The sequence below is a fragment of the Rhipicephalus microplus genome, chromosome X (assembly GCF_043290135.1).
Source record: "Rhipicephalus microplus isolate Deutch F79 chromosome X, USDA_Rmic, whole genome shotgun sequence".
NCBI classification, from domain to species: domain Eukaryota; kingdom Metazoa; phylum Arthropoda; class Arachnida; order Ixodida; family Ixodidae; genus Rhipicephalus; species Rhipicephalus microplus.
The window spans coordinates 223,265,862-223,547,296 of NC_134710.1; the positions used below are offsets into that span (position 1 = coordinate 223,265,862).

At 44.8% G+C, this 281,435-nt stretch overlaps 4 protein-coding genes and 2 long non-coding RNA genes across 7 annotated transcripts in view; 4 read left to right on the forward strand and 2 right to left on the reverse strand.

Annotated features, from left to right (window-relative positions):
• LOC119161718 (uncharacterized) overlaps nucleotides 1–3,456 on the forward strand; it is a 7,675-nt gene extending 4,219 nt beyond the window's left edge. For both annotated transcript variants that reach the window (XM_075878693.1, XM_075878694.1), the window contains exon 5: nucleotides 1,015–3,456. In XM_075878693.1, coding sequence (XP_075734808.1) covers nucleotides 1,015–1,178 — 164 coding nt within the window. In that variant the 3' untranslated portion in view covers nucleotides 1,179–3,456. The remainder of the gene's footprint in view (nucleotides 1–1,014) is intronic.
• Nucleotides 3,457–43,549: 40,093 nt separating this feature from the next.
• Nucleotides 43,550–45,034, forward strand: LOC119185052 (uncharacterized). Its single transcript, XR_005111478.2, has 2 exons — nucleotides 43,550–44,096; nucleotides 44,819–45,034. It is a non-coding gene; the product is annotated as an uncharacterized LOC119185052 (long non-coding RNA).
• A 27,685-nt stretch (nucleotides 45,035–72,719) lies between these two features.
• LOC119185053 (cathepsin D) lies at nucleotides 72,720–105,241 on the reverse strand. Its single transcript, XM_037434185.2, has 7 exons — nucleotides 105,060–105,241; nucleotides 91,071–91,161; nucleotides 82,378–82,492; nucleotides 80,276–80,747; nucleotides 77,507–77,651; nucleotides 73,659–73,757; nucleotides 72,720–73,235 (listed from the first exon to the last, which is right to left on the reverse strand). Exons 1-7 carry the CDS (start codon nucleotides 105,224–105,226, stop codon nucleotides 73,071–73,073), a joined length of 1,254 nt encoding a protein of 417 aa, XP_037290082.2. The 5' UTR covers nucleotides 105,227–105,241; the 3' UTR covers nucleotides 72,720–73,070.
• Nucleotides 85,298–87,119, reverse strand: LOC142777103 (uncharacterized). The gene is made up of 2 exons (XR_012887929.1): nucleotides 86,617–87,119; nucleotides 85,298–85,495 (listed from the first exon to the last, which is right to left on the reverse strand). It is a non-coding gene; the product is annotated as an uncharacterized LOC142777103 (long non-coding RNA).
• A 5,458-nt stretch (nucleotides 105,242–110,699) lies between the features above and the next one.
• On the forward strand, nucleotides 110,700–206,176 carry LOC119183247 (lysosomal aspartic protease). The gene is made up of 7 exons (XM_075878696.1): nucleotides 110,700–110,858; nucleotides 112,628–112,709; nucleotides 118,061–118,184; nucleotides 201,124–201,565; nucleotides 203,270–203,411; nucleotides 205,232–205,330; nucleotides 205,948–206,176. Exons 1-7 carry the CDS (start codon nucleotides 110,779–110,781, stop codon nucleotides 206,095–206,097), a joined length of 1,119 nt encoding a protein of 372 aa, XP_075734811.1. The 5' UTR covers nucleotides 110,700–110,778; the 3' UTR covers nucleotides 206,098–206,176.
• Nucleotides 206,177–240,334: 34,158 nt separating this feature from the next.
• Nucleotides 240,335–258,366, forward strand: LOC142775998 (uncharacterized). The gene is made up of 5 exons (XM_075878697.1): nucleotides 240,335–240,513; nucleotides 241,449–241,515; nucleotides 241,609–241,726; nucleotides 249,213–249,324; nucleotides 258,190–258,366. The coding sequence occupies exons 1-5, from the start codon at nucleotides 240,463–240,465 to the stop codon at nucleotides 258,304–258,306; spliced, it is 465 nt and encodes a 154-aa protein (XP_075734812.1). The 5' UTR covers nucleotides 240,335–240,462; the 3' UTR covers nucleotides 258,307–258,366.
• The last annotated feature ends 23,069 nt before the right edge of the window (nucleotides 258,367–281,435 follow it).

The window sequence follows — 281,435 nt, forward strand, 5'->3', positions numbered from 1 at the left end:
GATACCAAAGCATACGAAATTGCTGCTTACATGTTGCTTTTCCTGTCACTTCTCCTCGCTGTTCGATTGCAGTAGTTCATCATACCTTTCAATCGAGCAAAGTAAAACATGGCTTCTGTCATTGTGTGTGCATTCCAACATCATCTAAATTGATCACAAGGCAAGGAAACAATTTTATTGTGATTTGTTGTCATGACAGCAACATTTTGCCCTGTATAAACTTTCAGTAGCAAAAGAGGCCGCAATAGATACAAGTTCCATAGATTCGTTTACTATTGGGTGATACAACAAGTGTGCAGCAACTGGATTGCAGCCAGAACAACACTTGGTCCTTCTTTGACCCATATGTGTATAGCAATAGATGATGGAACGTCCGTGTAATGTCACCATATCACCATATCTAGCGTGAGCATGTCTCCAACTCATGTGGCTACTGTGTGTCTTGACGTCAGTATACAGTATATGAAACAGAACCAGCTTTTTAAAAACATGTTGCATTTGCTTTTTAATGTTGTACAAGTGTATAAGTGAACTTTCTTGGTTTTGAGGGCTTGACCTTTCATTTGATGCATAGAAACAACTTATAATATTTCTCCCAATACTTTTTTAAGTAATCGCAACATTTTGTTGCAAGCAATATTGTGTGTACAGAGGCAGCTTGACTATTATTACCGTATTTACCTGCCTGTGATTAATAAGTCTAGTGTTTTGGAATAGTACTGTACAGTAGACTATCGTTAAATGGAATGTGAAGAGACTAGAAAATGTTTTCCATTTAACAGTAGCTCCGAGATAAAAAAAAAGTGGAGAATCTAAGTGCGAAAGCAACCGTGTTGAATGAAGTTGTTTCATTTAAGCAACAATTCCCTTTAATAGATTTCAGTTTACTGAGAGTCTACTGTGTTAAAAAGAACCATGTGTGCTCAGTAGAATATCATGATGCTTTGTAAATTGTTGCACTTGCTCATCCATTTGAACCTAAGACAGTTAACTATTCCTTGTAAATTTGTGCAGGTCCACAGCGGTACGCTGAGGCAACATATGCCCTCATTGAGGCCCGCTGTGATCGGGAAACTCCAATCGAGAACCGCCGCCTCCAACTTGAAGAGAACCGGCTCCGGTTCGAGATAAAGCACCATGAGCAGAAAATGAAGCTGAAAGAAATGGAGCTTCAATAGAGGCAGGCGGAGCAGGAGGCAAAATTCAAGCTAAAGGAGCTTGAGCAAGAGGCACTAGCTGAGGAGCGCGGGCACAACAGGGGCTATCAAGAAGCGGAGCTTGAAATCATAAAGCCATTCATAAATAAGTAGATGTATCCGTTTAAACCTCCATGTAACTAAGTCCGCCATAACTAAGTACTTATTTGGGGCCATGGCAAGGTCACCCTCCGTACTGCTATTCTCAGCTAAAAATTGTAGAGCGTCTATTGTGCCTGTAAATGTATGAAAAACAGACATTAAAAAAATAATATCTAATTGCTAAGTCAGCTATAGAAGTCTCCAGCTATAAACTCCGCCCACTGCCAGCTACCGTTATGTTGCCATGGGGTGTGGGACGTCATGTGTTTCATGCAGGAGATCTGTCTTCTCCCGAACTTAGCCAGTGCAAATTCTTCAATTTTTCAATTCCAAGGCATACAAAAGTTGAAGTAGCTCCATTTTACCGCAACTGACCATGAAACAGTTGTTGGGCGGAGTAGATACGCTCACAAAGCAAGTGTCTTATTATGTCATGGTTCACATGTACTGTTGTGAGGCTACCGGGCCACATGCGTGTTTATAACAATCCTCATTATAAAGTAAGTGTTCAGCCAAATGTGCTGAAATTTCACCAGCTCATTTGTCAACAGCAAAGGACCAACTTTTATAATACAGATTATGAAAATTGCTTGTCATGGCTCCTTGGAATGAACATTAGAGAGATACAATGACTTGGTTTTAGGTTGACAAACTACACTCTGAGAACTTTAACCCGATGTTTCACAGTTGGAATATAATTATTCGTGGAGAAAATTAAGGGTGAAGTTTCATTTTTATTTAGCACCTGAATGTCCATGCGCTTTATAAAAAAATCGATAAAGGAAGGCAATACACTAAAACATCTGCTAGTGCCAGTGGTCAAAACATGTAGTTTTAGCATTTGTCAAGTCATCTTCCGTGCAACAGAGACCAGCCACTACAGTTGAAGGGGAATACATTTTTCTAAATTTTGGAAAGAGTTGAAGTAGAAAAAATACAGTGTGGTAATCTAATACAGAAGTCATAAAATCACTTGAATAGCACTGCAGAGGGTTTCGCCATGGAAGTACCAACTCTTATGCGAAGAACCTTCAATGCGATGATTTGTATCGGTGAGGTTTCGTACTTTGTTACATGGAGGTTTATGAATATTTTATGAACAATTTTATGGTTGTACCGAACTGCAACAGCTGCTCTTGATGATGGTTTGCTGTTAGCTGTTCAACAAGCTCTGCAGATAGCGCCTCGCGTTTGCCACTCGCTGTTGCCGATACATACATTGCCCCTCTGTCTCACATAAGGCCAGTGGAAAATGTACGAAGTTTGTTAGAAAAGTATCCGGCCCCTCCTTTTTTTTTTTGCAATCACTTCATGAATTTGGAACAAGCGCGCTTGCATTAGCCGATTTTGAACCTTCGTGTGCACGTGTGAATTTTTTCTCGCCTGGCAATTTCGCCAGTCGCTGGGATGCAGTGTTCGAGTGAGATAAGCATAGTGCTCTCATTGGTTTTTCATTGCAAGGAAAATGAGGGAGTGACTGGAGCAGTGCTAGAATGCTTCCAGTAATGGTAGCACCTCTAAGAGCAGTCTCTAGAGTCCCAAGGTGACTACTTTGAGGGTGTTTAGGTTTACAATGCTCCAATAATGCCCGGTTTTGCTGTTCCATCAAAGTTTGGATACTTTTCTAACCGACCTCATATGATGCCTGCAGGTGCATATATGCTTTCATTGAGTTACAGCCTCCTCTTCATTGTTGAATTTGTTGTTTCCCTAATTTTATTTCAGGCTCATTATAGCTAGTGATCCTATCCTTATACATGAGGTATGTTCCTTATTGTACGAGAGGCATGTCCGTTTTCAGCGCAGCATGTCTCTGGCCATCAAGTGTGTAGTCTCGTTTTTATTTGGGAGGATATCATGTTCTGTGGTGATGTGGGTGGGGAACTACAAGATGGTTGAGCTCACGTTTCGGGATCTGCCCGCTTTTGCCAGAATGTCCAAGGCTTCCTTGGGAATCGTGCTTTGAGCGTAGTTTTTTTATTGCTGTTATCTCATAGGCCTAAGTTAAAGCAACCGTGTTTCATTATGTGAAGGAATTTTATTCTCACCACTTTTCACTGCAATGAAAGCTCAGGCAAGTTTAGTTGAGTGAGCATTTCGGTCACTGATTCTGTGTACCTATATTTCAACATAATAAATCTTGCTTCCTGTCTTTGTATATTTTAAATTTTCTTTATTTTGTTCTTTATAAGCGGATCCAATATTATGCTTCCGTATTCAAGTGCGGGTCGTATGAAAGTTATGTATGCAGTTTATTTAACATCTCGGGAGGCAAATTTTACCTTATGCCTTATGTCCAAAACTTTATCTCTATGGTATTACATAAATTAGTAATATGCTTTTTCCAAGATAATCATCAGATATTGTAATGCCTCAATACTTCAGGTGCCTCATCTGTCTTGATGGCTTACCTTCTAGCATATTTAAAACTAACACAATTTTGTTTTCCTTGTTATGTGCGCATATATTGTTTGCTCGTGGTTTATTTTATTTTTCATCATGTGCACCAATTAGTAATTGATTGTAGTGCTGAAGCTAACTCTGATCATCATGACATGATATTTTAGAATATATTAGGCAATCCTCCTCAAATAGACAAACAGTAATTTTGCTGCTAAGGTCATTTGTAATGTCATTATATAACAAAAAAGATAGTGCAAATAACAATGTGCAGTTTTACATTGTGCATAAAAGATTTTTTATGCAATACCAATCGCCAGTGTACAGTAGCCACAAGGTATTTTGTATATATAGAGCATATCAAACTGCATCAAATTTTTATATTCTTCTTATCTGCTGGTGTAAACAGTTAGTTATCTATATGTCATCTAATGTGCAGTCAATTTCTCTTCAATCACAGCATGTGTACCCTAGAACTGCCTCAGACCTATTGTATTATCATGTGATGATGACTATAAAGAAAGTAGCAGTCACTCTGCTTGAGACAAAACCATTTATTGGGCCAACTTGTGCTCAGAAAACTAAGTAACTGAAAGTACAAGCAAAACGTGCTGTACTCTAACAACGGCAATAAATGTAGTTGGCCTTCGGTAATCTGATCATCGCCAGGACGCGTCTTGTTTTATAGATAAGTGATCGCACTTTCCAGCATAATTGCTCATGCTCGTGTAAGTTGCCGAACCAATTAGGGTGCTCACATACTATGCGTAATTTTAATAATAATTGTTCAGGTTTAACATTCCTAAACCACAATATTATTATAAGGGACGCTGCAATGGAGGGCACCATAAATGTCTGACTATCTGCTGTTTTTTAATGTGCACTTGAATCTGAGTACATTTACCTGTTGCACTTCACCTCCATCAAAATGTGGCTGCCGAAACAAGATCAGTGCATAATTTCAACAACACTCTGAGACAATCTTGTATATTCTGAAACATTGTGACGTGGTTTGCGCTGAGTGGTGGTATCAGTTTTTTGTGACTTAAACCCAATCACTCAAAAATAAAAAGTAACAGCATGTGTCACTATAGGTGCACAAATCGTCACAGGACTGTGCCACTGTTGATGCTATCGCCGCCTATAGCTTTGATTAGCTGGTAGTTTGTAGATCTATATATTTTTTGTAATTTCTCTACACCAAAATTTTCGCTTCAATGAAAAGTTTTTTTTGCACCCTTTAAGTTTCGTTGTAGCGAGGTTCGACTGTATGAAAAATATTTTCGTGGCAGATGGGGCTTTTTTTATGGGTTTATATATAACTTTTTTATGAGTGTATATATAATTTTTTGTAAGTCTGGTTGTTTCTTCAGTGTTCGTTGTATATTCTAAACCACTGTAAATCCTGACATGTCTTGAAAGAAATGGAAATGACATGTCTGAAGCCATACTTCTGTGATCAAAACTAACTTGCATTGCTACAAAACACACACTTTGATGCTCCAAAGCTGCTCGAAAACTCCCATTTTACCACTTCCAAGCCGCTCCAAAACAGCATTATTCCTGCTTTCTGAACTGCTCCATAAGACTGAAGCCAACTTCCACCCCTGAGGTTGCTGTAAAGCTCAAAAGAACAGCATTGCCATGTTGCAATGCTGTGGCAACCCCATTTTAAGAGGCATGCACGGTGCAGCAAATCTTGACTTTTTTATATAAGCTCTCTCTTATAAACAGGGTATCACGTACGTATTTTCTTGCCAAGCCTTATTTGTGTCTTTTACAAGCAGTTGTCTCTTACATCAGTGTCTCTTATGAAAAGGTTCGAATTGGTCTGGCAGTGCTGGAATGGAAAGGAGAAAGATAACTAAGGAAATTTTTCTTTATATGGCCGCCCCAGAAATGTTGCCAGCGCAAGTCTTTCTCGTGGAAGTCTTACTGCTCATTCACTCACACACACACATACATGCACACACACGCACACACACAAGCACACACTCTCTCTCTCTGCGAAGAGCTCGGCCTTGGGTAAGTGCTTCATCTTAAATATTTCTCTGTTGTTTTGCAATGCAGCTGGGGAAGATGCGAATGGGCATTCCATGTCGAGCGATAACGTGTCCACACCTACAGTGCTTTGATGCCTCGCTGTATTTGCAAATGAATAAGAAGCCAACATGGATATGTCCAGTGTGTGACCGGCCAGCCACCTTCTCGTCGTTGGTGATTGATGGGTGCGTGGCTTTGTGTGCATTTACTTTTTTTGGCCATGGCGAGGATGGCTAGACTCGCACCCAGTGCTGTTAAAATGGATTGCAGTGACTGTATGTTTTGAGGAACTGCACTGGCCCTTGAGAGACTGGGTTGCCATAACTACCTTAGTCACGGGGAAAATGGTATGACACTCCTGCAGTCCCGGTTTCCAGCCTGTTGCTGAAAGAGATTTCAATGCAGTGTTGCCTGCTCTCTCTTTACACCTTCATTCTAGCTATGTCAGCTGTCATGACTGCAACTACTTTTACAGTGAGTGTCAGCTAAATTTTTTTTCTGGCAAATGTCATTGCTATCTATTTTCACGTCTTGCAAAGGTTTTGTGCAGTACTTCACATATCCCAAAAACATAAAAACGAAGTACCTGAAAAAAATGTAACTACAATTATTACTTGCGTAATGAATGCACTCGCATATTAAATGTATCCCCCCCAACTTCTGTCATAAAAATTCTTATTCCCCCCCTCCTGCTTAATAAACGCACCTTTTACATTTATCCGCTGTAGTCCCGCCAGCGGACAGCTGGTGCCTCCTCACCCATTAGATCATTGGATCTCTTCCGTTTTTGATTACTTTGCCAACCCCCCTCAATCACCTATTCTCCCCCCCCCCCCTTCGCCCGTTGCCGCGTGCTGTAATAAATGCATCCCCTACATTCAACCGCAGCAGTGCCTCTGACACCTGGCGCCTCCTCACCGGTTTGCTCTATTCAGTTTTTTATTACTTTGCCAATGCCCCTCAGCCGCCCGGGCTCACTCCTTCCTCGCCCTTGCTGCTTGTCTATTGCTTTACTTTCGATCTGTGCCCGGCGGGTCCCTGGTCTTACCTGTGCGCCACAGCCAGTTTACAAGGAGAGTAGAGAATCGCAGCTGATACCACACAGCCAGCAAGTGAAGGTCACCAAACTTCCTGCGACCACTCCCCCCCCCCCCTCTTTTCCAGCCAACTTTCTTTGCACGCTCTTGGGTGCCCCTCGAGATCACAAGCAGATGTCACTGTTGGGAGAAAAGAGGGCAGCCCAGGGACAGCCTGCAGAAGATAGCGCCATCGACCACAGAAAATTAGTAATGTGCAACAAATAAGCTGTTTCCAAACCAAGTACGCGTATGTAAATTGTAAAACACTGAGCAAACTAACCTATTTTTTTGCATTACTGCATTTTTTCCTTCTCCCAAAAGGTTTTCATAAAATATACCCCACGTAATAAACGCAACCCCCAACTTTGCTCAGATTTTTTGAGAAAAAAAGTGCGTTCATTACGCCAGTAAATATGGTAAGTTTTTTGTGTAGGTGTCATCAAAAAAGGGGAAAAAGAACACCAGGCCTGCGCATACTGCACTGCACAGTGACAACGAAAGCCAGAAGAGTGGCCTTTCAGATCCTTTGTTGAACACTTTCAAGACATTTTTCTATTGTGATCAAGATCAAGACATTTTCCTCATGTGAAAGTAAGTGAGGTGTATACTGTAGGCAAATCAAGCAGCGATGGCATAGTGATTAGAGCATCCGCCTCGCATGCAAAAGGTCCGTGGTTCAAATCCCGGTGCCACGCAGTTCCCAACCGGATAAAAAAAATCCGCGTGGTGATGGAACTGCATTACGAGGCCTGGGGTGCGGCTTCGCCGGTAACCACCGCGGGAAATGCACTCCCTTACCAGAGAAGGGTTGGCCACCCTGGTGCAGTATCTGGCCACTACCTCCCACATGCAAACGTCAAATAACTCACGGCCCTCAGTCCCCAGCAGCTGCGAAGCAACTGACCACGGCGGTGGTCAGATCTGCAATGCAGCAGAGGGTGCTAAGAATCCATGGATCCGGACAGGCCGCCATTGGAACCTGAACTTGGCAACGTTTGACGCTAGAACCTTATCTGGTGAGGGAAGTCTAGCTGTACTATTCGAGGAGCTAGAGGGTGTTAAATGGGATATAATAGGGCTCAGTGAGGTTAGGAGGACAGATGAGGCCTATACGGTGCTACAGAATGGGCACGTCCTTTGCTATCGGGGCTTGGCTGACAGAAGAGAACTGGGAGTGGGGTTCCTAATTCACAGAAACATAGCTGGTAACATAGAGGAATACTATAGCATTAATAAAGGGTGGTAGGTATCGTAATGAAATTGAATAAGAGATACAAGATGAAGGTGGTACAGGCTTACGCGCCTACATCCAGCCTTGATGACGCCTCAGTTGAAAGCTTCTACGAAGACGTGGAATCGGCAATGAGTAAGGTAAAAACAAAGTATACAATACTGATGGGAGGCTTTAATGGAAAGGTAGGGAAGAAGCAGGCTGGAGACCAGGCAGTAGGAGATTAGGGCATCGGTACTAGAAACGCGAGAGGAGAGCTACTAGTATAATTCGCGGAACGCAATAATTTACGGATTTTGAATACCTTCTACCGAAAACGAGGAAACCGCAAGTGGACATGGAGGAGCCCTAATGGCGAAAGTAAGAACGAAATAGACCTTATAATGAGTGCACACCCAGGCATCGTGCAGGATGTGGAAGTGGTTGGCAAGGTACGATGCAGTGACCATAGAATGGTACGGTCTCGAATTCGCCTAGACTTGAGAAAGGAACGACAGAAACTGATACGCAAGAAGCCAATCAATGAGCTAGCACTGAGAGGGAAAGTACAGGAATTCAGAGTCTCACTTCAGAACAGGTACTCGGCTCTTAGGGAGGAAACCAACCTTAGCATAGCTACAATGAATGATAATCTGACGAGTATCATACGGAGTGCGCAGTGGAAGTTGGAGGCAGGGTAGTTAGACAGGACACTGGCAAGCTTTCCCAGGAATCGAAGAATCTCATTAAGAAGTGTCAAATCATGAAAGTCTCAAGTACAACAGACAAAATAGAACTGACTGAGATTTCGAAGTTGATTAATAGGCGTAAGGTATCCGACGTAAGAAGGTATAACATGGAGAGAATTGAACACGCTCTGAAAAACGGAGGAAGCATCAAAGCAGTGAAGAGGAAACTTGGGATAGGCGAAAATTGGATGTATGCACTAAGGGACAAAGAAGGCAAAATAACTACCAATATGGATAGGATAGTTAAAATAGCGGAGGAGTTTTACAGAGATCTGTACAGTAGCAGGGACAACCACGACTTTAATACTATAAGAACTAGCAGTAACCCAGATCACACCCCACCAGTAATGATAGAAGTCAGAAAAGCTTTGGAGAGCATGCAAAGAGGCAAAGCTGCTGGTGAGGATCAGGTAACATCAGATCTGCTGAAAGAGGGAGAACAGATTGTGTTAGAAAAACTAGCCACCCTGTTTACGAGGTGTCTCCTGACGGGAAGAGTACCAGAGCCTTGGAAGAACGCTAACATCATCTTAATACATAAGAAAGGAGATGACAAGGACTTGAAGAATTACAGGCCGATCAGCTTGCTCTCTGTAGTATACAAGCTTTTTACAAAGGTAATTGCTAACAGAGTAAAGAAAACATTAGAATTCAATCAACCCAAGGAACAAGCGGGATTTTGAACAGGCTACTCAACAATCGACCACATTCATACTATCAATCAGGTAATAGAGAAATGCTCAGCATATAACCAACCATTATACACAGCCTTCATAGATTACGATAAGGCATTTGATTCAGTAGAAATATCAGCCGTCATGCAGTCACTGCGGAATCAGGGCGTCCATGATGTATATATAAACATCCTGGAAGAAATCTACAGGGCATCAACTGCTACCATAGTGCTTCATAAAGAAAGCAACAGAATACCAATCAAGAAGGATGTAAGGCAGGGGGACACAACCTCCCCAATGTTATTTACCGCGTGCTTACAGGAGGTTTTCAGAAACCTAGAATGGGAACAGTTAGGGATAAGAGTTAATGGAGAGTACCTTAGTAACCTGCGTTTCGCCGATGACATAGCATTGCTGAGTAACTCAGGGGACGAATTGCAACTCATGATTACGGAGTTAGACAAGGAGAGCAGAAAGGTGGGTCTTAAAATGAATCTGCAGAAAACGAAAGTAATGTACAACAACCTCGGAAAAGAGCAGCGCTTCGATATAGGTAATAATTCACTTCAAGTTGTAAAAGATTATGTCTACTTAGGGCAGGTAATAACAGCGGAGCTGAACCACGAGATTGAAATAACTAAAAGAATAAGAATGGGGTGGAGCACATTTAGCAAGCACTCTCAAATTACGACAGGTAGATTGCCACTATACCTCAAGAGAAAGGTATATAACAGCTGTCTTGCCAGTACTTAGCTACAGAGCAGAAACCTGGAGACTTATAAAGAGGGTTCAGCTTAAATTGAGGACGACGCAGCGAGCAATGGAAAGAAAAATGGTATGCGTAACCTTAAGAGACAAGCAGAGAGCAGAGTGGATTAGGGAACAAGCGGGGGTTAAGGATATCATAGCTGAAATCAAGAAGAAATGGACATGGGCCGGGCATGTAGCACGTAGACAGGATAACCGCTGTTCGTTAAGGGTAACTAACCGGATTGCCAGAGAAGGAAAGCGGGTTAGGGGGAGACAGAAGGTTAGGTGGGCCGATGAGATTAAGAAGTTTGCGGGTATAAATTGGCAGCAGCAAGCACAGGACCGGGTTAACTGGCGGAACCTGGGAGAGGCCTTTGATTGATTTGTGGGGTTTAACGTCCCAATACCACCATTTGATTATGAGAGACGCCGTAGTGGAGGGCTCCGAAAATTTTGACCACCTGGGGTTCTTTAACGTGCACCCAAATCTGAGTACACGGGCCTACAACATTTCCGCCTCCATCGGAAATGCAGCCGCCACTGCCGGGAATCGAACCCACGACCTGCGGGTCAGCAGCCGAGTACCTTAGCCACTAGACCACCGCGGCGGGGCTGGGAGAGGCCTTTGTCCTGCAGTGGACGTAGTCAGGCTGATGATAACAATAATAATAATAATAATAATAATAATAATAATAATAATAATAATAATAATAATAATAATAATAATAATAATAAAGCGTAACATACTGCTGGTTGTCGCCTCGCTTCATCCTTTCACATTCCAGGCAACTTCACCAAGATGCTCCTGCTATTTAAAGATGCTGAAGCATGAAGTAGGACCGCAACTGGCGACCGCAGAGAACTCAGCCCAGCTGTGAAAAGCGAAAAGTAAGTGCAGCATAGCCATGTATAGTATAGCAGGAAGGGAGATGGCAAAGCATAGCCATATAGAGTAGATATAGCGAGGGGGGGGGGGGCAATGGAAGAAGGAGGGAGGAAGGCAAAGAGGATGAGCGAATATAGGTGACAGGGTAGTCATTGCAAAGGCATGTAAAATATAGTGCAGCGAAACTGTAGCCGTAACCCAGTGTGGAGGACGTCTGTCTCGGTGATGGTAAGTATAGGTGGTTGTACAGAATCCTGCAGACGGTCACTTACCCGTTAAAAGGGCAAGGCGTACGTATACCCCGACTCCGTGCCCGGTGCTTTACAGAATGCGTGAACGTCTGTTAGAATTCAACGGCAATTCTACGCTCTGTTGGGCCACCAGTTTCGAAATAGGGTGGAAAGGAGTGAGAAATTGAAGTGAGGAGGACGATGAATGGTGTTAGAAAAAGGGAAAAGAGGACGGACAATGGTTGGAGGTTGCAGGCGGGTCTGGAAGGCCACAAACTCCGTTCTTATTCTCAGTATTTGCATCGCTGCTGCGTTGCCGCCATGAATTTTCAATTTGCAGATGGCATGGCGGTGAAACTTGCTGTTTTTTTATACATTGACAGCACCTCACGTGTGGGGGATTCGGCAACCAAACACAACCAGCCGTACAGAAAATTAAGCGCGGGCTATGATCCGAATCATGTGTCCTATCCTAAACCAAAATCCAGTCAGAATGTTCTGTTATAGGATAATGCGGCATTTTGGAGACGCCACCGAAGTTTTGGTGTTCTGGAGTTGTGTTTGCTTTCTTTTCTTCTTTTCCTTTTCACGGAAATTTAGCAGTAACCACTTTTCCAATTTTTCACCACCGTGCTTCCTAGCCAATACTTTCTTCTGTGTATGGGCTATGTCTGGAAGTATTGGAGTCGATAACTCCAGGCATGGCAAGCCATTTCTATCTCGCCGTTTCAACTCTTTTCAAACTACAGTATACCTCACTCAGCGCTCAAAACCAGCGCCTTTCTTGTCCTCGCAGGTTCCGAGAAGCAAGCTTCAGCTCGTTGCGCCGAACTACAACCTTGACCGACAGACGTCTTCACCAGGACTGGCCACACAAAGTCATCCGCTCACGGCTTTCTCAACACGTGACCACTGGTTGAGAACTCTCAAGACCGCACGAACGCCCGCTTCCTAGTCCAGGAAGGAGGAGCACGCCATCCAACGAACACGCTTATGTTCGGCGCGACTCGGTTGGTGATATCGTTGCGTAGCGTAGATACGTCCTGATTGTACATAGTTTGCGATATAATTTGTTATTGTTTTGATTTCTCATTATTCATGTATACCCTTTATTAACGCGCCTTATTATTGTTTAACTTGTGCATATGCTTATTTGCGTGTATAATCTATAAGGAGCTTTCGTAACTTATGTTGCAATTATACGCATATCTTATTTGTTCTTACGTTTCGATTCGTAGAACCAGTATGTTCGCGTTGTTGCGATTATACTGCATATAACCAGGATATTCGCTCAGTAGGACTCTATACGGAGACCCGGTAGAGCCGTGCAAGTTTTTCGGACACGTACGGGCATTCAACGAAGTAACCTGCTTTGCAAGCTCTTCACGCTGCCTCGAATTCAGAATATTTTGACGTATACGAAAGCTTGTTTATTCTTTATTCTTTGTTGGCCCTGAGTAGATTAGTGGAGGACAACTGCGCATGTACTTGGCGGCCCTGTTAAGGTTTTACAGCACCTGATTGTTCCAGCTGTCTTTGCCTATAGAGTTTTGATTTGTAGAAATGCCTTATAGAATGACTTGCTGGCTGCTCTGCTTAGCTGAAAGTGTTAAGTTTGATCTTGTACACTTAAATGGGCTTCGAAGTGCACTTTTTTTTTGGCTGTCTGCTTTGCATTTAGGTCAAGTTCTGTTCCAGCGTTAAGCACTCAATGCTGGTTCACGCTATGTCACGCTTAATTGGGCGCACCTTTCAATTCGTACAACCATAATAGTTACGTTGTCGAAGAGCCTTAATATCTGAGGTTTTACGTACCAGAACAATGATATGATTATGAGAGATGCAATAGCGGAGGGCTCCGCAGCCTTAGTATTGCCACATGATGTTTTTTTTTACTTTATCTTCATGTGACAGGGCTTGAGCCACAGAAACTGGCACGTGTTACCACAGCTTGGCGCAAACGGCGCCGGAACGCTTTGATTGTTTCGGACTGTTCTAAAATTGTGAGCTCTATGTTAGTATGGAGTTCATTCTGCAAGTGACGCGAGATAACTTTGAAATGTTTGACCACGCATGCGTAAGAGACGTGCTTCAGCGACGAGCTCCGAGCGTGTTCGCTCATGTCACTTCTCCGAGCGTTACGTGCTTGCCATTATTGACAGTGTTCCTTCCTCTGAGCACCCTAATAAATAACTTGAACTTTGCATTTTCGACTGGTTGCTTCTACGCCGTCACCACCATAAGGTCATGAAAATTGAACATTCCAGCTGCTTAAATTTCGTGTAATTCCAGCGTCGGACGCAAAAACTCTGGTTGGTATGCCCCCATGTATAGGCGGGTACCCTAGCATACCATTTCAATGCATATAGCAAAGGGGCGGGATAGAAAAGTGAATGTGAGAAGCAGTGTTTTTAGGGGAAGAATGAAAGAAGGGCCGAGGGGAGGGTAATAGCAAGGCAAAGCTTTGTACGTAGAGTTCAGTGTCTGCCAGGCAATTCTTAGCTTAAAGCTGAACATTTGAACATTTGGCTTTTGTCTGGGAAGCATAGAACAGAAGAAGAACCGGAACCAACGTAATAAAATAAAGTAAAAACGTCTTTTTACTTCAAATGAAGAACCTTGATGTTCCGGGTACATTAGGACCCTTCAGAGGTGAGTATGGGGCCTCAGAAGGAATTTATTTCAAATCGGAGAAATGGGGGAAGAGGAGGGTGTTAACGTCTTCTCTTCATGTTGGCGGTAACGCGTTACAAGTAACACCGTGAACATTAACGCATTACCATCAACACTGCATTTTAATACTCAAAAAGGTGCATCTTAGCATGCTATTTATGAAAAAAAATGGACGCATATCCACGGAGTGAATGATGGAGAGTGGGGTGAAGCATTCGTCCGTCCATGCGTCCGTCTGTGTGACCGTCCATGCGTCTGTTTGTGCGCCCGTCCCTGCGTTCTTTCATGCATCCGCCCCTGCGTCCGTTCATGCGTCCATCCATGCATCTGTTTGTGTGTCCGTTCGTTCATCTATTCAACACTCCAAGTCCCACCGTCTCGCATCTTTTTATCATATATTCCCCATATAGAAGCACCGCCATCCAGCGGACATTCCAAGGACTAAACGAAAGGTGGCACACGCACACTTTCTTACGGCCTGCGCTTTGGGTCCACTTCCCACCTTTAACCACCTCGAGTTCATGGTATATTCTAGTTCACTGTATTCATGGCACTGCTTCCAAACGCTCGCTAAACCTTTCGAAAACCAAGGAGGTTACGCCCAGCGAGTATAACGTAGCAACCTTTCCCTGTCAGATAGGACTCAATTTACATGCCAATGGCTGCTAATGAGAAATGAGAGACAGGAGAATTCGGCTTTTACTTTCTTACGGCTTGCGCTTCGTATCTACTTCTCATTTTTAACCACCTTGAGTTCATTCATGGTATATACAAGTTCATTGTATTCATGGTACTGCGGCTCAACGCTCGCTAAACCTTTCTAAAACTAAGGAGGTTACACCCAGCGAGTATAATGTAGCATCCCTTTCTTGTCCGATAGTGCTCAATGTACATGCTAATGGCTGCTAATGGGGATCGCAGCGTGCGCGTTGACTTAAAGCCGAATGCTCATGTCTCTCATTCCTCATTAGCAGCCATTGGCATGTACATTGAGCACTATTTTTTATTGTTAAACAACGCACAGAAGAAATCTCTCACTGGCACCACCTTGGAGGTCAAGTGTTATACCTATTTCGGGTATGTGCCACTGGTGGTTACATACGAGGGACGCTCAAGCCACGCCATAAGGAGCTTCGCCCCTAAAATTGACGTTCTCAATGTGCCGTCCCCACCCTTAAAAGCAAGAAGTTATTAGTGATATACCCATGTTACAAACTTCAAAAAAGGAGCATCAGCGTACCTGTTCGAATAAAGTATTAACATTTGTTTATTTTTTCTTTGTGGAAATTTCGACGTTTTTGGCCCGACTCGGACCCTTATTAGGGGGTGACAGGGGGGCACCACGGAACAAGATCTTATAACGCCTTCTATTCGAGTCGGTGGAGGGGATGTGGGCGATAATGATTTCTCTTCAAGTTGTTGGTAACGCGTTACCGCCAACAGTGCTATTTTGTACTCAAAAAAGCGTAACTTCGCATGCTATTGATGTTAAAAAAATACAGATACCACGTACAGTGGGAATAGTTGATATGCGAAGCACGAGTGAGGAAGGTTGATATGTGACTTTTAAAACAACACAACGTTATATACGAGGCGACTCGCTCGCTGGATTTCGTGCCGACCAGTTGTGCCCCCGCGATCTCCGACGACAGCGCAGCTCTGGCCGACTGGCTCGCCCTACGCCATCTCCTGACGCCGACAAGAGCTCTCGCTGAGTGGTGCTTCGTCCTCGGACTTCTGCGACCATGTCCATCTTTCCTATTTTTTCCTTACTTCCGTATGTGGCGGTGTCTGTGCCTCCTTCTATCTCGATACCTTTAATTCCTCCCTATCTTTTTTAAATCTCTCCTTACCCCCATCCCCTGCACAGAACTGTGGAGGTATACATTGAGAGAGAGGCAGTAATGCAACTGCGCTTATTTATTACTTTCCCTCTTTCAAGAGTCACCTTTAGTGTACGAGACGGACGTAAATTGTGCCGTATACATGACTTCCATGTCATGATTATAATGTTTGGGCGTGCCGTTTACAATAGTCGTCCATTCGTGTTACGTAATACCGAATTCGGTATATGTGGCGCTAGCAAAACGGCCCTGGGCCCGCTATGAGCGTATATGTAGTTGTACCTTACATGACATGGATATCATGATTACTATGTTTGAACGTGTCATTTAACTTAGTCATTCCTTCGCGTCACGTAATAACAAGTTTGGTATATACGTGAAGCTAGCGAAACCGGGCCGCGAATGCATCATGAGTATGGTATGTTGCCATGGTCCTACATGACATGCATGTCATAGTTTTAACGTTTCATATACCTTCATTATTCATTCATGTCACGTAACACCAAATTTGGTATATTTGAAGCTAGCGAAAGGACCGCGAGCGCACTATGAGCGTAGCATCTAGTTATCACTCTTCAAGTTATCATAGTTATCACTATTCAAGTCCCGCAATACCAAATTTGGTATAAGTGAAACTGGCGAAACGACCACGCACGCACCGTGAGCGTGGCGTGTAGTCATGACTTACACCACATGCATCTCATGATTTCCACGTTAGCATCTGTCACTCATGTGCGTCATGCAGTCAGGCCATACCATACCTGTTCTTCAATTCTTCATGTGAACAAAACCACCGCAAGAGCAGCAAGACGACGAAATGTAAATCAATGCATTCGTGACATACATGTCATGATTTTAATGTTATGACTCGCCAGTTATGCTCATCATACTGTCATGTTATGCCATACCAATTTTGGTATCGGTACCATTATAGAGATGGCCAGGAGAGCTAAAAGTCGTGGGTGGCTTGTAGATAGATAGATAGATAGATAGATAGATAGATAGATAGATAGATAGATAGATAGATAGATAGATAGATAGATAGATAGATAGATAGATAGATAGATAGATAGATAGATAGATAGATAGATAGATAGATAGATACTTTTAAAGTCGTTTAGGCACACGCTTAAAAGATAAAAGTTAATAGTGTGTTACAAATCAGCTCTAATCATTCTCGAAGTACGAGTTGTGTGTTTTTAACGCTGAACCATAACGGATACAGTGAATGGAAACACCTTGGTTGCATTTAAGATCACTGTTTGCATATACAGGCGATAAGGGTTGAATATTGAGTGAGTTCGTTCCTCATATACTTGAACTGGTATAGATATCACGGGAAAGAAAATACGACCTGGCAGACCAGCGCAAGAGGGCAGAGCGTTAACTTGGTATCTTTAGCATTCTGTCCCTTTGTGTTGGTCATGCTCGACCATTTCTTCTTTTTTCGCAATGCGCAGTTCAAGTTTACTTTGGATGCAACACGTGTTTTGGATGCAAAAAATGACTACCTACTGTCTGGCCACTCTTTTTGGCTCAAGTTTGTGGTTAAACTGATGACCGATTCAACCACCAGATGCAAGAAGGTCTTTGCATCCCACCACTCCGCTTTGATGGGGCTGCAGGCAGACTCCCTCGCCAGCCCATTTCATGCGTAGTATTTTAAATGCGATATATTTCTTAGCGAACACTCAGAGGAAGATAATACCAATATCGAAATTGGGAGACATGAGCGCATGACGAACACGTATCAAAGGACATAACTTGAGGTGCCCGTCGCATACATCATGATACACTTCGCGCCAGTCACTTGGGCAACGGCACATACAAGGCGGTCGGTAATTTACGGGTATCCGCGACAGGTGAACCACATTGTGTATTTGTACGGAAAGAAAATACTTTGAAAATCTCAACATGATCAACCTAAAGAGTTTAGGACATGAGACCTCAACAGTGATAACGGTAAAAAGCCCATCTGGCAGAAAATCCGGTGCCGGCGTCGATGGCATTGTCGACGTTCCTGTCAAGTCCACAATATGCGAACAACTTCTAACATCCCATGATGACGTCGATGCACCTCGTTACGCTTGACCGAAAAAAAAAACACTAAATATTCGGCTTAAGCTACTACACCGTCTAAGTGTTTCGCATGAAATCGATTTGCACATTGCGTGAGATTTTCCGGAAATTTTTCACATTATGTTTTTTTTTATTTTTGTGGGTCCACATTCGTCGACACTGAAGTTTTGGTCGTTCTGTTTCACAGCTATATCAAACGGGCCTGTTTATTCTCGCTTATTTCTTCTTTTAGATTTCTGAAAGTTCGGATCTGGGTCCATTGACAGATCAGACACCGAGTGGAAAATTTCCCGCAAACGGAATTATGCATGCGAGATACGCTGACCGGATAGACAATGCAGTGCCCTGATAATTTAAGACCGGCTAGAATAGTCTTGAATCATGCAGTGACATTTTGTTCGTTTTTAGAAAAAAAACATGCTTTTCGGAGTTGAAGCATCCCCAACACAGTGAGTCAATGAATGGGTTGGTACAGACTTTTTCGCCAAGCAAGGGAAGTCTCCTTTCTCCTATGTGCACAAATGGCTGCCTTTTAGACCAGCTCCTGCTGAAAAAAGAAGGCGGTACACATTTTCAATTAGTCAGTAAATATTTTACTACATGTTTTGTCACCGAAAAGCGTTTTGGATACTGTTCCAAAAAAAAAATAAACTTGAGCGAGAAATTTTGTAAGCTTCGCACAAGGTGCAGCAGTACCAAACAGTATTTGCTTACTATTTGGCAATCCTTTTTTGGCAATGATTGAATTCAGTTCTATAATTAAAACTCGCTATGTCAGCTTTATTCAACCTTCCTCGTGACTGTGCATGTTCTGCAAAAGTAAACAATGCGTGATAGCAACTGAATCCTGAAGAAGCCAAATCGCAGCATCGCTAAAGGCAACAAAAACAAATCAACACTGCTTAGAAACAGAAGCCTGTGGGGAAGAAAGAGCTTTAACCATCTCGTGATTCATCACTTTTCTGCGCTATGCTTTGGACATAAAATGAGTGCTTTTGAGGGGATAAAAATGAAAGTGGAGTCTCCCAGTAGAGACATTCATAAAATGGATGTGTCGGCACAAAAAGCTTAAGCTGTGGTAAAACTGGTAAAGTAGATGTTCAACTTGCCCGATATGTATATATGAAGGCTGACCCACCAGCCGAAATGTTAATAAAAACCCATTTCGTGCATGAATTGTTCTCTTCAAAGAAATAACCTACCTGGCCCACCGCTTTCTAAGTTGCACACACACGCATATATATATATATATATATATATATATATATATATATATATATATATATATATATATATATATATATATATATATATATATATATATATAGTGTTTCAAGTAGTGTGTCGAATATAGCAAAAGTAGCAATATGCTAGCTGTCTTTACAGTTGCTTTTTCTGTAGTGGCAGGCACCTTAAGTGAGTTGAATACAACACTAAGAGCAGTAATTAGGAAACAAATATTTTTAAACGATGAAGGTTAGGCATTTAGGTCAAACAGGAGAATCGAAGTGCTTCATGCGAAGAACCCATTGCTGCTTTGAGATTTCGAAAAAGCTGCCTTCATAATAACTGCGAAATAATGAAGTTCTCCGAAATCCTGCGGCGAAACCTAAACTAAAGGACCAATGAGCGCAACAAGCAGACGACTACAATGACGTCACTGTTCAAAACAACGGGTACAGGGGTGCAGGAACTTCCCCTTTTGTTAGCGAATGTGCGCCATATGTGCTGTAATTGCAAGCGCTGCCCACACACTCACACGACTGTGATGAGTCAAGAAAAACGACGACAACGACGATGGCGTGGTGGCGCACGCGTGTGACTTCGCGCCAAGGTTGCACGTGAGGTCAGCCAATGGGCTGATGACCTGTGGTGGCCCATAGGCCCCGCACACTGACCAGATGGAGCTGCTTTGCTCACACTGCCAAAGTCTTCGACATTTGCCGTTAGGGGCACGCAGAAAAAAAAATCACTGCTTTGCCGGAAATGCGAAGCAATGAACGTGATAACAACGATTTGAAAGGTCACGCGCAAAATTGAAATCATATCGAAACATGCCAAAAAGCACAAAACGTACTCACAGGTACGGGTGCACGCAAATAAGCTTCTCATTTGTTACTTTGCTGTGTCTAAAAAGCGCGCGCTTTTTGCAAACGGGGACTGCTATAATTGCACTGACCTTTGTGCCCCAGGTAACTACAGCAGAATCGTTTCAGGTAAAGCCCGAAGCCAGACAAGGCGTACGACCTTCCCTTCCTAGCCGCCATGAAATAAGAGCGCGTCGCTCCCTCACGCGCCTTATCTCGCTGGGCGAAGTACGCGTAGGAGATTAGAGAGGGCGCCGCCGCGCGATTTGGTGACGCGCGCTCTTTGCGCCATCTTGCAGGTAATGATGAAAACACACTTCCCTCCGAGATATTCGTGCGAAGAGGTAAGTGGTAGATATAGGTAGCTTGCCGTTTGGGCAGTGAAGGATGTGCTACGGGTAGCTCAGTGGTTAACACGTAGCTTTCATGACGCAGAGGTGTCACGTTCGATTCCGCGCGATAAAGTGCTTGTTTTCTTGATTTTTTTCTTTCTTGTGTCTTCATATATATATGTATACATATACGGTGCATGACACCGATGCAGACTCCGGCAACAAAATCCAGCCGGAAGTGTCCATATAGTTGCTATCGTGAAAATAGATGCGTCTTCGCGTCCCCATTCAAACCCGGCCACAATCCGCCGACAGATGCAGGGCACGAAACACGCGCATCACATTCCATTTTCATTGAGGACGTCTCAAGGTTGCCATTTTTTTATCGGCTGGGCTATGTATTCTGGCGCTGTAGTCAGACTGAAAAACTCGACTGAACGGTGCCTATAGAGGTGGCGTGCAACAAGATCACCGTATATTGCCGCGAGGGCATCTTTCGTTATCGTGAAGCCAACTTGATTTTTTTCTGGAGAGCTGTATCGTCTCCGCTGTGAAGAGTTTGTTCGTTGGAAGAACCAAACAATGCAGCACTTTGTTCAAGGTTTTTACTTTTTGTGCTACTAAATAATAATGATAATAATAATAATAATAATAATAATAATAATAATAATAATAATAATAATAATAATAATAATAATAATAATAATAATAATAATAATAATAATAATAATAATAATAATAATAGTATAGTAATGAATATAATAATACTTTGGTGTCCTAAAATCATCATATGATTATCAGGGACTCCGTAGGGGAGGGCTCCGGAAATTGGTATCATTTGGCGTTCTTCAACGTGCTCTAACATCGCATGGTGCACGCGCCTCTAGCATTCACTCGCTTTCATAGGAATTTGTTAATACTTCTACATTTAATCAACGGTTCACTCGGGTGAAATGGAAGGAAAGAATTTCACGAAGGCATCGATATATTTATTTCTCTATATTCGACTACTACGCCGCATAACGAACAAACGCAGCGGTATGCGGGAAAGCTGTGCGATCCGCCTCGTACAGACGTGCGCGATCAGTCACATAACGTTCGTCACCCCTTATTTAAAATGACTGGCGTCCGAACGGAACAAGGGCAATTGCATGATTCGCAAGGCCTTCAAGAGGGCGGTTGGCATACCTGTCAACACAAGCAGCGACATGTTCTTCGAGCTGGGCCTGCACAACACCCTGGACGAACTGATCGAGGCACACAACATTGCACAATACGAGTGATTGTCCAAGTCCAAAACGGGCAGGATCATCCTCTAATCACTAGGCATAACGCACCACACGCAATGTGTGGAGAAGACGATGGTTCCTATCACGGTCCGCGACCATGTCATCGTTCCACCGCTCCCCGGGAAGATGCACCCGACACACCACGTCGGGTGTCGCAACAAAAGAGTGAGTGACCTCCAAAGAATGTATGGCAACAGCGACGAAGCGGTGCACGTGGACGCCTCGCCATACCGAGAGGGAAGGCGTGCTCACGTTATCGCCGGTGTGAATCGCACAGGAAAATGCCTCGCGAGCGCCACGGTGCCTAGGAAACACACAGAGGCGGCCGTAGAGGCGGCAATTGCTCTTGCACTGGTCGCAACACCGGAGGCTGTGGTTGTGATCAGCGACTCGCAAGCTGCCGTCCGTGGCTTCGCGCGTGGTCGCATCTCGTGTCTGGTGGCCCGGATACTACAATCAAACAATGTGAACAAGGACGGCAGCGAGCTTCGAGGAGCGATGGGCTCGGCATCGTCATCCTCACATCTCAAAACTGAAAATGCGAATGTCTTCCTTCTGTGGACCCCAGCTCACACCAGCGTCCCGCTCGCACGTAACTAGGCGGCCCACGCCGCAACTCTAGATCTCACTCACCAAGCCGAGGCCGATTCGGTGGCCGCCTTCACCTCCGAATGTGGGGTGATGACATTATCCACACAACAACAACAACCAGCATTGTTGTGGGGTGATCACCTGACCACAATCATTGACATTACACAACATTGCAGACCGAACAGACACCAATACCCACCACCACACAACAAAATGAACAAAAGACAGACCGTAACTCTGAGGTTACTACAGACAAATACGTGCCCCAGCCCAGCGATCCTACGCTTGTGTTATCCTCACCTATTCCCGACGGAGGCGTGTAAAGTGTGCGGGGAAAGGGCCCCACTGCGGCACATGCTTTGGAAGTGTGCTGGAAAATTTGACGTCACTGCCGCCGCTCCCTTCGCGACGCATATTAGGCAGGGAAGAACTCCGAGGCCAATTGCTGCTGCTACCTCCGCGCGAGGGAAGGGGTCAGCCTCCACCGCGGCTGCGGTCACTGTTGCCGATCGGTGGCGTCAGCGGGAGGCGGCACTCACTAGCGACGAGCTGGCCGAGCAGCTTTGGGCCATCCGGCAAGCTGAATATGCTGCCCGGGTCCAAGGACTTCGAGCGGTCACCTGAGGCACCACCATTATAATGTAGAAAAAGTGGGAAGGGATTGGGGTCATAATCTCTTTCCTCACCTCGCCCGGTGAAAACTGCGCACAAGACTTGATGCGAAAAAAAAAGCAACAGCTTTGCCGCAAAAGGCGAAGTGATGGATGCGACAGCAACAAATTGGGATGTCACATGAAGAATGGTAAGCAAATCTAAATGTGCCCCGCGTTGTTCACGCAAAAAAGGATGCACGAAACATACTCACAGGTACAGACGAACGCGAATAAGTGTCTCAGTTGTCACTTCGCTGTGTCTGAAGAACGCGCACTTATCGCAAGCGGAGACTGTGCAGAGAGAACTGTGAACATTGTGACCCTGGTAACTACAAAAGAATCATTTCGGTGAAAGCTCAAGGCGTACTAGTCTCCCCACCACGAGATAAGCGTGGACAAGTGTGAGCGTCTAGCCGCTCTTTCCGCAGGCCAAAGTACGTGTGGAAGATGAGAGCGTGCGCCGCCGCGTCGGGACGACCTGGCGACGTGCTCTCATTGCGCCATTTCGCTGGTAATACTGAAAACACGATTGTTTCCCCGAGATGGGCGTCTGCAGTGGTAAGTGGTAGATATAAATAACTTGACGTTTCAAAGTTGGAGGAGGTGCTTTTTCGTGGCTCATTGGCTAACACCTTGCACTCATAAGCAAGAGGTCGGACGTTCGATTGCGCGCGCCAGAGTCTTTTCTGATTTTTTTTTCTAACTTGTGGTTTATTATATACACTCATATACGGTGACGCTCACGTCGACGCCGTACGGGCGGCTAAATCCAGCAGAGAGTGTCCATTTAATTGATATCGCAATTAAAAAAAAGCGAGAACTCGGGACACTGCCGCATTTTCTCTTCTGATTCTTCGTTAGGAATAAAGAAGATTCATACGGCGGCTCACCGGAGTTATTGCGTGGCGGCGATCAGCTATCCGTCCCTGGCTTCCATTCACACTAGGAGATTTATTATACACTACTTGGGTGCTATAAATGTTTGGGTTAACTGTCAAGTTTCTTTAATTTTTCTTGGCATTTCACGTTATTTCTTGCAACAGTGCATACCAAATGAAATGTAGTTTAAGAAAAAAAATAACACTGTTGTGGCCGTAACATGCTAAAAAACATAAAATAGCACGTACAGCTGCGTGTGTGAACCCGGGTCTTCCGATTGGCAAGCGACAACTGAATGTATGGATATACTTGACACCACTTTGGTGGAGCTGCGTCCACACATTGCAGGGAACAGCGCCACAGGTGGCTTCACTTTTCTAAGGTCAGGTACTCGGCTGCTGACCCGCAGGTCGCGGGATCAAATCCCGGCTGTGGCGGCTGCATTTCCGATGGAGGCGGAAATGTTGTAGGCCCGTGTACTCAGATTTGGGTGCACGTTAAAGAACCCCAGGTGGTCAAAATTTCCGGAGCCCTCCACTACGGCGTCTCTCATAATCATATGGTGGTTTTGGGACGTTAAACCCCACAAATCAATCAATCAATCAATCAATCAATCACTTTTCTAAGGTCGTCCAGAACACGCCATTTGCATATAGTTCTGGTGCACTATAACGCAATTATGCTTCGTAGAAAACAGAAACACCAATTTTCGTGAATCGCCTTGAAAGACTACATGAATAAATTCTAGAATAGTGTGGGAAATACTGCAAGCTTCAGTGGATACCAGACATGATGTTTTTATCGACGGGAATATTTGCATTATTAATGGTATTTGTCTGTCCCACCTAATGTATTTCGACCTCATCAAAGAAAATATTATTTTCAAGTACTTATTCGTACGCATTGTGCGACTAGTTAGTTTTTAATATAAACAATAAGCCATCACGAAGCTCGGTTGAGGTCAAATAAAGAGGTTGTGCCGAAAGAAGAGAAAGAAGTGCGAGGTTGACGGCAGGGCGTGCTGCCGTTAGCGAAGAAAAGGGGAAGACGAAGTTAAGCAGCGCGTGCTCGATCTTCTAGGCTACGAAATAAAAAACAACCATAATTGGCCACGTGGGTTTCTGGCTGGTCCAATTAGCAGTGTAGACGTGGCTCTGTGGTGTCAGAGCTCGCGTGCTTCGACTGGACCACGTATGCGCAGCGCATGATCAAGAACGCTGGTATTGCGAGACGAGAGAGAAGAGATGCTGCCGTCGTACCAACATACCAACGTCCTCAGTACAGACCTGCCTGATGGTCGCCGACGGCACCGACTGGAGAGAGTGAAGACGAGGTTTCGGCATGATGGGTCGCTGGGAAGACTGCCAGGCATCCCCGATGGGTTAGCGTGCAGGAATTATCGCCACCCCTGCTACCTTCATCGCCACCTGCCACCGCTGCCGCTTTATACACTCGCTCATGTCCGCTGGCCGGCAACGCCGCATCTTCCTGGCCGCGGCTACGTAGCTGAAGGTGAACGCACCGGCGTCTGTACCCTTTCCCGCTCACTTGAATCAGTTGTGCAATCGTATAGCCTTGCGTCGGATACCTTTACATGGTTGTATTTTGATCATGTGTTACTATGATTAACTGCATGTATATTCCTCATTTGCACCCCCACATTCTTTCTGCAGCTGTGCGAAAATCGAGCTTTAGAATACAGCACGCAAAGCTTGCGGGCGTCACGTGACGGGAGGCCGGCAAGAGTTAGCGTGCGACGCATGCGCAACGCAAACGCAAAGCCCTGCGTGCGCTACTCTAAAACTCCCCAACGCTGGCAAATAAAGCAAAATGTCCACGCCCAAGCAATCGCTGCATAGGCTAACGTGCACACGCACTGAGCTTTGTTGACGCTTTGTAGATGTCACGGAGAGGCGAAAGATAAGGATGATTTGCATTTTGCGTACCTCGTATGGACGCTGTCTTTTTACAATCAAGGTCAATTAAACGCCGTGATGATGCCGGACACGGCACATAAACATAACGATGCATTTGCCACGAAGCTAAAGGTAGAATGTGGGAAAACTTTGAGGTTAATGTAGCACTAAGTTAGGTCTTTGTAAATCTTGGTGTATTTTTGAATACCGCGATGATTCTTGCGCAGATGTCGTTATTATCTTCGGCCTGGTGTTTTTGCGCCCCGCGCCTAGTGCAGCGCCACTGCTGTGAAAACAGCGGATGTGCGTGTCACGGACACCCAGTGATTACCTTCTCAAACGCGCGCTTGCCGAAGCTGCAGTATGGCGCCATTTTATGCGGTGCGCGCGTATTTGCCGGATGTTTCTGGAGCGTTTTTCGTCATGTTGATTCTCGGATATTTACGCAGTTTTCATTACTTCAAACATTTTAAATTTATTTGGCACTAACCAGGAGCATTGCTAGCCTTGTTTGAGGCCGTCCCCGCCTGTACTGACCACTGCGTGAACGTGCCGCTTGATGCGGTGGACGACAAGCGGGGCGCGGAAGTGCTACGCACATGAAAGGGGCTGCCGCTAAGAATTTAATTCTGTCAAAGAGAAAGAAAAAGTTCCCAAGCATATTGTTCGCACACAATAGCAACACTGATTAGCATTAGCTAACTATTACATGCTGCTGATTGTCGCCTCGCTTCGTCCTTTTACATTACAGCTAACTTCGCCAAAAAAGCTGCTGATATTTAAAGATGCTAAAGCAATAGGAAGGACCGCAAATAGCGACCGCAGGGAACTCGGCCCAGCTGTGAAAAGCGAAGTGTAAGCGCAGCATAGCCATGTATAGTATAGCAGGAAGGAAGATGGCAAAGCATAGCCATATAGAGTAGATATAGCGAAGGGGCGGGCAATGGAAGTGGGGGTGAGGATGGTAAAGAGGATGAGTTAATGGAGGCGACAGGGTAGGCATGTAAAATATAGTGCAGCGAAACCGTAGCCTTGGCCCAGTGTGGAGGGCGTCTGTCTCGGTGGAGGTAAGTATAGGTGGTTGTATAGAATCCTGCAGACGGTCACTTACCCGTTGAAAGGGCAAGGCGTACGTATACCCAGACCCGGCGCCCGGTGCTTTACAGAATGCGTGAACGTCTGATAGAATCCACAAGCAATTCTACGCTCTGCTGAGCCACCAGTTTCGAAATTTCGCAGAAAAGAGTAAAAAATGAAAATGAAGAGGAGGGTCAATGGTGTGAGGAAAGGATGACGGATAAGGGTTGAAGATTGCAGGCTGCTCTGGAAGACCACAAACTGAGTTTTCTTTTTTCAGTCTTCCTCTCTGAATTTTCACTTTGTAGATGGCATGGCGGTAAAACTTGCTGTATCTTTATACATTGACAGCACCCGACGTGTTGGGGATTCGGCAACTAAACACAACCAGCCGTACTGAAAAGTAAGCGTGGGCTATGATCCGAAACATGTGTCCTATCTTTAACGAAATTCCAGTCAGAATGTTCTGTTATAGGATAATGCGGCACTTTGGAGACGCCGTCGAAGTTTTCGTGTTCTGTAGTCGTGTTTGGTTTCTTTTCTTTTTTTTCACGAAAAAAAAACGTTTAACAGTAACGTGCACTTTTCCAATTTTTTACCATCACGCGTCCTAGCCATTCCTTTCTTCTGTGTATGTGTCATGTCTGGAAGTATCCTGCAAATTCGATAATTCAAGACATGGTGAGACGTTTGTATCTCGCTTTTTCAGCTCCTTTCAAACTATAGTATTGCTCACTAAGCGCTCAAAATCGATGCCTTTCTTGTCATCACAGGTTCCGAGAAGCTAGCTTCAGCACGTTGCGCCGAACTACAGGCTTGACCAACACCCATTGCCACTGCGTATTCACCAGGACTGGCCACACAAAGTCATCCACACACGGCTTTCTCAACACGTGACCGCTGGTGTAGAACTCTCGTCAAGACCGCACGAACGCTCGCTTCTTAGTCCAGGAAAGAGGAGCCCGCCATCAAACGAACACGCATATGTTCGGCGCGACTCGGTGGGCGATGTGATTGCGTATATGGCGTAGATACTCCTGGCCGTACATAATTCTCTTCCAATATAATTCGTTCTTTTTCGATTTCTGTTATTTATGTATTACATGTATTAACACACTTGATTATAGTTTGTTTTGTCCGCATATGCTTATTTGCACGTATAATCTCAGCTTCAACAAGCTTTCGTAACTTATGTTGTACTTATACGCATGGCTTAGTTGTAATTACTTTCAATTTGTAGAACCAGTATGTTCACGTTGTTGCGAATATACTGCATATAATCAGTATATTCGCTCAGCAAGACTCAATACGGAGACCCGGCAGAGCCCTATAAGTTTCTTGTAAACGTAGAGGCATTCAGCGAAGCAACTGGCTTTGCAAGCTGTTCGCGCTGCTTCGAATTCAGGATATTATGACGTATATGAAAGGTGGTTGATTCTGCCCAGTGTATTGTGGCCCTGCGTGGATGAGTGGAGGACAGCTCCACATATACTTTACGGCCCTGTTGAGGATTTGCAGCACCTGAGTGTTCCAGCTGTCCTTGCCTCTAGAGTTTTGGTTTGTAAGAATGCCTTAAAGAATGACTTGCTGGCTGCTCTGCTGAGCTGAAAGTATTACATTTGATTTTGGGCACTTAAATGGGATTCGAAGTGCACTTCTTTTTAGGTGTCTGCTTTGCATAGTTGGGTCCAGTTCTGTTCCAGCGTTAAGCACTGAATGCTGGTTCACGCTATGTCACACTTAGTTGTCCTTACCTTTCAATTCGTATAGCCATTATATTTGCGTTGTCGAAGAGCCTTAATATCTGGGGTATTGCGTACCAGAAGCATGATATAATTATGAGAGACTCCACAGTGGAAGGCTACGCAACCTTTGACTATCTGTCAGACATCAAGAGACACTGTGCAAGCTCTCTTTTGTCGATGTACAGAAAACATTCGACTACTCTTTAAGACAAGTTTCACGTTCTTGTTATACACCTTTTCGAATATTCATGACAGGAGACCATATATTAAAATGCGGGCCGTCTAACGTGCAAGTTAGGCGAAATCAACATCTTCCGACCGGCCCGTTGTCCGTAGGTGTGAGACCCCTGCTAAATCTTGTGTTCGCCAATTTTTCCTTCGCTAAGACTGTTTTACGTGATATTGTCACTGCCACTGACCGATTCGTCGCTGTCTGAACTGCTCAGCGGCACGCATTCGCACTAAAACGATGCAAGAATGAGCCCCGCATCTGCCAATGGCGGGTGCTTTGTCGTCGGAGCTTCAGTGATTTGCGTACAGACATAATCACACGTGTCTATAGAGCAGACGAGTGTGTGACTGGACGCTGTGGTCCGTGCAGCTGCTAATTTACATTAGCTACAAGCTTCTACCCATTCTTGAATAATCGTAAAAGACTGCATGTGGTATAACTATATTATGTGTTATCACAGCATGGTTATTCGCATATTTTTGCAGAAAACGGCAGCTAAAGTGACATACTGGGTGCTCTAGACGAGTGTGACTCCGTCTGTACCTTCTTCGGTATCCAATATGCAGCACAGGAACGTTGTTCTCAGCGGTTTTCTTGCCGCCAAGAAGTTCCGTTTACAGAGGCATCACGATGGTGACACGTTCATGGAGGTTCTTTCAATACAGACGACACCCACTGCTTTTAAAATTCAGGTGACGACGGAAAGCGACGCAGCGGGAACATATTACCCCGGCACTCATCGCGTGTCGTACTGTGCTACAGACACATGATTTCACCCAACTTGTTCCTCTAGCTGGCGCCGATTGTTTGTGCCTCCGTACACAACACAGTGATCGCCAGATGTTCTGTCCTTCGAGTACGTACAATTTCCTGCCACGATAGTCCTGCCATGACAGTCACTGCCTGCGGCAGATGTCGTCTGCTCAGGAACCGTTTAGCAGCTCGTTTCAAGGTTTTTGTGGCCTATATTCTGGCAGTATCAATTTGTAACTGCTGGAAAAATATTTGTCACTTCTGCCCATTGAAGTTAGAGACAGAAGTCTGAAAGAATTTACAGTGTGCGAGGCACCATCGCGATTTTTTTGGGCGTTTCCTCCCTAGAAACCCGTGTAAAAGATAGCAACACGCCGAAAGCGTCACCTGCTCAAATATTCTTGCTCTGTGGTCCACGCATCGTATGTTCTATCCGCGGGAAAAAGCGCCAACGCGGCGGCAGCAAAGATCGAATTTATCGGTTCATTTTCATTGTTCGCAGGGTTCAATGCGATAACATCAACCTGCGTGTTAGACCTGCCGCCGTATGCTCAAGCAAAAAGAAAACGCCCCGCCCGTCTTGAGCGAACAAGAAGGGAAACAGGGAAGGGGGGGGGGGGGTCAAGCAGCAGCCATGAAGTTTGGTTCTAAGGCCACAGTTGTGATCGCTGGCGCGTGCACTATCTCGGCAGACATCAGCCCGGATGACTCGTACAGTATTCTACATGCTGCCCTCCGATTGCGAAAAAACTGTGCTAAAAGGGCACCTCTCCCTTGAGTGGCCGTATGCTCTTACCCCAGAGTTTTGCAAGGTTGCGCTATATCGGATATATAGCTGCCAGCCTTAGTTTGTATATTGTCACAGGGTCGTGACGTCGACAAAGAAACTGACAGTAGGATGAAGGTTATACTGTTTATTTGGGCGAAATTGTGCCCGGTGAACGGAAAGTCGGATCACAGTACTAGACCTGCACTGATAGCGGCGAACGGATCGTCAGTCGTCGATCAACTCACAAGCGGCGAAGCGTGTCGGCATTTATACACTTGCCGTCGAATGTTCTAGCGTTATCGCCAGCGTTGACGTAGGCTCCAGAATAATCTGTACAGTTCGCGGAGTGGGCGTGATCTTATCGAAATGATCTACTACAGCCCTGAAGCTTCTCGAAGACTGCAGGCGCGGCTTGCGCTGATAGATACGTAGTGTATTGGGGCGATAACAAAACTTGAGAACAAGAACGTGGCATTGCCACCCTCTGAAAAAGGCATCGTCACGATGCTTTAACGGAAGATGAAAGTACAAAAATATTGCAAGAAAGTACAATGAATAACTTACGATACAGCAATAATAAAAAAAAAACGCTGTTTCAGTTGGTTAACGCGCATGAAACGGCTTGAGGCGCGTGACATGGACGACTTCAGGTCGCGATCGGCGTCGTTGAGAGTTCGTGATGCCGTCGGGGACAACCTCGTAATCAAGTGGGCCAAGACGTCGAACCACCCTGTACGGTCCGAAGTACCGTCACAGAAGCTTTTCACTGAGTCCACGTTGGCGTATCGGCGTCCACACCCAAACACGTTCACCGGGCTGGTATTCCACGACGCGTCGTCGAAGATTGTAACGGCGGCTTTCGGTCGTCTGTTGATTCTTGATACGGAGACGCGCGAGTTGTCGGGCTTTTTCGGCGCGTTGAAGGTACTCACCCACATCGAGGTTTTCTTTGTCGGTGACGTTGGGTAACATGGCATCGAGCGTCGTTGCTGGGCTCCTTCTGTAGACCAATTTGTATGGTGATATCTGCGACGTCTCCTGCACCGTCGTGTTGCATGCGAAGGTTACGTGCGGAAGAATGGCGTCCATCGTCTTGTGTTCGACATCGACGTACATTGCCAGCATTTCGGTGATCGTCTTGTTTAGCCGCTCGGTGAAGCCGTTGGTCTGTGGTTGGTACGCTGTCGTCCGGCGGTGGTTTGTCTGGCTGTATGCCAAGATCGCTTGAGTTAGGTCAGCAGTAAAGGCCGTTCCTGTGTCGGTGATGAGAACCTCCGGGGTGCCGTGACGTAGGACGATATTTTTGACGAAGAACTTAGCTACCTCGGATGCACTGCCTTTGGGCAGGGCTTTTGTCTCGGCGTAGCGGGTGAGGTAGTCGGTAGCTACCACGATCCACTTGTTTCCGAAAGCCGACGTTGGGAACAGCCCCAGTAGGTCCATACCAATCTGCTGGAATGGTCGGCGAGGTGGTTCAATTGGCTGCAGAAGTCCTGCTGGCCTTGTCGGCTGTGTATAGCGTCGCTGACAGTCCCGGCATGTTCTCACATAATGAGTGAGGTCGGTGGTAAGACGTGGCCAGTAGTACCTTTCTTGTATCCTCGCGAGCGTGCGGGAAACACCGAGGTGCCCGGCCGTCGGATCGTTGTGCAGGGCCTGCAGAAGTTCTGGTCGCAGAGCTGAAGGCACCACAAGGAGGTACTTGGCTCGAAGTGGTGAAAAGTTTTTTTTTCTTTTGGAGAAGACCGTTTTGAAGGAAGAACGACGCGAGTGCGCACTTGAATACCTTTGGGACTTCGGCGGTCCTGCATTCGAGGAATTCTATTAGGGCCTTAAGTTCCGGGTCGGCCCACTGTCGTTCAGTGAAGTCGTCGGCAGTTATCTTTTGCAAGAAGTAGTCATCATCCGGGTCGTCAGGCGGTGGTTGGTCGACAAGCGCACGAGAGAGACAGTCGGCGTCGGAGTGTTTCTTGCCGGACTTGGAAACGACGGTAATTTCATATTCTTGAAGTCTCAGTCTCTATCGTGCGAGGCGACCTGAAGGGTCATTCTTGGTAGCTAGCCAACAAACAAAGCGTGGTGGTCGCTCACAACTTTGAAGGGCCTGCCGTAGAGGTAGGGGCGAAATTTCGACGTAGCCCAGATGATGGCGAGGCACTCCTTTTCGGTGGAATAATTGGCTTTTGCTTCGGATAGCGATTGGCTGGCGTAACTAATATCTCTTTCAAGTCCGTCAGCCCTCTGCACAAGAACGGCGCCGAGTCCTACGCTGCTTGCGTCAGTGTGTATTTCTGCCTCGGCGAATTCGTCGAAATGGGCAAGTAACGGATTCGTCTAGAGGCGATGTTTTAAGCTCCTGGAAAGCGTGTTCTTGCGGCGTTTCCCACTTGAACTCCACGTCGGCCTTGGTAAGGTTAGTGAGTGGATCGGCGATGCGGGCGAAGTTTTTCACGAACCGCCTATAATAGGCACACAGGCCCAGAAATCGGCGCACCACCTTCTTGTTCATGGGCGGCGAGAAGTCAGCGATGGCGGCTCTTTTCCGTGGATCGGGACGAACTCCAGACTTGCTAATCACGTGCCGCAGGAACAAGAGCTTCTCGTACGCAAATCTGCACTTTTCTGACTTCAGTGTGAGTCCGGACGTCTTGATGGCTTGAAGTACAGCTTCAAGGCGCCGAAGATGCTCATCGAAACTCGAGGAAAACATGACGACGTCGTCCAAGTACACAAGACAAGTCTACCACTTCAATCATGCCAGTACTGTATCCATAACGCGTTGAAAAGTTGAAGGCGCTGAGCAAAGACCGAAGGGCATCACCTTAAACTCGAAGAGGCCGTCCGGTGTTATAAATGCCGTCTTCTTTCGATCTGTTTCGTCGACTTCGATTAGTCAATAGTCGGTCTTGAGATTCATTGACGAAAAGTACTTGGCTTTATGGAGCCGATCCAGTGCATCATCTATTCGTGGGAGAGGATACACGTCCTTTTTGTGATTTTGTTCAGGCGGCGATAATCGACGCAGAAACGGAGGGTTCCATCCTTTTTCTTCACTAACACCACGGGGGACGCCCATGGACTCTTGGACGGCTGGATGATGTCGTCCCGTTGCATTTCATCAACTTGTATCTTTACGGCCTCGAATTCTCGCGGCGAAACCTTGTACGGACCCTGACGGAGTGGTCTGGCATTTTCCTCGGTTATGATGCGATGTTTCGTGATTGGCGTCTGCCGAATTTTTGACGACGACGAAAAGCAATTTTCGTATTGCAGGAGCAGGGTCTTGAGCTGTTCTTACTTATGATTCGGAAGGCTGGGATTGACGTCGAAAGCTGAGGGAGGGGCTTGGTTTCTCTGAGCAGGTTCCGCAAAATCGGCGAGGGTGAAAGCACTGGTGGCTTCCCCGATTACTTCCATGTATGCGACCGTCGTGTCTTGTTCACATGTTTGTACTCATTGCTGAAATTCATGTGCATAACTGTTGCTTTGCTTCCCCGCAGCTCTGCAATTCCTCTTGCGACGCAAATATTGCGGGTGACCAGCAGATGCTGACTGCCTTCAACGACGCCTTCCAAGTCAGGTGATCGAGCGAAACTGACCCTGCGCGAATTCCGCGTGCTCTTTGCATGGCTACGCGCGCAAACTCGTGCAGCGTTGCGTAATCAAAGGGAAAAAAAGGCCAAGCGTGTACGGCGCACTGCTGTGCGTGCCGCGTTTCAAGCGTGTTTGCGACTTAGAAACGCCGACTGAAATAACGCTGGAGTGAGGCGGAATGTTGACTTGTTCTTCCAGCACATTCAAGGCATGGTTTCCTGACGGCGTGCGCGGCGGTAGTGCTTCTTCTGTGGATAACGTTATCGACTTTGTTCTTAGGTTGATGACAGCACCATGGGGGCATAAGAAGTCGATGCCAAGGATGACATCTCTCGAGCAACGCTGTAGGACTAAGAAGTCTGCAGGATAAATACGGCTGTTAATGGTGACTCTCGCTGTGCAGATTCCTGCAGGCGTTGCGAGATGACCTCCGGCTGTGCTGATTTCGGGGCCTTCCCAAGCTGCACTAACTTTCTTCAACTTCGCGGCGAACAGCCCACTGATGACGGAATAGTCTGCTCCAGTATCGACGAGAGTGGTCACACCGTGGCCATCGATAAGAACGTCGAGGCCGCTAGTTCGCCGTCTCGCGTTACAGTTAGGGCGTGGCGTCGGGTCACGGCTGCGTCGGCTAGTTCCGCTGCTTCCGTGTTGCGTCGTCAGGTCACCTTCGGTAAACGAGGTTTCGCCGTCAGGACTTTGCCTGGTTGGCGTTGTGTTCGGAAAACTTTGTCGCGGCGTCGTCATCGTCGGAGGATCTTCGGTATTTCGTCGCACCGCAACCGCACCTCCATCGGTTGCTGCCCTTAGTTTCCCGGATACGGGCTAGGAGACCGACCCCGCGTTGGGCCAGAGTACTGCCTGTAGTGTGGTGACATGCGGCGACTGGGTGACGGCGAACGGGAAGGACTTCGTAATGTCCACTGAGTTTCTGTCAGGTAGTCGGCAATGTCACGTGGCCGGTTACCCTGGCTGTGGACGTGGTGCATTGACGGTGAAGTCACGCAGTCCCATCTGTCAGTACTGGCACCGGCGGTAAGTGTGCCCGGCCTGCCTCGCCGCAGTGGTAGCACAGTGGGTGGTGGTCAGGGGTGCGCCAGACGTCAGTCTTCCTTGAAGCGTAGCGCTGGCCGGCCGGCGGGCGGTATGGCGTCGGCGGTGCTTGTCGGAAGAACTGCGGCAGGGCTGTGTCCTGACGAGAGCGTGGAGGAACGTTGCGGCGCACTGCAGTGGCGTAGCTCATTGCTTCCGGTTCAGGCTGCGGTGCTTCTGCGATTCCAAGCGCGTGCCGAACTTCTTCACGGACAATGTCAGCGATCGAATTGGTTTGAGGCTGCGTTGAAGGCAACAACTTCTGCAGCTCCTCCCGTACGATTGCTCGAATCGTCTCGCGCAGGTCGTCGGTACTGAAGGCATCCGTGCAGTTCAATGAGGCGCGGCGGTTGTATTGCGTTGCGCGCATCTCAAGCACCTTTTCTATAGTTGTGGCCCCGGGAAGAAATTCGCTGACAATCTTGGGCGGCATCCGCACAAGTCCCGCAAACAGCTCCTGCTTGACTTCGCGCATGAGGTACCGGAGCTTCTTTTCCTCAGCCATGTTGGAGTCGGTGTGTCGAAAGAGCCGGGTCATCTCTTCGACGAAGATGGTTACGCTTTCATTAGCAAGTTGCACCCTTGTCTCAAGCAATGTGGCAGCCCTTTCCTTGTGGACGACGCTCGTGAACGTGCGCAGGAACGTCGTCTGAAAGAGTTCCCAGGTTCATAGTGTAGATAAGTGGTTTTCATACCCCGTTTTCACGGCGTCTTCTAAGTGGAAATAGACGCGGCGTAATTTTTCATCGGGGTCCCAGCTGTTCAAGGCGGCGACTCGGTCGTATATTTCGATCCAGCTTTCCAGGTCCTCGCCTGACGATCCATGGAACGTTCGGGGTTCCTTGCGCTGCCGGAGAATGACTGGGGCAGGCTGCACGGGGGCCGTCACGGTTGCTGTAGTTGATGTCGGGATCCGGGTCTCCCTGGCTGCTTCAGGAAGGGGCCCGTACTCTGGTTGTAGTCCCCTCTGCCTGCGGCTTGTGCGCTGTTCAGGGTTGGCGTCCGTGTCTTCTTTGCCACTTGGGCTGGGCTCACGGCTTAAAGGGGGCGGCCGGAAGATCAAAGAAGCAGCACCTCCACCAGATGTCACAGGGTCGTGACGTCGACAAAGAAACCGACAGTGGGATGAAGGTTAAACTGTTTATTTGGGTGTACTTGTGCCCGGTGAATGGAAAGTCGGATCACAATAGCAGACCTGCACTGATAGTGGCGAAAGGATCGTCAGTCGTCGATCAACTCACAAGCGGCGAAGCGCGTCGGCATTTATACACTTGCCATCGAATGTTCTAGCATTATCACTAGCGTTGACGTAGGCTCCAGAATAATCTGTACAGTTCTCGGAGTGGGCGCGATCTTATCGAAATGATCTACCACAGTCCTGAAGCTTCTCGAAAACTGCAGGCCCGGTTTGCGCTGAGAAATACGTAGTGTAATTGGGCGATAACAAAACTTGAAAAAAAAAGAACATGACAATATTACAATTTGTTGCTATCGCATTCATTGATTTGGCTTTGCGGTGAGCATAATTTTTTACATGCGGAGCATGTAATACTAGGGGCTAGTCATGCACCATCACCGTCTGCAGCCTCCCCTCCTCCTCCGCCAGCCATCTGTGCATCCCTTCCTCCTCTCAACACAGCACGCGCTGCACTCGCTTCTCCCCTCCGCGCGCCGCGTGACCTTTAGTTTTACGTGCGCCAGCTGTATGCTAACGCGCACATATGCAGGTCGGGGCTGGCGCTCGCTATAGATAACCGAGTGTCGGGGCGCGCCGCTCTTCGTCGGTTGGTTTGTGCGGTCACTCCACGTCCGATGCCGCTGGTGAAAATGTATGCTAACGAATCCGCAAACACACTTACTGACGTCCCTTCCAATAGCGTCAGCCAATGTGTTGGCAGGACCACAAGCAATTCCGAAGACACTTCGTCCGTGGACAAGGCCTCGCTGAGAAGAGCTCGCGATGCGGAACGCAAACGTCGGCGTCGAGCGGAAGATCCTCAGCTCCGAGAACGTGAAGCAGCGGCGAGACGTCAGCGTCGAGCGGAGGATCCCCACCACCACACCAGCGTCCGCTCGTGTTCACTCATAACACACACGCATGTCGCAAATTACAAACCACATTTATCGCAGTTCAACATATATGCTCCGCATGTTAACCAGTGTTCCCACTCGGGAAACTGCGGTAATTTTTTTAACAAAGTTCCCACTTTTTTTTATTGCCCCAGCGATTCTATGGACTGTCTCGGCTGATTTTTACCGTTGCCAAAGCTACCGTAATGCACCGTATATGTATACGTAACTATATATAGGAAAACGCAAGAAAAAATTAGCCCCGTATCTGCATGTTCACCTGCAAATGTCGTCGAAAGACGGTAGTCTTGCGTCTGGAGAGAGTGATCAGAAAGTTTATTTGAAGTTCTGCGCAAGAAAATCGGTGAATGGTATTCTGGATGCGCTGCGTTTGAGTGTCTCGAGCATGCAGCGGAGGCGAACGAGCGCATCGTCCCGTTACACTTGAGACATGAGCACTATCTGGCAGTTATCCTGGAAAACGGGCCGCGCGGCGTGCGTTCCCGTCTCTGAAGTGAGAAGGTGTAGAACGCAAGGCGATGGGTAGGTGCCACCACCGTGTCGTCTTAGCAAAGCGTTGGAAACACTGGCCTTTTCGTGCAAGCGTTGCATGGTCAGTGCAGCGTGATAAACGCTGCGGTCCTTAAAATTACTTATGTATGCCTTTTCTAGTAAACAATATACCTACATAATATTGAGGTGTTGTTATGGTGACTCAGATATGCGCAATAACTGCTTTTTAATTGACAATTGCACAAGCCTAAACGCTGAACCACGAGCAATATTTGTGGGCGCTGCGGATGGGGTCGGCTGTTTGGAGTATCATGTGGTCACTTTTGTGCCGTTTAAGGTAACGTTAAGAGTGGACAAACAGACAAATGTACAGACAGACAGACAGACCAAAAATTTTGCGTTGAAGGTCCCCAAGAAAAGACCATCGTCTTTAAAAAAAGCCACCCGCGCTCGGCATCCAGCTCGTCGCGATGCGCCAACGCGCGCTTTTCTCCCACGCGTGCTTCACCCCACGCGTGGGGGCGAGGGGTTAGGTGCTTATAGATAGATAGATATGTGGGGTTTAACGTCCCAAAACCACTATATGATTATGAGAGACGCCGTAGTGGAGGGCTCCGGAAATTTAGACCACCTGGGGTTCTTTAACGTGCACCCAAATCTGAGCACACGGGCCTACAACATTTCCGCCTCCATCGGAAATGCAGCCGCCGCAGCCGGGATTCGAACCCACGCCCTGCGGGTCAGGTGCTTATGCACTCGCGTTTACACGTCGGTGCGGAGAATAGTGTGCCTTGGCCTTTCACCGGTATGATTGCGTTATTTGCCTGGACCACAAAGGTTAACTCGCTTGCTGGGCAGGCCCCGTTAGCGAAAAGTGCTAGCTTTTAAAACACAGCAAATTAGCAAATGGGACACTCGTTGGTTCGCACTCGTAACTGTACCTGTGATTACGTTTCGTGCCTCGTTTTTGTTTAAACAGCACGTCAAGCGTTGAGTTGTAAACGTTTTTGTTTAGCGCTCGTCCTCGGTGTGTTTGGGTGCACGTTAAAGAACCCCAGGTGGTCGAAATTTCCGGATCCCTCCACTACGGCGTTTCTCATAATCATATGGTAGATTTGGAACGTTAAACCCCACAAATCAATCAATCCTCGGTGTGTTGTTTTCGTGCGTCATTTCTGCGTGAGCAGCGCGGGGCACATTTCGATCTGCTGGCCGTTTTCAACGTTACATTCCAAGTTATTGCTATCGCATTTATTGCTTCACCCTTGCGGCAAAACCAAGGCTTTTTTTTTTCTTTTCGTAAATTGCTTTGCCATAACAACAGTGTGACTTACCTGCTGAATGTAGTCTTTTGCTTCCGATGCAAACTGCCTGCCAGCAATAGTGAAGACAGCGTTAGGCATACCAGAAGTTTTATCGCAGCTTACACTATACTGGAAAAAAAATCCTGTGCTGCCATATCACTCACATTATTACGTCACATTTGGAACTAATGATGCACATATAAACTCGTATAGGTTACATCATACAGAATAAGGTGTCAAAATAAGCAGTATGCTTGTGTGTACATTATGGCAGTTTTCGGTATCTGAGGCGAACCCATAACCACTCCGCGGGCATTTCGTCTTTCTGCTAACGCCTTCCCGAGCTACCGTACCCTTCCCTCTCGCTTGCTGGGGTAGTAACCGATGCTCCTGTGACGGCTCTCGTGGTGGCGTTGCGCGTGGTCTCAGGCCAAAAGATTCGGCGTGACCAAGTCACGTACGCACTGGGACTAGTTCTCCGCGGTGCATACATAGCATGCGCGTGTTTTTCTGTACGACGTTCCCTTTGGAAATCACCGGACTGTTGCCTGCCTGGGTGCTCCAGGTGGTCGAAATTTCCGGAAGCCTCCACTATGGCGTCCCTCATAACCATATGGTGGTATTGGGACGTTAAACATCACGTATCAATGAATGCCTGCCTGGGTTCCTCGGCATCTTCGGCGGGCGTGTTTACCTTTGCGTTAGCTCTGGTTCCGCACGATAAGCCAAATAGCAGTACCTATATAGTGCTCGTGCGTGGTCTCGTGCATGGTCACGCTGAGTCACACTTCCCGAGGTCCACGCGTACGAAGATTTGTCCTAGCTCTCGCGATCAGTCACAGGGGTCATCGCGAGAACGCGCAGGATAGCTGCGAGGGACCTTTTCCTGAGCGACATGCCAAAGCTTGCCATTTACCAGCTGCGACGTCCTCATGGTTCCTTCTTTTGGTGTAGCGAACACGTGTGGCCCCCGCGTCCCAAGAGTGGACCTATATAGTGCTGGTTATTGAGGTACCGCCAAAGGCGAGTCAAGTGTTTGTGTGTGTGTTGTTAGATTATTACTGTGTATTTTGAGCACAGCCACTTGATCAGGCTACAGTATACGCGGTTTTGTGGCTCGCTAAGCATGAACCCAAAACTACCACATGATTATGAGAGATGCCGTAGTGGAGGGCTCCGGAAATTTTCGACCACCTGGTGTTCTTTATGTGCACCCAAATCTGAGCACACGGGCCTGCAGCATTTTCGCCTCCATCGAAAATGCAGCCGCCGCCGGAACATACGATGCACGCGATAATGCTATCAATTTAGACTTTTATATGGAAATTGGCCCTACCCGTCGTTACATAAGCACTACCCGTCGGTAGTGCTTATGTAAGTGCTATGTAAGTGATAAGATGCTTCCATGCACTTCACCAAAACTCCGTCAAAGTGGAAGAAAGAGGTGCCTCAGATATTCCGCAGGCACCACGAAATAACTTCGGCCCGCCAGCGGCTAAGAAGGACGAAAAATACTCCGGAGTTCCCACGCGATAACTCCAGCCATCGGGAGTAAAAAAACAGCGAGAAATACTGCTTCGGTGCTCGCAATCACACCGACTAACCGGAGTTAAAGCTTTATTTTGCAGCCATAGAGCTCACTTTCGCATCAGCATTTTTAACATTTACAGAAACACAATGAGGGGAGCACATGCGCAGAAATCAAATCCGCGCTAGACGACGCGATGATGCATTACTCGCACATTCCCATATGACTTGGCTGGTGGTAGCAAGAAAAATGTTTGCTGCTGTGGATTGTTAGCTATAGGAACTGTAACAGTGCTTTGTTGTGATGGGTTGTAATCGAGCAGGGCAGCAATGAGAGATCATAGTCTTAAACGCAAACGAACTCTATAGCTAATAGAATACAATGAACAAACTTTATTTTGGAATGAAAAAAAAAACTTTATTAAACTCTATAGCTAAGTTTACCTTTTTTGATAAACTCGCACGGTTGCTCTGCAGCCTGGAACAGGCTATAATTTCAGATGGGAGGCATTTCCTGATTTTCAAGTACGTACAACTTTCAGGTTCCGTGAACTGCGAAGTCAAGTGATTGGTATTTCGTAACACGGGAGACAGAATGCAAACAGCCAAATATTTCATCCCTTAAGCAAAGTAGAATCAATTTTATAGGTAAATTACAATTATAAGTAAACATTTTGTTATTTTTCTAATCTCACACTAGAAAGTAATAATAATACTCAACTACATACTTGTTAATTTTTTGTTACGACCAGATTTCACCATTTCAAACTTTCACATTGTAATATCACTCGGCACAGAACATGCTTGATTGTGTAGGAACCTTTTGGAAAGCTTTGACATGTTGTAATCGAATAGCGCGCATAACGAGAATGGTTCAGTAAATTCTGTTACCCACACGCTACATAGATAGTAATACAGAATGTATTACAATGACACGTGTAAAATTTTCGAAGCTTATCACGCTGAGAACAGATACTCCACCACCGTTATAATCGATGATGTTATTGTGTTTCGTTTTGCTGGGCATGATTCATTCTAATAAACAGTTTGGTCTTCACGGGCATGACTGCTATACGATCAACCTCCCCTCTAACAACTTCATGACGATAAACACCAGCTCTGCTTCATCACTGCGACAAAGCAGAGCACACGTCATGGATCTTCAAATAAATATCTTCTGCTATTTGCACCGTTCTTGCGCAGAAGTTGCCGAAGCTAGGTGTAGGCTCAACCTTTAACTACCTTTTAACACAACATAGTATATTTTTACCAATAACAAATGCACCATCGAAATCAATTTCATCATGGCTTGCTAGAGTTGAATATTATTCAACAGAAGCGTCGACACTCAGTGTTAACACACGCACATAAACACACACACGCACGCACGCACAAGCACACACAAAGCTTATGCATCAAATTCACACTGTTGTGCAACTTGGTCCCGAATTAATTTTTACTATCGGGGATCCCATTTTTAAGTTACGTTTAACTACTAACGACACGTGTGTTTCTGCATTCCGCCTCCATTAACATATAGCCGAAACAGCCGGAAATCGAAAGTCTGAGTGGCAGGATAACTTAATCATTGAGCTACCAAGTAGGGGCAAAAAGTTAATCCCTAACGAGAGGAGTTACATAGTATACTGAACTTGTCAAAGCGATTGTCAGCATGACTGTATAGACAAGCTGAAGTTGTGCTCATGACGAGGTCCCAATGGCTACAAACTGTCCAGTTGTGGCTCCTTGAAGATTCTAGTAATGTTTCTTCGCTTCCCTCACTGCCGACAGAGCACTCGGGTACAAAGAGCCATCTAAGTTCTCGCTGAATCAGACAAAGTTTTAATATAATGATTAGCCGTTCTTGCTAGCTAAACTAAAGAGCTTCACATGCGAATAGATGATTTTTGTTGTTGGCTGTTTTTTAATGCGTTTGTGAAGGCCTACGGGTAGAAACCTCGCATCAACGGTGGCTGCGTATAGAGAACGTTTCAAGAAGTCTGTCCGAAAATACCAAGCCGAGATGTTTTTGGACAAACTTCCTTAAACATCAACCTGACCAGACCACCTGTATTCACTAATTAAAAAATAAAAAGTTCATTTACTTTATTTATTTACTGCCACATTTAATGTTTCTAGTGATCCTAACATATAGAAGAAGTAGTTATGAAGACAGCAAGCAAGTATTACCTATACCTTACTTCTGAAGATTTTCGGACACATTCCTCAAACACCTTGTGTAGTTAAGATATTGTAACGGTTAGCTATACTTATGCGACTTGCATTCACGTGCTTTTTTGTTTGTTTCAGTTTTGTCAGTAGATGTACCAGTTAGTTGAAAAAATTGTAACGTAATGCGCAATAAAAAATGTCAAAATGAAAGATGTAGAATGCCCACGTTGCCTTAAGGCTGCAGACGAAGCTACGTCGCGGTTGCGTTCTAATAAACAATGGCTCCAAAGGTTAGAGAAGTGGTTCACAGAACAGCGGGCGGAATTTCCCGGTAAATTGTGAGAGGAATGAATGTCCGTCGTGGTAATGCATCGTGCTTGTAGTTCATTCTCGCGGTAAGAAAGAAAGGGGCGACGTAGGGTGTATCTCCACCACGTAATCTGCACTATTCCATTCGCCCTGTATACCTTTTGTCTGTTAAACTTTATTTTTTAGTTGCAGTAAAGCCGAAGAGCTGTACTGAATGTTGGTTTGGCGTTTCTATCATCGCGGCTTGATATGTACGCACTTAAATACACTTCGAATATACCATGAACTATTATGTTATTGCCTTGTTCTGGTTTTTATTATCCTTTCCTGCACCGAAACTCGCAAGTTCCTTTTTGATAGCATCTACATAGACGTAATTGCTGCGGATGTATCACAAATCACCCAAGCTCTAGCACCAATTTTAGCACTTCATTTCTGCGCCATAACTCTAAAAAGGATATGTCACGCATCGTCGCTGACACGTAGCTGGTTTTTGACAATGTTTTTATCAACTGTTTTATCCATATCTACGACAACCCTTTCTTGGTTACTCACGAGACTATTATCGTTACCCATGTGTTCGTCTGTGCGTGAGCAATCATGCCAGAAAAACAAGTCCGCACTTCAGTGGTGTTTACTGTGCAATCACTGAATTCGTCAGTAGCTTTTAAAAAGGAGCTGCTATTCCATGCTCTCGACATAACACGCCATCGCAGTTTTTTTAGCACGTGCGCTTTGCGGGAGCAGTCCTATTTTCAAGCAGGTCAAGACCTGTCATCAAATCTTCTACAAACTGCGAGCGATAGCAGCCGAAGCGACTCGAGCGATTTGCCCATTTTGAGGAGAAGTATTCGACAGAAGCACGGGGAAGTGACAAGCACAATGGGCGGTCTCTGTTCCTGCTGCACGCCTTCGTTGTCGGAAGTGGACGAGCGGCCAGTGCTTGAATCGCGTTCAGAAGCAATAGCCGCTGAGCCAGTGTACCGACCCATCGCGTCCAACATACCGGCCTTTAATCAACCACCACTGGTTCCAAAAGGGCAGGCGTTACCACCCCCAGCCCTGGATCAACGACATCAACCCGAAGCATCGAGGGCGTGGTTGATGACTTTCAGTGAGAAAGTGCCGGTATCCTGCTCTGGAGACTTTGTACAGCAGCGCTCTTCGTCTCAAGCCGAACCTAACAAGATAGAGGGGCCTTTGTTAGTTTCGAACCCTCAGCTCGGAGGCCCCAGTGGCTGCTAAGACATCCCAGCCACGTCTGGCTTTTATAAGAGGTAAGAAATAGTAATCCGCTGTTTGTCCTTCCAATTACTGAATAGAAATGTTATTTTAGATGCGGGATGCAGAATAGGTACTTTAGTAAAGCTTCATTAACCCGCCGCAGTTGTCTATATTGCTTATGGTGCTCGACGGCTGATCCAAACGTCGCGGGATCGAATCCCGGCCCCGTCGGCAACATTTTTGGTGAGGGCGAAAATGCTTGAGGCATGTGTACTTCGATTTGGGTGCATGTTAAAGAACTCCAGGTGGTCGAAACTTCCAGAGCCCACAACTACGGTGTCCCGCATAATCATGTCCTGGTTTTGGAGCTTAAAACCCTGACAATTATGTAAGAGCTTCGTGTGTTCTATGTGGTTTTAATAGTGTACCAATGATTTGTCAATTGTTCGATATCATGAGCTTCCTATGAGCGGTTATGATTATAGCACCAGTTGCTTAGTAGTTTAGCGCCTCTGCCCCCCCCCCCCCCTCGTTTTGTCCAGTCTTACCGAATCTGTGCCCAACGCCTCGGAACAGTGCTCGGCTGCTTACTCGAAACGGGTGGTTTCGATCATGGCCGCAGTGCAGGCATTTCGATGTAGGCAGAATTCTGGAGGCCTGTGTACTTTCCTATGTCAGTACACGTTCCTCTACCTGCGTTGCAGGTTGATTATTACATATTGTAATTGCTACGATAATCGCATGTCCCTAATTTTCACCTTTCTTTCATTTCCAGGTTCTGGCCCTGCTATTAAGACTAACGCTTCGGTCTAAATGTTCATCTCCTGCATATTCTGTCTTCGCTACGCAGCACCTCTGCTTTTCTTTTAAATGCGCGACCTGCTGTGTGGCTTTAAAACAATGTACATATATACACAAAGTAGAGTGCGCATGTTTTTCGAACGCTTCTGCTACCCCTATTCATGGAATAAAGCTTTGATTTTAGCCTTCACTGTCTCTGCATTTTTGACAATTTTCACTTGGCAGCATGCGAAAGGCTTTCCTAGCTTCGCAGAGCTCTTGCATTGCGCAGAATAGACACGTCATTTTAAATACGCGCCCCATCAATTTGCGCGTTCAGCAATTCTGTGCTTTCAAGGTTGGCCAGTCAAGTTGTCCGCCCTTTATTCTGGTCTGCAACTATTTACATTTGACGTTGTCTCCTTCCCAACTTTCAGTGTCGATTTGTTTTTTTTTTTATGCGTCGGGACGACAGTTACTTAATTGGCTGAAAATCTCGTCGTGAAATAGGTCGTTCAGGACTACAGCTTCCGTATCCTTTCCATATATGTCGATATAATTTGGTGCACGCTTGCGCAAATCGCGTTTACTCCGCCGGTCCGAATAGTGGGGGACAGTTAACAAGTTTTGTAAATGTACCAGCAGCTTGTCGCCCTGCTCAAAAAAAGAGGTCATTGACGAGGGCCGCCAGGCTTCGGAATAAGTAATCGCACGCACGCTGCCGGTCGTCGCCGTTTCGAACTGGTGTGCAATGATATACGCAACAAGACGATTTACTGGCCCGCTAAAAAGCGAACACAAGTGCGAGGACGGTGATGGTTTATTTCATTGTTGTTTACGCTCATTTCACCGTTTCTTCGGCAACGCGATAGTTCTCTTGCGTGATTTCGGGGCTCCAGCTGTCACTCGACGTGCTGGCGCCGGTGGGGCAGTATACATTATTTGATATAATACGGTAATTGTCAAACAATGATTATTAAATACAAATGCGAAGGGTTGGGTGCTTGCCATCTTTTTCTAAAAATCGATTTGGGTGTTCTGCCTCTATTTTTTTATTTCTCTCATTGGCATTAAACAAGCTCTACCTTCTGGTGGTACGAGTTCCTCCGCTTAATTTTTTTTTCTTTTTGCTTGGTAGTGCAACTCGGCCGTAGCTTTGCAGACGAACTCTACCTTGGGTAAACATATTTTGCCGCGGCAAAACCTATATTGAACAGGCTGACACGGCTTCAAAATCGGCTTTTTTTTTCCTCAGTATTGATTGGTAGGACGTTACAATCTGGAAAAGCCATGTCTGTCAGAGATTAAAAAAATTACGGCATATTCACGGGGTGAATGATGATGAATGGGCGAAGCTCCGGAGGGATTCATCGGTAAACTGTGAATCTTCCGTGTAATTCGCCCAGTCGATCATCATGTAAAGACGTGAGAAACGCTGTGTGTGTATATACACAAATCAACTTTTATTTACTCTTAGACGATGGATGGCTTGCGATGTCCCTTCATTATGACGGCTTTATGGTCTGTGCTTTGCGCTCTCTCCGCTGTGCAGCCTTATCCATCCGGCGACTCCGAGCGCGCGCCAACAGCGAACGGATTTTATTACAACGCTCCCCCTAGCGTACGTCGCCGCACTAAATCGAACGATTGCCTTCAACTAATGACACGCGCCATATGTGACATCATTCCTATTTTATAAGATCTCGCGTCTTTCATCAACTACAAGTACCGCTTTCTAGTTTATAACATCTTGCATCTTTTCATCATCAGCTACAAGTACCACCATCTAGTAAACACTACAAGAACTAAACGAGAGGTGGCTACATACAGGAGACGGTACCGCCATCTAGTGAACACTGCAAGAACTAAACTAGAGGTGGCTACATACAGGGGACGGTACCGCCATCTAGTGAACACTGCAAGAACTAAACTAGAGGTGGCTACATACAGGCTACAGGGGACGCACAGCCCACGCCCTAAGGAGCTTCGCCCCTAAAAAAACGGATGAGCCATTCCACTACGTGAAAATGGATGACCAGTGAAACTGTTTAGCCACGACACAGAAGTTGCACAGAATTTCGAATATAGCAGCCAATCACACACACACTGAAACTTGATACGAAATGTCTCCACTGGAAATATCCCTTGAATTTAGCGTATATTTCCCTTCTTTTTGTGTCCAGTTTGTCTTCTTTTTGCCGTTACGCACGTTATCTGTGACTTGTCGCATGTGCTTGGCGTTTCGCCTAATATATGTACAGTGCTCACGAATTGAAACAGGACACTCGGAGCGTGTGGTATACAGTACATGCGCCGCCGCTCGTGGGTGCGTGTGGAACCAATATGTTGCATTGTGGTATAGAGCGAGGGGGAGAACACCTACGGAGCAGGATTACTCCTTCTGGTCAACAAATTGTCCGCTTATAGTTCACCATGTGTACACTACCAGAGTGGCACTGGAAGCCTCACGCACATTCGCATGTGGACCGAACTAACTCGCAGCTGCGCATCCCATTTATTTCCTCCCTAGCAGACGACTCTCTCGTTCTGCGTGCTTAGGCGATGTGGTATACTCATGCTGTGCAAGTAAGACACAGGATTCAGTTAGGAGATTACGCCTTGCGTGTGTTCGTAGACATGATAAACATGTGAACAAAATCGTGAAAAGTTTACTTCTGGTTTCTGCCACGACAAGAAAGAAAATGAGTGCCAGTCTTGCCTTCATGCAACATGGGAATAATATCATGTATTGGTGTTGTTAGTGCAAACTGTAGCCTATTGTTGAATAAAAAAAAGCAGACGTTCGCTCGTTCTTTCGTGACCGACAGCTCTACAAATGCTTGCCACGCAGAATAGCCGGACGCGCTATATTGGCTGCTCGGGGTGAAACAACAAAATACTAAGTCATTGTTTTGATGCTGCACGGAAACAGACGCATGGCTGCTGCTTTTCTTTTGTGTCGTGGCAAGAAGCTTTACAAGCTTTATCTGCTTTTGTGCAGCTTTTTGTCATTTCTACGAGCGCATTTCAGGCGCGACAGCTTAGCGGTATCCAATTTCTTACTTGCGAAGCCCACGTGCTCCCTCGTCGAAGGGCGCTGATTAAGAACGTCGGGCGCTTGCGCCACAATATAAATAGTTCGCACCATCCATTTAAATCGGCATGCATGCATGCAAAAGCACGCGAGCCTTGCAGCGCCATGCTGGCAGTGTGCACATGGTGAACTACTGGCTGACTATTTAGCGACCGGATAAAGCAAGCCAGCTCCGTAGCTGTTCTCGCCCTCACTCTATATCAAAATGTAACACCCTGGTTCTACGAGCACCCACGAGCGGCGGCACATGCATCTGCGGCGACGCGCTACAAGTGTCCTGTTTCAATCCGTAAGTACTGTAAGTACGTACCTGCCAACCGTGTGTTCTGTTCTTCACTCTTGTAGACCATTGACGAGTAGTAGAGTTTGCCCAATTTGTGTGGTGCATAAGTTGGCATTTATTCACCCACGTACGTGTTATACTTTCTTCACATAATGAACCAGTAGTGAGAAAGGGTGTTTCCGTGGCACGTATGTTTTGGTCCGATGACGACGGAAATTTCCGACGGCTATGCCAGCCATGTGCTATAAGAAACTCTCTCGTAATATGAGATATTCCTTCTTGAATTCGAAGGCATGGCGTGTCCTAATGGCAGAAACGGCAACCCCTTTGATTTGTCAGACTGACGATAAATAGTTAAATGTAAATAAATGCTCGTGGCGAGGGTGTCGGGTAATCCTAAAAAGTCATCAGATGTGTAAAGGTATGGGTTAATTTTTTCTGTGATTTTTCGTGCTTATGCCATTTTTTCGCGCCATACCTGTGCGAAACAAAAACCGACCATTTGCCTTTTTCAGTCACTACATCATAAAGCTACAGGACAGCAGTTGCAGAACCTTTTTTCTTTTTTGCAGAAATTTTGACCAGCTTCATTTGCGCACGTTGTAAGAGGCGCACTTTAATGTAAGGTGACGCTGATTCAGCTGGCTATGTTGCGACGTGCTGTCATTCAAATCTCGTCACTTTTTTTCGTTATAGGGCGTTTTCTTGTGACGTAGCAGAGCGGTCGCCCTTTCTGCGAGCTCGGCGATCTCGATTACGATATTGTCTGAATCACGGCCTTGGAATTCGATTATGTATATATAATAGTAATATTATTAACTGTTGGGTTTTGGGTTTTAACGTCCAAAAACCACCATATTGTTATGAGAGATACCGTAGTGGAGCGGTCCGGAAATTTTGACCACCTCTTTAACGTGCACCTAAATTCCAAGCTCACAGGTCTCAAGCATTTTCGCCTCCACCGATAATGCGGCCGCCATGGCCGAGCAGCAGCCGAGTGCCTTATCCACTGGACCACCGGGGCGGGTATCATGCATATCTCAATAATAACGTTATTATAAGACTATTTCACGCTGAAGCAGCAAGATAGGCACCAAAGAAGACGACGTGATTGTGGTGTGTGGGGTGCGCGTCGGTGTACATGTTAGTACACTGTAAATGCGACTTGTTTCCCTGAGTGCCTTCACGTAACATTTTGGCGGAGGAGCGGGCGGTTGGTTTTACCAATACCCGGTATTTTGCGTCCCGAAAGGCGTGATATGCAGTGGTAACCGCATACAGTGGAGGGATTGCACAGTACACCGGCCTCGAACATTTCGCGTCCGTCGAAATGCGATATCGCATTTCGACGGACGCGAAATGACGACCGCGGCCCCGGCCATATTGCCATGGCCGGGGTCGTGCACAACACTTTCGCCTCAGCAGTCGAGCACCGTTACATCTATTTCTCAATTAGTGTTTTCTTGGTAACTTTAGCAGCGGCAGAGTATTCTCGTCTCGCCGTATAGAGTTGAACGTAAACTCCATGGCTTACTTTCATGGCTTTGTTTTTACTTTTAAAAAACTGTATAAGCTAAAAGAGAGAGAGAGAGAGAGAACTGGTATGTAAGTTAGTAAACGGACAACAACCAATTTTCATGGCATCTGTTTAGCGCATATGAAGGCTTGTCGGTCATGGTGTCTAGTAGTGGAAAGGTGATGCGTAAAGTGACCCGAAATATTTTTCATTATAATTCTTCCCCCCTACAGCACTGACGAAGTCTTACACGCAGCACATGCTGCTTGTACGACATTCTGTGTAGTCTGGAAGGTGAATTAGGCCGCGCCGCGGTGGTCTGGTGGCTAAGGTATTCTGCTGCTGACCCGGAGGTCGCGGGTTTGAATCCCGGCTGCGGCGGCTGCATTTCCGATGGAGGCGGAAATGTTGTAGGCCCATGTGCTCAGATTTGGGTGCACGTTAAAAAACCCCAGGTGGTCGAACTTTCCGGAGCCCTCCACTACGGCGTCTCTCATAATCAAATGGTGGCTTTGGGACGTTAAACCCCACATATCAATCAATGGAAGGTGAATTAGCAGAGATCATACGCCCGCCAACGAATGAGGCCCTATTAGACTTAAGCCTGTGTTGTGCATGGTAGTTTGTGTTCGTGCGTTTTGGAACACTATGTACGCACGCGTTGACGCCGCGCGCATACGACGCTCATCTACTTTGTTTTTTTTTGTTTTAATCCTCTATGACTGGCGACAACTTCCCTTGGCAACACAGCCGAAGTTCTCGAACCGAAGCACCCGCTCACTACGTCACCAATATTAGTACGTAAGTTTACTGATAATTATATTGCCTTTGCTGAAATTTATTCATTATGAGACTAAGTTGCAAGAATTCGTAGGTAAAATGCAGTTCTTCTCCGCTTCAAAAGAATACCTTCCTTTTCTTTTCATTTTGCTGACTTTTTTAACACACCCGTTTTCCAAAGTATAAAAATGACGCCATGACGTAGCTGATCAGTATACGCGGTCGAGAACGCGTTGTTTAGTCCTCCAAGAAAAATATACCCGTACTATCACACTAAAATGTGCTGTGAACAAAAAAAATGACATGTGACGTTTCTTCCGTTGATATTTGCGTGTGTCTAACTTTCTAAACGTTTTAACGATACGACCGAGTAAAACCACAATCAGTCGCAAGGTGCCGTACTACTCGCGGAGCAACACGAATGCGCGGAAGCCCCGCCTCCTTCGCTCCAATGTCAAGATAAGTTGTCGTCAAGTGTATTCGCAAACTCCTTTTTTTTTATTTGTAATAAACATGGCATATGGCTGGATCGAGGTTAACGTGTCGCGTGGGCTTATCGTTGTGTATACGTGTGTGGAGCCGAGAGTCATCGAGGTCTAGCAATTCAAGCTAATGCTATACGGTGAGTGATGCAAACACGTCATTACTTTCGTACGAAGTTCCTTGCCTTTCGCCGCTCTCTAGAATTAGAGATAATTCACCCCTTACCTTTTCATTCACTATTGCACATTATTAGTCCAGCCGTAGATGCAATTACTAGCAAGTATATCTGACTCCCGACTGAGGATCACTGTCTATTACTATATCTATTTACCAGAAATTTATTACTACTCCGAAAATCCCCAAGATAAAAAATAAAATAAGATACAGCCTTAAAGGCTGTATCTTATTTTCCATTCTTTAGCTGGTTGAAACTTTTTGCGCTTACTTTTCACGCACTTTAACCACCCGCGACGTATACGCTCAACGTAACAATAACATAGAAGCATAGCTCCACAAAACTTGCGGAGTTCACTCAGATTTTCTTATGAAATATATTTTGAGCTCTGAACTCCCTCAGGCTCACACTGACGAAAAGTTTCCCGAGTCGGACTCACTCGGACTCACACTCATGAAAGTTTTCCTCCACTAGACTCACTCGAACTCAGACTCACCAAAATATTACTCACCCGGACTCACTCATGGTTCTATCCGAGTCTGAGTGAGTCCGAGTGAGTCTACTCGTGAGTTCATCAGCCTAAAATAAGCTTCTTCGACCGTGGTGTCATTGCTTTTTAACACCAATATCTCACGTAATCGGTGCTGTTCTTAGTGCCGTTTGACATGATATCTTCGAAAACGAGTTCTGGGTGCTTCCAAACAATGCAGTAAGATCACTTTTCTTGGAAGAGATGGCAGCATAACATATATTGACTAAGAACTTTCCTGCAAGATTTCGGGGGGGGGGGGGGAGGTAAAGGCACAACTCTACGTAATTGACGCCTTTTATTATTAAAAAATATTTAAACGGTGTATGAATGACACTGCTATGAAGTACCTCTCAGTAGGCTTGAGTATAAACTTGAATCCAGGTAAGGCTGATAGTAAGGCTGAGAATGAGTAGACAGGGCCTTACGTTTGCAAAAGCAAGTGGGACTCACTTAGGCTAACTCGGGAAATATATTTTGCGCTTTTAGCTCACTCAAACTCAGAGTCACCAATTTTTTTAAGCGAACTCATGCGGACTCACTCACAAAAAATTTTGTTCAACCGGGCTAAGACTCAGACTATCGGCCTGAGTCTGAGTGAGTTGACTCATGAGTGAGTTCACCGACCTATGCATGATAGAAGTAGCCGAGTAGTTCACAAAAAAGGAATCAAAAAGCGTCAAATTAAAAGTGCGCATACTCGAAATCAGCAAAGCTACCAGATTGCGGACACTTTGACGCCAACAATGTCAAAACTGGGTGAGACAGAAGTTGGGAAAGAATAAACGCGTGAGAAGGAGGGTCATTCAAGGTTCTAAACCGGCCTGAACACGCAAGGTCAGAGGTTCAAAACCACGTCAGTTTTTTTTAATAGACTTTCATAAATGTTGAGAAAAGAAGGCCAGGCGAGCCACGAGTCAGTTGAAGTTGAGAGCTGCTAGCCTGTTAGGTGGTATTCTACAGTGCTAAAAAATTGCAACAAAATCAATTACTTAGAGATTGCGCAGCAGCCTATAGCATACAGTGACAAAGTTTGGTTTGAATGCAGGTGCCAGACCATTCCCAACCACAAATTTACTAAAAATGCCTTATTAGGCGTTCTTAGTAAATCGTTTGAAGAAAAAAGAGGAGGTCTGTCGTGTGGCCTCACTGGCGACCACCTGGCAGTAATGCACTTCCTCACCAGAGCTGGATTGGCCACCCTGGGGCAGTACTTGGCCCCTACGCCCCATGACTACAGGAATTAACCCTTGGCCCTCAGTTCCCAGCGGCTGCGAAGCAACTGACCAAGGCGGTGGCCAGACCTACGATGCAGAAGAGGGTGCTAAGAATCTCTGGGCCCGGACAGGTCGCCATTGAAATCTGAACTTGGCTGTATACCTTGAACGCTAGAATGCTATCTAGTGAGGCTACTGTAGCGGTCCTATTCGAGGAATTACGGGGTCTTCAATAGGATGTAGTAGGGCTACGCGAAGAGGACGCGTGAGGCTTATACAGTGCTGGATAATGAACACGCCCTATGCTCGAGGCCAGGATTTCGGCTCACGAGGGGCTAGTTCGTTAAACGTCCACCACGTGCCGCATGAAGTTGAACCCTCCCTCTCGTTCCCTCTTTTCTCCTCCCACCACGACGCTGACGAGTTCCCTACCCGTGTGCTCAGATTTGGGTGCACGTTAAAGAACCCCAGGTGGTCGAAATTTCCGGAGCCCTCCACTACGGCGTCTCTCATAATCATATGGTGGTTTTGGGACGTTAAACCCCACAAATCAATCAATCAACTTCATTTGCACATAAAAGAACGGCAGGTGCCACCATTAGATGGGTTAAAATGCAGTGAAGGTAAACAACTTGCGGATTACGAAAAAAAGTGTATTTGTTGTTTCCATAGCCACATCTGCATCGGGGTGTTTGAGAACTGCTCGCGACTCTGGCAGTCTTCTTCAATGCATTTCCTTGGTCTCGCGTTTGCTTTCTAACGTATCACTCATGTGAAAAATTCCGAGGTTTAACTGCGGTTCATGCACCAGATGGAAGGCTAAGGATTGCTGCAGTGAAAATTGAATAGGTCGCGAGTACTATCAATCGGAAACACCGTATCATGCAAGAATACCTTAAATGCGAAGCTTTTCTTTAAAAACTTCAGCGACTTTCAGCGTATCCGCCGATTCATTTAGACGCAAATGACTTTGTCCTCTCCAGATCATATTGTTCATGAGGTTTGTATTAAAATTGGTGTGGCATAACGTGACTGTATGACGATGATTATTAACAGGTCTTAATAAAATCACGACTTGCATGTCATGAACACCGTTGTTTGTATGCCATGGTCATGATGCTCTAGTGGCCGCTCTGATTGCTTTATATACACCAAAATTGGTACGATGATACCTTCGTGCATGAATAACTTAAATGACAGGTATGTATATGAAAATTGTGACGTGCACGTCATGTAACATGACATATATACCATAGACATGTTGCGTACGTGGCCATTTGGCTAGCTTGATATGTCACATATGGAATTGGGGGACGTGCCTGTAAACCATTATTGCAGGTGTTAACATGATAATCATGACATCCATGGGATTTACAACATGATTTACGTGCCATGCTCATGGTGCGCTCACGACCATGACGCTAGCTTGTTCAACAAAATCGATATTGCGTGATATGACGGTAAGACGAACATGTCTTACCATCATGTTTAGACATGTAAATTATCATATACATGTTATGTAAAACATGACTTACTCCTTGCAGGCTGATTTGCATTACGCCAGTTGGGTATGCATAAGCAAAAAAGACAAACTAAATACGTTAATCGTTACTCAAATAAAAATGAAAGGCGTTACCACCATGCGATACCTACAAAAAAAGGTAGCGCGTAACCGTTACAGTTACCGAAAAAAGTAATGGACGATTTTCTCTGCCATTTCTCCGAAATCGTAAGCTTTAGAATGGGTCTTTGCTGCAGGATCTCTAATGAGAGTTTGTGAAATCTCCAATTCATGTTTCGCATAAACCTTCTAAACTAAACTAGGATTATTCACGAAATACTCATTTAGCAAGAATTATTTGCACAGATGTACCGAAATATAGCAATGTTTTGTTGCCTGTACAATTGCAATTTCGAGTGATAGCTGCTCACTCGAAGCAACTTTTCGGAAGGTAACCTTACGCGCAATGTGAGATCCATTCAGCTATACGAAGAAAGCATCATGGAACTCTCAAGAGATTTACTGTAATCGGTCTTCTCTGGTTCGTAACAAACATTCACTGGAGATCACTCAGATATTGTCCACCAGGCGCCATACAGGCAATCATACAGGCCTGCATTGACGCCTTCCATTATTTACTCTTTTTTTGAAGAGGGGTGTTTGTACTAGTAAATTATATATATCCACTAATTTTGTAAAGTGAAGAAATGCTTTAATGACATATTCACAAAAAAGTTTTGCGTAAACGCTTTGTGTTCATTTCAACCTCTATTGTTACCACAAAAGTTCGCGAGCGTTCGTGTAAAGGCGTTGAAGCTTCAGCCTGTGCTGAGGAGTGCAATAACCAAAAACGTAGCTGCCACCGGAGAGACAAAGAAGCAAGTTTTGTTTTGAAAACAAAGTTGATAAGTCTTGTCAAACTTTTATGAACTATAACGCATCAAATATCATGAAATATTGCATATTTGCACATTTGTCAAAATGTTTTCTGTACTTTACACGTTTCAAACAATGTTATTTTCTGTTTGTTGTGCCTACATTTCACGCACAAAATGTGTTCCTGGTAACGGTAATATTTGCGTTTTACATCAATCATTATCATTCACAAATAATAAACATCAGTGGTTAATCTTTTCTAAAACAAATTTTAAATCAATTCTAAAACAACGCTCTGGTGCACTGGACGCACCACATCAATTTGACGCTTGTGACGTCTGCCATGCGCCTTGCATAAGTGGCTGTTAATACGGAAAACGAGCGTGACCCACAGAGATTTGTCGCCAGGGCTTCAACATTTGTCGCTCTGGGGTGCCCGTTTTTCTCGCCCTTGACTCGGGCGAGAAGAACTGAGAGTCAAGATTAAGTTTTTCTTATCAACATAACTTGCATTGAACGTAATTGTTGTCACCATGTTCCGGTATCAGCTAGTTGTAATGCTGCGTGAACTCTTGCTCGACCGCGCGGAACAAGAAACGGTCCCATCAGATTAGCGCCGGTACACCTTCTAGTTCTTTGTGTGCCCTTTGGCGCAGCTGGCTAGCGCACGAAAGCGAGGAAAACACAAAAGAATGTGAGAGGTGAACGACTCACTAGCGTCCTTTGCACTGGCGCTCTCAAATGCGATAGTAAGCCATGGTGGCCGCCATCTTCTGGTACCCAGCTCAGAGAACCTGTCTGTGACGTCACGCGCAAGTTATGTACTCGCAAGGCGGGTTCGGTGCACATGCGGAGCGTCGAAGCACTTGCCCTAAACGCGATAGTCCTAGTCACAGATTTAGAAAGGTGTTCGTGCGAAAAATGTGTAATGGAAATAGCTTGTGCTGTATTGGTACCTACAATCTCACGTTTTTTTTTTTTTGGCAAAATTCTGCCCACAGTTGTTGGCACAGTTGCGGAGCTTTACGCGCATATGGCATGTGGATCTTGTTTGACAACGTGAAAAACAGGGCATTTGTGCATTGTAATTTATTTCTTAAGTGTAGGATGCATCTCTCAAACTGGGAAAGCTAGAGGCAAAACAATTTGAACGCAATCCTAGGAAGTCTTTAACGCTGTCAGCTTAACAAGAGCCTTTTTCTGTCTATACTTGACGAATTTCGAAAAGTCAGGAGCGACTCCAAACTGAAAGAATGTACGGACAGCCTTCATCACACCATTTGCAATTTTTGTGTTGCAAAACATTTAGTTGCTTGCGTAAACAATAATGCAAACGGCGGTGAAAGCAGAATGGTGTCCTGACACTAAATAGCTTATAGTTCACAAGCGCAATGTTCACATGAAATGTTTGCTCACAGCTAGAAAAACTAGAATGAGGCGTGACATTCTTACAGTGGGCTTTGGCCTCCTACCTCTTCGCTGGAATTGAGAAGGATAAATTTCCTTGGAGCAATAAAACCAGTTTAGGAGCTCTAGGTTCTTGTAGAAAACACTCTCAAGGGGAAGTTTTTTCAAAGCTTACGTAAGTGGGCGCTCGCTATTTCACAATGTACATTGGAACACCGAAGATTTCCCTGTAACTAATGTCGGCTGTTTCAGGTACCATGCCCAATACGAGTGAGCTACAATAGTATGGCCCGTTAATTTTTACTGGGCTCGAAGACAACGTCGACGTAGCGATTAGAGACCATAATCACCGCTCACAGAGCAAAAGCCAGGGGTTGACTGCCCCTCTCACCCCAACCCCCCTTTTATGAAGGAGGCACGCAAGGTCGTATGTGACCTGCTTGGTTGGCGTGATGTACAAAATTCCGCTCAGTGGAGGGGGAGGGGTATGATTTTAAGTGAAAAGAAGAGAAAAGTGAGCCCCGTACCTGTCTCTCATGGAGAGGACACCTCAACAGTAGCTCTCGAGGGATGGGGATAGAGAAGGGATTAAAAGTTAGACAACTAGTGAATTCCCTGCTAATTGTGGTGTGTCTGTTTGAAAACAGCAAATTCCACATCCCGGTCACAGTAACTGAATTTATCTATAGGATTAGGAACGATTGAAGCGGTGTACCCAGGTTCAGGGGCAAATTAAAGAAAGCCCAGGTGATCGAACCTTTCGGGGTTCTCCACTATGGTGTATGTCGTAATCAGATAATCGTTTTGAAACATTGAACCCTGTTATGCCTGCGTGTCCGCAGCGAACGTCCATGCCTCGGAAAAAGGAAATCTGTGTCAAGGCCAGCACGCGAGCCCGCCTGACGTGATGAACAACTCAATGGCGTCAACACGCGACGGCGCCTTTCTGTCGCGCGCGTGCAGTGAGTCACCTCAGCCCGCGAGCCCGTCGAGTAAACAACCGGCGCCTTCCTGTCTGGCGGGTCTGACGCAATGCCTGGCGACGTCACTCGTCCTTGGGTACAGCCACCTGCAGCGCAACCTCTCCAGATTCGATGAGAGAGAATGACGCGGCCCAGCGGCGACCCCATTGGAGGAGTCTGACCTCATGACCAGCGGCGCTTCTGGTTGGGCATTTTGTTATTCAAAGAATCCACCCGGTGCATATGAAAGAAGCCCTGCGGCGCGTCACGAGCAGCAGACCTGTTGGAGAGCCGACATGTGTGTCGCAGCAGTCCTATGTGAGAGCAGACATGTGTGTCGCAGTTAAGCTATGTGTTAGCAGCAGACATGTGTGTCAGAGAGTGGAGCTATGTGATTAGCAGTTGAGCTATGTGAGAGCAGTCCTATGTGAGAGCAGACATGTGTGTCGCAGTTGAGCTATGTGTTAGCAGACATGTGTGTCAGAGAAGAGAGCTATGTGATAGAGAGTCGAGCTATGTGTTAGCAGACCTATTTGAAAGCAGACATGTGTGTCGCAGTTGAGCTATGTGTTAGCAGTCCTATGTGAGAGCAGACATGTGTATCTGAGAGCAGACCTGTTGGAGAGCAGTCCTATCTGAGAGTAGACATGTGTGTCGCAGCTGAGCTATGTGATAAAGAGTTGAGCTGTGTGGTAGAGAAGCGAGCTATGTGATAGAGAGTTGAGCTGTGTGGTAGAGAGAGAGAGCTATGTGATAGAGAGTTGAGCTGTGTGGTAGAGAGAGAGCTATGTGATAGAGAGTTGAGCTGTATGATAGAGCAGAGAGCTATGTGATAGAGAGTTGAGCTGTGCGGTAGAAAAGAGAGCTATGTGATAGAGAGTTGAGCTGTGTGGTAGAGAACAGAGCTATGTGATAGAGAGTTGAACTGTGTGTCAGAGTTGAGCTATGTGTTAGCAGACCCCTTTGACAGCAGACCCATTTGAGAGTAGGGCTATGTGTTAGAGAGAAGAGCTCAGCTCTTCGCGTCTCTGTCAGCCCCAGTGCCGAATTTGTAACGCCTCTGTATATATGCTGTACATAAGCCTTGTTTAACTCACCGTCGTCTCGTCCGCTCGTCTATCAGCTCTGCGCAGAAGCAGTCGCGAGCTGAGAAACCTACGCTACCAAACGGCTGGTGACCTTCCCGATGGAATCCGAAGCAGTGGCGCCTTCGGGACCGTGTTGGCGTCGCCGTCTTTCGTAAACAGTGGTTGCAGCGGTGGGATTTCGAGGCGCCCTTCGTAACGTCGTCGGAGGCGCGCTTCGCAACAACCCTAAAATTATTGTGTTATGAAAACGTTAATGTAGAATGATCAAATTTGAGTGCAGTCGAATGCAAGCGTAAGGCAAACTAAGCAAATGCAGTACAATGAACACTTGACGTAGACAGAGCGCCAATATAAGCATGATTCAAACGCTCAGCAATTTCATCCAACACAATGTATGTTCTGCACTATGTTTTGCATCTTCATAAAGCCATACTTTGTGCTGTGGCACTTTGACCATTTGTATCTGTCTAGCCGCCTACATCTGGGCGCTAACGTGGTAGTGTAACATGTATGAACAAAAACTTAACATAAAAGAACATAAGTATATCATCAACACGATTAACAGGTTATGACAAAGTGAGATGCTTGATACGTGTACATCATGATACCCTTTCTCTCAATTGTGTCGCACACCATTTACCATAGCTCATGGAATTGGGGGTATGTGCCACATGTGATTAAGTGTATATAGACACAGGAATGGTCAGAATGGCTTTGAAAGCAATGGTGAAAGCCTCATTCAGCGTGGGAGAGGTATAGACGGCCACAGCAGCGCTTACATAAGCCGACAATGTGAAAGAAACTGACGGCGAGTGTAGCTTTTGTATCGATAATCATTAAACTACAACTATTGCTCTTCGCCTTGACACAGGGGAAAAAAGAGAGGGAGAGAGATATCCGCAAAGCAAAAATAGGTGAGACCTCTAGGTTTATGGTCAATAAAAAGCAGATGCGATTGAACATAACCATACAGTAAACAGTAAAATAAACACTACGTAACAGCGCAAAAAAAAATCTCGCAGGGTTTCTTATGCATTCACCCAAGGCGACCTGAAGGCGACAGCCGTCTGTTTCTTTTTATTCAGTCAATTTATTGGTCTCCCCCCCCCTCCCCCACGAATGTTTACTGCACCTAAAGCGGCTTTGCACAGATTTACGACTGGAGGCATTCCAAACTTTCAGCCCCTCACCTGGTTCCGCTAAGTCTCCGTGATTAGTGGGCCGATCTTACGTTAAGAAAGCAGTGCAAAGCGACGATGTCATCTCATGACGTCATCATGGGACCATCATAATGACCTTACACATTCTGGTGATCCATGTTGTCACGATGACGTCATGTGGTGAAGCCATGACGCGATGATTTGTGCATCCCTCCTGTTGACGCCGACGCTGCGGGACGCCAAAGCCACCAACGGTCAATTTTTGTTTTTAGGTGAAAACCTTAGATGCCTCATCAAACGGGAAACTCGACCGTTTGCGTCACGCGTCAGCGACATCGATTGATCAGAAAAAAAACACCGCATGATGACAACATATGTGACGTCAGACATCACCAAAAATTGTGACGTCATCAAAACATCACGTGAATTCACGTGATCACGTCATCACATGACATCCCATCTTGGTGCAATGTGGTCTCATCATGGAAGCAATGCGAAATCAGTTTCGCACTACCTCTGCTTTTGGAGGCAGTGCAAACCTCGTTAGGGACAGAAAGTTTTCAGAGGGTGGTGTCAAATGAGGTAGAGGAAACTTTCTGTGCTCAAGGCGGTATAGTGCTGACTAATTTCGTTGTACGTTAGGAGCGAGTCCTGCTGCCATGACTAGCCCTTGGGCCTTGGGCCGCCCTCTCTCTTGGCGCGGCGAAGAAGGTCTCGCGCCTGGGAGTGAGCTAGCTCGTTGGCATTAGAGATGATGAGGTGAGCATCTTGGCCCATGTGTCTGGGGAACCAGACCAAGTGTTTTGACTCGAGTACATTTGGTAAGGGTATCAACAACTAACAATTTCTTTATTTAGCCATCCTAGTCAAAATATCTTAAGTCACAGGGAGGTTACACAAAATAGGGCTACTTGAAATCACAATCATCTATAATTAACATTAAATTAAAAATACTTCATCTCAAAATTAGTTCCGTTCTTACTAAACATTATTCATAAATCCAGTAAGCATCATCTGCCCAACTCTTGGACAATCCCTCTGAGTAATTAGGTGCCAATGCTCCAAGGAGCATAATCATCATCATCATCATCATCATCTTGAACGAAGCAGTCACCGGGCGAAGCGCTTGTCGGGTCCACGTCCCAAAGCCGCTTGCCCATCCCTACCACTTGCACGGGCCTCAGATCGACCGGCCGAAGCGCTCGTCGGGTCCAGGTCCCGAAGCCGCTGCATACCGCTTGCACTGGCCTCACATCGTTCTACTGGGTGCTCCAGCTGTTGGCACCAGTACGTTGTACTCGGGCCCGGGCGCATACCAGACCCGGTGTACAACTGTACCAGACCCGGCTGTCCGACTGTACGTGGGGTGAGTGGCATTAAGACATTGAGTGCTCGTACAATCTTTGTTGTCGTAACAGCTCTTCGTTTAAAGTTCATAGCATAAACTTCATCTTTCTTTGTTACATAAAAGCATAAACACTCCAGTGGAAGATGTCTTCGTAATCTCGTAAACAAGTCTTTGAGTCACCATGATTTCTCGAACCTGCCCTCAGCCTGCAGTTACAAGATGTATTGCAAAAGCAGTGGTTGCTGCTCAGTTCGAATATTTGTAGCATTTTCGCTGGTTAAAAGTTATCGTATTTGCATTTGTTAAACTGGTGAATACTTGTTTTGAATAAAATATGGTATTCTTAGAATGTTTCGAAGCTTTTGACATTACCAGGCAAGAGCTCCTTTGAAAATTATTGTCTTACTATTAAAAAACTATTCGAATAATATTCGATGCGGGGTCACATCGTTTAAAAAAGATAGGGCAGATGGCCAATGTAAAAGTTGTGTTTTTTTTCTGCTCCTGAGAAACTTCAAAAACTGTGCAATATCACGATTCCACTTCCCCTCACAATCCAGGTTGCAAGAAGAAACAAAGGAAAATTCTTTGATTTGGTGGTATCTGTCACGTACAGCTTGCCTATTCTCGTGTGGAAAAAACCTGCGATCACCTCAGAGAAGAATGTAAAAATTTTGGGGAAAAGTGTGAAGGGTTTATGATTGTTCACTGCTGAGTGGGATGGTTGTGGTGAATGTGTTGTTTCAAATGCGGACCTCAATGTAGATCACTGTGAGGAAAATCGTTGCTTATCAACGTTTAAAGACAACCATTAGATCGACGTGATTGTTGAAATAGTGGTCTAGAAACCTTGTAGTGTTTCTTTTTGTGCCAAGGAGGGCGTATTTTGAAACGAAATCACGTTTTAGTGGTCCGCATACGATATAACGGGTTAGCGCACTTCAAGTTACCCGCCTCAAAAAGCAGACCGATTCACGTCAATGGGGCCGTGCACAACGTTGCCCGGTTTTACTGCGCGGTCGCCGACAGTAGTAAACAGAACGAAAGCAGCGGGAGCGACAGCAGCAACAATGGCCATTGATCAAAATCCTGCCATTGACTCCAATATGGCAGACGTGTTTTGGTTCACCTGCGCTAGAGGACACGACAGTGGTTCTTTTTTTCCATGAATCAGACAGAAACGAACAAGGGGCATTTTATTGCGTCTGCACAGAATGTTCTTTTTTAGTGCAGCTAAATCGATTACTAGTGATTATTTTAGGTGGTTCGTCTGACGTCATCAGTATCATTTCGAAAATTTCCCACTTTAGGACATGTATTCTTGTGCATTTACCTTAATTTCTCGGTAGTATGACACTGCTGTTGATAATAATGTGGTTTTAGATGTCGTCATACATTGAGTTTTGACTCGGACGTAAACTGTTATGTGACTTTAGTGTCCCTTCAACAAACGCACCGTTCTAACAAAAAGCAATAGTAAACTCGCGCGGGATATAATCGAGGTGTAAAAGATAGATAGTTTAGAATATAAATGAGTGGACAAGGCGACGATCACTGTATTTTTCAAAGTTTCAAAGAAATATGTTACCTGCAGACACATTGGTGATGCTTTATTTTATGCCTCCTGCGCAGGCGTCCCGTAAGGTCACGTATTCCTTTATATACTCAGTTTATCTTGCTTCCATAAAGTGTTAGAAGCGCCTGCAGTTATGTCATGCGTTTTTTTAAAGGGGTGAAGGTCCTATGGGCGTAGGTCGTTCGCTCCTCTGTAGTAGTAGTATAGTAGTAGTAGTATGTTGTCATCTCTAGTTTATGATTTGCTCAATAGATGATGTTGTCCGTACATGTCCTTCGAAATAATATCACTACTTTGCGTTAGTGGCTTTCGTATATAGTCAACAATTTCGTCAACACCCCCTAGCCCCTAAGGTTCCGGTTCCCTAAGGTTCCTAAGGTTCCGGTCCCTAAGGTTCCTAAGGTTCCGGTCCCTAAGGTTCCTAAGGTTCCGGTATTCCGGATCGTCGCGCTCGCTTATACTCATGGTATTAAGGACTGCAGCGCGAGCACGAAGTGGCTAGAAGAAACGTGAAACGAAAGGCGAAACAAGGCAAGAAAAGCAAAGAGGACAACACGAGACGAGCGCTGACTACCAACTGAATTTCATTATTCGCAGCACACATGCCTTTGCCTTCCTTGCCTCGCCTTTCGTTTCACGTTCCTTCTAGCACCTTCGTGCTCACGCTGCGGCCCTTATTACCACGAATTCCAACCAACTAGCCCAAATAGCCGTTCTTCTTCGCTTCTACTGGTGTTCCCGGCTGTGGCGGCTACATTTTCAATGGAGGCGAAAATGCTGTAGGCCCGTGTGCTCGGAATTGGGCGCACGTTAAACAACTCCAGGTGGTTGAAATTTCCGGAGTCCTCACCTTCGGCATCTCTCATAATCATATGGCGGTTTTAGGACGTTAAGCTCCAGATATCAATCGCTTCTACTGGTGTTGTAATATTCTGTGATGGGTGCGAAATAATGTGCGATGTATTTGAGAAGCACGACGTGTTGGCTTTGAGGACAAGTATTTTGGACAATTTGGAAATATATAGAAGGCACGACATTATGCTTCCGCTTGCGTCTCTCCCGTTCTACTTCTATCATCCTTCCTATTCGTTCATATTGATGTGTCAGCATCGTTATAAAATCTTCTACGTGGAAGTGCATCTCACAAATCTGCGTTGGCAACAACAAAAAAACACCGCTGTTATTAATTCGCTACACATAAAACACACTACGCGTAGATGTACGCAGCGAATAGCGGTTCCTTCATGATTATTTAACTGTGGTATACACCAGAACCCAGCGAGCTCTGTGCTTGCTGCCATATTGAAAAGTGCGTGGTGTCATCTGTTGCAAACGTAGCGAAGCAAGACCCTCAACTGCCACGTGAGCAGACCTCTGGAAATCAAACGCGAAACTTCACAGCCCGAGTCCGGCTGTAAGCATGTTTCGCGCTGTTCCTTTGCTGGAATTTTGTGCACATTTCGTGTGAAACATCGTGGAGACGTTCCTCTACAGTCCGGAATGTCTGCAGCATGTGAATTGCAGACTGCGAAAGCAACTTTATCAGGTACGTATATTATCCGACTGAAATAAACGCGAACAGCGGAAAGCGTTAACTACACCGTGCCTTGGCTGTGACAACGCGGAATTTGTGCTGTAAGCCGGCGTCAACGTAGCGCTAGAATCTGGCTACAACTTACGCTCATGCATCGCATGTGTATCAATTGCCAGTCCTGCCGGGCACTCGGAACACACACGCGGTGCAAAAGTACCAGCCAGAACAAGATATTAAAATGCTACGGTGACGCCGGCCGAAAACACATGTAGATTCGCCTAGGAACAGTCAAGGCATGTCGCAGTTCGACCGAGTCGAAAGCCATGATTTCCGCGCCGTTAACGTCTCTTTGCATCGCGATAGTAGGCCGTTACAGTTGTACTAAACATGCGCGGTGCGTGCATGCACGCGTGAGTCGCAATTCGTATATCCTATTATTGACATACGGCCTGCGAAAGAGTACGACAATAGTTTTGTGCCGCATACTACAGGCATACTGCACGTGAATCGCTGCTGTAAAGTGGAACAGCTTTAGTCTAGCTTGAATAAATGCAATAGGTGTACTTACTCGTACACTTTACTGGGCTCGTAGTTTTTCCTGTCGATTGCGATTATATCGTAAGGCGGCGGAGCTCAGCGTTTTTCGCTGTGGACGGAAATTTGTGCAATCGCAAAAACACCACACCGGCACGATTCCCGCGATGCACTGTGAACTTCACAGGCAGTGCTCAGCAATCTCTTCCTCTTGCGCTGGTTGTTGTCGCATCAGAATCTATAATCTATAATCCTACTTCTATAATCCTTCCGATTCGTTCATCTCTATGTGACAGAATCGTTATAAAAGCCACGGCTAGGGTGGCTAGAACCCTACCGTGGCTGTTCCAAAGAAATTATGGCGTATCTGGGAGCGAGGGTATACCACCGAAGGCGCCTGGGTTCGAGATGAGCGTGCTCTCGTCTATACGCACGAAGCCGTTCAAAAAGAAAAAAACAATAGCACAGTGATACGCGTAGCAAGCTTTGATTTTTTTAATGCGACACTATGAAGTTTGAGATCCATGGTCCGGGCAAGTACTCCGCCTATGATTAATCCTTAAAAAAAATAAAGGAAGCACGAAAATGAATGATAAAACCACTTTCGAAGGCGGGTTTCTACACCTGCAATGAAAGAAAATCACATTTTTGTTTGTGACTACTCGTGTTTTATTCTTTGCATGGCATCATGAGAATGGCATTTTTTTATTGTAGCAATTACTTCCTGCATAACGCTTGGCATTGGCGAATGGTTGCATACAATGCGTTTTGGCACCAATTCAATAATCACGACGAGCATGTGCTCTCTATGCTTCATTAGCCGATACATAGACACGTTCTCGCCGTCAGGCATACCTTTGAATTATTTAGGGTGACGGTATTGCAAGTGACATTCACTTTACAATATAAGCATGAACCGCACGAGTAATTTTAATTCACAAGTTGAAAGCGGCTTCTATAGGAGCTTAAACAAAAATGCTAGTAAATTGTCCAGCCTACTTGCATAGATATAGCAACGCTTCCTAGAATTTGACAATAGTATACAGTGCATGCACAGCTCCATGCTGCCACAGACTATATTTCGCGCACATCAGTCCGCGCCGCCGTCGCAGCTGACGTCCGCCGGTCAATGAGAGAAAGGAGGAGGCTATTTGTGCATATCTTATTTATGCTCGTGCGTTCCTTTGTGTGTATGCGTGTATACACATGCAAAACTTTAAAATTTTGAAAGGAGTGCAAACACCCCCTCCTCCACTTACACCAATGTTGGCTTGTGAGGAGTACATCACAACAACGCGCCATCTCTGACGCCTCAAAGTGGCAAATCTACGTGTATTTATGCACACCATTACTGCCACCGTTTTCTAACAGTCGAAGTCGCCTTGGGTCGTTCTTTTTTGCCATTAGTGTTATGTGTTTCATGTCTTACGTTCGCATATGTAATTGCTTTTTTTGGTACCCTCGCTGAGTACAGGAAAAGTGAAAGCTAAGTTAGCCTGTTCACCGAGGCAGCCGGTATAGAAGTGAACCTAAGAAATACCCCCGCTTCACAACCATTTTTTAATGGAATTGTCTGTAACTAGGCTGTAGTTTGTAGAAATTCTGCTTTTATACCTGCAGGTAATCTTTTCAATTCCGTCGCGGGCGTGGATTCAGGGAAACAAAAGTATTAGTGTGAGTTCCTCGAGAGTGATCGAAAGGGCGAGGAATTTCCGGCAATGCATCAGGCACCCGCTTTTCATCCCAATTCTGCCATGGTGTGATTGAATATGTTGACACTGTCGTCACACCATAGCCAATCATACAACGGAGAAGCGCGCAATATGAATTTTTGGATATAAAATGTGACTTTTTTAACGGTACACATCAGGGCTGGAATACCGAGGACAACAACAGCGTTCGTCCTCGATGTGTCCTTTGCTATAATTAGGGCTCAGTGCTTTCGGATAAATAAAAAAAAATCAATAAACTCGCGCCTGTAAAATTGTTCCTTATTCTGTTTTGTCCATCAACTCCCATTTTACCGCAATAGCGTTAAAAAGCTCGTTTTGCGGAAATTCCGCCATTGGTCTCGGCTTCGGCGTCGTTGGTTGTGAGCGAAAATCATCGTATGCGTCACCGAAGTATCAATAACGATACTAATAGAATAAATAACGACAACTCCTGCATCAGAGTGGAGATCAAACCCGGGTCGTTTGGGTCCTAGCGAAAATTGATCCCGTGTCGTTTCAGTGTCAAGCGGATGTCGTACCACAAGGCCAAGCGTATGCTTGTGAATACATTGAAAATAGCTTCCTCTGCTTGGAAATGAAGTGAAAGTGTCACATGCTTTACAAACACACGCGTCCTGTATACCTGCTTCACAATGCAACGTGAAATATTGCCGTAAAATGCGTGGTACAAGCGCCCATGGAAATCAGGCGTCAGAACATGTGATTATTACAATGCCCTCGTGGTTTAAAGCCAATAACCTCTACAAAACGCACACACGCTACTGCGCATTAGGTGTTTCAAGTATGCGCCATAGGAACAGAAGATCGCAATCACGTTGAACTAAAGGCGAAGCTTTAGGGTTCCCTAATTTTTAACGGCCATTATAGTCTTGTTCCGATTTTAACAAATGAGCATGATCTAAGCCAATTCTGGCACGTCACCCGCAAGGGCATAGGCAGGTTATTTGTTTTTTTTGGGGGGGGGGGGGAGGGGTAGGGAAGAGAAAGCAGCGACATCGTTGACATAAGCCTTTTTCGTTGAGTATGCCATAGCGAAAAAAACAATTTGGGAAAAGGGGAGGGGGGCATGACTCTGGCATGGTGCCGCGACATGGCTATGCCATCAGTCGACCCGTTAGACTAATATAAACTTCACCTTAGTTTTGCTGTGATCATACAAAATTTGGCTGATGGATCTCTTGGATTCTTTCAAATGAAGTGTCCGGTGGCACGCACGATGCCAAGTACTGAATAACTGTATCAGAAATATTAAAAAAAAACGTTTAAAGGGCAAGATGGAAGCTTGGGATGAACGATTCGTAAACAGAACTTGTGTCGAGACTTGTCGTCCTCAAAGCTAGAACAGAACGGATTTTTTAGCGCTAGCGTGTCTACGCTTCATACCCTCTCCTCTATACATATGTAACTATTTGAAGATGATGCCAAAGATATTGCGTCGACGGATCCTTTTATGAAAAATTGCCCCATCATCAAAATCGACGAGTCACTGGAGGTTCGCGGATAACAGGCAGAGACAGTTTTTGCAACCATATGTGGCGAGGAGCTTCCTAGGCGTAGGACCACCATGATATACTAACAAGTGATTCAGCACAGTAAAATATCACTTGGTGTATGTTGACACCCCCCCCTTCTTCAGAGGCCGGGAATCACCACTCGAAAGGACTGCGCTTCCATCACTGACAACAACCTCGTAAAATACTCATGCATTGATTACAAGTATACATTTGCGTATATTACCACCAACTTTAGGGTTGTTATACGGACAAAGTCCTGCTTTGAAGTGTTAATTTCAACTTGATTGTGCTTTTGTTTGTGCGTGCCTCCCTGAAAGTTAAATTATACTCCATGTGTTCTGATGTTCTTGTCTTTACATACCACTTAATTTGATTTAGTAGCAATGGCGGAAAACTGAGAAAGCAGGCACCAAGTTTTCACAGAATTGGGGATTTGTAATACATAAACTGTGATAAAGCGCATATTTTCTCCAAAAAAGCAAAAAATAACAACCTCCGAAAAATGCCATGTGAACTTCAGAAACAAGCAACTTAAAGAACCTGTATTAGAAAAATATGCACCCCAAACAGCGATATTTTCATAGCCCTCATAAGAGCTTTTCTCGTTCATGAAAAGCCGTTAGTCCATTTGGTGTGTCTCAATGCCGGGTAGCTCGGAGTTGGAGCCGCTCTCATCAGTTTTACCTTGACCCAGTTGTATTGTATTTTTTTTTTCCTTCGACAGACGTTGATTATCTAATTTCTTGAGCTCGTTGCGAAGACATAGTCGCTGTCCACTATACTGTCACGAGTAACAAAATATATGTATAATGGTTTCTTTGGTGTCACAGTGGTCACAGGCTTCGGTATCGGCCATCTCAACGCGGAAAGCGTAGGACAGCTGGCTATATTTTCGAGCGTAAATATGTGTATATGCTCTTTTCCCCACGAAAAAAAGAAGGAAAGAACTAAATCAAACATACAAAAAATGTAGAAAGAATGATAGAAGTCTACGAAATTTGGAACGTGATAAAAGTGCATGAGCGCAAGCTTCTTTGCTCTTTCGAGCAACGAACGAGACTTAATCGTGATCGTAAAATATGTTCTATCGATGATGGTTTGTTGTTTCCTGTGACAGCACAAGTCAATGGAAGTTTCTGAAAGTTTTGATCGACATACGTCGTAACACACAGACTTTCCGACGCAGCGCTTAAAGCTTTTTGATGGCAAATAATGCATGCTGCTCGTTTTCTGTGTAGTAGCGACAAATTAAGTAAGGCTAAATTTTTACATCCAGTGTTGCGTAACTCTACAAAACGTTCCTGCAACAGAACGCAGCCGCTCGCAGTAGAAAAGGGGAATTTACACAGCCACTTCTTGTTGATAACGAAGAACGTAGAAGAGTATACAAGCCATCAGCTGATGTCTATCACTATAGCATTCGCCATCACGTTCTTGTAGTGAACGTTCACAGTCACTGCTCGAACGCAGCTCCCTCACCCCCACTTTCACCTTCACGTCTTTTCATGCGCCTTCAAAGCAAACAGAGCCATTTACGCTCTGCTTCAGCAGTATTTGATGGCATGCTTTACCCGCGGGTTGATCTTATCGCATGCGCCCTCTGATCGACGGAGATGGGCCGATACGTTTGATCAGCCATGTCCGTCCCCGCCGTTCATGCGCTTTTACCCGTTCGCAGATCATACCGTACACGCAAGGGAACGATGTCGATGGGGAATTTTTACGGAACGTGATGGTGGTGGTGACGTCGACGGCAAAAACCTATCGATAGTCTCCATTTAGTTTATATCGCAATGACACATGGTTGAGATAAAACACAAAACTATAGGTTTAGTGGAATCCTATTTTTCTAGCCTCTCCGAAGAAGCCCTGCAGATTGACATACGTTCCAATCCCACAGACAGGAGGGGCTTTTCAATTGATTGATATGTGGGGTTTAACGTCAGAAAACCACCATATGATTATAAGAGGCGCCGTAGTGGAGTGCACCGGAAATTTCGACCACCTGGGGCTCTTTAACGTGCACCCAAATCTGAGCACACGGGCCTACAACATTTCTGTCTCCATAGGAAATAGGAGGGGCTTTTCGTAATTTTAATTGGCAGATTTCACATAACATGGGGATCAATGTAATGCGTAGCATGCGCAAGGAGTGTGACCTTGTAATTTTTTAATTAAGTTAAACATTACAAAATCATGCTAAATACATGTACAAATCTCGTCGCTCAGACATATGTTGAACATCACGTATACTTTATATAACCAGATGTTTACAGTTGTGCAAAGATGCCAACAGCAACATGATTGTTACCAACACAGAAGAGGTAAGCGGATATGTAGCGCTTGTGCTTTCGAGGATGGTAACTCTGTTCAGTGCTGCGTAGACCAAATTCAGTGGATGTCCATGAAGTGTATTACTGACGCTAAGACGACGTGAATCCTATGTCATTGGAATACATATGTGATCTTTATAAACTTGAATGGCCAGAAACACAACCACAATTGCCGTTTCGCCAGAAATAATGCCTTTTTCCAAAGCATTTCCAAGACCTAACGCGGTGCTGCGGTACTGTACTTGGTTGCTACGCATGATGCTTTGTTTTAATTCGTGCTGGGATCATAATATTTAACTTTTGCATTCATCGGGTCAACGCGGCTGGTTTCAGTTTTTTGTTGGCGCTCTTGCACTTAAATTACAGATGTCTGTTCCCACCGCTCCCGGTTCAGCAAACTGTCAATCACCTATGTTGTATATCCGCATACCGCCACACGTGGTATGTGAGTATGTGCCACGTATGTGAGGAGCAAAAGGTTTGACGACGTACGTACGCAACGGGTTTGCAAGTAAATCATGCCATAATTTATTGAAGTTACTCGACAATCTTTCTTACACCTAAATACTAAATCTGCTTTACCCCAGGATAAGGAGGTGATATACGTAGTATATATTGCGGTATGTGATAAACGGCAATATATACTTCGTGTATTGCCTTCTTGCCTAGTAGACAATAATTAGTAAAGGATATACGTAGATATATACACACGTGGGTGGCTAGATAGATAGATAGATAGATAGATAGATAGATAGATAGATAGATAGATAGATAGATAGATAGATAGATAGGTGGATAGATAGATAGGTGGATAGATAGATGGATAGATAGATGGATAGATAGATAGATAGATAGATAGATAGATAGATAGATAGATAGATAGATAGATAGATAGATAGATAGATAGATAGATAGATAGATAGATAGATAGATAGATAGATAGATAGATAGATAGATAGATAGATAGATAGATAGATAGATAGATAGATAGATAGATAGATAGATAGATAGATAGATAGATAGATAGATAGATAGATAGATAGATAGATAGATAGATAGATAGATACGCTTCGCATTTAAAAGCAACGGCAAAACGTATTGTTTCACCATTTACTAAGCCTTGCTTCTCTGTTCTTAGTTCGTGTACTTTACATCGGTGAATTGTAGGAACCTGAGAACTGAGCATAACGAAACGATGAAAACAGGAAGTAAGTTTGTATTACAAAAAACGTACAAAAAACAAAAGAGCTTTGATCATTTAACCTAATCGAGCGTTATTTTCCTTAGGATGTTTAAAATAATAAAGTAAGAATTAGAAAAGTACATCTTAAGACTATGATTTCCGTTCAGTATTTAAAAATGCCCTGAAAAGTAATAAAAATGAAGGAAAACAAAAGGCTCCTCAAGACCACACGGAGAAATCGAAACTGAAACGCAAACTTTTTTCTATTGTTGTGGTGGCGACATCTTGTAGGATGCTATGGAACTTACTCACGGGCTGGAAAAACAAACGCTCTAACGTGCAGCATTGAACCTATGACGATGCGGTGAGGTTGCGCCCCACAACTGCCCGATTAACGCACTCGCTCACGAGTGACTCCAAGCCGCCTATGATAAGCAAGAGTTTATCGAAATGTCACAAGCATTTGAAAGACTGCGTCCCAAAAACGTGTTAGGGAACAATGTTACGCCAATTGCGGCACGTTGAGAATGGTTTCAATCGAAAGCTGAGTGTCAGGACTACATACGGTGCACTGACCATTAATAGAACCTGCTTAGTTTTACTGCAGTGAACGTTTTTGTCTCAAAAAACAGACCACTTTTTGTGCCGTTTCCTTAGCCTCCCATTGTACGATCTTTAACTGCTCTGGGAACCAAATTGAAGCTGCTTACCCCAACACGATCACTGCAGCCTTCTCGTTCGTTTAGGTTCCCAGACGTGCTCTGTGTTCTGCGTTTTCAACATTCACCCTCTACAATTAATAATCGAGGAAAACTCACTGGTTTCATTGAAAACGCGCTAGCTTCGAGTCGGGACCGCTAGGGGCGCTGGCTGTTATGTGTCCAGAAAAGCTGGATATGAGCATGTGTACTGTTTAATTGGTTGACTATTTCAAATGAAGTCCCTTGAATCATTTGTTGCATATTAGCGGGGCTAAATACTGAACGTATAGAAAAAACCGTGAATGCTTACTGCGCTACAACTGCCTGACTGTAATATGATGCTTTGAAATCCCTGACGTCACTCTGGAGTGTCAATGATTTCAGTATTTAATTCATGTATTCACAGATTTCAAGTGAGCGTCACATTGACGTGCATACGCTCAGGGGTTCGAGGGTTTTCTTTTCCTGTTCTGCATTAAAAAAAAACATCCTAACGGGAAATTAAAAATGAGACTGTTTAAACAAAACTGGCACCAGCATAAACTTTGCGTTGGTCTTTAGCTTTTCTTAAATGATTGTCCAAGCCTTCCCAACGCATTCACGTTGTCGGGAACCTAGAGCACACCATCTGAATATTCCATGCATTTCAATGTACATTTGATTTCATCATCCCACTGGAACGCAGCTCTTAAGAACCACACGGCGCGCGTTCACATGCCGCTAACGCGCTTCTGCGAATCCTATTCTGTCAGCATCTCGGTCAAAGACTGTGTAGAACTTCCGCATGAAAACTTGGCCCAGGATCCACAAAGGCTTCTTTGTTCCATAGTCATCAGTGGTTCCAAAGCCGGCGTAGCATCGTACCTGGTGGTCGGATGTTTGCAGCTGCGTTGTTGGAAAAAAATACATTCGGTGATGTAACGAGTGAAACGATGGTACATGCATGTAGGGGGTGGAGCTTTCTGTACTGCTTTTATTATATTATTTGCCATTCTATGATGATAATGAGCTTGTGAGAAAAAGAAAACAGAACAAAAGCCCAGAGAAGTATTGAAGAGTGTCAAAACCATAGGAAATGACACTTGCACTAAAGACGTTGTCAGCGCCACTGAATTCTTTTAAAACTATTGATGAAAGATTACACACCACACCAAAATATTATCATTTTCGTTTTGTCTTTCGAGAGAGCAGTACTAAGCATCGTGGTGCATTACTTTTCTTAGTTTTTGTTGACGCGTCCTCCAAAAATTTCGCCCATGTTGCTCAAGTAATGCTGATTGAGCCCATAGTAAAAAATTTTCAGCTTACCTTTAATATGTAGTCGGCTCCCTTGAGAGTGTGCTGTCTACCGCCTATGGTGAAGATAAGCTTCGGCAACTTGCTGACCGTTTTGCAGTCGACGAGATACTGTGGAATTTTACAAGAAACAAACAGAGAAATGTAATATTGAAATTTTAAACGGGAAAGTCAACGGCAAAAGTCAGCACCCCGGGGCAACAGCAAATATTTATTAGAACAACTTAAAGTCAACAACTCTTCACATTTTAAAATAAAATGACTTCTATGGTCGAATATACTGCGCTAGGGTTACTGGGACATAAGAAGTTAGAGAGGACACACGTTGCGAAGTGGACACGACAAGCGCAAGTCGTGTCCACTTCGTATACGTGTGTCTTCTCAAACTTTCTATGTCCCAGTAACAGTAGCACAGTATTTGTAATAATGCAAAACAAACTTGCCGAATACCTCACTTTGCTAACTTATATGGTTCTTGAAAAAATGTCTTTCTAATAGTGCGTTTTCGTTTAGACGTGAAGCCAGCTTTAAGAGGATGAGTAAGAAACGGCGTATTTAAGCTTGCTTTCCAACATTGTGTGCTACAGTGAAGCCTACTCATAATCTTGATGGCGATTTCGTCGCTGACGTGTCGCGGTAGACTCTGCCTAGTGATTCAAATGTTCGTTGGCACGTTCACAACCTGGCCTTCCATAACAAACTGGCCGCCTGTGCGTCACCTACTTGCTGAACAGCTCCACTGGCCGCCCACGTTTACGAAGTAAAATGACCCCGATTTCTGCCTCTTCTCCAGGGCACTGGCTTGGAACTCTACCCTGCCCCAGAACGCTATTGGTACACTAGTCCATCGAATACATGAAAATGTACTGGGCGCATTTTTTTATAACCTATAAACCTATTGCAATCATGCTCTTGCCGTTTTTGGCACACAAACTGTATGTCGAGGAGGAACGCTTTGCCGCAGCTGAAATTACAATGAATTGACTAATTGACAAAGACCGGTTAATTATTGTGTTATTTATTGACTTTAGGGCATTTCTTTTCATCAGGACGATGTAGTCATTGACAATTTATGGCATGCCTTTTTTTGGGGGGGTGGGAGCACAAAAATGGCACGTGCTTTGAAATATTCATCGCCGTATTTTAATGCGAATATCAAAACTGGCAGTGCCTGGCTCGCAAGCAGCACGACCACTCCATGACGAAATTCGAGTTAAGCTGTGCCGTAACAGTATATTGCCGTGGAAAACACCAAGTCATCGCACTTTCACCAGCCGATCCCCTTTGCTTTTGTGCTTTGGCGCTCATCTGTTTTTGTCGGGTTGCGCTCAAGAAAACCGTAATCTGAAATTTCTTTCTCGGCCCAGCAAGAAACATGTGTCCACCACCCCCATCTCTCGTCCCCGTGGGTTATGGAAGGGGCTGCGCCGCGTAGCCGGAGAGGGACAATGGCAGAGCAGGGAGCATGGGTGAAAATGAGGGGCAGGTGTGTAAGTTTAGTAGGTGTCGCTGCGTGTGCCTCCAATGTAACTACAGAATTGGCCAACGAAATACTGTGAGCACGACAAGGCGCGAGCAGGGTCCTCGAGAGACCACCCGGGGACTGTTGGTGTCTTGGCAGTGTACATAGGCCGACGACAAGACAAAAGACACTCCCAAAGACAGACAGCAGACCAAAATCGGTGTCGTGTCTCTCTAGTGTCAACGCGCCTTTACGTGGCGTACTGGTCAACAGCCCTTTTTGAAGAAGCACGAAACCGTTTAGCTTAATATCAGGAGTCTTCCACTTTGGCTACATGTCTACTGTTTGTTCGCTTGCTCGATTGGCGCTCTCGTAGCATTTCGGCGCTCTCGTGCGCCTCAAGCCGTTTCATGCGCGTTAACGAATTGAAACAGTGTATTTTGTTATTGTTGTTATTGTTGTTATTGTTGTATCGTAATTTATTGCTTGTACTTTCTTGCATTACTTTTGTGCTTTCATCTTCCGTTGAAGCATCGGGACGATGCCTTTTTCAGAGGGGGGGGGGGGGCAATGCCACGTTCATTTCCTCAAGTTTTGTTATCGCCCCGTTGCACTGTACGCAATTCTCAGCGCAAACCATGCCTGCAGTGTTCCAGAAGTTTCGGGATTATAGTGAATCATTTCGTTAATTAAAGAAGCCCTCTTACACTTTTCACGACCTCATAGTTTTACATTGTTTTCTAGCTGGTTGTGTACACTGAAGACTTAAGAGATAGTCACTACAAAACTGCGCGAAAAATCGACAAGAAACAGAGAAGGCACACACACAAGCGCAGTACAACTAGTAATATAACTTAAGAGTACTGAACGCTGGGCGAGTTGGTAAATCATCACTACAAAACTGCGCGAAAAATCGACAAGAAACAGAGAAGGCACACACACAAGCGCAGTACAACTAGTAATATAACTTAAGAGTACTGAACGCTGGGCGAGTTGGTAAATCATCACTACAAAACTGCGCGAAAAATCGACAAGAAACAGAGAAGGCACACACACAAGCGCAGTACAACTAGTAATATAACTTAAGAGTACTGAACGCTGGGCGAGTTGGTAAATCATCACTACAAAACTGCGCGAAAAATCGACAAGAAACAGAGAAGGCACACACACAAGCGCAGTACAACTAGTAATATAACTTAAGATGATTTACCAACTCGCCCAGCGTTCAGTACTCTTAAGAGATAGGTGCCGCAAGAACGGCAGCGATAGGGGCCCGCAGCGCAAAGTTATTCTGCGTAGAATTACCAAAGTACAATGAAATGAATGCTTGCTCTCAACTCAATTTTCGCGAGCTCACCTGACCGTGTTTCCCTCACCCTGTGTGACGTCGGAAGGCTGTCGAATAAAAATTATCTGAAAGCCCTACCGTACAGGAAGCTCGCATGACATATTTCCCGTAATGCACAGGACGCGGTTGCGATGATAACAAATAATTTACTTGAAAAGGGAAGGACACGTGCGAAACGAGCCAGCTCGCGAACGCTTCTATGTTTTGTACCTTTATTGATCTTCCTTTTTGCGATTGTGTCTATATATCAACGCTCTTAAATTTTTAGTTTTTTCAAAGAACGGTGCCTGGAGCGTCTCTGGCGCGTTTCTTCCAGCACCATGGCGTTCGGCGCATTCTTTGACGAGCTTTGAAGTTTTCAAGCTGGAAAAGTCGGATACGTTATTCCTTTCAGCTTTGAGTGAAGAATCATGCTAACATAAAAATAAAATCCAATAGTAATCCTTTATTTGATGCAATGCCGCAATTATGTTTAACGTTAAATTTATCCAATAATATGGCGGCAACCTTATACGATATCATTTCCGCTCGCAATAGTTCTGACAAGTGCCACTACGACTTATGCATGTTTTCAAGCGTTAGAGGGCCCCTTGAAGATTACGCCCACTCAGCGAACATTACAGATTAATCTGAAACGTACGGCCGCTAGCGATAACGCCTGTTGACCACAAGTGTGGCCCGAATAAGTGGTTCCATCTTCGATTTATAGTCTGCTCCCTTCGTCCACGTCACAACCCCATGACAATATAGATAAGCACCACACATTGCACGCAAAGAACAAGGGGTCTACAAAGTTTTAGCAAAGTGTCACCGTACATGTTAACGTAGAAAGGATGTCCCGTCAGTCCAAACCTCAGTGCTAAATCTGTTTTTTTTGGGGGGGGGGGGGAGGGGGGCCTTCATTGAAACATGTGGAGGTTGTAGACGGGACAAACAGTTCAGGAGAAAGATAATGCTTATAGCAAAGAGTGCCGAGAATGACCTCATGTGAGGGTGTGTGACACAAGCAGGAATGGTTATGTATATGTACACGGAGAGCATTGTACGCACCTTCCCATGCTCTGTCTTCTGGGAACCTATAATCCGGTTGATCCTGTCGATTTCCTCGCCGGGTCCTTCGATGAACGAAGACCCCGAATCAACCACTGTCCAGCAGCCGCCGACACAGAAGCGTTTCTCTTTTGCAGCTTGAACGCTTAGTGCATAGAAAAATATGATTCAGTCAACACATAACCGTGTTACTTGTTCGCATGCGTACAAAGCACAGACAAAAGAGTAATGATGGACAGAAAAAAAGGCTTCTTGAAAGTATTTTGTGAACCCTCGCGCGTGCATGCTTTTTAGAGGAATAGGGAGGAGGGACACTTAAAGCACATTGTTTCCCTTTGTTGCTGATATTGCAAACCTAAGCGTAGGTAATCTATTATAATATTAGTTGGGGGCGTAAGAGCAGAGATATCACCCCTTGGGCATTACAAAACAGCACTCCTTGCCTTTTGCGATGAAACTTCTTAGAAATGAGATAATGTTGGTCCATGCTGCTTCCCTTTTGTCTTGTTCTGCTGCCCATGCATTGATGGGGGGGGGGGGGCGCATATAATGCGTCTGCATGCGGACACTTTAGCACCAGAGAATAGTGTACTGTCTAGATTTCTACAGAAGCACTCGGGAACATGATTAAGAACAATGTGCGGTTTGTGTACATAATTCTATTTTCTGTGACCATTTCATGCTAAGTTCAGTTTGACGGCCGAGGGCAAGTCATGCTCTCAAGAAAGAAAGAAAGAAAGAAAGAAAGAAAGAAAGAAAGAAAGAAAGAAAGAAAGAAAGAAAGAAAGAAAGAAAGAAAGAAAGAAAGAAAGAAAGAAAGAAAAGACTAGTTTTTGGGGACTTGTAAACGTTTTCCACATTTCTTGATAATTCGATCCAGCCAAAAGATGAAGCATAGAGGTTAATATTTGAAGCCTATCTCATCAGCATGCAAGGCGATAATTGTATCGGCACATCTTTCTTAATTAGGCTTCCCTTCATACTGACGGTATCTGCTTCATCTATCTCGTTATCAATATTGTTTGGCGTTTGTTATGCTCTGAGCTGTACATTTCCTTCGAAATTATTGTTCTTCAATGAAGCGCAACGTTAGTTCAATCGATGTGCGACTGATTTCCTTTGGGCTTCGTCTTTCGTACGGTTCAAATCCTCACGATATACCAACTGACCCAGGTCACAGTTAACACCACTGCGTTTCTTACACTTCATTTGAAAGGATATGACTGTAATGTTTAGCTATAGTGAAACTCCTTAATAACACAGCTATACGTGTTCAATAAATTGTAATTTATGATGATTTTAGGAAAATGAAAGAAAATCAAGGTTATAATATTTTTATTCAGGAGGTATAATTTTTGCTATGATTCCAGTGGTGAATTTCATACCTGTGTAATACGTACAGTAATAGTGATACCGAAGAATGACTGAAACAAAAGTTTTTCAGTCATAAAAAAAAATATAAGTACATATTTTGTAGTAAATTGCGATTGACTTTCTCTTTGTTTTACTCATCCACTCATGCATGATGAAAATGTGACGTGTTTTGCAGCAGACTATGTATGGCACATTCATGACATGACATTACGTTAAAAATATTAATAAAGCAGGGAAGCTTCGCACTGGGGGTCTAATGAAGGCAACGAGCCCTTAAATGTAAACTTCTTCCCTTCATTCATAGCGATGGTCCCGTTCTGACAAACTTGATGCCTTAATTAAAGTAGAATACGAGGTATTATTGGTCACCTGCCAGCTCACAGTGAGATCACGTGCTACGTGAACCCAACGGATGTAAAAAGTGGGTTTGCCACTCGCCGTCATGACTAGTGATTGGTGGCGTTGACTGACGCTGCCACGTTTAATCCACATATATACCCCATAAAGTGGATGGAAGGATTGCCGCGCTAGTAGCTGAATTGGTAGAGCATCCGGGATGCGTTATTTGAAGGTCACAGGTTTGGTTCCAGCCAACGGCTAGTTATCTTTCCTTCATTTTCATTACAATTACTTCTAATTACCTATCGCCTACACATTCTTTGGCATTATTGGCTGCTTGATTTTATTAAACATTTTGCATGTTTTTTTTTCTTTTACTTGTCTGTTCATGTCACATTTGTGCTCTTCCACCTAATCGTCTTTTCAACGTGGTATTCTCAGGTTTATCAAAATAATGCTTTACGAGTCTGCCGATGTACGAAGTTATGCAGCCAGGGTGAGAGGAGGTGTCATTACAATTGTTATCGTCGGTCACCTAATCAATTAAAGCAGAATGGCAGACTTATTACTAACTTCAGTTGGCAGGCATATTTTTCTATTCCAAACATAGAAGCGGTGATATTGACAAACAATTCCATTTGATACAATTATTCGAGCATGCCAATGTTCCTTTCTTATCCGCCCGTTAATTTTCATCTCAGTTCATATCACGCATTCAACAACCACCAAGGGAATCGGCGGCAAGCTGCTCCCTGGTGTGACATAGCTGTTTCGCGGTGCGCTTGTTGTAACAATGGGGTGGAGGCGTACTAAGTAAAGCTGAAAGCTGTTGGCGTTTCACTCTCAGCTAGTGAAATCAAAGACGGGTAGCGCGATGACATTTTATGCACTATCTAGAGTATTCCAATTTTACTTTGCGCGTGAAGCTATCAGATACTGCTGCGCCTTTCTTACCTATTGTTTTCATGGTTGGTAAGGAAGTAATGTGGGAGGAATGGGATGATGAAAATGGAACGTGCAACTATAGGTGAAATATACGTAGATAATACCGCTTACTGGTCCATCTGAAATTCCCAGTGGCGCTTCTTGCTGACAGCTACGTAATGCAAGCTGCCCTTGAAGCGTTCATGGTTGATGCCTCCGAGTACTAATTCACCGGCGGGTCTGGCACTCGAGGTGCTTCCCAGGTAGAAGGAGAAAACGGACTGGGGCACCAGCTTCTTCTCCATGATGGCGTCGAACACCGGCTTCACTTTTAGCGAGGACACCTTAGGGTAGGCGAGTCCGATGAGGCCATCGAAGGGAACGTCCCGGGCGATCGTTCCGTCAAATGCTTCGGGGTGGAAGATACCTGGCGACGCATGCGTAATTTCGGCGAATGGCTGTGCGGGCACCACCCCTTCGCCCAATTGCAGCGTGTCGGAGCCGACCACACCACGCACCTCGCCGCTGCCGTACTTGATGGACACCTGCTTGCCGTCCGGAATGTGCGAACTTGAATGCGAAGGGTCGTACTTCCTGCGATCCTCTGCGGTTGCCGCAGAAATATTTTTGTGTAATCATCAAGTTCTTAGCAAAAAAAACAATGACGTGCAGAAATTAAAGCATTAATAAGGCGAGAGAAGACACGTAAGGTACATGTTGTTTCCTCTAATATTTACATTTACTCGCAAATACACGAGCGCATATGTAAGTTGATCTTAACGAGGTATATGGCTGAAAGGTAAGACAACAGAGGAAGAAATATAAGTGTGAGATATCGGATGTTGGTTTATGGACGGTTCATAATTTCACTGCATTAGAACCTTCGAATAGCCCCGCCGCGGTGGTCTAGTGGCTAAGGTACTCGGCTGCTGACCCGCAGGTCGCGGGATCGAATCCCGGCTGCGGCGGCTGCATTTCCGATGGAGGCGGAAATGTTGTAGGCCCGTGTGCTCAGATTTGGGTGCACGTTAAAGAACCCCAGGTGGTCGAAATTTCCGGAACCCTCCACTACGGCGTCGCTCATAATCATATGGTGGTTTTGGGACGTTAAACCCTCCATATCAATCAAATGAACCTTCGAATATCAATATCTGTTAAATTTTAAAAAAGGCGAAGGCTTATCATGTAGTCTATATCTAGGGGGAAACACTTGATGTGATTGGTGACAGGTTAGAATGGTTTTCGTGAACGAAAGCCACGGCTGCTACACCGGCGCACCAGTTCCCGAGATAACACATGAATTAAATACCTGTAGCTCAATAAATTCCTGTCGTTCAGTAAATGTGTGTCACTATTACACAAACTGCAAATATGACACTTCAATGTGCTCCAGTACATTTCTTTATTTGGCCAATACTTCCTTAAGTCGTGTTGTACCTTCTTATAGCTTTATCAACAACGCAACATTCAAAGTGGTGCGCTATGGCATTGTTTTATCACTACCGTTGGCATGTTGTACACTATATAGATACATTCGCATTGGTGTTGCTTCTCATTAACTAGGTTGAAGGGACGAAGCTCCTTAAGGCGTGGGTCGGTCGTCACTGCATGTATGTATGCATGTAGTAACCACCTCACAGCACATCCACGGAGTGAATGATAATCAGTGGGGTGAAGCTTCGGAGGGTTTTATCGGCAAACCATAAATCATCTGTCTGTCTGTCTGTCTGTTTGACGCACGGACGGCCGCACAGACAGCCGCACGGATGGACGCACGGGTGGAGAGACGGACGCACGAACAGACGGAGAGATGAACGGACGGACGGACGGATGGACGGATGGACGGATGGACGCTTGGAAGGACGGAAGCAAGAAGGAACGGATGGACTCTTCGCCCCCTTCATCATCATTCACTCCATGGATATGCTGTGATTTCTTTTTCGTTAAATGCGCATAGGGTTATGAGTGGTATATGTACCAAACATCCAACAAGCCATCCTTTTCACCAGACAGGATATATTCTACATATTAAAATATATTTTGAAAAAAGAAAGTATTCACTACTGTAGTATATCTCCGAATGCTTTTTTTTTTCTGGAATAATCACATTCGGGTTTACTACTAGAAAGTTTCGCCATACGCGAATAATTTCAAGAAAAAAAAAATAAAATTATTGTAAGAGTGGAGTTATATGCTTGTATAAGAAAGTCTTGTGCGCTATTTCGTATACTCACGGCAGCCGTCCGTACACCTGACGGATGGGACCCAGAAGTCAGCTGATCCCGTGTCGAAGATGATGCGGAATGTTTGAGCTGGTGTACCCAGCTTCACCTCGCCGATGTAGTCCATCTGTTTATCAAATGTTACAAATTAAACTAAATGACACTCCTGACGCTACCAAAGCTGAACGTTGCGATTTTTTCTTAAAAGTATACTCGGCACGTACTATCGCGTCAAATGAAACCTGAACAGCCTGAAGTCTTCGCGATGGTATACATAGTTCGCGTCGTCCACTTATCACCATGGAAAGACGCACGCATCCTGTCCGGTATCTCTGCGCGTATATGCGTGCCTGTTTACAGTGATAACTGGACGGTGCGTACTATACCACCAGGAAGGCTTGCCGCTGTTCGAGTTTCATTTAAAGCAGACAGTACATTAGAAATGAAAGCTCAAAAGTCTCGGTATAGCATGGTATCTGACAGAGTTTGTTCGGATCCCATTCTCCGAACTCGAATTATTGGTCATCACAAACTAGAATCGAAAAGAGCATTGCGTTATCAAATATGAGGAACATTTATCATCCACTTAGGTGGTGTTATTAGTGTCACTTGTGCTTTTGGGACTGGAAGGACAAATTTAGCGTAAACCTTATAAAGGCGTGTGTGTGTGTAGCGCTATGTGCGTGTGGGTTTCTTCATCACCATCACCACCAATCGATATGTGGGGTTTAACGTCCCGAAACCATCCTATGATTGTGAAAGACGCCGTAGTGGAGGGCTCCGGAAATTTCGACCACCTGGGGGTTCTTTAACGTCCTCTTAAATCTGAGCCCACGGGCCTATAGCATTTTCGCCTCCACCAAAAATGCAGCCGCCGCAACCGGGATTGGATCCCACGATCTGCGGGTCAGCAGCCGTGTACCTTAGCCACTAGACCACCGCGGTGCCCCCCCCCCATCATCATCATCATCATCATCATCATCATCATCATTCTGACTACGCTCACAGCAGAGAAAAGGTCTCTCGCATGTTCCGCCAATCAACCCGGTATTGTGCCTGCTGCTGCCACGTTTTCTTTGCACTTTTTCTAAATGACCTTGGAACCTGTAAAGACAGTTTCACCCCTGCGGAATTCAAAAAGTGATGTGGAAGTTTTCACATGTGAGTGCAAATAGAGCTTTTCGGTCAAAAAAATCTGTTGTAAACCCCGAGAACAATCCTATTTTATTATTTATTCTTGGTAAAACACCCCCTCCATCCAAATTTACGGAGGAACGGGGGGGGGGGGGGGGGCTGGCCGTGGGTCTGGACCAAACCTTACGTTGGAGTGAAGAATGGCTCCGCAAGAGAAAACGAATATGTCGTAGGTTTCCATGCCTATGATTTCTGGGCGTTCGCGGGGGCGGATCGTATTTTAAAGCTCCGGCTGCTAAAACCACGGGAAAACTATCTTGACATCACCGACAGTAATCTTGGTCCTCGTTAAACACGACGTTTTATCATGTTCTAAAACATCTTCAGTTTCCCTTTAATATCATCTACCCACTTAACTTTTCGTTTCCCCCTCGTGCGTTTGCCTTCTCTAACAATTCAGTCAGTTGCCCTTAAAGACCAGCGGTTATCTTGCCTGCGCCCTGCGTGCCCTGCCCATTGCTTACTCAGAGGACTTAACGCTGGTCGAGTTGCTTCTCTTTGGGGTGCCCATTTCTTCCTGATTTCGTCTATGATGCCTTTAACATCTATCTATCTATCTATCTATCTATCTATCTATCTATCTATCTATCTATCTATCTATCTATCTATCTATCTATCTATCTATCTATCTATCTATCTATCTATCTATCTATCTATCTATCTATCTATCTATCTATCTATCTATCTATTTATCTAGCCACCTACGACTTCTAGCTCTCCTGGCCGTTTCGATATTGGTATCAATACTGAAATTGGTATGACATAACATGACAGTATGACGAGCATAAGTGACTAGTCATAACATGAAAATTATGATATGAATGCCATGAATGTCATGATTTACATTTCATGGTCTTGCGGCACCTGCGGTGTTTTCGTTCACATGACATATTGCAAAACTGGTATCGTATGACATGACTGCATGGTGAACATAAGTGACCGACCCTAACGTGGAAATCATGATATGCGTGCCATGTAAGTCATGACTACATGATGCGCTCATGATGCGCGCTCGCGGCCGTTTCGCTAGCTCTACATATACTGAAGTTGATATCACGTGACGTGAAAAGACGACGAAGGTAATGGCACGTCCAAACATGGAAATCATGGCATGCGTGTCGTATAAACATGACTACATGCTACGCTCATAGCATGCTCGCGGCCGTTTTGTTTCACTAACTCTACATATACCAAGTTGTGTATCACGTGTCGTGAATAGACGACGAAGGTAAATGACACGTCCAAACATGATAATCATGACATGGAAGTCATGTACGGCATAATTTACATCCACCTCGTAACGTTGCGCTGAATTTAAAGTGACGTATCAAACTTCCTCATTCGTGCTTTGCATATCATCGGTCCCCACTGTACGCGAGATCTGCAAATATTTTTTTTTTGTCCCTTAAGGTTACACCTATCATTTTCATTTCTATTACTGACTGCGTTCTCTTCAACCTAAGTTCAACCCACTTGGTAAAACTCCAGGTTTCTGCTCCGTAGGTAAGTACTGGTAAGATGCAGCTGTTTCATATATAGACCCTTTCGCTGTTTCCAAACCCAAACCCTTGACGACATCCGGTTTCGTCCACCGATGTGCCTGAATAGCATCAGCAGGCAAGAATTTGTTGATTGATATTTCATTTCATTTCATTTATTTCATTTATTTACTCTCAAGGCACTGGGAATTACAGAGAGGAGTGGGACAACAAATATCAATAAGAAGTAAAGCAAAACAGCAGGATTAGAATAAATTATAATGCACTTTCAGAAATAATTGATTTGAACGCGTTGGCGTCTGTGATTGAAGCGATCGATGCGGGAAGGTGGTTCCAGTCAGTACATGTTCTAGGGATGAAAGAGTTGAAGTGCTGGTTCGTATGGCAGAAGGGAACCCCAACCTTGTATTGATGGTCATTGCGTGCTGATATGTAGGCTGGTGCAAAAAACATTGAATCAGAGAGGGTTCTGTTAGTGTGATAGATCTTATGAAAGAGACAGAGACGCGAATTTTGCGTCGTATTGAGAGGTTATACAAATATAGTTGAGCCTTCATTAATGTGACACTTGCAGTTCGAGCGTAATTGGACAATATGAAACGTGCTGAGCGATTCTGAATGGATTCAATGTTGTCTATGAGCATGTGAATATGAGGATCCCAGATAGACGACGCATATTCGAGTTTTGGTCGCACTAATGATTTATACAGGAGAAGCTTTAGGTTAATTGGAGCAAGAGACAAATTTCGACGTAAATAGCCAAGAGTTCAATTAGCATTGCAAGTTATGTAGTCAACGTGAGCCTGCCATGACAGGTTGTTAGAAATGTTAACACCGAGGTACTTGTAAGAAGAAACGTTGTTTAGGGGAGTGTTATTAAGTAGGTACGAGGGGGATGCAACTTTTGAAGGGTTACGAGCTATCCTCATTGATGTGCATTTATTTGTGTTAAGTTTCATTAGCCAATTATTACACCACGAAGAAATATTGTCCAGGTCAGATTGCAGGGTGTCAGTGTCGTTAGAGGTCAAAATTTCACGGTAAATAACACAATCGTCAGCAAATAACCTAATGGAGGAGGAAATGTTATGAGGCAAATCATTAATATATTTTAAAACAAGTAAGGGACCCAAAACAGAGCCTTGAGGCACACCTGAGGTTATGGCAGTAGGAGGAGAGTTACATTCCTTAGCAGTCACAAATCGCTCGCGGTTATGCAAGAAGCCCTCGATCCATTTCAAGATGTGTGGGTCAAGATTTAGTTTACTTAACTTTAAAAATCAGTAATTCATGACAAACTGTGTCAAATGCTTTAGAAAAGTCGATAAATACACAATCAATAAAAGTACCACGATCAATATCAGAGAACAAATCATTAGTAAAGCATAAGAGCTGAGTTTCACAAGAGTAACTTTTTCTAAAACCATGTTGAAAGTTAGTAAAAAAGAATTATTCTCAAGAAAGTTTACTAAGTTGCAGTAAATGACATGTTCCAATAGCTTACATGGCACACTAGTTAGTGAGATGGGTCTATAATTGTGGGGATCGTTGGTGTTACCTGACTTGTGAAGAGGAACCACCTTCCCCACTTTCCAGTCGCTTGGCAGGGTACTCGATTCCAAAGACTGTGAAAAAAGTCTGGACAGTATTAAGGACGAAAACAATGCGGTGTTTTTGAGAAACTTGGCGTTAATTCCGTCATCTCCGGGGGAAGAAGAAGGCTTGAGATTTTCAATTAACTTCCTTATGCCCTCCCAATCAAGGTGTACTGGCTCCATTAGATCGTAGTTGTGAGTAGACAAGTTAGGAACAGTGGTAGGTTCCACGTTTACAAATGATGATGCCAATACACTGTTAAGAGCTAGGCAACAATTTTCTCTTGGAATAAATGATTCGCTCCCTGAAACTAGGTCGATTTGTTTTTTGTTATTTCCACCGATTACCTGCCAAAATCTACGAGGATTACTTACTAACAAAGAAGGCAACGTTTGTTCAAAATATGAGTGCTTGGCAAGTGAGAGTGCGCGTGCGTACTCATCGGCTACACTACGATAATCATCCCATCTTTTGATGTTGCCCGAGAGCTTTGCACTTCGAAAGATGCGCTTCTTTATATTAAGTAGCCACCTTTTAGTAGGCGTTAACTAAGCAGACCGATTGTTATCGGTTGTTTTACGGCGCGGTATGAAGCGGTCGGTAATTTCTTCGATTTTAGCTCTAAAACGTAGCCAGTTTTCGTTTAGCAAGCGTTCAGAAAAGCAAAAAAAAAATTCGTGTGAAAATGTCTCCAGTATGTAGTCAGGTTTCCCGTAATCTCTGATTATTTCTGTAGTTTTGCTAATTTTTGACGGCGTGTTCGGTACGAGAAAGTGAATGGCAGAGTGATCGCTGAAACCTGGAACGACTGACAGAAACTGGATGAGATCAGGGTTATTTGTTAACACCAAGTCTAATATGGTAGAACTTAGACGTGATACGGGTTGGGGTGCTAACCAACTGGCTAAGGTTAAACTCTAAGCATGTATTAATAAAAGAGATAAATTCGGAATTACTGGAGCCAGGTAAGGTACAAGGCAAATTCCAATGGATGTCGGGGAAATTAAAATCGCCTAAAAGAATAATATGCGAAGTGGGAAACCGAACATGAAGCATGTTAAGCGCATCGTACAAATCTGAAGAAAAACCAGCAGGTACATTAGGAGGCCGATAGCACGCACAAACGAGAGCGTCTTTACTGTGTGAGGTTTGTGGGGTTTAACGTCCCATAACGACCCTAGATTATGAGAGACGCCGTAGTGGAGGGCTCCGGAAATTTCGACCACCTGGGGTTCTTTGACGTGCACCCAAATCTGAGCCCGCGGACCTACAACATTTCCGCCTCCATCAGAAATTCAGCAGCCGCAGCAGAGATTTGATCCCGCGACTTGCGGGTCAGCAGCCGAGTACCAGCCACTATAGACTCGGTGGGCAGGAAGAGCGTCAGAAAATAGCCCGCTAATTTTATACATCATCTGGCCAACTATATTCAAATAAATGTTATTTCGAGCTACATAAAAACTACAAGAAGTTGCTTGAACATTTTTATCTGAAAACTAATAAGAATATTTCCTTACCCTTGAAAAAAACGTGAAAAAGTCCTCTCAATTTTGACGTTACGAGCTGATAAATGAGGTGACTGGAAGTTTTTTTTCTTTTCCCAAACCTTTCAATCTTGAAACCGTCTATACCTTTGTTCTGATCAGAGATATTGGTATTCCCTATTTCAGGGTGCTTCCGGAATGTGCTCCACGCCATCCTTATTCTTCTAGTTACTTCAGTCTCATGGGTCGGTTCCGCAGTTACTACTTCTTCTGATGAGACGTATTCCTTCACAAGTTCCAGTGAATTGCTAACTATCGCAAAGTGCTTTTTTCTTCCGAAGCTCTTGCTCGTTGCTTTAGTTTTCTGCATAAGAATTTCCAGTACTACTACTTTGCCTGTTTCTTTCCAGTTCAGTAATCATAAGCTGCACTTCGTTCCCCGAGTTACTCATCAATGCGAAGTCATCAGCGAATTGGGTATACGTTATCAAGGTGCTCTCTATTAACTCGTATCCCTAACTCTTTCCAATCTAAGGCCCAGCCTTACACTTCATTTTATTAGAATTCTACCCATTTCCCAATGGAGGATTATAGTGGCTCTGGATCCATAGTATATTTTATCCAGTATGTTTATATGCTTCGTTGACGCCGTTAATCCGCAGTCAATGCATGACAGCTGATATTTCGATAGAATAAAATGACCTCGCGATATCTATGAAGGCTATAGAAGAATTCCACCGGACTTACGTCACGAAAATGGGGTGGCGCTGTCTTGGTGGGCAAAAGACGCTCTGCCTAACGCAGTTTCTGCTGCGTTTTCAATGGCGCATCTGGTGTTCTCAGTCAGGCAACGAGAAAAAAAGAACGGTATGCAGGTGAGCTGCGTCGCGGTTGAATGTGAGTCGCGTCTCACAACTTAGATTAGTTTGTTGGCACACATCGCAGCCCTCAGCGCTTATGGCTTTCACAACGCTTATGGCGTCTCACAACGTCGTTTTGTTGGCGCACATCGCAGCCCTCAGCGCTTATGGCTGAAGTTACGTGCGGACGTCGCTATAATTTTAACCATAATGTCGACGTCGGCCTACCTGTGTTTACAAACATGGAATGGGTCTATAAATAGCAGTTGTTGCATTCAAGCGACTTCTCTGTCAGCTGATTGATAATAAGAATATGGTCTTTTGTTGAGTAGACTGTACAAAACTCGGCTCAGTCCCTTGTTTGATTGTCTTAGACAGACGTCCGAGTGATGATTAATAAGAGGATGTCGAATGGTTTGAAATTAAAATAAACTGTATTTGAAATTTAACTGGGACGCTACACGGAAACACGGACGGTCGCTTTCACCGACGCTTATCGTGGCTATCATCTGTCTGCCGCTCACGTCTGCCGACGCGCTTCGTCGCATCCCTATCAGCAACACTCCTTTTCGTTCTGTTTGTGTCCATAGAAGAAGTATAGTCTGTGGTAGAGAGACCGACGCGCGGGGAGTGCTAAAAAGAGGGGGGGGGGGGGGGGTACGTGTTCGAAGTTTTGCAGAAACAGCGTATTTGCTTTGGCGAAGCAGTTCGAGCACTGCTGACAATTGAAATTTGGATATCTTATTTTGTCTTATAAGCTATTATGTTTGTTAGGAGCTCATAAGCGACGGACAGATAGCTCATCAGCCTGTAAAATTTTAAGTCCGATCCCCTTACTTATAAAGTAAGATGATGTTGGAAGTCTTCCAAGATTCTTCTACCCTAACTTTACAGTGAGGGTAGCAAAATACGAAGGTATACGAAGTGTCTCTTTACAGAGAAACTTCGCATACCGGGTGGACGGTCTTCTGTGTCTATGTAACCTTATATTTTGGATCTATGCTGCCTGCGTGTCGGGCATAAGTGTATTTAGGATCGTTACAAGGTCTTTCTGTGTCACATCGCTCTTTAAGCCATAGAGTTTTTTTTTTTTCAAAAATACTACAAAGAACTCTGGCAATAAGTAAAGCCTGTATACGATCGAGAACTGCTATAGAGTATGGTGGGTCAGCCAAAATTGGGACGGCGAATAACCATATGTATTCACTCAAACTTCATTGTCGATTAAAAAGCCTTCGTGACTGTGCACATTGAGGATTTACGACAAGAATATTTTGTTAAAAACACCGCAGCTCGCAATGGCTATACATACGAGTATTTTAAGAAATTAGTTGTCAGAATACTCCTGCATGGAGGGTGAGCACATGGATCATTTTATTGACATCGCTCATACACTATTGTCGCGGCAACAAAAAATAAGTAAGCATCGCCCCCTTGCGAGAATGGAACCTCGATCAATGTTTTGGCAAGTCTAAGAAAGCATCAAATAATAACAGGACGCTGGGAAATATACACTATAGGCTTCTTATTATAAGCGGTGTCCCATTGTGCGCTTCATTATTGTCGAATTTAGTGCCATAAATGTAATGTTTGAATGACAGTTGAACACAGCCGGTTTATTTTTTTTTATTTTTTTGAAGCAGTATTTGCCAAGCCTCAATCGAACCAACCTCACGACGATGAACCGGCGCGATGACCTCACCAAAAAGATTGATATCCACCAATTTGCGTGTGATCGTGCGACTACGACGATAAAAAAAGTCATGAACTTTTCGAAATGACTGGTCTCGGGGCTAATAAATCTATTATTTTCAGATTTATCAAGCGTCGTGTTTCACGTGAATTAAGACAGGGTGACACCTGTGCAGCGGCCTTCTGGAATTGACTTTCAAACCATGTTTCGACTCTCATATTTAGTGCGCTATGGTTTCTTGCTCGCTGGTACGCTCTGAAGACCCCGCCGCGGGAAGTTAGGACTGAGTAAACGAGGCTGAGTAAACGAGGCTCGGTAACGTGGCTTTCGTGCAGTGAGTATAGTTGCTTGCAAAAAGAGTTCATTGCATTTTACTCACGTTCACATGATTGTCAAGATGTTCGTGAATCGGTGTATGCGCCCTTCCAAACGAAGAAGTCCAGTTGGACTCGACCAGCATTAGAGGCACCCTGCAATGGAACATCAAATATTAACTTAGAAGATGAGACCTGTACTATTTAGTTGGGATGTTTTTTTTTCCTTAAGATCACACACTTCTAAAATGTTTTGATAAAACAACGATTACCGCAACTTTATCCCGGCACATATTTCTAAAGTGTCTTGAAAAACAATGGTTACTGCAATTTTATCATGACAATGTATGGAAACCATTAATTTCTGCGTACTTTTTTTTTTTGTCTTCTTTGCGTATACCACGTTTCGTTGGCAGGTACATCTGATATACGTCCGGAAGTACTGTATTGTATACTGTCCAGCAGCACTGTGTCAGGGCGCGAACGAAATCGTATTAACCCTTTTTGAATGCGCTTGCTGTAGCCAGGTGATTTCGCGGCCTCGTGAACTTGTCAGCACAATCTCATAACCACTCAACCTACGTGATATTGGTACGTCTTGTTCTGCTGAGCATGGGGATTAAACGCAGGAACGCTAATGTGAATAATTGAGACGAAAGTTCACTTTCATAGGAATATTGTGCAGGGTTATGAATCAGAGCGAGGCTAACATTACGACAATCCAGGCGCAACCATGAACTTCTTTAAAATAATATCTTGAAAAGCGATTGGTAGAGCGGCAGGCAAAGACAGTATTGTTTAAAATGTAAAAGAGCGTAAAAAGCTGGATTGCTTGGCTTCGTCAATTGCAGTTGAAAGTTGTGACGTGGTGTGCACTTAGTTGCAGTGATATCCGTATCTAAAAGCAGTGATTTTCATAAGGAACGGTGTACTGGATGTTTTTTTTTGTAAAATTAGTATTTATAACATTCTAAAGACCTCTTCTTCTTTTTAAATTATAATATGCTTAATCACCTTTATTTCCTCACCCACTCTTCTATCTTCTGGTCTCTTGAGGTTACACCTGTCATTTTTCTTTCCATCACTCGCTGCGTCATCCTCAATTTAGGTTGAACTCTCTTTGTAAGCCTCCAGGTCTCTGCTCCGGGGTTAAGTACAGGTACCTTCCTTTTTAGGAAGAAATGGACATGGGCCAGGCACGTAACGCGTGGCATGATAAGCGCTAGCCATAAGGGTAACTGACCAGATTCCAAAAAAAAAAGTAAACATACGACAGGGAGACAGAAAATTAGGTGGATCGACGGGATTAAGAAGTTTGCAGGTGTAACGGGGCAGCCGAAAGCACAGGACCGGGCTGATTGAAGGCCCATTGGAAAAACCTTTACCCTGCAGTGGGAGAACTCAGGATGATCATGACGATGATAAAGATGATGATGATGATGATGACGACGACGACGATGATGATGATGGTGGTGATGATGATGATTATTATGATGATGATGAAAGACATCTTAGGTGGTTTTGCAGCATTTTAATTTATAGCATACTACAGACAACAATGCAGTCCTTGCAAAAGGGTCACTCGCGTAGCACCTTCTACAAAAAAAAGAGAAAGAATATTTGGGAAGCGTTGAAAAAAAATGTGATTAAAAAATCTGGTGATCTGATGATCATTGAAAAACAATTGATGTAAGAATCAGTTGAACACACGAAAGTGAAAAGTAATATCAATTTAATATCTAGGGTTTTACGTCCCATAACAAAGATAGGATTATGAGAGACGCCGTAGTGAAGGACTCCGGAAATTTCCACCGTGTGGCGTTCTTTAACGTGCACTGACATCGCATATTATACAGGCCTATACCATTTTGAAGTTGTAAAAGACTATGTCTTAGGGCAGGTAATAACCGCAGAGCCGAACCACGAGATTGAAGTAACTAGAAGAATAAGAATGGGGTGGAGCACATTCGGCAAGCACTCTCAAATTATGACAGGTAGATTGCCACTATCCCTCAAGAGGAAGGTATATAACAGCTGTATCTTGCCAGTACTTAGCTACGGAGCAGGAACCTGGAGACTTACAAAGAGGGTTCAGCTTAAATTGAGGACGACGCAGCGAGCAATGGAAAGAAAAATGGTAGGTGTAACCTTAAGAGACAAGAAGAGAGCAGAGTGGATTAGGGGACAAACGGGGGTTAAGGATATCATAGTTGAAATAAAGAAGAGGAAATGGACATGGGCCGGGCATGTAGCGCGTAGACAGGATAACCGCTGGTCATTAAGGGTAACTAACTGGATTCCCAGAGAAGGGAAGCGGGTTAGGGGGAGACAGAAGGTTAGGTGGGCAGACGAGATTAAGATGTTTGCGGGTATAAATTGGCAGCAGCAAGCACAGGACCGGGTTAACTGGCGGAACATGGGAGAGGCCTTTGTCCTGCAGTTGACGTGTTAGGATGATGATGATGATTATGATGATGATAATGATGATGATGATGATGGTGATGATGATACCATTTTGCCTACATCTAAATGCGACTGTTGCAGCCGGGAGCGAACCCGCGAGCTTCAGGCCAGCTCCACCGCAGCAGACAAAGTGTAACGTGTCTTCAGAGAAGTAGGTGAATGTTTATTGCACATTCATATAACGTCTATTGGTTTTTAAAAACTACAGTTCTCTCAGACGTTGACGCACCCATGTTGACACCTTGTGACATTTCTTCTCCATCACGACAAGCAACGACTTGCTACAGAGATCCACGAGACACTGCATGCACTGCACACATCGGAGCATAGCAAAAATCCCATATGGACCACATATGAACCGCGTTCTCAAATCGTGCAAGCGAAATCGACCAGGTTTTGACTAAATCGTTTTGTGAACTCAGGGTCCAATGCAGCGAAGGGTGCATGATTTGCGTGGTGACGACTATCCAGTGAAGGCGCTTGGCGCGTGGTGTCACGTTGGCGAGTAGCGTCCTGCTGGTGGGTCGCTTTGGTGAAGGTATGATAATTTCGGTCCTGCTCCGGTGCGTATATAATGCAGCCAGTAAAGTAAGGTCGCAGTGAACACAGCGTCGTAAACACGAGAGGAAGCGTACTCAGCTTAGCCGCGAACGCGCGAAGGCCTACCACTTCCTTCTGCGTGTCCCTCACTGCACCGAGCTCGTTTGCGCGGCATTCGCTCTTCGACGCCGTTGTCATTCGGCGGCGCTTAATGCAGCAGTTCTCGTAGTCGGTATCCTCGCACTTTTATCACTAGACGGCGGAGAAACACCATTGTTGCATATGAAAGCTGCACACGCAAGCACAACGTAATAGAAAAGGCACTTAACTGCTCCGTCACCGAGTCAAACCACTCGTGGCCTCAGAAATCAGCTCCAGAACTGCTGTCGGAGCTGATTGCAGAGGCCATCTTCCGCTGTGCCAAGTAGGAGCAACGCCACATAGGTGGCGTTGGGAAGATCATAGAGTTTCATAAAACTAACTATAAAGGGGTCTGATGTTGCGATCGTTCAGCGACCATGGGAATATATACGTGGTTCGTTGAAAAAAAAAAAGAAGGCACTATTTTCTGTTTTCTGCAGCCCTTGCGAGAGCATGGCTCAGCGCCTTGTAGGGGAGTAGGAGATGGAATATAAAAGAATAGCGGAAGGATATAAAGAAATACGACAAGGCAAGCGACAGAAAGAAGGAGATAGGAAAGATGGGAGCCTGTCGAAGAAGTCCGGGGATGGGGTACCAAACGGCGAGAGCTGCACGGCGTCAGGAGATGGCGGAGGGCGAACCAGTCAGTGAGAGCTACGCTGGCGTCGGATATCGCAGTGGCACAACCGTTCAGCTTGAAATCCTCCGAGTAACTTCCCGCCATAGTAATGATGGTTAACGGTGGCGTAGCCAGGAATTTTGTTACCGATGGAGGGGGGGGGGGGGGGGGGCTCACGTTGCAGCGCGGCCTCCTGTTTGAATTTTTCAAACACTTAAGTACATGAATGACAGATTCGTTATAAGTGCCGATTGCTATTCGATACTGCAAATCAGTTTTTGAATGCTGCGCACGATCAAAAAGAAAAAAATGTGTTTTTTTTTCATAAAAATTAAGTTGGCATGCCCGAACAGTCTTTCCAGGAATAAGTGTCATCAATATTTTGCAATTTTGATGTTAGTTTTTTTTACGGTTCAAGAATCAGACAATATTACGATTATCACGTCAGCTTTGAAACTGACTCAGTTCCTCATTCAAGAAGAGCAATGAAGCCCACAATATAACCAGAACGAGGACAACTACTTTATCGCAGATTTTTATACAAAAATTTTAATCATGTTGCACTTATGCTACGTCCAGGAAAAAAACAAGAATGGTAAACATCTGAGGTATAGCACATCAAGGACGGGACAGAGAAGAAGACACATACACAGCGCTGGTAAAGTACGTTTCAAATGCGGGTGAAACGTCATCATCAGCCTGACTACGCCCCCTTCAGGGCAAAGGCCTCTCCCATGATCCGCCAATCAACTAGGTCTTTTGCTTTCTGCTGCCACGTTATACCTGCGAACTTTTTAATCTCATCGGCCCACCTAACTTTCTCTCTCCCCTTCGTGCGTTCGCCTTCTCTGAGTATCCGGTCAGTAACTCTTAATGACCAGCGGTTATCCTGCCTACGTGCTACGTGCCCGGCCCACGTCCATTTCTTCTTCTTGATTTCAACTATGATATCCTTAACCCCGGTTTGTTCCCTGCCAAACTCTGCTCTCTTCTTCTCTCTTAAAATTACACCTGTCATTTTTCTTTCCATCACTCGCTGCGTTGTTTTCAGTTTAAGCCGAACCCACTTTGTAAGCCTCCTAGTTTCTGCTCCGTAGGTAAGTACCGGCAAGATGGAGCTGTTATATACCTTCCTCTGGAGTGTTAGTGGCAGATTACCATTGATGGTTTGAGAATGCTTGCCGAACGTGATCCACCCTATCCTTATTCATTTAGTTATTTTACTCTCATGGTTCGGTTCCTCTGTTACTACCTGCCCTTTACAACTTGCAGCGCCTCTCCACTTATCGCGAAGTGCTGTTTTCCACCTAGACTTTAGCACATTATTTTAGTTTTGTGCATAATAATTTTTAGACCTACTCTTCTGCTTTCTGTGTACAGTTCAGTAATCATGAGCTCTAATTCGTCCCCTGAGTTTCTCATCAAGGCAATGTCATCAGTAAATCGCTGGTTACTAAGATACTCTCCATTAACTCTTATCCCAAACTCTTCCCAGTATAGGGCTTTGATAGAACACCGGAAACACAGTGTGAAGTATGCTTACAAAAAGGCTTGCAAACGCGTGCGTTTAAATATGCAATCATTGTCGATACTTAAGCAAGGATCACTCTACATAATGTCCAAAATAGGGCAAAAGAACATGATGCGCAAACGCAGAAACTGGGATGTTTTTGTGTGAAGCTGCTGTGGCGGACGCACCATGTCGACAAAACTATAAATAAATAGCGCAGAAATAAAGAAACTATTCCAAAAGAACTCGGAAGTGCGCACTATACTTCTACACTAAATTTAAAAAGGAGAGGTGTCGTATATAGTTTGAAAAGCAATGAGTAATATACACGATAAATGAAAGCTACAGACGATGCCCGACAGGTGAATTTGTTCAGTAACGCCACGTATGCCGACCTCTCAGTGATCAAGTTGAAGTTGTTTATTAACGTTTAAGGTCCATCTGATGCTTGTATTCCTGAGTTTATGTCAGGTCATCCTGACAACTGTTAAAACGTAGAACTGCAACGTTTTAAAAGGTTATGAAAAAATTTTCTTTGTCAATTCACTTGAACTCTGGAACGGCTGTTTCTTTTTTTTTTTTTCGCTTGCACAGTTTTTTTTCTCCTGCTAGGTATCAATGGACAAAGTTGACTCGGCGAGGAAGTTTAGCGAAGCGGTCAATAACTTCCGACACGCTGATGTCGACATCTCTGTGAGCCTACAGAAGTGCCAGGCCAACCATGCGTTCGTCAGACATCGTTGAGCGTAAGTAGCTAACCTCAAGCTTGAAAACGTTCTCTCTGCACCAGCAGTGGTCGCTGGAAGGGTGACTACAATCGATCGGCAGCAGCTTGTACACATTCGGATAGATCCTGCTGTCGCAATGAGAGGGCATCGGTTTCTGTGCTGGGCCGCTGGTTTGATGCTTTGTTCTGCCACTGTGTCGATCAGAGTCAGAGTTCTCACGAAGCAGCCCTGGTTTCGACGTCACGCGCAAAAATTGTCATAAGATTTTTTGCTCCTTTCTTTCGATCATCTTGCTGTGGTGGTATTGCAGATGATACAATTACTGAAAAGTCTTTTAGAAGTGCCCTATAGTTTTCGAACCCTTGTTTTAACTAGGCTAATAAGTCATTCATAAACGGAATGAACAGGGTTTTGCAAAAATATTTTTACGCACTCTCGGATGCATTGGTCCCACGATCTTGCTTCCGGAAACCGGCTCGATGGCTGGTGAGTTCCACATACAGTTTTTCTGCCAATCTGCCAATCACTGCACTTGCGCAAATTTTTTTGAGAAAGAAGTATTCACATTCTCGCGGTCATTCTGAATTGTCTGCTGCACCACTTCTATGTCGTCAATGACTGCCCTAATGCCCAGACTTCTTGCCTGCAGCTTTTTTACAGCGACAAAGTCAGTGGTAACACGTGCTCCACTACATGCAGGCTTACAAGGAAGGCCGGTGTCAAGAGTGCCAACATTAGACTGTTATCCCGCGCTGGACTTTTCACCGTTTCTGTTAAAATTAATGTCCTCGTGAGTGTGGTGATCAACGGTTAAAAAAGGCTCACAAAAGAACGCAGTGCCTCTTGCTTCTCGACACTGCGTGTTTCACGTAATCCCAAAAAGTGCTGCTTTGTAGACTCTGGACAGCTCAAGATTATCATTTTTAGCGAAATATGTGAGAGGCTGCAAGATTTACGGGAAAAGCGGACGTTGCTTTTGTAGTTCCAAAACAGTTTCTGATATCTTTGATTGAACATGCCATACACAGAACTGGATTAAGGGAGTCACTGGCGCAGTGAGTGTAGAGTGCTGCTGGATATTTCTCACGAACACCAGCTCGAACACCATTCCTTTTATCAGCCATAGAGCTTAGCCTTGACCACAGATATATGCTGCATGTTAATTATTATGTCAAGGAGGTGACGATGCTAGTTTGAGCATGGCCGTTTTGGTCGTGAATTGGCACAAAGCCTATAAAAGCACTTCTTCGATTTCGTTGGCATACTTATTAAGGTACATTGCACAGATAGTAAGCTAGCAACATCTGTCGTTTCATCAGTGAGTACGGAAAAGCGGCCTGCAGCGTTTATATTTGCAACTAGGATTTCCTTGATAATTGCCGCAGATATTTTTATGATATGCCATCGCACATCTGAACCTAAACACGAAGCGTTATTTGGGCAACTTCACAAATGTTTTTCATGGGTTTATATATGTAGCCACAATCTGCATGCATGCGATGTAGTTCTCTGTAGTTGCCTGTATTTGTTGAGGAGGCTATGCTTGACTCCATGTGATCACGTCTCTATGCCCGCGGAGAGGCAGACCTTGCCGCCCGCAAAAGAAACTGTCTCAAAAATAGGCTGCAACTTTCTTCGATTTTCTCGGACTTGATTTTGCCTGCCATGGTCCAGTTCATCTATGACACTTGGTACATATTTTAAGAAAGTTTGACGAAAATTATTGGCAACCAGCTGGGAGTCACTGTGATATATATAGTGGTTTCGTGTGTATCGAAGCCTTTGAGAGCTTGGGTACTAAGGCCCCTGTGCGCGCATGTAGGCCCTTGCCAACGTCACTTCTGCTGAAAAGGATACACACTCGGCAAAACGCACCCTGTCGATGCGCTGAATACCTAAGCCGCCGGTACTTATGCAGCCAATCTATTTAAAACTTTCGTTTTTGCTTCAAATCGTTCATATATTGATACATATAGCATGGCGGAGGAAATAAAGGAGAAGTTAGCAGTTGATGTTTTGTCTGATCGTCCACATTTGAGACATATCTGTGCAGAGTCCAATATCAAGCTTGCTTTTGTTGGCATTTTTAAGGTGCGAAAAGGATGAATAATTAAGACGCCACCATATAATTAGTACGCAGTATCACTGCCCTATTCTCAAAGTGTATACAATAAGTAAACCAATAAACAAAATAGGTGGCAGTTCTCACTAGAGGAGAAATATGACACAGAAGGTACATGTGCATTTTACTCTGATGCCTCAGCCTGTGATGTCTCTGATGCTAGCGCCTTGTCTTCAGTCGCAGAAGGGATGTATCTTGAAGAAGCATCTGTGTAAAAAAGAAGGAAAGAAAGCTTGGGATCCGCTATTCCACTATTCTTTATGAAACAAGGCGGTTTCAAGTTCCGTGGCAAAAGCGTGTCTTCAAAAATTTATTTCTTCTCTTCATCACTCGCTTGCGTGGCGGACTGTGGTAAGTTACAGTCCGTGTTTTCCTCCTCAAGCGAGGTGTTTATTCAGTACTCGTAGCCTAACGCACTGTTTCCTCGGTGAATCTTACTGAACGGCTCTTTTTGAACCAACTGTCACCCGCGTTTTGTATCCTTCAAACGTTTTTTTTTTTTTTTTTTAACGCATGCGTGCCGCGGCAACACTAATAGCGTCAGTCTTACCGCGGTGGCGCGGGGGGCATGTTTAACGAGTCTTGAAAGGTAGCATGCAGTACTGGTGTACTACATTACCGACTTTGATCCGTCTGCACTCATTGTAATGTCACAGCTGTTCTAACGCGACAGCGTTGAAGATGTGTAGTTTGGCGGAAATTTTGGTGTAGGTGTCGGTGGTTGTCAGCGAAAAATCAGCGTTGTCCATGAGTGGGGAATAGTTGAGCAATGCAAATACAGTAAATAATAAATGTTCGGTTCAAATGAAAATTGAGCCCAGGCTTTTTGCGTGCCAAGCAGACGTTCTACCATGGAGCCACACTGTGCCCTAAAACTGCTTTAAAAGGCTATATGAAAGTCATATGGTGGTAGGAGCCTCCTCAACGCATGCCACATGGTGTGGCAGATGAGTAGAATCGCACAAAAAACAGCATGACCGCGCGATGATCTGTTTATCGACGCTGACACTCTGTGGGCCGCTGTCAGTGTACAGTGTGTGTCGTTTGTAGTCCGGTTTTGCCTTTTTTCGGGCAAAGGTTCACCCAAATAAAATTTCATCCTAACTTGCCAACTTCTTGCTTCTTTAATGTCGCGACCACTGGACAACACCTAAACCGCGGCCAAGTGTTTTCGCTTCGACTCAGGGTTCATGTGCGAAGACGACAGGAGCCTGACTACATTAGTATTTTTAGAAAAAGTCTATTTTCTGCAGAAAAACCTTCTATAAACGCTCACAGGTGAAGATCAAAGAGGCTCACGTGTTATAAGGAATGGGAGTTACAGTACAACAAAAATATATACATATATGAAATGTGTTCACCTTTGTTGGCTTTGGAGCCACGACTTGGACGGTTAGATGCAGGTGAAAAAAAATGGCAATATCCTTTTCAGCGACATGACAGCACAACTGAAGCGCCAAATCACTTCGCGCCTTAAAGGGCTAAGATTTGGTGGCCAGCCGAAACAAAGCACGCACTATAAATTCTTGAAGCGATACCTGAGCTTGTTGTAAGAGCAACTAGACTGGTTAGCATATTTATTCATTTGGTTTGAGCACATAAGGAACATGAAGACAAGAAATGGGGAGAGAACAGGCTGATAACTGCCACCTACAGGGGCACAACGCCTGCCTGCTCCTTCGGGAAGAGGAGGCATAGAGGAAATAAAGGAAGAAAGGAGGACAGAGAGGAGAAAAGCTAGAAAGAAGAGGAAAACACACACACACACGCGTGCAAAGAATAGTCACATGAGAAATGTCTTTAAACGTAATGATCGGACATTACACTGCATCACGAAGGGGCAGGGCTTTCGACTGTCCGTACTGTTTCTACTGAAGGCTGCCGAGAACTGAGACGAGCGCCTCCAAAAGCTGTTCTGCGGCTAGTGCTGCTGGTGTCTGGGACCGGCAATCAGTGATCTTATGACATTGACAAGCATCTTATATAGGTTGATGAGCTGAGCATCGTCTTGGACAGAGTCCGTTTTGCGTGCAATCTTTTCCACTGTAGGCGCTGGTTCCGACGTTTTGCGAGAAGCGATCTTTTCAGAGACTGCCTCGGACGTTTTCTATGAAAGGGCCAGCCACGATGTTGCCGAGAGGGGGAAGTTCCGTTTCTGCTCTTCCCTCTGACGTACGTTTTTAGTACTATACTTTGAAAGTGTAGGTACATCAGTTTGGCCTTCTACAGCGGGTGGACGCGTACTGCGGTTGAGAGTATTCTCTCCAGATGTGTTATCTCTGCTTTTTTTTATTTCGATAGCAATTATAAGGACACTCTCGGCTGGATTTTGCCGCCGGCGTCAGAGTGGGCGTTCAACGTTCAAACGCCACGTAAGGAGAGACAGTTACGGGTCGGCACCTTTCTTTTCTTTTCTTCTGATATAACCACAATCTCTTGGCGGGCATCTCGGGGTGGAACTATCGTGTTTTCAGCATTATCAGCAAGATGGCGTGATGAGCGCGCGGCGGCTCTCATCTCTCACGTGTACTTTGGCCCGCAGAGAGAAGAGGAATGGACCATCTTTCGGGCGCCCTAATCTCCAGTTGGGGAGGATCATGCGTCTTGGCTGGCTTGCACTGGAACAATTATGTTGTAGTTACGGGGCGCACAAAGATCACTGCAATTGTTGCACAGCCTCCCTTTGCGAAAAGGGTGCGCTTTTCATACACAGCGCTCTAACAATGGAGACGCTTATTCGCGTTCTTATGTACCTGTGAGTACGTTTCGTGCGTCATTTGTGTTTGAGAAATGTGGGGCGCGTTTCGATCTGCTTGCCATTTTGTGCGTGACCTTCTAATTTGTTGCTATCGCGTTCATTGCTTCGCCTTTGCAGCAATGCTGCGACGTTTTTCACAACCATCAATTTTTTTTTTCAAGGTGGGACATTCTTTGCCAAATCTTGCGTTTAAACTCCCTTCGTGTTCCCTCGTTCTCTTCTGTGGGAAAAGGGGACAATAAACATGGGTCCGGTCATTCTGGTGTCATTGTTAAAGAAAAACTCCGCCCTAAAAATATTGACGATGCCTCATTTCAATTAGGGGAGGATTCTCCAATAATCAAGAGCGACAACCAGTTTAAGGTGACCGCGTAGGTCGTTCGCACACGTGCAGCTTTTTTCGTGGGAATATCTTGCCTCGGTTCTCAGCCGAGCTTTTTGCACGACTTCCATCGTGGCCTTGCGACAGAAGCTTTCGTCGCCGTGCCGTGGTACAGAAAAACGAACCTGTATCAACTGCAGTATTCGAAGAATAACACCACCTTCCACTGCTTTTCGTTGTTCTAAAAACAAATATTTTCGTACCCAAGCCAGCGCTCCAGTCAGCGGAGGCAACACGGCGTGCTAGTACGCATGGTGATGGTTCGAAAAAGTGGCATTCGGTGACAAAAACTCTGCTTCACAGACTACGTGGCTGAAAGAAACCTTGCAGAAAAGCCACCTTCCAGAACTTTTAAAACTCCATTGGCTTGTCGGACTCGAAAAAATATATTTTAGACGTCATCCTAAGTGGTTTTCAATGAAGGTGCCTATTTCGGACGGCGTTGTATTAGAACACAAAAAAAAATCCAACGCAGGGGGGGGGGAGGAGGGGAGGGCCCAATAAGTTCCCCACGGGCGACGCCATTAATGGGTAATACAAAACTTCGCCTAGTCTTCGTGCCTGCGGACTGATATCGCACTTGTTGCTTTGTTTATCGTTGTATTTTGGTACTGTTTCATATAAAAGAACGGACCGTTGTGTATTTCGTGACCTGAATTGAATTGGTGAGGCTAACAGATTAAGGTGGTGAAGTGCAACTGCTGAACATTTGCTGCTTGTCATTTCGTGAGAAAGCAAGTCCAAGTCACGTGGCCCCGCCGCGGTGGTCTAGTGGCTAAGGTGCTCGGCTGCTGACACGCAGGTCGTGGGATTGAATCCCGGCTGCGGCGGCTGCATTTCAGATGGAGGCGAAAATGTTGTCGGCCCGTGTGCTCAGATTTGAGTGCACGTTAAAGAACCCCAGGTGGTCGAAATTTCCAGAGCCCTCCACTACAGCGTCTCTCATAATCATATGGTGGTTTTTGGACGTTAAACCCCACATATCAATCAAATCAAGTCACGCGAAGCCAAGCAGAGCCGAAATTACAAAGATTACACAAATTTGTATACTACCCATCATTCCTATGCTCGTTGATGCGTCGAGCTTTGCAGTTCCCATACACACTAGCGCCAGCGTTCTCTCTATACTGTGTCTATAGGAAATTCTATGAATAGGGCACCCTGGATATAGTCACTGGAATTTTTCCAGTGACTCTAGCCCTGTAGTCAGCGTCCGTTCCAATGCTGGCATCGGGGCACCATTATAGTGGCTAGAATAGCGCCGCACTCTACTGAGGCTATCCAAGCGTTCTCTGTCGGTGCTCGTTCAGCTAAAATACAGAACTTGTCTTCTTCGCTCGTAGATAGTGGCAGTGTCCCGACAAACAAAAAGCGCAAAGCGCAGAGAGAAAGAGTGTGCGATATATAAGGCACGCCTGAAGCACTCTTCTGGTATGCGCTGGTATCTATTGTCGCGTACCAAGTGGTCGTGTGTTCGACTCCCGGGTCTCCGGAAGTTGCCTTTTTCTTCTTGTTTGTTCCTTTCTATTTTTTCGTATAAATTTTAGTAACGTCATATATTTGACGTAAGTATACGTCAGTGAAATCTCGGTCAACCCCGGCATAAAACACTTTCGTGTTTAAAAAAATATGCGAACATTTATACATGAACATGGGCAGCGGGATTATTAGAAACGTTAGTAAATATACGTTGTGTGTCTCGAGTTTCGCTGCGATACTATTCGAGGCAAGAAAGAAAGTTTGTACGTATTTGGGTGAGTGCACTCGGGTGATCGTAACGTGTGCGCCTCGGAGACAAAAGGGTTGCATGTAAAGCGGAGTCTAGTCATCATTTGCCGTAATTAACACTGATTGTAGGAATTCAGGTGAAGCAACTGCCTCTGTGTTTCTAAAGAAGGGAATATTGTTTTGTCATCGTTGGCTCTGTAAAGAAATCAGTGTTATTTAAACCTCTTAAATTACACTCTTCAGCCTGGATAATTAAAAAACACCTTTTTTTATATTCTCCACACGTTTAATGTGAGGTTTAGTACGTCGATTCTGTGTAACGCAAGCATACTCTGGTTAGAGTGCAACAAAAGTCACATGAATTAATAATATAATGCCGGTATGCGGATTCCTGGGCCTGTGTCTTAAAGGGATACTAAGGAGCAACAATGATTTGGTTTAAATTAATAAACTGCCCTCCAAGAACTCCAATGCCAAACGTTTTACTATCATAAATTCATTATTAGCGGACAAAATCAAAGTTGAAATGTCATTTCCTGATTTCGCGCCAAAATCTTCGTGCGTGACGTCACTAATTTCATAATGTAGTTTTCGTATTTAACTTCGTATGCTATAGGTATATGGCAACCACAGATGACAATGTATACTTCATTTTTATCGATTAAAGGTATACGTAGGCCCCAGTAGACGCCTTCAAAAGCGTCTACGTTAAGGTGTTTGATGCGTGGGTATCTGAAGATGGCGTTTCTAATCGCGTTTTCCTTTCGCGTGTTTTTTCGTTTCCCAAGCGTAGTCTCACAGTATAAGGGCTGTTCTTGGGATGATCAAATTGTACTTGTACGCGAAAAATTGCGTTCTCTTTAGTGTCTCTATAACGTTGCATTGCATTACTGAAATGAATTTTTATGCACATCTGTGCAATTGAACAGTATAATAGAAAGTTATGACTAGGAAAAAAGTTGAAGAAAGCCGACATTGTCTTACGCATACCATGGGTCACCTTTTCTTTCGTTTTCATTTTTTACTATGCAACTTCGAGTAAGACCGAGAGATCACAAGTTACCTGAACTGGCATGAGGCAGTGCCAATAAGGGACCACACAGCGATGAAAGCTAACGCGGAGCTCGTCATCCTGGCACGGCCGTTTTCTGGACCGTATGGACAGAGACTGCCGCTGCTGGGTAGTTTTCCGCTGAGCGAAGCCTTCATGCCACGTGCGGTGTGGTGCATCGTAGCACAGTCTTATCAATGAGCTTAGTCAGACCACGTTACCTCAGGTAGTTTCTAGCGAAAGCTTTTCATTTCGTCGGCAGTACTTGTTTCGTGTTACAGTTCGAACAGACGAGAATGAAAGAAGGACCCACATGACACAACATTGTGTCTTGTGTGTTTTTTTTTTCTTTTGTCCCCGTCTGTATGCTAGCTTTTTCACGTTTCTAAGACGCAATACCAGTGAGCCGGCCAAGGTCCTTTGCGCTTGTTTTGTGTGTATCTTTCTTCTGTCCCGTCGATTTGGTGCGCCATACAATCTACAGTCATGCTTTGTCAACACACGCAGTCTTCAACCTTAGCTGACCCTAGTGCTCAGGCGCAGCGCTACAAGCTAGTGATGAGCGGCAGGTGACCCACAAAATGGGTTTTCGGCAGAAGCTTGAATGGCAGTCTGCTTTTTGAACCCCACCTGCGCAAATGGCCTCACCTATATATTACTCTACATGCCTGCGCTATTGAAGGGAGCAGCCTGAAATTTTTTTTTCAGAATGGTGGGAATGTTAAGGCGTTGTCATATATAAGACCGATGATAATTATCTATCTCGTACACGTGGAAAACCTCTAGCATTACATCTGTGCTGTAAAAAGAAGTCGAACCAGGTGCTTGCTGGTAAGTTACAAGAGAAAGCTCTCAAGACATTGCGAACGGAATAGAAAGTTGAGCTATAGTTCTAGGCATACGTCGCTAAAGAAAGTAAGGTGCGCTGTCTGGATTGCAGGAGAGGGGCCAAATACAACTCAAACACCCACCATCAACTCAAATGGAGCATTGTGGCACTAAAGAAGGTTGACACAAACGAGTAGGCCTAAACTGGGGAATGGCAGCTCGAACCGTCAATTAGTCACTCGTGTGGCCCTGCAAGGAAGATAAATATTCAGACATTTAATTTACTATTTATGCAAGGTCAAAGAGCGCTGCTGTCCCGTGCATGCATTTCTATACAGTAGTGATATACCAATCCTCATTAACAAGACGCGTTTCTTGGTTATTGGTGATGTTCGAACATTTCGCGCCCCATGCATATAGGAGAAAAACCTTACCGAAATGACGGAAAACTCATTTGCAGCGAAAGCTGTTATGAGATCACATGAATCGCGTGCGGCACCGTCTAGTTGTCTGCCGCCGCCGGTGTCCGTAACCACTATCACACGAAATAAAATAATGATAGTAAACAAAACATTAAAAACTCCGCACTATTAGAACCCGAGTTCCATGCATGCCAGCCCAGTATTCCACCCCTGAGCCACGCCGGTGCTTGGAATTCTGTTGCAAAATGACCTTTTAGGCAGGCTTGATGTCGGGAAAGCAATCGCGTTAGTAGGAGTAATAAAGCGTTTCCGAAGAGCAATGGAACAGCCAGGCGTCCCACAATGCGAACTGCATAACGACTAGGTCGTCCAATGCTCCAACCCATCACAAAAGCTATCGAGTTTAGATCACCTATTAAGTGTGGCGCATACCCGCTTCAGGCCTAATTATTCATCGTCGTCCGCCACTGCAATGAAAATGTTTTGCTCAACGTTTCTTGCAAGTGTGTAGAGGATGCCAAGCTTCTCAAAAAAAATGACAGTCAGTGCCGGCTTATATACCCAAGAATTATGATTATTTATGGTGTAGTGGGTACCCAGCGAGTGTACTTGCCGCAGTTACCCAAAGAGCGCTTAGTAAATGCTCTGAAAGGGCGCTCTTCCAGCTTTTGCTGTGAGTGTACTGCGAGTTCCACACAGGCCTGGCGTTTTTTTTTTCTCTCGCTCATCTTCTGGAGCTTCTTTTTCTGAATAAAACGGTAACATTACTTCAACGAAATAACATTTCTTCATTTTTGTAACTGCGCAAAAATTTATCGCCTGCGTGTTATCACAGGTGGCATTTCAATGGAAGGTGAGACACAGCCGGAGGAGGAAGAGTAATCTCTGTTGAAAAAAGACAGAGAATCGGGGCCATCTTGCATCAAAAAACACACCTGCAGTGGATATAGTCATCATTGATTCCGCGGCGGGCGGCTTTTCGTTGATGACGAGTACAGTCGTCGTTGATCCCTTACTGTTAGGAAATCTCATGATGACAGTACACTCGTGCACAGTCGCGGAATGGTTAAAACTGAGCATTCATCAAATTTTGGTGTGCATTTGCAATCGAGACAGATGGTGCAACGAAAGATTAGACGGTGATCTTTTATTCAGCGACCTTTTCTGCTCAATTCACCTCTAATTAAAGCAACAGCATTTCTGTATGGGCCTAGAAGCGCACCCGCCAGTACGGTACCGAGTAAATTTATCGGTGTGTATTACAGAACGCATCCCTGTCCGTCTTTCGTATTCCACCTGCTCGTTCCTCTCCTGCACGGCGGTGCATATCCCGCTGCCTTATTAGCGCCCGTAAAAGCATCGTCATACTCCGCGTCTGCTTGTTTAGCCGGTATCATAAGGAACAAACGATTATCGTCTTGTTTTTTATTGCTTTCTGTAGCCATATTCGCCCTTAAATATGGTTCAAGTCATCAGAGCACACACATAATGAACGTGTTTGTTTTGTTATGAATAAAGTGGGACTGCGCATCTATTTGATCAAGCATAGTGCCGTCATCTGTCACAGCAGGCCCAATCAAGGAAATAAAGATATGCTTTTGTCCTTTCTTACCCACGGTATAGAGACAAACTGGCCCAGTAAATTAGTTTTTATGCTGGCATTATGTTATAACTGCAGTATAAATATCTGGGGGTTTAAGTTCCAAAACAAGATATGATTATGTAAGACGCCGTAGTGGAGGGCTCCGGGAAACAAGGGCCTCTATCATTTCGCCTTCACCGAAATGCGACCGCCACTATCGGGATCGAACCCGCAACCTTTGGCTTAGCAGCCGATCACCGTAACCACCGATACACCGTGGCTTTTTTCTAATTAATTGCCTGGTTTATTAGCACAAAATACACAACGCACAAGAATTCATGTGTCGGAATTCTTCACTCCTGAAGACACATACATGTACATTCTAAAAACGGGACCTACAGCTCGTCCCGTGCTCATAGTTAGTAGTATTTTACTGGTAATAATTTATCAAGCGTGTGCGACCCTTGAAGCGGCTCGGAATGTTCACGTAACACACTTCTAACGCATAGCAAACATTTATTTAAATACACCATTGCAGGTTTTGGATCTTGGTACTCATGCCTGAAATCTATTCTAGTTTTACACACGCTATGCATAGTGATGAGCCTTATCCGGTCACATGACACGTCATCTGCTGGTTCGCATGACAAGTGTCGAATACTGAATGGCGTAATCAGAAAGGCTTTCTTTGTCTACCTCTGAAGGGCATTCCACGGTCCACCATGGCAGACAGTGTTATTGCTCTCGATATACTGAAAAGTGTACTACATTTATATTATTCAACGACTTGTGTTCATAACACTGAATTCCGGCTTTTAATAAGTCATATTTCACATTATGCGGCCGTCATAGAGCTAATTAAATTTAATTTATGGGGTTGCCAAAACTACGACCAAATCATGAATTACGTCGTAACGTTGGAAAATGGTAACTACGAATGAAGCTTGAACCCCTAAAGTGATTCAACAAGCAATTAAACTTAAGTACATGCATGTTACTGCATTTTGTCTCCACTATAGAATGCGGACGCCCGGACCGGGAGTCGAAACGACGAACTTATTCTACGCGCCGCCGTAGCCACTGAACCATCATAGAGAACCAAAAAGCTTACTATGAGAGAGAAAAAATCAAAGGAAACGACGGGAGGTTAACCAGGTTGCACCCGGTTTGCTACCCTACACGAGAGAAGGGGGAAACGGGAGGAGAAGAATAAGTAAGCAGAGAAGGAAAGAGACAAGTTATAAAATATAGCACGCACAGCAGCACGTGTACCACGCACCCCCGGAAGGTCATAAAACTGCGAGCAGTCACAGAACGGATCGACTTCGACTGTCTTACATCATGTGCGCTGCAATACATGACGTTAAAGAAGGCTTGCAAGGGCTGACTCCAAGGTATCCAAAACGCAGTGCGCATCGAGCTGATGGGGTTGTCAATCCGGTGAGGAGTGTGTGCATTGTGCTGATCAATGACCTCAACCCAGTGATGACACGTAGGACCTCGTCGTAGAAATCTTTAGCAGAATCTTGTGTCGTCTCTCTGTGGACGCGCCGTGGTGGTACATCCGCCGCCACCTTCATCCCATCTGCGTATTTTTAGCGCTCGTCTTTATCGCTCGTATTTTAGCACCCGTATTTTAGCAACAGTAAGAAGTTGGTTGGTGGAGAGGGCGCAGGCAGTAGTCATTGCTGTCAGGAAAGATAAGGCTGGTGGTCCACTGGATTATGACATCGCGGTAATTGTCCAGATAGGGCAGAATACTCCTAGACCTTCGGTGTTGACGGGAACGTTGTTTTCGCTTTCAGGCAATATTCGCGGCTTCTGAGCTATCCCTTACCATCTGTTTTATAGCGCTACCTTCTTTCTTCGCTGCCGGACAGTCTCGTCATGAAGCTTCATGAGACCTGTGGCAGTTGGACATTTCAGAATTGTTGCTCGGCAAGACTGCGCGCTGTAGGGCTCTGCACATCTTGGGCAAACCACCAAGTCCCTGCGAACTCCGCTAACGTGACCCATTTTCTTATACTTGTGGCACTGTAGTGGTTTCGGTGTAAACGGACTAACCACGTGTCAAAAGTTCCGAAGGCCTTAAAGCGAACGCAGTCATTGATATAAAGGGGGCTGCTGATTATTACAAATATGTAAAGGAGCTCATATTTCTACTTATCTCAACGTTCCTGATAATAAATGGAGCTGAAGTTAGTATACGAGTTAAGAAATTAAGCTCAGTATTTTGCATGATTCGATAGATTTATGAACACCAAATAAGAAACTCATGTTCACAAATATATTGTTGACGAAATTCACATCACTCTTTCTGACTGCGTAACAGAAAAACCTAAAAGTATGGCCGAATACATGGGCGTTGACAATAGAGCGAAAAACGTGCCTTTGCCCCCGCTCCCCTCCCCCCGCTAAGCCACAACGGCACTGGCCTCACGCCCGAGTCATACAAGCCCTTCTCCACCACCACAAAGAAACACGGTTTCGAACCCACCAAGACGAAATCCTGCCGGTCGAAGTCCATGGCCGAGTGAAAATATTGTGGCATCTTATAAAAGCGCGTTACAACAAAAGCAACATAAAAACAAGTTTCAAAAAGCCTAAACGATGTGGCGAAAAATTATCGCGCGTGTAGGAAACCACTTGTTTATTCGTTGGCGTTTTGACTCCGGGTGCACTCGTCGATGTCTGCAAAACGGGTGCTTTTGTCAGCCCACTCGTGATGTTCGCGAAAGTTGCGCTGCTAGCCCAACAGGACAATGCAGAATATGCAAAGAGCAGCGCTCGAGCTCCAAGAGTGTGTGCGCAAGGCGCCGATAAAGGCAAACCACATCGGCAAAGTGCGCTCTTCAGAACGTGCACAGTACTAAGCCATCAGAAGCCGCACTCGGGAGCCATGCAGCCGCTAGCACTCCTAAGCACCGCGCTATGCGCGGTGCTATTGGTGAAGTTTTCCAACGCATCTAAGCAACTCAAGTGAGACCATTTGCACCAGTCCTGCATATCTCGATGTGTTTTGAGGTTGTTGAAACACTTAATTAACTTCGGACGTTTTATGTAGTGATGCCATTATTGCATGCCATTTAGCCCCAGAGTTGCCAGTGTTTCGTTTTATTAGTAACTCACCAATGCGAGCCGTTTTCAAGAGTTTCAACGTTGCTGCAAGCGCGAGTGGAGAAACCTGATGCGCCGCTGGGGTGCGTGCAGGAAGCCTGCTTGCGGAACTCTCAATTCGAACTGAAAATATCGAGAGAGGCAGTGCCGCTCGAAGTGCTAAGCGCATGCACTGCAAAAGTACTCAACACTTACTGACATTCTGTCTCGGTTCATATGCTGCTCGCAATTAAACCGGCTTCATCGTACTCTGCAGCGCTCAATGTGGTATATAGTACGTTGCGACGTGAGATCTTCGACGTTATTCGCTCTGTGAAAATATAAAGATTCCTATAGCCATTCCCTCAGAGGGAGCAACTTCAACCTATTTTGTCAGTCACACTTGAACCTACTTTGTCACATTCTGATGAATTAGGAGAACCTCTCAATAGTTTCCAGATGTTTCACAGGACAAAGCCATCTGAAGAACCGGAACACCTCGTGAACCTATTTCTCGTGCAAGGACAGTCCTTCCACATAAATGTTTTGCAACTCTCGTAAACCACGCAGTTACAAGTAATCCGCCGAGCAACCATTTGTTTGCATGATTTTATCGTTCTGTACACGCCGTTCTTTTAATGTGTTCAAGCACATTTATTTTTCGGCACCTGTCACTTCCATATAGTCGCATGTGCTAGCAGAAATTGCAGCAAAATGAGCGATGCAGTAGAAACGTCTTTTCTAAAGGATCGTACACACGAATACAGGTTGTGAAGTCTTATACATATTCGCACAGTAGATACCTTTTATTTGAATGCTGCATTTTCCCATCTCGTGTCGAAACTACTACAATTTTAGTCGTTGAGCTGGACTACTCTATGAGATTAATCTCACCTGCATTAGGAATTGAGGAGGAGGAGGAAGAAGAGGAGGAAGAGAGAAGACAGGGAGGTGAACCAGGCACATGTCCGGTTGGGTACCTAAGGCTGGGGGAATGGGAAAGGGGAGTATAAAAATGAGAGAGAGAGAGAGAATGGAAAAGACGAGACAATTGTCAGTAAATGGGCTGACGTGAATGCGTGGGGACCCTATAAAAAAGTCAAAACCCGTAATTCTCAGAAAGCGTAAGAGGTCTTTGACTGCCTTGTGAGCTGACCTAAAACAAGGAAGGTGCTCCAGCAGCATGTGCACGGAGAGTGGCCGATCGTCCAGTTGTCGCAACGCGTCAAAGTTTTCGCCTCTCAGAGGCAAACCTAGAGCAACGTCATAGCAGCGTGGCATGAGAAATGGAAATGTATATCTTCTGAAATGAAGAAACTGAAATGGAGATTAGCGTCTTGTAATATATGTTGCTTACCTAATTAACGACTGAATTTCTCGACAGTGTGCTATACAATTTACGAATTTTCTCCGGTAAGCTCCGAGCCATACACTTGGGCACAAATTCTCAAAATGACAGCATTTTCCAGATACGCACTCCCATCTTCAAGTAGTCCATATAGTGTAGATTGGTATTCTGTCATGGTCCTGATTTAATTATAGAACGTTATGTCTTGCTAGATTAAAGTTTTCCTTAAGTAATTCGGGGCATGTTTAAATGCGGGTGCCTGATGGCTTTCTTTAGCTTCTTTAAGAGCACCTGGTATTTGCAGAATTCCTCTGGTTTACGTTGGCCTCAACAATACTTACTTGGGAAGGTCGCCTGTGCCGGAACCTCTCAGCTGCGACGAAGCCGTAAGTATCAAGGCCACGAAACACTACGCGCTACAATGCGAAGATAAAGAGTTGCGTCACGACCCAAGCCTTGAAGTGATTAGTATTGATGTTATCGAAGCTTTGGGCAGTCATGCTTATGCGTGCAACAATATCCCTTCCGACCGTGACACGGCCTCAATCAGCTCCTCTATATAGAGCTTATACCGCTTGTAGGCTATAGTATAATTGAGTAAGTTTTTCTCCTTTTCATGCACCAATGAGGATTTGTAACTATAGTTTTTGTTTGCCATATCTCAATTTCTTAATCGGTTCTGTTACTTTCGCTCATTTTCTTATATTGGCTCGAAAGAACCTAGACAGCCTATGTCAATGTGATGAACGAACTTTCGCCGTTACACACACACACACACACACACACACACACACACACACACACACACACACACACACACACACACACACACACACGCACGCACACACGCACGCACGCACACACACACACGTGGCTTTGATAAGGAAAAGAAGAGAAAAGTGCAGCCCGTAACTGTCTCTCCTTACGAGGACACCTCAACAGGCGGCACAGAAATGGAGTATCTTTTATTCCCCTTGGAAATAAAAGATTCCACAAAAAAATAAGGAAAATAAGGCTCATTCGATCCACCTCCCTCAGCGCGCGCCGAAACCACCGCCATGCTCAGTCGACTGGTAAAGCTACCAAGGAGGCCGGGAAAGATATTCACCGAAGAAAAAGCATTAAAGGGCCAGAGGACGCATAAAGCTTGAGGGCGCGATGCACTCGCCGGGGCGCGTAGCTCAAACACAAAAAAATCACAGCATATCCAAGGAGTGAAAGATTATGAGCGGGGCAAAGCGTCCGCACGTCCATCCGTGCTTCTGTCGGTCCGTCCGTGCGTCCATCCATGCGTCCATCCATGCGCCCGGTCGCGCGTCCGTCCGTTTGTCCATGCTTCCGCCACTCTGTCTTTTTATCTGTCTGTCTGTCCATCCGTCCGTCCATCAGTCCATCTGTCTGTCTGTCTGTCTGTCTGTCTGTCTGTCTGTCTGTCTGTCTGTCTGTCTGTCTGTCTGTCTGTCTGTCTGTCTGTCTGTCTGTCTGTCTGTCTGTCTGTCTGTCTGTCTGTCTGTCTGTCTGTCTGTGCGTCCGTGTGTTCATCGGTCCGTGCATGCGTCTAACCGCGTTCGAGAATGCAGCCGGCGCACGGGTAACACCGACGAGACGCGAGCCAAAGAAGCCGAGCGCAAGCGTCTTCAACGCGCCCGCCATTCTGCTTCGTCCATGTCCCACCAACAATCCGCCACGTACAGTGGCTGGCTATCCAGTAGACTGGAGGAAGTACTCCTTCCTCGCGCACCCAGACACAACCCGCGCAGCAGGCAATCGGAGAGTAGCCATACAGCGCCATCTAGAATATCCTCACTCAACCGCGGTTCACATGTACTAAGAGACAGCGCCGTCCATTATAATGTTTGCTGTTCGAAAGATACTGCCTTCCTTTTTTTCTCATCTCTTCTCTCGATTACACAACACGCAGGACAAGGTTAAACTAAAAGGAGCTTTGCCGCTAAAATGTAGCACTCAGGGAAGTGAATCCTGTTGGACTCGATATGTACGTATGCATTGCTGGCCGGCAATATCCCTGGTGCAATGGCGTCATGTGTGGGAAGAGCTATGGCACATAATACGTGAACCGGAGAGTCAGTCGGCAGAAACACCAACACAGCACGTAAGGCCGCAGCGAGTGCGGTCAACACCGCATCGTTTGGTTCGGTGGTGACAGTCGGCGCGCTCGTATGAGCGTAAAAGCGGGCGGGGTGGTGGTCGATATTGTTGGATGAGCCGGCGTACTCGAGGGAAGGTGTGCGGGTGTCGCCGATGTCGTTCGGCCGCTACCGGAGAGAGTGTCGCGGAACAAGCAGCCCTTCTAGACCGCCGCACTGTCCAGCTTGTCGGTGTTGTTTACAGCCGTCCTGGTGTGCTCCAGCGCTCGGCGGCGCGTCACAGAGCCATATCCGAAGAGGCGAGTGTGACGGCGGCCTTGCGCTGAACCTGCCAGGACGAGTAGCGTGGTTCGTTCACTGCATGGTTGCCCTTGCAGGTGAGGAAGAATGGGTGTTCTGTGGTCCACGGGACCTCGGGATGGCTGCCGCCACAACGGATGCAGCGCTCGCCACGCGAGCACGTATAACAGTGGCATGGCCCTATCGACCGCAGTGGGCACATCGAAGGGGCCGTGGGAGACGAGCACGGACAGGCCTATGAAGCTTGAATATTGACACCTCCGGTGGTATGTAGTGCCTTTGAAGGTCAGTGTGAGACACCGGCCTTGACGGGCGCAGAACACGGCAGGCACGGCTGATACCAGGTTGGCCGCGATTTCGTCTGGGCGAATGTTCGCGTCAACACCATAGATGATGCCCGCGCAGGAGTTAGTGACGAGAAGTTTCGACTTCACTTCGATGTCGAAACTTCTGTGCACTTGTAAGAGTGTGAAGGGTCTTATGAGGGACCGATGTCCACGGCAATGATGTTGCGTTGAAGTTGACATGGGCACGCCGAGTAGTCGGGATTCCAGTGAGGAATGCCACGATGGCATCACGTGACACAGCAAGAAAGTTGCATTTCTTTCCTTACTGGTCGAAAGCGGATGGTGCTGCCGTTTTTTCCACTGTTGCATAAGAGGCCTGAAACTGTGTTTTGGGCACCAAGGATTTGACGGTGGCCAGGTTGGGGGGAAGAGGGGAGGTAAGAAAACCGAACGCAGGCGCTCCAGTTGCCGCCCACGTCGCGTCCGAAGTGGCAGGAGGCGACGAGGGTAACGTGCGGTGTTTCCAGGAGGAACAGGAGGCGGGCGAAGCTTCCATCTCCGATGTTGTCGTTTGAGGAGTGCCTGGTACGCTATTTTCCTTGCGCGCCTGCGGCCAAGCTTTGCTGTTCAGCGATAGCCAGCGGCTCTTGCTGAGCTTGTCAGTGCGACTTTGTCAGCTTCAAGGACGTGAGTTTCCGTGTCCTTGGCTTTCGATTGCTTAAAGATGCATTCTTCTGCATCCATTCTAGGAATGTTGTTCCCTCGTTGGGCCGGTATCTGAGGACGGGGGGTCTCATCTGCAGCCCTGAGAAGGGCTGCGCGCGCAGAAGCGTGTAGTCGGTACGAAAAAAAAGGACTGGGCAGTGGAAAAAAAACAACCATCTCCCTTGAAATCTCAACTCGTTGTCTCACTATACATACGCGTACAACGCTAACCTAGCGACTTGGAGTATGTGAGTCCTAGGCAAACATATGCAGCTTAAATTCTGTCTTTTTCTCAACATTTTCTTCTTACTGCGATAGCAATTCAATAGACACTCTCGGCTGGATGTTGCCGCCGGCGTCACTCACCGTATATGTATACGAATCTCTCTCTCTCTCTCTCTCTCTCTCTCTATATATATATATATATATATATATATGTGTGTGTGTGTGTGTGTGTGTGTGTGTGTGTGTGTGTGTGTGTGTGTGTGTGTGTGTGTGTGTGTGTGTGTGTAAACGCAAGGAAGGAAAAAAAACAGAAAAAGACTGTGGCGCACGGAGTCGAACTTCAGACATCTGAATCGTGAGTGCGAGGCATTAACCACTGGGTCACAGAGGAGCACCTCCTTCACGATTCAAACGGCAAGATATCTATACCTACCACTTCCCGCTGCTGACGACCACCCCGCGGGGAAGTATCATGTTTTCAGCATTACCAGCAAGCTGGCGCAATGAGCGTGCGTCGCCACATCGTCATGACGCGGTGGCGCGCACTGTCATCTCCCACGCGTACTTTGCACCGCGGAAAGGGAGTAGGGTGGACGCTAACGCACGCGCTTATCTCGCGGTGGGAACAATCGTACGTCTTGGCTGGCCTTGGACTTTCACCGGAACAATTTTGCTTTAGTTACCGGGCGCACAAAGGTCACTGCAATCGTTGCACAGTCTCTGTTTGCGAAAAGGGCGCGGTTTTGAGACACAGCGAAGTAACAACTGAGATGCTTATTCGTGTTTATATGTACCTGTGAGTACGTTTCGCGCGTCATTTGTGCGTGAGAAACGAGGGGCACGTTTCGATCTGCTTGCAATTCTGCGTGTGGTCTTCCAATTTGTTGCTATTGCATTCATTGATTTGCCTTTGGGGCAAAGCTGTGATTTCTTTGCGTTCTGCTAGAAAAAAGGTGTCTGACGTTACACGTACACAAAGATATACTACAATTTCTGCAAAGTTTCGTTACGCCCCGTTAATTTTTTCGAGCTTTATAAAACACGTGGTGTGTACACGAAAAACTGCGTGCGTTTTGCTAAGTTGCGTAAGTCTGTGCGACGTAATAATTTGCATTTGTTTTCATTTCCTTACACGACGCATCAATCATAAAATTGGAAACTTTAGCTAGTTTGTGTGCGTTCAATGCGTGGCTCACTGTACAGTTAAACTATATGGACCTGATTTTCCTAATAGAAAAATGAAGCTTATCTAGAATGGACATATGTATCCACGAATGTAAAGAGAGAGTGAGAGAGAAAAAAAAGAAAAAATGCACTTTGTCGTGACAGTATGGAGCTTGTAGTGTTTTCTCGACCAAGTGAAACAGCCATCAGGGAAAAAAATATTCGGCAAGTACCATCACACACAATTAAATTTGCGTACCGATGCAGATCTGATGTTTCGTTATAAGGAAACATTGTGGACATAGATATGCATGATATTCTGGAGAACACGTGAATTTGAATTTGCTATCACGCAAAGTCTCCAACCTATCACCGACGCAAATATGACTTGTGCACTGCTAATGTCAGGTAGCGTATGGTGAAATAACAAGGCTGTTTAAAAAATCATGAACTCGCATCAAAGGGATTCCTATAACAGCACGTTGATCTAGACATGCTACACAGTGTTTCTGATATAATTCACCGGCTATTATACATTCATCTTTTTCCTATCCTAATCTGGCATATAGATGAGAATGAATTAAACCGTTTTTTTATTCATCAGCTCACTTCATCCATTCGTTGATAAAGTATAGATCTAAGCAGTGTCCGCAGACGTGTTTTATATGCTAGCACGAGCGTGACGTATATTAAACGTGACGTGGCGTTATGTTGTGTTTACCAGACACCTAACAACAACGTATAAAGTTGCTCTTCTCGCGTTCTCATACAATGTAGAAGTGCACAGAAGGCATCTCGCGAATTCACACTAGTCTGTGAGAAAAGTCCAAGGCTGTTGATAATGCGAAGATTGATGCTACGTACATGAAGTTATCTGTCCTTTCTAGAAACGTGCGTAAGAATATATAGGAATAGCACAAATTAACCCCCACCCCTCTTTTACAACAGATGCGGTACGTCGGCGTGGTAACCTTGGGCACACCACCGCAATCATTCAAAGTACTCTTCGACACGGGCTCGTCAAACCTGTGGGTGCCATCGAGCAAATGTGTTGACTCGAACATCGGTTGCTGTAAGAAGTTGTCTTTTCTTCTGATACCTTCTTGCACGTCACATAATGACCTGCAAAAGCCAGCTGTTAGGTTATGGCGAAGATGGCGCGCAAAGATTTTGCGTTTCAAATTACTCGTTCATCATTTTGATCATATTAGGTATCAGCGCCTTCTTTCCAATACAAAAAAGTTCATCTGCTTCACGTTAAGGCCTGCGTTATACATGTATACTCACAGGTGTAAACGGGAAAATTTAGGGCTAAGTAACGCCCATACTTTCATTTGCACCGTCTTCTGGTTGAGTCATATCAGCGTAATTTCGCTCCGAACGACACTCAGGGCTCATGAGCATCGGCAGGGAGCTGCAAAAAGGGCACTTGTCACAGCCCAAGCTACACCAGCACCATCCCCTTCTCACATCCGCGATGCGACATGGGTTTCTACCCCGATGACAGCGTCAGGCCGACGCCCATGATAGAGACAACATTACCTCTAGAGACCTGATTCTTCAAGACATGACATGCATCTCAATCAATGCCGCATACCAGTCGTTAACTAAACATTTTAATTTCGCGTTTGAATCCGTGAATGTTGTATGTACAAGCCTGCAAATGCATTCTTCAGCGTTTTGAAGGAGACTTTCGGGACATCAGCAATTGAGACTGACTTGATGGTTTGAATGTAATGAAGTGTGTTAGTGAGTGTGCCCTTGACTGATGATCGTACAGCGCTAAAATGGGGATATACGGAAGCAGTGCTTCACCCGGTCTTGTTTTATTATTATTAATTATATCAAAATGTTATAAAGAGAGGTTGGCGCGCAAGCACCGGCTACTCCTTATTTATTGAATGGGCCGGACTTACTAGACACAGGGTAAAAAGACATCAAAATTATTTCTTTCTTTTGGCTGTTTGATGGCTTGAATGTAGAAGTGAAAACATTTAATTATCTGCGGGATCTGCCATTGCGTTTCCATGGAGCCACACACATTCTTTCTTTGACCGTGTGAGTGTTATGCCTGCCACCAGGACGAGGCCTTGCGCATGCGTCTCCTTTCTTTATTGAGTGACCGATGCAATTACCATCACACCCACTTGAAACCCACCGCGGTGATCTGGTAGTTTTGGAACTAGACTGCTGACCCGATGGTCGCTGGGTCGAATCCCAGCCACAGCAGTCGAACTTCGATGGAGGCGAAAGGCTAGCGGCTAGTGTTTAGTTTTTGGTGCGCACTTTGAAGTGGTCGAAATATCCGAAGCTCTCCACTGCGCTTCCTTCATAACCATATCGTGATTTTGGGACACGACGGAGAGGTTTATTGCGTCAGTAAAGGCGAGAGATCGGCCTAATCACTTGTGTGAACTGCTACTCAGCGTTAGGAAAGGGGCAGAGAAAAGAGGAGAGAGAAGGCACTGATAATATTTAAGCAGGGCAAACGACAGGACAAGAGCTGGACACTACGAATGCTTCTTGATGATGATGATGATGATGATAATGAGGATGTTGATGATGAAGAAAAATCTTTGCCCGAAAACTATTTACAATAACTTCTGTAGTTGCATCTCGCGGAAAAACTTGCGCAGCGCTTCCAGAATAATACTGCTCTGATGAGAAAGTACAAGTCCTACCAGAACTTTTTTCGATACTTGTTTCTTCATAAGATTTCGGACTCTTGAACCGTCCATCATCTTACAAAAAGAAAAAAAGAAATCAAGTACCCGAAAAGTTTTCTCTCACATAGACCCTCACGTGTGCCAGACAAACTTGCGCTGATAAGTTTTCCTTTGTTGTTGTTGTACACCTCATAGCCGCAGCTGCACGCCTTTTTCTTTTAGTCAGCGTTCGCGGTGTCTTCTCTCTTGTGTACGTGTTTGCACGCCCTGTCTCTTTAATATGTCAAGTATTTGAATGTTTCATTGTACAGTGGCATATTAGAGCGTGTACATAACTATTGACGTTTCAGATAAAGCACCATTTATCATGGATGCTCGAGAGTTGATGTCTGCTGGCGCATTTCTGTTCTGTCCGGACAGCTAATGTCCGTAGTATTTGAAGCAGCGAATATGCACCTGAACACTGTGAACAAACAATAGAGTACGACGCAAAACCAATGCTTTCAACCTCGGCCAGCGGGCGCTGCGCCACACTCGTTTCACCACCTTTTTAGCAAAAGACAGTCGCCCCGCCGCGGTGGTCTAGTGCAGGTACTCGGCTGCTGACCCGCAGGTCGCGGGATCAAATCCCGGCTGTGGCGGCTGCATTTTCAATGGAGGCGAAAGTGTTGTAGGCCCATGTACTCAAATTTGGGTGCACGTTAAAGAACCCCAGGTGGTCGAAATTTCCGGAGCCCTCCACTACGGCGTCTCTCATCATCATATGGTGGTTTTGGGACGTTAAACCCCACATATCAATCAAGCAAAAGCCGGTCACTCGGTACCCCGCTCCCGCCTTCTGCCTGCGCTATCTCAGCACGTTCACGCGCTCTGCACGCGCTGTTATCTGGTCGCCCTCCACGTGCAGCGTCACCTGTGGCTTGCTGCGAAGGTTTAAAAAGATTATAAAAACGTTTTCACGGTGAGAGTCTTATCAGAACCGAGAGCGATTCATTGACAACCTTTGCGGGATCAAGCAAGTCAAACACGATGTCTTTGAGCGAGTGCTATGTTAATGTTGATCGTTGACAGCTGCCTTTCTATGACATTAAAAGTGATGTCACGGCGCGAATTCTATATGTATGTTACCGAAAAACGCGCATTTGCTGGGGCAATCGCGTCTTCTCGGAGGTGTCAGCAAACTACCACCACGATTTCGCGTGCATTTGTATATAGCGTTCGGATTTCTCTTGCTTGAATGTCCAGTTTGTCACGCGGCTTTCAATTAAGTAGGAGGTCACTGTGAAGAGACTGAACTTACGTCCGCCCTGTCCAGTCCCTGGCACCATTTTAATACGGTGAGTTCAGTTTCAAAAGAGTTTCACTTTTGTCTAGGTTTTCATCGGATATTAATAAGGTCATGTCGTAAGTTCAATGACACTCTTGGTTTTTTGCAGCTCCTTTGAAAGTATAATAATGCGCACCAAAAATAAGTATTTTATGTCCACTTCGACGATGCATGTTTCTTGCAGCGCATATTTCATTTCGGATAACATACACGCCTGATCACGCAGCGTGTTCACTGATTCGAATATCGATTAGATTGTTTTACAGCTCGATTGGTCGTCGTCATATCGCACAATAACCACTAAGATAGGGAATATTTTCAGTAACAGCAAGATTTGCCCCTGGGTGCACGTTAAAGAACCCCAGGTGGTCTAAATTTCCGGAGCCCTCCACTACGGCGTCTCTCATAATCATATAGTGGTTTTGGGATGTTAAACCCCACATATCAATCAATCAATCAAGATTTGCCCCTGATAACTGCGTCTAATTCCGCAAAACCATCGAGATTTTTACACCTGCCTTGTTCTTTTTCTACTCGTTTTCATTGCGGTAGCTGTATCGTGCGCGGCGTGGGCACATGCAAGAGCATACTATTTTACGCGGCAAACCCATCATATCATCAGGAGGAACGCGGTGGATTGAGACTCCTTATTGATTCCGGCCACCTGAGGTCTTTTTTTTTAACATGCACCGAAATCTAAGTACATCTATACGGTGCGACGACAACGGACAGAGAGTGCACGCACACCAAGCGTCACTTCTGTTTACATTGAGCGCCGTACCACCGTGCGCTTGAAATATGAAACACCGACACGCCCTGTATCATTCTTGCACCAAAATCAGAGCGCACTTCTACTGCGTTTCGCTCCAGTGGAAACGCAACTGGCGAATACGGGAATCGGACTCGTGAGTTCAATCCTAGCCTCACAACACCTCATCATTCTAACTTATCAGTGGGTGTTGCTTGCAAGACCTGTGCGTACAAACGCTCTGCGCGAACTCGCAGCACAAATCCGTTTACACTGAGCGGCGACGAGAAGTCCACAGCCATCAGCTGACCAAAACACTTGCAGGGCTCACAGTACGGTATTTTAAGTGCATTAGGCTAGCAAGCTCCACCGCTTTCGCACGACCAATAGTTGTCTCGGAAAGCCAGAGCACAATGCGAAACGTACATTGGTTGTCTACTTGCTGTAGTTTTAGTTTACAAACACGCTTTCTTTTAAGATGAGCCAGGCCATCATGTTTCTTTCAGTTAATAGTTTGTAGCACTGTGCACGACAGAAAAAATGTCGAAGTAACAAGACCACGGAGTATCGGCGAACTGCCATAATCCACTCTTGGCACCTTTGCTTCTCGCACTGCTTGCACTGGAAACGACAAAACTTTACGGGCAGTTTGCAGGTCTTCGTCAAGTTTAAACTTTTGTAGCAGCTCACAATGCAGCAGTAGTGCGTGCCTGCTTTCCAGAATGACGGAGGATCGCTGCGCATAGCGTGCGAAATGTATTTTTTTTTTTTGCTAGCCCCAGCATTTCATCTGTTTATATTTATAAAGGCTCTCTGCCTATCACTACGGCGAAGTTTGCACTATGATATTCGCTTCAAATTTCAAATGCTTGCAACTTGTATTTTTAGTCTGTGTATTGCTTGTTTTAACTATGTACAATGTGACACCACTCCTGTAATAATTCCATGACGGGATTGACAGTATTCTGAATAAATAAATAAATAAATAAATAAATAAATAAATAAATAAATAAATAAATAAATAAACAAAATGCGAGATAAGCGCTCCAAGGAACAAGTTTTCCGTGCGCGCAATGGGAAAACCCAGCAAGCGCGGCCCGTCCGGGCGACCGGAAGTTTGCCCTCTTTCCGCTAAAGCAGTGAACGGCACTGCACAAACTTGAGCTTGTGCTCCCTATTGCTGTCATGAACCGGTGCGAGGGAAGCGTGTCGTTCGTATGCTGAACGTTAGGGAGCACTAGAATCATCGTGCGCACTGACGCGCGAGTGGGTTCGTCACGTGGTATTTTTTTATTTCGCGGGCATTTGTAATTAGCAGGAAAACTAATACGTAACAAATATAAAATTCAAAACCGTCTAATCGGATGTTTTGCGAACCGGTCTACAACTTTCTCATTGAAAGTTTTTATTCATTTTCGTTCCTTCAACAGTTCGTTAATTAAACAGATTTAATTAAACAATATTTTGGAACACAAAAGATAGTCTGACTTCAGGCAACGGTGAGCAACATGGATTTGATCGCGTCGTAATTGCGTGTGTCACCATATTTTTAAACTCTGGCTAAAGTTACCTGAGACACCTGCGTATAGTCGCCCCGCCGCGGTGGTCTAGTGGCTAAGGTAGTCGGCTGCTAACCCGCAGGTCGCGGGTTCAAATCCCGGCAGCGGTGGCTGCATTTCCGATGAAGGCGGAAATGTTGTAGGCCCGTGTGCTCAGATTTGGGTGGACGTTAAAGAACCCCAGGTGGTCGAAATTTCCGGAGCCCTCCACTACGGCGTCTCTCATAATCATATGGTGCTTTTGGGACGTTAAACCCCACATATCAATCAATCACCTGCGTATAGTCACATTTCTTTAGTACCGGCGGGCGGCTCCCAAATAGCCCTTTGGGGCTCTTTACGTTGCAAGAATATGCAGCGGCGGCATTTTTAGATGAGGATAAGAGAGAGATAACGTCGATTTGCACTCAACTGGCTACGTTTTAGTGGACAAACCAGCCGAATGCCTGCCACATGCATGAAGTGATATAAACGCAGTGGCGCGCATTCGAGCTTGCGCAGCCAATTCATGAAGTACGAGAACGCTGCGGAAGTATAGACACGCATTGTGTTTACCACCAAATCAAGATGTAGAAAACTGGAAGGCAGTGAAGGATTGATTGATTGATATCTGGGGTTTAACGTCCCAAAACCACTATATGATTATGAGAGACGCCGTAGTGGAGGGCTCCGGAAATTTAGACCACCTGGGGTTCTTTAACGTGCACACAAATCTGAGCACACGGGCCTACAACATTTCCGCCTCCATCGGAAATGCAGCCGCCGAGGCCGGGATTTGAACCCGCGCCCTGCGGGTCAGCAGTCGAGTACCTTAGCCACTAGACCACCGCGGCGGGGCGGCAGTGAAGGATAAAATCAAAGCTTTATTCCACAATTAAGGGTAGCAGAAGCAAATGGAAACATGCGCACTTGAGTTTTCATATGTACTATACTTAACTTAAAAGTAAAACAGCAGGCGGACGATTAATAAAGCAGCTGCTCCCGCATATTGAAGATTGAACATGCAAGGGGAGGATACTTGCGCCATCATGGCTGATTGAGGAGCAGGGACACAACCTTAAAATGAAAGAGCGTTGAGACAACAGTGCATTTGCTTGAGCTAGAAGTAGCAACTGAAGTAGAACAGAAGACCCTGTTCCGATCAAAGTGGGCATGTACTATGTCGTCCTTTATGAAAGGGAACACGCGAACGCGTGGCCTGCGCTCTGCGGCGGCTGCCTACAGTACCATCAAACGACAGCAAAAGGAAATACGTTCGCTTTCAGCGTCATCTGTTGCTGAGAAGAATAATAACTAGCTATGGCCGGTTTACAAGCGCTGCGACATTGCACTCTCTACTCACGCCTGCAGTGCGTAGTCCACTGCCAACATATATCAAACGTGCCAAACATATCAAACGATATCACCCGATATCGTTTGATATACTCACGCGGCAAGCGATCAGAGAACGTAATCTAGCAGCGCTTGTCTACCGGCCGTAACTCGTTATCTTGCTTGGCCATAGATGACGCGAAAAGCAAACATGCTTTCTTCACTTGTCGGTTGATGGTGCTGTAGGCAGCCACCGCAGGACGCAGGCCAAACGTTTGCGTGTTCTTTTTCGTAAAGAACGACAGTGTACAAAGGTTGTGGCTGCAGTAAGAAACGATAAAGTGCTGGATTTTTTTTTCTTCACACTGTGCGCTTTAGGAAGGACATCCAGTCATGACAGCTCACTTTTTTTCAATCAAACCTTACAGCTCACGACTAGGCGGTATATCAGAAAAATATTACGGAGCTTATGCAGGCACCTATAATCTAAACGTTTTCATTCGGTAATCGACGGTCCGTGACATCGTTCATAGCAAACGTCCGAAAAGCCAACTGACCTGCTCACCATTTCTTGAATACAATGTCAGGCGCGACGAGCTCCTCTTAGTGCCTGCTGCTCGGACCAACCTCAGATGAAGCGCTCGTCTCGTGCTCTTCGAGCTTGGGGCTTGAAGCAGACGGGGGCACCAAGCTCTTGTTCGCTTCGGCGTCAGATGCAGAGCGCTGCCGTAAAAAGACGTCGTTAGTGGTTTGATGCCGGCAGCTGCGCACTAAATGTCACCGACTGCACCCTCGATGTTTCGGGTCGTGGTGATGCACCCAGGGCTTCTGGTGGCTCTTCCGCTTCAGCATCAGATGCAGAGCGCTGCCGTAAAGAGACGTCGTCAGAAGTGGATGCCGGAAGCTGCTCAGTGAATGTCACCAACCGCACCCTCGATGTTTCGGGTCGTGGTGATGCACCCAGGGCTTCTGTTGGCTCCTCCGCTTCAGCATCAGATGCAGAGCACTGCCGTAAAGAGACGTCGTCAGAAGTGGATGCCGGAATCTGCTCAATAAATGTCACCAACCGCACCCTCGATGTTTCGGGTCGTGGTGATGCACCCAGAGATTCTGGTGGCTCCTCCGCTTCAGCATCAGATGCAGAGCGCTGCCGTACAGAGGTCTCGTCAGATGTGGATGCCGGCAGCTGCCTATTAAAGGTCAAGAACTGTGCCCCCGATGTTCCGGGTAGTGGCGATGGATCCATGGCAGGTAATGGGGCCTGCGCTTCTGGCACTGGTGGCGGCTGATTGAGCAGTGCTACGGTAGACGCAATAGATCGGTAGTCCGGCTGGGTGGCTGTGGCGTGTGAATGAGATGTGAGCACTGACTGCTCGTCGACAGCCAACTGTGAAGGCTTGCAGCACGAGCACAGACCGCCCATGGCTCTTCTATTGAAGTCTGGTTCGAATATTTAGGAAATCCTTTGACTCGATGCTGCTGTCTTCACACATAGAAAATCCGAGTTTCACTGAAAGGTCTTGTGCTACTTTAAAATATCAATAATCAGACTGAAAGTGCGCGCTATCTGTGATTACGTGTTATGTTGACAGTATGGAATCACTGATCCTTCCGAAAATGTGCCGATAAATCAGACGATTGGCTCACTCACGAAAATTGGTGGAATGAACTGATAACACACTTTTTCTTTCTTTCTTTCTTTCTTTCTTTCTTTCTTTCTTTCTTTCTTTCTTTCTTTCTTTTAAGCATAAGTAGGTCGCGCTCTATCAAGACCATGCACTACGATAACAGAGAGTCAGCACTTCTCACGTTTCAAAACACCTTTTTGCGTCGAATACAAACGCTGTCGAAGAACTGGATGGAATAGTCAATAAAAAATATTGTGTAATATCCAACCAACAAATGGTTATCTAACTTTACGCACGTAGCATTTAAGCACCAAGGACAAGCACACACTGTGATGTGAACAGATACACTAATTTATTGAGACAATGCACCCGCAAGATGGCGGTGTGACAATTTCATTTATTCCGCTGAATTTTGTTCTCTGACAGTTCCACACGTACAAGACTGCATAGGGCGTACGACACTCTGCCTGCGTTGGTGTGTGATCGATCAAGAATCGCATCTGGTCGTATATGGCCTCACCGTAGCCAACGTTACTAGACTAGGTTACTAGACTATCTAATCTAGTAACGTCGACCGTAGCAGGCCCCGGAAATTCAGCCCTGGTTTCGGTTTCAAGGAACATGCACGCTCGTAGCGGCTTCCGGGCATCTTAAGATCCGGTTGAACAAAGTGAGGTAGATCTGAATGTTATTGGCTTTCACACGTTTGTACAAATGAAAAAAAATTACACCCCTGTAAAGAACTTCTATTTTGTTTATGTGTTTTCTTATTACTTATTTTGTGAATTTTAAATTAGGCGAAGCACGGGAAGTTATTGACTTGAGTTCGTAGCACTTGCCTCCTCTTCTTCTCACCCCTCGATCAGCGATATTAGAAGTTAGATCCCGCTCACTTATCTCGCTCGGTTGGCGTGCATGCCAACTACGTGAAAAATAAAGACAGCAAGTGGTGGTGGGCAGAGAACGGAAGCCGCAGTGAGCTGCGCCAAACAAGTGAACCACGCATTTGTCGAAGATGGCTTAAAGGGGCCCTGCGACACTCTTTGACCACGTATTTTTCGTCGTTTCTGCACGTGCTGTTGTAGAACACGCCGATATTGTTGCGCACATGGCAACGCTGAAATTGCACGCAGTTTTCATTTTAATTCACGGGACAAACTATCTTTATTTTAGACTGCGGCGACACACGTCGGCTATTTTCGTTATGTGAAGTGACGTCTTGTCATGTGACGTGACAACAAACACCGTTCGATTTTGATTAACTTGACGCGAGAAATATTCACTATTCATGTGGTGGTAGCTAGGCCATACGAGTGAATGCTAAAAACAGCAAAAACCTTTTTTTATACTTTCTCAAAAAGAAATCATTCCTGTTTCGTAATGACGTATTTTCGGAACATTGATTGATATGTGGGGTTTAACGTCCCAAAACCACTATATGATTATGAGAGACGCCGTAGTGGAGGGCACCGGAAATTTAGACCACCTGGGGTTCTTTAACGTGCACCCAAATCTGAGCACACGGGCCTACAACCTTTCCGCCTCCATCGGAAATGCAGCCGCCGCAGCCGGGATTTGAACCCGCGCCCTGCGGGTCAGCAGCCCAGTACCTTAGCCACTAGACCACCGCGGCAGGGCGTATTTTCGGAACAACGAACACTTTACTTAGCCTGCGAAGGAGGCTATGTTACGCGGGCAACTGAAAGTGGAAACGTATGCCGAGTATTTAGCGAGCAAAGAATGCAACAGGAAGTGGGCGCCGGCGTTGCCATGGAACGCGTTTTGCATGCAAACCGAGAAGTGACCCCGCCCAAAGCGTATGTGTGTATCTTACACAGTGTAAGATACACACATACACACGTCGTTCACAATAACCATGGTAACGACGCCGTCAAAAAGAGCGGTAGTGAGGTATTGTGTGAAAACCACAATGAGGTGACATTTCCAAAGTGTATTTGTGAGACGCGCGCAGTGATTGCAAGCGCGTTTTGACGTCATCAGTCGAGTGAAATGTGAAAGAGAACGTTTCTCGTCATCGTCTGCTCGAGTTTTGAACGTTGAGGACTCATAACTTGACTTTCCGTGCACCAATTTCCATTATTCGTGTTGCATTCGTCTCAGGAATCATCGCTACACGCGCTTCGTTGCTAAATAAGGCTGTCCCAAACGTGTTTCAGGGCCCCTTTAGGGCCGTTTCACACGACACAAAAAGTAGCGAAAAAAAGGCGAGGTCGCTACCGCAGTCCGCGCCGAGCTTTCAACTTGCTGAAAATTTTCGCTCTGATCGCAGTGGAGATTTATGTTCGGGACCCGTCGAAATAGGGCCGGGCCAGCCAAGCTGTAGAAACTGCGTGGACGTGTTTGTTTTGACGATGGCCGCTGTTGCGCATTTGAAAGTGTAGTTCTTACATGACGATACACAAGTGCCCTTCATTACCGTTCATAGAAACTTAATAATATCAACGCACAGATTGTTACATTATATTTGAAAAATTCTACAGTGTCTTTCATGACTTCTTTGCGCAAACACGTACACAGACACAAGGAAAAGAGGCAAACAACACGGGCGCAACACGGCGGTGTACCTGTTTGCGCAAAGAAGCCATGAATGAGAACCAACTCGCCCAACTTTCAGTACTGTTGCTACAGTGTCTGCCAGAACGAACGGTGGCAAGAAACGTTTTCGCTCTGCGAATAGTCACAGAGCGAAAATCGCAGGCCGTTCGTGGTCCTTGTGAAACGAAACCACCATTAGCGGTGGTTGCAAAAAGAGCGATTGGAGCAAATGGATTTTTTTTTTTCGCTGAAATCACGGCACACGCAACAGCCTTCAATCGGGCAACGCATGTTTTCCGTGGTGTGCTAACCAAGTGGTTTCTAGTTCCGCGAAAACAGCGTTTCCTGAGGACAACTGGTGAGCACAAGAACTTGGACCCATAATTTGAGCAGCTATTGATTTTGCATGAATACATGACTAAATCCATTCTCCGCAAGCCTGATATGACTGAAAAAAAGTGTGGTGCCGCTTGTTTAATTGGCAAAGATGGCAGCCAAGCTCCTGTCGGGAAAATGCGTTTATTGAAATGCTTGAATTTGAGTTGGCTTGGCTACATAGTTTTAGCTTCTTTTACTTTTACCCCGCCGCGGTGGTCTAGTGGCTAAGGTACTCGGCTGCTAACCCGCCGGTCGTGGGTTCGAATCCCGGCTGCGGCGGCTGCATTTCCAATGGAGGCGGAAATGTGGTAGGCCCGTGTGCTCAGATTTGGGCGCACGTTAAAGAACCCCAGGTGGTCGAAATTTCCGGAGCCCTCCACTACGGCGTCTCTCATAATCATAAGGTGGTTTTGGTTTCTCATAATCATAGTTATTTTGTTTGCTCATGTACTGTTCACTGGTGTGACATTTCCGAGCTGAATCAGCTCACAGAATGGGCAGATAGCCGCTCCTGTTACTGCCTTCGCTGGCGCACGACCACCGTGCTCTCGCCTTTGGTGACGGTGAACACGACACGCTAAGCAACGAGACGCTGTACTTTACAGTTCTAAAGCAATATTCTCAAGGCTTCTGTTTCACTGCAGTGGTTTTTCATTACTGGGCAACGTGATATTTGCGGACTATTATGCTGTTGTTCTCGTGAAAAGTTGTCACAACTTCATCTGTGAAGCTTTCGGTACACATTGCGAGTACACCATTTGGCTAATAAAACAACTTTGCTGCCTCAATCTTTCTTGTTGGTCTTCTTCTTCTCTCACACATGTAATTAGCGAGCCATAAGGCACAGTAAAATGGCATATTTAAAACTGCGCATGAAAGGCCAGCAATGAAGAAAAAAATTAATTTCGCGCCATGTAGGGCAAATTCACTACACCACTACCGCTTCTAGTTGTGACGTCAAAATTTATTTTAATTTTTTGTAAGCTGTTAGTTGTCCCTTCCGTACGTAGATGGTGACAGGGCAACGAACCTTCAACTACTTGATGCAAGGGCTTCTATGGAAGTTGCGCTACCAGTTACATATCTTGGAATGCACGCTTAATTGCAATGTATAGCGTCGACCATTCGAGACACGCCCCCCGAAACAGCTACATGCGTGGGGCCGCGATCATACCAGATAAATTGCGACATGTTTCGTATCCCCAGAAGAGATAAGGCTGCGGGTCAGCACGCACATACGAAGCAACGAAAGGCTTAGCGGCAGTATATTCCCACAGCAATGTCCAGCGGCACCACTGGTCATGACGGGAAGCGCCATCTAAGGCAGAAAAAGAAGCCACAGCTTTGCCGCAGAGGGAAAGCAATGAACGCGATAGCAACAAATCGGAAGGTCACGCGAAAAATGGCAAGCAGACCAAAACGTGCCCCACGTTTCTCATGCACGAATTACGTGCGAAACGTACTCACAGGTAGAGATGAACGCGAATAGGCGTCTCAGTAGTTACTTCGCTGTGACTGAAAAGCATGCCCTTTTCGCAAACAAAGACTGCAAAGCGAGTGCAGTGACATTTGTGCACCCAGTACTACAACAGAATCGTTCCGGTGAAAGCCCAAGGCGTTCCGGTGAAAGCCCCCATCGCGAGATGAGGGCGCGCACGAGTGAGCGTCCACGCCCTCACCTTTTCGCGGGGCAAAGTACGCATGGGAGATGAGAGCACGTGCCACCGCGTCCGTCGTGACAATCTGGCGACGCGCGCTCATTGCGCCATCTCACTGGTAATGCTGAAAACACGATAGTTCTCGCGAGATTGCCATCGCCAGTGGTAGATATAAATAGCTTGCCGTTTGCACGTTGACGGAGATGCTCCTTTGTGGCTCAGTGGCTAACGTCTCGCACTTACAAACATGAGGTCAAACGTTGAGTTCCGCGCGCCGAAGTCTTTTTTCTGGATTATTTTTCTTTTGTTTTCACATATATAGACGAGTATACATATACGGTGAATGACGGTAATGCCGGCGGTAAAATCTAGAAGAGAGTGTTCATAAAAGTGCTATCGTAATACCATAAGTGGGAATAATGTGCGTCTCCTTTCACTGCAGTACTGCCGCTTTCGCACACGTGCAGAGCCCGCAGATTACTTGATTGACTGATATGTGGTGTTTAACGTCCCAAAACCACCATATGATTATGAGAGACGCTGTAGTGGAGGGCTTCGGAAATTTCGACCACCTGGGGTTCTTTAACGTGCACCCAAATGTGAGCACACGGGCCTACATTTCCGCCTCCATCGGAAATGCAGCAGCCGCAGCCGTGATTCGAACCCGCGACCTGCGGGTCAGCAGCCAAGTACCTTAGCCACTAGACCACCGCGGCGGGGCAGCCCGCGGATTGCGTCTGTGGTGCGTCACAATAGTTGAGCGCAAGCGTGCTGGCAGGGGTTAAGGGAATAACGTTACTATGCCACAAATGATCGTTGCGGACAGCACGTTTTAGGTTAGTGGGATAGCGTTAGGTGTCCACGTTGAGACGGCGGCTTCACCTAGCGGAGAGTGAATGCGTTAAAAAATTGAACAGATAACGCTGGGAACGCTAACCTGAATACCTGCACGCTGAAGTATTACTACTTTTTCATTATTAGTAAAAATAAATGAACATGAACCACGCACCAAAAGCACAAATTTTGATGTTGCATATTTGTTTACACTGATCTTCGCATTAGGCCGAGGTATGTTCGAAATGGGAAGCGATATCAAAAACTAGGCTGTTATTCGTAATACCCATGTCACACGGGCCCTAAAATGTCTTTTAAGCAAGAAGACTTTTTTCCGAAGAAGAGTTCCGCGTGCAGACAGACGACAGAAAGCGATCTTTTTTCAGAATCAGTTTGTTCTGGAAACAGTGTTTGACCAACACTTTCACGGTGGTAAAAGAGTTGCCTCGAAGCCAGTGAGCGCCAGAAATTTCCAACATGGCAGCGCCCGTGCAGACTCGACCACCCGCTTCAACCCAAACTTGCTCTTGACGCGCACCTAAAGTGCTCAAAGAAACAAATGAATGGTCTAATTAGCTATCGCTTTGTGTCATCTTGTGATCAGAACAAAGTATCAGGTAAGCAGTTTCATTATTTGCGAGATAAGCTGTTGCTTTAACGGGGCCCTGAAAGACTGTCAACTAACAATGGAATAGATTCACTATCAGAGCTTATTGTCTGACAAATTCAACTCCACAGAAATTTTGTGAATCTGTCCAGTATGAGCGGTGTTACAAAGATTTGTCACACGCTGCGATTGCATTCTCTCTACTCGCGCCTCGACAAAAGCCCAAGAAGCTAAGCAGGTGGAGGGGGGGGGGTGTTCCCATGGGCAAAGAAAATACGCCACGCACGCCTCGTGACCTTAGGCACTTTTTTTTTCTTCTAATACGCGATTTTTTAGTGTGATCGCGCTTGCACGCGTGGACAAGTCACGGCCTCCCGCGGTGATCCCTGCAACGACTGAATGCGCCATGTTCTAGTCATGCTCAAATCAGCCAATGACTGATTTATGGCCTTCTGCGAGTGACTTTTGAGCTTCCTCTGTCATTTGTCAAGAGAATAGAAAGCAATTTTCAGCTGAAGGACAATTTATTGTGAATTGCAGGCCACGTGCAGTGTTATATTGGTTCGCGTGTTCTCGGGAACGTCTACAACCGATCGGCAGCGTTTTCTGACTATGCTCAAAACGTGTTGCGGGGCCCCTTCAAGTACGCTTCTAAGCCTAAAGCATCAAGAATTTCATAATGGTTCATGAAAATGGCACAGTATAGTGGCGAATACACGGCTTCCGAAGCTTCAATACATAAATCTAACACAATTACAAACGCGACAAACTTGAAGCGTAGCATACAAGCGTCGATGTGTGCCGTCACTTTATATTTTTTTTCCGACGCAGTCGTATGCTCGCTGAACGCGAGCGCGCCGACGCCAGGGAGACGCTCAGCAGACGAAGCGACACGGATCGATTCATGCAGAGAGGCTAATCTAAATATTCGCTAAGGGGCCCTGAAGTCTCCACAGTGCTGAAGGGAACTTCGGAAACGTGGTTATAGAATGCAGCGGAAATATCACGTCATGACGCTCTTACTCGCGCTTGCCATTTTTCACAAGCGGGAGAGCGTGCTCGGCAGTCGTGCGTGTACTCGGCATTCCAGTAGTCTGAGCGGCTATGGCGAACGCCGAGGACCAAGCCGCCGGCAGCGCACGGAAAAAGTGGCATCTGCAATGGCCGGAAGCGTACACCTGGTGATTCAATCCTACTGTGAGAAAATAAACGCTTTCTAACCAGTGCAACATACCTTCACCTTGGGGTTTCTGCATGTGTTGTTCTTAAATTTATTCGAAAAAAACAATTAAGCAACGCAACAAGTCTTTAATTTTTATAGCGAGATAGATTGTTTTATTTTCATTGCTTCTCTTTCAACTGCTAGCGTCATGCATTTGGAAGCGTTTTCACAAGAAAACGCTAGAAAGAGTACACTGGTGCCGTGTGCCTGCACCACAGCGCCTCTTTGTTGAGTCTTTCAACATCGTAAAAGACCGTTTACGACGCGGTCGTCGAAGCTACCTGAAGGCAAGCAAAGCCATTTTACGTAGTTTGTTTGTTACGAAAGAGGCGGATCCATCCCAAATGACTTATACGTTGAGTTCGAAGTGGGCGTCTAAAACTACCGCCATGTTTTTTTTTTTTTTTTTTGTACACAGCGTATAAACCACGCAAACACGGTAACGCTAAATCTGAAAGATAGCGTGCGTACGGTAAACGCTACGGTGTTTAGCGTACTATGCATGTGCATTTCAATCCCGCTATTCTGCCAAACCCGCTAAACTATAACTTGCTAACGTTACTAGAGCTGACTAGCCAGACGCTATTGAGTCGATGCTGCTAAAACACCCTCAAAACTTTTACCGACTACTTAATCATCGGATAATTTCATACTACTACAAGAGGGCCCAAGATTGGTTTTTCGTGTTTGTCCACGCAGGATGTGCCTTTGTCCCGATGAGGGGGGTCGTGAAAACACGAGTGACAAATTCTTTACCAGGAACAGTGTAATGAGCTGTGCGCATCACGGACTGGGAACGGGGGAAGCTGTGGGCTCTCATAAAAGTGAGTCAGAAACAGGTGCACCATATGTATGAGATCGCCTTAGCAGGCGTGGCAAGCAGTTGCCACTCTCCAAGAGGCGCTTCTAATACATTTTAGGAAGGGGTTTGAAGACTTTCGCGTCGTTGGGTCCGTATTGAGGTCCCCCATGTTCCACGAAAAATACTTACGGAAACGAACGACTTCTTACGGGAAAGACACTGACCTGCTAGCCAGATTAGTTTAGAGCATGACATAGAAGCCGACTTTGTCGAGCTGTCAGGCTATGTTCAGCAATATTACTTTACTGGCTATAATCTTATCGTTTTACAAAGCGCTTGTTTCTGTGTTCAGCCTATAAGCGAAAATCAGGCCTCGGCTACGTCAATTCGTCCGATTTGCGACTCACTCTACGATGCGCTACCCTGCCTACTTAGAACGTTGACAACAGGAATGACGGAACTGGAAAATCATTATTGGCGCACAGACGGAGGAGTAGGAGGTTGTAACCCACCCCCCAGAGCCCGACCTATCCCCCCCCCCCCCCTGTATGCCCTAGTATCCTTGTCGCCGAATCCTGTATACGTACGCCTTCAAGGACGCTGTTCACATTGTGATTTCAATTCAGTATGTGATTTGAGGTTGATTTTTTTTCTTGAATGACTATAAATGCTCTGTATTCACTCACAGGGTTAAAATTGGATGAGTGCAAACTGCATGACTGGTGGTTCTGTGTTCCAGTGTGGTGAAGCAGCTTTGGATGAAAAAGATGCTTTCACATAGTTGGCAGTCACCTGTTTTTTTTTTTTTCTTGCCCTTTTTATTACAGCCACACAGAACCAAAATATCTCAGAATATTCAAAACAGGCTATTGTTGGTGATGTGTACAATAATAATGGGTTGCCAGACATATATATATATATAGTCACAGGTTTGATGCACGTGCATGGCTTATGACATCGAAATATATTATATGTATTTTTTGTTTAGCTGCATGAGCTATGTGCGCACTACTAACCAAAAGACTTTATTGTGTTGTAACTTCTTTATTCATTTGTGAACACTGATGCACTTACATGGATATATGCAAATAATGCCTGGTTCATAGGGCGCTTCCAACGTACTAAAGTCTCACGTACCTAATAAATGCCTTCAAACTGTCGCCGGGCAAGATTCAATGGCATAAAAAGTGCGAGAGCGATAGTTGCGCAACAAACATGTCATGTTCGTTTGCTTTGAATGTGCATGCATTTTTGATTTCAATTTCATAAAGCACATTGTATAGAATTGATAAGCGCTGTCTTGTGCATTCAATGAGTTTACTCGCTCTACAAACTAAACACACCCAATTATGAACATTTCCAGTATGTCTACCAGTGGCTCCTCAGCCCTTCGTTTAAAACCCTTGATACTATAATGAACGCAAATTGGGTCCGTCCAGCATCATCCTTGTTTTGATTTAAATAGTCAATAGTATCCGCAACTCTCCTTGCCAACATATATTCTTTTTGAGTCAAAGACGAGCTCTCCAAAACATAAACTGATAATGAGGGCACTCATTGAACGGCCAACAGAGCTGCAAGAGCTTTTCTGACTGCAAATGCTATCGAGCCCTCAATTTTATAACCACGGGTCACCGCTTCAGGTTAGAGGTCGCAGCAACTGGCGCCACTTTTGATACGTGAACGAGGCACAGTATGGATCAATATGGCACCAAATCAAAGTAACTATCGATCCACAAAAAAAAATAATTCTAAGCACTTGCGAACTTCAAAGTACACGTAGTTCGAACCTTCCTTTCTTTGTGTGTGTGTATGTGTGTACGTGCGTGTGTCTTATCGCCACGCATTAAAGGACCCCTAAGCCCCCTCCGATGTTTTCCCAAACAATTCAAGTAAACAAGCGCATCGCATGCAGAATGCCACCACGATCAACGATGCCACACGCCGCAGCGCTACAGGTAGCGGGTGCGCCACAATTTTGAAAAAAAAAAAATAGCTACTACTTTCCGGTACCCGCCATTTCCACCACTGACATGTGTGACATCACCAGTGAAACTCGATGACGTTACCACTTTCGATGCTTGCTATTGGCCGAACGACAACCGACGACTCCCGGTCACTTTCCAAGCAGCTGTTCGCGCGCACCTTGCTGCTCTTGGTCGTGTTGCCGTTTACGAATCGACATCTGCGGCCTGTAACGCAACACAGGGTCCATACCGGCACGATTCGTAGGGGCACGGGCCGGCACAACAGCAACAGCGGTTAGTTAACGATCAGTGCACCCAGATGGCACACACAGCACAGTTGACAGCGAGCTGCGTCGTCGGAGTGGCGAAGTAGACGCTGTCTCGAACAGCGCGTTAGGATGATGAGGAGCTGTTTTGGAAGAGGGTAGCGTAGGAAAGAGGGAACAAGGCGACAGTCACGTTTCTATCATCAAACGCGTGTAAACTCCACTATTACGGCACCGTTTCGAAAAATTGTCATGGTTGCGTGTTCGTTGTAAAATAGAGCACAACTTCCTCCCTTAAACTAAATTTCGACCGCTGTGTGGTTTAGGGGCCCTTTAAGTGGTAGTGCCACCCAGCTAACAGCAACAGAGTACGTCGACCAGCTGCGCGACGTCTTTCGACACATTCGTCCGCAGCCTACACGCGGCCAGCCACGTGCAGCGTACATCAGTATGGACCTAAAAACAGCGACACACGTGCTTTTGCGGTACGGTCCTGTGCGCACCCCGCTTCACCCCCACTACCTCGGCCCCTTCCGTGTGTTAGAGCTAGAGGTGTGCGCCGACTGGTCGGCGCGCCGCCGCCAAGAGTTTTCGCCGCGCCGCCGCCGCCGACGCGAACTGATCGGCGCGCCGCCGCCGCCGCCGCCGACGTTTTTCATCGGCGCGCCATTTATGCGCCAGTACTGACTTTTCACAGATTTGTCTTTTCTTTTTCATTTTGATTAATAGCTTCGTCTCACATTTTATGTAGCCAGCAAAAACCAGGCTTCTTAGTTATCTTCACCCAGCTTCAGAGACCGAGAATACCACTATGAACAGCGGCACAAGTTCGGCTGCGGCTGCATGAAATGACATATTGGACAATTGACAAAAATAAATGTAACAATTACAGTAAAGCATAGACGCTGCCATCTTAGGCTTAAAATCAATTTTTGCTGGTTTTCTATGCCGTAATTAGCAATTATTATGGTAATACGACGTTGAATGTACTGGCCCAGCGTTTTGATGCGTGCGAGTTCCCCGTAGCACTATTCGAATATTCATACGGATGCAAAACTGCATCATTATCAGTCCTAAATGGCAGCCTATGTTCGGGCCCGAAACAAGGCGTATATACAGAAGAAATTAAGTTCTAGCAGTGCAGCACGAATGCAGCACGTTAGATGAAGAACTACACAAAGCCCCGAAGGATGAAATCGAAAGGGAGAAGTTTAATGAAGATTAAAAGCGTCGAGGCATAATAAATGCTTGAACCTACTCAGGGTATATCATCACCTGTCCGCGGTGTTAAAGTTAATAATTTTCAAGGATAATCACTCATGTGCAGCGTCTGAACATGCTGCAGAAAATATTCACCATATGTCTTATTCTTTAACCTCTGTTGGTATCGGCCTTTCCAGTCGTCAGATATCCGGGATGAAGATGCCAAGGCAGTAAGATGGCAAGAGAGAGAAAGAGAAACAAGGCTGGGGGATTAACTATATCTTGGCATCCGGTGTTCTGCCCCACGTTGGGGATGATGAAATAGGGGCAAGAAAGGGGGTGTAGAGAGAGAGAGAAAAGAAAACGCATGTGCACTCAGGAGTAGGATGGCAAACTTAACAGAGTAGTTATTACATTCTGTACAGACAGGGCGAGAGTTTTCTTGTGAATGAGCTGGGTGGCTCATTATAAAGTGTGCGTTTTGACTAAATCAGGGAATGGGTCCAGAATGCGCTGTTGAATCACCGGACACACACCATTTCTGACGGTCCCGCTCACACTCGCTCAAGTCAAGATATTTGATTGGGGCGTGGCCACCACACTGCATCTGTGACACCAAGAAACCATTGTGGTCGTCTAGTCGAACGTCTAATGGTGTCGGAATGCAACCTCACTTCCCGGCTAAGAAGGAAAATACACGGTGGACAGCAGGCTGGCAGCCCTTCGGTGACTTGTTTGATGAACAAAGAACGCGGCTCTCCCCCGTCGGGCCAGGCGCCGCGCGTAACATCTATCTAGTGGTGAGCAGAGGCATAATAAGCTTGTCTGAGACCACCAGTTTAAAAAAATAAAATAAAAACTTGCCAGTAGAAAGTTTAGAAAAGACGGCTGTATTCGTCAATTAATACGGAGACAGACACTTGAGCGACATGTCATATATATAACATAGTCCAGCAAACAGGTTTTCATCACGTCACTTGAACGGACCTACTGGCACTGGGAGAGATGAAGAATAATTGTCGCGGACAGTGGTGATGTACTTTTGTTGCGAAGGTAAGGCTCAGAATAAACCAAACATATCTTAACATTATATTCAGGTCTTTATAAAAAAGTAAGTCAAGTTAGAAAGCTCCTCAGGTGGCCAAGTAATAAATTACATCACCATACGTTATGGTGAAGTATTTTGTAAATAAATAATGCAACCGCTGTTTAATTGATATTCAATGACATGACCGCAATCAACGGTGTGTCGTCGCTATAAAAACTGGAGCGTTATTGGCAGGCACGAGTGGGCGAATGCAGTGGAGAACGAATATGCCACGTAATAAAGCGATGTGATGTCGCACATTTTCGCCTGTTAAACTCCGTGCCCTTTTGCTTGCTCGTGATGTATTCGAAGCAGCTAGCCAACTCTCGGGTAGAATTCGAGCAGAGTAGCCGGGGCTGATAAGAGGAACGTTTATATACACTGTTTACACACTAAAGGTAGCGTTACACTATATGTTAATGGTAGCATCACGGAAGCTTGATGGGAGCTTCTGAGAGCTCGTTCAGAGCGTCTAGGTGCTCGCGTTTTAAGCTCTGGTCTTCCTAAAATTTTCTGCAGGAGAAAACAATGGACCGTTTGCAATAATCTGCAAGGCAGATTTTCTGTAAGGTTAGTTTTTCAACCAAAATCACTCGTTCACACACTAGTTTTCTTGCTCATTTTGTTTCTGCCATTCCCTTTTTTGAGATCTTGCTGTGCTGGCTTGCCTTCGATGGAATTTGGAACGGTGAAATTTTGTTGTACTCGCGTGCTCGCGTGCATTCGCAGGAATTCGGAGAAGTAAAGGCACAATGAGGGAGAAAAGTAGTCTGTGAACGAGAGTTTTTGGATCGAAAACAAGTCTTACAGGAAAGCAGCCTTGCAGATTACTGAAAACTGACAGACTGCATGCCCATTTCAGTCCAGGACGGGGGGGGGGGGGGGGTAGAAGAGGAGAAAGGCACCTAATTTCTGCATTATGGTCGGGAGCAGGGCGCAGTGCCGAGGGTAGTCCAAAGAAATTGTCGTCTTCATCCCCGTCCCACAAAGGGGGGGGGGGGGGTAGTGGTTAGAAGAAGGCGCCTAATTTCTGCAGCCCAGCAGGGAGCACCACGCAGCCTATAAGGATAAAAAAACCGAAAGAGTGAGAAAGAGAGAGAAATTCAAACACTGCCTTCTTTTCAACACAGGAAAGGGAGAGTGTGCACGTTCAGTTCGTCACATGGCGAGGGAGAAGCACAATGTAGGTCACAGCAGAGTGCAATAACGTTGCATCGCACGTGCAGAATAGGGTCTGCAGCGCTAGGCAGGCTACGGGCTCTGGGAATGGAAGCTTTGAAAGCACCACAGAGTGTGGGAAACATACCCGATGACGGATCTCAAGCTCTCGTCTAATTGTTCAGCGCGTCTTTTGGCACGTCAAACAAATCAAGCAGCCTCGACTTCAAACAGCTCTTCCTAGGCCGTCAGTCAGTCAGGCGTGTCCAAAGAGTTTTTGACGAGGGGAGCCAACAGCCCTAAAGAATTCGAAGTATGACTGTCGTTTTGTGTTGAAGAATTTGAAGTATGACCGTCTTGGCGCACCTCGAGAGCATTGACCCGGAACAAATTAGGGTAGGCTTAGCTGCAATCGGCTCCCGCGTCCAAGTGGCGCCGAGCCAGAGAGGCCGATCTTAACATCTTCTACAGACACACGCACACAAGGACGCACAGTTTCACTCCTAGAGGGAAACGGAAGTGGTCACAATGACGCACGTAACGTGCATCTACTAAAAAAGGCGTGCAGTGTATGCGATAGCTTGTTTTCTTTGAAAGTCTTGTAATTCTAGTATATTTTCAATATATAGCTGAGGTATGAGGCGGTTGTTAGTCGCATATATTTGGGTTAAAATACTACATTATTCGCCGTGCATGACTTCTGGAATTGATACTCCTGAATGATGTGCCAAGAAAAAGGAAATCGCTTTAACATTTTTCAAACTAAGTTCGCACTTGGGAGTACATGTTTTCTGTCTGCACTTGTCCATGGTTCATGAATGTTAAGTCCCGCTGCCGCTTCTATAGAATGCTGTACAATAAGCCATATCAACGCAGTGACAGGATTTCCTACAGACTACCAAGCATTCGATCACCAGACATTTTTCCTCCGGCATATTTTGATTAAAAGATGCAACATATTTTTGCTGAAACCCTGGTCTATGCACTGGGGCCCGGTGCACAGATGTTGCATATAACTCTTGACCATCGCGAGCGCGAAGACGGCACGCAAAAGCCTCTATGCTATTGTCTGTACGGCAGGTGTTGGCTGCACCTATAGTAACACTAGTCACGTGAAAGTGAGTCAAACGAAACCCTCTAGTCTTGAGGGTGTTGGGTTAAACCACTTTGCCCATTGGTATTTCTCATCATGGCGTATGTCTATTCACTGAGTGGTGCTATGTGGAGCACGCGGAAGTAGTGCTAGTCTGCTATTCGGTGCTGGTACAAAAATAAAACCTTCTTGTATCTCTTCTTCAATGAGTCCATCAATTAAACCTATTCTAGGGGGCTGCATATCTATACACCTGACACACTTGGAAAAGTAAAGTACATTGTAAGAGACCACTTAGCGCTAATTGAAGGACGTGCAGACCATCCCCATCTAGACTCTGGTGTTCTGCAGAAAGGTGTTGAGCCAATGACGCGCCGCATCAGGTTCTAAATTTAACATAGATGTGTCCAGACAGAAATATTCTAACAGCGCATTAGCCTGCCCTGTGTACCAACTGTAAGTTTTTCAAAAAAAAAAACTTTTTTGTTTTAGTCAGAAAAATAATTTTGAATTGGCGTTCTACTAGTCCTCGCATGTGTTTACATAAAATGGGTTAGTTTATACTTTAAGCAATGCATCATAGCATTAGGTGCAAACTGAGCGGACGCGAGAATAATCTAGACAGCATATCTAGCTCTCTAAGTACTTATTCCAATTATTTCCGTGCAAGTATTAGTTTTAGTCAATGAGGAATCCGAATACACTTAGAGTGCGCCACGTGGACCTCTCGTGACACTGTGAAAGGATGCCGACGTGTCAAGCACCTCGTTATTTACACCCGAAGATTTATAAATTGATAGGGCACAACGATCAATCAAGGAATCCATGAAAATAAAAATGGTATGCTTCGCGACGGATAAGTTGCAATTATAAACCAACACATGATTACTGGGTAATTAAACATGGTCACTCAAATACAATTGAGTTAGTTCAAAACTGTGGCTTCTCTGCCATGCAACACTTTTTTTTATTTTCATGGATTCTTTGCTTTTGTCGCACAGGTTGGTATCACTTCCCAGTAAGCGGAGAGCTGCACGTGTTTTAAATACACCAGGGTAGGGTTCGTATTTTTATGACTAAAGCTACGATAATATGGCGCTAGAAACGCCGAAAATCAAAAGGACGAACTATTGAAATGCCGAAATTTAGAACACCAAAAAATCAAAAAGCCGATTATACAAGACAGCGAAAGTGTAAAATGTGAAAAAATCAAAACACCGAACCATCCAAAAGCCGAAATATCAAAATGTCTGCGTCACCTACAGCTACACTGGAAGATGGAGTATCTAGCTAAATTAGAGGTTACGCCAGCCCACTCTTTCGCCCTCATTTCCAGTTGTCCCTTTACATTTATCTCAAGCCTTCATACAAATAGCAAGCTATATACTTTTTCACCTCCAATCGCACATCATAGTGATTTCTTGCTTATCGCAAACAGCTTGTGTGCAATTCGTTGTCGAAAACTTGAAACGTCATTGTCCGGGTTGCCCAGAGCAGCATCGAGCGATTTTGCGTAACCCTTGATTCTTGCTCTGTAAACGGCGGGGTTGTCACTTCCTTCACGATGGCTTCGAGTCTGGCTTGCTTCCTCTTCATGGTAGCAATAAGCCGAAAGTGCATGGCTGTCGTAGATCACTTTCTTCGATATTGCCATGCGAGTACCTTCTACAGGAAGGTCGGTAGCCACTCTGGAGTGGCAGTCTCCTCACTTTTCGCACCTCCAATCGTGCCTAGAATACACCTTCTTGTCAAACACATAAACATAACCACAACTGAAACAAAGTATTGGTTTTCCTTTTTGGGAACACATCCCGCCACATCTTCGTCCAGTTCCCTCAAATCGGGGGTATTCGCGTGCATGGTTCAAGGGATTTTCGTCGATATGTCTTTCGAGCACTTTTATTTTCCAGCATTCGTTGTTTTAGGTGTTTCAATTTTATGGCATTTAAATTTTTCAGCTTTCTGACATTTGACCTTTTAATAAATCGGCGTCTTCATTTTCGGCGTTTTGATAGAGACCCAAGCTAATACTCTCTAATAAATCACTCCAATCAGCCCGAACAAAGCTCAATCCTCTAAATGCTCCTCGTTTCCACGCAGCGTGTACTTCATGCTAGGATCCATTGTTACAAGGCATGGACACGTGCAAGCACACAGATAACTTAGATAAGCCGCAGATAACTACTGCATAATTTTCTGACCTAAAGCAAAACGTAAACAAAAGCTTTGAGTCAGTACGCAATGAAAATCACTACTAAATGAACTGTTCAGTATATTCTTACTTGGACCACGACAACGTTACTTATGAGCAAAAAAAATATTTTTTAGCAAATTTTGTCGCCCGTTGTACTCACCATTTTGCATTACGTACGTTTAAAATTATTTTTCGCCTACATGAAAACTCCTCGACAATTCTTTAATACAATCTATTTCTTTTCACTATTATCTGTCTATAGAAAAAACATCTCCAATATGGGCCATATTTCTCTTCCTTAAGGCAGCAAGAAACACCCATGAAAGGGTTTGTGAAAATTATTTCAAGTTAAAAGGACACCCCTGTGCAATTGGACAAACTTTTCTCTATTTTAATATTGGAGTGAGTTAGTAAAAATTTTATGGAGAATGTAGAACGGATTTTTTGGCAATACACTTTACGAGTCACGCTTCAAGCTTCGCGAAAACAGTTCGCATGCGTCTTACGGTACTGAAAAATGTATGTCAAGAATCATTTCACGGGAAAACCCCTTGCTCTAGAAATAGATGATCCTCCGTTTTTTAAAGCTAATCTCTAATGGTCGAGCGCCAAGGTTTAGAGAGATGGCATGAAATGGCCCAGTGATAACACTTGCCACATAAAGCTGTTTGTTTGCTCCAGATTGAGGTATAAAGTTAATTTTCACTTGGAGCCCCACGTGGTGTAAATAGCGTCTCATTCTGGACCCAAATTACGATTTTCTTAAGCCCGTGTTTTTTCTCACCAAAGTAATAAAAAAACTTTAGTCCTCTTAAAATAAAGGCATAATATACCCTCCCCAGAGCAAGCATTTTCTTACTCAGGTATTTATGCATAGCGCAACAACACAAAGAAATAAATCAGGGGCGGCGTCAAGATTATTTTACCGATGGGGCACCCATGATAAGTGAGTTTCTCAAAGGTGGGCAGGGGGGCAGGGAACTTAGCCTGTGTTGTGACTATGTTCCCTCTTGAGGGGGGCAATACGGGCGAGTGAAAATTGAGGGGGGGGGGGAGCTCCAGCTCCACCGTGCTCACCCCTTGCGCCACTACCTGGAAGAAATGCAAACAGAACATTTTGGCAAGATTTCTGGATGCTTGTATCACAGAAAAATAGCAGCAATATAGTTCAGCTTTTAACACCAGGCAAAAACAATTTTGCTAAACATGAAAACCGAATTCGCCATTCAAACGAGCAAGGTTATAATAAATTTCGCAAACAACATTCACACTACACTCTACAAAAACGAAAAGATCCCATGTACGGCATAAGTTGGCCAAATAAATGGAACTCACTCAGACTAACTCAATAACCATATATAAAGATATTTTGCTTTGGACCCACTCGGACTGAGACTACCGAAATTTCACTCTAAATAAACTCACTCGGACTCAGACTCACTGATGTTTTTGTCAGCCAGATCCACTAATACTTTTCTCAAATATACCCCCTCATAATCAGACTCATCAAAACGTTCCTCCAACGGACTCACTCGGACTTAAACTCACCAAAATAAAACAAAAATATAACTCTGGCAGACTCATACTCACCAAAATTTCCCTGAAAAGGACTCGCTCGGACTCATAAACTCTCCAAATGTTTCTAAAATAGACGCACTCAGACCAAAAATGAGCGATATTCGACTTGTTCCGGCTCGTACAATAAACGTCGAAGAAGCACCATTAAAAAACACATGTGAAAGAATTGCAATTGCAGAGCAACCTAGAAAAAAATATACATAATAGCTTTCAACATACAAAAACAAGTTATTTCCCATGCCTCTAAATATTATATAAAGGGAAAATTAACATTACACGCAATTTCCGCAACAGGCACATGCGCGCTGATAGCACTAAATACACTGAGTACCACATGAATTGGCTGCTGTAAATACCTGTGCTATTTGGAAATTTGGTGATACTATGCTGGTCAATACATTCGCCCACGCTTGTAATTTGGTCATTGTGCGAAATGCTGTACTATAAAATTTTTGTCAGCAGAAAATCTGAGAACCATGACTTGACAGGGTTGCATTCTGTAATAGGTTTGTTACCTGTCCCGAGTTTTGAATCAGGTAAGGTACATTCATGGTTCATCATTCATCAAGTCTTCCTGCAAAACACTGCAAGAAAAACTATCTTCATTTTATGCACTGATGTTAGTGCACATGTATGCGTTATCCTACATAAGCTTAGTCTTGAGACAATAACACGTCAGTTGCAATACAGCACCTGTGTTTGCGTCTTTTTAGGCAGGCATGATTGTGTTGTATTGTGTGCTGCTTTCTCAAAAAGAAAATAATGACTAGAATATTAGCTACCTGCTGAGACGAAAAAACAAGATGCAACATTTTTTTACGTCACTACTCCTCTTTCTGCCCCTCCCCCCCGCACACACACGCACAGCAGAGCTATAAGCGTCCAAGAAGGAATAGGGGCTGTTTATGGTTGTGCACCTGTCATTCTTTCTCTAAATGTCTCGGTGTGAGGGGGTTTGTCGGAGCACCGAGGATATAACGTACGACTGGAATCAAAGGTGAACGTTCGACATAAGTCTGCCTGTTTTGGATAGAAACTGAAGAAATGAGAACTCCAACTAAAATATATTTAGGGAAAAAAAACCCCGATGTTTCGAAGCTGGTTCGGCTTCTTCCTCAGGGGTGAGAGATTGGCTTCCAAACGTCGGTTTTTTTTAATATATTTTAGCTGGAGTTTTCTCATTACTTCAATGTACGACTAGAAGTCGTGGTAAAGAAAAGGGTTGCCGTAGTGGCTTTCGCAATACTTCATTAGGCGAAATATCATCTCTTTTTGTCTTGTTGTGGAATCTCCTTGCCTTCTCATGACTCTCGGCCAAGCTTTGTTTTGTGCTCGGCACCTCAGGGTGAGGTGAGTTTCCGCGAACCTTACCTGCCTTACAAACCAGTTAAGGCAAGCAAGCTTCCCCTGAATGGATGAATCTGTAGTCGAAGAAAAGGAAAGAGACACTATCTTTCCTTGCGAAGGCACTGCTCAGCGCCTTGAAGGGAGGGGGGGGAGGAGAAAAGAGTTTAGAAGTAGGTAGGAGGAGAAGATTTGGAAGAACGTGACGACCATGGCTGCTAGAGCAGAAAGAGAACAGGGGCCGTTGGCAGGGCAGTCCGAATTGCACGACTTGGAAATGTGGAGCTGCAAACACATACGCGCATACCTATGGTCATTCCCACGAAAAAAAAATGTTCTAGATCATCCTTCTTGGACAAGAATACAGAAAACTAGCCAAACGAGAAAACTAAAATAAATAAAGAAATAACCGATAATCCAACCACCAATTGTCACCATAGCTGGGGAAGGAAAGAAAAATGTAATCCGTGACCTCGGCACCAGCGGCTACACAGAGGCATTTATTCGCAGAACACTGTGTATAAGAAAATACGCGGGAAACATGACACCAATGGCACCGGAACGACGCCGCATGTCGACCCAACTTGAGCGCAGGGAACAGCGAACGGAGCGCAATGGCAGAACACTGCGAGACCACTCGCAACATGTTTGCGCCATGCATACCAGTCCCGACGGCATGGTGTACAGCTCGTTGGGTTGTATTGTAGTCTTTCTGAATTCCTTGAAGTGCACAAAGAGCGCGAAAGGTTGGGTACGAGGAACTTGAACATAGAAAACGACTTTGCCATCAAGCCTTTTGCAGTGTGTACTGAACGAACGCAGCGACGGGTGACGAACGACAGGAATTCAGTTGTTATGCGCTTCAGAAATGACTATGAATGGAAACGTTTTTGAATGGGAATGAAAAAAAAATTTCAAAAACATGGGTGTTGCTATGTCGGTACAACAGAACTGCAGGCCTGTTGGAAAAAGATGGCAGCAATATCTCATAAAGAGACTGGATAATTAAAAGCCTCTCTGATTGCCGAGAAGTAACAGAATTCTTCAATCACGTTACAGCTTGAATAAATTTATTTCCACGAGTGATGAAGGATCACGTATGGCGTGAACGGTGCGTTTCTGCCTCCTCCCTTCTTTAAATATGGCCGCGACAATTTTCATGGTAACCTAAATTACGCAGCCACTGTTTAATTGGTAGCAAATTGCATGACAAAAACCCATGATCTGTGTCATCGCTTCATTTTAACAAAACTTGAAATCCTGCCAGATGGCGCATTGCTATCGGGAAATTTCGAGCGCTAACTAATGCCTCCACACGACGTTCACAAGCACCCGTCCTGTCTCTCTCATTCTTGTTAGCGCCTTGTTTGGCGCTCACAATTTTCCAGATCGCCACATTTATTCAAAAAGAAATTGAAGTGGCATCTCAGGGCACACGCAGTTCAACGAAATAGAGAGAGAGAACGGGCGCTCGATTGCTCGCGAATCGCGCTGTTTTCTAGTCTTTGAAGCCACATTAATAATGAATCCGGAGCTTAGCTCTTATTCTCCGTTGATTAGGTGCATAATCATAGATCAAGCTCAGTGTGGATTCCGATGTCATGTAATAAAGGTGACCTGGAGTGGCACATGTGTCACAACATGCTGCACAACCCAATTCCATGCCTTCGTACCGTCATGCTCGTTTAATACGAACTTTTGTAGATTGGACTACAGAAACAACATGAAAAGACCGAGAAATATTTAATTCTTCCGTTCGTTAGTAATGTACTTCGTTATGCGTTTTTCTGTTCTCTGGGAGCATATCACTAGAGTTGTGTAGCATGAATTAATATAAATTGCTGTTTCTATTTCACCACAGTCGTTGAACGGTGTACTCTATAAACACATCATCTACAATAAACTTCGTGCCAGCACAATGCATAAAATCCTCAATTACATCACAAAAAAACATGGATTTCACCGAAAGAAACTCCTAATGCCTCGTTAGATATTCAAACGTCAAATTTAGAAATAGCACCGCCATGAACGGGATTAACTCCATGGCCAAATTTCACTGCAAAAAGCGCTCGAGTAACTGCCCCTTGCAGGTATGCAATATACATTGCATGAGGTTTTAGAAATGTGGTGACATTATTAGTTCAGGTTACATTGCTTTAGCCTTGACTTAGCTTTTCAGTCACGTTTACTGTGCTTTTAAAGTTAATGTTTCACCTCATCGGTGATTTAGTGACGTCATTTCATTTCCACATCTTTAAATGAGAGTTATGAATAGTTGATATCCAAGCATTTTATTAAAGATATGTGACTGGCCTTTATCAAAGGACCAAGCCTAGAACGAGTGCCGGGGAGGGGAGGGGGGAAGATATCAACAGTTTATAATTTGAAAAATAAAATTTTCGGCTTTACAAGCCAGAACGTCAATACGACACCAAGGCACGCCATAGTGGGAGGTTTTAAATATTCGAAACCATAGTTCGGCAAAATAAATAGAGCCTATACATCGACTCTCTCACTAATTATGCTTTTATCTTAGGACTCAATATAGGGCCCAGCCTATAACTGAAATTTCAGTCACATATAGGTCACCAAAAATATTTTTCTCTGGATAGAATTTTTGCGATAGATTGATTTCAATGGCGTAAATCAGCCCGACTTTTTTTTTTCGAATACACCTGAGATAGTCGACAAAACGTTTGGACGTTTGGCGGGGAACGACCGATCAAACTTTACGTCGATACCTCTCACTTTTCGTCTCCACTGTCTTTTTATAGGTTTATGTTCTTCTATTCTTGACATTCATCTTCACAGTATTTTAACAAATCCGCATCATATTGGTTCTATAGAAGAAAATAGCTTGTTGTATACGCATCTTAAACAAAACTTGGGCGTGCACTTACGCCCCATCTCACTGTTTTGCATCAATCATTTCACAGTTCTCATTTCACTTACGGTATTGCCACGTGGTTGCGACGGCAAAAAAGATGGTACTTGGGTTGCCCAAGACGACACTTTTTATTGAGTGAACATGTGTCTAGTAAAGTACAAAGTACTAGAAATTCACGCTTTACGCAGATAGCGGTAATCAGAGCATTGGTCGTCGGTAATAGGATCTGCGCGAAGGTACGTCGCCATTTATACACGTGGCATCGAACATCATCCATATCGTACGTGTCTCAAACTTATATGATAATCTAGAATTTTCGCAGACAGCCCAGCGTGCTTGGCGCAAGGCAATCGTTAATATGTAGTGTTTAACGTCCCAACACCACCATATGATTATGAGAGATATACCGTAGTGGAGGACTCCAGAAATTTTGACTACCTCGGGTTCTTTAACATGCACCCAAATCCGAGCGCATGGGCCTACAGCATTTTCGCCTCTATCGAAAGTGCAGCCGCCGCAGCCAGGATTCAATCCCGTAACCTGCGGGTCAGCAGCCGAGTACCTTAGCCACTGAACCGCTACGGCGGTGCCTTTGCGCAAGACAGTGACATAAAAACACAAGCGAGCGTTGCATGCATAATCATGTTGCAATAAAATTTCAGCAGATGCAACAGCTTTCACTCTGGATGCCATTTTAATACAGAACAGTCAGCGGGTATAACCACGCGTTTCAAGGTGGATCGACGTCTTTGGGTAATTTCAGTAGGCTAAATTTCTACCTAAAACATACGGCGTGACAACAGCACTCACGTTGGCTGTAAATTTTAGTGGAACAAAGGGCACGCTTCGGTGGGATAATATGCATAAAGAAGCTGTTGTGCATTCCTCAAAGGTCGAGATTTTCAATGGTCGAGCAACCCTTCACTATAGCATGCTGGGTCGAAAGAATATATCCATGCAATGTTTATAGCCAGCCTATAGACCGCAACCACCACTGACGGTGTGGGCTGACATCACTCTAGTAGGTCTATTTAGTGCTGGTATGTTGCCTTTGCCCTAACTCCGGAATCATCAGTTTTAATCAATGTGTCTTTGCTGCAGAAACCCACAATGAGAATTTTTATATCTAAAATTCATGTTTCACACATATTAACACAAGCAAGTATTATACTCAAAATGTTCACTTAACGACAATTATTTGTACAAATGTACAGAACCTTAGCAATGTTATGTAGAAGCTTAATGATGCCTGCACATGTGATGGCTTCTGACTCTGCAGTGTCACAGGGAGAAACCATTCTTTTTTCATTGGAGCATTATACACAAAGTGAGGTTCAATAATCCATGGTATCCACAAATAAACTATTACTGAACTTTTAAGAAATTTACGACGATTGGGCTTTTCTTGATCCTTCAGCACCTCCAATAAGGTGATGTCGAAGTCGGTACTGTTGGCCCTATAGCCACCAAAATGGCCCGCCACGCGCCAGTAGGCAATCATGGAGGCCTACGGAGGCCTACATTGGTGCCTTTTTATTGAAGGGGGGGGGGGGGGATCGGGAGATGTCGTGGGGAGCAGAGGGGACACTTGCAAGTTTGTGACACCAGATGTGGCTTGCAGAGGCGTAAGTCTAAAAAAATCACGAAGGGGACACACATCTTGCAATAGCAGCCATTTTGTTTTAATATGTTGCAGGTTTTATTTTTGTTTATATAGGAATTAAAATCATGCCTAGAAATCAAACTGACAAATGAACATAGGTTCCCAGCACACGTAATTGCATTCTTCTAATGAGTATTTTCCAGAACCAGTCGAGAGTGGCAGTTGCAATTTTAATTGTCTCACACAGCTGATGGGTATTGAGCGCGGGTACACGCTACAAAAAAACAAACATTAAAAAGTTGAATGTTTTATACACACTTATCAAACATCCCTATTTTTGACGTTTTGTAAGAGAAATTTTAAGGAAGCGCACTTGCAAGGGGTGTCCCCCTCCCCTGACCAAGCACAAAGGGGTCAGGGAGTCAATGTTCTCTGCAGGTGTGGTCAACGGGCGTGACCAGTACGGATTCCAGAGTATACACCCATTGGTGCAGGCGTGTGTGCATCCGCCTTTGAGGAGGAAACGCCACTGACTGGTAAAGGGTGCGACAAAATCTAGTAAGTGAGATAGGAGGAGTGGTGCAGTACTACCATACAGGTGTTAGTGCTAAAAGACCCTATTGTCACTCCCAGTTCGCGCTGATTAGCTGGTTGAGGAAAGACGAACGAGCATCCGCTTCACTCACTGGACACCATCGAAAGTAATAATCGGCTCAACAAGCTTTCTCTCTCTCTTTCAGTCGATGGCCTTAGGCTTTAAAAACGCAGTATGGCACAGCAAGAACAGTGAACTCGCAGCGCGGGAGTAATCGCGATTTCTGCAGTCTCGAGAGCACTGCCTGTGTGGATAATACAGCCGATATGTCTGAAACCGCACCCGTCCCAAGAGATGAAGCTAATGACGAGATGGAAATTGCCGGCCCCAGTATATTTAAGATGCCGGTTGGTAATTTCCGCATAATGCCGTTAAACTCGAAAGCGAAGACTAGCTATGTCTGGCAACATTTCGGGCACCTGACGTATATCACCAGAGGAAAGCAGAAGAAAATCGGAATCGACTATTATTGTGAGAAGTGCTTGACGAAATCATCAAATGACGACGACTCAAAGCCATTCGAATCGTGAGTAAAGCGTCTTTGGTTATTTATTTTGATAAAATGTTTGGGCTTAGCCCTTTGATAATTTCATAGTGAGAGTTCATTATTCTTCTGTTTCTGCTGCAGATGCAAGATAAAACGCTACGCGTCAACAGTGAGCACGTCGAACATGCAGAGACACTTGGTGGATGAGCACAAACTGCAGGATGACAGCCAGGGTGCATCTAGGGTGACAGTAAAAAATTACTTCCAAGTGGTTCCTAGGCGTAACACGACATCATCGTCTAGGAAGAATTTGCTCGCCAGGGACCTGGTTCTTTTGATTGCTAGAGACCTGCTGCTTTTTAACTTGGTCAACGGTGAAGGATTACAGGTGGGTGTATAGACAATAGCGCCGTGGCTGCATTTTGTTTTTTTTAATGTCGTGATAGGTGTGAACAAAGAGTGATTTCTCCTCTGTAGGACTTCTTCATAAAATATGGGGTGATAAAGGAGCTCCAAGAGCTTCCTGACCGGACCACCTTGTCGAGGTCAGCGCTGGATGACGTGTACCAGTCAATGCATGGGCAGGTGAAGAAGACGGTGGTTCAGTGGCCGAGGTTCTGTGCCGTCACGTACGACCTGTGGACCGACAGCTACAGGCGGCGAGCCTACATCACATTCACTTGTCACCTTGTTAACCGTAAGTTTTTTGCTTATGCTGCAATATATATGAGCACGTGTATCAACACATATGTGCGAGAGGTGTTCATGAAGGACAATATTGCCGTGCAGAAAAGTAGTTTCGTTTGTAAAAGCTGTATGGGTCGTACTTTTCTTCGCTTTTCTTTTAAGCACTTTTGGTATCGCGTCCCAGCTTTTTCAATGCATCTGCATATGAATTCACAAGAATAGCCTTGATATATATGTATCTTTTTCGTTAAAGAATGCCTTGTCAGTATTGAATGCTTCCTTTAGTTTTTGTGCGTGGTATATTAACATCCCGGTCGTGACCAGGCCATGACCAGGTCGTTACATTTTACGTGGAATAACACGTTGCCCATGTTTCGTTGATCATGGCCATTTTATCTTTCCCTTTATCTCTTGTGGTTACGAATCCTTTAATATTCCAGTAGGCTCCTAGTTCTTTAACTTAATCTTCTACAGTCTATTTCAATGCAACATGACAAAGACCTTTCCTTGATATTTCATTTACTTTGGCTTGTACGACCCAATTTCATTTTAATTATTACGAAACTAGCCCGTGGCGGCGTGAGAAGACATGTAAACATTTACTCGCATGTGGCTGTACACCTCAGCGCTATAACAAAGCAAAAAATTTGCTCAATATACGATTGAAGTTTTCGTAGTGCTGCAACGTCATGAGTGGAAAGCTGGTGCCTGAGTGTTTGTGTTCCGCCCATACCATGCCTTGAAACAAGCATGAGATTTGGAATTTATACTGGACGCACTGAACACGAAAATGTGCCTAACTTGGTTGTGGAGAGAGGTGTGAACTATGAATGATTAAATGACAACAGAATATTTCTTGTGATAATCCTCATTTGGGTTATTTTCACCAGGTTTTTAATACTTGTGGTTGCTGTTTTTATTTCAGAGAACTTCGAGCTTGTATCGTTGACTCTGAGCACCAGGCATATGAATGAAAGGCACACAGGCACTGCAATAATGAATGAATTTCAAAGGTGCATAGAAGAGTTTGGTATGGAAGAAAAAGAAGTGTACGCAGTTACTGACGCTGGTTCCAACATGAGGCGCGCAGCGGCTCTCGCTCGCACAGAACACCACTTATGTATAGGGCATGCCTTGCATAATTTGGTCATCAAGGACGGATTCGGAAGCGTCCCAGAACTTCACAGCTTGTTGATCAACTGTCGTGAAATTGTGAAGACTGTTCATTATCGAGCTTCGGAGCTTCAAGAGATTGCGGACTCTGAACTGAATGCCATGGTACAATCGTTGGTAAGCACTGCGGAAACGCTCGAACACGACGAAAACGATCCAGTACTTGACGAAGGCTATCAAAACAGCGAACACTCGTACAATGCCGCTCCAGTGGCACGGAGAGGAGCAGTCACCATGAAGCTTGACACGCCTACCAGGTGGCATAGCATATTGGCGATGTTCGAGAGCCTCCAAGCCAATAAGGCTGCACTTAGAAGGTTGCTGGCTAGGCTAGGGCACCCATTCCCGGGCATTGAAGACTGGTGTCTGATTGAAGAAGTTGTAAAATTTCTGAGCCAATTTAAGTGCGCAGTGGAGCTGTTTTCACAGCAAAAATCCAGCACGTTTAATTTGCTCATAGTCATTAGAAGCGAGCTTCTCACTTCATTGAAAGACACATCAGGAAGTAGCGACGTGCAAGAAATGAAGAGAGAGATGTTGCAGAGGTTTGAACACAGGTTTCCCCTTACCGATGCTATGGTCACGGCATCACTTCTTGATCCCAAATTCCAAAACCTACATGCCGTTGAAGAGTACCTAGCACAGAAGAACACATCAAAACTTGAATTTCTAGCGAAGCAGGTGCGTCGCCATATCAAAGGATGCGATGTCATAAAGACAACTGAACGTGACATGCGCCCTAACAGTGACGCTTTGACGTCCTTAGCCCGGCGTCATTCCAATACACCACAGCATTGGACAAATGAGATCAACTCAGAATGTCACGCACTGTTAAGTAAGCCTTGCGCCCAAGTAAACGACGTGCTGAAGTTTTGGAAAGACACCCAGAACGAGCTGCCATGGCTCTCATGCCTGGCTAAGAAAATGCTGTGCATCCCGGCCACGAGCACCCCAAGTGAAAGAGTCTTTTCTGTGGCTGGTCTTGTCCTTCGATCTCGAAGAGCCAATTTGCACCCGCTAACTGTAGATAAACTTTTGTTTATCCATGATAATTACAGTCACTGCAAATCTTGCCTATGAGCGACATTTTTATACAAACATTGTTTTCGGCCCAGTTGGTTTGTTTGCTCGTTTGATGCCTGTTTTCCAGGTTTGTTTGGTTCCGAAATAAATATTCTACATTATCCACAACATGGTGTGCTTGTTTTCTCACTTACACGTAAAAAAAATCTGGTATGACTGACACAGAAAGTTGCACCGAAGTTGAATTATGTTGTGCATCATGAAAAATATTTTTTGAGAAATAACTGTGCATCTGAGCAAATATTGCATTTGCTCTCATCTGCACAAATGACCGTCGACAGGATTTTTTCTTTTGTCTTGAGGGGGGATACAAACCCTTCTTTCAACTTGCATCACGGCTGAGAGAGAGGGGGGTCATGTTGGTGTCGCTAGAGCGAGTAGCAAGTGCTGGCGTGGCTTGAGGGGGTCAAGTGCCCCTTTTGCACCACCCGCCTCGCCCACGCCCATGTCTACACTTCATATATTGAACACTGTGCTGATGACTAGTTCACTAAATACGCGCAGATTTGTTTTCTTCCGCTGCATAAAACGTTCTCACATTATGAAAAGTAGGCAATTTGATCCGTTTGAAGGAAAGTTACATTCAAGGAACGATAGATACTCAAAAAAGCTATTTCATGCAATCGCAATAAGAAAGTTCCGAGCAGAGGCGCTTCTTTTTTCGTGCAGCATATATTGTAAAAGTAAGATCTGATTCAGAACTAGCGAACGTATACCTAACCAAGTGACGTGCGTCGGTGCTTGCTCATGGTTCAATGAAAGAAGGCTTCATGAAGTATGACTTAGCGAACAACAGCAACAAACTGCGGCATCCTAAATTGAAAAACAAACAAACAAGCGAAGTGCTGCACATTCGTGGTAGAACATGGACATAGATTGAAATGCGCGTTATTTTTTTATGAAAGCGAAATCAAAACGTTTTTACAAAACGCTTTGCATTCATCGTGATTTTGACACATCTGTGTAGTGTCCTTTATGCTATTTGAATGAACATCTCTGAATTCCAACTAATTCAGTAACCTGTGCCAGAACATCCTTTTGAATTTTTAGTTTCGGTTTCCGCGCCGCCGGCGCCGCCGCCGCCGCCGAAAATTGACCGCACGCCGCCGCCGATGAAATAACCGGCGTGCGCCGATGAAATAACCGGCGTGCGCCGACGACGCCGCCGCCGCCGATCGAAATCTCCTCGGCGCACACCTCTAGTTAGAGCGCTGGCCTGCTAACTTCGTCATCGACATCAATGGAGCACGCGAAACATTAGCGCTCGAGCGGCTCCAGCCAGCGTTCAATGAAGCGCCCGATGCCTCGCCGTTCGTCCCTCCGATGGACACGAGGGCCCCTTTTCGCCAGTGTTCCTTCCGTCACCAGCTCTGCGCCGCGTTCACTGCGATGACACTTCAACTGAGGATCGTTCGTCGCGCCAGCTAAGGGGGGAGCAAAATATAGCGCGACGTGGCCGCCACCGCGCATTCCACGGTCATAAAAACGTGTGAAGCAGCATTCAAAGCAACGTGCTGCTCTCCTCTCTGTTTCTCTTTCGTCTCTTTCACTCTCGCCACTTCTGGTGCACTGCGTGCACCTGCTCACTTTTCGACTCTGGTTGTCAGAATAAAGTAGACGCTGTTACTGAAAAGACGTGTCCGTCTCGTACAACCTGGCTGTACAGACTCTGACTCATGTACAGCTGGCACTGGCAAGACACTTGATCGCTCGCTCTAAATGGTGGGAACATAGCTTAAAAGATGCTTTACTAAGTTTAATATCTTCAATAGCTACAGACACGTGTCGAAACCCACACGTGGCGCGCTCTTGGAATTTTTCGAATAAAAAGAGACATGCTGGAATACGAATGGCCATGTGAAACGCCCGCTGCATGTACAATAATGTCTTAGTTAGAAATTATCGAAAATCGTTCTTGTGCAGCGATCAGTGTAGTTCTAAGTCATGTGCTAAACTTAGCTCCAACAAGGTTGCTTAAACTCGCTAAACATGTGAAATCAAGAGGGAAACTATTTTAACTCTAACCAAAGAGTACGCGAAAATGCGTAAACCCGACGTTTCAGAACCGACTTGGCTCCTTCCTCAGGAGGCACAGGGGCTACATTGCACCGGCGTCTTCAAGGCACTTGCAGGGCGGTTAATGACCCCCCCCCCCTCTTCCATTTTGCCGTGGTGCGTAGTCCGAGTGCATACAGCGGGGGAAGGGTTCCGAAATAACGGTTGATGCGTTGGGCCGTTCACTGTGTATGCCACGACGCGCTACTCTTCTAGTCAGTATCGCTTTCAAGAAAGGTCGTTGCACCAGAACTTATCCGGTGGTCAAACGTCTCAGAATGCTCGTCGCTACGCTCTTTGTAGAGCTTTCGAACGTCGTTGGCGTGACACCAACGACGTTTGGAAGCTCTACAAAGAGCGCAGCGCCATCGCCGAGAATTCCAAGACGTCACGCCAAGGACGTCCTGAAGCTCTACAAAGAGCACAGTGCCGTCGCCAAGCATTCTGAGACGTCTGACCACCGGATAAATTTTGACCCAACGACCACCCTTGAAAGCGAGACCAACTGGAGGAAAATGTTACTATACTAGGCGACAACGTTTCTTAGCACAGAACGGAAAGCTAAGGAGGTGGAGCTTCTGCACATGTACCACTACGCGAAGTAGTCCGTTTTGGCGCGCGTCTCATAACGCTGTGGAAAGTGATGGGGGCGCACCATCAGCGTTTCATGTAGACGCAGCGTTTGAGGAGCACGTAAGAAGTCGGTAATTTCTTGTGCGCTTCAAAAACGCGATGTCACAACGAATAAACTAAAATACGACTATCTTGATGGTGAGAGCTGCGTCCTGCCTCAAATAGCTCCACGTAGAGAATAAAGGGGGAAGTTCTATATTTCATGGTGAGTGAGCGGGTGAAAGAACAATATTGTTGATCCGGCATAAAAGGGGAAGAGGCAGGGGAATTAAGGGGAGACTCTAGCGTGCTCGGACGTCCAGGAGCAGCAACCTCCTGGCGTATAACCGGCGGGGTGTCCGCTTTCAGCCGCTGGCGTTCCAGGATACCAAGCACGTGCTGGACCATGTCTCTTTGGGTTGCCTGGCTCTTGGCTCATGATTTTGCTGCTGATGTTGTAATTTCTTCTTGGTTACCCGGAGGCGGCGCACAGTCCCAGAGAGATGTCTCTGTGTGGCTCGTGCCTTCCTGCAGAGTTGAAATATGTCTGTGGAGTGTACCTCCGGGCACACTCGCATTGCCCTGACGGGGGTTTATATGGCGTGTACCTGCAACTGCCGTAGTGTGGTTCCAGCGCATAGTGGAGAGCAGGACGCGGGCCCGAACCGCAACGAGGAGGAATATATGGAGGCACACGCGTTAACTAGCCGAGGGTCTTCGTCAACACATTCCTCGGAACCGGAACGACCCCATGCTGAAGACGAAAAGTATTTAATCACGACCTACGGCGACGTTCTGCAGCGGTACAGAACAAGAAGACGCCTCTACTCACCGCCTCAGCGAAACCTATTTCACTGTGAAAGTACGGGCGCTGTTGTAGAACTACATTCACTGGCGGTATAGGATTTTCGCGATTAGGCTCTGTAGCCTTCACTCCAATGCCAAAAAAAAGTTGTTGCCGAGTATACTCGAGTCGTGTAATATACATCATCATCAGTCTCACTACGTCCACTGCTGGACAAAGGCCTCTCTCATGTCCCGCCAGTCAACTCGGTCCTGTGCTTGCTGCGGCCAATTTTTACCCGCAAACCTCTTAATCTCATCTGCCTACCTAACCTCCTGTCTCCCCCTAACCCTCTTGCCTTCTCTAGGATTCCTGTTAGTTACCCTTCATGACCAGCGGTTATCCTGTCTACGTGTTACTTGCCGGGCCCATGTGCATTTCCTCTTCTTGATTTCAACTATAATATACTTGACCCCGGTTTGTTCCCTGATCCACTCTTCTTTCTTCTTGTCACTTAAGGTTACACCTACCACTTTCCTTTCCATTGCTCGCTGCATGGTCCTGAATTTAAGCTGAACCCTCTTTGTAAGTATCCAGGTTTCTGCTCCGTAGTTAAGTACCGGCAAGATGCACCTGCTATATACCTTCCTCTTGAGGGCTAGTGGAAATCTACCTGCCATAACTTGAGAGTGCTTGCCAATTGTGCTCCAACCCATTCTTATTCTTCTAGTTACTTCAGTCTCGTGGTTCGGCTCCGCGGTTATTACTTGTCCTAAGTAGACATAGCCTTTTACAATTTCATGTGCACTATTACCTGTCTCGAAGCAATGTTCTCTTCCGAGGTTGTTGTACATTACTTTCGTTTTCTGCAGATTAATTTTAAGACCTACTTTTCTGCTCTCCTTGTCTAACTCCATAATCATGAGTTGTGATTCGTCCCCTCAGTTACTCACCAATGCAATGTCATGAGCGAAGCGCAGGTTATTATTATACTCCCCATTACCTCTTATGCCTAACTGTTCCCATTCTAGGCCTCTGAAAACTTCCCGTAAGCACGCGATAAATAGCATTGGGGAGAATTTATCCCCCTGCCTTACACCCTCCTTGATTGGTATTCTGTTTCTTTCTTTATGATGCAATATGGTAGCTGTTGATTCCTTATAGATTCATTCCACGATGTTTACATATGCTTTGTCGACGCCCTGATTCCGCAGTGCCTGCATGACTGCGGATATTTCTACTGAATCAAACACCTTCTCGTAATCTATGAAGGCTATGTGTAGTGGCTGGCTATATCCTGAGCATTTCTTTATTACCTAACTAATAGTATGAATGTGGTCGATTTTTGAGTAGCCTGTCCAAAATCCTGCTTGTTCCTTTGGTTGATTGAATTCTAATGTTGTCTTAATTCTGTCAGCAATTACCTTTGTGTATATAGAATATACATAGAACGGCCCAAAACATCAACCGTTATCTCGGAACCCTTACCCCGGTGTATGCGCACGGACTACGTACGCTCCGCGACAAGACGGGAGAGGGGGGGGGGGTATTAACCACCCTGCGAGTGCCTTGAAGACGCCGACGCAACGTAGCCCCAGTCCTTCTTGAGGAAGGAACAAAGTCGGTTCCGAAACGTCGGGTTTACGCATTTTCACGTACTTTTCCGTTGGAATTAAAATCGTTTCCTAGTTTACATACCCAACCAGACAGACATCTGGCGAATGTTTACATTCATGTGAAAAGAAGAAATGCATTTTTCTAAGTTATATAAGATGAATAGTGTACAAGTGCGAATTTTCGTAGATACGCATACGCCGTATAACGTTAGGAAAGCGCAGGCGCTAAGGAGGTGTGCACAATAAACTTAAGCTGGTTTGCTCTAACTGAAGCACTATATATGTTCCAAATAGGATTCAGTCTTCGCTCTATATACTTCGTAGAAAACGCGTCACTATTATGGTAAGTCTGCAACACGGTACAAGAATATTTTAGGTGAGCGAACGCTGCCGAGCGAGCACTTAGCGGGGAGGAATCGATTATGTTCTTGTTTGCAGCATGAAGATAGATGGCTCACCCGACTGAGGACCATGGTGGGTTGCTGGCAAATTCCGCAAAACACACCCTGAATGTGGGCGTCAGTTTCCAAATCTGAGAAAACCGGGTCATCACGCGATATCAACCACGGTACACGCTTAGAGCGGCGCCGCGAAGAAGGGGGTGACACGGGAGGAGGTTGACGGCGCGGCGGGGGTGTTGTGGCGAGTGACGATAAATGAGCACCGCTACTTCTATACGTCACGAGGCTTTCCTACCCCAAGAAAGGGTGGGGGAGTGGTGCCGGGGCAAAGTTCGTAGCGCCATCGCTTGGTCTCTTGGCGAAGCAGAACATTATCGGGGGCGGATAGTCCTGGGTTCGCTCGCCTAAAGTATTCTTGCACAATGGTCTGCTAGCATATAACCAGTACTGTGTCATAAATATGGACTGTAATCCCTACCAACTTTGCTAAATAATAAGCCGTCGAAAACGCATAAAGATAGGTGGAAGGAACGTTGCCCATGATTATTGTGCACCGGGCTCCTACCTTGTGCACTGCTACTCCTATAGTTTCATAGAACTGTTCCATTTCGTCATCACGACTTGATGATAAAAGCACAGGCGTGCGCAAGGGGGGTGGGGGAGGGCAGGGTGATGAGAGCAAGGCGTAAAGTCAGCCCTATGGACTCATTGACACGATAGGGAAGGGGAAGCTGCAACGAACCTTGCTCCCTCCCCCTGAAGGGGAACCCTGCATATACGCTTGTGGTTTACGGCTACCTCGTTCTACTTTTAGTGTATATCTCCTGTATAGTCTCATTACAACGCTTGGAGCCACCGGATGCCCCAATTTCTGGTTAACCTCTTTGCCTTTCCCCAATTTTATTCTATCTCTCTCTCTCCCTCTCTTGGTTACTATTTCAACTTATAGTGCCAAATTCATCAATGTTGCCTACAATGTCTTCATACATGGATTAAAAATACTTCTCGTTACTCGCACTCAGGAGGCCCTCTGTAATAGAGACCGTACTCTTCAGTAAACATTGTATAGGCCTATGCTTTCCAGCTCTTCTGACTTCAGTGAAGTCAGTAATATCCAGTTAACACCTGTTGCCACCTAGCATCTACATTAGCCTATATACAGCTTCACATCAGAAGGTACACATGTTGAGCGTTACCAGATGAAGTTTCCAGTGGCGGCCTGTAATCTGCTCTGATCTGCAGCTTTTGAATTTACCTAGCTATACGACGTTTAAACATTCATAACTCTTTGAAGAAGCAGCCTGCAAAAGGGGACAACCACGCACACATAAATAGCACAAACGCAAGCACTGTGCATGCGTGGTGGTGCTTTTGTGCACTGATTCTTTAAGAAAAATTAAACCATAGCTCACCAACAAACCTATCAGTACATATTCTAAGCTTTTTGCAGCTTGCATAATCCAGAAAACGAATTCTTCGTAACGCCACCTGAGTGATTAGTCTGGTAGCCCTTGCAAGAGGAAAATATTTATTTATTGATGTGTGGGGTTTAACGTCCCAAAACCACCATATGATGACGAGAGACGCCGTAGTGGAGGGCTCCGGAAATTTTGACCACCTTGAATTCTTTAACGTGCACCCCAATCTGAGCCCACGGGCCTACAGCAATTTTCGGCTCCGTCAAAAATGCAGCCATCGCACCCGGGATTCTATCTTGCGACCTGCGGGTCAGCAGCAGAGCCCTCTACCACTGTGGTGGGGCCAAGGGAAACATTTATGAATAGGATGTTTCGGAAGAGTCATTTTGGCGATTTTCCGCTGTGTGAGCGTTGAGTGGGCCTCGATTAATCGCGGCTGCAAAACGATACTGCGAAACGATCAGACGGTTCGAGGTTCTCGCATAATTCTTGGTGTCACCGTCTGTAGTAACCAACTTTCCCATTATAATAGTGTGGCCTAGTGCATAATTGATTAGTCTTCTCGAAATAGTGTGTTCATAACTGATCCCCAGGCAGCACACTGGCGTTGGACCGATCTTGGACCGGTATTGGCTAACGTCGGCTGCAATATTGGCCCAAGGTCGGCAAATCGGCTAAGGGCAATTTCTTCCGATGTAGGAGTCAGTAGGACCAATGTTCAAGCCAACCTGGGGCCGACGTTCTCCCGTTGCATTTTCCGATATCCAGCCGACGCCGGCCCACTCTACACATGCCGACCCATGCCAATGAAGGCCCGTCCTTTCACCCAACGTTTCTAGACTAGGTAAGTTGCAAAACTGAGCGATGTTGCGCGGCGCCGCCGCTGCCAGCAACAAATGTGGCGCTGCTGTCGCATTCGGATTCACTCCCTGCATGCTCGCTCACAGAACACCTAGCTCGCTCGTGTCACTCCCGCAACCACCATCGCCTGTGCATGTTGCAGTGCGTTGATATCTGTGGAGGCTTCATTCTGCGTGAACAGTTTTGTGCTTCAGCGCGCCCTGTTCTGCTTTGTAGGTGTTGCGTGTTTTCATCATGCCCACATGTTGCGTTCTCGCCTGTAGAGTAGCTACAGGAAATGAGAGACACCACGACATTTCTTTCGTGCCCACGTGTACCTGAGCAGCGAGAGGTATGGCACCACGCTATTCGTCGTGCGGATAAGAAACTGCCCAGCACCTCACGTGTGTGTGATATGCGCTTTCATTACAAGGAAATTCTTAAGACTTTCACTCACGTCATATGGTAAGAAGGTACAAATCGCAAGAGGAAAATGAGACCTCGTCGAAAGATGCGTTCCACGAATATTCCCGAATTTGCCCGCTTACATTTCTCGCGGGGCTCGCGACAAAGAAGCGGAAGCTGCCCGATAGGAGTGGGGTATTCTCCAGAATATAATCGGCAAAAAAGATAGACTATCTCTGAGCACAGAGCTTGAAGACAGCGAAATAAGTCCCGACATGCTATCAACTAGTGGCGTCATTTCACTTCGAGACATAGAAAACGCTTGTTTGCATGCTGGCGGAAAGTTGTTAAAAATGGCGAGAAACATCACAAGACGTCTTGTCTTGTGGTGTTTCTAGAGCTCAAAGAAAAAAAAAGAGCGCTCTTTGTGGATAAATACGTTGTCGTCGCAGAAGACATGACAGTCACCATTAGCAGCCGTCACCATCTCTTAGCCAAGTCGCCTGGCAATGCAGATACCATCACCCAATGGGCCGAACTTCTGGAGGACATAGAAAAGCTGCAACTGTGTTCATGTTGTCCCAATGCGTCAGCAGGCAGACTCGTGAGTAATGACTACGAAGTGCTCACCGATACCCCAATGTGCGTTCTCTGCTCGAAGGTTTGGCTGCAGCTGTGTTAACGGGTTTCATTAGAGGAACTCCAGAAAAAGCAGAGGGAAGACATGCTCAAGAAAATGGCCACACGCGTTGCTTTTCGACATTCTAAGTTGCTAAAGAATGTGACGGACATGAAAAAAAAAGCTGACTACATAACCAAACAAAAGCCACGAGATTGTGCCACATTGTTGTAATTTATTTTCAAGCCCGAAAAACACAGCCACAAAAGAGGATGCCAGACATTGTAATTGGGTTTTTCGCGTCTAAAAATCTATTGCGAACGTACACCAACTAGCAACTAAGCGACAGACTCGTATGTTATGCTATATATATCAAGCATTGTTTATTGTGGGCAGTTCAGAAAACCATAATTATACTGTATTTGCCCTACACCGCTAAATATTACGCAGTATTAAGTTTCTGCGGCAGCACAACAAATCAAGATAATATGCTGTTGGAAAAGCTCTTTCAGAACGGCCGCCACGGCGTCTTGCCTCGACGACTACGCGTTTTCGTCTGCTAGCGGTAGGGTGCCTTGATGCCCGCGCGCTCCGCTGAGGGGGCGCGCGCATCGAGGCACTCTAGCTAGCGGAAGCTTGTTGCGCCGCCAGTGCCACCAAACCGGAAGCTGTCCCGGCGCCGTGTGACGAGCAGTGAAACGTGGGGAGTTTTGCAACATACTTAATCTAGAAACGTTGCTTTAACCGATTTAGTTGCCAACATACATCCAGCATAGGACCATTCTCGGGCCACTTCGTAGCCAATGAAATGCCGTTATTACGCCAGCATTCGCTTTACGACGAATATTGGCTACCATTGGCTTGCCAATTTTCCACCGCTATTAATATGGGCTTTTTACTACTGGCATCTCTTAGCCGGGGGACTTTACATTACGCCCCCAGAACTTCCTCTAGCAGCTTATAGTAGCCCCGTACGAGCTTCGCGGTGTAATATACTTCAAGACGACTGACCACTTTATGACAAGTGTAGAAGCACAAGATTCCACTAAATCACCATTTTTGCCTTTTTTCTTGCATTGCCAATTACCCTCCCCACATGTAGAGCATAAGACTGCACAAGTCTAATTACTGTCTAGTTTTCTCCATACATTCTTCCTCAGTTTTGCAACAAAATTGTAACATAGGCTGTTTTATCGAGTATTAGCTAAAGAAGCATTAAAAACATTAACTAATATAACTGCTACATGCAAATATTCCTCACACAAGCAATCTATCAACAAGAATACCAGAACACAATTTTTGTAACTTTATTTCTAAGTATACCAAGTCAAACCATTTATTTTTCAGTTCGGCTTTTCAAGTTACTGCAGTTCAGTAATGCAGCCCAAAGTAGGAGGCGAGTTCAGCAAGGCTCTATGGGCATAGGGCTGGCCAGGGCAGCAGAGGTTGGGCGATGACTCAGAGGCTGCAGCAGGAGATAAGGCAATGACAGTGGACTGCCCAGGGTCCTGCAAGCAGCGATTGGGCAGGAAACCAACCATAATTAACAGGCTGTCGCAGATCCCTGCTCTGAGGGGCAGCAGCGACCGGGCTGCAAATATATGAACACATTTGTGAAGTGCCTTACCTAACCTCCATCGAGGCCAACAAACTTCAACAGCCACGTCTTGATGAAACGCTGAGCTTTTTCAGAAACCTGCATACGTAAACAGAAATAAACACCTCAAAATAAGTTCTTTTTTAAGCACTGCAGTATAACATATATGCAAGCGAAAACAATGAAAAACAATGACAGCAGACATTATAATGTACTATCCAGATCAAATGTCATGTGGCCATTATGAAAATAAATGAACAAATACTTCAACAGTCATTGTGCAAAAAAATCTGCCACAGACGAAAATATTTAGTAATAGGTTTCAATTAAAGTTGATTAAAACAAGCTTGTTTGACTAATTTACAAATAAACACCAGGTCTTTCATGATTTCTACACATGACTTACAGAGTTACAAGCCAGGTGAACTAGTCTGCAGCTATAGCCTATGGCTGTATAAATTTATAACAGGACAACAAGACACGCCCGCATGAACTTTCAACTCTGAATTATTATTCGGCACATGTCAGCTAATACTGCACAAGTGGATGACAGACCACCAGATAGACAACACAAAATGAAAGAATCTATGCTAACCCAATTTCAGCACTGACACTTGTGGATTATTGCAAGGCTCCTGTATCAATTTTAAAATGGTATCTGCAAAGGTTATGAAAGATGTGCTGATGTCGTATCCTATGTTGTTCTTTTCGCATTAAATGAACCTCTGAAATTTCACGTGCTTTTGGAGACTTGCATTGATCCGAAGTCTTGGTTTCATAGGAGATCAGGACTGGATAGGTATCTCACCAAAAAGCAGTACTTGACAGAAACTCGCGACACAATTCAGCCATTTGCGGACCAGCTGCAGGGAGAGCAAGTACTTGTGGCACTGCCGTGCTTCATTTTGGAATGAACAGCTCTAAAAGCCATTGCGCCAGTAATACTGTACTGTGGTTTAAAAAAAAACTGTCTGAAGGCTACTGTCACATAAATAGCACATGAAAACAGAGAGAAGCTCTGCAAAGCGGACTACATCTATGCATGTGGCATCGAAAAGACAGTGTTGTGTAGTGATGGCAACTTCCTCGTGATCATTTTCTGGTTGGGATTTCATGCTATGGTAGTACTGACTTATATGCCCGTGCGGCGACGATACTTCACTGCGCACTTCTGTAGTAAAAAAAAACGAATAAGTAGTGGCTCCGGCATTACTTTTTCTGGTGGCAAATGCACACCCTGTCTGCGGTATGTATGTACGTTGACGTTGATCAGGCAAACAACTGAGATAGCATAGCACGGGTGGTGTCGCTGTCTTATGCTTGATAGCGCGGGATGAATTTCCGACCATAATGGCTGCATTTAGATGGGGACGAAATATAAAAAGAACACCCGTGAACCAAAAGATATGTGTGCATTGAAGAGCCCCAAGCGGTCACAATCTTGGTACTGTTATGCCTGCGAGTCCGCAGCGAATGTCCATGCCTCTGAAAAAGGAAATCTGTGTCAAGGACAACACGCCAGCCCGCCTGACGCGATGAACAACTTAACGGCGTCATCAAGCGACGGCGTCTTTCTGCTGCGCACGTGCAGTGAGTCACCTCAGCCAGCGAGCCCGTCGAGCCAGCAACCGGCGCCTTCCTGTCTGGCGTATCTGACGCAATGCCTGGTGACGTCACTCGTCCTTGGGTGCAGCCACCTGCAGCGCAGCCTCTCCAGATTCGATTAGAAAGAATGACGCGGCCCAGCGGTGACCCCATTGGAGGAGTCTGACCTCACGACCAGCGGCACTTCTGGTTGGACATTTGGTTATTCAAAGAATCCACCCGGTGCATATAAAAGAAGCCCTGCGGCGCGTCGCGAGCAGCAGACCTGTTGGAGAGCAGACATGTGTGTCAGAGAAGAGAGCTATGTGATAGAGAGTTGAGCTGTGTGTCAGAGAAGAGAGCTATGTGATAGAGAGTTGAGCTATGTGTTAGCAGACCCATTTGAGAGCAGACCTATGTGTTAGAGAGGAGAGCTCGTCTTCGGGTCTCTAAGCTGTTGGCCCCAGTGCTGAATTTGTAACGCATCTGTATATATGCTGTACATAAACCTTGTTTAACTCACCATCGTCTCGTCCGCTCGTCTATCAGCTCTGCGCGGAAGCAGTCGCGAGCTGAGAAACCTACGCTACCAAACGGCTGGTGACCTTCCCGGCGGAGTTCGAAGCAGTGGCGCCTTCGGGACCGTGTTGGCGTCGCCGTCTTTCGAAACAGTGGTTGCATCGGCGAGATTCGTGGCGCCCTTCGTAACGTCATCGGAGGCGCGCGTCGCAACAGTGGTGGCAGCGGTGGGATTCGGGGCGCCCTTCGTAACGTCGTCGGAGGTGCGCTTCGCAACAGTACGCACATTACAGCGTACCTCGGAATGATATCTTGTTGGCACATTAAAGCCTAGCAATTATCGATGTTGAACAGACATGTTCATTTTAGGCCGACACAGGCAAGCGGAAAAAACTGAAACTGCGTGTTAGGTGAACTAAACAACAAGTAAACATTGAAGACATTTGATACTTCTCTAGCAATGCACAAATTCCTATGTTACTTAGCCACGGCAGCAAGTGAGAAAAACGCTTACTGAATTGGCTGGCTCCATAAAGCTAAGCTTTGAGTAATCTGCTCCTTTATAACAAGAACCCTGTCTTTCGCACAAATTATATTAAGCAGAGGCACTTCGGCATCGAGTTTTTACTGCGAGAGTATCTTTTATACAGCCCAGAGGCATGTGAACGTGGCCCTGCACAAGTGTTGTGGGCAATGCACCTTTCCTTTACACGCAACCATTACAAAAAAAAAGACTACCTGCCTATCGTTTCGTTCACTACGCGCAGTGGCACCAGATAAAGTTTGGTGGTGATGGTCAAATGGACGGACGCATGGAAACTTTGTTAGTCTTGAAGTGCACTACTCAACGCTCAGCGGGCCAGAAAAAAAAGTTTACAATGCCGTTTGCTGCATAATATGCTCGTTTCATTTCCAGCAAAACACCGTTTAAACTCAACTGTTTGGCCCTGGCTTCCACTGGTGGCTGTCTTCACTATCGAATAAATATAGCAGACACGTGCCATCCGGTTTAGAAACGAGCCCGACACCACTAGAAAGGATAGCAACAGCAGAATTTTGCTCAGCTGACTGCTTCGATGCAACACTGCCTCCTCTTTCTACGTTCTCCCTTTCCTCTATACGTCCTCTTTTTTACATACTGTTGCACTTGAATACGCAGCAGTACTGCCAGCGCCCTTTGGTTTATCTTTTTTAGAGAAATATATTTCTTTAGTGCGCAGGGAACGTTTCAGAAGGGAGATATAGCAGAGAGATAGGACAGAGCATACACTTACCGCCAATTTTATTGCACAGATAGTTGGAACATATATGCGGTCAAGAAGGCGAGGAGATCACACACAGAAAAAAAGACAAATGATGGCACATGTGCCAGACCACCTTATTCCAGTCTTAAAATGACAACATAACCGAGAAGATACCTGTATGCATTATCCGACAGATTGACAGGTGTCTTTTCAGTTAAGTTGTCATTTTGAGACTGGAATAAGGTGGTCTGGCACATTCGCCATCATTTGTCTTTTCTTCTGTGTGTGATCTCACTGCCCTCTTGACTGTATATATATTCCCCCCATCTGTGCAATAAAATTGGTCGTAAGTGTGCGCTCTGTCCTATCTCTCTGGTATATCTTCCCTCTGAAGCATTCTCTGCGCACTAAGGAAGTATGTTTCTTTAAAGAATTAGGGATACCAACCAGCCCAAGTAACCACTCCTTTGGTTTTGTTACGGCGATGCGGGCACGCACCACCTCTACCAGCCGCCACTCTCCTATGCGGGAGCAGCTGAGAAGCGCACGCTAACACCGCCAGTGTGGCAGTGGAAACTCCAGCGCCAGTTCCCTATACTAGCAACGTTTAGGATTCGATGGTGCGGGTTTCGGAGAAAAAAAACCTTCGAGAAGGATAACTTTGACATAGCAAACTTTGAACGACCTCTTTAATTGGGATGAGCGACAGAAATCAAACCTGATAGGCATATCATCAGCACTATGCGGAGGACCCTAAAGAACGGGAGATGACCGGACTGTGAAGACGCCATTTTGTACTCAATTGAATCCACTAGGCAAACAAGGTATCTTTGAGGTAAAACATCTTGATTGAGGAGGTACATGTATGAATAAATTTTCATACAACTGTGAGGTTGCTAGAACAGAAACCAGTTGTAGATAACTCAAATGAGCTTTTCATTGTGTAACTTTGTGCTAGCCTTTTTTTTTCTCAATCGTATTCAGCCAAAAACAACGTTGTCACAAAGCTGCCTACACGATATAGAGTCATTTGCCCCACCTCACCTCCCCACCTCAATAGAGCCATTTGTATTGAAAATTGGGATCAGTAGAACACTCCGTAGTGCGAGGGAATGTTTTATAAACGTTCTGCCATTATTCATTTGCCTTTATATGGACGATTCTCCAGCAAGGAAAAAAACATGAAAAATCTGTCACAAAGTAACCCAATTTCACGGTAGTACAGGTCTTCGACATCTAAGCTAAATTCACTGCATGTCTTCAGATCATTCTGCCGCAGAAATATCATGATAGCCCCTGAATAGGGCACAAGAAAGGGCTCATAATAATGCTATGCCATGCCCCAAAAAGAACTCATGACTGCTGTTAAGTTGCTAGATTACGAGGTCAACGACAAGGCCGAGTTCAATGAAGTGATAGGACTAAAATGTCAGTGAACTTCTGATGTTTTACTTGAATAAAATCAAATATTGCTTCAAAGTAGCGTTTGCAGTGACTCGTGTTGCACCAGCAGTTGGCAATATTTTCTTAAAGGTACACTAAAGAGAACCAATGTCTCAGTTTAGACTGACACGCTGCACACCAAGACCTCTCATGCCACAAGTTCATTATCAGCGAAGAAAAATAGGGATGAATTTTTTTTTATTTCGTGATGCTCAAATTTTGAAAATGAATTGTACTTTCGCAACATTGACTTGATGAATATTTCTGAAACTTCGTATCTTAGGTCCATCACACCGACAGATAACAGTGTACTTAATTTTGATTTACATAAGACCCAGTACACGAGTTTGAATTTTATGATGTCACCTGGTTTCGTGCGAGAAGATCAAGTCAGCATCTCCACCCACATTTTCTTTTCGCACGTTATCTCACTTGCCAAGCGTCGTTTCGCGGTAAGGGTGATATTTCCTGGATTGAGAAATTGTACTTGACTAATACGCGAAAAATGTTTTTGGTTTTAGTGTCTTTAAAAGGTGTACTGAGACAATTTTGAGACATCGCAAAAGGGACATTTTTAGCTTCCTCGGTATGCAAGTAGTATTACCACTTGCCACGCAATAGTCAGCCAGCGTGCATGAGATAGTTACTTTGATTTTAAAGTTTTCGTTCCAGAGTATTGGCAAGCAATGGAGTGGACATTATCGTGACGAGTCAACAAGGTTCCTCCGAGTTTGCAAACGGAGTTTCCATGCAGCCTGAATCACAGAAACACTGTCATGGTCAATAGGGACAATGCACTCATGGTTTATATGTACCGCGAGCAGATCGCTTTTCTGCCATTAGTATGTAGCGAATTGCCAACTTCCTGCAACGTCACACTGCCTTGTCATATCACAGAGAAGCCACCCACTTGATATCGAAATTGATAGTGTCTTTTAAAGGTAGAGGTATTAAAAACATATGCGATGCTTTCCCACGCAACACAAACTCTCTTCTTGAAACCAATCGTCTTCTATAGAACAACAATTCCTAAATATTGAAAATTCGTCTCAGTACTCCTTTAAGAGGTGCCAACAAGATGAATCGGGACAGCAATATCAGATGGTTTGGCAGTATGTATTTCGGTACATGCACGATGACCTGATCAATTGTGAACGGAACAATATAACGAATAGATGGTAGATCACAGCTGGTCTGTAGGCGCTCGCTCGCTTTGCTTTTATGGCCTAAGCAGCCGCCGCGAGTAAAATATAGTTGTTTTTATACAATGTCAGCGCACTCCCCATGAGGGCGTCAAGAGCCAACTCTTCAAAACGCATTTTGCCGCATACGCACTGCTTTGTAATTCAGCTGTCCTCGGCCACTTTGTCGCGCCAATTACTTTTCAATTTGTAGGAAGCAGTGAGAGTAGTAGAGACGTGTGTTCGAAAACCCTGCATTTTTTGGCACGCATGCATTGGGTAATGAATACGCACACGCAACGACACAAAATATTTTTTAAGGCTCGAACACATTCTATTCGCTGAATTTGAAAATGCTTGAGGCTCGTGTGGTTGGATTTATCATTTAGGTGCACGTTAAAAAACTCCACATGGTCTAAATTCCCAGAGCCTTCCACTGTGGCATCTTTTATAAACATATCAGTGAATTACGTTTCTCGAATAAAAATCGTTGACAATCACAGTTGATTCTTGAGCAATACATTGAAGATTCACTGCTGCTGGCCTGTTCGGAAAGTGTCGACAAGAGTCACGCAAAAACGTCGGCGCTAATTACTTCTGAAAGGTTTCTCCAGATTCTTCTAGTTAATTGCATAAAAATGTTAACGGATCGAAATTACATCCCGTCTCGTTTTGTTTACAAGCCCACACAAAAGCATTTCTGGTTAGAAACAATGTCGCTACTTCAGGTAAAAGCATCACAACAAATTTTTGTCAACAGTGCTTTTGATTTTCTTCAGGCGCAATGAAAATATATTAGTACTAATGAGGACATTTTCTGATTCTCTAAAATTATATTGTTCCCGTGCGTCTCTGGCGAGCCTTATTGCATATGAAAATGTTTCACATTTTTTTATCGGCACTGAAGATTACATCTGGGATTGTGCGGGCATGGTTTTTTTTTCTTTACTAAAACGACTTTCTAAATCTGCATCACTACATGCTCTTTCATGTCTCTAAATTTTGTGTTTTCATTTTGAACAATTATTATTTTCATTGACATTCTTATTACTACTGCTATTACTGCTGCTATTGCGAGTGCTATTCACACCTACCTGTGAAAAATAGTGACCATCCCTCTTATGCTTTTACTTTCACCTTTTTGAAGTACTTACTTCAATAAGCACGAAATGTGATACCTTGAACAAGAATATGCAAAGTTTATAATTTTCATGGGCACTGGCTGCCGGCATGTGAATTCGAAGTAAACGTTTCGAAAACTATTTTTCTCAGAAAAAAAAAAAAACAAGATTATGTTGTCTGTCATTTCCTCTGCCAGTTTGTGACAGATCTTGTAGCCGAGCCTTCTGAACCCGACGCACAATGGTACATGCGTGCAGAATGGAATATTTATTAATTTACTCCTGCCTTGAAGTATCAGAGAGAGGTGTCATATATGTTTCCTACCATGTTTCCATTGCGTTGGTACCATCAGGAAGTGCAACAGTAGAAATGAACCTGAGCACTATTTGAGTGCGCTAGCCTTTTTTTCCAATGGACGGCGGCGAGTTAGTTTGGAACAAGATTGCGGCAATAGGTAGAAGCACAACCTCATTCCTGTACACAGGCCGCAAAGAAAGCGAGCGTGCGCCTTCAGACCGGCCGCAGGTAGATATAGTCGGGACAATAAAGAGAAAGAATTACTTGACTTAGATGAACAAACTGTGGTCTGAGAACTCTAATGCTACAAGTTTCACTGTCATCATTTCATTATTAATGAATAAAAATCTAGGTTAAAATTTCAATATTAAATTCCGTGCTTAAACATTTGCCAGGGTGCGACAGCTGAACTAGAATTTGGAGCGATTTTCAAAGCAGCAAATTGTTACTCTTGGAGCACTAAAACTCAAATTTGGAGCAGGTTACAAGCGAAAAAACATTCATTTTTTTACCACGAAGGACCGAATTTCGAGCATATTGAGAAAGAAGGCTTAGATTTAAATATATATATATATATATATATATATATATATATATATATATATATATATATATATATATATATATATATATATATATATATATATATATATATATATACATATATATATATATATATACATATATATATATATATATACATATATATATATATATATATATATATATATATATATATATATATATATATATATATATATATATATATATATATATATATATATATATATATATATATATATATATATATATATATATATATATATATATATATATATATGCAAGCCATTTAACATTCTCTAAATCATGCACAGTGAATATGAGCACTGCTATTTCAACAAAGTAGTATTTTCTTTGATCACCCCACTCAGCAAATCATGAGGTCCACATTAGAAGTCACCAGGCCTGTCAAATTGTTTGAGAATTCAAATGGGGATTTCCCAAGATGGTGACCATGAGATTTTTAAAACTGGAAAAAAAACGATTTTTTACAGCTGCACAGATGTCATATTGTACTCCAAATAATTTTGCCAGTAACTTTTCCTACTCACAAATATGTGGCATATACATACACCAGTCGTTGAACAAACTGTGCAGTGTCTAGAGACTACAACTATAAGCCCCTTCTAAATATTATAACGCTTTTCCGCAGGCCACCCATTTACTATGGCAAAGATGGCTTAAGCGGTGTTTCTGCACACGTTAGAACAAGACCAAGAAATTTTCGAACCACAACTCCCCCCCCCCCCCTGTTTTTTTTTTTTTTTTTTGAAGGAGGTAGGTTTAGGGCACAGCTTTTGGGCTAGCTTGCAAGGCGCGTTTGACCAGATAAAGTAATCTGGTCAAACCATTGCGAGACCAACCCGCCACTTGGCCTCGCATTGGCACCGGATATCTATCGCATGTGGTGTTCCTATGGCAAGTGACATCATGGCATGAACTAAAGCTGGTAGTGTACAAGCTCGATGTGCTGAGAGTTTGTACACTTCCAGCCTTAGTTCCTAATGGTTCCTAACATGCCATGACAGCACTTGCTGACTAGAAAATTCATATTTCCAACGAAGTCTTGCTGGCTAAGGCAACACATCTTTTGTGTTGTAGCTGCGTCGTCCCGCCGGTAAATATATCTGCTGCGGTCAGCAGACCGACAGGCACGCGGCGTTGTAACTTCATCTGGTTGATAAAGTTTCGGGAGTGTCTTGAAGTAATGAGCAGCTGTCTTACACTGAGGTTTATGGTTAGGGTCTGCCCGCATAGATTGATAATGCAAACTACAAGTGGCTAGAGTGGTCTCCATTTCTCGCTCAAATTAAGGCAAACGAGAAAATTTTGAGGCTGGTCGGGCATTTTGGCGCAGCATGGCACAATTTCAGCAAATTTAATGATTTTGGCACAGCTCGGCGCACAAATGAGGAATTTTATCAAATTGGCGCAATCAGCGCAGCTGTTGCACCCCTGCATTTCAGCATCACGTAGCAAACTTCAAAATGTCTTTTTCGTATTTTCATGACATTGGCTCAATGAAATTTTCCTAGCATCGTATGCTAGGTCTAGCGCCCACTGAACACAATGTACTTCGTTTTTGATAAGTAGAAGCTATGTGGGACCCCCCCAGTAGACGCCTTCATTATTTCATACGTCACTGTGTTTGGCACGGCAATCTCAGTGGAGTCTCCACCCAAATTTTCTTCTTCCATGTTTTCTCCGTTACCGAGCATGATGTCGCCGCAAGAGAAGCGTTTGTCGGATAGTGAAATTAGAAGTACTAATATGCAAAAAATTGTTTTGCTCATTAGTGTCTCTTTAGAGAATGGAAGCGTACTTCACTTTACGACAAAACTGTCGCAGGAATTAAACCTTCAGTTTTTACACCTAAGGCTAACGGTTTACTCAAACTGGGGTGAGACGGCTGAAACTAAATTGGAAGCAGTTTATGGAGCAGCGAAATTTCAATTTTGGAGCAGTTAGCAGCCTTTACTAATTTGTCCTGGGAGCTTAAAAATACCCATGTTTAGCAACGTGGGGGCACCAGTGCATACTTTAATTGGCTTATAATACACATTACACTGAAACAGATTTTGAAGGAAGTTTTTGAACAGATGATCGCAAGGTATGAACTGCACTACTTTTTTACATACCACACACGTGACCTATCAAGCCCTCGTAACACGTAAAATAATATCTAAAAAAGGTTTTGTTGAAAGCTAGGTAACGCGGAAACATTAAAAAAGAACACATCACACTCAAAAATAAATTAAATAATTGTGATTGCACAAGAATCTTAGTGACGTAAGAGTGGTCGTTCGCTTAAAAAAAAAAAAAGCCTGACATGATAGCGTTAAGAGCTAACCAACAAAAGCATGCTGCACTGCCGTTCGCGGTCACCTCATGCAGGACCAACTCCAAGAGTGCAAAGCGAGATCCAAGAAATCTCGCCGCATAGACTATCTCGTAAAGCATGTGCATATGGCGCTGAGTGATAAACGAGTGATACTGATAACGCCTCTCCACATGAGCAACCACTCGCTATTATTATAGCACAAGTTGGCCAGTGTTGACATTTTTTTAATATATATAGGTCATCACCGTTGATGAAAAACTCCCGATAATACATCGGCTTGCGATTGCTGCCCGCGCCACTCCGTGACTCTCGTAAAGTGCTCGCGCACCACAGGTGAAAAAATCCCTGTCCACGCAAACAAAACGCTGTTGTAGAGAGGCAGGTTTTATTGCAAAAAAGAAGAAAGAAAAGAAAACGAAGTCATACTGCTGCTGACCGAAACACTGATTGAGATAAGCCAAAAGCCCGTGTAGCTTAGGGCCGGCACGCATGCAGCGACACCTCTTTAAGCACTTTTTGCGAGTTTCGATTACAAAACGAAGCAGTGGCAAATCGCCATTATTGAAAACTGTGTCAAGCGATTGCCGATGTGTAAGGAGTCACGAATAAAGCACCAAGGTGCCCGTTATTATCGTTTACAATGGCTTGAACCCTCGTTTTGTCACCGTGGCTTCGCATGTAACCAAGTGTTTCTCTCTACCTGCAAACATTGATGTACGGATTTCACTTGCGATGGCTTTTTTAGATATAAAATGCCATGAGAACTCTCGCCTGTCTAAATAAATTAGAAGCTAATGGGTGTAAACCTGGAATAGGCTGCACGCATTCTGCCGCTCACGGAACCCATTTTGAGAACCCATGTGCACGTGCCAGAGCATACGGGAGACGCGTCGGATGCAGGGAAAAAATGACTCCACGTTTACAGTTACTCGCTCACAGCAAACACGTACTCGTAGGTGACCACATGCAGCAGTATCAACATGAAAGCCACCATGCCTGGAGGAACCCGCAATGCACGGCAGAGAACCGGAGAGTCAACACCGCTATGCTTGCCACCAAACTCGGTGGTTTTCGCTAGCCGACAGTGGCGCTAGAACACACAGCCTAGCTAGTAGAAGCAGCTAGCTCGATGCACGGCAGCACATTTTTGTGAGTCACGCATATTTGCTAAAGTTTAAAGATTATGGCGGCACCATGGGAGCCTTTGTCACCAGAAACGTGGAAAGTGAAAAAAAAAAACACAATTGGGTGCATCTTATTAGCCAAACTCGCCATTTCTTTCCCCACTGAAGCTGAGGTCGGCTTCAAAATTCTAGCTTTCGAGGCTGTTTCGGAGCAGTTCGGTGCAATTTTCTTGATTGCTATGGTTTTAGAGCAGCTTGGCGCAAAAAAAAAAACAGAAATGTATCAAAAATGCTCAATGTGAGCAGCTGTCTCACTCCTTACCAATGCATATGTGTTGGCAGTACAGGCCCAGGTCGCAACAGCCTCTTTTGCCTTACACATTAGCTTATTCCAAAGTGATCAAAGATTGATTGGTTGCATCTTTGGTACAGGAGGTTGTGTGCAAGTCATGTGTGCACAAGGTATTGAGCAGTGTTTATGCTCAGATCCAGAGGTTTCCAACAGCAGGGTTTCCAGATTATGCGGTCACTAGATCCTGCGAAACGGTGGTGAGATGGATCAAACATTTCAGCAATAGCGAAGTCTGTGAGAAAAATCATGAAAGCCACTTTAGCCTGCTGCCCTAAGTTCAAGTTCTTTATTGATACAAGCTCTTATTAGTACATGAAAATACACAACACTTGTTAGACTTGTTCACAAGATGGCGCACAATTAAGAGTGTCGCATCCAGATATGATGTGGCAGTGGTATGTACGGCTCTTAAGAAGCTGGGGAGCACTTGCACACTTGTTAAGCTCGGGGCCAAAGGCCAAACGAAAAATAAAGGTGAATGTGGTCAGAAACACCGAAGCTCCTCCATTCCTTGTGTTAAAGGAGTAGTGTACAAGATTCCTCAGTCATGCACCAACAGTTATATTGCTCAGACTGGTAGGTGCATGTTAGATTACGGGGGCACCAGAAGAAATGCGAAAAGAATGTCCGAATATCAAACTTGTTTGCTTATTGAACACAGCGTCACTGAAAGCTACTGTTTAACAAGATCAGGGGTGCAACAGCCGAAATACAACTTGGAGCAATTTCAGGAGCAGCAAAATATTACTTTTGAAGCACTAAAATGTAAATTTTGAGCAGGTTACAGGGAAAAAGATGTGTAATTTTCATCACTAGATACCAAATTTTGAGCAGTATAAAAAAGAAAGCTTACATTTAGAAACAAGATATGTATAAACCATTCGACATCACCTAAATTGTGCAGTGTAAACAAGAGCACTGCTATTTCAACGAAAGTGGTATTTTGAACCACCCCACTGAGCCAACAATGATAAAGTCCATATTAGCATTTGCTGTGCGTGTAAAATCATTTGACAGACTCTGCGAATTTAAATATGGATCTGCCAAGCTTGCGATCATGAAATTCGGGAGATTCCTGAAACTGAAGAGCAAAGGTGGTGAAAAAAAAAACTAGTGCACAATTTAGTTTTTTTTTTAGGGAAGCAGAAATGTCATACACTGCTCCAAAATATTTCCAGTAGCATATTTAGACATCAGTGATTACACTGATACTCATCATTAGGCAGCGTACAAACGCACGAGTAAGAGAACATTATGTGCAGTGTCCCTTGACTAGGGATAACAGCCCCTTCCAAATCTCAATACGCTTTTCCATAAAGCACCGGTCTAAAATGGCAAAGGTGGCCTATTCAGGATTCCCTGTACGAGTTAGAATTCCAAGCCAAGAAATTTTCGAATCACTACACCTCCCCTTCCCCAACTTCCCACCTTGTTTTTTTTTCCCCACCGTGGGATTAGGTATCGCTTCGGCTCTCCCTCGAAGGCGTGTTCGACCAGGTAAAGTAACAACGGCGTGCACTCGTTGACCTAGCGACAGTACCGCAGATGTCCGTCGCCAGGACCGTGGCCGGAACGACGCAACTTCAAAACAAAAAAAAAGAAGGGGGGGCTCAGAGCTTTCAATGAAATAGGGAGTGTCCAGTTTTTTTCTTTTAAGCTTTATTCACGAACTGTGCGATATTTCACGGCAGCTCTTAGAAGATGAATCAGTTTTCGAAGCTTACCAAGTTTTCGCCTGTAGATCAAAACAGCATTGAGAGGAAGTGACAGTGCCTATGAGCCCATACTACAGACGTAATCTATAAGAAAAGAACCCTGTGAGCTGAGGCGACAGATGGCAGAGGCCTTGCCAGAAATTTTTTTCTAAGGGGTGCCGCCTTGATTAGAATGGGTCCCAGCTAGGCAAGTAGATGTGGTAGACTGTTCTTTTTTGCTCCCCTATATACCATAGGAAAATATTGGGAGGGCAGAGGCACGGGCCTGGTGTGCCACCCCCTGGCTACGCTACTGGTGGACGGAAACCAGTGTGGTCGAGTACACACACAGAGTAGGAGAGCCGGGGAGGAGGGTGAGAGTGGCACAGGCTACTGTTCGTTTACCTTGGCGAGAAAAGTAGCTCTAACTGGAGCGGCACATGTATGATGTAAGAAAGAAGGTTGCGTCCAACGTGCTGGCCGAACACACAGAAGCCACTTGCAACGAAATAGACTGGAATAAGGTGAAATTACGAAAATAAAGGAAAAAGAATTGGACTTCCGGGCTATATCTAGACTGTCTGACAATTTGGACAACAACGGGGCACATTCTTGAGTGTAATGACAATGACAGCAACTTCCCCCAGATATACACACCTACAATCGATTTTGAAATATATATAATTGGACTGTTCGCACATTCAATATTAGTTGTGACAAGGCTCCCGGACGGAAACCTAAATGTTCCGCTTTTATGCGAGCATTCATGGTCGGTGCTCACGTTAACCCCATAGTTGAATAACAACCACAACACAAAAAGAGAGGAGACAGTGGCACTGCAAGCCGCCGTGAGAGTACTCTCACGTATGTAGCGCACTGTGGCATGCCGCCGGTAACTTTTGCTGTCTTTCCGGATTGTGTAGTCTGCAGAAGTCCGCACACATGAAGCCAGAGCAAAACAACGCTGTTCGAAAATGAAGACACTGCAAAGTCACGGTAGAATCACACATGCAACCGCCAGCTTTCCTTTGCCAGTGCGAGGCGAGATCACGTGATCCAACCCTGCACGTCACAGCGATTGCAGCACTCGCGCCTCCGGTGGTGGGCCTCACGCCCAATATGTTAGGGAAACTGCATGACCGACCCTTGGTACACTGAACGGTGCAGCAAGCAATAGAGGAAGACAAGTGGTCGGTGCAGGGTGAATCAGTGGTCGAAAAGACAGTGACAAGACTTTTCGAAAACAGTCAACCATAGATTCTTGGCTCTCTAACGCATTTGTAAGTAGTGTAAATAAACATCTTGTATATAATAGAAACCAATAGTCAATGAATTGCTGAATTAAACCATTTTATAGCATACTCTTTCCTGTCATGCAAGTTTTGGTTCATGTCAAACATTAGTTGGCAAAAAATTAGAGCTCACTCAAACTCACTTATACATACTTCGCGCCTGGGGCTCATTCTAACCTACCAAAATTTTCTTAAACCAGACTCTCTCGCTAAAATATTGCTCACCCTTGTTCACGCAACCACATGGCTTATTTGAGTATGAGCGAGTCTCAACTAAATCAACTCATAAGTGAGTTGCTGACCTAAGGTGTCAAGTTAAGGAGACGATCACAGAGCGCCCAAACTTAATAGGCTAGATTAAATCGATCGATCAGATAGATACTACACAGACCGACTGACAGACAGATATGGTTAAGGTGCTTTTAGTTCGCTAAAAAAATGCTCTACTTTAAAGAGCAAGTGACTACCAGAAGCTCAGCCCTTAAGGAAAGCGTTCACTTTGAGACTTCAGCTTTTCTGGTTTCTATGGATAGAAAGCACTTACAAGACAATTTGAAACTTGCCACTCTGTACTAGCACTGGTGTCCAAGCGATAGCCAACACACTGCCCTAAACAAGCCTTGGAATGCAAACCACAGGTCAACAGCGTGAGAAAAATGAATTCCTTGTTATTATGGCAGGACAACAACACTTAGTAGGCTAAAAAAAGAAATAACTGGAAAACTGATGTGTTTTTGAAACACCCGACGGCGTTGTACAAACCTTGTGTAGAATCTGCTGCCGTCTAGCAGACACCGAGGGCATCTCTGCAATGTTGAAGGCTCGGCGCGCTCTACTTGTGCAGGCAAGGAATGTCCATATTAACGTGTAATGGCAGATAGGGGCGCCAATGCCAACAAATTTTCGTGTGCCATGTTGCTCAGACTGAGGAAACTGGGATGCTAAAAAAATATTTGCAGGAGATTAACCTCTATGTTATTTGACTTCCTCGTGGCTGACGCGAAGGGCCAGATCTGTTACTCATTTTGCTGCTTACAATTAAATGCCTGTTTGTGTTCTCGTTCCATCCAGAAGTGGGACAGCATAGGCACTCATCACAGCACGCTCTTTCATGCCATGCCAGAATGAAACGGTTTTGGCACCCTGTGAATGCAGGCACAGACAAACCGGCCTTGTGCACGAGCTTCAAAGTTGCACCACGGCTACTCATGCTTGCCTCTGCTGCTGTGTACAGCATTACTTTGTCAACTACATTGCAATAACAAAAACATATTAGCCACGTAGCTTCTGCACGTCATCGATTCTCATCTGATGAAATGGTTGTGCTCGAACATGTTGCTTATAGTTACTTATTTATTGTGGAGTTTAATAAGGTAACATTTGGTGGTGTGGTTTGCACACGTATTGCTTCACTATGTGTGCTTTTTCAAGCATTCCATGTGCTCTTTCAGAGGGAGCGGCCAATTTCATAGGGTGAAACCAAATGCTGTGACCCTCCGCCTGTTATTGTTATTTTTTTATACCCCAAGAAGAGTAAATATGTTATTCCAAATGGTGATCCTCCTTCATAAAAAATCTTGTATCCACCTTTGTGTGCCGCAAAATGTTAATAGATGTCTCAAGTGTGTCAACATTGTTCAAAACTGAAAAAATGCTGTTCTGGCAAATCTGTTACTCTTAACTGTGGGTGCGCTCCCACTGTTTAGGCACAAAGATGGTTTCGCAAATGTTCAGTAGGCGATACACAACTGCCCTGCTGCAAACGACGTGAAACTGTAAGGTGCAAATAAGCCCCGAAAGTGATGACGTGAATCCGAATATTTTACATCTACTGTGCTGTTTACGAGCACATGCCCCCCAAAAGGGTATTCAATGAAATACCAGCTAATCAGCACCTACTTGATGGATACGCCTTTCATTTTTCTTTTTCACGCACAGAAGACTTAAAGTTTAAAAAATTTTACTTGTGTGTTAATGCTATATATACTGTACGTTGATGACTACAGCAGCAAAGCATTATTTGAAATATAAAGAAAGAGTAAAAAGTTTCATTTCAAGTTAGATGTGCGATAAATTGGAGGGGTTATTTTGTAACTATTCTATCTAGAACAGGGCAGACATGAAACAAAAGAATGAAATAGAGTCACACTAGATTGGTCAAGGCTATTCTCATGGTCTACACATGAGAATAGCCATGGAAGGTGCATAGAACGGGTGGAGGCCGCATTGTGTCAATAAAATGGAGCCAAAATGGCATCCGAACAACATGGATTCGATTGAAATGAAGCACTTGAGCCCAAAGAATCGAATTGGCCTGTTTTGCACCTCATTTACCATAATCCTGCTGCGAAAATCACAACAAAATGACTCCTCCGAATTGCAACACCACCTAGCATCTACTCAAAACAAATAAATGGCTGAAGTCATCCCAGTCTGCAATCTCAAGCTTTGAAAAACAACACAAGCCAATATTGATGATGTGTTGTATTCATTTTATAATTTGACGTGTGTTGAAAGCATTTCCGAATTCTCTTAGCTTGCCTACAAGCTTCTTAATCCCTCTTGATCTTTCATTCTATCTCCTCCCATTCTAAATAAAACACTTACAAATGAACCCCCACGTCGACATAGGCCATTTCTAGTAAATTACGCTTCCCAATAATGTAACAGAGCTTCCTTAGCCTCAGCTGTGTCTCGCTACAGCCTCTTCTCAGCCACCCGGCATTGTTCCTCATGAATAGCATATAACTAAAGCAATCCTTATTTTAAAATCCGGCCACTGCTCCGGTCCATTTAAATGGCCCCTAAACAACCTCTCACAATATTTTTCAAACGTTCGAAGTAAACACGTGCATCATATGCAAAATGCTGCATGATCTGTGATTCTCCACGTGGCAGCGCAACAAGCCACCAGTGCTCCACAAAGTCCAAGAAACAATCCCCCCATGCCTTTCGGGCTGGCACGTGACATCAAGAAGTTGAATCTGACGTGCAGAATAAATATGCTGCAATTGGCCAAGCAAGCACCTACGACTTCCTGTTAGCCTGCAAGAAGCTGTCCACGCCACTCGTCGTTTGTCGTGATGCCCGCATGCATGCCCGTGCTTGCAAATCAGGTACTGTGGTCCGTAGGACAGGGTTCATACCGACACTATTTGTATAAGCACCGGCTGGCACAGCAACAGCAATTCGCCAACAAGCACAAAGTTTACAGAGGGCAGAGTGGCGGCAACCGTAACAAGACAGTGTTCGGAGCAATATGTCATCAATGATGCATGCCGCGCAAGATTGGGAGAGGTGTTGGCAAGAGGGCAAAGTGGTTTCGGGAGAGGTACCAACGGAGGGTAGTGAAAAGAAGAATGAAAGGAGTGATTACTGTGCTTAGATAATCCAACGCATTTAACTCCGCTATTACAGCACCGTTTCAAAAAATTTTAACAGCTTTATGATTGTTGTGCACTTGCACACAACTTCTTCACCACAACTGAATTTCCACCTCTGGGTGGTTAAATATTGCATCTGGTTTCTGGCTGCATGCAGTATAGCACATATTGCGTGCCAGCACCAGCACTGTACTGTTCAGGTATTAAAATAATCCTTGGTGCATGGCTGTGAGATTGGTTGCCTCGAAATCAAGTGGCAAATGTTTAGACCAGCAATGCTATTTCCACTGATACACACTGTCAAACGTGGGAATCTGGTGCAGCATGGCATAATCTACATTGATTTTATTAGGATGGTGCAGGAAACTTAGTTTGGCACATTTTTGGGCAGAAGCAGCATCACTAGATGGGGAATGGGGGACTTTTACATTATTAAAACTAGACGAAGCTAACAGACAAGGCAAACAAAGGAATTCAGATGAATTATTACTTGAAATTTCATATTTGTTTCTGACTCGCCACGAGTGAATTTTCAAAACGAACTGAAAGGTGTTGTTTGGCTTGCAAAGCAAGAAAAAACGAAAAAGTAAGTCAGACCTCCTTTTGTTGTCTGCCAAGCTAACCCCGCTAGTAGCAACATTATCACCACCACAACTTTCTTTGCTGCGAAGTAACTGACATAAATGTTGATACCACTTTTATTTACTCGTATTGATATCACGAAGCTTTTAAACGTCGCTGCTCATTATATCTAATGTCGCTAGCAAGTTACAAGCCTTGTCTAGCGTACTAACCTCCCACGCAGAGAACTTCCTCTAGTTGCAAAGGGCCACGCTCCACATAATGGCCACGCTGAACCCACGGCAGACTGCAGTAGTTGGCCTTGTTTTAGGTGCATCGTAAAGACGCGGTTATGCAAAATGGTGTGACATGTGCTACGTGTATGCACCATTTAGCTCACACTGCCGTTACACTGCACAAGTTTGACACCCAGGCACATGAAAATAGCATTGGTGACAGGAAGGCACTTTTCTAAAAGATACCCGAGACATAGGCAGACGACATAGGCTCGCGTCATGTTGCGGTAAGCTTACACAGGTTGCACATTAAAATATTACCTGTACTCTACTATGTACCCTCGAATGGAAAGCAAAAAAAAAAACGATGACTCGGGTCGCACGTACACGACTAGCCGCGACTGTTCGTCCTACTTACTCGCCGAATACTCGCACACTACGGTGAGCGGTTGATTAAGATGCACGTGACAGGTATGAACAACAAGGCACTCGTTCAGAAGAACAGTAACTTATACTCACCAATGTAATCTGGCTCGTCGCTGGCGTTGCTGAGGCAGCTGAAATTTTTTTTCGGCCCAGAATTTTTTTTCCTCCGTGCAGAACCCGGATAACAAAATCAGTGTGTGCCAGGTCTTGGTAAGGGAGCATCGATGAAATTGGACAAAACCGCCCGAAATGTGGCCAGGGAAGTATTTATTCACAACAAAACTAAAAATCATTTCAAGCCTCCTTAACAAAAGTGATATTAAGCACTCGGAAAGGCAGCGATGGTGTAGTCAATCAGCAAATGTCAAAATCTACTGTCGCTCAGCTTGGCGAGCTGGTATCACGACCGAGGTCGTAGTTGGCGCAAAAGACTGTGAAACGAAGTTTTTTTTTTAATGAAGTAGCATGCAATTTATAGCTTTTATACAGCACCAGCTGTCTGTATAGCCAACAAAACAAGCGTACTACTTCTTACGACTGCACTAAGCTTGCGTTGCGTGTCACACGGACACCTATCATAGCGGAGGGAATAAGACGGTCGCGATCTGCGCATCGCAATTTCCGACTCTCAGGCTGTGATTTAGCTAACGTCTTCACCAAACGTTTACGTGATTCTGCGCCAAACACAACCTGAGGGATCTGATCACGATCAAAAGACACGGTTACAAAGAATCAACAAGAGAAATCGGGCGATCCTCGCAAAATCGCGAAAACCAGTATCAGCTGATCCGATTGCAGCATATATTTCATTTCAACATGCCGCAGTTCCGGATGGTATGCAGCTGCAGTAGTATTGAACTTTACATGCGTGAAAAACCACGGTTGTACGTGCGAGAATGACGCGTAAATACCAAGCGAGAATGACGGCTGTAAAGAGGCGAAGAAGCGCACAATTTTCGTCCTAATTAAATTAAGTGGCAGTCTAAGGTGCTAGGCGTTGCAACAAGGTTGGGTTCAAACTATACAATTCAATACAATAATACCGGTTCAGCCACACCGTGGGTTCGACGCTTCACCCAGAAATAAACACTGGCTACGTCCTTGATACGTGACCCAGCATGGTCACACGTGTGCGTAGCTTTAATCTCGGATACAACTCGCTCTGATGGCGACATGCGCCAGACCGCGTGAACACATTACGGCAGCTCGTAAAATACAATAACTAAGCGTATACACGTGCATGCTTCATTAGTAAGAAATGTGCAAAGCCATAACAGTCCACCTAAGCCTGTCTACTATTAACTTAGTCCTAACAACATTACATGTATACACTCTGGAAAAGTGCCTGATTATGCTACCAGTGAGCGTATAAGCAAAACATCGCAAAAATAACGAGGACTATAGAAGAGTGTGCACAAAACGAGCGCTAATTTTCAGCATTTTTACCGCTTAACCGCTAAGGAAAGCTCTGCATCGGTGCGAAGCGATCAGTCAGATGATTACTCGTGTTTTAAGGCACAGCAGTTGTACCTGATTCTTTTCGTTGCAACGATATTATAGCACACTACATTATCACTGTTTCATATATTAAACTGCGGAGCCACCACAACAGTATGGGATGGTTCTTTGAGAAAGAGCTGTAGTCTCAGGGCTTTGATGACAAAGAAATAAAGCAAATAATTCTGCATATGGCAACTCAACCATGAAATTGATGTACTGCATAAAGTATATTAGAAGCACTATCTCAATTGGGCTGCAATTCACAAGAATTTTCGAGGCAGCCATACCAAATCACGCATATATTTACAGATTTTGCCGACTTCACTGAGCCCAATGTGTGCTGTCTGTTGGTGTTACTGTGTTCTGGGAATGGTGCTGAAGTCTAAATCAGGATGCTGACGGCATAGCACCAACAGTCAACTTAGCCTAGCTGTTTCAACCCAGCACCTCACATTCGTACATGATGTCACAGATATATGATGCAGCAATTTCCTCCGAAATTGGCCTCATATGTTCAACCATCAAATCCTTTAAGATGTGTAGATTTCAAATAACATACTGATAGTGACATACTGATAGTGATCATCGTGTCTGATCTTCTGTATATGCCATGCAGCATGACAAATTCAAGACATACATTTCAGCATTTTTCTGCAGCCTTGAATTCTGTCATGCTTGCCTCGACAAGCTACTCATCGCGAGTTCATCAGATGAGCACAGTTCACATCTGAGTTCTGTAATCCAACATCTGAACAAGGCACATTTGTCAGCATAAACAGGTGTGCATTTGATGTCCAAAAGCTCACCTGTCCTATCCTCGTGTTCTCCGCATCCAGTATTCAGCTCTACCAAGACAGATATATAGGTGTTGAAAGCTTCCCATCTCCGAATACTAGATGCTGATAAGACCTACAAGCTCATTCGTCTTATTTTTGTGAACTACGTACTATACTAACATTTTGTACGATGGTGCCAGGCCATTATACACATTCCCTCCAAGTCGTGCTATTGATACACAGAAATGCTACTATATTGAGCTCCCTTAGACCAAGAACTCCCATAAAAACTTTTGGGGATTAACAGATGCTTGTGCGACAGTATATGCTACTCCCTGAATATCAAATGAGAGTTCCACTATGCATCATCGTACGACATCTTGAATGCAATTTGTGCTAGATCACCGACTCTTCAAAGGGGTACATATGGCGGCGAATCAGTTCCCTGGCATGTCCTGAAAACTTATGCCCACTATCTGGGCAGCATCACAGCATTCTTTTGTGGAGACTGAAGCCAACAGATCCTCAAAATGTCACTGTAATATGTGGTTGGCCCTGTAATCATATCCAGCAATGTGACAATGCGACTGAATCTTGAAGTGCCGCAAAGCAATCTACTCAGATGGTACGTACACCCACCTGATGCTATTCTACACCTTATGTTATTTGCCTGGGAAAGTCTTTGGATCTCCTGTGTACTTGGGTGTATGTGAAAGACTCTCTAATTGTGATATACCTAATTGTGCTTACAAGTGGGCATAAATGGTAAGTGCTTATGTCATTACATTATTACATGGACGAAATTACGTGATTTCTTTTGTCATAGAATACGTGAGTACATCTCTTATCGGAGGGAGTGTACATGTTACACTCCCTCAGTTACAATCGTTGAATCCATATTCCCATGAACTGCAGCAGACGTCAAACATATCCGAAACATATCACAGGAGCTGTCAGCATTGTCATTGATGCCCTGTCACATAGCCCAAACAACATGTTGACCTATGCCAGAGAAATATCCACCTTAAAAAAGTGGCGACTGGTTGACATGAAAACAAATTCTGCCATCTGCAAGAAATATAAGCTTTGACGCTGCTAGACTTTCAGTGGTGCAGGGTCATTGGCCAGTAACAGGAGACATATTAGCTTCAACACATGCTGTGAACCAAGAACTGACCATTTATGCCCACTTGCAAGCACAATTAGGCATATTACTAGACTGTCTTTCATGCCCAAATACGTGGGAAATCCAAAGGGTTCCCCTGGCAGATAAAGTAAGGTGTATGGCATCACGTGGGTTTACGTACCACCTGTGTTGAATGCTTTGCAGCACTTCAAGATTCAATCACATTGTGACATTGCTGGATATGTTTGCAGGCCCAACCACTTGATTCAGCGACGTTTTTGAGGATCTTATTGTGCCATTGACTATACTGCTGCCTTGGAAAATACAAACTTGTAGGCTTGTGTTGATTGCATGGTTAAGCGTTGGGTGGAATACATTCTTACTCTAGTCATTTCTAGGTCACGCACTGTTGCTCCTGCTTTTGTAGCTGCTGGCTGCATTACTCATGTCATCCTTGGTCCCAACAAATAGAGAATGCCAATATGGACCGACAGTATTTCACCAAGCCCTACCTCCTAATGAGCAATGGAATTAATGAACTGTATATGCATGACACTCAAGGCAGACATTGGTTGAAACACTGTAAAATTTGCTTTAGGCGCGACTGTAGGTCTACCCAGTGACCATGTTCTTTTACTCTGATCGACACGAAGCCCAACTTCCTGCCAGTGACTACAGACCTCGTCTATGTTACATCATAAAGAAGCTTCTACCTATAGCTGTGTGACAGCGCATTGGAAGGCACATATGGTAGCAGTGAACATGACTCTTGTACACGCATGCATAATGAAAAGATATGGGCTAACCATTCCTCATTGGTGTCATGCTGCAAACTTTAAAAAAAGCTTTCTCTCATGTAACTTTTACTGAAGTTTTATGAAAACAAAAGAGATGATCCACTTCCTATGCAGAAGTCATCATCAGTGCACAAATGGCCTGAAACAGCAAAAATATCTCACTTACATAACATCAATAAACATTCCTCATAATGTCATGATTAAAATTGCATGTTAACTGGTTGTCAAGTCAATCTAGCTAATAAAGCCTTTACCAGCATCATTTCTTCAGGCAAAGCGAAAATATTCTTTCTGTGTTTTATGTAATTGTTATATCTGAAATATTAATTTATGTACAAAAAAAAATGCCCCATTGAATTTGTGACACCTGAGTTATGATGGCTACAAAAATTATTGAATAACAGCTGTAATGTTATCATATGATTCAGTAAATTTATGTTTTGCATGGGTTTACAAATGTGCTAGTTCTCGAGTGCCACAAATAAAAAGTGGGAATGCAATTTCAATTTTTTATTGCCTGGTACTTATGCTCAAGTGCTATGAAAAATAAAGTGTAACTACATGTTTGCTGTGAGCTTGACTCCTGCAACCAGATCTCACTTGAAAAAAGTGTAGGCACTATTCTAAATACCTGAATTTTCAACCAGTTGGAATAAAAGATGGTGTGGTCTTGCATCTTGAGCTTTGTTTCTTTTGTAGATCAACAAGCTCATGGTCGTAAGTCATGCTTAATTGTCTTTTCTAACTTATTCACATCATAAAAGCACTGAAGCTTGAAAAGCCACATTTGCAAAAATTAAAGATTAGGACCATGCATGTGCCCCTGAAGAGCAAAAATCAATATTCACGTAACCAATGTGATGAATGCTGTGAACCCCGTCGTACATCAAACGGTCCTCCAAACATTTGGAGAGGTATGCTTGGTCATAACTCTGACATGGTTAGTATAACTATAGGAGCCAGAAAGCTTGAATAAGACTGACGGATTAAGTTGCTATGGATTCACGTTTTCAGAACAGTACATCGAAGAAGATAAAAAAAAAAATGAGCACAGCAACACAAGTGCCAATTTGCGACTGAAGTTTACTCAAAATTACAGAACAGATATATACATCCACATGGTAATACGCAAAACTGACCAGCAGTACCAAAAAATAAAAAACAAGTTGTACACAAAAGTGAACGATTTGTTTACCCCGCAGTGTAATTGAAGGAAAGCTTATGCATGATTGTTTTTCATTTTGACTGTACCTTCTCAATTAGCTCCTTTTTTTTTTCTTCAAAATATCATCACAGGACAACTCAGGAAGCTTGTCCTCGCGCACCTTACTCAAAAGTCTTTTTTCCTTCTTTGTCCTGCCAATCTAAAAACCAGAAAGCTTACTGGATCTCAAGATTAGTTATAGTAGTTTTTCCCCTACTTGTTTATGTGAAAATCCACTAGTATGAGCTCTTTTTGACTCCACTGTTACCATAATTGTTGTGTATCTTCTGCCTGAGTAGTTATTTTTTGAGTCAACTCTAGCACACTGAAATAATGCTACTATTCAGACTCCCGGCAGCTTTATTGCAATGAACTGAATTTTTCGCTGACAGTAAGTCAATGCAGCAAATTTTCCTGCAGTTCACTGAATCAAACACACATTCAAGGCAAATAAAGTAAGAGGACAGCTAGTGATGGCATTTTTCATATTGAAAAAGTTGTTTGGAGCAAGGCACAGCATTAAATTTAAGAAAGGCCATATAAATTGAAGAAAATGTGAGCCCTATCTATATACATTTAATAATCATAATAATAATGAACATGAGAGCCGATCTGACAGGGGCTATACAAGAAAGCACGTTGATTGTCATTCTCTGATCAGCTTCCAAGCCTCACTTTAGCTTAAGCAAGCCTAACTTCATCCATTCAATGGATGTAGAAAAATAGTAGAAACACAGTACAAATATTTCCCTATAGTATACACAGTGTCATTAGAGCAACAATTCGGTTTTTTTATTTCTAACACAGTTCAAATTTGCAATAATTAAAAGACATCTCAAGGCTTACATGCCTCTCTTACTGATATTTATGTCTTTCATGCCTTTCATAAGGCACAACTACTACACTAACATGTCAGCGTGAATATAACAAATGGCTCAGACGTGAAAGGTGGTCAAGGAAGACCATGCAGGCCATTGCTCATTTATTCGAAGAACACCATCTGCATGCAACCCCACCAGTGCCCTCTGTCTCCTTTAATTTGAACACACTCCCAGCAATGATGAAAGTGGTTAGCTTATTAGAGAAAAATTTGGCGAGACGGTTTCTATAAACCTGGAAGCAAGAGTATTTTAATCACGTAAAGATGAGTTGTGTGTGTGTATATGCCCTGTTTCACATCATGGCGATGGGCAGCAGGTCATCGGAACATTCTTATCGTGCTTGTGAGGTCGAGATTTCGGTTGGGAACGTTGAGTGTTCCCAGTGTTCAAGATTTCTTGAAATATCCACTCTAGCATAAGTTCATGGTCGGTGGTTGACGTGTTCATTGTGTCGCATTGTAGTCTGCCTTCATGTCTCGTCCGCTTGCAGTCAGCACTTTTGAGGGTATGTTCAAGAGCTGTACTGAAGCCATTGCTAGGAATCCAGGTACAAGTATCTCCCATCAGTGCATAAGAGCCGGATTTGAGCAATGGCTTTCTTCTCCATCAGTGTGTATTCCTTTTAATGTTCTTGTGCAAGAAAGCCATCGAAGGTAGGTTTTCATGAATTTTCAGTGCTGTGCATGAATTGCTGACATGCCTGAAAGGTTTTTCTTTTTGTTGTCGTGTTGTCTCAGTCAGGGCCACACAGCCTCCCGTTGCTTCATGATATTTCACTTCCTAGGAATGCTCTTTGCATGCTTCTTCAGTACTTTGTACTATTATGAAAGCAGGTACTAGCAAGTGTTGACTGTGGTGCTTTTCTTTGGTGTTCCACATACTTCTCGCTAGATTCATTTGTACACAAAGCAAGAAGTCAAAGTATGGTGGTAACATTTGCTTTGAGTTTTCTGTTATTCTCATTGTATTTTAGCGAACGTCGGTGCCAGGATTAGTCTATACCGGGGGCACACCCACGATAAGCGAGGTCCTTCAGGAGAAGCAGAGAGGCGGGGAACTTGGCCATTGTGTGATGACTATGTTTCCTCTTGGGAACATAGTCGTAACACATGGTCATAACACGACACAGCGGTCAGGCGAAAATTGGGGGGAGAGGAGCAGGCCTCCAGTCCAGCCTCCTTGAGCCTACCCTGGCAACACCCCCCGATTCCAGCCTGTGTCATTTGACTGCTGACAACCTCGTGTGACTGCTCTTCCTCGCGCACTCATTGTTTGTCAGTTACTTCTTCGCCTTATCAGTTAAAGGCTGTTCATGTGATGAAGACAAACCTCCGTCGGTTCTTGTTTTGTCATTTCCTGATGGGGTATATTTAGTATCTTTTCTCAGTGTATTCTTTTTTTACTTGGCTAAAAGATCAGCATCATTACAACTTGGAACTCTTAGCATGTTTTTATGGACTGTAAAAGTAATCGCCGCTCTTTTCTCCGGCACTCCGTTTTGGATGGTTGGCACGTCAGTACTTCTCCTCTCAGGTGGTGAGTATTTTGTAAGTATGACTTTGTCGCTGCGGCCTCCTGGTACTGGATGCAGTGCTCACTCAGCCAGCCTTATTGGCACAGCAGAAAACATGAAAAATGTGGACTAATCACTGCAGGTGTTCCCTTTCTTGGTTGCGGCTGGTGTACCTTTGCAGTGGTGATGTCCTGAGTATATATTACTAGCTCGACAGGCAAAGCCTTTTCTTTTAGTTAACTGCAAATCACGTGTGAAGAGTACTATTAACACTTGCTAAGAATATAGCCCCCTCAGGTGTGAATTATAATGCACTGTCAACAAATGTGGCAAATTCAGAAAGCAAAATCACAAGGCACTCATTATTACATTCCAAGGAGGAAAATAATGTGTTCTTTTGCGTGAGCTTCAGCAGGCCATTACGATTTCTATGAAGTTAAATACTTCATCATTCTGATGTAAGTTATATTTAGTTTTGATATAGAAAGAATGAAATCATAAGCTCCTGATGTGTGTACAATTAGTTCTTGATTGCATTAATTTCGGGAGAAGAAAAGCCACACTTGACGTTGGTTTTAGAACACGATTTGAACGACCCATCAAAGATAACAGTTCCTTCACTAGAGTGATCAGCTATGGTTGTGCGCAGCAGACTGAGGTCAAGTCAGGACATACTGACTAGAGAGAAGATTCAGTTAATCTAACGAACTGTATATTTTACTCTATTCTGGCCTCAAGTTGACACAGCTAGCATAAACAAATTGCATACACAAATGTCGCCAATGATGCTAAAGGGTTATATTTGTTTCTCTTAGAAAAATGTTTCCATTTGAAAACATAAGGTCGCATAAACCTTGACAAAATGCTTGAACATGGGCCATGGACTTATAACCTGTGATATAGGCGGAACTTTGTGTGGTGGAAGGATAGGGAGATGACATCCTTGGTCTTCAGTGCAGGCAAGTTGAGTATGTGTTATTTGGTTCTTGGTATCCCATTGCAGAAAACTTCAAGGGTGGGCCATTTGCCCAGTGTCCCATTCCTTGGCTACACCACTGCATTAACTATGAAGCACCCATCTTGCACTTTTGTGCCTTCAGTGGCTCATCAATTAAACTGCTTCTCTGATGAACGTGACCATTCCAGCCGTTAATAATACAGATAAGCTAAATATTTTGATCTGCATGTCAAACTAAAAGTGAAAAGGGTCGTTTCAGCTTGAAAAGCCTTGAGGAAACATGTTCATATACCACATGAATATGAAATCTAATGAGAACTTCATGTGTGTAGAGCAGTATAAGTCACAAAGATATTAAATATGGGAAGAGTGATATGCACCAGCTACTCTGGCCAACTTAGCCATTTCTTGCTTTTAGTTCTGTTTGACTGTCCCACTGATTATAGGACGTCCTGAAGACACATACACCACGAAATTGCACACCGAGTATAATTAATTGATAAGTGATAATTAAGACAAATGAACTAGTTATTCGCTGATCACAACAATCCTGTTTGCTATTCTGTACTGAGTCTGGAGAAAGGAAACTATAAAAATATGACTGAGCTAGATGGAGGAACACTGTGAGGAAGAAATTGCAAGATCTCACATGCCAAATATAAAAAAAATGCACAGCTGCTCATAACACAGGCAACAGTCTTCAGTACTGCAAACAGTCACTCACTCATAGCTTAAGATTTATTCATAGATATTGCCTTTCAGTTGTGAGGACCAGTACTGACACCAGCTGTCAATTGATCCTCCTCATGTTCTGGAGATTACAGCAACTTTTGACACATTTCCCGGTTTGTAACGTGTATGTCCATTGATTTCTCGAAAGACAGCCAGCTGGCCTTAGCCACCCCACTAAACGGAAAATTAATAAAGGACAGCGAGTGTGAAATAAAACTCTCTACTGTACAGGAACCAGCTTGCCATATCTGGGCAGAGCACTTTCTTCTTTTCACAGACTTAAAAAAGAAAACCAGGAAGGAGGAGGCGAAGAGGGGTCTGTGGTTCTGTATTTGATCAAAACAACACGAAGCCGTAAGCGTGCGTGTTTCTTGTTTATAAACAATTTAGCCTACGTGTTAGGTGTTCTATGCATCAGCCCGTATGAACTCACGGAAACGTTTTTTTTTTTTTTTTGCACGTCGTACTGCGTAAGCTAGCAGATGTTTTGGCTACAGTAGGGCAATTTATATATATATCATCAAAACAATCAACAAAAAAACGTTCCACAACAAAATTGTAACTTGCGACGACCCACGGCGACAAGGTGCCCGACGCCCTTGCGCTCCACCACACTTCACCAACCGCTCGCTGCAATGTTGTAGGTAATTCGTGTGGTCGTTGCGATACTGGATGCGAGCGTCGGTGCGTGTATCAGATTACGGCAAATGCGTGTGTTGTATGATTCAATTACTGTAACGCAACTGATCACTCTAGTTCCCACACATCAAGCACTTGTGTGCCGTTAACTGGTACAGCGCTGTGAACACGAAAAAACCAAATCAGCCGTGGCGATAGCATAGCAGGACACACGATACGATACACTTTGCATCCGTTGTCCACGAAATCGGAAGTGCTTAGCGTGGCATCGCCGGCGTGATGCAACGAAACGAACGCTGCCGGGTCACGTCGAAGTGGGTCTAGTACGACAGTGGCATCCGCGGTTGCTTCATCGCACAGATCTGCACGATTTTCATCTGCAAAAGCACCGCATCGGACGTCTGACAGGGGACAAACTCGATAAATGTTTATCAGTAAAATAGTCTACCTCGCGCAACTTCAATCAACAATCATGCATATCAACTAGGTGTGCGCGATTTACCGTATTTACTCGATTCTACCGCGCCCTCGATTGTAACGCGCACCCGATTTCCACCGCGAAAAAAAAAAAAAAAAACGTAAGACATCGATTGCAACGCGCACCCATTTTTTCTCGCTGGCCCGCATGATCACACCACTCGAAAAAACGACTCCTTTCGGGAGCGTCTTCCATTTAAATATGAGGTACGGGCGAAGCTTGTGCCCATCTGACGTGTAACAGAGCATTGCCGTCACTGTAGTTTTACCGTGGACCGATGTCAGCACGCGAACTTGCTTCGCCCCCTTTTTCTCGACGGTTGTGGTGCCAGGCATGTCGAAGTAAAGAGGCGTCTGATCGGCATTCCCGATTTGCCCAAGCAGGTAGTCGTTGTTGCGCCGCAAGTTTAGGACGAACCTCTGAAAACTGTGAAGCTTTTCATCGTACTCCTCCGCAAAACTTTTCGCATATGCATGTTCCCCTTCGGAGGGAAAAGCCTTTCCTCTTCATAAAGTTAGTTAGCCAGCACCTGCTCGCTTAAAACTGGCTCCGCATTAGACATTTTTCTATGACTAATTGCATAGCCCGCACTTGGAGCAGTTCTGCCGTCACGGGCCGCTGTGCTGTTCGCTGCTAAAGCACATACTCGCTGAGCAGCTCTTTAATTTGCGGAAACCGACCCTGCTGTGGTCCACTGAAGTCTTTGCGTAAAGCTTTGCTGTCGAAAATCTTCTGCTTTTGTTTCCGCCGGTCCCGCACGCACGTTTCGGGAACTCCGCACGCACGTTTCGGGAACTCCGAACGACCGCGATGCGGCCCGATTTCCGTCCGTTTCTGCACACGCGATGACTTTTCTTTTAAAAGCGGCATCGTGGTGCACTCGAGTTTTTGGAGTCGGCCATTCCACGCCGTCGATGCTAATGCACTACTAGATGACGAACTCCTCAGCACACGTACGAAGTGCCGCACATGAGAAACACATAGGCAGAAATGGACGACGCGCCATGCCTATGGTGGCTAGAATTGGGAGGTGACGCCAACGGGAGCTCGGAGCCGCTCCTTCGTTTCGAGCAGCGCGGCGGTGGCGCTGTCGGCGGAATGGTGATGCTAGTTACGCGCGCGCGCCTTGAGCGCGCGGACCTTTCAAAGATGCTGTTGCTGAAGCATGATTCAGATAAATTGGCGATTCAGATAACTCACTGTGACGATGGCTGATAGAACGCCATTTCAAGCATTAAAAGAAATTGGCTGCCGCTGCAAGACTTCTGTGACGTTGAATCTGCGCAAATTAAAGCTTTCGTTCGCATATCCCTGCAGTGTTTTGGAGTGCAAGGCGACGGCGTTTTTTTAAAAAAAAATATTACCAAAATTCTGGGCGAGGAAAATAAAACAAATATTTATTGCACATCATATTATTAGGAAGATCTATTGCACATCATGGAATACAGGGTAAAATAAAATAAAATGAAAAAATACGCACATTTACATACGCTCGGGAGTAGTTAAAAACATTGAAACATTGCACACAGACAGCGCATCGCTTGGCACTAAGTAATAAGAGGCATACAATCACTTTCCACTCGGCAAAAAAAAATCAATAGAGCTTAAAGTTACAATATCAAACTCAGAGCACGCGTCTAAGCTTCAGCAATTTCATTCTTTCCTGCTTAGCGTTTCGTTTGCTGTTCTGGGCTTTCACATGAAAGTGGAGCCTAGTAAGAACATAAAACTTGATAATTTTGTTTGTGAGGGACATACTGTGGTCAGGGCAGCCAACAAGTGTAAGCTTTCTTAACTGCAAGAAGGAAACCAAGTCCATGATGCTGTCAGGTTTGACTTCTGTAACACTGAAGCAGTGGGTAAAAGTGTTCTCGAGAGTGGTCACGAGTTCATTGAGCTTGACTGATGGGTACAGCAGGCCTCCTCGGTCAACAGCAGCCGTGAGGGATGCTGCAGCTGGAGATGGATCGTTCTCGCCTTGTAGGAGCTGCTGGCTGCACTCTGCACATTTGGTGCTTGCAACGCTTTTTCTTGCCACATATCCAGCCATGTAGAATATGAGTCTGGCATCGCTGCTTTGCACGACCATGTCTGCATGCTCGGTGCCGTGGCCGTATTCATTGAGCACTTCATGTGCTTCGGCAAGGTTTCCTACGTCAAGAAGCTCGTCTAATTTCCTCCGAGGAGTGAGGTCCTTTCCGTTGTCAGCTCCCAGCAGACTTCTCAGCAGTCCTGAGGACACATTGCTTCCTTTCGGTGGTTTTGGAAGCTCAAAGTGTTGACCGAGATTAGGAACTGGGAGGCAGTCGGATGATCATTGCATCCAGACATTTGTCGGACGATTCCAAACAGCCTCTCCAGGGGGTCCAGACTCAAGCGGCTTGTCATCATATAGCTGAAGTTCAACTTCATCGTCAGGTAGCGGAGAAGGTGTAGCGTGCTTGATAAGGTAACACGAAGCCCCTCGGCTGTACTGCGGCTTAGGAAACCTCCGGAGCCAGCAGCTGTTTCCCAATCGTCCAGGTAAGTCAAGAAGTTTTGAATGCACTTCTCGTGCATCCCTCCAGGCTTAAGTGCACCCGAACTGCACCTTGAAGTCATGGCCTCAATGAGCCTTCTCATTCTTTCCACAAAGCTGACTGTCGCCGCTGTGCTCCCATGCTTTTCTTCGATGGTTGCATTGTACAAGAAAAGGCCTCTGAGGACTTCATCACTGTAAAGCCGCACTGCATAATTTACCCTCATTTTCTCAAAGCTATTGGGATGCACAACCGATTTGCTAATATGAGGCATGGCTTTGAGAGTCGTGTCATGCTGTTCATCAAGCTTCCGGGCACAGTCAATAGGGTCAACACTGGCATGGCCTTCTGGCAGTTTCACGCCCGTTCGAACAAAGGTGTTCCTCACACATTTAAGAAGGTGTGGGAAGTCCGAGATGAAGTGCAGAAAACGTTCTGGGTCTGTAGGGTGCTGCCTTCTACATACTGTGTTTTCTTTCCTGCCGTGTATGCCGAATGAGTGCCACATGCTTCTGTTCCACGCAGCTCCATCAGTGGTGATAAAGTCTACGTGCAGACCGGCGTTTTCGCTCATGACTACTGCTTCGAGGATTATTTTGCCTAACGTCTCGGACTTCACATTGCTGCGTGATGCGAACACACCAATAATCTGGTGCCACGTGCCTGTAAAAGGCACGAACAATACTACAAGGCCATGGTCACATGCTACGGAGCGCTCACTCTCTGGTGTGAACTTCCCAAGGTCCACAAAACCTTCGATGGTGCCATCGGTTCCCAAGCTCAAGTGTTCAGATAGCTTAATCCCATCAATTAACAGCCCACCATGGCGCTGGAACAAGTCCATAGATTTTGTTTTTTCCGCCACAGCAGCAAACACTTTTTCGCTCAGGCCGAATCCACTCCTGTAACGCTTGAGATATCGACGTAGTGATGTTCGAGAAGGCAACGCCATGATGTTGTTTTTGCGTATATGCTCATAGAGGCGTGGGCTTTTCATGGACATAATAAGGCACTCTAGAGCCCATTCACTTTCATACTTCATCCCTTTCGTGGATTTTCTTTTAGCCGCAGCAAAGCACGCCTTGACTTGTTGCTGCTGCTTAATAGGTAGGGCCTTCACCGCTTCTTCAAATGCTGTAGAATCATTCCGTGCATTCTTTTCTTTCATTTGTTTGATGAGTGATTTAGCCTGCAGGACACTCAGGCGACTCCTTTTCGCTTGCGCTGTTCGCAGCTTAAGCCTGTATGAAAGCTTTTGGGACTGGGCCACATTTTTGCCTTTTCTTCGCCTGTAGGACTCACGATTCAGGAGTAGTCTTCTGAGGTGCTTGCATTGTGGGCAGGCTTTTTCTGGCGTTGGAGCAACCCCACGGCAAGATGGGCTGAAGGTTCTGCCATCAAAAGTCTTCTCCTTGTACTTTAAATTCACTCCAAATTCACCAGTTTTACCAAACCCTCTGCATGGTATCATGGAGTCGACGTCGCGAAGCAACTCTTCTGCCATTTCGATGTCGGTAATGTCAAGGGTCTTTATTTTCGTGGCTTGCACAAAAGCTGTCGCTTGAAGTTTGTTTTCATCTGATGTCATTAGCACATACTTGTCAATAGTCAACTTGTCACCATCTAGTGCGCAAACTGTAAACACCGTGGCGTTGTCGGCTCCAGCAATTAGATGTCGAGCCCAGTAAGCGCTGGGAAGACCACACTTGCGGACGTCGGGAATTGCGGGCACATTCGGAACAGGTATTTGGTTACTGTCGCTTTCTGTGCTGTACGAGCCAGCTGTCTCCTCGCAAGCAGACGTGCTTGGTTCCTGACGCCGAATTTTCGATGGTAGGCCGCAAGTGGATGTTCTTGACGTCCTTTTCTTCGGCACTTTCTTTGAAAGATACGCAGGAACATTTGGGAATATGGTTGGCACCGCGTCAGATTTCAGCACCGGTTTCCCTCGGGGAATCTGAATAGTTTCGCCGTTTATCACATGCGTGTAAAAACGCTCAATAAACTGCTCGTCGAAATGAAGCTCACATAGCGCCGACTTCACGTCCAACGACTTGTCGGCACGGGGTACGGCTCGTTGCCAGGCTTCGAAGAGGGCAGGGTCTTTGGGAACAGAGAAAAGAGAAGCACGCTGACCTTGCTCCCTCGATGACACATAGCCGCTCGTGCAGCCAGGAGCAAAGCAGTGGCGTTGCCTCGCTTTCGTAGTGCTGGAGTTCATCCTAAGGTCGGCACTCACACTGTCATGTCAGCAACTAAATACATTTTGCCATAAGCGAGACATCAACGCGGAAAACTGCACACACCCAGACACGCTTCCAGAGGCGAACCAGCGAACCCAGCGGCGAGTCGACGAGAGAGCGCGGAGCGCGCGCTTCGCCCGCATCACTATGCCGACAGGAGCGCCGTGGTGGCCGTCGCGGCGGCGCTTGAAAACGAGGATCGCGCGCGCTCGGCGAATATGCGGGCGCTGGCGTCACCTCCCAATTCTAGCCACCATACCATGCCGACGCACGTAGAGGGCGGCCATTTTAGATTTGCCGATGGCAATAGATTGGCCGTAATTTTTTTGTTCGTACTCGATTCTAACGCACATGCGATTTATGAACTCGCTTAACCGGAAAAAAGGTGCGCGTTAGATTCGAGTAATTACAGTAATGACAAAAAGTATATCACTCATGCACCCGGCATATTACTTTCTCGAAATTGAAAAATCAAACTTGAGTGGGACCAGAACAGCGCCAAAAGCAGCAGACGCAGAGATCAGCTCGTAACGCCGGTAATAACGTTCGAACGACGCGCCTATAATGCCAGCCTAATTGCATGGCTCCGCCCATATTGGCTATTAGTTGTACAACTCGGTCCAATGTGGCCGTTCTAATACGCTGGCACGGCCAATAATGACGGGAAGTTTTTAATGCTGGTCCAACATCCCCGTTCTATTCGGCTGGCACAGCCATTATTGGCGGAACATTGTCAATGCTGGCCCGACATCGCCGTTCTATTAGGCTGGCTCAGCCATTGTTGGCGGTACATTGTCGATTCTGGGCCCGTGTGCTCAGATTTGGGTGCACGTTAAAGAACCCCAGGTGGTCTAAATTTCCGGAGCCCTCCACTACGGCGTCTCTCATAATCATAGAGTGGTTTTGGGACGTTAAACCCCACATATCAATCAATCAATCAATCAATTATCAAAGCCATTCTTGGGCCATAAACTGCCGATCTATCCCCAACATTGGGCCAACGTTCTGTGCTGCCTGGCTCTATTTCCTGTTTCCAGGAGGCAGGGTGCCTTGATGCTAAGCGAAAGGCAATGTAAAAAGGGAAAGTGGCACGTAGGTGTAAATGAGGCAGGCCCACCTGGTAGATAGACCCGTATGAGTGGTAGAATCCCTGAGTGAATAAACGAATCAATAAGTCAATCCATTGACTGCTTATGTAGGTGCGTGTAAAATGTTTTTTTTTCTCCAATTCATGCAGCCGGTAGAAGCAAGTACGACAAAGATGCATCATCGACGTATAAGAAAAATGGGCGGCGCTTCAAGATGACTTACGAATCTGGAATGGTGCGGGGAACGTTGAGCAGAGACGACCTGGGCGTGGGAGGAGTCTCCATCAGGGGACAACTGTTCGGTGAAATTACACACACTACTGGAGACGTCTTTAAAGTGGTCACCTTCGACGGAATTTTCGGCCTCGGCTACCCGGACATCTCCGAAAAGGACGTCGTTCCGCCGTTCGACAACATGCTCAAGCAGGAGCTCGTCACAGAGCCCCTATTCTCTATGTTCCTCAGCAGCACGCCCAGCCAACAGGACGGAGGTGAAATCCTTTTTGGTGGCGTGAACAGTGAGCGATACACTGGAGACATCACCTACACGGGCGTTACTAAGAAGGGCTACTGGCAGTTCAGCATGGACGGGTATGTGGTGGCAATTCAGACGCAACATTTCAATCATCGGAGTTCATTGTTTTCTTCGCGATTCTCCAACGGGTGCCGAAAGGGAAATTCTAATTCAAGATATATAGGCTTCCAGAACTTTTTGCACCTACACGGCGGTTCAGTGGCTACTTTATTCTACTCTCTATATCCGTCTTTAGCGTAATCGTGCGAGATTATTCGTGCAGCCATTCGCTATTGAGCAATAACCGGCGTCCCGTTGTTGAAAACGCGATACGTGCTTCCGCATTGCACAGATCGTCCCGAACAAACTGCATGCAGTGCATCGCTTAGCGCTCACACCCTGCAGAGACGATTGTTTTTACCGTACAGACGCATGAATAGCTGGTGCACGAAGTGTACGTACAGTGAGTATTAATTGGGCTGTTAGGTCATGGCCGTATCAGGCCTGATGGTGTGCGGGTGTGGTAAGTATTTGGTTTGGCCTTTGTGGTGACGCTTCTTTAGTTACTACAAACGATAGGCGGCGCCTTTGGGTAGTCGTCACGCATGCTGCTGACCAACGATGTTTTTTTTTGTGATAGAATTCTTTGCAGGGAGGGGTAATCGTACGTTTGTCGGTGAGTGCCGTAACAGCTCTGTGCATCGTATAGTTATCGGTTGACTGGTCTGCAATCGAAAATGCGGGATATATACCATGTGTTATAGGAATGTGAAGCCATCGGCTCCATCTTCAGCAAGGACAGGTGGCTAGCGCTCTTTCGCAGTTCTGAACTCAACGTTCAAGCCCTGGCCGTCTAGAACCGTGGCCGTACAGAGCAACGTTGGTCGAGAGTTCAAACCCTGGCCGTCTAGAGAATTTGCTCGAACGGGCTGAATTGGCGGCCGGTTCGAGTTCTGTAGACCCGAATAAAGTTCTCATCATCATCATTATCACCGTATTTTGCTCTACAGCGTGTTGTATACGCCACACAGTGAGTTCAGCGCAGTAACATCAGGCAAGAAAGGGTGACCGCACGGCGGTGCATTCTATTCTGCTTGCTCGACGGTGCTCTCTTGTTGCCCAGAAGCAGTATTTCCATGCAAAGGACACTTGCGAACGATCAATGTCCTCTTGGCCGCTGCTTGCCTATCTTCCATTTCTGATAGAGGGACCTGGCGTGTGTATGCAATGCGCGAAAGTTTTGTTAAATTGAAATGACGGCACAGATTGATTTTGCAAATACCCCACCCCCCAAAAAAACAGGAAACAGATTGATGGCTTTCAGTGAAGCTAGGATTATAAAATGAAGATAAGTGGTTACATGAGGTATTTTCTAAACCAAGTTTTGTTATATCGAGGTTTACTGCAAAATATTGTGTAGAAAATGTCGCACATATAAAGCTAAATCACTATAGTACTTTCTGCAGGCACGCTGAGTAAATAAGGGTGACCGTCCGCCACGGTGGATCAGTGGCTAAGATGCTCGGCTGCAGACCCGAAGATTGCGGGTTCAATCCCGGCAGCAGCGGTCGCATTTCAGTAAAGGACAAATAGTAGAGACTCGTGTAGTGTGCGATGTCAAAACACGTTAAACACCATATGGTCGAAATTTCCGGAGCCCTCCACAACGGCGCCTCTCAATTATATCGTGGTTTCGGGACGTGAAACAGCGCAATAATTAAATAAATAAGTAAGGGTGACAAACTTTCGGTTCATCACTGACACATTCATGTATACGCCAGTCTGCAGGTAGGAAGCAAGTCGATAGTGACCAGCCCCACCGAAGCTCTGGTTGACAGTGGCACTACGGTTATGGCAGGACCGAAAGAAGAAATTGAACGCATCAACAAGTATCTCAGAGCTACTCCGGGTCCTCGAGGAACTGTGAGTGTGCCTGCCTTTTTGTACACTGTGCTTGTAATAAGGAATGTACGAAGGGGGTAACAGAAGAGGGGCACCAAGATATAATATGATGGAGGTGCCCTTCTTTTCATTCTTTTAGCAGTGTAAGCAAATTTACATGTTCCCCAACACAATCCTGCATGAAACCGGTTTATATGTGTCATAGTCACTAAAAAAGGTTTTCCAGTCACTCTTAGGCAGGTAGCAAAATGAGACATTTATAGTACATACATGTTTTACTATTCCTTAACGTGATTAGATGTCGCGTTTTTTCTAAGTGCGTAGCACTTCAGGGGCCTGGCTGGTCCTCCTCCTACCATTTCATGCCGCATGGTCAGGCCGCGGTCAATACCGGCCTAAAACAAGACTAACAGTAATCAGAACAAGTGCAATATAAACTAACGAGGCATAAAATATTAAATACTGAAATAACCAAGAAATAGGCACATTGTGAAAAATACTTCTGAAACATTCGGCTGATATCTGCGCCGCCCAAGAGAGGGCGCCACTGCCTCAGCAAGCAAGCGATTTCTAAGAGAGTAGCTGAGTTTCCCATGTTACATACTTACCTAGTTATCACGGGAGTGTTGCATGAATTAGGCGCAGGATTTAGAACTGGACGCCAAACCTACACAAGAACGACATTAGAGCCGGTTTCAGTGAGGATTTTGTTTTGCTATTTTTTACTTGGAACATGTGCCGTACAGAATGGTGTAAAAGGTAAAATAATTCTTCCTATGCCTCACTTCAGGCGAATTTCAACTTCGTTGAAGATTTACCTTTTAGTAGGTTATATATCAAAGCGCTCCGGACTGAAGGCTGCCATCATTTGGGAAAATATTGGGGCTATATTGAAGAACAGAACTGAAAAAACGTGCATACTACACCTCAAAGAAGTTTTTGTGATATTTGAATATTGCAGATAATCACTAGAACAGTTTAGGGTGCGAAAAAACATGTGGTGTAATGTTGTGTTGTAGAGTGTTAAAGTGAGTGCAAACAATCTGCAATGTGCGTGGCTGCTATATTGCTTTTTTTTTTTGCTGTCAAGAGACGACAAGCTTTTCTTAACATATCTTAACTGAGCGTGAGGGTACGAACCTTTTTTCTTGTTTACATTTAATTTTTTATGGGTAAGTTTGAGCCAGTGAATATTTGCACTGTTCTGTGCCTGTCCTCTTCATCTGTGCATTTGAACGAAACTGAGCTTCATTGGTTGTGCTCACTTATCTTTAATGTTCCACGGTTCTATAGAAAAACATGGGAAAGAGTTTCGCTTCACATTTAGACCTATTTTATGTACCGACATACTGAGGACATCCTAGCACGCGGGATCCGACCAGCCCAATAGAGTTACTTTATATGCTACCTTTAGAAGCACATACAGTAGTAACTCTACAGCCCGAACTTCGCCACCGCCCTCTATGACCAAGTGACAACTTACACTGAAGCTGCAAAGCTGCTTCTGAGGACAGCGCGTCGAGGAGGAGCCTCTCGCGTCCTTGGAAGGCTGCGTATCTGCTTGCCGAAAACAGGTCCCTGTTCGTCTACAAACAGCGTCTGTTGCTCGCGACGTCACCTAATCGAACAGGTGACATCACGACAGCCGTTGGGGTTAGCGGAAAGGCACCGAGAAGAGTATGCGAGGTTTAGGGGCTATTGAAAAAGTGTCACTATTCAGAGCATTATATTGTGAAAGTTCGTGTGGGCAACATATCCTAGTTAATACTGGAAGCATTAGCTCGAACTGTCATCAGCATAATAATGTGAAAGATAAATCAGCAGTGATCTTTTTTTTTCAGTACCGTGTAAAGTGCAAGAATATTCCTAATATGCCCAATGCTGTCTTCACCATTGCTGGCCGGCAGTTTGAATTCGAAGCCAAGGACTATATTCGACAGGTAAGTTACCTGTTGTTCTGTAAGGGTAATTAGGAAACAAAACATGAGGAATGTCGAAACTGACCCCGATCAGCAATACCCAGGAAAAATGTCCCCTAACGATGTCATTTATAAGACTGTCTTTCCTATATCTGATGTGAGGGTCATATTAGAAGGGGATTGCACACATACTTTGAGAAAGATACTGATACTAATGGCCAGAATGACAAATCCTGAACTAGAGTTTTTGTTTTAAGGCGATGTTTCGAAAGAAAGAGAACACATTGGGTGCAACAGGGAAAAAAATGATTTATGACATCACAGTCTTAGTAGCTCTCCTGAACAAAGCCTTAATAAGCGCAGTAGCTAGGCGAAGTAATACTGCGAATTCCATTCAGAAAAGTCACAAAAGCTTACTCCTTGTGAAGCCGAGGAACGCATGCAGCCCTCTGGCCACAAGCTTCAGACCCCTAGCCTATATACTATATATATACGACACTTTTTAGACGTGCAATGGTGTTCTGTCACAGTGATGCAACAGGTAGGTGCATCGTACGTCTCGCTCACATCGAGGACTTGACTTTTATTGCGAAAACAAATTATCAGGATACGTTTTAAGTTAAAACTTTTCTTCCTAGGTCCAGTCTCCTGACAAGGTACGCTGTTACAGTGGCTTTGAAGAGTACGCCGGAGGAACCGTCTGGGTTCTGGGACAAGTCTTCATGCGTCGTATTTACACGATTTTTGACCGGGGCAACGACCGCATTGGTTTTGCACAGGTTGCCTGAGAACAGTCTGCACTGATTGGAGCAAAGACAAAAAGTAATAAAAAGTTAAAGAACAATAAAGTAATAATAAAATAATAAAGAGAGAGCTTTAGATGATAATGCATAGGTTGCACAGCTATAGTTTACTGTGCATCAACTGCTAACAAAAACACTGTACAGCTGTAACATAAACTGCATGGAGAATCCCCAAGTTTTCTCTGCAAGGAACCTGAACAAAAGACAGCAGTTAGCTGCATTTTTCATGTAGTTTACCCGTGTAGTCCACGACAGGTGTATTTCGTTTATGACTTCCAAAAACTTGTGACTTCTGCTGAATGACACAAATAGCCCATTAAGTGATACTCCGTAAGCGAATGTTGGCTTTCTGGTGAATACCACGACTGTGCACTCTTTTCATGTACGAAAACTACCTACTCAGCACTCTTAGGCATTAAAACGTATACGTGTTCTGCATTAGCCCTTATTAAGAAACCCTATACAAATACAAGAAAGTACTTGAATTTGTACCTATTAATTGAAAAGTTAGGAAAACTTTGTACAATGCACACATTTCTCTTCGCCTTTGTGGCAGTGACAACACAAGGAGTAAGGCAACGCATGATGTTCATTGAGGGAGATAATAGTGATGAGATGCGTTTGTACACATAAGCATGACACATGTATATACATACACACATATTGATTCCATATCTCTTGCATTATTGTGTCACAGCTCTTCCTGGAGCACTGGCTCAGCATACAGTCTAAAAAATAGAATATACGTGGAGTACTTCTCCTGTGCAACAATAATCGTCATCTGACTTGCTCGCGTTTTCTTTCTTGAAAACCTGGCACTGGCCACTTATTGTCGCGAATGCTATGTCACACTGGTAATCCACGCGCCGTTCGCAACCGTGAACTACTGGAACCATGGTGATAACGCGAGGAAAGTACTCAAAGTAGATGACAACTATTATTGTGTGGCAGAAACACTCCCCAAATATTCAATTCTCTTAGTGTGTAAAGACAGGCCCTCGATCAGTGTCACATACCTGCTCAGCCAAAAATCATAATTGTGCAAATATGGCTCTACGTATGCCCAAGAGGTTATAGGAAATACTGAGTTGTCAGTCAACTTTATGCATTTACAAATACGTATGCTTGAGCACTATACTTGGAGGTTCATTTTCCTCTACTTTTCTCGCTTTACATTTACATTGCGATTACTTGTATTAATACCTTCTATATTTTCCTTGGAAATGTTGTCTGTTAGTTCTAATTATTATTGTGCCTAACAAAAAAGAAGCCCTTACACATTCATTGCCTTCTTCATATATAAGAGAATATCATAGTGGATAGCTTCTCTTGTCCCATATATTACATCAGTACAGTAGAGCGTGATTTGAAGGTTACCGACAATTACAACAGCGCCACGGCTCAAAATCCCTTTTAGAAAAAAGAGAGGTACAAAGCAAGCTTCCCTCACTTTTTTTTGCTGCTCTTAAAAGGGGTGGGGCCAACAAATTTGTGGCTTGCACATTATTTGCTGCAGGCATTTTTATAGCTCCAGTAAGCATGATACACTCACTAAGATTAATTCATTCTCACTAAATAAAATAACATCGTCTTGTTTATGTGGATAACTTTCGGTTTTGGTTCCTAGGCACTGATTTGGGCAGTGACGTAGATGTAGGTGGCTTGGTCACGTGACCACACAAGTCTGTGATGCACATCGTGCTGAGTGTCGTATGCTCTTGCAGACCCGTACCACACAAGCACCAGCAAAATAAATGCACCCACAGTTGTCATGCCTAGGTGCAGCAGCCGCGAGCTATGTAGCAACCGATATGCTTTGCTCGTACGTACGTTGTGGAGGCAGCGAAGGTCACTCACCGCACTACAGATCTGGTGTGACATCACTACAACTTTCGTTGCCTTTCTTACAGAATTAGATCAGTGCTGGACGCGCTGCTTATGTGGTTATAAAAGGAAAAAGAAGACAAAAGTGAGCCCTGTAACTGTATGCATCTGGTGCGACACCTCAACAGTAACTCACAAGAGATGGGGTAAGGAGGGATTAAAAGGATAGGATTAAAGGTATATATATACAGAGAGATGTGCAGGTACAGCCTGCAACGACAGAAGTAAAGACAAGATAGAAAAGATGAAACACGGTCACAGGAGTCCGAGGATAGAGCACCACTGGCGAGAGCTCTTGTCGGCAACAGGAGATGGCGTCAGGCTAATCCATTCGGCCAGAGCTATGCTGTCGTCGTCGTAGGGGACCGGCGTCACGAGGTAGCGTAGGACCAACCCAGTCAGCCAGAGCTGCACAGTTGTCGGAGATCGCTAGGGCACAACCGGTCTGCACAAAATCCGTCGAGCGAGTCCTGGACGCGCTAAGGATGGGCTTCAATCGGGAGAATAAGTGTTTAGGTACAATATGGAAGTGATTTAAAATATACTCTAAACGTTTGCAGTGTCGCCTCTTCACGTGGACTGCCTCTGCATAGAGAGGCAACCCACAACAGGCTTGTTATGGCCTCGAAAAAGGCACTTTCGCATTCTTTTTTTTTGTTTCGTTACAGCGCATGCTGTATATGACTAGGCGAATGGAAAAACGTTCGCTGCAAGGAACGATAGTAGTCTGCATTGACCGCACCGTCAGTTACGTCGCTCTCTACTTCGCACCCAAGCGCGCACGTTATTGGGAGAACCTTCGGTGACGTTTCAACTTACCACTTCCACATGGGGAAGACACAGATAGCAAGAACGCCCAAACTGCCGACAACATTACAAGAACAGCTCCAACTGCTTAGCCGTGAGAAGATTCATGTTCGCCAGGTCAATGCAGCAGTCTGGGCATTAGAACAGTCCTGGGTAACGAAGCGTAAGCAGCAACTGCACACCGAGGATCCGGCCATCCGGCTGCCCTCCGAAATGTAACCAGCGAAAACCATGAGCCAAGAAAGCAGCGTTGCAGACAGAGATCCCTAGAAAGTGTTTTCTGAATTTTTAAATTATGTTACGTATCCAAAAATTCACTTGTAAAAAGAAATGTAAAATATTCTTAGCGTTTTTTCATAACCCAAGTATGTCTCAAAAGCTAATAGCAGCTTTATGCAAGTGCAATAACCTCTACGAAAAAAAAAGCCAGCCGTTTATTACTAAAATCATTGCCCACTAAAAAAATTACGTAACATAAACCAAAAACTAAAAGCTGCCAAACGGTTTATTTTTCGAACAAAAAATATTGCAAGCAGGTAATAACGCTAAACTAAAATAGGACATTTTAAACTGCTTTCTAAATAGGAATTCTCGACCCCAAGTATTCAGAACTGTAATTGATAACATTGAATATAACTCGCCTACCGACATAGCAGATGCTTTCAGTTCCAACATTTTTAGCATTGATGCACCCTCTCCCACACAAATCACACCACTTAGACATCTCACTCACTCTTTTTTTCCTATTTCTCAACACTTCTGAATAACTACATTGTGTCATGCAAATGCACCACTGCAGGAATTTATGAAGTCCTACCTGCTCATATCAAATTAACTTCACATTTACTTTTCGATGTTTTGTGTTTGATTACAAATTTGATATTCAAGACTGGTGTATCTTCTAATGAGCTTAAATGTGGTAAAGTAATCCCAGTTCTTTAAAAAGGTGGTAGCACAATGATTTATAATTACCAACCCGTTTGCATTCCACTCATTGTTTGGTAAAGTTCTCGAGAAGTTAATTGGAGTACGCCTATCAAATTACTTTGCTAAATGTAATATTCGGTCATCTTATCAGTACGGCATTCGTAATCATTTCTGTACATATCTATCACTCATTCGTCTGACCGATGAACTAAAAATAAATCATTTACGAAGGCTTATTTGCAGAATCAGTATTCATTGATCTAACAAAAGCATTTGACAGCTTAAGTAATTGTATTCTCTTTAATAAACTTGAAGCAATTGGTGTATGTGGTCCTACTTAAGCACAATTAAAAAGCTACCTACATAATTGCATTCAACTTGTGTCAATTTCTAATGTATATTTTAAAGAATTATCTACTCACATTGGTTTCCCTCAAGGATCCATTCTGGGACAACTCCTATTTTTTATCTATATTGATGATCTTTCTGTCTGTCCTCCCCTACATCATATTGTATGCCGATGACACTGCCATATTTACATCTGACAAAAGCATTTCACTTCTCGTTGACAAGCTAAGCACTGACTTGAAAAATGTTTCAAGTTGGTGCACTGCTAACTTGTTAACTATTAATGCAACCAAAACTAAATTTGTAGTATTTACATCGCATCAAAATATTGAGCATCCATTTCTTCTGTGATTTTGGGCTCGCACTCTATTTCTCCTAGTCCTTGCTCACCTTTTCTTAGATTTTCTCTTGACTCTAACTTGAAATACATAGATCATATTTCTCACATAAAAAAAACAGCATATGGTATCCGTGCTCTAATTAAAACTCGTTCTTACTTCACACGTGCCACATTACTGTCACTCTACTACTCATTCGTTTATTCTCATATTATGGCATAATGTGCTGTGGTAACTACTATAACACTCATTTGGCTTCCCTGCAAGCGTAACAGAACTAATCCATACGAATAATTACTAACAGTTCACGTTTTTCAAACGGTAAATGCCTACTTTATGATAACATCTTTTAACCATTTCAGAGCTCATCGATTACAACTTAGGTATCATATTATATAAATACATAAAGGCACAACCTCCAATCTGCTTCTCATCTACTGATATATTTGCCCATAGTAATGCTAGATTTAGGCATAACAATAACATTCTTTTGCCTGAGGTACATGCTAATTAGAGTAAACAGACTGCTGAATTTTCATCGATATCATCACGGAATACACCACCTTCAATAAAAGTGCAAGAAACTTACATCAATTTAGGACAGAACTATGATCACATATTATGCATGCTTAGTATTACTGTTCCCTTCCAGAGCATTATTTTGTTTCAATTTCCCCATTTGATGTATAACAGCTTTTTTTATTATTTTTCAGTTATACTGCTTAGCATTATTCATTGCTTCATTTTTTGCACATGCGTGCAGTTTTGATGAGCCAATGTTGCTTATACATGTTCCTTCTATCACCAAATAAATTTCAGTTGTGATTTCAGCACTGTGTCCCTTCACTGTCCGTATCTAACCCGTTACACTGTAAAGTATTCTATGATGACCATTTTTTATTGTTTTTATATTTTGTTTTCATTTTGTACCTTTCATTAAAGCTCTGCTACAAACGTGTTTAATTTATACTTTCGATTTTCGCTATTGTTGCCTCAAACACTGTTTTACCACAATTCGCCCTTAACAGGAAGTTTCAATAGTCTTCGACTTTGGGACCTCTTTATGTATACTAAACACATGTAACATTTTTGTATTCGTATTACTGAAAATCTGAAAAAGGCAATGGCGGAAACACGTTCCCCAGGGCAGACGCATGCTTTTGGAGGGAGTTTTTTTGAGTGGTACTTTGCTTCGGCATCTGGGACTGCCCATGGTTTCAGATTCGCTGGTTAACCATTGGTGCAAAATGCTTGGCGGTGATTTTTTTTTTCCGCTTTAGAAAGGGCAGCAATGGTGTCACGGGCAGTTTATTTCTTGGCATTGCCAATGATTGGATGCTCCGAAACTGCACTTTTTTTCATCTTCCGCAAAGATAGGAGCCAACCAAATCTATGCTTGTTTGCAACGAATTAAAATCTTAAAATTGTGATAAATGGTGGCGAGTTCTTCGTCGTGAGGGTTACTGTTGTAAAATGAGACAGTCAACGAAGGAGAGAAGAGAGCGAAATCTTGGTTGTCAGTGTTCTAAAATGAGCCGCCAGGGCGGTGGACACTCATACGATAACCCATAGAGTTTCCTAAGTATACAGTAGACGCAACTCTGACGCTAGTGTCTAAGAAAGCTGCAACGCAGAGCGCTTCAGCGAGCATGGGAATGATGAGCAGTACACGAATTCATCTAATCTTCGTACTTCTCGTTCTATGTGGGTCCGAGTGGCTTGGATCTGTTTTCTCATGAAAAGAAAAATCAGTAAATCTTCAGCAATTGCAGTTCACCACCCTATTATTTTAGGCTTGCCATTTCAAATTGGGTCACGAAGTTCAAAGGCGTTTGTGCTTTCCTTCGAAACGAAACTGAAACACAGCAATAAACGAAGCCATAAGTTTGAGTCACCACTCACAAGTACAAAGACTAGGCAAATCCGTGTACTACCCATCATTCCCATGGTCGCTGAACGATCGCAGCGCCAGAGTTAAGAGAAGACACTTCCATAAGCCCTTGCAGATGATTTGGGTTCACGACGCTTCATACGGTTGTTGGGAACGTTCACAGCCTCAGAAAAGGGAAACTTCAGAAAAAAATGTCTCAAAGATTATTTTCTAGCAATTAGGAATATTATACAACCTCCAAGACAACTTCTCTATGCATGGTTGTCTCTGAGGCCATACTTTTCTTTTCTTTAAGGCATGGCTTGCATGCATCGATTAGCTCCGTGCAAGCTGCACCACCAGAGTGGTAAGCACGCAATCCCACTGTGTGCCTATGGAGATTTTAAATAAAACATGAGAATTGTTGGAGGAGCAAGAACATTTATTTGCGAGTGGTATTCTTAGCACAGCTTTCAAAGCTGATCAATAAGTGTAATGTATCTGATATAAAAAGGATATAACATGAAGAATATTGAACATGCTCTGAAGAATGGAGGAACAGTTCTCCCCGGATCCGGTAATAACCTCGTAGTGTACGGAAAGCTCCCCACTTTGACAGCCAACTGTAGCGCCACCCTCCCGTGAGAAATCTAGGCCTGAAATAACGTCATGCGTAGATAGAGGGATCATGGCGAATTCAGTGGTAAATATTTTGTCGGACAAACAAACATGTGCTGTAAAAACGCCGGCCCGGCACAATGTGTCACCACTTACACTACAAAACGACGACATTTTGTTCCACGAAAACAACTTTTTGTCCCAGCAGAGTTTTAAAACTAAGGCTCATCACTGAAATTGTTGCCCCAGTATCTACAAGAGCCATATAGTGAGGACATGGTCAACACACATATGAACTTCGTTTTTCAGCATGAAGGCTGACAGAGGTATATCGGTTTACAACGCACAGTATCCAGCAACCTCACCCCCATCGGACACACTGTCCCACAATCACTGCAATGGCAACAGGCAGCACTGACTGACACTCCCACATTTAAACGCACATACGTATCCCATAAAGTGGACAGGGGGATGGCCGGCATGGTAGCTCAGTTGGTAGAGTGTAGGACGTGTTATTCGAAGGTCACAGGTTCGGTCCCTGGTCACGGCAAGTTATCTTTTCGTCCACTTATAACATCCCCTATACTTTCTTTGGCATAATTGTCTGTCAGTTACCACTAACCCAACCAAGCCGTATTAATGAGAACTAACGAACAATAGTGCCAAAGAAAGTATAGGGGACGTTATTAGTTGTAAATATAATGTAAATGTGAACAAATAAAGGTGGATGAAAAGATTGATTTTCGTGAGCTGGAACTGAACTTGTGAACTTCGAATAACACATCCGATGCTCTACTGATTGAGCTATCACGGCAACCATTCCTTCATCCAATTTATGGGGGATATATGTGCACTTAAACGCAGGTGCGTCAATCAGCACCACCACGTGCCACACGACACCAACAGGTAGAAAAAAAGTGTTTCACACTCGCCATCATGGCTGCTAGTAGCGCTAACTCATGCTGCCACTAGTAAATGCACATATATACTGCATAAAGAGGATGAGGGAATGGCCGCCGTGTTAGCTTATCGGGTAGAGCATCGGACGTGCTATGTGACGGTCACACGTTCAGTCGCAGCTCATGGCAAGCAGTTTTTTCGTCCACCTTAATTTCTTCTCATTTATATTACATTTACTATAATTAGTGTCCCCTATACTTTTTATGGCATTATGGTAGGTCAGTTCTCATTAATATTATGTCTAGCAAAGAAAAATGAAGCCTTAAAATTTTCACTTCTTTCTTTCAACCAAGTCATGGAACTTATCCATTGTGTAATATTGAGTAACACACAAGCACTAACATGTTTTGTCGGGTCATTCATCTGCAATATTCATCAAGACAATAGCACTGCAGCCTCTACCCAGGGAACGAGAGTTCATTGTGTTTGAGAGCTCCCTTCGTGAACTGCTCACTAGCTGCTCCATATGTGGCCAAGCAACTGGCAACCTGAACTTCAGCGTCATGGGAACTCTCGTTGTTGTCGAGGAGGTGTGCGAGCGACTGCACAAGCTCCGGTAGAGAAGCCAGCCACTTGTTCGAGGTAGTGGAACTGGAGCTGGCAACTTCCTCCTTGCCACTGGCATGCTCTACTCCTGCTGCGTGGTGGCTGCAATCATCCGATGGGTGCTCAGATCATCACGGGTTGCGCCTTCACGAGGTGCACCAGAGGGCCTACTTGCTCCCTGCAGTAAAACAGGTCCCCTTATATAATGATCAACATCTAAATATAACTACATAGCAAGACTTGTAGACATATGAGGCAGCGTGAACACAAATGCTTATACTGCTCTTGCATTACAAGTGTTTCTTATTTTTTTAACATAATTTTGCCATAGATTTACACACTGTGAAGCAAAGCACTTGCTTCCTTCTGTATATCTTTGTCAATGTTATCTAAATTCAGAACATGCAATCATTTTGTATAAAACTTGCACAAAACTAGCCCATCTGATTTTATGGTTGCAATGCAAAAGAGAAGCTACATATTTTCGCATACTAATGTTTAAATTTAGAAACCAGTCATCTGAAAAAATCATAGTTTTACAAATAATTTTAGTATACTGCCTTATTTATCTTACTGTGTAATACGAATACTCATGATTGAACTGAGTTTGAGTTGATGAATTTGTACAGTGGTAAAAATATAGCAGTGGTAGAATACTCGTGGGCATGTTGGCATGAAACATCATTGCTTATATACCAAGCCCCGGATATCGGCGCTAGTTTCAGTTTCAAAGAACATGCACGCTTGTAGCGGTTGCTGGGCTCCCTAAGATCTGGCTGAATGGAGTGAGGGTGATATGAATGTTCGCATTTATTGGCTTTCACAAGTTTTTACAAATAAAAAAATTTGATGCCCCATAAAGAAGCTCTGTTTAGTTTTTTTTTTTATTTCATGAATTTTAAATTAGGTGAAGCATGGAAAGTGACTGACTTGTGATCGTAATGCTTGCCTCCGCTCCTTTTTGCCTCTCGCTCAGCGATATTAGAAGCCGGATCTCGCTCAGTTATCTCGGTCGGTTGCCGTGTCAACTACGAGAAAGATAAAGACAGCAAGTTGTGGCGAGCAGAGAATGGACTGCAGTGAACTACGCCGAACAAGTAATCCATGCAATCGAAGAAGATGGCTTATTCGGGCAACACATGTTTTCCGCGGCTTTGCGGTGTGCTACCCCGAGGATTTCTAGTGCCGGGAAGATTTCTCAGCGTTTCCTAAAAGCATTGGGTGAGCACAAGAACTTGGACCAATTATTGGAGCAGATATCGATTTTTCATGAGTACATATGAGTAAACCCAGTTCTCCGCAAGCTTGACTGGACTGAGAGAAGTGCAGTGTCACTTGACTAAGTGGTGAAGACAGCAGCCAAGCTCCCATCAAGAAAATGCGTTTATTGAAAGGCTTGAATTGAAGTTGGCTTGGCTACATAGTTTTAGCTTCTTTTAGTTTTCACGACTAGTTCAAATGGTGTCAAATAATTATAGGCCACTTCCTGCTCATGAAATTTTTGTAGCTGCAGTTTCAAATTTTGCGAGTCCTTACTTCTAATAGTGTCACCCGAATACACGTGATGGTCTAAATGATTTTAAATATTATCACAGAGGAAGTCGATGGAGGCAACGTCTTGACAAGTGCACTTTTCTTTATCAAGGCAACGCTGTTGCCCTCACGAGGACAAGTCAACTTGCCGAAACACTGTTTCCAGCGACATTCTTTCTCAAAGAACTTTTGATCGCTTGAAGCCTCTTTGTGCCTCTGAACTTCAGTCTCGTTTGGTACTCATGTTTTATGCCCGTTGTCATAACAAACATGATTGAGTCAAATACGTCCTATCCGGGATTAATGATTTAACATTGGTTCAAATATTGAGTTCGACGTTTGCTCATTATGTCCACACGTCAGTTGTAAATTGAAGCTGCATCTATAGATTGATACTTTCACACTATGTGTATGTATCTGTTTGTTTTATGCGAAACGTAGAATAAAAAAGCACTTCATTCGTGTCAATTGAGTTACGTCTTACTGTGAAATCAGTCAGCTTAACTTTTGCCTCTTCAGAAACATGAACAAAATTTTAAAAAAGATTACCAAAATTTTATGGCCACATTGCATAAGCGGCCAGCGGACCTGCGAGAAGGCATGAGCGCATTCTACTTGCATGCGAAGTGGGAAAGGAGGGCTTCCGCGGCAAGCCTCCTCGTGTCAATTTTTGTCCTTTCCCTCTATTTCGTGACCTCACGAGTCACGTCATGAAAAAAATTTTCTGTTCGTGATTTATTTCTAGTAGGATGCCGGGCAACTACCAGTGGTAAAAGCAGCACTTCCGCTGCCGAGAGTGAATACATGGGAGGTACAGGGAGTTTCCGCCCCCTGATTATCGTGTGGAATACTAAAAGAACCTATGCATTGTGCCATCTGTCTTTCCAGCTCTTCCTCAATAAACAAGCAGCCATGGTGGATGCACTTGGTGACTTGCTAATTGACCTAGCAGGTGATTGCCGATGTGACTCTCCTGCCTACAGCGCCGAGTATCTCACGTACAGTGTGCTTGGCATGCAGAATGGCTGCATTTTACCCACTAAGCTGGTGCAAGTCGGAGAGGTAAACTTGCAGTCCTACTAGTATACTGTTCAAGTGCTAACAAAAGACCTCTTGCTACACTTTTGTTCACAGTCACCCAAAGTCCCCTACAGTGTCTTCATGAAAAAGCAAGGAGAACTCCTAAGTGCCTGACTGCAGTGGAGAATCTAGGCATCCAAATATGCTCGTTGACAACAGGTAAAATATGTTTGTGCAAAATTTGCAAGTGAATCTAAGAAACATCAAGTTAATAAAAATATATTTTTATGTGAAATTGTTAAGAATTTACTGTTTTAAGTAAAAATGTTAGATGCAAGGGGGAGATCGGAGTTTTATCGTAGAAAGCACTGTGTGTGCCCATGACAGCAGGCCCAAGAGCTTACTAAGCATAATTTTTCCAAGGTAGACATCCTGGTGTCAAGCTATACAGCCGCAAGCACAAGCCAAAAATTTCACACTGGTATAAAGTTTGGCACGTTCGTAAAGGTAATAAGCGTGTAAAATGTTTATAAAGTTAGTGTGGTGCACGTACAGTAATTCGACCCATTCTGATAAATTACCCAAGAAGGCTGATATTTACACAAGAGTAACATCTTAAAAACAGGCTTGTTAACTTGTAATCATAGTATACAAACTTGCAACTTACAAGTCGACAAGTTTCCTCTTGTATGTATGATCTAATTACAATATTGAAGACAACCAGCAATAACATACTAGCTTATAAGAAATTCTTGGACTAGTGTAACTTTTGAGAAATTTGTACCAAACATTTGCTCAAACATTTGTATTTCATTCATATTTGTAGCAAAAGAAAAAAGAAAAAAAAACAGGCACAGACACAATTAAGAAACTCATACACAGTACAAGCACTGGTCCTACGTATGTGTTCCTTATGTCTGCATCTGCTTTTTTTTCCTACGAATATGAACACAAATGACTCAGACCAACTAGCCCCCATCACCGCTTTGGCTGCTCAAACATGTTTTGACAATATAAACAAGCACATCCCCAAATACTTTAAGTAGAGACATTGCTCTCAGAGAAACGTTTCTATTGTACAGTTCACTAAGCTGACACCAAAACTTCTGTCAACTGAGTTCTGTTATGCTATCACATTAAAAGCAAGTTCCTGTACTGTACATGAAAATCTGATACCTGGCAGTGTGGCTTAAAATAACTTAAATGATCAGGCATGTAATCTGAGGGTTGTAGGTTTGGTTACATAAGGTACAAAGTTGTCTTTTCGTCTATGTTTTTTCATAATGATATCACAATTGCTACTATAGTACCAAAAAAAGAGCACAATCAACACCTTCTATACCTTCCTTGGCTTCTGTATCAGCTAGATTTCAATAATTTTGTATAAGGAGGCTTGAAGGTGACCCCTACTTTCTGTAATGTCATCGCTGTGGGGGAGCTTTCAGACGGTGCAGCTAGTAATGACAGTTCAAAAAAGGGGTGCGCATCTGGTAAGGAGTGTTGACTGTTAAATGAACAGATGCGCTTGTAACAAACTCTGGCACTTCAGATGACAAGCAATGGCAAAGTAATAGTTGAAAGAAAAAAAATTCTCCTGAACAAGCGTGCAATAAATATATGCTAAAAGCAGAGCCTGAAAGGAAATATAATGTTTTAACCATCATGCGTATTTTTCATGTTAGTGACCGTCACTAGCTGCACTAGATAAATTTTTTTTATTGCCACACAATTCCACCCCCCTCCCAAAATGTGAATTTATAAGATCCATAAGGTAGGTTGACCTACCATCAAATAAATACGGTAACTCTTTTTATCTTGTCATTATGTGCCCTGGCATGATACTGACTTAGTCTCTCTTCACCATGCAGGATATGTTTAAGAGCTGTTGGAACATACCATGGACCTCCGCAAACTCTCATCATATAAGAAGAGCTTTACAAGCAATGAGGCAGCAAAGCCGTGGCATATATCCCTCACCTATGACAAGCCATCTAAGGAGGAGCATATATTTCAGAGGCACACACGCTTTCCAACACCATCGACCTCGAATCAGTGACATGCATTTATTCTGATGATGTTGTTTTGGGTTTTATGCCCCAAAACCGTGATGTAATAATAACGAGGTATGCTATAGTGAAGGGTGCCAAGAATTTCGGTCACATGATGTTCTTCAACATGCACCTATACCTAAGTACAGGGCCTCAACCATTTTCGCTCCCACTGAAAATGCAGCTGCCATGACCGAGATTTGATACAGCGTCCTTCGGGTTAAGTTAAGTACCACAACAAGTAGACCACTGTGACGGGTAGTCACCGATACTTAGCACAGTATCAAAAGCTTACCATCAAACTGGCATCAAATCTATTTTCACGTGCGTGTGCTCTGGCTGGCAGCACATAGACAGCCACTGTGTGAATCGAGCGAGAGAGCTACACTGGATTGAAGCAACGTTGAAAGCTCAGTGAAACAGAGACAATGCAACCGTAGAGACGACACAGCCGAAGGCTTCTCACACTGGTGAATGGGGCAACGTCAAAAGGGCGGTTAAGCAGAGAGAATGCAACCATAGCGACGACGCAGTTGAAGTCTTCTGACACAATGGGTGAGGCTTAAACTCGCTAAGTCTTGTGGGATTCGCCATCTGCATCAACTTCCGGTTCAAGACATCTGTGGTGCGCTGTTTTGCTGGCCGCGTTTTTGAACCTGTAGACGCGTCTTTTCTTTCGATTCTGTTGCAATCCAATCACTCGCACAATCATGGTCGGTTGTGTAGCCATCGGTTTCTCGAGTTCAAGCATCAAATGGAAAGAGATGTTGATTCCCTTGCAACTACGATATAAAATTGAAGTGAGTTTTGTGGCAAAAAGGAGAGTCGCGGTGAGTGGTATAGCCTTTGGACGCCTAGTGACAGGTGGGCGATATTTTTTTAGAATCTTGAATGGATGGTTTTGTTTGTCTGACTAGTTTAGTATTTACGTACAGGTGCTCCCAGCAAAGATACACGGAAGGTTGACTACGCGTCGTCAATACTTTGGCACAACGGAAGAGAAACTGAGGCGTCAAGACGCAATCGCGAAAGGCATTTGGATGTGGAGTTTTTCATCAGCAAAACCACAATCACTATAGATCTATGGAGCTACGACAAGCATACGGCATTTACGCTAAAACGCATGGCCGCTATGCAACGTGCAGCCAGCTCTGACACCGAACATGTAGCGTGACATGACTGCCAGCAACCGCACGACATCAGGCCAGCGGTGCCGCCGTGTAATCTATGGACACAGCATTTGTCAGTGACATCAACTTCACCAATGTATGCACAACCAGCCAGTGCTTCTGATGGCGACGACCTCGCAGCGGTGGGAGCAAATGATGTGCCAGTAACGCTATGTAGATAAGAAAAAGCGCCCCATATTCTACCTATAGAACCTGGTATGTGTAGCTGGGAATTTCAAGTGTTCCTCCAAGCATTTCTTTCGAAGTATACTCAATTTATTCACACCTGACCTAGTGCACGTGCGAGCATAGCAGGTAACCACACATAACAAACACGGCGCCTGATTATGAGGTCAGCGTCGTCTTGAACGAGCCGAACTTCGCTAAAATAGTTACCGTCGACAGATATTGCTTGCAAAGTTTTTTAGGACTGCATTCTAGTCTATAGGTCGTTCACGAACGAATGATTGAGCATTTTGCCAGATCGTCGCCGCTGAACACGTGCTTTAGTAACAGGATGCCCCTTGCACACGAACATTGATAAAAGCTACTGTTTACCCTTACTGAAACGGCGACAGAGCGGTCAACTACGAATACAAGAACAGCTGAGTTCCCCCACAGAAGAAAACACGTAAAAAAAATCATGTTAGTGGGCGATCCGCGCAAAATTAGTTGGAAGGCGTGACAGCCAAGCCACGCCCCCTATTCCGAAGAAACACACGCACACACAGAATTGCGATAGCACGTACAGTCCGTTGTTTGCCACTTCAAATGAAGAAATTATTTCGCAATGACAGCACATGCATCCCTTGCGTGGTCAGCCATAGGTGCAGCAGTTCTAACATGTGCCAGAAATTGACAGCATACGTGTCTGGTTGGTTGCCACGAAGAAAGCTAGCGACACCAATACCAACATGCTGATACCCAAGGAGTGATGCAGCAGACAGAAAGTCGTTGAACCGGAAGTTGGTGCAAACCTCGTGCATCCCATGAGCCTTTGCAAGCTTACGCCTCACCTATTGCGATGCAACGAACCTTCTTGGCAGTTGGGCAACCATGCAACCATGACTGATTTGTGGAAAGTGCCGTCAAATGTTATTTTAATGTGTGCACTAAATGGCTGACAGCACATGAAGAGCCACTGGGTGAATCGAGCAAGAGGGCCACATTTGATTGAAGAAACTGCCTTCCTGGCAGTCGGGCAATGATGCTGCCATGATTGCTCTTGTGAAGTGCCGTGCAATGTTATTTTTACATGTGTGCTACGGCTAGCAGCACACAGAGAGCCACTGTGTGAATAGAGGGAGAGAGCTACATCTTATTTTTGCGTCTGTGTGCTATGGGAGGCAGCCCAAGAAGAGCTAGATCTACTTGACTTGGCATCACAAGTTTGACAGAATGACTAGATGGGAGTATTTGGGAAATGCCCCACATTTCTTGTTTGGGTGAGTCTTGAAAAGAAATGCTGAATCATATTTACAGCCTTTGTACAATGCTTCTACTTGGTAATTGTGCACCTACTTTAAAGTGTTGATTAATAAAACAGTCTGCAATTATCATCATAAGCAATGCAATGAGCAAGCCCTAAATATTATTTTCTTAAAAAATCATGCACGAAGCACAACTATTTTGGAGCAAAAGTTTGCATAACAAGTCCATTGGAAAAACAAACCTGTGCAAAACAGGTCAACCCAAAAGGAAATGAATGTGGAAATCATTTACGCTGTAGCGAAGCCTCCGAACTATGAAATGGGTCGAACTCTTGAGTACCTTCTAGTGGGGCTACCCAACAAGGACGCCGCTCGCGCTGAGAGCCCGTGCTTGGCTGTGACTGTCGCCATTTTATATTCTCGCTCGTTGCCGGCTAATAAACGCCTTAACAATTTGGTGGAGAGTGCTGCGATCCCTGTCTATGCCTTTGGAGCTACGATCACGTACCCTGCCATCTACTATGTACCAAGACGCTTCTCAGCAAACGCCTCCTCCAATGCCACCCCCTTGTCCCGGTGTGCCCAGAATCCGCGATCCACCCATCTTCACTGGCGCTGATGGCACTGACGTGGAGGACTGGCTCGCCATTTACGACCGCGTGAGCGTCCCCAACAAATGGGACGAGGACGGCAAGCTGACCAACTTGGTGTTTTACCTTGCCGGTGTCGCCAGTTTGTGGTACAACAACCACGCGTCCGATTTTGCCACCTGGTCCGATTTCAAGACCGCAATCGTCAACGTCTTCGGCCGCCCTGCTGTTCGCAAGCTGCAAGCCGAGCAGCGCTTGCGTGAACGTGCTCAGGAGCCTGGTGAGTCATCCACCAGCTATATTGAAGATGTCCTGGACCTATGTAACAAGTCCAATCACACCATGTCCGAGTCTGACAAGATCCGAAACATCATGAAAGGCAACGACGATGATGCCTTCACGATGCTGCTCGCCAAAAACCCCGGCACGGTGGCTGAGGTCATCACACTGTGCCAGAGCTACGAGGAGCTCCGCCGGCAGCGTTCGATGACCCGACGCTCCCCACCACGAGCTGCAACGCTTGCTGGCTTGGAGGCCAGTTGTGACCAAGTGGCGTTGATGGCAGAACTGAAGTCCTTTATCCGTGAGGAAATCGCGCGTCAGTTCTCCCTCCTGCCCTTTTCCCACCAACCTGCTGTTCAACAATCGGCTACTACCCTTCTCCCTCCCATCCGCCGAGCGATTGAACAGGAAATAGCGGAGGTAATGCCTGCTTACCACCCCCAACAGCCTCCGGCTCCTGCGTCCCTGAGTTACGCGCAAGTGGTCGCCAGGCCACCCCAAGTCGTTCAAGCACCCGCCCCTCTGACCTACGCTGAAGCTGCTGCACGACCTCCGTCCGTTGCAGCGGATATGCCCGCTACGTATGTTGACGTAACCCCTCAGCCTCAGCTTCAGTCCACCATGCAGCCACCGTTCCGTCCATCAGCCCTTGCGACATGGGTGAGACCTACCCCGGTGAACAGATAGCGCACACCCGACAACCGGCCCATCTGCTTTGCCTGCGGTTACGCCGGTCACGTGGCCCGTTATTGCCATCGCATACAGCCGGCTCCAATTTCTTCACCTGTTGCTGGTCAACTCAGCTGTCCTTATCGCGAAGAACCGCCGTCTATGCCACCTCGATCTCGCCCAGGTCCATCTCGAAGATCACCGTCTCCACGACGCCGTTCCCTGTCTCCCATGCGGCCAAGTGCGGCAGCTCATGAGCGGGAAAACTAGTCGTCGCAGTCCCTGAGGCAAGGACTGCGACGCTATCGCAATGTGAAAGCCCTCAGAGCAGCCCCTCGAACGTCATTGACGTGCTTGTGGACGGTGTTTGTGCATCGGCTCTTATTGACACTGGAGCTGCCGTATCAGTTATGGACGAAAAACTCTGCCGCTTACTTCGAAAAGTGACGACGCCACTTTCTGGGTTATCCCTCCGTACTGCAAGTTTGCACCGGATTCATCCTACAGCAGGGTGCACAGCTCGCGTTGTCATCCAGGACGTTCTGTATGTCGCCCAGTTCATCGTCATTCAGGCATGCTCTCATGACGTCATCCTGAGATGGGACTTTCTCTCCCGCCATGACGCCGTCATCCATTGTGCCGCCGCCGAAATTGAGCTCTCACCCTTCTCGCATTTGACGCCAGAAGACAGTCCCCCGACACTGAGCAAGATTCTAACGAAAGACGATACAACAGTGCCTCCAAACTCGACGACGGCTGTGTCTGTCTACTGCGCTGGTCTCTCCGACACCATTGGACTTGTTTCGCCATCTGACCGCGCTTGCAGCAGGAAAGGGTTGCTAGTACCTTTCGCGACCGTGCAGGTCAACCAGGGCAACACTGCTATTTTTGTAACCAACCCGTTCCCGTATGCTGTTACCTTGCTTCGAGGGGAATGTCTCGGCAGAGTGGAACCAGTCGACGACGCACAAGTCCTGGACGTACCCGATGACACGCGCGCTCCCAGTTCGTGTACCATCAATGCTGTTTCCACTTCTGATTCGTCGTCTGCTGATGTATTTGGCCCCTCCATCGCTGACAACCTTACGGCCGTACAGCGTTCCCAACTTCTGGACCTGTTAGAAGAATATCGTTCTTCTTTCGATGTCGGGCGAAGTTCTCTCGGTCGCACGTCCGTTGTTACGCATCGCATCGACACTGGTGCCCATCCACCTTTACGGCAACGTCCATATCGCGTGTCGCCTGCTGAACGTCGAGTAATTAATGATCAGGTTGACGATATGCTCCGACGCGACGTTATTCGGCCCTCCGACAGTCCATGGGCGTCTCCTGTTGTTCTTGTTGCGAAGAAAGACGGTTCTGTGCGGTTCTGTGTGGACTACAGACGGCTCAATAAGATCACTCGCAAGGATGTTTATCCACTGCCACGCATCGATGACGCGATTGACAGCCTTCATGGAGCCGATTTTTTTTCTTCTCTCGATCTGCGCTCGGGGTACTGGCAAGTACCCATGGCTGACGACGCTCGACCAAAGACCGCCTTCGTCACGCCAGACGGCTTGTACGAGTTTAACGTCATGCCGTTTGGTCTATGTAATGCACCTGCGACCTTTGAGCGCATGATGGACACCGTTCTGCGCAACTTGAAATGGTACACGTGCTTGTGTTACCTCGACGATGTCATTGTCTTTGCTCCGGATTTCTCCACGCATCTCCAACGTCTGAAAGAAGTTTTCGCACGTGTGAGCAATGCCGGCTTACAACTAAATCTGGAAAAGTGCCGCTTTGCAGCACGGCAACTCACCATACTGGGGTACGTCGTGTCCAAAGACGGCATTCTTCCTGATCCTGCCAAGCTTCAGGCCGTGGTCGAATTCCCCAAACCTGCATCTGTCAAAGAACTGCGTAGTTTCGTGGGCCTGTGCTCATACTTCCGACGCTTCATACGAAATTTCGCCACGATCATATCACCGCTGACGAAGCTCCTTGGAAGCAACGGGCCCTTCAATTCGTGGTCATCCGAGTGCGACGACGCGTTCGCGAAGCTCCGCCATTTGTTGACGTCGCCTCCCATTCTACGCCACTACGACCCTACAGCCCCAACGGAGGTGCACACGGACGCCAGCGGAGTAGGCCTCGGCGCTGTCCTGGCGCAGCGAAAACCCGGATTCCCTGAATATGTCGTAGCATATGCAAGCCGTACGCTCACGAGAGCCGAGAAAAACTACACCGTCACGGAGAAAGAGTGCCTGGCGATCGTCTGGGCTCTTACAAAGTTTCGACCTTATTTGTATGGTCGCCCATTCGATGTCATCACCGACCATCATGCACTATGCTGGCTTTCATCATTGAAGGATCCCTCAGGCCGTCTCGCCCGTTGGGCTCTTCGCTTACAAGACTACGATATCCGCGTGCTGTACCGCAATGGACGCCAGCATGCTGACGCCGACGCCCTCTCGCGCTCCCCTCTGCCTGAAGGTAATGTGCTCTGCTCAGTATCCTCGGCTGCTGTTTCTGCCATTGATGTTGACATCATCGCTACCGAACAGCGAAAGGATAATTGGATCGGTCCGCTCATCGACATGCTCTCTGATCCACCCGCAACGCCATCCACGCGTGCATTGCGTCGTCAAGCTCGCCATTTCGCCATTCGTGACGGCCTCCTACACCAACGCAATTACGACGCCGACGGCCGGCAGTGGTTACTCGTGATACCCCGCAGTCTGCGGTCAGAGATATGTGAATCCTTCCATTCTGATCCGCAATGCGCGCACTCTGGGGTATTCAAAACCTACCATCGCATTCGACAACGCTACTTCTGGCGCGGGCGGGATGTACCGCTATGTGCAGCAGTTCGTTCGCTCTTGCCTCACTTGCCAACGCCGTAAACCGTCAGCCCACATGTCGCACGCCAGTCTACAACCGTTACCTTGCCCTGACCGTCCCTTTGGGTGCGTAGGTATCCATTTGTATGGACCACTTCCTCTGACGTCCGCTGGTAACCGCTGGGCCATCGTTGCCGTTGACCATTTAACGCGATACGCCGAAACCGCCGCTCTCCCTGCGGCTGCTGCGCGCGATGTTGCGTCCTTCCTGCTGCATCAATTTATACTGCGCCACGGACCACCCCAAGAGCTTCTCAGCGATCGAGGCCGTGTCTTCTTGTCGGAAGTCGTCGAAGCTATTCTGACGGAGTGCCATTCTGTCCACCGCAAAACGTTCACGTTTTGCGGTGGACAGAATTAAGTTAATGCTTGTGCATTAAGTTAATGCTTGTGGTGGACAGAATTAAGTTAATGCTTGTGCTTTGAACAAGTTGATGCTTGTTCAAAGCACAAGCATTAACTTGTGCTTTGAACAAAGCACAAGTTAATTCTGTCCACCGCAAAACGTTCACGTTTTGCGGTGGACAGAATTAAGTTAATGCTTGTGCATTAAGTTAATGCTTGTGGTGGACAGAATTAAGTTAATGCTTGTGCTTTGAACAAGTTGATGCTTGTTCAAAGCACAAGCATTAACTTGTGCTTTGAACAAAGCACAAGTTAATGCTTGTGCTTTGTTTCAAACATTTGTTTACTAGTGAAGCCTTTTTCCTTGAAGACCAGGGATGCTTATTTTTCATTTTTAAACTGTTAGGATTATATAAATACACAAATTTTTAAATAGTTGTGGGAAATCAGCAGATATTTTTTGGTATGAACCTGCAGTATGAATTAACCAAATTATAGAGTTTGAATTAAGAGGCTTTTAAGTACACTGAAAGAATAGAGGTCCAGGCAAAAAAAAATAGAATTTTGTTTGAGTTAACAGAAAGTATAAATTATCAGAGTTTGAATTATCACGAGTCTAGTGCTCATTTTTTGGAAGCCATAGTTTTCAGCCACACTTAAAAATTCAGACGCTTTCGTAGCAGTTACAAGCCCCATACATGGCAATGTACAAAATCATTTGAATTTTTCGATGCCAAAATATTTCAGTGCCCAGTTTTTAGAGCTATCCACTCACATTTGAAGTCTGAAACAGCACTTACTTAAGAGAAGATGGGAGTCAAAAAACAACTTTTTTTTTTTTTCCAAAATTACATATTTGTTTTTATTTACTTTAACAAGTACATTTTCTATACATTCACAACAAAAACCTGAAATTTCAATCAAGCTTGCAGTAGGTGCAAATTGTATTGAAAGAGCACACATTGATCTGTGTCAACTGGGCACCCAACCTACCAGAGTAACGAGTACTGCTTCAAATACCCTTGACCTAATTTTGACTAACACACCCACCCTAGCTTCCGAAATCACTTATCTGCTTGCTATCAGCAATCATTCTCTACTTGCTCTTCCCCTTAAAATGCCACCTCCCAAACGAACAAATGGGAAAAAGTAATATGTGATTACAAAAAAGGAAATTTCGATGTCATTAATGTTGAATTGTCTAATTTCATTAATTATCTTTTCTCTCAATTTGATGATCGCTGTGTACAAGCGAACTGGGATCTTTTTGCTGCAAAAGTAGATGAACTTACCAAAAAATACATTCCTATCCATATCATCATCTCTAATCAGAAGGCACCATGGTACAATGCCTACATCAGATGGCTCTCTAACTGTAAAAAACGACTTTACAAATCTGCGAGACTAGCACACAATGAAGAACGTTGGTCAATTTACAAGACTACACACAACGCTTACAGTGCCGACTTGAAATCTTCCGAGTTGCATTTTCTTTCTCGTACACTGCCAGAAATGCCCTCAACCAATGTGTGCAAATTTTGGCACCTAATAAATCCTTTGCCAGATAACAGCATCGCTCTAGTATATCATTTTGACAATCCAGTTCCTACTAACATGTGAGCTGGTCTTCTTAATGACACTTTCAAAACAACTTTTCTTTAGTTGGTAATGTCATCCTGTCTTATGTGCAGAACTCCAACCATATCGTCATGCCCCCAATTTCTATTGATCCTTCCAATATTGCTAAACTTATAAGTAGCTTGCGTATTCACTCTTATCCTGGCCACGACAAATCAAAACTTCAATATGCCTCTTCTGTGTGGGATCCTTACCACGTTAACTTGATCGTTTCACTTGAAATTGTAGAGAATCACTCCGTTCGTTTCATATTGTCCAACTATAATCACATTGCCAGTATAACTTCAATGAAAGTCAAGCTGGGCCTCTCTTCACTTGCATCCCATCGTAAGATATCCTGCGTAGCCACTTTTCACAAAATATTCTATCATACCACCCTTCATGACTAACTAATCCTCAACCCTCAGTACATATCCCATCGTATTGACCACCGTCATAAGGTCGGCATCACATTATGCAACTCCCAGTGTTTTTATTGATCATTCATACCTCGTACATCAGCAGATTCGAACCATCTACCTGGGGACATAGTAACTATTAATAATAACCATCTTTTCCGTGGAGAATTACCTAATTTTATATAATTGAAAAGGGTACAGTGTATTGTTATGTATTTTCATTTATTATGTCCATATTGTATTTTAGCTGTTGTCCTTACACAGCTAACATTGTATAATAAGGAGTTTTTTGTTTGTTGACTAGCTTATTTTTATGCTGTATTTTATTCCTTGCAAACTTGTAACCACTCCCCTCTATATTGCCACATGGTCTTGAGGGTAAATAAAATGAAACTGACAACTAAAAACTAAAAGAAGCTCATTGTCTAGAGTCCCCTGAAAATTGTCACCTGGCTGTTTGCCTTTGCATTTGCAGCGACTTGTGCTGGAATGATCACGTAAGATATTACTAACAAAGCAATGTCCAAACTGCATTAGTACCCTTAGTCATTAGCTCCCTTAGTCATTCTTCTTGTGATACAAAGCGTATAGCATTTAAAACATTCATCTTATCTATTCTGGAAAATGCTAATATTGTTTGAGATTCCTTTACCTAATGTAATATTATTAAGCTAGAGAGGGTCCAAAATAAAGCTGTGAGATTTGTTTTTAATCGCTACAATAGGGTCTCGGTTTCAGGCTTAGTGGCTAAGGCTAATCTGAAGCACACTTCAGAAAAAAATAGGATCGCACGATTACGTTTTACGTTTAAAATAGTTAAAGGTCATCTCAGTGGCAGTATATATAATTATATGCATTTTTCAACAGGTTACGATACCAGACAGTGTTATTCAATCACTTCATATCAAACAGCTATTAATGTTTTTGGGAATTCTTTTTTTTTTTTTTTTGCGAAAGATCATTGAGTGGAATGCCCTAGATGCGCCCACCATTAAAGCCAACAGTATAAAATCATTCAACACTTTACTTGCCAGTTGATCATGTGAAGTTCCATTATTACGCATTACAAGCCTATCACCTTATTTTTCAACTTGAATGGGTTGTCTGTTTTTGGTCTTTTTTTTTTCTTTTGCTTTTTTTGTCAATATACACTGTGCTCCTGTTTTGCTTCAGAAAATGTGTTAGTTCCTCACTTTATATTGTTTTCGTTTTTTCACTACTGTTTCCCTAAAATTTTCTTTGCGTCATTCTTGATTGTAACCCCACTCTACAACAACTCCACCCGGAGTTAGCAGTATTGTCAAATAAAAAAATTAAATAAATTACGCATAGCCACATGCTCAAAATAACAATGATTTCAAAGCTCTCATGATGAGAAAAATCATCTAAAAAAGCCCATTTTCCCGCATAGATGAGGTTTCACTTATACATTTAAAATGTGCTTTTCTCAAAATCATTTTTTTGGGCAAGTTCTTAAGATGACACATCAATTTCTTGGTATTTCTGATAGCCCGATCAGGATGAAATATTGCCCACATATTCCTTAAGGCAGTGACTATGGTGACAGGGCCCGTGAGTGTAGTGCAATCGTCACTACAGTGACGGGGCCTGTCAGCGCACGTTAAAGTGAGAAGGCCCGCCACCGTAGTGAAACTGTAATGATGGGGTCAGTCTCAATAGCGATGCAGCTATAGCGACAGCCCCGCCACCGTAAAGCAATGACTAAAGTGAGGAGGCCTGTCACCGTAGTTTAATGATAAAAATTAGGGGGCCCGCTGTTGTAAATTTGTTGTTTTAGATGCCGCCGTATCTGTTCTGGTGGCGTAATGGCTTGACGCCCAGTTGGGGAAGTAGTCGTGATACAGGTCATCAGTTCGAATTCCCCGTTCTCTAATATTTCACTTTTTTTCTATTTTTTTTTCAAGGTAATGCTGCAAGAAAATCGTGTCACTGTCTACGGTGGTTGTGAAACAGGCCTACCATGTGGATTTCAGGGCGCAGTGTTGTCGCTGTCCGACTTCGGTGCGAATCGCGCTCTTATTTATTTTTTTCTCTCAGTATTGTTTCAAGTATTGTTACTTGTTTTTAATTGATAATCATGTTTATTCATCGGGGATATAACTATCAACTTTCTTTTGTGTCCAACGTGGAATGAAGACCTTTCCCGATGATTTTTCCATTGATACTGTGCTGGGCGAACAGTTTCCGTTCCATTGTATGCGTGTGAATTAACATTATTATCGTATTAAACAAACACCCTTGGTGGGGTTTTCGTTCCTCTGCATTGATACCGTAGCTTCAACTAATAATTTGTTACACATATTGTGATGTTCCCAAATCAATCCGTTCCACGTATTTTTCATGTCGTTTTATAAAGGTGACACATGGGTCGATGCCAAACGTGCAGGTAAACATAGAATGTGTTCTAACCCTGAAGGCTGTGTAGGTGGACCGTATGTTTCAGGAAGTCCCAAAACCACAAAACATATGACTACAATGCATGTAGCTCCGACTTCAAGCGTACTTCACCAGAAATCGCACGCAGAGACTTATCCATAGATCGAATCCGCTCCTTCAAACAAGGGGATATGTATGCACGTCGCTTTCGTCCCCTGAATGTGTGCTATTGCTATGCAAACGCAGATAGGCATTCGAGCTCTCTACGGTACAATAGATACTCGCACAGTGGTGTGCTCTCTGTAGCTGTCTTCCAATCCTGAGACGATGCTTGTCCTGCAGAAGCGAAACGTGTTCCATATCGTTCTCGGCGATTAAAATGCGAGAGCGATGAAGTCGTGGGCGTGACCCATAGTCAGGGTGCTTTCATTTGCAAGTGCTGGGTGGTGCGGCTGCATGCTTGAGTAAACCACAAGGTGTGACCAAGTCGGTGAAATGAATAAACAAGAATTAACGCGCATCTAGTAGCGTCAATGTATCCTACGATGAGGGAAGGAAGCCGTAGAGAGCTTGAATGCATTCACTTCACGCAACAGGAAAGAAAAAAAAATAAATAAAAACTTCCATCGCTTCAGCAAGAGCACAAACAGCAGCACTATGTCAAGGCCCATCACTATAGGCAGCATGGTTAAAACGGACCACCTCATAATTACATCATTAAAGCACTGTACTAATTGCCTCAATGGGGTACTGCCTGTGCACGCGCTTTTAATGGTGGCGGTGAAAACTCGCTACACTTGCAGTACTGCAGTGCATTGCACGGTGGGGGGAGCTCAGACCGGGGCTCAGCGGCAGCTGCCGCTCAGCGAGCAAGGTCCGTCAGCGAGAGCCTCAAGTCAACTGATCATCCAGGTTCTCGTTGGCCAGCGGCTCCTCCCATTGCTCCACTGTAGGATGCTGCTTTTAAAATAGGCAACATTACTCGAAACAACATTGAAAGAAAAAAGAAAAAGTTCAGTTGTTCAGCCTGATTTGAACTAGTGTCGCACACCAGCAACATATCATGTTGCACCAACAACATACCCATTTCGCCTCGAAAAATGAACAAGGTAGGGCCACGGCTGCTGGATGAAAAAGCGCACGGAGTGGCCCGCCGCGTCGCGTGGCTTTCAGTGGGAGAGGGCGTGTCAGGCATAGTTGCAGTTGCGGCCGCTGCAGCGTGACGGGGCAGGGACAGGAGGGATGGGGAAACGAGTGGCGGCAGCTCCCTCGGGGCAGCAGCCGCAGCAAATTAGCAGGTGGTTGTCACAACAGTGACCCACTCAGTTGTTCTAATCAGTGTTTTTTGAATCTCATTTATCGCAGTGATGACATATCGCGTATTTAGTAGAGTAGGTAGGCGCTACCTTGAATTGAAGTTTCGTGTGCGTGCCAAGCACCTGACATTTTTTTTTTTTTTCAGAAACCGGCTTCTTGGTTTGAGGCTGAAAGAAAAATCTACAATGCATGTAGCTGAATTATATGACACTGAATGCGTGACAAAGTCGTTGTTCTATTTATGAAGATGTGTTAAACTAAAGTATTTCAATTTTTGTGGCGTTTATTCAGCATTTTCACGTTTTTTCAACCAGAGTGCTTGACAAATAATTTTTAGGACACTCGGTAATATACGATCATAGTTTTTATATGCTGAAAGCATATGAAAGAAACATGATTTGAATAACTTCCATGTTATTCATGGAAACTAATTCAGCTTCAAACGCTGGATAAAAGTGGTTTCTACAAACATGGTGACGCTGTCCTCGTAACTTTATTGAAAAGGCTGTGAAAGCATACATTATCAGAATTGGCGTTCAAATTTCTTGATAGCTCATACTAGGCAAAAACACACACACACACACACACACACACACACGCACACACACACACACACATATATATATATATATATATAGATAAGAAAAAGAAGTGTATACTTAAGGGCTCGTTTTTTGTGTTTTAACACTATATTAATGAGATCTAAGAGACAATAATGCCAAGGAATGTATAGGGGAAGTTATTAGACCCAATGGTAATGTAAATGTGAAGAAATAAAAGTGGGTGAAAAGATAACTTGCCATAAGCAGGAACCGAACTTGCGACCTTTGAATAACGCGTTCGATGCTCTACCACTGAGCAATCACGGCGACTATCCGCCCACCCACTTTATTGAGTTTATATGTGAATTTAAACGTGGGAGTGTCAGTCAGCCCCACCTGTAGCCATGGCGGCAGGTGTGGCACACTCTTTATGAGCCTGTTTGGCGTCATGTAGCACGTGAACTTATTATGAGCTGGCAGCTAACCAATAGTCCCTCGTATACAACTTAACAGCACCAAGTCTGCCAGTACGAGAGCATCGTTAATGAATAAGAGAAAGAACTGTATACCTAAGGGCTCGTTTTTTCGTGTTTTGGTGCAATATTAATAAGATCTAACAGTCTATAATGCAAAGGAATGTAAAGGGCAAGTTATTAGACCCAATTGTAACGTAAATGTGAAGAAAGAAAAGTGGGTGAAAAGATAACTTGCCGTGAGCATATATATATATATATACACACACACACACACACACACACACACACACACACACACACACACACACACACACACACACACACACACACACACGGCCGGGTCAAGTGACAATTAACCACATTTTAATGTTTACACATCTCAAAACCATGGCTGCTGTAGGGCAGTCGAGTACACGTGCCTCCTTCATTTCAGCGACCACAGGTGCCGATTTCTCTATGATACATTGTAGAACAAGTAAACAGTAATGAATTATAGAACTGCATGACGGAGACTGCCAGAAGACAAGCACGTTGAAGTGCTATCGGGATTCGACAATGCCCGTGGAGAGGCTAACATGAAAATACCGAATGGATGGTTTTATTGTCAATAGGCACATAAGCCAAAAGTTGGGCGCACAAGATGGAGACAGAACAAAACAACAATAACAAATAATGTGAAAAGTAAACAGAGACAATTATAGCAGATAGTTTATGCCTTCTTTTTTTTTCCCTATCGCAGCTCTTTCCGAAACGACCCTCCTCACAATCTCCTGGCTAGAGGCTCTTCACGTGTGTGTCGGCTGTCAGTATATATTTTTTTCAAATATAAAATCTTGTCACCCACCAGCTGCTTTTCGGCACCTTTTTGCCTTCGCATGTTTTGCAGATGTAAGTTTGAGTCTGTGTGCCGTTCCGCAAATGACCACAGATAGCCAAACTTCTTCACTGGAAGGGGTGCTCGAGCTGTTTTACGAAAACGAACTTCAGTTCCACATGGCCTTGTGGGAGATGCACGACACCACAACGCGACAACATTAGAAAATAATCTGAACTAACGACAAAGGTGCCAAGGGCTTCAAGGCAGGCATTAGAAGAAAACTAGAGATAAGCCGGGAATTAGAAGAAAAAGAAACTAGGGATAAAGAGAAAACGGGAAGGTAGTGTCAAAACTCCTGGATGCGACAACGTTTGCAGCCAGCGGCTGTGGGGGAGTGAACGTAAACATATGCTTGTCGGCCGCGGAACGAGGCACCTTTTGTGTTTGTGAGAGTGTCGCCAACTAATATGCACTCACTCGTATATTCTCCCAGAAAAATATCGCCTACCTAGCTGTGAAACAATTTTCAACTAGTTTTTACGCAAAGGTGTGAAGAAGAAAAATTTAAAAAATGCCAGGATCAGCCCTAAATTGAGAATAAACAAAATATTTTCACACAATTTGTTCTGATTATGTGTTCACTGTTGAATGTAAGGTTGAATAGGTTGCAATATGATTAAGATCCTTGTGGCGGAAATAAATAAAAACATTTGAAAGCGCAGGAACGCAAACAGTTGTGTTCACATTTTCCAGCCTTTCATGACCTTTTCGTCTCACAGCCTTTTCGTCTCACAGTTTTCATAACATTCACTTCATAACTGCTCGCTCGATTGCCAGCATTGAAGTTACAGCCACTGAAATTTCAAAGAGGCTAGATTCCACTGTTATGAGATCGTGCACATGCTAAGTATATTTTGTGTTTGTTTCATCTGATACTGTATTGTATGAATACTATAGACTTGTTTGGAGGAAGTAAAAAGTCTATCTTATTTTGTGTTAAATGAACAGTGAGAACTACAATAGCTGAGGTCGCTTATTCTAAAGGAAATGATTAAATCTGAAGCAACGTTTTTTGAAGCGACATATTCACATTTACTATTTTGAATTTCGATGCATTAGGAAAAGTGTAGCTCTTCCACGCCAGTTAGATGTGATATTGTAGGATCTGAGTAAAATTAGCTCATAATTCTTACTTCCGTGAAACCTGATTGGTGTGGAACGCTCCGTGCATCTCGGGCAAGACAATGCCCAAAATTAGCAAGGGCTGCAGCTATGTAAAAGCAAGATCGGTAATTACCTCGTGGGCACACGCTAGACGGATATTAAAAGATTTTGCGGGTTGCACACAGATGCACGAGCTCAATTGTAACTACCGCAAGCGTGCAATGCATGTGATTCCGTGAGCGCTCACGAGAACTGTCCCCCCCCCTCCCCCGGTGGCGCAGCAGCGGTGGTTCAGGAACTAGACCTGTCACGCTGGTTTTGGTGCACGCAGCGGGCCGTACCTGTGCCCTCTTTCATCCAGTAGCCGTGTTAGGGCTAACAACCGGAACAAACAGCAAAGCAATTTTTTACAAAAAAAGCGAAGTTACAACTCCTTGAAAGTAGTAATATCCATATTGACGCAGTACTCTAAAAAAAAAAAAGAGATTCGAACTCACGACCTCCGTGATGTCCGCATCCTCCGCTGCACATCAGAACGGCTAAGTGGTGGCATCAAAAATGACTACAAATTTACAGCAGCGCCCCCCACCCAACTCATTTTTATCGTTACACTACGGTGATGGGCCCCCTCATCGTAGTCATTGCTTTACGGTGACGGGGCCCATTGCTATAGCTGCATTGCTATTATGATGGGCCCGGTCATTGTTACAATTAAACTACGCAGACGGGCCCCCTCACTTTAATGATAGTACTGTGCTGACAGGCCCCATCACTGTAGTCACGATTACACTATGCTGATGGGCCCCCTGACTCTAACGACAGTACTGCGTTGACGGGCCCCGTCACCATAGTCACTGCCATTCCTTAATATGTGTAGGGTACAAGTATCTCCTTCAAAACTTGATATCTCCCGTATAATTATTGCAAACCTGAAGTGAACAATTAGTATGGGCTAAAGATTCTAAGCTGTTAAACTTCTTACGACTTGATGTGGGTAGCTTGGAAACCAATTATCTCTCTTTTTCCCAGTTTGCTGAGAAGAAAAAAAAGAAGACAGAGTCATGAGGAGATAGAAATGGTTGAACAAAAGTAGGTTCAATACAGTGCCTTCAACGATACCTTGCAAGGATTGTGGCCCATGAGTTTGTGTCATTACTGAAAGTATTCTCTGCTGACTTGAGGAAGGTTCAACGATGAAGCATCCAAGCGTACGCTGATATGAGCAGTTCCTTGGACACTGCATTTGGGTTTTAAGAGGAAACAACAGTTGTGGTTACGCTGGTAGAAGGGTGAATTGATTTGCGATCCTTGACTAAAAAATAACGAATATAAAAACACTGCATATAAGAAAGATAGTCTGGACATGGCATACTATTTTAGTGAATTTGTCTTGTGGGAGGCATTTTAATGAATTTGTCTTAGTGACGTTCTTCAGAGGAGAAAGCTAGCTAATTGCCCAACTGGATAGAGTGTATGATTCATGCAAATATAATATGCTTGATTGTAAATTTATGAAAAATGTACAAATGTGCATATGTACTACACGTTAACTTGACTCTACCATGCAGTGAGTTTCTGAGCATATATTGCAGCAGACTCATTTTGAGCAGAAACAGGTAAAATTTATGCTGTGATGATGTGGTCTGTGTTACAAAGTTTAAAAGCAAAGATATTTTCGGTGAATGTGAGAACAAAGTAAAAAATTGGTCCCGTATATGAATTGTAATCTGCAAATATCGTCGAAAGACGATAGTCTTGCGTGTGGAGAGAGTGAACAAAACATTTATTTGAAGTTCTGCGCGAGAAAATCGGTAAATGGTATTCTGGAGGTGCTGCGTTGGGGTGCCTCGAGCGGGCAGTGAAGGCGAATGAGCGCATCAATTCACGTCACACGTGAGACACGAGCGCCATCTGGCATTTATCTTGGAAAACGAAGCGCGTGGCTCTGAGACGGGTGGGCCCCGGTTTCAGAGGTGATAAGGTGTAAAACGCAAGGCGACGGGTAGGTGCCACCACCATCTCGTCTTAGCAAAGCGTTGGAAACACTCGCTTTTTCGTGCAAGCGTTACATGGTCAGCGCAGCGTGATAAGCCCTACGGTCCTTAAAATTACTTATGTATGCCTCTTCTAGTAAAAGACGCACATGCAGAATATATATATTGCAGAATATATACGTGTTGTTATGGTGCCCCAGACATGTGCAATAAATGCTTTTTAATTGACAATTGCACAAGCATGAACGCTAAATCTTGAGCAACATTGGTAGGCACTGCGGATGGGGTCGGCCGTTTCAAGCATAGAGTTTCCTAAAATTAACTAGAGGGCACTCTGGCGCTGCGATCGTTCAGCGACCATGGGAATGATGGGTAGTACACACATTTGCCTAGTCTTCGTACTTTGCAGGCGGCGAATTCTACTTGCGGCTTCGTTTATTGCTGTGTTTCGGTTTTGTTTTGAAAGGAAGATTAAACCCTTTTGAACTTCGTGAGCTGATTTGGAAAGTAGGTGTAAAAAATAAAATTGTGAGGCGCAACCGCTGAACATTTTGCTACTACTTGTTTTGTAAGAAAACAGCTCTAAGCCACACGAACACACACGGAGCCAAAAGCAGGCAAAAAGCATGAATATTAGACAAATGTGTGTACTACCCATCATTCCCATGCTCGCTGAAGCGTCGTGCGTTGCAGCTCCCATAGACATTAGCACCAGAGTTCCCTCTAGTAAATATTGTAAGAAACTCTATGGTTTCAAGTCCCGGAGGAAGGAAAGGTAAGGAGAGGGCATGCCCAGCCGGCGCAGGGCGTGAAAAATGTGGCGGAAATTACGTCATACGTGGCCATATTCACTGGGCACAATGGCGGTGTTTTGTTATTTTTGATGTAGTGCGGTGCGGCACCGTTCAGGCGGTCCAGCGGCGGTGTGCGCGTTGTCATGGGCCTCGCACCTAACCGTGGCGTACTGCAGGTGTTCGACAGCATCCATTCTTTGTGCCGCATTGTTAGCCACGCGATTTTCCTCCAGTGGTGGTTGTAACCAGGTGTCTCAACTAGAAACCTCGGAACGAGCACGCGCATAGGTACTCAGAATTTGCAGCGTCCGTCAAAATTATTCTGAAAAGCCATCATAGAAGATAACGACTGTACTCAAGAATTCGTTCAATGAATGTCTAGCAGGTTAGTGACAGTTATCCGGTGTTGCTTCTTATGACAACAGATGATGCATTTGCGGTCCACAGGCCCTTAATAAGACTGTTAATCTTGCTTTTCATGTTCCTGTACAGTTACCACATGCTTCTGCGCATTAAAGTTCCTGTTCTGCTTTGCTTAAGATGCTCCCTCTCCGCAATATTGTCTGTATTGTAGCAAAACTCATTAAAATGTCTACACGCACCTGAACAAGGTAACTAGGTGCACCTCACAAGATGCGCGTGCTTGTGCATTCAGAAGCTGACAAAGCCGTTCGAACGATGTTGACCAAATGATGTTGACATTTTCTCACGCATTCCTTCGGCTAACTTTCCCACCTTTCGCCCTAACGCGATCCTGGTCTCCGTTCTCCGTAGCTACTAGTGCGCGTGAATCACACTGGAGACGTGTTCCCACGCACTTTCGGGTGGTCTTCGCTGCTCTCGTCCTAATGAAATCATGGCCTTTGGGATATCCGTAGGAACCAGTGCGCGTCGGACAAAGGAGTGGCGAAAACAAAGAGGCCGGCGCAAACTCAACGGGCAGCCACGCACACAAGCTCCACCGACGCCGACTTTACTGGCATAATTACGGACCTCCGGGTTTATTGCAGGGAAGACATTTTTTCTTCTTTTTATCGTTGTGTTTAGCCCACAGCCTGACCGAAAATTTCATAAAGCCTAAATAGAAGCGCAAAAGAGGGGGGGGGGAGTGATCTGAAAGAAGCTATAAAAATTTCGGTGCCTGGTTCGTCGCGCGGCAATGTCCGAAATATCATCTTTCTTTTCACAAAGAACACATTAAATAAAAAAAGCTTAACGTAACGTGCAACTTGCCGTGTTTATCGTAAACGCCGGCAGTGCAAGAGTACAACACCCATACGCAGAGATTTCGTCAACCGTATCGCGGCAAGACAGCGTGTTGAAATCCGTTCCGTTGGTTTCGGATAGCACCGACGCACGCGGCGCGCAGGCCACGTGCTTTTTGAGACAGAGAGGGAGTCGCGCCTTCTGCTTCGCATACATATGTAAACAAGAGAGGAAAATTTGCCCAGTCAATATGGCCGACTTTCGGCTTCATCGCGGCTTCACAACGAGTGACGTCATGGCCTCTCCTTACATTTCCTTTCTCCGTGGTTTCAAGTACCTGGTGCTGTTACGAGTGGACAAACAGACCAATGTACAGACAGACAGACAGACCAAAATGTTTGCGTCGAAGGTCCCCAAGAAAGACTATCGTCATTAATAATCTCAAACATTCACAAGGTGTGCATCTCATTGGCTGGACAAGTCGAAAAGCCTTATGAAATGACAAAAACTGTAGCGCATGCAAAAGGGCCATCTTTAGATTGAAAGCTCAGCACTTTCACTCACCGGTGCGCATGCCTACATTGTGCATGATTCTTCCGTTTTCGTAGGCAGCCTCCGAATAATTTTCCGGCGTTGAATTTTCACGCTGGAGGCTGCGCAGCCCGACGTCGATGAAGCGCCGCAGCTAACATGGTTCACAGGCTTTAAGCAGGTTGGCATCGTCGTAGAGGCGCGTAAAGTGTGACACATCAACTCAAGTTATTATATCAAAGCGTATTTAAAACAGAGATTCGTAATGCCGATTGATAAAAAGTACCGCGCTACAATTTGAACAAATCAACCGTCCATGGAGAAAAGAAACATGAAGGAAACTTTGTCCTCCGCGACTTCAACTGACCAAAGCGCAATCGATGCCAATGGGCTGCTGCTTTTCGAGCATAAATTTAATCTTAATATTCAAATGCAAAGAGTCACCGCGCTTGTATGTATAATAAAAGTATTTGTTTTTTTTAATTATGGCTTATACTCACTCGAAAAATTGGCCAAAAAAGCTCAGAGTACTTTTTTGTGTTAGCAATACACTAAATTATAACTAGTGTAAAAAACAACAAAAAATAAAGAAAATAGAGAAGTAGTTTGAGAGATTTTAATATTTTACATTGACCACGCAGCTGCGTTTACTTTACGCAGCGGCGGTGTCGTACCCAATGACGTAGCAGATGTTAATGCAAAACGAGCGCGCGCGTTCCAGTTGGCTCCTGCGTGTAATCGCGGCTGTTCATTTCCTGCCTCCGTGCGTCTGGTTATTGTAGCCACAGAATCCAGGTAGTTTCTGTTATGGATGAAATCTTCGAGCGTTTGAAAAATCTCGCCGAGGAATCGTTGAAGGTATGTATACGTTCCGTACCACACTACGCCTGTGGTAAACGCCAGAAAAGTAATGGAGCTCTCACCCAACGCTTCGAACGTCAACGAGTTGAGATTTAGCTTGGGAAAGCTATTTTAACTCCAGCCAAAGTGAAGTACGTGAAAATACGTAAGAATTAGCCCGACGTTTTGCAAACGACTTGGTTCCTTCCTCAGGGTGGACTGTGGCGACGGTGCGGCGGAGTCTTGAAGACATTCTCAGGGCGCATGACCCCCCCCCCCCCTTTTTTTTTTGCCGCGGAGCGTAGTCCGTGTGCGAACCCCGGTGGAAGGGTTCCGAGACAGTGGTTCTGGGCCGTTCGCTCGATTTCAAGGCTACTACTCAAGTCGCAGCGTATGCAGCGAACGTCCCGAAACGTCAACTGTTCCCTGCATAACAAACTCCGACAGATTATGATAAGGGGGAAAAATTGTGAAATGTAGTACAATTTTTCATCATGTGTTGGAAAAAACTCTTTACTACCTGAATGAAACCTTTTAAACGACAATAAGAAGTGGTCGAAATTTCCAGAACCCTCCACTACGGCGTCTCTCATAATCATGTGGTGGTTTTAGGACGTTAAACCCCACATACCAATTTATTATATGACAATAAAAGCGAAGTCAAAACTCCGTGTTTAGAATTGCCAGGCTAAGAAATCGGCTTCAAATAACGTCGTGAAGTGGTCGAAAGAAACCCGACCGATATTGCTCGAGGCTACATTGTTTCAGTCTCTGATCATCAAGAGGGGCAAGAAAAAATCTAGTTTAAAGAGTCTTTGCCAAAATAGTACAAAGCCAGTGTGCAACATCCCTTTCTGTTGCGTGTCTTGATTCGTCATTAGCTGTACAACTAAGCAGCCAAGGCTCTTGGCCAGTTCGTTTCGCTATCGCTCTGTTGAATTGTTTCGTTGCAGGCTGAAATGAAAGCCGCCGAACTCCACTACGAGAGGCAATTTGCCTACCTCAAGCCCAGCAGTGTAGGTCAGTATATGCAATGCCCCGCTGTAGTCTTGCTGGTTCCTTTTACAAATTGAAGTTTCTATCAGTTCATACGCTGCTGTCTCCTGGTTTCAGGTAAAATCTGCAAGCGAATAGAGGCTGTGACAGAGGCATATAGTAAGGCAGCGAAGAAGGAACCAGACCCAGAAGACCAAGGCACTGACATAGTTGTCTCCAGCAAGAAGTGTGCCGAGTAAGTGTATGGTTGAGATTTTGTTTGTTTGCGTGAACAGTCTTGCAGATGTGTATGTTTTGTCTCCATCATCTGAGATGCATTAGGACCAAGCTGAAGCTCGAGCCACAAAAACATCGGAAGGCGAGTAATAACCCCTTTGAACAACATGCAGTACATTTGTATCTACACTGCCAGGGATTACTTGATTGAAACACCATATAGGGCCGACAACTACTAAAGTGAATACCTCATTACAGAAGAGTTGATAGGTGGGATGGGTGAAATAAATTCATTATGACAACTTGGCAATGAAAACAAAGTAGCAAGGCACACAAACAAATGCAGTTTGTGTACCTTGTTACTTTGTTTGCACTGGCAAGTTGTCATAATTAACTCTTCATTGGTGTTCAAGGCGATAAAACTAAAAATGTCTTTTATGGAACGTCTTATCATGGAGTTGATAAATGCAGTTATTTTCCAAAATATGTATTAAAGGGGTACACGTGTTAAATTTACCGACGCTTATGATACCTAATTTGAATTGTGAACACAGCTTCATGTGGAGCAACGCCAACTGTGCCTAAAGCGACTAATGGTAGCTGTTGCAAAGTAACATTCGTTACTTATTCCAACGGAAACTGACATCGTCCGAGTGCTGTGCACACCAATCTGTGCATTGCAGTTGGTGCGAACCAAGCTAAACGTCAGCAGCCCCATTACGACAAGCAAAGCCAGCCCAAAGCGCACATTCCAGCCCTGCACGTTCACGAGCTCCAACCGAGCAGCTGGCGCATGTGATGGAGGGACAAAAGCGAAGTATAGAGGCCAGTGGCTCATGATATTGTCACATGTCTTACGACAAACTTGATTTAATGGTCGTGTTGAGTTGACTAGCCAAGCAGCAGCTTGGATAGATCTTCTTTGTCCTCTTTCACTAGTGGATCTCGGCCAAGCAGACCATGTGGCAATGGTGCCCTCCTTTGAAAGCATAGACTCAATCCACGTAAAGAAAGAAAAAAAAAATGAAGGCATACATGAAGACACAGATGTATAGATGCAAAAGAGGGAGAGTGCCAGTACTCGCAGCGCAAATAAGGAAGTTTCGCCAACACTTGCGCATAGCGCAAAAAGAAAAGGCATAAAAACACAGAACACAAACAGCAGCAGAAATGCAAAGTCAGGGGCTGTTGTAACACATGAAACTACAAGGGCCACTGTGGGAAGTAGGGCTTCAGCTGAACGACATGAACGGCTTTGGGCTGAAGCTGTCGACGAGAAGACACTGCGCCGTCCGGAAATACCTCGTAGATAATGTCTGTGACACGTCTAAGAACCTTGTACGGTTCAAAATAACGGCTTGGAAGTTTTTCGAATAAACCTGGTCGCCGGGCAGGGATCCACACCCACACTCGGTCCCCAGGGTGGTAGGCGACGTTTCGATGACGGAGGCTGTAATGCCGTGCATCTGTATCTTGTTGGCGACTAGTGTCTATGCGAGCTAACTGATGAGCTTCTTCGACGTACTGAGTGTAATGCTCAGCCTCTGGAGCTAGTTCATCGCTTTGGTCGCACGGAAGCATAGCATCGAGCATGGTTCGCACGTTGCATCCGTAAACAAGGTGGAAATCGCGTTTTTTTTGCGTTGCCGTATTGTAGGCAAACATGATGTATGGAAGAATCTCGTCCTAGGCTTTGTGTTATACTTCCACATACATTGACAGCATGTCTGGTATGATCTTGTTAAGCTTTTCTGTCAGTTCATTGGATTGCGGGTGATAAGCCATCATTTTTCGATAACTTGTGCAGCTCAATTGAAAAATGTTCTCCATCATCACTGTAAACGACGTCCTTCTGTCTGTAATCACGCATGACGGGGCACCATGCCGTAGTAAGATTTGGTGCACGAAGAACTTTGCGACTTCAGAGGCCGTGCCATGGGGTAATGCTTTTGTTTCAGCATAACATGTAATATAATCTGTCGCAAATATAATCTATTTGTTCCCAGAGGACAGCAAAGGGAAGGGTCCGAAAAGGTCCATCCCCATGAGGTGAAATGGTGTCCGCGGTGGTGTGATCGGCTGGAGCAGACCTGCGGGTCTCACAGGCGGAGTCTTGTGGCGCTGGCACTCATGGCAGCCTTTCACATAGCGATGTACACTAGTTGATAGTTGCAGTCAGTGATACTGTTGGCATACAATGCCTCTTCTTGGACAAAAGGACAACTCGTGAGCAATGTGTTGATGGACCTGAGAGTTCCGGCCTTCCAGGGAATCAATAACTGGGCACAATTCTTCGTTTGTCTGCTGTCTTCGCATCAATTCGGAATCGCTAACTGCTCTTGAGTAAGCCATCTTCATCCTCGGAGCCCATGACAGCGTGTCCCACAGGTGCTCGAGAAAGCGTGTCGGTATCCTCGTGTTTGCGCCCTGACCTGTACACAATCGTAATGTCGAACTCCTGCAAGCTCAAACTCCACCGAGTGAAACGGCCAGATGGATCTCTGAGATTGGCCAGCCAGCAGAGAAAGTGGTGGTCAGTCGCCACTTTGAAGGGATGACCGTAGAGGTAAGGTTGAAATTTGGTCATCGCCCACACGACTGCGAGGCATTCTTTTTCTTATGTAGAATAGTTGATCTAGGCTCTAGAAAGAGTACGACTGGCGTAAGCTATTACATGCTCAACGCCGCCATGTTGTTGTACAAGGACAGCGCCAAGTTCGACGTTGCTGGCATCTGTGTGAATTTCTGTAGCAGCATCCTCATCTAAAGTGGCAAGAACAGGAACTGTTTGCATTCTCTGCCGTAGCTCTGCGAACAATCTATCTTGTTCTGCCCTCCAAGTAAATTGTACGCCATCTCGGGTGAGTCGCATAAGAGGTTCAGCTATGTTCGAGAAGTTGGCGATAAAGTGGCGATAATACGCGCACGAGCTTTTTATCTTATGCTCTTTTATCTGATCGAACTGGGAAGGCGGCGACTGCAGCAGTTTTGTCTGGATCAGGTCGCACTCCATCCACAATAACGACATGTCCCAGAAATTTCCGCTCTTCATAGCCGAAATTTTGGAGTTTCGGCGTGAGTTTAGCTGTGGGAATGGCTTCCAGAACCTTTCTCAGGCGCTTCAGATGTTCTTCGGAGCTCTCGGAGAAGATGACGACATCGTCGAGGTAGACAAGACAGCTTTGCCACTTCAAGCCAGCGAGAACAGTAGCCATCATTTTCTGTTAAGTGGCAGGGGCAGAACAGAGGCCGAAGGGAAGAACTCTGAATTCGTAGTTTGTCTGGAGTCACAAACGCGGTTTTTTCTCGATCCCGTTCATCCACTTCGATCTGCCAATAGCCTCTCTTTAGATCGAAGGACGTAAAATACTTCGTGCGTCGTAACCTGTCGAGAGAGTCATTGACCCGTGGAAGCGGGCAGTAGTCTATTTTCGTCGCGCTATTGAGGTTCCTGTAATCAATACAGAATCACAGCGATCAGTCTTTTTTCTTCACTAGAACGACTGGCGAGGACGAAGGGAAGAACTCTGAATTCGTAGTCTGTCTGGATTCATAAACGCGGTTTTTTGTCAATCCCGTTCATCCACTTCGATCTGCCAATAGCCTCTCTTTAGATCGATGGACGTAAAATACTTTGTGCGTCGTAACCTGTCGAGAGAGTCATCGACTAGTGGAAGCGGGCAGTAGTCTTTTTTCGTGGCGCTATTGAGGTTCTTGTAATCAATACAGAATCACAGCGTTCAGTCTTTTTTCTTCACTAGAACGACTGGCGAGGACCAAGGGCTGCTGGGTGGTTGAATAATCCTGTCATCGGGCATCTCTTTTTTAGGTGCGTCTGAATAGCCTTGTATTCTTTGGCAGAAACGCGATAAGATTGCTTGCTGCTGGATGGGGTGGACGTCATCGTCTGTAATAATTCGATGCTTCGTGAGGTGCATTTCATGGACTTTGGAAGAAGAGGCGAAGCAAGATTAAAACTCCCTTAAAAGGTCATGAAGTTCAGCCTTCCTCTTGTCTGACAATGTCGAATTAATGTCGGTGTGGTCTAGAAATTTCTCATCCTCATGCGTTTCCCAGACGCGAAGCACTCCGTGACGTTAGTAACAGGGTCTCCATAGGCTACGGTGGTTCTGCGAAAAAGATGCCGGTGTTTGTAGTTGAAGTTCGTAACTAGTATCTCACTGTCCGTCCCAGACACGCACAACACTTCGGGCGGCGCATACACCTTTGGAGCAGCAGAAGTGCTGGGCTGCTTTCGGCAACCACGTCACTATCTCGGAGGACTTCACAAGTGACTTTGATGGGAACAGTCGTTCGAGGCGGCAGCATCACACTGTCATCAACAACACGCAGCGCAGGTCTACGGCAGTTATCAGCGTCTCGATCTGTTGCGCCTTGAGTCGAGAAGGTCACGATGCGCTCACGGAGATTTATGATGGCACGGTATTCCCAAATAGAAGTCCGTGCCGATAATCGGCTGACGTGAGCAGTCGCGAAGAACGAGGCAGGTGGCTACAAACGTTGACGCTCGAATTTTCACTCTTGCAGTACAGCGACCCAGCGGTGTTATAACATGTCCTCCAGTGGTTCGAATTCGCATTCTATTCCACGGCGTAATCAGTTTCCTGAGATCTTTTGCTAGCCTCCCGCTGATAATCGAACAGTCTGCACCAGTGTCTACAAAGGCATTGGCCTGAAAACCGTCAATCAGCACAGGTATGTCGAGTGACACGCGTTCACTATGTTCAGAAGTGGGTGTCGGCGTTTCTTCGGTAGTGCGCTCAATATCTGACGAAATGCCTTCGGCGTTGCCTGCAAGCGTCAATGGGAGGTCTTCCGCACGTTGAGTCTCAGCTACCTTGCTCCCGAAGGCCCTTGCCTTCAGTTTTCCCGATGAGGGTTCGGGGAGCGTCCCCGTGCTGTCACCTTGAAACGTGGCCCAGTGGCTGTGGGTCTCCTCGGAGACGGTGACTGCAATTGCCGTCGTGTAAAGGGTGCACGCTGTTGCGTGAGATACTCTGTCATAACGCGGTGTTTGCCTTGCACGAATGCACACAAACAGCACCACGCAACGTGCAATAGATAATTGATTCCAGCCTATTTATTGCCGACCAGTCTCGGTTTGTTAGGAAGAGGTGAGAGAATGACAAGCCACCAGGTGCAGCTAACACCACCTGGCATGTAATATGGCATGTGAAACTGTGATGCGCTTCCACACCGCCTGCACTGTCTACTGGCATTCTTTTGCTTGCCACATTTTCTGCACGATGTTGTTACTTTCATTGACATGTGATGGCAACTACTTTCTTGGTGGTTCCCACACTTTGGCCACAGGCACAAACATGTGAGCAGCCACCAAATTTAGCAGATGGTTGGCGCAAGCGTGGCGAAGTGGCAATGGCGACTATGATGTCATTATTCTAGCTGTGCCTGCTTGGAGTTTAGCTGTATTAGTGATGTCTAAGAAGTTAGGAGTCACCTTCGAATCGCCGCAGATGATGTCACGGGGCTTATTCTATTGCACGGGATTGCACACACCAACTTCCAAATTCCTGTCAATTACCTTCAAAGTGATATTTGATTTTGAGTTATGGTAGATTATATACACATTTTTGCAGGAATTGATTAGCAAGCTCTCTCAGCAGCAACATTTTATGTCAGTATCCCTTTAAATAATCGGCTTTTGTGAAGTCCTTAATATCAATGAGGTGTTTTTAAATGTATAATACCGTGCAATGTTTGAATTGCAAGTTTACTTAGCAGTAATGCTTTTGTATCGTAGCCACTGGTCTATGTTGCGGGAACTTTGGCCCCTTGCTTTAAACATGAAGGCGCGTTCTTCTGGCGATCGTTCTTCTGGGAATGTTTGGGACCTAGTGTACTTTTTCTTGAAAGCTATCGAATTGTTTGTCATATTAAATCACTTCCAGATACTCTGAGTGCCACACTCTGAAAAACTGGCCAAGTCTTAATTAAGGAAAAAAATGATTAATAGAAAGTCTCTTATCGTGCCTGACATGCGAGAACAATATTTTTTCTTGTGTGATAATTGTGAAAACCACTTCTTAAAGCTTTGTGGTGAATGTCACTACAATGTGGAAATAGCATGCCACATTTCACATTGGTAATGTTTTTTTTTTGTTTTTGTGTAGAGCTGCACTTAATTTTACACTCCAGAATAAAATTAAATAGGAAATTGTAACAAAAACTTTGGGGTCAAAATTGCACAAAGTGAAGGCCAAGAGCATTCTTATTCAGCATGCAAAATTTCACGGTAAAATATGGGTATGTTCGAGATATATAGAGCTGAAACCAAGGTGACCCATTTACCTTACCCTTTAATGTCCCTTTAATGCAATACACAGACGTTGGCAGGGAGTTGCAAAGGGTGCGCTAGTCCCCCTCAAGGCTCCCCGGTACTTGTCTTCAACCAAGCTATACCAGTGCTCTCCCCCTTCCTTACCTGCGATGGAACACTAGTTCGAAACCCCTCCCCCCCCCCCTAAAAAAATAAAGCCCTGCCAAGGACCACGATGCAATAGACTGATTATTGCTTCCAGACAAGAGAAGCTTAGTGGGCAAAGCCTTTTTTTGTCAAAGGGCACCTAGACCACAGCTAACGACACCAACACCACAACATGTAGTTGCAGCTGTGCACGAGTCTTGAAGAAGCCTCTAGCCATGAGAATTTTCCCAAATGGTGTCTTAATTGCGAAGTTGCAAGCATTTTATGATCCAAAAAAGGTCCTTGCTCATTTAGCTTTTGCTTCATTACAGAGTTCCGTTCGTCGGCTCATCTCTCTTTCTTGTAGAGTGTGAGGAGAGAGAGAGAAAAAACTTACTCATGTAGGCCTAAAGGGTTGTCCTCCTTAGGTGGAGCCCTTAGTTCAGGACCTCATTGACTCGTGCCACATTATGTGCCTGCTGGATCAGCCGACGCCGCTCCTGCGGTTCTGAGCTGGTCAGCGCAGTATCCCAGGAGGAATGTGAGAGTTGAAGGAATAGGACGGTAGCCCGGTGGTTGTGGACATTCTCAGGTGCAGTGGTTCACCGTGGGCTTCGCTCCACAATAGGGTCTGTATGAGAGATATTGTATGGGGTGGAAGAGATGAAAGATGTTAAGGCAGAGGAATGAATTAGTCTGAAGTTGCCGTCAGGCAACAGTGTCCCCTCGATTAAATAATTTATGTGGCGGTGGGAAGTACATGAAGAGGAAAAGCAGCAAGTGCACTTATGTGGGAGCAGACAAACTGGTTATTTTGTGGATCACATAAGCGGACAAGCATAGTGTCATGGCCAACGCTGGGTATTATTGTAAGGCCCCGATAGAACAGATTGTTTCTTGAAATTTGTGATGTGCATGTGGCTTGTAGCACTGCCGCGTTTGGCAGTTGTTGATTGTGACGGCATTCTAAATTTGATGCTTACATTTACTTGAAATGCTAAATTATCATAGGTGGTTTAGGGACCCTTTAAGCATACTTAGGCACTACTATTTCTTTCAGTGATTGCGCAGCTATGACGAAGTTGCTGCAAGAGTTGACGGGGAGCTCAGAGCTCAAGGAGAAGCTCAACGACGGCCTTACGGCGACAAGCATTGATGTGAAAAAGTTAAAGGTAACAATATTTTGCACTGTCACAAGGACTTGATGGCTGATTGGATTCTTGATTGCAGGATGCATTTTTTCCAGCTCTGCAGAATTAAAGGGGTCCTGCAACGGTTTTCCAAATAATTATCGAATGGCTTCACGAAACGACTGCCACAAAAATTTTAGAATCCATCTAGTATGAGCAGAGTTACTGGAGTTTGTCTCAAGCTTCAACCACTTTCCCTCTCTGTTCGTATGTGCAAGTGCTGAAAGCTTTGGGAGGAGGGGGGGATAGTGATGGGAGCACGGAATGTCATTATACAGGGGTGCAACAGCTGCACCAATTGTGCCAAATAGATACAATTTTCCATTACTGCGCTGAGCTACGTCAAAACCATGAAATTTGCTGAATTTACGCCACGCAGGTGCGAAAATGCCCGACCAGCCTCAAACTTTTCTCAGTTGCGTTAATGTCAGCGAAAAATGGTCACCACATTAGCCACCTGCATTTTGCGTCGCGAATCAAACCAAGCTCGCAGACCATAACTTATATACTCGTTAGGTGAGGACACTCGGATCGACCATATAAAGTATAAGATAAAGAAACAATGCAGCGCGCGCGTCGATCCACTGACCACAGGATACCTGTTGGCTGGATGACAGAACTTCAAGCCAAAGAAAAATGCGTGGCTGTAACCATCAGCGCTTCATGGGAATCGTGAATCTCTGAGTCAGCAAACGCAGTTACGGCGTGTTAGAAACGCATGTCGCGTTTCCCACGCGCGAACAAGGTCGACGTACTGCTAACACCATCGTTGCCAGCTACTATGTTGGTTGCCATAGCAATGATGCATTAACAATTTTTCTGGCTTCAAGTTGAAATGACCCGGCACCGTCGCTGGGCCAACGGGCACGCGCAGTGACTTCATCTGGTTGAACGCACCTTGCAAGCGAGCAAAGATGTGTTGTCCTAAACCTAAGCCCACTGCGAAAGGAAAAAAAGAAATAGTGGCAGCGGGTGTAGTGGTTTGAAAATTGCTTGGCCTTGTTTTAATGAACGCAGATCGCTGCCTAAAGCCCGAAACATGTGTAGCGTTTTGACAGTGTTTTCCCGGCGGTGCTTTCCTCGGCGTCATCGCATCAATGCTGCCAGAGAGGGTGGCAAAGCATATAAGGAGCGCCAAGGTCAGCGCCAGCTGAGCGTCGCACATAGAGTTGCCACCTTTCCCAGAAAAAAAATGGCCAGTCAGCGGGGGGTCACGAAGTTGCGGTTATGTGGAAAATAAACTAAGTCCATGTTAAATCTTTGACATGCAATGACATTTATTGTACCCACCTTCAACATCAACATAATATGTCCACGTACATACAAACACAGCATTGAGCGAATCAATTAGTCTCTGGTGGCAAGCGCACAAATATCATGAGTCTTGCAATGCTTGCACTCAAAACGAGCATTAAATTATTACGTATGCAGAACAAAATATTTGCCGCCGAGGTTTTCAGCCAAAGTAAACAATTGGGTGCTTAAATCCGTAGACACAACCTTCATTTCAGACAGAAACTTGCAGAAAATGATTACTTTAATACGTTTTTCACAAACCGCCGCGCCTTCAACTTCCTCGAACGGCCGTGCCTGGAACAGGCGTGCCAACAATGCTATTTCGTCGCCCGTGTCTCTCAGCCCGCTCAGCCCCCACTACGATTCCTAAAACCACTACGAGCGGCACCTGCAGGGAACAATGTTCCCAGGTGGGATAATTATGGAATAGTCGTGTCTTCGGAGTAGATTTTCAATTTTTTTGGTAATTTTTTCTGAGCTGTTGAGTGCTCCTTTAAAATGTATACAACGCATATATACCTACACATGCAATAATGTGCTGCACACTCGCAACGCATAAAAGAAATAAAGAAATCCTATGTGCTCGCCTTCTCCTATTCACGGAACTTAAATATGTACTTATAATTCGACTTAGCGGCTCGGATGAGCTTGTTTTCTCTCGCCATATTTATAAACTCTTCACAGCTGTACACCAAATTATACCGCACACGAAGTTCCGCTTTAAGCATTGGGATGCTTAGCTGGTTTCTTTCATCCGTCCATAAGTTTCCCATCTCACTGAAGACGCGTTTAACGAACGCATTCCTGAAGGGAATGGAATAAACATGCTCCATTAGGTTCTGCAAGAAGGGGCATTTCAGCTCTTTTAAGAACTTCAGCCACATCGACCTTGATTTCTCATCACATTTAAGTCCAGGCAGAGCATCCTTCAAAAGACAAAGCTCTGAGTAGTTAGTTCCCTTCCTCTTGAAAGTCAATACCAAAAAGGTTGCCCGCATTTTTTACCATCAATAAAGTGGGTGCACCTTTGCGCAGATTCAATTCAGCAAGCATTTTAAAGGGGGGAGTTCTCGAAGTCAAACCACTTTCCGAGGTACGCAAGGGCACTGTCTTAGGCAATCACAAAGTCCAGCTTTGCAACTTGTCCACCAGGAAGGATTTCAAGTCCCAGATTAGCCTTGACACCGGAGAACATATCATCCCTTCGATTAATTAGCTGCTTCCTGTGCGTAGTCATTACAGCGTAAAGTTCTGTCGACTCAACGTGACTCTTTCTGAGGGTGATGATTGCTGAATGAAATATTGCAAGGAATGAGTGCATGAAGTGCATGTAGCCTTCCGAAAGTGTGACACTCTCTGAAAGTCTATCAGCTAGGTTGCCTATAAATCTCCAGATCACTTTTTTGCACTCCTTCTCTCCTTCACTGAGCAAGTATGACTTGATGGGTGCCCAGTTTTTAATTAATCTGTCTAAGGCTGCAAGAAAACTTAACCAGCAGATCGAAATATGACACAAAGCTTTGCTATATTCCTGATCACGAAATTCGAAGAACATTTTCAATTACTCTACACATTTCGAGCTAGAAGAAAATTCTTTGAATACATTTAGTACAAGAGTTTCACCATGAAACATCAAAGACTTGACTGCGTGCTTGGCAGTGTTATGCAGAACATGGCAATTGCAATTGGCCTTCAACAAAGTCGGCTGATCTTTCGGCATCTTCTGGAAAACTGAGTTATGTTTCCCATTATGCACAGAAGCATTATCCACGCTATACGCTACAGCTCGCTCGAAAGAAAGGCCTACCTTCTCCAAATTTGTTGCCAAAAGTTCGCAAATGACGCCGGAAGTCTCGTCCGCCTGCTCACAAAAGTCGATGGGAGTATCAGTTAATCTGGCACCACTCACATCGTAGAAATGCACTGCAATGGGGAAACGTTTTCCGTTTCCTTTGTAAGAAGCGTCAGTGGAGAGAGCGAACGGAACGTTGCGGCCTGCTGGACAAAGTTTTTCAACTATGCACTCCACTGAACAAGGCGCCAGTACATCTTTCACGAGGTGTTCCATCTTCATTCTTCCGAGTTGCATTCTGGAAGCAATGTTTGAATCCGAGAAGACTTTCGGTGCCAACTTGCTGCCGCAGTCCATTGACAGGTAACTGTAGTTCTGCTTGATTCCATGAAATATGGTGCCCAGCTCCGCAGCAGTCACGTTATCTTCTGCGCTAGGAATGGCTGGAACAAAGAACTTTTTGACTGTAGCCGACTGTTTCGAGGCGGGGCTCTTCTGTTCATGTGTGTGCGTTGATGCATGATGCTTCACAGCGCTGACGCCATCAAATTTAACCGTAAACGTGCTTGCACATATGGTGCACCTTGCAGCTGTGGCATCGTCGTCCTCGGGCAGGAGCCAGCTCTCGTACTCTGGTTGAGATATCTACTTTTTACGGAACGTGCACTGACGTATTTTTCGTTTTTTCAAAGGTGGAGAATCCATGCTTACGATGCAACAAAAGGAAGCAATATAACTATTTATACTGATTTCCGCTCCGTTCCAAAGATCGGTGGGCTTGAAGGGTTCTTGCTTCGAGCTTTTATAGGTACATAGTAGAAAGTGGTTTTCTTCAGTCCTATCAAGAGCACTGCACAGCTTCTTGGGGAGGGGGAAGGAGGATTGATCTTGTATGCGTGCAAGGCTTGCCGTAACTCTTCGCAAGCCCTGGCAGGAGAGGAAGGGCGATGTCCCCTTAGAGCGGTTGGCGTTTCCTTTTGCTGCTGAATGTGCCAGGCTTCGAGGAGGAGCTGCCGGCAAGGGTTCCTTCCTTTTGCCAGAATCATCGCGCCGTCGAGACGGATATGGTGGTCAAACCGCTCGCAGTGTTCTGCTACTGCGCTCCGTTCTCGGTTCAACTGATGGAGGTTATTCTTGTGCTGCTGCATTCTTTCGTGGAAGTTCTTGGTTTCCCCAATATAGGAAGCGGGGCAGTCGGCGCGATCTGGTACACGACGCCCTGAGCTTTTTCCACAGGTGTGCGGTCTTTAGACCGAGGGATGAAGCTGCCGATAGTGGTGGATGGCTTGTGTGCTACTTCGACTCCTGTGTTTCTCACTATACGGGATATTGCTTCTCTGGCGTTGCTGATCGATGTAGGGGATCGACACGCGGTGTCATTCCGGCGACGCAGGTGTCACGTTTCTCCCATCTTTTCTCTTCCCTCGTTTTTTCTCCACCTGCGCAGTCAGTCCCCGACCGCGCTGGTGGAATTGTTCAGTCAACACATGCGGCAAACACAGCGAAGAGTAAAAACAAAATATTTGGGATACGATGAGCAAAAAACCGGCCGGTCTTAAATGCAGACCGGCGACCGGCCTTTTGTGTAAAAAAACGGCCCGGCCAGTTCAAAACCGGGCAGGTGGCAACCCTAATCGCACAGTGTGTCAAAGAGAATGAACCAAAGACCTCGTAAAGCAGTGCGCATTGTCCATCAATGCAGCAACAAGAAATATTCCTGAAAACCGATGTGTTATTTGCAGTTCCGAGGTGAGAAAAACGAATCACAGTACCACCAGATTTTTTTTTTACTTCTAGCGCCAGCTGTTGAAATCGGAAGAACCAGAAACTTTCAATATGCGACCCCTGAGCTTGCAAGTTGTACATCCTTTAGGCCACGCATTCAGTCAATACACGAAGGCCTGCTAACCTACCAAGGGGCTTGAGTATGGCACTCGAAAACAGTTTGAAGAAATCGCAAGCGCTTCCTGTTGAAGTTTCTGGGGAACAAGCTAAGTCAAATACAAGCATCAGTTGAGAATTTTCGGGTCACACAGAGCACGGCGACGACTTGATAGATCCGAGGTGGGTGGCAGCCATTTTGACAGCAGCAACGATGCTGTTACGTAGCGGAAGTCGCTGGCAGCCGTGCACCGATTCGTACTTAATTCGTCGACTCACTTTTGGCGTCGGCGCCGACGCTGAAGATATCTGAATCATCCAGAAGTGGACGTTTTGAGGCGTTTGATACGCCGGAAAAACGCTGTGCGAATTTCAGGCATAAGCCACCTTCGCCGCAGTACACTGGTGTCCTGCAAAAAAAGTGTATAATGATTTGGGAGGGGCTGTTAGCGCTAGTCACGGGACAGCACATTTTGTTCAATTTCTCATGTGTGTATGGCCTGCACAATTTGGAGTGCTAGAATAATGACTGACGTCTAAAAAAAAGTTGTGGCACTCATTTAGAGTGGCAAATGACATTTCTGTTGCCCTAAAAAATAATTTTAAAAACGTATCTGCCACTTTTTTCCCCACCCCAACTCTTGGTTTTTAAGAATCTCCCAAATTTTTAGGCCCCCAGCTAGGCAGAGCCCCATTTAAATGAGCGGAGTCTGTAAATAAATTCGACGGGCGTGGCAAATGCCAATGTGAACTTCATTGTTGTCTCGGTGGAGTAATTCAGAATACTACTTCTTATTGAAATAGCAGTGCTCATGTTCACTCTGCACAATTTGAGTGGGTCGAATGTTTTCTACATATATTTATATTCTATATGTAAGCCTTTTTTTACACTGCTTCAAATTCGGTCTTTCATGGTAGAATGTGTATTTTTTTTTCCTTAAGGTGCTCCAAGTTTGGATTTTAATGCTCTAAAAGTAACGTTTTACTGCTCCGAAAATTGCTCCGAATTTCATCTTGGCTGTTGCACCATTGATTATGTCGGCATACGTCGTGACCTTGAGAACTTTCTTTTCTTTTTTTCTTCGAACCCAAGGCTGACTTTCAGTGTGATCCCAAGCGAGTGCATGGGCACATCGCGTCATCCTGTGGCAGCTACTATAACTATGTAGCTCGCGATGCTCAAATTATCCAAAGGTCGTGGACATTGGGTTTATTTTATGGCGTAGTCATACGGGTTTATGGCATCATTTGCCTTGAGAGGAGGGAGTGATTTCTACCTGACTTTGAGAATAGTAAATTCCAGGCCACCAGCTGTGCGATAATGTTTGGCTTGCGTGTTCTTGGGAACCTTGACTACTGTTTGGAAGTGTTTTACAACCATGCTAGAATCCTTGAAATGCTCAGTTGGGGATGCACCAAAGTTGCCAAATGCCATTGGGCTAACAGGTTAATTATCACAAAAGCCCCGCCGCGGTGGTCTAGTGGCCAAGGTGCTCAGCTGCTCACCCACAGGTCGCGGGTTCAAATCTCGGCTGCGGCGGCTGCATTTCCGATGGAGGCGGGAATGTTGTAGGCCTGTATGCTCAGATTTGGGTGCACGTTAAAAAACCCCAGGTAGTCGAAATTTCCGGAGTCCTCCACTACGGCGTCTCTCATTATCAAATGGTGGTTTTGGGACGTTAAACCCCAGATATGAATCAATGAATTATCACAAAAGAAGCTCAAAAGAAGTGGAAATCTAACCTTTTTTTTCAATTTTTGAAAATATGTTTAGTTATAACCAAATAAAAAAAATGTCCTTCATGCGCAAAGTGGAGCTGAAAGTTAGTTTCAAAATGGTGAAGTAAAATTGCCTTCTTGTAGTAAATAAAATAAGAAACATCGAAGCATCATACAGCCAAAAAAAAAAAAGATAGGACCATAACATTACTTCTGTTGCAATCTTTTCTATCTGTAGAATGCAATGACATTTCATTTTGCAGGATCTGAGCAGCCACTTGAATGGAAATGTGATTATATGAAGTCATCATGGGTAATTTTTACAATTGATAGATATACAGTAAAACTTCGTTAATTTATAGTCACTGGATCTTGAAAAAATCTTCATATTAGGTGAGTTTTTGAATTACCGGAATATAGAAAAATTGCTGGAATGCATTCAGAACTTGAAAAGTGGTCAGGGCTGGTTGTTTGCTATGCCGACTAGTTTGCGACTTCAGTGGTTATGTTGACCCGCAATACCAGGTCAAATTTTTGCCGTAAACAACAAGGAATGCCGGGCCTCGCTGCTGTCACAAAAAAAAAAAAAAAAAAAAGTGGCAGCTCCATGTACAGTGGATATCGATATGCGAAGCACGAATGAGAAAGGTTGATATGTCACTCAGCACAACGCTACGAGGCACAAAATCAGCACAACGCTACGAGGCGGGTGTAAATTATGTTTCATGATTCAATGTCTTGATTATCAAGTTTGGACGTGTTATTTACCTTTGTCATTTATTCACCTCATGTAATACCAAATTTGGTATATGTAGAGCTAGGGAAACGGCAGTGAGCGCATCATGAGTGTGGCATGTAGTCATGAGTTACGACATTTGTCACGATTTCCACGTTAGAGTCTGTCACTTGTGTTCACCATGCAGTCATGTCATACCATACCAGTTTTTCAATGTCATGTGAAGGAAACCACCGCAATAGCAGCAACACCTTGAAATGTAAATCATGACACTGATGATGTGGATGTCATGATTTTCATGTTATCACTAGTCAATTATGCTTGTCATACAGCCATGTTATGCCATACCAATTTTGGTATCGATGCTGTTATCGATACGACCAGTATAGCTAAAAGTCGTAGGCGGCGAGATAGATACGGTCAAAGTCGCCAAAGTTTGCTAAAAAATGCTTCGCATTAAAAAGACTGTCATGATCAACTGCAATGTGCACCTTCGAAGATAAGACATCTCGACTGCAATACAGTAGTGACACGCGGGCAACATGTTGCCTGCTCTTCGCTACATCAGTATGTCATGATGCGACCATTTGCCAATTCTGTATAGTAAAATAAAGAATTTAATAATAGACAGCGTGAAGAAATTCGCGATGTTTTAGCTGAAAAACATTATCATTGAAGCTTAAACGAGTTCTCGAAGCAGGCGCTGCAGGCACGAACTATGCCAACAGTGCAATTGCGCAAATTGCTGAAGCAACCAGCACTCGGAGGTTCCCATACATTGTGAATTCCCCCAGCCTGCTTTTTTGTATTCCCGGTAAGAATGAGTAAATAATGAAGCGCTCATGTTGTGAGAAGCATGCGACACACTGTCCGCGCGTCACCGCTATGTTGCAGTGAAGCGTGTCTAGTTTTCCACAGGCGCACGTTTTAGCTGATTGCAAGACCGCTTTTTTTTTACGGTTTTATTTTTCGTGCTGCAAGTTTCGAGATGGGAGTGCTTCAGCTGCCACTCGGCAGTTTCGTCGCTACATTACATTGCCTAGTGCTGTGAAGGACTGTTGTTTCTGCGGTTTTGCAGCGAAATCGGGATTGGGAATTGGTACACTATATGAAGTACCTTATGCCTATAAAGTTATACCTCTTCTATTTTAGATAAAGCTTTGTTGTAACGTTTCACTCCGTAGGCACTCTGCCACTTCTGTTTCGCCATCATCATGCATTGGAATATGGCTAAAGCCCAAAGTACTGAATGTTGACGAAGTTAATACAAATTACATTAGGGGGTGGCATTGCACCGGCCATTAATTAATGTGCTTCATTGACTACACTAAAGGACTGTGCTTTCTCAGCAATGCCTTCTATTTTCTAGATTGCTCCTTGCACCTTACAGTGTATGGTCTCATTCATTTGTTTCTGTTTGCAGGAACTTGAGATGACCGTGCGCGAGATTGCAAGCTCTGTGGAAAAAGACGTCAAAGAGCTGCAGGAGCGTTTTGATCGTCTCGAAGTAGATCCTGCTAATTTTTCTTTTCCTTTTTAAAGCTGTTTTTTGCAAGCATTGTATTACTCCTATAATTAAAAATGGGAACTTCCTCCCTCAGATGAAGCCTGTCATAACGCACAAAATCGGGGGATTGCGTACATACAAAACACGGCACCTGCAAGCACAAAGTAATGTGGCCAGTTCAGAGTGCACCGGTCGCATGCATATCTGTAAGGACCCGTTTTCGATAACTGATGCCGTTTCCGTCCTGGGCTTATCGGTGATCAGCTGTTTTTCATGTGATTCCTTGTCAAGGACACTTTGCAGTGCCACATTTCATTGTTCCCTGGATATGAATCCATGATCGTCATCATCGCCTGTAGCAACTGAGGCGTTGTGCTGCGAAACATGTGGATGAAGGAGGGGGTATAGTGCAATGCGATGGAAAGAAAGAAAAGTACAACCACATCTCATCAGAACAAAGTTGCATTGTACAAGAAAATAAGTTTATTATCTAAAATTTGTTTTGAAGCTATATTTTTTACACTGTCTATTACAGAACTATTTTTTTACTTCATTATAACCTACATTTTTTTTACATCTGGGTTCGTTATATCGAGGTCGAAGCATAGCAAGTCTGGTGCAGACTCTTGAAACATTGCTTGCTGCCATTTTCCTCATTAGGCTTCTAGATATTTTCTTTCCTTTATCACATCTGCATGTCTCTGCTTGAGTGTCCGTGTTGGTAAATATAGGTCTACTCATTCTGGTGGATGGGGCTGAATTTTGAGACGGCTCTTTCGTGTCTAATTCATCAAATATACAGCTTGTGACAGCAATCTGGAGTGCTTGTCCACTGGTGCAGGCTTGTGTGCATCTGCTTTTGAGGAGGAAATGCCACAGACTCTTAAAGTTGTACCTGACTATATACCTTTCCATGGGAGAAAAAAATTGCCACCGTGCTGACTGCACACGAGAGTATGAAGGCCAACATCGCAGCCTCAGTAGTGCATTTTTTTGGGGAGGGGGGGGGTGCGTCTGTTTTAACGCGTAGCCCAGAGAGGATTATGGGCAGCACTCTGGAATGGTCTGTGAAAGGGTTTACAGTGTATTAATGTATTGTAGGTCCTGCCTGCGGTTTGTAACCTTGAGACCTCCTGCGTATTTGCCTGTACTGTATTATCTTACTATGGTGATAAAAGCTCACGACATGGCCCTTTATGGATTCACCTAAACCAAGTCGAAACTAAGAGCCATCTTCTTTTTCATTTATACTTGATGTATTTAACCTACCACAGCACCCTCCAGAAGCTGGTAATCACACTACAGGGGCGAAATCAATTTGAAGCACATGGACGGTGAATATGACAAGTTCAATGGAAAGCACAGTTGGTAGAGCATTGTACACATTATTCAAAGGTCGCAGGTTTGGTCTCTGCCCACGGAAATTTGTTTTCATTTGCTTTTTACATTTATATTGCAATTACTTCTAATAACATCCTCTATCCTTTCCTCTGCATGATTGTCCATTAGATCTCATTATTACTGGTTCAAAAAAAAAAAAAAGCCCTTAAGCGTACACTTATTTCTTCATACAGTATCCCGGCTGCGGCGGCTGCATTTCCGATGGAGGCAGAAATGTAGGCCCGTGTGCTCAGATTTGGGTGCACGTTAAAGAACCCCAGGTGGTCGAAATTTCCGGAGCCCTCCGCTACGGCGCCTCTCATAATCATATGGTGGTTTTGGGACGTTAAACACCACATATCAATCAATCAATAATTCTTCATACAGTAGCTATAAGTAGTTTAAAACTAGCGGCAAGAAATCTTAATACAATGAAATCATGCACTAAAATCTGCTGCATGTTTCCACAGATCTCATTTGCCACACTTAGTGCACATGTGCTTTGGCATTTAGAATTGTTTTTTGCACTACCCATGGCTAGTATTCTGGTTATTTCAGTTGTACAGTAACAGCCCCAAAAATGTGTTGGTTCTATGCTTGAGCCCAGGAACGGAACAAATTTTGTTTGTTGTCTTTTCTAAGAAATCGGCATAGATTTTCTGGTAGCTTTGTGCTAAAATAGGTGGACGGCTACTGTTCGTTTCCAAATTATTCTCCACACAAGTGATTTATGTTAAGCAAACTATGATGCCTTCAAACGTGCCCAGATGAGCTGGGCTTGGAGCGCGTAGCCAAATGGAATGATAGGAGCTCACGGGTAAGGAAAAAGCTAAGGCACGCAAATGATGGAGCACAGCACTGTGTGTCTTGGCTTCTTTCTTTGTGCTGTAAAATAATAGGGGCATTTAGCTTATACGTACACTTCTTTACATTACTGGATACCAGATAGGATCTGCGCATGTGCGGGTCTTTATGGAACGTAAACCTTTACGTTTCTCGCCAGGTGAGGTTTAAAATTTTACATTCTCGCCATATAGGCTTTTCGCCATATCTCGCTAATCTACCTTCGTTCGTAGAAACTTGTGGCATCCGTATTGCGGGGACTCGAGCCGTCGAGTTGAAATAAGCCGAAGTGCGAGCGCCAATAGTCATTACATTGTTTCAGCCGGATCACCAAAGCTAGAATGGCCTAGGACATAGACGCTGTAAACGTGCAAACTCCCGACAAGCTGGAAGCTGGATAAGTGGCGCCATCTAGCTGGGCAATAGTGAACCAAGTAATCACAACATTGTTATTGCAGAAACATCGTGCATTGTACGTCTGATGCAAAAACCGCGTAGCGGCGTTATTACAAATGAGTTACCTCTTTAATCATTTTCACCTCAAAAACATTACGCTTTATCCAACGTGTCCATGACCGTGGTTGCACGAAGTGTCACAAGATGTCGATACCATCGTTGCAGTAGCCTTGTATTTTTCACCCTTTTGCGCATACGAGAAATCTGTAGGCGATAAAATAACATCTCGTGGTTTTGCCACAACAGTGATTCAATCCCATCTAAGTCAAATGCAGTTTATATGCAGTTAGCATCACCATTTATGGTTTGGGAAAACTTAAAGGTATAAGCGTTCACGTACGTACGTAAACGTTTACGTATGAGGAGCTAGAACGTTGAAATGCCTGCATTCCGGTCACACGTTAACGTAAAGAAGTATACGTACAAGCTAAAACTCCCTAATGAAGCAGTACCAATTAGGCCAGTTTGTTGCACTATAAAATGTGTTTAGCTCCTTCTTATGCTGTTCAGCCCTATCTGCTGCACACGTTAACAAGTATGTTATGGCACAATATATCTTATAGCACATGGCAATAAAAAAATGGGCAGATCCCACGTACAGTGGGAATCGATATGGGAAGCACGAATGAGGACGGTTGATATTTCACTTTAAAATGAGCGCAACAATATGAGGCGGTGGTAAATTAGGCCGTACATGACTTCCTCGTCATGATTATCATGTTTGAACAAGTGATTTATCTTCACCATCTATTCACGTCGCCTGATACTAAGTTTGCTATGTGTGAAGCTAGTGAAACGGCCACAAACGCATCATGAATGGCCCAAAACACTCCGACGTAACGTTGACTTAACGTTGACGTGCGTGCACACTGGGCACAGCAACGCTGCGCTAGCACTCTAATAATTATTAGTCTGACGCCAGGCGCGACCAGCGTTCGTTGGCGCGGCCTGGCGGCAACTGGCACCAAATGCGACAGAGTGCATTTCGCGCCGATGGCATTACCCAGACAGCACTGCGTCTGCCTCTCTTCGTGAAGGAGGTACGCCCGCCGCGCTCACACGCGCATGCGTCGCGCAGATCGGCGCCTGGCGTTGAATCGCCGTCGTGAAGCGACAAAACGAACACCGACGCGCACGCGTGCCTGGTCCCGTCGAAGTGTATTGGTGCCTTGAGTGAGGCATGCAGTCATGTTCTTACAGGTCGGAAGTGGAACCTGTGGCGGCGAACTTGCCTTCACTCTATAGCGAGCACGTAACGCGCAGCGGTGTATCACTGTTTTCACTGTTCACCACGAGCTCCTCACGCAGAAGCGCTTTCTCGAGTGGTTTAGCGTGGCGACTATGCTTTCGTGCATTGTGCGGAGATGAGAATCTATAACTTCAAGAAACGTGAAATATGGACCATCAGGTAGCACCAATGGGTGTTTTGTACCAGGGCTTTCATTGAGGTTTTGTAGTCACCCACCAATTCTAAGTAGGTTTTCTCCATCTATAAATGGTCGCAAGTCGGTCACCTTTGAACTTTATGTATAACCTGTTTCTGGAGCAGCGCGAATATTTTATCATTAAAGGCTTCACTTTGACCTTGGTGTACCCAATAACACTCGGCTGCCAATACTTTCTCGGTCTTCAGGGATCCATACTTTGAGCAACTTTTATTAGCATTATATACGAAACGTCATACCCACGCCGTGACTCTCAGCAATTTGATGAGAGAGCTGTGCCTTATTACGTCAAAGATTGACACTCTCCGCTCATACGTTTTGTGACCTACTTGAAGGGCTAAATGTTCAGAGTCGATTATTTCATGATCCTCCTCAGTGGCTAAGAGTTTCCTCTGTGGCCATTCAGATAGACTTAGCCGCAGCGAACTTGGTACATGCTACCAAACATATATTCTTTCATATCAAGACTTCCAGCGATTCACCTCTTGTTAGCAAATCCGCAGGATTTCGGTCACCTGGGCAATGCTGCCAGCTACGATTCCGTAATTGTGTTACTGCTCTGATTTCAGTGATTTTATTTTTCACAAAGACTTCTTGCTTGCATGAATCTGTTTGAATCTAATTCAAGGCATTTGTAGAGTCTGTCCACATAAAAGAAAGTGGTCTGTCAGGAAAGGGGACATATGGTTCTGTATATTTCAGCAATCTGCTGCCTCATGATTAGTGCTCCCATTAGCTCGAGGCATGGCAACGAGAAAAGCTTCAATGGGGTTTTTCTTGATTTCGCAGCAGTGAGACTCATGCTGATGTGACCGTTAGCTAGCTCAGCACGAACATATGCACACACTGCATAAGCTCCATTGCTGGAGTCCACAAAGACGTGTATTTGAACGCCATGAATATCAGCTGCCTGTGACGTCAAACGTCGGAAAACATTTATCTTAGGAAGGTGAACCAAATCACTTCTTCAGCTCTTCCACTACTATACTGTATCATCTGGTAGTTCTTCATCCCAGTTTACCCTGCCTCGGTGGTCTAGTGGCTAAGGTACTCGTCTGCTGATCTGCAGGTCGCGGGATTGAATCCCGGCTGTAGCAGCTGTATTTTCAACGGAAGCGAAAATGCTGTAGCCTCGTGTGCTCAGATTTGGGTGCACGTTAAAGAACCCCAGGTTGTCGAAATTTCCGAAGCCCTCCACTACGGCGTCTCTCATAACCATATATATTAGTTTTGGGACGTTAAACCCCACATATTCACGTATCATTCCCGTTGATTTTACGAACCCACAGCTGCTGAAATAAAATCTTCCCCCGTAACACGAAAGGAGCAACACGTCCCAGTGGGTCATAAACTCTGGATACTGTTTGCAGAAGAAAGCGCTTTGTATCTTCAGCCTTTTCCAGAAATGACAAGATATTTTGGGAGCTGTAAGTAAGACTGTCGGTCTGCATGTTCTATGTCATTCCGAGGACTTTTGTTTCGGATGACATTTATCCACTGCTGTTAAGTAGGGCTGGCTCATTTGAGTCGAATGTGCCCTGCAGCTCTTGGCAACTTGTTTTCCACTTTCTGAGTGGCATTCTAACGTCATTCATTATTTCCTTTGTGGTAGCGTATAGCTCTACAGCTGCTTGTAAATTATCTGCCCCAATAGCTAATCATCTACATAGAATTATTGGCCAGTTGTTGAGCCACTCTCTGCTGCTCGTTGTCTACACCTGTTGTGAAGTGATGCTGAATGGCCGCCCTTAGCATAAATGAACTTGACGTCGATCCGAAAGGTACTCTCGTCATTCGCCAGACCTTTATGTTGTCTTTCCTGAATGGTAACATTGGCTTCTCAGCAAACTATAAGAACCTTAAGAGATGTCTGGCTGACTCTACGTCTTCATATATAGAAGCGTTCAATCAAATTATCATCCTGGCTTAATGTAGGCGCGTAGGTCTGTACCACCTTCATCTTGTACCGTTTTTTAAACTCAAGTATGATACTTGCCACCCTCTCACTGATGCTATAGTATTCTTCTTTCTTGCCAGCGACATTCTGGTGTATAAGAAACCTCACTTCCAGTTCTTTTCTGTCAACTAATCCACGGTAGCATAGGCTGTCTCCATTCTTCAGTACTGTATGAGCCTCACGTAACCTCCTAACTTCGCTGAGCCCTACTATATAACATTTTACACCCTCCAATTCATCAAATAGCACAGCTAGACTAGCCTGACCAGATAGCGTTCTAGCGCTGAACGTAGCGAAGTTCAGATTCCGATAGTGGCCTGTGCAGAGCCCGAGATACTTAACACCATTCGCTGCATCGCAGGTCTGGCGGCCGCCTTCGACAGTTGCTTCGCAGCCAGTGAGGACCGGGGGCCAAGGGTTAATTGCTGTAGTCATGGGTTGTAGTGACCAAGTACTGCACCAGGGGGGCCGATTTTGCTCCGGTGAGGAAGTGCATCACCGGCAGGTGGTTGCCAGTAAGGCCGCAATTCAGAGCTCTTCTTTTTTTTTTCTTTTTAACGACTGGTTTCACGCATTTTAAGTAAATATATCATTGACAATTAGGTCTTACATCTGCATTCTAACTGAATTTTATCACTGTATGCTAGGCTGCTGCGCTATCTAGTAGAATGTTCTGTTGCATTTCCTTAGCACTGTATAATGCTACCTGACAGCCTAGCAGCTCTCAACATCACATTTCCAAGTAACCTTGAAAACTTGAAACACTTTTTCAAATAACCATGAAATAGCTCACTAAAAGAGCTTACTGCCTTGCGAATTCAGCGTTACAAAAATTTTAAGAATCCGTCCAGTATGAGCGAAGTTACAAAGAATTGTCACACGCTGCAATCGCGTTCTGTATTCTCTCGTCCCGGCGAAACCGCTGGAGGCTAAGCAGGGAGGGATGGCAGGGGCGAAGAAAATACTTCATGCACGCCTCGTGACCTTGAGCACTTTTTCTTTTATTCTTTTTCATCGAATATATGCGGCTTTTTCGTGTGATCGTGCGCGCACGCATAGACAAGTCACGGCCTCCCGCGGCCATCCCAGTAACGACCAAGCACGCCATGTTCAAATCACCCAATGGCTCATAGATGGCCTTCTTTGCGCGATTTTTTAGAGTTTCCCGCCATTTCTCAAGAGAACACAAACCAATCTTTTGATAACTTTGACAGTTTATTTTGAATTCTAGGCCGCGTGCTGCGCTATAATATTTGGCTCGTGTACTCTCGGGAGCCTCTATTACCGATCAGCAGCGTTTTCTGACCATGTTTAAGAAGTCTTGCAGGGCCCCTTTAACTGTTTGAAAATCCATATTTCCATTATTAAAAAAAACAGCTTCATCTCAATCTGACATTGCGAGCTCATGGGCCGGCTTAGTGCCCAGGATGACTTTCCTTCGTACTCTTTTATTCTCTAACTTCTTCCTGTTTCACTCAGTTCTGACCTAGTTAGCTTCAAATTGTCCGAAATGTAGGAATTTTGCTGATTTCGAGTGGTTGCACTCCTACTTCGACCCTTCCTGTCAACTTACGAGTTGTGCGCTGCTGTTTTGCGAACTAGTCAGTTACTTCTATGAAGTTCTATGTAGTTTTTACGTTGAGCGTAAACGTCATGGGTGGTTGGAGTACATAAAAGGTAAACGCGAAAATTTTCTAACAGCTAAAGAATAGACTGGCGCTGCCTTTAAGCCTGTATCATATTTTGTTGGTGGTTTATAGTAGCTAAAACTCTGGTAAATAGATATAGTAGTGGTCCTCAGTCGGGAGTCAGATATACGTACTAGTAATTACATATACGGCCAGCCTAATAACGTAGAATAGTAGTTGAAAAGGTAACGAGACAATTATTCTTAATTCTAGAGAGTGGCGAAAGGCAAGAAACTGCTTACGAAAGTTCTTACGAAAGTAATGGTCTTTAGGTAATGTCTTATTGCGGGAGGTAAAGGTGCCCTGCCTGTCGTGGTGTGTATGGGTTTGATTTTGTCTATTCAGTATGTGTAGATATGTTATCTGTGCTGTTTTGTGTGCTTCGATCAGCTCCTCTAGTGTTATGCACGCGCTCAATTAGAGGAGCTTCTCTGTTCTATATTGTAAACACGCAAACTTGGGACCCATTTGTATATGCTTGTCGAATTATAGCCTCAACTTTATTCTTGTCTGATTTCTTGATTATAATAGGGGATTGAGTAGACTGTTTCACTAATTAAGAATGCATAATGAGCCTGCAGCTCAATTTCCCCAATACATCTATGTCTATTGGCTACTCACCTGTGTATTGCATAAATTCAGCCATGTTCTGTAAATTTGCGAGGGCCATGGTATTTTGCATGTTATATTGAATGAGCATGCCCAGCACTCTGATAGTCAGAACCGGAGGAACTGGGCCGCTTTATTCCGCAAATTTTATTGGTGTTTGATGTTGGTTGTCTATGTCTGGCGTATTTTTGGCTTTATTTCTTGTGATTAGGAGTTTGAATTTTGAGGGAGAACATGTCAACCCGTTGTGCTTAACATGTTTTTGCACGACGTCTAACATCTTCCGCAGAACAGAAAGCGAATTACTGCCCTCATTTCATCTTTGGTTCAGATCGACAATGTAGCTCAGCCTTGTTTGACGGTCTTCTGCATTCTAAAGACTAATGCTGTAATATAATGGTGCAAAAAACTTTCACTTGTGTTGTCCTAAAGGAAAGGGCTGCATTCTTGCTGGAGACACGAGTGCAACTCCCGAACGAAAACGTGACCATCTTTGTCGAAGAGGTGACCCGGCTCTTCCGTCACGCCAACGCACACCTCCATAGATGAGAACAAGCTTCGGTTCCTGACGCGACACCTACCACAGAAGTGTTGCAGATGACACTGATTCAGCCCTGGATACTATCAGCGTTACAAAACCGTAGTGTGAGCAATTACAAAAGCCCCTTTAAGTTTCTGGCTTTCCCTTGTAATAATTTGCGTGCCAAAACCAAAATATTATTATAAGGCACGTCTTACTATAGAAGAGCGGAGGTTCTCCAATGCCTGGTATTCCTTAACGTGCACTAACATCGCATGTCGTACAAGAGCCTCTGCTTTTTCGCCTCCATCAAAGTGCGAAGGCCTTGGCCGGAATGGATCCCTCGTCTTTCCGACCACTGCAACCACTGTGCCATGGCAATGGCATGACAATGTGCAGCAAGACGACACTGGAGATGTGATCAATAGACAGACAAATATTTGGCAAAGCACAGCAGGTGAAAAGCACGGCACTGGATGAAGGCACGAAATATTTGGCAGAGATTCAACAACAGCCGTACATTGAAGCATGTCCGTTTACTGCAACAACTGTGGCTTCATCGAAACTGTGGAACACATCTTGATTGAGTGTACAGCGTATGCTCATGAGCGTGCGCGCTATGAACATTGCATGAATTTGATAACCGAAAGAACTTTCGAACTCGATTGTGTATTGGGACCTTTAGCCCTCCTCACACTACAGAAGCGTGCTATGAATCTTTTATTCACGTATTTGGATAGTATCGGTCAGCTCGACAAACTCTTGCTGTACCTCGAAACCACGCAATGAAAAACTATTCACGCACGTCCTCACCCAAGGGGCAAAATATCTTAAGATGTTGTATTTCTCTCTCTTTCTCCCTATCCCTACTTCCAAATCCTAATACCTTTCCCCACGCAGAGCCGTAAGTCAGCGATATGCACATGCTGGCTAAATTCTCTGCTTTTCAGTAATGAGTTATCTCTCCTTTATGTCATGAAACCCGCAGCGCCGCAGATTTTCTGGAATAAGACTCCTCTTGTATTTTTGTTTTTGTGTGCAGCATTTAGTTTTTCTGAAGCTGAGCCGAGCACTGCAATAGATTTGAAAACTACGAAAATAAGATTACGCCAGCATTGGTATCGCCAGAGTAACGAACTAAGGAGTGCACAACCCCTCCCCTGTAGCTATTTCTCCAACTGTATGTAGACATATTAGACACATGAACGCACGGGGTGTAGAACCCCCTCTCCCAAAATATCCTGGGCACGCCCCCTCGAAGTCAGCCAGGTGTATTACTGGTAAATTTACTATTGTAGCACTGACGTGAGTGGACTCTAGCATACATTTTCGGTATTTGGATGCAAAATAAGCGTTGCCATGAAAGGAGGGTAGATATCTGATTTCGTCAGAAGTTCGTACACTTCAGAAAAAAATTAATAAGAATACTTTAGAAAATTATTGCTCGGCCAGCACTGCTAAAAGATCGTCCCAACTGTGTTTGTAAGTGCCTAGGTACAACTACCAGGCTTGGACATAAGTGGCTTCACCATATGAGCTGATATGACAGAATGCCGGCTGATAATTAGAATTTAGTCATGAAAAGGGCGTCGAATGATATGTAGTTTTCTAAAAGGTAGACGTGCCTACAGAGTACATAACGATCACCAGATACTTACACATGCTGATGTATATTTGCTTTTCAAGTTTGCGTAATACAGATGATGCGCCACTCGCACTAGAGGTGGGGCCAGACATCATGGATAAAGATAGTCGTTAATGTATGTGGGAGTGCATGTTTCGCGAGAGGTATATGTGCAGTGTTGCTGTGTTTTGTATGATTATAATGTGTGTGCCCATGCCCGTTTTGTATATGTGACGTAAGCTTCAAGCAATATCTGCTGCACATTCACTGCTCAATTGTAAAAAAGAAATATTGACTTTTTTTTTAGATGTTAGTCCTAGCAGCAAGAGTGATTCTACTCTTGGGGGGAGTTGATGTACTATAGCCTGACCAGATTGTAAAACTCCGTGAGAGAGTAGCATAACTCCCACAGAGAGTGTATGAACTCTATTCCAGAAGCGTGACTCTACTCTGGTGAGGGAGCTTGTTCACTGTCGTTCAGCCAGAGTACCGGCACTCTGTCGATAGAGTGTGCTTACTGTGTGTACAGCAGAGAGTTCCCAGCACTACTGAAAAAAGAGTGAAATATGGGACAAGCCTTTACTCCCACAAATAAAATTGCCAGCACACTATTGGGACTGTGTGTAGCATGTGTATTATACTACACGCATAGTAGACCCTTGCATAAAGATAAACAGATTTAACAGTGATGAATAAGGCAGTGAATTACTTTTGTGGGGTGGTAATTTAGTGACATATACACATTACTTCAAGCCAGTAATTTTGAAGAAAATTGTTCTTTACCTTCCCGATTGGTTTTCATCAGATTATAGCGTGCAAGCTTGACCAACAAAGGAAATTAAAGTAACAAAGGCAAGTTAGTCTGAGTGCCAAACTTCGAGCCTAGGAACGAGGCAGGCCCATAGAAAAGCCGCCTAGCACCCGAACTCGAAGCCTTGAATCATGTTACTGGAAGACCACGGCCTTTAGTTAATCACACAAGTTTGACGATTAAACTTCTGACAGTTTCAAAGTAATTTTGTTACTTTTGAAATGCATTATAGTAATTTAAATAGTAATTTGATTACTTTCGGCCAGCTGTATTTTACAGTGTAATTTAGGGGCATGAAGAAGCTCTGGAAAACTACTTAGTAATGTAAATTATTACTTTTAGGCACGAAGCTCCTTAGGGTGTGGTTCTGTCCATCTTTCGTTGGTGTATGTATATAGCCACCGGTGACACGTACCCGAAAGAGTGGTCCTTAAACTGTCCGCTGGATGGCGGCACTTGTATATGATAAATACATGATGAAAAGATGTGAGATGGCTGTACCATGGCCTCCGAGATTGCGGGCGCGCAGCGTGTTTCTCTTCGGCCGTCCCAATCGCACGGAGAGCACGTGTTTCCAAAGGTGATCGTGGTCCGCTGTTTTCTCCGCACCACGGCGCTCTTTCTTTCGGTCGAAAAGGCTGCCGCGCTGTTGGCGAAGCTTTTATGGGGCGAGAAAGAAATGGTTTTGCGCTTTTATATAACTTTGTGTATGTTTGGAAATGTCGGGTCAGAGTGTACGAGAGGCAAAGTCAACGCTGGGGCGTTTTATTTTCAAATGGTGTTATTATTTTGCTGTAGATTGGCGCCGTCCATATTAGAGCAGTTAAAATTGCGATGCCTCTGCAAGAGATCCGCATGTGCTCGAAACTAAACTTCTAAGTTCGCGGGCTGTTTAGTGGGGGCGTGGGGGGAGGTTATGGGTAGAAAAAAAAAGAAAAATGGCTGCCTAATCCTTTTTACTCTACAGTAGATCTACCTCGACAAATACTTGGTTTTTTAAAAGACGGCATTCGGCCGCATGTGCGGTCCTTTGATTAGGATGCAGTAGAGATAACGGTAAATGAACACGATACTGATATTGCCATTGCGCTACGAAATCATAATTAAAATACAGATGACAAAAAAAGAAAACGATGATAACTCAAGCACTTTCACTGTGAAAGACGTAGGAAATAAATGCAGGTCAGCTAATTACAGCCTTTCACAATATTCCCGCAAAATTACTTATCACAATATTAATTGGCATGATCAGCGCACTTTAATTATCTAGAGCGTAGGTGGCGATCGGTTGACCACCTGATAAATATCGCTACGCGATAAAATAATAAAATGATCTCGAACGATAGGAGGACAATACGACTCAACGACAATAACTAGCCCAGTTTTCAGCAACATACGCGTCTACAGAAAACGGGAATGCTAGAATGCCTCTGTCACAGACTAAATAATACCTCCTTGCAATGATCTATAAGACAAACTCAGCAGTTGCCATGTTTTTATTCGCCCATTTGGCCAAAATAAAAGCAGTAACAAAAAATACTTGCCTTCAGTGCAGGTAGAAGATTTGTTGGTGATTATGCTCACACGCAAGAAGAAAATACACATGCACACGCTCAAATTCCGCGTGCTCTGCTTTCTTCCGTGGTCTCCGCCACTCGCCGCTGCTCGAGGAACCCAGATTAAACCCGCCCTCTCGCGGTGGCCGGGCGGCCGGAGAGAACCCCGCCGAGCGCCCGCAATCTCGGAGGCCATGGCTGTATTTGCAGTGTTCACTAGATAGACGGACGGACGGACATACAGATAGACAGAAGGACTGACGGACGCACAGACAGACAGAACAGCGGACGGACGGATGGATGGACAGACAGATAGAGGGACGGCCGCACGAACAGACGGAAGAACGGACGTATGGACGGACACATGGACAGACGTAAGCAAGAACGAATGGGCGGACGAAAGTACGGACGGACTGACGAACGCTTCGCCCCACCAATCATCATTCACTCCGTGGATACGCTGTGATTTTTTTAGGACCAACTTTGTCATCTCTGAATATAGAGCATCGACGGAACTCCTCCCCCATGTCACACACACCCCGATATAAACTCCTGGCTACGCCCCTGATATACAAGTACTGCTTTCGCACTCGTTGGTTGCAATAAGATGAGCAACTGAAACTTGAAGCATCGCAACGTGGTCAATTGAGTAACTTGATGATGGTGATGAATAAACATTTGTTTTCGATACAGTATTCCGCACAAGGCCCGTTTCTGATATATACGTTGGAGGTCTTTTCATTGCAGGAACCTTCTGACCTTCGCTGTATCCTGGGCCCTGGTGACGGAGCGCTTTTGTTTTTGCTGATCCTCCGAGATGAGCTTAGCATACCACATTTCGATAAAGCTAGATTTCTGTCTAGCGTTGCAGTTTTTCGGGGATGGCGATGCGTGGCGCGTCTAGATGCCATGCGTGGTCTAGGATCAGGGGCGCCAGGAATACGGCGCGCCGCACTTTGAGCAGCGTATCGTTTTATAGAGTCCATGAATAATTCGCGGGCAACTACGAAATTACATAAAATCAGCAAGGTTCCAGCTCCCACACGACAACCTTCTTAACAGTGAACAAGGCCTCGAAACATGAACTTTCGCATAGGATGGTTAACGTTATCTGGTCCAAAGTGTACACCTGTGATCTGATAAATCAGGCCCGAGCGGGCCTATCTCACATCAGGACGGCAAGGCCAAGACCCTCCACCATTTCGCGGGCCCTTAGGACAGCCTAAAGCTGGTCGTTTTGACATGAACTTTGTATCTTCTGGTGCCTTCATTTCTGTGATGTCTTCGTCCCTGACAAGCTCGCAGCATTGCCAGAGCGTGTGGTGAAGACGTAGTTAACCTTTATATAGCTGACAAAAATAAATGGAAATAGCATATTCTCGATTGACTTTCCTGACAAGCTAAAACTACCGGATTGGGATACGTCTTAGTCTGAAGAAGCCTAAGCGTTCCCGGCTGTCCACCGCGGTGGAGTAACGCTTACGGCGCTCATTTGCTGACATGAAGGTTGTGGGTTCGACTCGGACCGCGGTGGTCACATGTCTGTGGAAAAATAATTCCAGAGACCTGTGTGGCTTAATTGCGAAGCCAGTGCACGCTAAAGAACACAAGATAAGTGAAAACTTTTGGAGCCCTTCACTACGGCATGCATCGCAATAATATCATGGTTTTGGCACGTAAAACTCCAGATTCAGCAGATCCCACGTACTATGGTAATCGATGTTATGCGTAAAATGCGGAGGGAAGGTGAATCTGGTTTATTTTTTTATTGAGCTAAAGCTTACGAAATTACGCAAGATATGTAGAACTGTCGTGCGCACAGGCATATGTTCAACAGAGACATGTGTTTTATGTAATCCCTTGTTTATAGTTGCGTAGCGATGGCAACAGCAACGCAGGTATTAGGAAGGCGTGGGCGGATATGTAGCCCTTGCTTGCGAAGATGGTAGCGCTGGCTAGTGTTACGCATACTTTAGCAGATGGTAATTGAACCCGACGTGACACCTGCATCATAGTAGTACATATGTAATGGTTATTAAGTTAAAGAGGTGCCAGAGATATATGGATGGATGGAGAGCGAGACAGACAGAAAGATATATATATATATATATATATATATATATATATATATATATATATATATATATATATATATATATATATATATATATATATATATATATATATATATATATATATATATATATATATATATAGATCTTTTAAAGGTACGTGCAGTCCGCTATGAAATGCTTCGCATTTAATATCGTGCGCCCTAAGTAGTAATGTTTGTAGTCTCATTGTAAGTGAGCCAATGGTCGCTGAACTCCGAAGGGAGCCTCTATTGAGAATGACATGGCTAACTATCCGTGCTCAGCTGCATGAGCTGCGTCGTGGTTGTCTATTTTTGATTGTCCTGATGTCTTTGCCGATTACAACGGTTTTCATCCGACTCTCGACTTGTCAGTGGGGTAGGTAGGTAGGTAGGTAGGTAGGTAGGTAGGTAGGTAGGTAGGTAGGTAGGTAGGTCATCATCATCATCATGAGCCTGACTACGTCCACTGCAGGACAAATGCCTCTCCCATGTTCCGCCATTTAACCCGGTCCTGTGCTTGCTGCTTCCAATTTATACCCGGAAACTTCTTAATCTCATCTGCCCACTTAACCTTCTGTCTTCCCCTAACCCACTTGCCTTCTCTGGGAATTTAGTTAGTTACCCTTAATGACCAGAGGTTATCCTGTCTACGCGCTACATGCCCGGTCCATGTCGATTTTCTCTTCTTGATTTCAACTATGATATCCTTAACCCCCGTTTGTTACCTAATACACTCTGCTCTCTTCTTGTCTCTTAAGGTTACACCTACCATTTTTCTTTCCATTGCTTGCTGCGTCATCCTCAAATTAGGCTGAACCCTCTTTGTAAGTCTCCAGGTTTCTGCTCCGTAGCTAAGTACCGGCATGATTCAGCTGTTATATACCTTCTTGAGGGATAGTGGTAATCTACCTGTCATAATTTGAGAGTGCTTGCCAAATGTGCTCCACCCCATTCTTATTCTTCTAGTTACTTCCATCTCGTGTTTTGCCCCGCGGTGATTACCTGCCCTAAGTAGACATAACCTTTTACAACTTGAAGTGCACTATTACCTATCTCGAAGCGCTGCTCTTTTCCGAGGTGGTTGTGCATTACTTTCGTTTTCTGCAGACTAATTTTAAGACCCACCTTTCTGCTTTCCTTGTCTAACTTCGTAATCATGAGTTGCAATTCGTCCCCTGAGTTACTCAGCAATGCAATGTCATCGGCGAAGCGTAGGTTACAGAGGTAGTCTCCATTAACTTTTATCCCTAACTGTTCCCATTCTAGGCTTCTAAAAACCTCCTGCAAGCACGCGGTAAGTAGCATTGGGGAGATTGTGTCCCCCTGCCTTGCATCCTTCTTGATTGGCATTCTGTTGCTTTCTTTATGAAGCAATATGGTAGCAGTTGATCCCCTGTAGATTTCTTCCAGGATGTTTATATATACTTCATCGACGCCCTGATTCCGCAGTGTCTGCATGACCGCTTACATTTCTACTGAATCAAACGCCTTCTCGTGATCTATAAAGCTTATGTATTGTGGTTGGTTATATTCTGAACATTTTTCTATTACCCGATTGATAGTATGAATGTGGTCGATTGTTGGGTAGCCTGTTCGAAATCCTGCTTGTTCCTTTGGTTGATTGAATTCTAATGTTTTCTTTACTCTGTTAGTAATTACCTTTGTAAATAGCTTGTATACTACAGAGAGCAAGCTGATCGGCCTGTGATTCTTCAAGTCCTTTTCATCTCCTTTCTTATGTATTAAGATGATGTTAGCATTCTTTCAAGACTCTGGTACTCTTCCCGTCAGGAGACACCCCGTAAACAGGGTGGCTAGTTTTTCTAACACAATCTGTCCTCCATATTTCAGCAGATCTGATGTTACCTGATCCTCACCAGCAGCTTTGCCTCTTTGCATGCTTTCCAAAGATTTTCTGACTTCTATCATTACTGGTGGGGTGTCATCTGGGTTACTGCTAGTTATTATAGTATGAAGGTCGTGGTTGTCCTGGCTACTGTACAGATCTCTGTAAAACTCCTCCGCTATTTTAACTGTCCTGTCTATATTGGTAGTTATTTTGCCTTCTTTGTCCCTTAGTGCATACATCCGATTTTTGCCTGTCCCAATTTTCCTCTCCACTGCTTTGACGCTTCCTCCATTTTTCAGAGCGTGTTCATTTCTCTCCATGTTATACCTTCTTACATCGCATACCTTACGCCTATTAATCAACTTCGAAAGCTCTGCCCGTTCTATTTTGTCTGTTGTACTTGAGACTTTCATGATTTGACACTTCTTAATGAGATTCTTCGTTTCCTGGGAAAGTTTGCTAGTGTCCTGTCTAACTACCCTGCCTCCAACTTCCACTGCATGCACACTCCGTAATGATACTTGTCAGATTATCATTCATTCTATCCTATCTACGCTACGGTTGGTTTCCTCACTAAGGACCGAGTAGCTGTTCTGTAAGCGAGACTTTGAATTCCTGTACTTTCCCTCTCAGTGCTAGCTCATTGATTGGCTTCTTGCGTATCAGTTTCTGTCGTTCCTTCTTCTACCTACCTACCTCTCACTTGGCAGGCAGGCAGGCAGGCAGGCAGGCAGGCAGGCAGGCAGGCAAGGCAAGGCAAGGCAAGGCAAGGCAAGGCAAGGCAAGGCAAGCACAAAACTTTATTGAGGCCCTGAAGAAGTCATATCTCAGTTTTCATTGAGGGAGGACCGCGGGCCGCTCCTACGTCGGCACGGGAAGGCCGCCACGGTGTGGCGGTGAGGTGCGCCTTCTGGACTGTCTAGAGCTGTTGGAACGGCTCTTGAGCAGAGCTTTTTTTAAGCTTAGGGTGATGATGAGGTCACACTCTGCGTTTCCCCGAGGACGCAGACCGCACCTATCGGTAGTATAAATTTTTTTTAAAAATCGACTATTTGGGGAGCATTCCTGCCACTGAACAAGATTCACTATCTGGCTCTCTCGCGTTTACTATCTTGAAAACTCGCCGACTCTCGCCGATTTCATAGCAAGGATGCTATGTCGCGCTGATATCGAGCAGGCTTTTTGCAACCTGGAAGTGCTGGGGCCATAGGGGAACGCAAGGGAAGCACCCGAGATTAATGACACACGATGTCGAGCATTATTGACACACGATGTGGCAGACATACTCCAAAAATACTTTATGTTTTCTTAGTGTATGAGGGAATGGCTCGGCAGGCGTGATCATGGGCCACGGCGTCTGCCATGTCGTAAAAATATTTGGGTCACGATATGATGGAGAGGGACACCGTAGCCGAGAATTCCGGGCCGTCTGGTGTTCTTTAACGTGCGCTGACATCGCACAGTACACGGGCGTTTACCATTTCACCTCCCCCGAAATTCGACCGCCACGGCTGGGATCAAACCTTTGAGTCAGCAGCCGAGCACCCTACACCACCGCGATGAACTTGTTACGACCGTCATAATTATTGAAGTTTTTCGACCTTTGTGAACGGGACGAAAATATTTCGACGCATTCCAAGCAAGGGTGTGCCGTCAAGACGGGTTGATTTCCTCTCGGCCAAACCTGAGCGAGGGGTTCGGGACTGGTTCGCGCAAAGAAAACGAACGAGCCAAGAAAGGCCATTGTGTTTGCTTCGAGCAAGGCTTTCGAGGCAGACAAGGAGGCAGCTGGACCATTTTCGAGGTCGCCCAGGATCTGGAAATCTCGGAACCAGCATGGTATTTGCAGTTCAGGCTGAAAGCTAAAGCCAAACTGGTTGTGGCTGCATCTTGTGAGGAGAAGCGGAGCCCCGGATATGCGCAGCTAAGCCACAGCTTCTTGCAAACAACCAGGAATGGAATGTGGGGTTGAAGGAAAAAAAAGGGCATTATCTGCTGTAGCCCTTGCGGGAGCCCGCCTCGACGACGAGGTATTAGTCGACCACTCCTCCTTCACCCTTTCTCCATAAGATCGGCCGAATGGAAGGGCATATTTTGACGATATGCTGGCACACCACTACTTTGTCCACCCAAGCAGTCAGGCAAGTTTGACACGTGTACTGGCAGCCGGTTTTTTGAGCCTCACCCAACTGCCAGAAGAACCTTGGAAGCCAATATCATCGGACGTGCGCGAAACTTGGTGACGTGTGCGAAAACGTCGGTGCAGTGCGTTTGTGACCACATTTGGGCATCGTGTAGACTGTGCCCTCTCCGCATGCATTGTGTGGTGTCTTTCCTCTCCTTCGTGGGTGGAGCACCTAGACCATGGAGCGCCCTATTGGTAGAAGCCACGGACAATGTTCCCAGGGTTGGCAACGAGGCGCTATATAAGCCGAAGACTTTCGTGCATTTGAAGTAGTTCTACAGTTCAACAGTTCCCCTGTTGATCACCTCCTTTCGAATTCTCAATTACTAACCATGTAAATAAATTGTCGTTTTTACGAGCGCCTCATCTGACTTGTTCGACGATGGGTCCTAGGACGGGGGCCCGCTACTAAACTGAGACCCGCAGGACCCGGAGTCGCAACAAACTGTTGTGTCGTTCCCCTGTATTATTATTATTATTATTATTATTATTATTATTATTATTAATATTATTATTATTATTATACTTGTATACACAGATAGAAAAGAGGGATAAAGTAAGCTGACAACTGTCACTTAAGGGGTACAACGCCTGCCTACTCTTTCGGGAGAAAGGAATATATCGAAGAAATAATGAGGCGAGATAAAGCAACGAGCATAGGAAAGTAGGAAACCAATAAGTGACTAAAACATGGACAGAAAAAAGTGAAAATACGCGATAAAAACTAAACGGGTGTCGAGATCCAAGAAGCACAAAACTTTTCATTTGGGGGGGGGGGGGGGGGTCTTCCGGAAATTTTTACCACCTGAGGTTTTTAAAGACGATAGTCATTCTTAGGGACCTTCGACGGAAAAATTTTGGTCTGTCTGTCTGTCTGTCTGTCTGTCTGTCTGTCTGTCTGTCTGTCTGTCTGTCTGTCTGTCTTTCTGTCTGTCTGTACACTTGTCTGCTTGTCCGTCCTTAACGATACCTTAGATGGCACCAAACGGCCAACCCGATTTGCAGCGCCCACCAATACTGCTCAAGATTTAGCGTTCATAGTTGTGCGATTGTCAATTAAAAATAGGCCCCGTATCTGCATGTTAATCTGCAAATCTCGTCGAAAGACCATAGTCTTGCGTGTGGAGAGAGTGAACAAACGCTACACGCCCGAGGCACTCTAACGCAGCGCCTCCTGAATACCATTCACCATTTTTTTTTTTTTGCGCAGAACATCAAATAAACGTTTTGTTCACTCTGTCCAGACGCAATACTATCGTCTTTCGACGACATTTGCAGTGTAACAAGCACATTCGAGCCAATTTTTTAACACTGCAATGCCGACTAACAGTTATGCCTTCACTTGCGAGAAAACGCGGACTGTTTTTACCCTCCTTGTACAGGTCATTTTAAAAGAAATATGAATGAAATTTTGTTTGAGGCATAACCTAATCAGTAATAATTGCAAATAATTTATTACTATCGTACAATATGTAAGTCACTGTACCTTTTTCATAACATGTCAAATCTCCGCTGCTTATCATGACACCTATAGTAGCTTTATTGAGGTATTCAATCTACCGAATATGATACAGTGGGCGTTGCAGGGTTAACGTGCACCGAAATTTAGTTACTTGGGCTTCAATTGAAAATTTCATCGCACGACCATCCGGTGAGCAGTCCAGCGTCGTAACAAGACCACAATTGTGGGTGGGTCCGTGAAAGTCAGCAGGGCTCTAAGGGTCGCATCACGAAGCCCGCCTTCTCGGAAATCGTGAATGGTCGCCCACTTAAATTTGGTGACTCCTTTGCGCTCAGGAACCAGTCACTCTTTCGAGACAGCAACTAAAAATCACCGCCGCGGTACCTCAGCATTAGCGTCCCGGGAAACCGAGCTCGATTCCCGGTCATGGCGGCCGCATATCGATGGGCGCGAAGAATGAGCTGCCCGTTTCAGAAAAGTACAGGTGGCGAAAATTGATGCAGAGTCCGCACTACGCGTCTTGCCTCGCAGTCACATCATGGGTTTGGCAAGGAAGAACCAGAATTTATTGCAAAAAAAAGCAACCATAAAAAACAATGCACCGTCGTTCCAGTGCAACGCGCTTGAAGTGACGAGCCTCAATTAATTTCGCATCACTCATTCATTCAATCAGTACCTGTGTCGCCATTTGCAGGCATGGAGGCAGGTGTATACACATCCTTAGATCAACTGTCACTGATTTCTACACACAAAGTATGGTAAAAGCCACCACTAAATTATACTTGAGGAATATTTGATGGAAGAGCATTTCATCAGCTCGTGGTGCTACAAAAAATTAATAATGCAAAGTGCCATTCTTTAAAAGGAATTTCATGAACTTTCAAGGCATGGTCCCTTTTATACGCGAAGTATATGCTAGTAATATAATTATTCTCTGTCTATGCCTGTTTCTGAATAATGAAAAGCTCAAAAATGCATTTTAGCCTGGGGTCCTTCTTTCTCCTGTCCTGTTATTCCTGCCACTGACTCGCTTGCTTTCAGCGATAATGAGCATTTTGTCGCAAGCAACCAAAACAACACGCAAGAGCTGCTAGAACAACAAGAACGTCCCAAAAGATCCCGCAAGATATCTGCCCATGCTTTCTGAGTGCGAAAGAAAGGAAGAAAGAATGCAAATTAAATTTCACAGTCAAACGTGGATGTGCAACGCTGTTGTAGTAAACGGGGCCGAAAAGTTCGTTGAGGCAGTTTCTTCGTGCGCCTTTATGTGCTTTTGTATCGGTGCCCATCAAAACACACGCTTGTAATTGTGAAAGTGTGCTATAGCAACTCATACGCAACTGCCCCGCACGACATTTGCGTGATAACCGAACAACTCCTACCTTCGGTATCTTTACGACGGTGCGTATTTGTTGGAACGTGCTCACGTGGTCGGAATCCGTACGGGGTCACGAATTCCACCTTTTGCTATTGAGTGAGTGAGCTCGGCGTCAAGTTTTTTTCCGCCGCCACTTGGCGTAAATGGCGTCACATGTCATGATTGATTGATTGATATGTGGGGTTTAACGTCCCAAAAGCACCATATCATTATGAGAGACGCAGTAGTGGTGGGCTCCGGAAATTTCGACCACCTGGGGTTCTTTAACGTGCACCCAAATGTGAGCACATGGGCCTACACCATTTCCACCTCCATCGGAAGTCACTTGTCATGGTGGAAAGAGCGATTGGCACGGAAATGTACAGGAATTACTAGTATTACAGCCACATTGGTATCCACCCTAAACGCTGTCTCGGGCTTAGATCCGTGTCGAGGCTACATGCATTCCGCGGTTATTAATTGAAGCAATTCAGGGTCGATGAGCGTAAACTTTCGAAACGTTCAGCGTAATTTGCGTCGTTGGTGTCGATAAATTTTGCGCATTTCCCCCTTCCGCCTTGCACCAGACTTATCTCTCACCGCTTGTATTACCACACTCTTGTCTTATACTCCCACTAACCCGGCGTATATACGGATGGCTAATCCGACAACTATCGGATTCGATTACCCTAATTTATGGCTTTTTTGCAGTGACAGCATTTACGATATCACAACACGGGTCACGGGAAGCGCCGTAGTTGTACGCCGCCACCGCCACCGGTGTCCGTGATCATTGTAGCGCAAGATAAGAATTGAAATAAAAGCACCAGACATGTGGGGACAAAGTGGGATTTGAACCTCGGTACACTGCACGCCAGCCCGGTAATCTACCGCTGAGCCACGTCGGTGCTTGGGACTCTTTCGCAAACTTGCCTTAGGCAGGCTTGATTTGTCAAAAGGAATCTCAGTAATATGATTGATGATTGATTGATATGTGGGGTTTAACGTCCCAAAAGCACCGTATGATTATGAAAGACGCCGTAGTGGAGGGCTCCGGAAATTTTGATCACCTGGGGTTCTTTAACGTGCACCCAAATCTGAGCAAACGGGCCTACAACATTTCCGCCTCCATCGGAAATGCAGCCGCCGTAGCCGGGATTCAGTCCCGCGACTTGCGAGTTAGCAGCCGAGTACCTTAGCCTTTAGACCACCGCGTTGGGGGTAATACGAGTAATAAACTGTATTTTAGAGCAGAAATGAACATCCAGGCGTTACACAATGCGAATCGCGTAACGAGTGGGTCGTCCGATGTTCCAACACATTAG

What these genes read in the sequence shown, in the direction of transcription:
- LOC119185053 (XM_037434185.2), bottom strand. Translation starts at nt 105,226, where the DNA reads ATGCACCACACCGCACGTGGCATGAAGGCTTCGCTCAGCGGAAAACTA. An exon ending in ACTGCCTCATGCCAGTTCAG is followed by an intron (nt 91,162 to 105,059) that starts GTAACTTGTGAT and finishes GTTCCATTGCAG; the next exon opens with GGTGCCTCTAATGCTGGTCG. An exon ending in AGAAGACAGAGCATGGGAAG is followed by an intron (nt 73,758 to 77,506) that starts GTGCGTACAATG and finishes AAAATTCCACAG; the next exon opens with TATCTCGTCGACTGCAAAAC.
- LOC142775998 (XM_075878697.1), top strand. Translation starts at nt 240,463, where the DNA reads ATGGATGAAATCTTCGAGCGTTTGAAAAATCTCGCCGAGGAATCGTTG. An exon ending in CCTCAAGCCCAGCAGTGTAG is followed by an intron (nt 241,516 to 241,608) that starts GTCAGTATATGC and finishes TCCTGGTTTCAG; the next exon opens with GTAAAATCTGCAAGCGAATA. An exon ending in TCCAGCAAGAAGTGTGCCGA is followed by an intron (nt 241,727 to 249,212) that starts GTAAGTGTATGG and finishes TATTTCTTTCAG; the next exon opens with TGATTGCGCAGCTATGACGA.
- LOC119183247 (XM_075878696.1), top strand. Translation starts at nt 110,779, where the DNA reads ATGCAGCCGCTAGCACTCCTAAGCACCGCGCTATGCGCGGTGCTATTG. An exon ending in TGACTCGAACATCGGTTGCT is followed by an intron (nt 118,185 to 201,123) that starts GTAAGAAGTTGT and finishes CAATTCATGCAG; the next exon opens with CCGGTAGAAGCAAGTACGAC. An exon ending in CCAAGGACTATATTCGACAG is followed by an intron (nt 205,331 to 205,947) that starts GTAAGTTACCTG and finishes TTTTCTTCCTAG; the next exon opens with GTCCAGTCTCCTGACAAGGT.